General features: G+C 46.0%; 2 protein-coding genes across 6 annotated transcripts; both read right to left on the bottom strand.

The window, feature by feature from the left end:
* Positions 1-41,892: 41,892 nt before the first annotated feature.
* Positions 41,893-42,624, bottom strand: LOC121276070 (histidine-rich glycoprotein-like). The gene has a single exon (XM_041184008.1). It carries the CDS (start codon positions 42,622-42,624, stop codon positions 41,893-41,895), a length of 732 nt encoding a protein of 243 aa, XP_041039942.1.
* Positions 42,625-120,987: 78,363 nt separating this feature from the next.
* Positions 120,988-282,751, bottom strand: LOC121276285 (uridine phosphorylase 1-like). Of its 5 annotated transcripts, XR_005942638.1 has the most exons (10): positions 282,632-282,751; positions 232,832-232,948; positions 232,136-232,197; positions 208,237-208,354; positions 204,696-204,854; positions 194,411-194,525; positions 189,692-189,901; positions 132,517-132,663; positions 125,374-125,512; positions 121,240-121,373 (listed from the first exon to the last, which is right to left on the bottom strand). XR_005942638.1 is itself a non-coding variant. In XM_041184528.1 (9 exons), exons 3-9 carry the CDS (start codon positions 232,180-232,182, stop codon positions 121,234-121,236), a joined length of 936 nt encoding a protein of 311 aa, XP_041040462.1. In that variant the 5' UTR covers positions 232,183-232,197; positions 232,832-232,948; positions 282,632-282,751; the 3' UTR covers positions 120,988-121,233. The 5 variants fall into 5 exon arrangements, 4 of the variants coding, with proteins under 4 accessions (XP_041040462.1, XP_041040463.1, XP_041040465.1 ...); XM_041184528.1 differs by lacking the exon at positions 125,374-125,512 and having other exon boundaries at positions 120,988-121,373; XM_041184529.1 differs by lacking the exons at positions 125,374-125,512; positions 282,632-282,751 and adding an exon at positions 272,977-273,098 and having other exon boundaries at positions 120,988-121,373.
* Between the last annotated feature and the right edge of the window lie 5,607 nt (positions 282,752-288,358).

Below are 288,358 nucleotides of genomic sequence, written 5' to 3'. Positions count from 1 at the left end.
AAACACATCCTGCAGGCCAGTGCACGATTCCCAGGGAGCATCCATGACTCCTACATCCTTCACAGGTCTAAAGTCCACAGAGGCTGCAGGGTTGTTTCCCCGGGGACAAAGGCTACCCATGGAGCACTTGGCTTATGATGCCCATGTGGCGGCCTCAGGCTGCAGCATTGCAACGGTACAACAAGGCTCATGCTGTGACTCAGACTTTGGTGGAGCAAACAATAGGCATTTTTAAAATAAGGTTCCAGTGCCTCAACAGGTCTGGTGGAGCACGGCAATACAGTCCCCAGAGGATGTCGGACATCATCATCACTTGCTGTGTGCTCCACAACCTGGCGCTGCAATGGGATGAGGACCTGACTAAGGAGGAGATGGAGGAGCTGCACATATCCTCCAGTGAGGTGATGTCAAAGGGGATGACAATGATGAGGTCCTCGAGGGCAAGGATGCCAGCAATGAGGCTATCACCCAGGCCAGATGAGGCAGGCACACTCCAGAGGCTCTCATAGCCACAATATTCATGGAGGATGATGACAAGATGCCGTGAGGACAGTCCTGACATCTTCACCTTGCATCTGTGAACATTTGACTCCAGACTGACGAGCACACAGAGAGAATGACGGAACTCAGTGACACCTGCCCATTACAGTCTGGCAGCAACGACAAGCACCATCAAGGTACAGGCACCATTAATGTGTCCAGTGAGTGTGAAGCCGGACCATCACTTTGCTCTAAAGGTTACTCACGGTACAGGGAAGAGGCCCTGACTGAGACACCTGCCTTTATCTTGTGCACCAACCAAGGTTTCACATCTGAGTGACACGAACACTGCTCATCATAACAAGGGGTCATAGGCAGAGAGACATTCTTGGGAGTTTGTTTACAATGGTGAACATTAAGTACAAGTGGTTAACATGCATGCCTAGGCTGTGCAAATACATCTCCTTAACCTTGCTAACCCTGCCACTATGCTTTGGTGCTGCCCTGACATTGACAGCAGAGGTGGTGGCGGCCTGCTGACTGCGACGCTCTGTGATGACATTGGTAGATGTCCACTTGAGTGCTGAGACCTGGAGGGCTTGGCCTGGTTTTCGGGGTCCTGCTGTATGGTTGTGGCACCCTCCTCATCCTGTGGAGCTGGAGCTGCTGAGGTCACAGGAAGAGGGGATTAGGATGGGCCAGGCACTCCCGGAGTCACTTGGGTGGATGACCTTGGGGTGTACACCTGCTGATCCCCCTCCCTATTGGTGCCAGAGGGCCCCTGGCTGACTCCTTGAAGAGAAGGGGAAGCTGGAGAGTGATCTTGCTACCTCGCACACCTCTCATATTAAAACTGTTAGACGCCAACTACAGCATTGGCGATGGAGTTCAGCCTGTGCAGCAGTGCAGAACCGATGTCCAGGACCAAGGTCTCCATGGCGGCCGCCATCCTTCCAGTGTTGACCTCAGTGTGTTGGCATGTCAGCGCTAACACCTCAGATTGAAGGACGGACTCCTGAACTGTGCCTTGCAATCTGAGGAGTGGAGGGGACATCCCTCCCTGTTGTTCCCAAGCTTGCCTTTACAGCTCCAACAACTGTGACATGACTGAGTTCAGAGGCTCATCATCTGATGTGGACTCAGCAGATTTCTGGCCTCCAGCAGCCCTCCACGTGCCAGAAACCTGGGAAGTTCCTGCCGCCGCTTGCTGTGGATCAGACAGTGTGATGAGCTCACCGGATTGTGACTCCCAGGCTACTCTAGAACTAGGTCCCACCGAGGCATGTGTCTCTGCGCTGGTGGAGAATGTGGGTGAGCGCTGCGACAGGAATTCAATTAAGGTGCCATGAGATTCTTCTTCCGGGGTGTCTCCGGGGCTTGAGTCAAGGACTTGGGTAATGGACCCCCTCGGCTGTTTCCCAGATGTGCCTGCAAAAGCAAGGAGAGATAATTAGTGCATGGCAGGGGACTGCAGAACAGGGGAACTGACTCACAGCATGGTTGTTTGATGGATGTGAATAATGATGTCCCTTAAACTGGCAGGGAGTGAGATCCCTGTGGGTGTGTGATGGGGCTATGAGTGTGTGAGTTGAAAGTGATAAGAAGAGTGACTTACCCTGGCGGAATGAAGGAGATCATTCATCCTCTTTCTGCAATGGGCGGCTGTTCTCTTTTGCAGGGCGTTGGCGCTGACCACTGTTGCCACCATCTCCCATGCTGGATTGGTGACCTTGCCTGCTGGTCTTCACCCAGAGCTGGGGTAGAGGACTTCATGGCAGGCCTCCACAGCTTCCAGTAGGTGCCCAAGGGAGGCGCTGCTAAATTTTGGGGCAGCGTGTTTCCTCCCTTTGGCAGCCAAGTCTTTGCAGCAGCTTCCGATGCCTTAGAGACTGCTAGCTCTGTGCAGGGGCCCCCTTTAAATATGGCACCCCGATTACTGAAGGCCTGAGGTGACGGCAGGGTAGGCAAAGGTGGGTACCCAGGGTGGGTAGTGGAAATATGGAACTCTCTCCCCCTAAGGGCTGCAGATGTTGCCCACCCTGCCGTCACCTCAGGCCTTCAGTAATCCGGGCCTCACCAGAGACCCAGTGTGTTTCCCGGGAATGCATTATTAATGAGACGAGACACACCAGGAATGGGACAACACACCATGAAAACCCACCATTGCAGCTGGCAGGTAAAACATCGTTTTTCCCACCAACTAATGCACTTTGTGAAATCCTTGGATGATTCCACCCTAAGTTTCAATTAACAATAAAAGGAAAAAACTTAACAACTAAACAGGCTTCTCACAGCTTCCTTGGTTGATCGATCCAAAGGTCTGAAGTGATGATAACCCTCTAGTCTGTCGAGGACAGTATATCTTTCAGAATTCAGTCTAGGACACTCAGTACATGGATAGCACGCTAACAAAGATCCCCTCAACTCATATTTTCTTATCTCGGATTAGCCTGTCAAACAATAATTGGTTATCTTAATCATCTGCTTATTCATAATTGGTTTCTAATACATGTGAACATCTTCCCATGCAGTAATACAATGTCTTATTCTTTAACCATCTTAACATAACTCCCCAAGGTCATGAAGGCCTCGACTTAGTATACCTTATCTTTCTGGACTGGCTTGAGAAACATCATTTTTCAATGTACAGTCTCACAATGTACAATTATTAATATTATGTGTTATTATAAAGCATTACAGACTTTCTGTTTCAGGTTACATGTCCAGGCTTCAGCGATACATCTATTGATTAATTACTTATCCTTCAACTATCTCAAAATTGAGTCTCACTACTTTGTTCAATCATTCCTGGCTGGTTTCCAGTCATGCAGTACCTGGTTACTTTTAAAATGTCTCCTGGATTAGTTCAAAATGGCTTCTTGAGCATGTTAGCTTATTATATACTAAATAACATATTGAATCAGACCACTAAATAGCCGTCACACTAAAATTATTGATTTTAGAACTACCAAGGGAGGGAAATCTTAAAATTAGAGTTAGACCATTCAGGAGCAAAATCAGGAAACACAAAGGGTAATGGAAATATGGAACTCTGTCCTCCAAAGGGCTGCAGATGTTGGGTCAGTTGAAGCTTTGCAGACTGAGAGGGATAGAGTTTTGTTCGGTAAAAGTATCAAGGGATAAGGAGCTAAGGTGGGTAAATGAAGTTAATGTAGGGATCAACCAAGATCTGTTTAAATGTTGGAGAAGGTACATGGAGCTGGATGTTCAATGCCTACTCTACAGAGTGATTTTTCTTTGCTATACACAAAATCAAATCTTAAAATGTCAAGGGGCTGAGTTTCTTTAGGAGTTTTCTGTAACTTTGTCAGACGAACTCCAGGGAGCAGTTCTACCACAGAATTTACTCCAGCCAAACAGGAAAATCCTTCTTCTACCTTCAGGAAATTCACCCCCAAATCGCTTCACTGCACACCACACATCATGAACACACTGCCCAAAAGTACAACAAAAGTGATCCTCCGATGATTGGAAGGCCAAAAGGTCATTAGCACCTTTAGGTTGTGAACGCTGGCGCTATTGAAGCCTTTGAGACTGAGATCGTTTGTAGGGATAAGGTATCAAGGAAGAGGCAAGTAAATCTAATGTAGGTCAACCATGATCTACAAAAGTGTAATATTGCAGATGCTGGAAATCTGAATTGAAAATAGAAAATACTCAGCAGATCAGGCAGCATATGTGGAGAGAGAAATGGAGTTAAAGTTTTAGATTGATGATAACCTTTCATCAGAATTGAAAATGGGTGAGGGGTGAGCCAACAACACCCACCAGACTTTCGTATCCATTGGAAGACAATTCTAAATTAGCTCTGGTCTCTACTCACCAGGACTGCCTGGAACAGGGTGCAAACTCTTGCACCTTCTGACTCAGAAATGGGAATACTATCCAAAGACTAGTTCTAGGGCCTGAGTCATTCCAGTTCGCTCTGTCAGTTTACCTGGTGGACAGCCACTGCAGGGTAGCCACCTGGCAGAAGCCTTGTCTTTCCAGATAGGGAATGTCAAATCTCACAGGGGCAGGAGACCCAAAGGAAAAACACTCAGAAAATGCTTTGGGATTATCAGTCTACAATTTATCTGAAAGTGTTTCACCATAGTTGTACCCTTGCGATAGTTCCATCTTTCTATTATAATTAAGTCTTATGGTTGTAATGGAGCTGCACTGTCTTGTACAAGATAGTAGGTACATGCAAAGGAAGAACTTGTATTCGTTCACAATGTCAGGATGTTCCAAAGCATTTTACAACCAATGAGGGATTTTTAAAGTGTAGTCATTGTTGTATTGTAGGAAATAAAAAGTCCCACAAATTTTTCCATGATCATTTCAAGGCTAAAATTTCCCAGGCATTATATGAGTAAGAATGTTAGAGAGAGTTACACCTGGACTGAAGTCATATAGTCACTAAACAGTAGTGTCAGCAGAGGGCTGGGAACAGATACCAGCCCTCACTCCTGTGTGGATTAGTATATAATGCCAGGGAACTTCAAAACTGTGTGAAATTGTTCATTTTAAATCTGAGAATGATAGATTTTTGTTAACCAAATGTATTAAGAGTTATGGAACAAAGGGGGAAAATGGAATTAAATGGCAGACCAGCCATGATCTCATTGAATGGCGGAAGAAGATCATGGGATTAAATGGCCTACTCCTGTTTCTAAAAAGGACTATATAAATGTAAGTTATTGTTGACCGTTACATTACGGGTTAAATAATTGTGACATTACCAATCTCGGTTTGTTGAGAAATAATCGACAATTAATTAACGGAAGTCCTATTGCCAGTGGGAGTCAGATTGTGCATGAAGTATAGAGCATGCGAGACTGCTACTAAGGAGCCCTTTACTATAAAGGCATCTACAGTTCCCACCAATTACACCGTCCTCACTTAACACAGAGCCACCTTTATTGAACAAACAGCACTAGCCTTCCGCCATCACCATCTATGGCAAACTTGTGTCTCGCCAGATGATAGTTGCACCTTGGTGCCTAACTCTGTATTAAGCATTGCCTGGTGTGGCTCAGGAGCCTCACTCTGGCCTGGCAGTCCCTGCTGCATTTACTGCAAAGGAGATCAGTGGGTTGAGAAGGTACATGTTCCACTGGCCTCTGCTTTCTCCGGACCTTTTCCTCGGTCGGCTGAGCTTTTGGTTTCTTTTCCAATGCCCTCCCAAATAGTCAGCTTCCAGAGGCATGGCCATCAGTGACCATCACCCAGTTCTCAGTATCAACATCTGCCATCTTCATATCTCACTTGCAAGTGTCCTTGTAATGGAGATATGGGCATCCAGGAAGTTTTGATCCAGTGTTCAGTTCACTGTACAGGAAGTCACTGGGTATAGGGCTGTCATCCATCTAATGAGCACGACTGAGCCAGTGCAGATGTTGTTTGTTTAGCAATGAGTGTACGCTGATGGAATGCGCATGGTCCACTCCTCTGAGTTGGTGACTTTGTTCAGGCAAGAGATGTCGAGGATATGTCCCAAACAGAGGAAATTGTTTCACCTTTTCTCCTAGCATACACTGTCCAGGCCTCACTACTGTAGAGGTTTGCATTGATGCAGGCTTGGTAGATTGGCAGTTTGGTGCTGTCAGTCAGGTTGCTGGTGTTCCACAATCTCTTACTCAGCTTGGACATAAACAGCTGCAGTTTTTGTGATGCATGTGTTTATTTCAGCATCAGTGACAGATTGCTGGTGATTGTGCAGCTTAGATATGTGAAACTATCAACAACCTCCAGCTTCACATTGTCAATGCTGATTGATGGTGGCATGGCAACATCCTGGACCATGATATTTGTCTTCCCGGTACTGATGATCAAACCAAACTCTTTATAGGCATGACAGTCTGTCTATTTGCCACTGCGGGTGTTCCTCAGCATGGAATGTTAGTGCGGCATCAACAATGTAGAACAACTCTCTGATGAGGACTTGGCACACCTTTGTCTTGCAGCTTAGGTAAGCAAAGCTGAATAGCTTGAGTCATTTCTGTGGACAACCTGAAGGCAAATGACAGCAGCAAAGAGACTGTACCAAAGAACGTTGATGCTGGAACTTAACTTTGTTTGACCCCACTGCCCAGGCTTTCTATGGAGTCTGGAGCTTCCTCAGTGACAGTGTTCTCCATAGAGTACAACTCGAGGTAGTGTTCCATCCATGGCTCCAACCAAATACAGCAGTTGGTGATGACAACCACTGTCTTTGTTTTCAACTGAGCTGTTTTCTTTGCTGACAGATCTGTATTAAGGAATCAGACATATCTGATCCCTTCATTCATGTCCCTGACATTCCCTGTGTTGAAGGACATCTGGATATTCTGGCGGAGTTGTAACCAGTAGTCATTGGCGCATTGCATAGCATTCTGTTGGGCTTTATTTCGAGCAGCTCTTAGTGCATTCAGAGTTTTCCCCTTCAGATCTTGCTTGTAATTCATGAGAGCAGACCACTTGGCTTCAATCACAGGTTCCATACGGTGATGTTAGCTTTGAGTTAGTCAGCATTTTTCTGCTCTTGCTTCCCATAAGTTGAGAGTGCAGTATTGTAGACAGTGTCTTGATGTATGTTCCATCTTACTTTTGCACTCTATCTGGGAATTCAGGAGAGTACCTGTTCAATTGAGTCGTAGAGCTGTTGGTTTTTATCTGCATAGGCAGAATGGCTGACGTTTATATGAGAACAGCATTTCTACTTTGAACAAAACAGCTTCAAGGGTTGCATCCTCATCCTAGTGCACACCAGGGAGTGATCAATAGCACAGTCAGTGCTGTGGTAGCTGTGTGTGTTGAGAATGCTGTTCAGAGAGTCACGTCTGAACTCTCAGTCATTCAATGTCTTGATCTTGGATGTCTCCAGGACACCTTCTAGTTTAGCTTGTTCTGAAAGAAGGTTTTAGTTACACAAAGCTTGTCGTAGCAGCAAAGCTCAAGTAGCCTCTGTCCATTCTCATCAATCTTTCCCAGGTCATGATGTCTGAGGCAGGAGGGTTATGCTTCATGGTCTGCACCGACTCTTCCACTGAGATCTCCCAGTAGACAAAGATGTTCGGACTTAGGGATTTTGCTGTTGAAAGTGTCAGGCTCCTCATAGAATTGGTCTTTCACTTCTGAAGTAGGGCACAATGTTGGAGCATAGATACTCATGATGTTAGCTGGCCCTGTTTGAGTTGAGAATTGGATGGTGAGAAGACATTTGTGAACCATTTTTGGAGGGGGGGGGGGTTCTATCATCAAACATAGTAAGCTCCTTATAGCAAATCCTTGCTCATGCATTTCTACTGAACTCTTCCCTTGCCAGATGAATATATGCTGCTTTACCTTCAGTGATCTGCTCTCAATAAGCCCGGTCTCTTGTAGGGATGCTATGCTGATGTTCAGCCTATCAAGTTCCATGTTTTTTAAAATTTATTCATTCACTGGGTGTAGGTGCTGCTGGCAAGGCCAGTGTCTGTTGCCCATCCCTAATTGTCGTTGAGAAGGTGCTGGTGAGCCACCTTTTTGAACTGCTGCATGTGGTGTGGGTACGCCTACAGTGCTATTAGGGAGGGAGTTCCAGGGTTTTGACCCAGTGACAGTGAAGGAACTGTGATATAGTTCCAAGTCAGGATGGTTTGTGGCTTGGAGGGGAACATGTAGGTGGTGATGTTCCCATGCATCTGCTGCCCTTGGAAGAGGCTGTGGGTTTGAAAGGTGTTGTTGCAAGAATGTCTTGTGACTATCTTGTGCGGGTTATGGATCCACTGCAAGTTAGTCCCATGCACATGGTCCTGATATTCCAGTGTGCCAATCGAAGAGTTGGCATCTTTTTTTTTGTTTGTTTCATGTGTTGCCTGGTGTGATGGATTCCGTCCACTTGTTGAGCAGAGATTCTAAGCTCCAAGCATCCATTGAAGCAGATGAACCTTGGTGGGTCAGCACCATATTAGTCAGGGGCTGCCTGTCTTGAGATGGATGTAGCTGGCCATTAGGACATAATGGTCCCTCTCACCATCAGAGACAGCTATAGCACCTATTCTCTATGCCAACTGAGTTGGATTTATCACTCATATCTGCTGTCTTCTATGTTGTGTTAAAGCTTTGCAGCGAAACTTCAGGACACAAAACTGGGCAAAATTTATGGAGACCCTGGGCTGCCTAAATATCAGGGTCTCCCTTTTGACCTCCCTGGTTGAATTCAAAGGAATGCAAAGCATTATGTTTAGCACCGGTTTAGATGCAAGAGTTAAGTGCAGTGGCGGGCAGGTAAAATGGAGTCATACCCGCCAATGAAAATGGTAGATTTTCACGCTGTATCCTCCCGAAACCACTTCATTATTTATTCACTCCCGCAGCTGCCAGCAAAGCACTTATCGCCACCAGCTCACCACCATTGCCCAGGAGACATGGTCAGTAAAGCAAAAGAGATGGCAGCTCCCCACTTCAACAACTGCTGGATGCTGTGGAGGCTGCCGGGATGTGCTCTACCCCAGCTCTGGCCACAGGATGGGCAACAAAGTCACCAACCCACCTTGGAAGGTGGTGGTCAGCGCAAACACCCTGCAGAGGAGGACAGCCACCCAATGCCGCCAAAGGATGTATGATCTCCTCCATTCCACCAGAGTAAGTCACTCTATTCATCACTCCCAATTCATACACACATAAACACATCACACATCCACAGGACCCTCACTCACTGCCAGTGCAAGGGGCATCACCATTCCCTTTATCGTCATTGTCCTCAACCCATCCATGGGACCACTCACCACCCACACAGGCCAGGCATATTTATCATATGACCCGGCAGGCATCCTGATACACTCTCCCCACCTCTATCCGTGTAGGGCAAATAGGCACACAACAGGACAGAAAGGTCACAGACAGGTGGAGGGATGCCAAAGAACAAAGTTCTGACAGAATTCAAAAACAGAGCCATCCAGCAGGCCAGTGATGGCTGGGACCAGTCCTGTGCTGATGGTGAGGCTGGCACTGCTCTACCAGGAGAGGATCCAGCAGTGCAACATCCATTAGACAACCATGCCACGAGTGATGTGTCCTCCTTCACAGGCCACTGGCATGTACTAATTATCTCTCCTTGCTTTCACAGGCACATCTGGGAAACAGCCGACAGAGTCAATGACCAAGGCCTCCAATCAAGCTCTGAAGAAACCTCTGAAGAGGAATCTGAAGGCACCCTCCCTGAAGTCCGGTCACAGCGCTCACCCACACCCTCCACCAGCACAGAGACACACACCTCAGTGGGACTTAGATTTAGAGTAGCCTCAGGACCACAATCTGGTGAGCACATGGCTCTTTCTGATCCACAGCAGGCGGAGGCAGGGACTTCCCAGGTCCCTGGCACTCAGAGGACTGCTGGAGGCCAGAACGTTGCTGAGTCCAAGTCAGATGACGAGCCTCTGGACTTGGTCATGTCACAGTTGCTGGAGCTGCAAAGGCAAGCTAGGGAACATCAGGGAGGGATGTCCACTGCACTCCTCAGATTGCAAAGCACAATGGAGGAATCCATCTATCTACAGGCTAAGGTGATAGCGCTGGTATTGCAATGCGCCGAGGTCAACACTGGCAGGATGGTGGCTGCCATGGAGGCCTTGGTCTAGGACATCACTCCTGCATTGCTCCACAGGCTTAACTCCATCAATGATGCCATATTTGGCCTTGAACAGTGTGCATGCAAGAGGGGTGCTGGGTGACTCGATCTCACTCCAGCTACCCCTTGCACTCACAGAGTCAGCCAGGGGCCCTCGGGCACCTATAGGGAGAAGAATCAGCAGGTGCACACTCTCTCCATCCATCCAGGTGACTCCAGGAGTGTTCAGCACATCCGAATCCCCTCTTCCTGTGACCTCAGCAACTCCAGCTCCACAGGCCAAGGAGGGTGCCACTGCAACACAACAGGAGCCCGAAAGCAGGCCGGGGCCCTCCAAGTCTCGAACCTCCAGAGGATGCACGCCAAGGTCATCACAGACAGGGCGTCCCAGTCAGCAGGCTGCCTCCCCCTCTGCTGTGGATGTCAGGGGAACACCAAGATGTAGTGGCAGGGTTAGGAAAGTTAAGAAGAATTAATTGCACAGCCTGGACACGGGTGTTAATCACTTGTACATAATGTTCACTATTGTCAATAAACTCCCAAAATGTCTTCCTGCCTATGTTCTTTGTTCTGATAACCAGAGCTCTTGTCACTCAGGTGTGAAACCTTTCTGCACAAGATAAAGGCAGGTGTCTCAGTCCAGGGCCTCTTCCCTGTGCTCTGTGTAGCCTTCAGACCAAAGTGATGGTCCAGCCTCACACTCCCTCAAAACATTAATGATGCCTGCACCTTGACAGTGCTGGTCATTGCTGCCAGAATGTTGTGGACAGGCACCACAGAGTTCTCTCATAGTCTCTGTGTGCTCTCAGCACCTTTAGGGTGCAGCTGGCCCCCATCACACCAGCATCTACGACCAGTGATGCTGTGCACCAGCTCCTGAAGGGCTGAGGTGCTGAAGGCGGACACAGCATCAGGTGCATCTAAAGTTTCATGGCTGCATCTCTGAGATGGACCTGATCATGGAGCATATGCGAGCTGCCCTTGGCCAGACAGGAGTCAGACATTCTCAGAGGCTATGTGAAGATCCATGGTGTGCAGGTTGTCATCACCATCCTGCGATTGACAGCTATTAGGGCCTCCTCTGTATCACCATAACAGGAGCATTCTCTCAGGGGATACTGGCTCTGCCAAAAGCCAGACTGGACTCAAACATTCACAACTGCAATATGAGGGTCTACAGGGACACCTCACACGTGCCGTCAACCTCCACCACAAATCTGGCAATTATGAGGGCCTCCCCAGCTCACCTGCCTCGTCTAGCCAGTGCAAGAGCCTCATCCCCATCATTGTCACCACCGAGGACCCCCTTACCCTCATTCCAATTGGCGTCCTCCTCATCATAGCTTCTCCATCTCTTCCTCAGCCAGCTCCTCACCCCATTGCAGCGCCAGGTTGTAACGGGCGCAGCAGATGACGATGATGCATGACATCCTCTGCGGACTGTATTGCAGGGCTCCGCCAGACTGGTCCAGGCACCGGAACCACATCTTCAGCATCCCGATGGTCTGCTCCACCAAGTTGCGAGTTGCAGCATGAGCCTCATTATACCGTCGCTGTGCTGCAGTCTGAGGCCGCTGCACAGGTGTCATCAGCCACAGGCTCTGTGGGTAGCCCTTGTCCCCAAGGAGCCAATCCCGCACCCTCTGTGGACCCTGGAAGGCTGCAGGGATCTGCGAGTGACTCAGGATACAGGCGTCATGCATATTCCCTAGAAACCGTGCGCATACCTGCAGGATGTGTTTCTGGTGGTCGCATACCAGCTGCACATTCAGTGAGTGAAGCCCTTGAGGTTGATGAAGTCCACCGAGTGTAGCAACGGAGACCTGAGCACCATAAATGCAGTCAATACCCTGCACCTGTGGGAATCCTGAGATCAGGGCGAATCCAATGGCCCTTGCATCCTGGCTGTCCCAGTCCTGGGCAAAATGCACAAAGTTGTGTGCCACGGAGAAGATGGCATCCATGACCTCATGGATGCATTTGTGGGTGGCAGATTGTGAAATCCCACAGAGGTTACCTGTGGAGCCCTGAACAGAGCCACTGGCAATAAAAATTGAGTGCCGCAGTCACTTTCACAGCCACTGGCAATGCTTGCCCTCCGTGTCCCCAACCGTCCCACCACTGACAACGGTCGCCTCCGAGACTGGCCAGCACTTGCCCCCGGACACCCCCCACCGCCACCCCTTCAGCTGTTGCCTCCGAGGCTGGCCAGCACTAGCCCCCGGACATACCCCTCCACCCTCAGCAGTCATCTCCGGGGCCAGGCATCAGTTTCCCCAGCCCCCTGGCGCCCCTGAGGCCTGTAAACAACAGGTGAGCTGTGGTAAACGCTGCTGCTCACTCACCTCAGTTCCCCCAAAGTGAAGGCCGCCGCATGCCCGTCGCCTGCGTGCTGTTGTGAAACACGTCAACGTGCTTTCCCGCCGACCTGGACGGTCAATACAGTGAGGTTTAAGAGCCTTTTAATTATATGCTAATGTATTACAATTAGCTCCCCACTGGCCGATAGCAGGAAACGCGGCCCGCTGTCGGCAGGCTGAGCGGAAGATCATGACCTGCCTTCACGCCGCTGTGAAGAAGGTTTTGCCAGATTTTCCACGCCCACCACCTATCACACCCACCGCCAATGGGCTCAGAAAATTCCGCCCGACATATGCAAACATCAGTCCACTTTTGGGCTGCACTCCATATTTTTTGTCCGGCTTTGCCCCCTTATCCTTCAATTCCCTTTAGGTCTCCACAGAACAGTGGAGCTATTCATTTATAGTTGGAAGTTTGGTTCGTGGGTGCCAGGGCATGTCCACATTCCGGTGAGCCTGCACACTGCATGACTGGAGGCCAAACCTCCTCCGAGTTCCTCTGAAGCTTTAGTCTGAGGCCAGGACAGACCCCGTTTCTGTGTGTCGCCAGGAGGAGGCACAGCTGAGGACTCGCCGATGGGGAGGCTGTTTACCAACAGGGCGAGACTTACTCATTTGGCTCTCTTTCTCACGTAGCTGTTAGCCAGCTGTGTGCTGAAAATGAGAACCAAATTAGCACACAAGATCAGAAAGCGCGATGACTCTCTTCACCTACACGTTAAATGCATCAGATCAACCTGTTGGATACACCATAGCAGTCATCACCATGGCAGTAAATATACAAAAGCGCCAAGTATAATACAGTAGTGCCACTGTCTGGTTCAGGAAGTTCAGTAACTATTTACCCCTGTATGTGGCTATTTAAAAGGCACCGTTTATTTTGAAGAGGCAGTTGATAAGAGGAGGTACCTTGTTTTTTACTTAAAAATGTTGGTTACTATGTTTATCGGTTTTAATAGCCACCACGTTTAGCAGGAAAATTGTGGTAGCAGCCCCCAGGCACTATATAAGCCATGGGGAATGTATTAGGATACAGCATTACAAAACATACAGTTGTGGAGTGGCATTGGAGAAAATAGCCAAGCTTCTGTACAATTGTTCACATACTTCTTGTTTATTTTTCAGTCTGTTCATTATTAATTTGCTGTGTTTAATTGCAAGCCTGGAGAGTTCTTCATTAAAATGGTCAATAATGACTGCACTCAAGGTGCATTAACAATAGCTGGTGTTTAATTCTGCATAACAATGCTGCTTCAAATATTTTCTATCACCAGCCCACATCCTTCATCTTATTAATGGCCCAATGACAGCAAGTGCTGGTTGCTATGAAGTTGTGTGCCTGTTACTTTTAATTGGTTATTGGGGTGGCACTTTCCTGAGTCATTAACTACCAGAATGAGAATTGCACACTCGTAACTCATTCAAACGCTCGCTGATCGCAGATCATTATCGACCGGCAATAAATAAAAATCGTTGCAGATCATTTGAGAAATAATTCTCACATAGGAACATTTGAACATTTGTTTGCAAAGCTTAGGCTTGCAGAAGAGGCTGCCTCACGGGAGTGATAAGAAACCAGCAAAGCTGATACAGCAAGCGAACAGATGGACATACTGGGCTGTATGTCTGCTTATTCATACCTCACCTACCACATATACACCTGAATGTTGTTAACTCCGCAGCTCATTTGTCACGGAGTTGTACTCATGTGGGGCATTTGTTTACAAAATGCCAGGGTATCTGTTCAATAGAAAGATCATTCAGTAGCTTTATTTTAAGGTTCAGGTATCTTTACTATGCATTCCAAAGGACTTTATATGGATCATTTTTAGTACGCTTTACAGCCTTTTGCCAAATCTAGAGCCAAGAACAAGGGAGAATGTGCACAGCTTCAGCATGCCCCTTGCACCCTGTGATCAGTTTTATCATGTGGGCAAAATGGCATCTTCAAAGGGAGCACTGGAGGCTGCCACCAAAAGGGGTAAATGGCAAGTATTTTACTTACCTGCATTGGAAAAAGATGGAACAAGATGTTCCTTCTGATTCCATATTAAATATGCAGGCCACTTCTGAGTTTTTCCCACTATCCTTTCCCCACCATCTCTCCACCGATCCAGCGCTCCTTCCCCGACCCCCCACATCTCCTCACCATTCTCCTTCCTCAAGTCCCTTCCTTCCAATCTCTGCCCTGACCATCTCCTCATTCTAGATCTTCTCCACATTCTCCTCCCCCTACAATCTCGGCCTTTCAAATTCCCTCTCACCCTCTTGATCTCCCCCCATCACAATATCCTCCCACAGTCTCCCTCTCCCAAATTCCTTGCCTGATCACCTCCTCGTCACCCTTCCAGGATTCACGGTTGCTTGAGTGAGGACTTATCTCTCTTCAAAAGGGTGCACTTTCTCTGGGGAGTGGCCAACATCTGCGGTAAGCCAGTCATGTCCTGATGACACAAGGGAATTAGTTTTGTGTGAGCCTCTTGCACAACAGTTACAGTGTGCTATTTCCCGTTTGCTGTAGGGTTTGTTCCCAAGACACAAGTGAACCAATTTCTAGACAATAGTCGTTTTTAATGAGCTTTATTTGTAGATTTCATCTATGACATGCTTCCCAATTATAAGTTAATAAATTTCACTCTAAATTACAATATTTATTTTTTTAATCTATTTCTATTTGCCTATCCTCTTGTTACATATATGGTTCTCTCATGCCACCTTTTTCTATACCTCTATCCATTTCTCTACATAGCTATCCTTCTCCAATTCTCTATTTATCGCACTCTCTCTATATCCCTCTTTTCATCCCTTCAGTTATATACACTACTGTTCTCTCTTTATCTATTTACATCTATTATTACTTTAGCCACCCCTCCCTATATCTCTATTTATTGATGTCCCTGTCTCTATATCTCTATTTATCCATGTCTCTCTATCTCTAGTGAAGGTAGACAAATATTTTCATACTGTGTAAGGCAGAATGCCTCATCTACTGTCTGCCCAGCAGTCTCTGCAAAGTAGTGCTTGAATTTTGCCATCATTGACATGATTTATTGATGCTGTGTGCAGAGGTTTCTGTCTTGCAGATTCTGACTCCAGCAGACACAGACCCCCTAAATGGATCAAGTCAATTTGCTGGAATCTGATGAATCAGTTATAGTGGTAAAAACATTGATTTGAATTTGCTTTGCATTTTTTTACCTTCTGTTTGGCAAATGTTGTATACTGAGGCATTTATGCAGTTATAGAATAATTTTTATGCACCTAAAATTTGTAGTTTTGCTTTCGAAACAGATGGGTTCCCTGTGTGATATACTAATTAATCTGCATTTTACTTTCACAAACACTTTCATCAATGAAAATGTTTACCTCTGACTTCTGCCAAAGGGGTTTCCATGTTTGCAATATAAACGAAGCGTTATTCTGAAGAATGATAGTGTTTCAATGAGCATATATGGCCCCAGACCCCAACTGACTAGGCAGGGCCAAAGTCACTCGTAAGGAAAGATAAATTCAATCCTGAAAGAGCCGGTCACAGCGTCTATTGTTCCTTGTTGTGCAGTGAAAATACATTAGATCAATGAAAAAGCTGCTCATCAAAATTACACTGTATCACAAAGTGTTTACAGTTCAAAAACAGGTCATTCGACCCAACAGTTCTATTCTGGTGTTTATGCTTCACACAAGCCCCCTCCCACTTTTCTTAATCTCACCGCATCAATGTATCCTTCTATACCTTCTCCCCTACACACACTTATCTAAATTCCCCTAAAATGTATCTATGTTATTTGCCTTAACCGCTCCCACTCCATGTGGCAGCACTTCCACATCTTAGCCACTCTGAGGAAAGAAATTTCTCCTGGATATTATTCTGTTGAGCTTTTATAAAGTTGCCTCTCATGTTCTGGAGAAAAGAGCCCCACAGCCCGTTCAGCTGTTCCTGACGGATACAGGGCGGGATTTTTACCTCGTCGGGCTGGTGTGACAGGCTGGCCCGGGAGAGGTTGCACAGGGCTGCCTCAGGGATCTGAAGAGTTTTAAAAACATAAATAAAGAACTTAGAAATGTTAAAAACATGTGCCCTCATGTGACCCCGTCACATGAGCAGGGACATGTTATAAATGAGGTTTCAACATTTTTATTTTATTTTTAATTCCTGTTGGAAACCTCGTCCTGCTTGTGGATGAGGTTTCATAAAGAATCCAAAGGCCACTTGGCCTTTTCGCCCGAAATCCGATTTAATTAACCGGTTAAGGGCCTTAATAGGCCTCTTAATTGTCGGCTGGCATGCTGCTGCCTCCCACGCGTGCCCACCAGGCGAAATATCACAAGAGTGTGTGATGACATCATGACGCTCACACGATGTCATTGCGCACTATTTCACTCTCGTTCAGGTCGCACGCCCGCCCAACGAGAGAAAAATTCTGCCCATAACCTCAATTCTAATATCATCCTTATTGGCACATTCTCATATCCCTCTCTATCCTTTTTGTAATATGGAGGCCAAAAATGAGCACCGTACTCTAATTATGATCTGACAATTATGATCTATAAATATTTAACATGATGGGTCAGAGTTTCACTGAGGCAGCGGGTAGATCAAGTTAGGGAATTTTCTGGCTCGGAAGGCCTGACTTTGCTTAAAGTGCCTCGAATATTGCGATCTGTGCTCCAGTGGGGAGGGTGGGGATGGACCTGGGCTTGTTGCCCTCTGAAGCGGAGTACAGGTGAACACAAGGGCAGCTTATTGCTGAGGCAGACTGGTTGAAAGACCCACTTTGGTTCTCTTAGATTTCGTCCCAATGGCATCGGCCCTCTAGGCTTCACCAAAAGGCACTAAAAGCATCCTTTCCAGTGGCACCTGCTTGCCAAGAAAATCTTTTAAATATAAATTAAGAAAAGTGATTATTTTGAATAATTGTCTGCTATGGGCATCAGACCAACACAATTCTTCCTTTTATCTTATTTCTCCAATTGCAAGTAAGCTTATGAGACAACAATTTTCACAGAGAGTTGCCCCTCACCAACGCATCCACTCCCTTGGTCCTTATACCCTCCATGCCAACTCAACCACTATCCACCTCAGCAGACCTCAGGAGCCATGTTGAAATGAAATAAATGAAGTTATAAATATCTAATACAGCCTTCACTATATTAAAAGAAACTCCCATTCTTGAAAGCCCAGTAAAACCTTTTAAATCTCAAATGGTTAACATCTTATAAAAATAAATTTCTATTAACGCCCTTAATCCTTTAATAACCTTTTTGAGCTGTCAATCAAACTGTGAACTTAGATCCTTTTTGTTGAGATAATTGTAGGTTTTGGAAACCAGCCAAGCATTCATAAAGAGCCCTTTGAGAAATGTCAACAAATAATTATTGTACATGCTACAGCTGAGTTTTTTTTAACCTCTCACTGACACATGCAGCCTGCTTTTTTGAGGTTCAAAGGCTCTGGGTATATAGAAAGCTTCAAATCATTATAGTTATACAAAGCTTATTCGCCCTTCAAGAATATTTACATCTATTCCATAAATTTGTGACTCCCACACTGTGGGTGAAGGCCCTTGCAACAGCTAAAATGGGGTCTGTTTGAACCCAGAAATGGGTTCAAGTGGCCCTTCATGTGTGAACCACACCCTGCCCCCTTTCCCCTACTGGCAAAAATTGGATCTGTTGAAATGGAGGTGGGACTTCCTGTCTGCCATTTTAGAAGCTCTGCAGAGAATCCATGACTCTGCAAAAATCCCAGCTGACATCAATACTTTTCAATTACATCCCTATAGAGCTGAATTTTGGCTGTTCACCTGATGCATAGAGGGGCAAAGAGATCAGAAGACAACCTGGTGGGTTGGCTCCCAGGGCCTAGTGATAACTGCCATCGATATGCTCAGTGCACATAGGATTGAAGGGGATAGCGGACACTGATCCAATTGTTTTCTGCTTATTCAAGCACTAATTCACAGCTGGTGACCTTGGTGCAATACTGTACAGTACCCACCAATTTACTCAAAGCATTTCGTGACCCATGAGCAAGCTTTTAATTCTCAAGCGTTGCTACAATTTCCTTTAACATTTGTTATTGAATGGGCTTTCACCACCCTTTCAGGCAGTGCATCCAGATCATAACATTTTGCTATTTCAAAAACGTTTCTCCTCACCACCTCCTCCTCTAAAGATCACATGACCTTTAATACCCAATAGGAAATTAGTATGGGCTACCTCAGTAGTTAGTAGTATAGAGATAGAGTTGGAGTTGAAAGCACACATATAGTTGCTGCTGAGTACCTTGTAAATAAACTTTAACTTTCCACCCAAGAAGTGTTTGCGGATCAACTTTATCTATTGTACCAACTTGGCCACCATTCATAACACTGTTCTACAAAACAGTGACCACAGCAGACATGGTAATCAAATTAGTGTGGAATATACAGGCAGCAGGGCTTTTAAGAAATGTTTTACAATGCCAGAGAGATCACAAAAGAGAGATCAGAATGCTGTACTGAAAAGCTGCGAGGAAGCTGTTTCACTCTCTACCTCTCTCTCAAATATTGTTCCAGGATTTACAAAGTAACCATCCTGAGAAGAGGAATCTACTGCAAACTGAGATCTTTTGGGAAGAAAAACATGGAAATCTGCTCGATACAACTACACTCAGGAAGATAACTGAACAAAACGTCCACAACATGAAATCACCACATCGAGACCAACCAAAGGACAGTTAACAATATATTTCTTTGATTGTTTATCATCTTCACAAACTGTAAATCATCTTTAAGCCTATCCTCTTATTCTACCATCTGTACTGGTGTGTGTGTGTGTGCACCCAGGGAATGTGTGTGATGTGTGACTCATAGTTATGATTTACCTAGTTTTTTTAATTTGGTAAGTAGGGTCAATAAACTTATCTCATTCAAAAACAAAAATACCTGGAAAAACTCAGCAGGTTTGACAGCATCTGCGGAGAGGAACACAGTTAACATTTCAAGTCTGTATGACTCTTCACTAGAACTAACTCTATTTTTCCTTAGTTCTGTTGAAGAGTCATACAGACTCGAAACATTAACTGTGTTCCTCTCTGCAGATGCTGTCAGACCTGCTGAGTTTTCCCAGGTATTTTTGTTTTTGTTTCAGTTTTTTGCTTTTAAACTTATTTTGTTCTTTGTTTAAACTCAGAAAAACTGTCTGCCTAATTCGTTATAATCTGAAAGCATACATAGTTCAACTACCGCAGTAGTGGCAAAGCACATCTTTCTAAAATCACAAAAGATACCCTGAGACTGAGCAGCTCTTCTCAGAATCGCACTGCCCAGCTCCGTAGTATGAGGAAGGGGCTTGAAAAGGTATCCTAAACATTGTCTGCTTCACCTCCTTGGCCAGTAGGCTGCAGCTGGCCGGAATCCCATCAACCCAGTCATAAGTCAATCGCAAAAAAGAAAGCAACGGTGACATCGGTTACCATTGGCACGTGGAAACATGTGCACCCTCATGAACAACGCCACAGCCAAGACACCTGAGAGGAGAACTGTTCTTGTTGGTAGAGAAGTAGCTAGCTACAATGTCCAGATTGCTGACCTCTGTGATGATCATCTACCAGGTTCAGTTCAAGGAAACCAGTGCAGGTTACACATTCTTTTGGAGTGGCTGTGAAGCTGGCATAGGCTTTGCTGTCATGAACTATCTCTCGCCAGTAAGTTGACTTGTCTTTCCCAGAATGTTAATGATCATCTGATGGTGCTTAAATTCCCCCTGTAATGCTCATCAATGTGTACACCCCTACCATGTCCAACCCTGAAGCGAAGGATAAATTTCTATGAAGACTTTTACTCCTTGATTGCTGCTGTATCAAAGTCAGACGCTCTAATCATTCATGGTGACTTCAGCACAAAAGTTGGTGTAGATCACCAGTTGTGGGAAAGGGTCATCAGAAAAAATGGGGTTGTCAGTTGTAACAGCAATGGTGCACTGAATGTGAGTTCTTAACCACCAACAGAGTTTTCCATCTCCCTAATCAAAAGACATCTTGAATACTCCCTGTTCTATACATTGACATCTATTGATCTATGTCATCACCAGGCAGAGGGACAGGCAGGATCTGTGTGGCACTCACTGCTGGTCTAGCCACTGTCTTATCAGTTCAAGGCTAAATATCAAGATCTGTACCCTTAGACAGCCCCAGGGTATGAAGATCCAGAAGCTTCTCAATATCTCAAGGCTCAAGAGGTAATCATGAAGGAATCTCTCTGAGTCATCCGTATACAGCAAAAATGGTCACTCACTGATTTGAGGATGACTGGACCAGTTTCAGTGATACAGTGTAGTTCACTGCTCTAGAATCCTGTGTCTCTACCTCTTGTAAACCTCAAGATTGTTCAATGAAAATAATGAGGTAATCCAGAAACTACTGGAGGAAAAACATCACCTCTACAGGGTTTACATCAATGATGAGTTATCACTATCCAAGCATGATGCTCACCAAAACATCCATAGGACTATCCACTGCAAGCTCAGATAGATGCAAGAAACTCTGCTGAATCAGTAAGCTGACAAACTTCAGTCATATATGCAGACCACAAAGGCTGGAAAAGATTCTACAATGCTCTGAAATCTGTCTCCAGGCCCCAGTCTACTGGTTGATCACCAATCCTCGATGCCGATGGGTCAACACTGCTCAGAGAGAAAGCCCAAAATTTAGAAAGATGGAGAGAGCACTTTAACCACACCCTCAATCAGTCATCATTCATCAATGAAGAATCAACCAACAGGCTGCCACTGGTTGCCATCAACAGCTTTCTTGATGACCCTCCCATGCTGTTAGAAATGATGAATACAATCAAACAGCTGACTAGCGGCAAAGTTCCAAGAGCTGGTGCTATCCCAGCTGAGATCTACAAGGCTGGAGGTCAGCTAGTCAAGAAGCTCACTTTTTTTTTGTCCATATGGGAGTAAGAAACTATCCTGTAAGATTACAAAGATACCTACATCTTCCACCTGGACAAGTGGAAAGGAACTTACTAATCGTGTGACAATCATAGAGGAATCTCACTCCTCCTCCATGTCACCTGCAGCATCTTCACTAGAATCCTCCTGAACTGCTTAGTGCAGCATCATAACCAGGATCGGCTGTAGTGCGGTTTCAGGAAAAATCAAGGAACTACTGATATAGTGTTTGCAGTTAGGCAGCTCTGGTGGAAATGCTAAGAACAGAGCTAGGACCTCTACACCATGTTTACTGATCTGACCATGGCCTTTGACACATCAGCCATGAGGGTCTTAAGGTAATGGAGAAATTCAGCTGCACTGAGAAATTCATCACAGTGCTTCGACAGTTTCATGATGGCATGCTCCATGTGTCCAGGATGATGGTGCCGAGCCATTCCCAATCATTAATGGTGGTAAACAGGGCCTGTGTGCTAGTGCCAACCCTCTTCAGCATGTTTTCTCCGCCATGCTCTTCGATGCCTTCCATGATGGTGATCCAGATGTCTCCAAAGACATACTTCCAGGTTTCCTGTTTGTTGATGACTGTGCACCAACTGTCAGGTCAGAGCTGGACCTGCGGTGCATCATGTACTTGTTCTCCAATGCATACGACAATTTCAGTCTTATGATCAGCACAAAGGAAACGGAAGTAATGTAACAGCCTGCTCCAGGATAGCTCTACTTAAAGCCCAAGGTTTCAGTCTGTGAACAGAACCTGCTAGCAGTGGATATGTTCATTTATCTCGGCAGCACACTCTCTCTAATTGTCTCTGTTGACAATGAAATATATGCAAAGATTGCCAAATCAAGTGTAGCCTTCGGCAGGCTTCAAACATCAGCCTGGGAATGAAGAGAAGTAAGTCTGCCTACCAAACTGAAAGTCTATAGAGCAATAGTTCTGTAATGCTGCTCTACACAAGCGAGATTTGAACTGTGCGCAGTGTCATGCCAAGATACTGAACCACTTTCAACTGAGCTACCTTTGGGTGCTTTTGAAGAACAGATGTTGGGACAAAACACCAGACACTGAGGTGCTCACTCAAGCTGGGTTGCCAAGCATCTACACCATATTGAGACAGTCACGAATGAGTTAGCCTGGTCAGGTAGCCAGAATGCCTGACATTCACTTACTAAAACGATTCTTCTACGGAGAGCTTGAGTCTGGGTTACACTCTCAAGCAGTGAAAGGAAGCACCCACAAGGATGCTCTGACACGTTCATTTAGGAGTTTGGATATTGATTTTGTATCCCGGGAGAAACTCACCCAGGATCGTGGCAGCTGGAGCAATCAAATAAAAAACAATGAGACCTCCTCCAAAAGTAAGTGCATATCAGAGGCAGAGAGAAAATGCAAGGAGAGGAAATCCCAGCAACTTGTCCGAAACTCAATTCTCTCCCAGCATCCTATCCTATTTGCAGCAGAACCTTCTGGGCGCAGATCGACCTTTGTTGTCACCTACATACCCATCCAAACGCTACCAAACAGCCCAGATGGTGAACATGGTCATTGTCTTCTCAAAGGATGAATGAGACAAGAGACAGGCTGTCATATGAGGAGAGATTGGGCCGACTAGACCTATATTCGCAGGAGTTTGGAAGAATGAGAGGGCATCTCATTGAAACATATAAAATTTTGACAGGGATGGACAGACTGGATGCAGGAATGATGTTTTCTCTAACTGAGGGGCCTAGAACAAAGGGTCACAGTCTCAGGATGCGGCGTCGGCCATTTAGAACTGAGATGAGGAGAAACTTCTTCACTCAGAGGGTGGTGAACCTGTGGAATTCTCTACCACAGAAGGCTGTTGAGGCCAAGTCACTGAATATATTTAAGAAGGAAATAGATAGATGGACTCCAAAAGGCATCAAGGGGGATGGGGAGAAAGCAGGAATATGGCATTGAGATAGAGGATCAGCCATGATCAGATTGAATGGCAGTGCAGGCTCGAAGGGCCCAATAGCCTACTCCTGCTCTTATATTCTATGTTTCTATATTTCTATGACAAGACTGTGTTGAAGGAAGAGAAACTAAATGATAATTGCTCAAGGATAATTTTATGTCTTGAGTTTATGAGTTCACTAGTCGAGTAAACTCGAATTGCACACCTTCACACACACGTTAGTTGATGCTCACTATCAGTAATGAAGAGAGATAGACATAAGAACAAACTTGTCATTGCTTCTTGCAACAGAAGACAGAGAAATAAATCCTTGCATGCTCCCACAACCACCTCCAGCTCAAGACTTCCTATTAACCAGTAGCCCATGCTGTACAGTGATTGGTCAGTATTGTCAAATGGTTAGTCCACTTGCATTCTCTTAAAGGTACATGGTATTCCACTTTATTACATCCCTCCCCCTTTACTTAAAAAAGACAGTTGACAAACTTAATAGTGTGTGATAAAAACAAAAAACTGCAGATGCCGGAAATCCAAAACAAAAACAGAATTACCTGGAAAAACTCAGCAGGTCTGGCAGCATCGGCGGAGAAGAAAAGAGTTGACGTTTCGAGTCCTCATGACCCTTCAACAGAACTGAGTGAATATTAGGAGAGGGGTGAAATATAATCTGGTTTAAGGTGGGGAGGGGGTGTGGCGGGAGAGAAGTTGGGGCAGCTGGTGTGGTTGTAGGGACAAGTAAGCAGTGACAGGAGCAGATAATCAAAAGATGTCACAGACAAAAGAACAAAAGAACACAGGTGTTGAAGGTGGTGATATTATCTAAACGAATGTGCTAATTAAGAATGGATGGCAGGGCACTCAAGGTACAGCTCTAGTCGGGGTGGGGTGGAAAGACTAGCAGGGCATAAAAGTTTTAAAAATAATGGAAATAGGTGGGAAAAGAAAAATCTATATAAATTGTTGGAAAAACAAAAGGAAGAGGGAAGAAACGGAAAAGGGGATGGAGGAGGGAGTTCAAGATCTAAAGTTGTTGAATTTAATATTCAGTCCAGAAGGCTGAAAAGTGCCTAGTCAGAAGATGAGGTGCTGTTCCTCCAGTTTGCGTTGAGCTTCACTGGAACAATGCAGCAAGCCAAGGACAGACATATGGGCAAGAGAGCAGGATGGAGTGTTAAAATGGCAAGCAACAGGGACGTTTGGGTCTTTCTTGCAGACAGACTGAAACCTCAGAATGACCCAAACTTCTCTGTCTCTTGCCATTTTAACACTCCACCCTGCTCTCTTGCCCACATGTCTGTCCTTGGCTTGCTGCATTGTTCCAGTGAAGCTCAACGCAAACTGGAGGAACAGCACCTCATCTTCTGACTAGGCACTTTTCAGCCTTCTGGACTGAATATTGAATTCAACAACTTTAGATCTTGAACTCCCTCCTCCATCCCCACCACCTTTGTTTCTTCCCCCTTCCTTTTGTTTTTTCCAATAATTTATATAGATTTTTCTTTTCCCACCTATTTCCATTATTTTTAAATCTTTTATGCCCTGCTAGTCTTTCCAGCCCACCCCCACTGGAGCTGTACCTTGAGTGCCCTACCATCCATTCTTAATTAGCACATTTGTTTAGATAATATCACCACCTTCAACGCCTCTGTGTTCTTTTGTTCTTTTGTCTGTAACATCTTTTGATTATTTGCTCCTGTCACTGCTTGCTTGTCCCTACAACCACACCACCCCCCACCCCCACTTCTCTGCCCCCACAGCGCGCCCCCCCCCCCCCGCCGCCCTGCCCACCTTAAACCAGCTTATATTTCACCCCTCTCCTAATATTCACTCAGTTCTTTTGAAGGTTCATGAGGACTCGAAACGTCAACTCTTTTCTTCTCCGCCGATGCTGCCAGACCTGCTGAGTTTTTCCAGGTAATTCTATTTTTGTGTTAATAATGTGTGAACTACTTACACTAATAACCACTTACAAATCAAGTCTCTCAGGAAGCTTTCTCGGATGTGCTGAGTGTTGTAGTTCAACAACCACCTCAGCTGGTATTTCCGAGATCTCATTTTCAGGCTTCAGTTGTCCTCTTGGTTCCTCAGAGGAAATTGACAGGTTTGTCTCCCCGAACCCATCAGGTCCCACAGGCTCCACCAGTACTTCCAAATCATGTGACCTGTCCTCTACATGCAGCACAGACTCAAGCATAGGTGAACACTGCATTTCTTGTTGTGGGATTGGTGTAGGGTGTTGGGCCCTGTTACTGCACTCACCTCGCCTAACAGCCAATTGGGCCTATCTCCAAAGTTCTCCGCGAGGACCGCATCTCCCACTGTGAAACTTCTTTTGCGACCATAACCATCATGCCTGGTCTTCCGTGCCACTTGGCTTTTCTCCACCCTCCCTTCAAATTCGGCTGGATAATGGCCAGGCGGGTGCGGAGATGTGTTTTCATTAGTTGTTCTGCGGGGCAATGCCGATCGTTGAATGTGGCTTGGTCCAATATGCGAACAAGAACCAGGGCAATCTCATGCCAATGGAATCTCCTTCTATTGTTTTCATCCCGGATTTAAATGTTTGGACTGCCCGCTCAGCCATGCCATTCGAGGCTGAGTGGTGAGATGAGGTTTTGATGTGGATACTGCCGTTAAGGGTCGTGAACCTATGGAACTCCCCACTGATAAAAGCGGCCCTGTTGTCGGACACAAGGACCTCTGGCAACCCATGCACTGCAAAACTCTGCCGCAAACGGCCTATGGTGGTAGCTGACGTGGGCGACCGGACTTCATAGATGTCCATTCATTTAGAGTAGGAATCAATCAGTAAAAGGAACATTGTGCCCAAGAAGGGTCCCACGTAATCGACGAGGAGGCACACCCATGGCCGCCCCGACCATTCCCATGGGTGCAATGGAGCTAAGGAGGGGAGCTTTTGCACCTGGTGGCATTGAGGGCAGCTTTTGACCAGGGTTTCGATATCCAAGTCCATGCCTAGCCATCACAAATAGCTGTGAGCGAGCAATTCATTCTGCTATTGCCTGGGTGAGCGCTATGTAAGTCAGCTAATAATGGCCTTTGCCCCCTCAGGGGCACGATAACCCTTGCTTCCCAGAGTAATATGCCATCCTGGCAGGAGAGTTCATACTTGTGATCAGAATAGGGCTTCATCCCCTCGGATTCAGATCCACCTGACCAACCATTCAAGACCTGCTCCTTATTGAATATGGTTCCAACTTCTTGGCAACGTATTCACTGGCATTTTCTCAAGAGCCACAATCCTGAACAGCTCAATGGCCATTCTCATTGAATTATCTTATTTTTATATTTTCCCTTTGTCAATAGTGGGTTCCAACTTCTCCACTCATGGATTTCTCTGGTCTGAATAGGGGAGGAATCCAGAAAATATAGCTCTGAGACCAGTTCCTGGGGAATTGGAGTCTCCCTGTTATTAGCTGGCAGGGGAAGACAACTTAGTGCGTCGACATGTGAGGTTTGACTACCTGAATGATGAACAAAAGTGGGTTTGTAGACGGCTAATATTAGTGCCCATCTCTGGATGTGAGCTGATGCAATAGGTGGTATCGCTTTATCTTCTCCAAATAATCCTAGTAGGGGCTTGTGCTCGGCTATAATATGGAAATGGCGACTGTGGAGATATTGATGAAACTTCCGGATGCCGAACACATTAGATAAGCCCTCCTTTTTAATTTGGGAACATCATCACTCTGTGACACAGAGTATGCGAGATGTATCATCAACAGGTCACTCGGAGCCATTCACCATCCGATGTGAAAGGATAGCCCCTATTTCATAAGGGGACGGGTCACATGTTAAAATTAATTCCTTCTTGGGGTCAAAGTGGACCAACAAGACCAATGATCTTAACAATCACTTCAATTTCAGGAAGACATCTTGGTGCAGGGCTTGCCAACTCCATTTCTGGTTCTTCTTAAGCAGGCCGTACAATGGGGCCAGAACAGTTGAGAGATTTGGGAGGAATCGGCTGTGGTAGTTTATCATGCCTAAGAAGGCATATCTAGGGGGCAGGTGCCTCGGGAATGGCCTGGAATTCTTCCTCCAAAGGATGCAGGCCCTGCGCGTCAACCCTGTGGCCCAAGCATACTACCTCCTTAGCTTGGAACAGATGCCTCTCTTGTTTTAAACATATCCTAGCTTGTGCGAAGTGTTTGAGTACATCTTCTAGATTTGATAAGTGTTCATCACCGGTCAGTCCGTGACCAATACGTCATCCAAGTAAACGATAGCATGGGGCAGTTCTTGGAGCAAGTTTTTCATTGTTCTTAGGAAAATAGCACATGCCGAGGAGACCCTGAAGAGTAGACGTGTGTATTGATACGATCCTCGGTGTGTATTAATGGTGACAAATTCCCTAGAGTCCTTTTCCAACTCTACCTGCTGGTAGGCATGACTCATGTCTAATTTTGAATATGTGGTGCCCCCTGCCAACTTTAAATACAATTCCCCAATCTTGGGTATCAAGTTTGGCCACCTTATTGACAGTTAGCTTATAGTCACCGCATAAACGCACACTTTGGTCCAAACTCAGAAAATTGCACTGGTTGTAGGATGCCCAATTTTTCCAGTATATTCAGTTCGACTTCTACTTTGTCCTGTAGAGTATAAGGGATTGGTCTGGCTCTTATAAATCTAGGAGTTGCGTTTAGGTCTATATGGATTCTGGCTGCGGATCAGCCCATATGTTTTGCTCCCGCAAATGGACAAAAGAATCGCCCTCTTCTTTTCCTCCCCTGTGATGTCGTTTGCGGCAAAAAAGAGCGTTGGCATTTGACATACTAAGACCAGTCATCTGAAATAGGGTCGAATAGGTCAACACACCCGCACTGTGGCATCGTGAATAACTGCAAGGGAACTGTGTTTCCAATAGCTTCCCAGTTAATGACAAATTCAGGTGTTTGGCTTACTGTGGCTTTCTTGACTGTTGTTGCCTTCAGCAGAGTTGCCCTCTCTCTGGAGTGTCTTATAATTTTCTGTCCATTGCCACTTTTCTTTCATGTACCTCTTTAAATGTATTGCCACTTTAAAAGCAGTCACTTTTTTTTTCAACTCTGTCTCGGCAGCTGTCAGCTTCTCTGTGCTGTGTTCCAAGCTCTTTTCAAGTTTTGGTGGGATCCCCATGATCACGATTCTGCAGGGATTTTTTTCTCAAAGTTAAAGCTGCAGCAATGCTTTCTGCTCTGATTGCCACCTATCTGACAACATAAGTACAGATTCTCTTTCTAACGTTTTGCTCACCTGTTTTGTGGATTCTTACTCAGAGGTCTTACAATTTTTTTATCCTCGTCATCAGTTTTATGTCTTGAGTCTATGAGTTCACTAGACAAGCAAACTCAAATTGCACAGCTTCATATACACTTGCTAGTTGATGCTTGCTATGAATAGCAGAGAGAGACTGACATAAGAACAAACCGTGATTGTTTATTGCAATGGAAGGCAGAAATCCTTGCGTGCTCCCACAACCACCTCCAGCTCTAGGTTTCCTGTTAACCAGTAGCCAGCACTGTACAGTGATTGGTCAGTACTGTCACATTTGCATTCTCTTAAAGGTACATGGCACTCCACTTTATCACAGATAATGAAGCCAATTGTTCTTTAAGAGTTTCCTCTCTGCTGTGTAAACTAATAATTGACATTATTTTTCTGACAGAAAGCTAGGACAAGAAAGATTACAAGAACACAAAGATTAGAAGCAGGAGTAGGCCATTTGCCCCCTCGAGCCTGCTTCACCATTCAATAAGGTCATGGCTAATCTGATTGTGACCTCAGCTCCACTTTCCTATCTGTCCACCCCAGACCTTGACTCCCTTGTCGATCAAAAATCTATTTAACTCAGCCTTGGATATATTCTTCACATTAACAGAGCAATACACAAAAGACTGTTTCAGGTTTCTCATTCACCTCAGGGTTTAGGTGATCAAAGGGTGCTCAAACTTCAAAATGTTGCAAGACCATTTAAGCAAAATTATATCTGATCAACACAAGAGCAAAGTGCTGGGAATCTGAGATGAAAAGATAAAATGCTGGAAACACACAGGAATTCAGGCAGCATCTGTTGAGAGAAACAGTTATCATATCAGGCCAATGACCTTTCATCAGAAGCCTCATTAAATTCTACTTTTAAGCAAAATCCCACAGATAATTCCAGATGAGAGGAGCTATTCAACCTATCCAGTCTATCCTTCTAATTAATTGACAGTACTCCTATCCAGCATTGTCTAACTGTCCAATGAATGAATTTGAAGCTGTTGCTTTCATTACAATATCTGGTATCAGTCATTCTTTGCATTGGAGAATTCATGCCCGATATCAGCCCAGAACTTGATTTTTGCCCAGTTCTACCCATCCATATCTAGTCCTGAAGTCAGGCTTCAATTACAAACAGTGCTCCAATTTACCTTTTCCATTTTAGCTTAGTATCGTTTATACCTCTAAAAGGTCTTTTCCTGTTCATCACTAACGGCGGCAAGATTTTCAGTTAGTACCAGAGAGCAATCTGAATTAGCCACTCACACTTCGCACGAAGTCAGAGTCACCTTCGTTATTATGTGCAGTTTAATCACCTCAATATCCTTCTAATTACAGTCAGCCCCCACAGCGAGTGCAGCATTTAGTCCTATTTAACACATTTCAAACTGTCATCAGATCCGCTATTCTTGCACTCACATCTATAAAATACGCCAGCCAGCTAGACAGCATGTTGCCATAGCACCAAATATATACGTGTCCCTCATAAAAATATTATAGCGATAGATTTGTTCTTGCTTTCCTTTTCACTTGTCACCAATAAATCCAATAGGGAATTCAGGATAAACTTATTTTACCAAAGAGAATAAGACTGTGGAACTCATTACCTGAAGGAATAGTTGAGGCAAATAGTACATTTAAAGGGAAGCTAGATAAACATACAGACGAGGAAAGAATAGAAGGATTAGGAAGTTTATAAGGTTAAATAAATATGGGAGAAGGCCCCAGCATACAGTGGCTGTAATATGCACCATGTGCAAGATGGATTGCAGAAACTCATCAAGGCTCTTTCAACAGCACCCTCTAAACCCGAGACCTTTAGAACCTAGAAGGACATGGGCAGCAGGTACATGAGAACACCACTACCTGCAAATTCCCCTCCAAGTCATGCACAATCCTCACTTGGAACTTCTTATCACCGTTCCTTCGTCAGCAATGGGTCAAAATCCTGGAACTGCCTTCCTAACAACACTGTGATGTACCTATACACCACATAGACGCAGCAGCTTATGAAGGTGGCACACTTCCACCTTCTGAAGGGCCAATAGGGATGGGCTATAAATGTGGCCTTGCCAGCAATGCCAGCATCCCAAGAATGTGTAAATAAAAATGCCAGCACAGACTAGTTAGGCTGAATGGCCTATTTCTGTGCTGGAGATTTGTCGCAATTCATTTTTCTGACCAGATGTGGAAATCTGAAGTAAGATAATTACTGATTAATTAGAAGTTTGTGTACAAACCCTTAAAAAAGCACCCATACTGAGCTCACATAAAACAGCATTGACTACAAGAAACAATCAAAGCAAAACCTAAAGCACAGTGGGAACCAGCAACAACTTCTGAATTACCCAAAGGTATTATGGCAATCTTATGGTTTGTTGGCATGAAATGGGAGCCCAAAGCCATTCAGGTTAAACAGCTATACAGACAAATCCAATTTATCATAATGGGAGTGCAAACACCTTAGCTTGGGCGCATCTTAACATTAGAGCTGGCCATTTATGATTGAAATTAGCAAACAATTTTTCACCTGGGAGGTATTGCAAATCCGGAACTCTCTCTGCAGAAAGCCTGTGGATGCTGTGACAATTGAAATTTTCAAGACTGGGATTGATGAGAATTTTGTTGGGTAAGGGCATCAAGGGTATAGTTTTTAATGATTCTGTGTTTGATTATGTGAGTCTGTTTGCTGTCGATGTTCACTGTGCTTGATTGGTTAAGCCTGTGTGTCGACTCAAGGAAAAGTAAACAAATTGTAGAAGGTTGCTGGAAGACGGAGCTATAGCATGGAGTGGGCATTTTAAAGCACTGTTACATACAGTGTCACCTCTGAGTAGACCCAAGATATGAAATATTCAACAAAGGGAAATGGAAAGAGATGATTAAAGGAGATTGAGGTTCAGATCAGCAATGGTGAAACATACTGAAGAGACTGAATGGCCTACTCATGTTCATTTATCCACCTCCACTGAACATAAAAGTTATAACAAAAACACTTGAGTGAAGCTGATGTATTTGGTTCCCCATCCTTCATCTGTTTTACTATATACTTTCTCCAGTCATCTTTTTGTGCCCTTTCATTTCCCAACATGATTGCAAGCAGGTGTCCCTCTTTTAACAAACTCTGTATGGTCACAAGATAATTATGGATGACTAAAGGCCTAAGGCTTATTTTGATCCACCCACCCAGAAAAAAACTAATGATTTCTTAAATGATTTCAGGGTTTTTGCCTCACAGCACTTATCTCAAATTCTGTTCCACACATTGGGTGGTATATGAAAAAAGAATTCTGTTAACTCACCTCTCGATTTTTTTTTTCTCACTTATCCATAGGGAAGCATCTTGTCTCTGCTCCGTTTATTCCTGTGAATGCATGCGTGTTGGGTAAGTATGTGTCAGGCGTAATTATGTCGGTACCAATGACATGGGTTGAAACAGGGATGATGTCTTGGAGATAGATTTTAGGGAGCTAGGAAGGAGACAAGAAAGCAAACATTCTAATCTCTGGATTATTGCTGATGCCACATGCTATAAATTATAGAACTAGGAGGATAGAGCAGATGAATGTGTGGCTGAAGAGATTGTGTAGGAGGGCTTTAGATTTCTGGGGCATTTGGCCCAGTTCTGGGCAAGGTGGGGCTGTGCAGCGGGACAGGTATAGGGCAAGGGCCAGGACCAATGACCTTGCAGGCCGGTGTGCTAATGCTTTTGAGCAGGGTTTAAGCTAACTTGGCAGGGCGATGAGAACCAGGATGTAACATTAGAAAGGGGAAACAAGGTGCACAAAAGATTTGGAGGAACAGATAGCAATAGAGTAAGAAATAATAGGCATAAGGTGGGATCAGAATGTAAAAGATCTAAATTAGATTTAAAGTGCATATATGTGAACGTAGACACTCTGACTGCAAAGTTTAAATCATCAAAGAGATTAGATGTAAAAGCAGGCATTTTGAAGTGGAAATGGATGAGCTAAGGTGGGGTACACATAAATATGTTAGAGCTAACAATTGCATTAGTAGATAAGTTAAGCAGTTGCTGAATTTCAAGGGGAATGAGAAGGTGACAGAGAAACAATTTTGCATGTTGCAGGAGTTCATAGGTAAACAAATAGTGGGGATATGATATTTTTATTGACCCAAAACAAGATAGAAAGATCTTATATTTGAAAGAGTTTGAATTTCAAAGGGATGTGAAAATAATGGGTTTAGAGATAAAAAGGGGGAAAATATATTTAAAGAAAAATTGAAAGCTGTATCGGGAGTGGCCCTGTGAAATCTTGAAAGGTGGGCTGTGCGAAGACAGACTTGTGAAAAGCAGCCTCTAGCTATCCCAGAGAAGTGCTTATTTGTTCCAGAAAGCAAGGCAATTACCATCTGCCAAATCATAACATCATCTCTAACAAGACAGAATCTAATCATGCCCCTTGACATTCAATGACATTACCATCACTGAATCCTCCAATGTCAACATCCTGTGGGTTACCATTGACCAGAAGCTGAACTGGACCAGCCATATAAATATGGCTACAAGAGCAGGTCAGAGGCAAGGAATCCTGCAGTGAGTAACTCACCTCCTGACTCCCCACAGCCTGTCCAACATCTACAAGGCACAAGTCAGGAGTGTGATGGAATACTCTCAACTTGCAGGATGAATGCAGCTCTAACAATGCTCAAAAGCATTATAGGAAGGATGTGATTGCACTAGAGAGAGTGCAGAGGTGATTTACCAGGATGTTGCCTGTGCTGGAGAGTTTCAGTTATGAGGAGAGATTGGATAGACTGGAGTTAGTTTCCTTGGAGAAAGGAGATTGAGGATTGAGGTGGGAGGGGGGGAGGGGGGAGGGGGGGGGGGGGGGGGCGCTGCTGGTGTGGGGGGGGCGGTGGGCAGGTATGATTCAGTTGTCTAAAATTATGAGGGGCATAGATAGGGTAGACAGGAAGGAACTTTTCCCCTTGACCGGTGGACATGCACACCAAGGTCTCTCTGATCCTCGGTAGTTCCTAGGGTCTTACCATTCATCATGTATTCCCATGCCTTGTTTGACCTACCCAAGTGCATCACCTCACACTTATCTGAATTTAAATTCCATTTGCCACTGATCAGCACATCTGACCAGCCCCATCTATATCCTCCTATAATCTAAGGCTATCCTCCTAACTATTTACCACCCCACCAATTTCTGTGTCATCCGCGAGCTTACTGATCAACCCTCCTACATTCAAGTCTAAACCATTTATATATACCACAAACAGCAAGGGACCCAACACCGATCCCTGTGGAACCCCACTGGACACAGGCATCCAGTCACAAAAACACCCTTCGACCATCACCCTCTGCTTCCTGCCACTCAGCTAATTCTGGATCCAATTTGCCAAATTACCTTGGATCCCATGTGCTCTTACCTTCATTATCAGTCTCCTATGCAGGACCTTATCAAAAGCCTTGCTGAAGTCCAAGTAGACTACATCAAATGCATTGCCCTCTTCTACAGACCTGGTCACCTCTTTGAAAAATTCAATCAAATTGGTCAGACATGGCCTCCCCTTAATAAAACCATGCTCACTGTCCTTGATTAATCCCTGCCTCTCCAAGTGTAGATTAATTCAGTCCCTCAGAATTGCTTCTAATAGTTTCCCCAGCACTGAGGTTAGACTGACTAGCCTGTAGTTCTCTGGTTTATCCCTTCCTCCCTTCTTGAATAAGTCCTCTGGCACCTCTCTTGTGGCCAGAGAGGTATAGAAAATTATTGCCAACATCCCTGCTATCTCCTCACTTGCCTCACTCAACAGCCTGGGATACATTTCATCTGGGCCTGGAGATTTATCTACTTTTAAGCCTGCCAGACCATTTAGAACCTCCTCCCTTTCAATGCTAATTTCTTTAATTATATCACAGTCTTTCTGCCTGATTTCCATACCCATGTCATCCCTCTCACTTGTGAACGCCAACACAAAGTATTCATTTAGAGCCCTACCTAAATCTTCCGGCTCCACACACAAATTACCACTATGGTCCTTAATGGGCCCTACTCTTTCCCTAGTTATCCTTTTACTCTTAAGGTACTTGTAAAGTAACTTTTGATTTTCCTTTATTTTACCTGTCAATGTTTTTTCATGTCCCCTTTTTGCTCTCCTAATTTCCTTTTTAAGTTTTCCCCTACACATTCTATACTCCTCTAGGGCTTCTGCTGTTTTGAGCCCTCAGTATCTGCCATAAGCCTCCCTTTTTCTCTTTATCCATTCCAGGATTCCCTGGATTTGTTGGTCCCATCCTTTGTCTTTACTGGAATATGTTGGCCCTGTACTCTCCCTATTTCCTTCTTGAATGAGTCCTGTTGCTCTGACGCAGATTTACCTAAAAGTAGCTGCTCCCAGTCCACTCTGGCCAAATCATATCTGATCTTATTAAAATTGGCCTTCTATTTAGAACTCTGATTTCTCTACCACTTGCCCAGGTCATTCCCTAAAATTAAGTCCAGGACTGCCCCCTCTCTTGTAGGACCTTCTACGTACAGGCTTAAAAAGCTCTCCTGGATGCATTTTAAGAATTCTACTCCCTCTAAACCTATCAACCTATGACTAGCCCAGTTAATGTTGGGAAAGTTGAAATCCCCCACTATTACTACCTTATTATTTTTACATTTCTCTGAAATTTTCCTACATATCTGCTCTTCTATTCCTGACTGTTTGGGGGCCTATAGTACATTCCCAGCAATGTGATTGCTCCTTTTTTGATTTTTAGTTCTACCCACATGGCTTCATTAGAGGAGCCTTCTAAGATGTCATCCCTCCTTACTGCTGTAATTGATTCCTTGATCAAAATTGCAATACCCCCTCCTCTTTTACCTCCTTCCCTGTCTCGCCTGAAGACCCTATATCCTGGAATATTGAGCTGCCAATCCTGCTCCTTTCTCAACCATGCCTCTGTGACAGCAATGACATCATACTTCCATGTGTTAATTTGCGCCCTCAACTCATCTGCCTTATTCGACAGATTCCTTGCATTAAAATAAATACTATCCAACCTTGCCAAGCTCCCTTGTGTCTTAACTGGCCTATAATTTCTATGCCTTCCAGACTCACTTGCTCTCTCTTCTAATTTTGGCTGTACATCTTCCCCTGCTGAACCTCCTCTCAGTATTCCATCCCCCTACCAAGTTAGTTTAAATCCTCCCCAACAGCAAAAGTAAACCTTCCCGCAAGGATGTTGGTCCCATTCTGGTTCAGGTACAACCCATCCACCTTGTACAGGTTCCCCGCCCCCAGAAATGGTCCCAATGTCCCAGAAATCTAAAGCCCTCCCTCCTGCATTATCTCTCCAGCCACACATTCATCTGGACTAACCTCCTATTTCTATACTCACTAATGCATGGCACCGGAACTAATCCAGAGATTAGTACCTTTGAGGTCCTGCTTTTTAATCTGCTTCCTAGCTCCTTAAATCCTGCTTGCAGGACCTCATCCCTCTTTCTACCTATGTTGTTGGTACCAATATGTACCACAAACTCTGTCTATTTGCCCTTCCCCTTTAGAATACCCTGCAGCAGTTCAGTGACATCCTTGACCCTGGCACCAGGGAGGCAACATACCATCCTGGAATCATGTCTATGGCCACAGAAACGCCTGTCTGTTCCCCTTACCATCGAGTCTCCTACCACTATTGCTCTTCCCCTCTTTTTCCTCCCAGCCCCGTGCAACTGAGCCACTCACAGTGCCATGAGCTTGGCTGCACTTCCCAGAGGAATCGTCATTCTCACCGTTTTCCAACACAGAAAAACGATTCTCAATGAGATGCATGCTGGGGATGTCCTGACTACCTGCCTGCCACCTTTCTTCTGACTGATGGTCATCCATTCTCTCTCTGTCTGCACTTCCGTAAGCTGTGGGGTGACCACGTCTAAAAATGTGCTATCCACGAAACTCTCAGCCTCATGGATGCCCCTCAGTGCCTCCAGCTGCCACTCAAGCTCCGAAATCCGGAGCTCAAGTAGCTGCAGCTGGTGGCACTTCCTGTACATGTGGTCGGTCAGAGCACAAGGAGCATCTAGGACTTCCCACATGTTGCAGGTGGTACATAACACAGGACTGAGCTGCCCTGCTATGCCTCTAGTTGAAAAAACCTTACTCTAAGTTAAATACAGTTAAAAAAAAGTTAAATTATTTATGTACTTTAAATAAAAACCAGAACACTTATCTTAATCTATTTTAAACTGGAGAAAAACTGGAGAAAAAACACTTACCCACTACTCACTAATCAGCTCTCACCTTTGTGCTGACACCACATTTTGAATCTTCCCTGCACTTGCCCTGGTTCTGATCTCTCCACCCCTCTCTCGCGCTATCTTGTGATGTCATTCTTGTTATTTTCAACAAGAACTGACTGCAGGACACTCTTCCCAAACTGCTTCACTGTGATGCTGACTGCAGGACACTCTTCCCAGACTGCTTCCCGTGATGCTGACTGCAGGATACTCTTCCCAGGCCTGTGAGAGAAGTAAGGGTGAAAATTGTGGAGGCACTGGCCATAATTTTTAAATACTCCTTAGACACAGGAGTGGTGTCAGATGACTTGAGAATTGCAAATGGCACATCTTGGTTCAGAAAATGATGAAAGGGTAAATCCAGCAATTACAGGCCAGTCAGTTTAACCTCGGTGGTGAGAAAGATTTTAGAAACAATAATTTGGAACAAATTTAATGGACAACCAGAGAAATGTGGATTAATTAAAGTTACCAGCACAGTTTGTTAAAAGCAAATGATGTTTAACTTTTTTGATTAAGTTTTTTGATGAGGTAACAGGGAAGGTTGGTGAGGGTACTGATGTTGATGGGGTGCACATGGACATCCAAGAGGCATTTGATAATGTACCACATCACACACTCATCAACAAAGTCAAAACCTGTGGAATAAGAGGTGCAGTATCAGCAATGGATACAAAATTGGGTGAATGACAGGAAACAGAGTAGTGGTATACGGTTATTTTTTGGTCTCGAAGAAATTATATAGTGGGGTTCCGCAGGGTCTGATGTTAGGACCACTGCTTATCTTAATCTAATGTAATGACCTAGATTTAGTTTACAGGGCACAATTTTAAAATTTGCAGATGACACAAAGCTTTAATGTATTATGAACTCTGAGGAGGATTATGCTAGATTTCAAAAAGACAGACTCGTGGACATATGGCAGATGCAATTTAATACAGAGAGGTGTAAAGTGATTAATTTTATTAGCAAGAACAAGGAAAAGCAATATAAAATGAAGGTTACAATTCTAAAAGGGTTCAGGAATTAAAGCACCTAGGGTGTATGTGCATAAATCATTGAAGGTGACAGTTATGTTGAGAAAGTGGTTAAAAAGGTATACAAGATCCTGAGCTTTAAAAATAAAGGCATGGAGTATTAAAGCAATGACATTGTGGTGACACTTTATAAACCGTTCAACCTCACCTGGAGTATTTTGTCCTTTTCTAGGCACCACCTTTTAGGAAGGGTGTTTAAGCATTGGAGAGAGTCCATAAAAGATTCATGAAAATGATTCCATGGATGAGGGACTTCCGTTATGTAGAATGATCAGAGAATTGGGACTCTTCTCCTAAGAGAAGTGATGTGGAGAGGAGATTTGATAGAGGTATTCAAATTCATGAAGAATCTGAACAAAGTAAGTAGTGCAAAATTGTTCACATTGACGGAAGGGTTGAGAACCAGAGGACATTGACTTAAGGTGAATGGCAAAAGAATTAAAGGCAAAATGAGCAATAGCCTTTTATTGCAGCAAGTGGTTAGTATTTGGAATGCAGTACCTGAGTGTGGTGGAGGTAGATTCAATCATTGCTTTCAAAAGAGAACTGGATAATTAGCCAAAGAGAAAAAATATTGCAGGTCTACAGAGAAAAGGCTGCAAGGCAAGAGAGTGGGCTAACTTAGCTGCTCTTGCAGGGAGCTGCCATGAAGGTGAAATGCCAAATGGCCTCCTTCTGTGCTGTAACCATTCATTCCATAATTCTATGTAGAATGCACTTTTGTTCAGAGGGACTTCCTTGGATTTGTGCAGCAGCCCGTTTGTTCTATCACAGTGTAGTGCATTGGCTCACAGTTAATCTTTTTGTCAAAAGTGCTATTTGCACCTTCTATGCTTTTGCCTCTGGGAGCTGGGTTCACAACAGGATGCACACAATACTGCAGCAAGTCAGGCTGGTGTCTGCAGCTTTAGAACCGAGTTTCTCATGCAGGCGCCCAGGCTCTATTGAGAAGACTTCTCTCTGTGCCCAGCCATTCAGTGGCCAAGAGGGCAAAGTCATTGTGGCCAAAGAGGGCATACTATACAGTCACAGTGGCAAATGATAGCACAGTGGCCAAAGATGGCCCATTGGACATTGATATGTCCAAAGAGAAAAAAGTGAAAATGCACAGTGGCAAAAGAGGGCACAATGGAGACTCTCAGTAGATAAAGAGGAAGCAGTGGCAATCATAATAGTTAAAGAGGAAGCAGTGGACAAGCATAGGGACTAACAAAGAAGCAGTGGACAGTCATAGTGTCACTAAGGCTATTTTCAATTCCAGTATTATTAATTGCATTTAAATTTCACCAGCTGCCATGATGTGTCCCCACATCATTAGCCCAGGCCTCTGGATTACTTGTCCAGTTACATTATCACTATGCCATCATCTCCCCTCTAACTGTTATTACATTTAGCCCTCAACCAACTGGACCAAAAGAAATGAGCTTGTCATTCATCTCATTGCCTCAGTGAGACCTAGTTGTGCATAGATTGGCTGCCATACTTGCCCACATAATTGCAGTGGCCATGTTCAAAAGCAGATCACTATAATGTACATTGGGATATCCTGCAGTTGTGAAAGATGTGAGGCAAGTGCAAGTTGCTGCTTCTTTCTTCCAATATCCAGGCTCACACAGATTATGGCTGTTGTGGACTGGATGATTCAGCAATCAGACACCTAGTGCTGGATTTTCAAATGGCCTCAGGCTCAGGACCCAGTGCGGGTGCAATTTCAAAATGGTGGTCCCGAAGGTCCTTACTTGGTCTGGCCCACATGTGACTCCAGCCCATGGCAATGTGGTTGAATCTTAAATGTCCTTTTTACTGCCCTCACTCAGTTCAAGGGTCCTAATACCTCTAGGGCCGTTTCAGATTTTCAAAGGGCTGGCAGAGGAAGGGAATGAGGAATCCACTCACCACCAATTAGCATCCCATTAAGCTCCTTAAGGAGCTTGTTAAGGGGCCTGTCTGGTGGAGAATGGAAGTTTTAAATGTTTTTCGGCAAACCTGAGCGATCTGGTGCACATTAGACTGTCAAGTTCATTACGGGGCCAAAGAAAGTTTATCTGCTTCTGTCTAAAAATGAACGTTGATGTGTCAACTAACGCCGGATAGAATGCTGACATGGCACCTATGACCACTTTCCATTGTGTTTCACCTCCGGGACTTCTAAAGAGCTGTCGGCTCTATCAGGTAACGCAGTGGCTGGCCTAAAAATGGCTGCCATTTGCCTTTACTGCTGGCACCATGCAGGCAGCTCCTGCTTCCTGGAGGTGCTCAGCATCTCTAATTAAGTGCATTAGCTCACTCCCTTCCCAATAAGTGCATTTAAATTTAAAAATAAAGGATGCAGTTGAGGTGTAGAGTTGGGGACCTAGAAATTATTGGGGCGGAGGGTTCCCAATCCCAATTTGGAAATCCAGCCCCTAGAAGCTCTTAATATCTTAAGTGAATTTTATCTCTTTATAACTAGTATAATATACCTGGGTGTTGATTTTAGTACCTTAATCATTTTGCTGGGAACTATGAGACTCACCATTGCCTTTTCAAGAGTAATTAGGGATGGTGCCAACACACCCATACACCAAAAAAGAATTTTAAAATCCTAGTCTTGCAGGGGGTTAGCACTTGGAACAATTCCCTGGTAACTGGACAATGGATAACGCTAATCCAGCCTTTTAATGGAGCTAGAAAAATTAACACAAGAAACTGTTGCTGGGGGTGGAGTTTCCACTCAGCTGTACTTGTGTTTGCAGCACAATCATCACAAGCCAACCAAACCAGTGCAAAACCAGTGCTTGAGGAATTTCAAGCACAAATCATGTCCCGTGCAAATTAGGTTCCTGCGACCCTTTATGGTGGTTTAAAGAGAATATCACACTAGCAGCTGGCCCTGCCTACTGAACTGGACAAGGCCAGGGGTCAAATGAATTGATCACGGTGGGGTGTCTTCGAATTGGTCCCATTGGATGCCCTTCAAGGGGGTTGTTAAAATTAAGCTGGTTAGAGGTACTAGGCACCTTGTAAAGGTTTTTAATTGGTATGTTGTAAAATGTATTCAGTAATTGACCAGTGTGCATCACTAAAACTAGTAAATGGTTCTGTATATTTCTGTTATAGTCATTTTGACATATTCAGTCACAGGTGATGGACTAGGCACTCTTATTAAACACGTCATTTTTTGTGATAAACCTCATTTTCAGCTGTGTTACTAAAACTGCACCTGGTTACCACTCTTAAAGATATGAAGGAATTTTCTTTAGTGGAAAGGGAAATATAAACAATTACATTCCAAAACATGCCTGATTGAGGTTTAATGTCTGAGTTTGAGATTATGCAATGAGTTTAAGGGGAAATATTATCTTAGTTCAGAAAGCTAACGCAAATTTGTGCACAATTGAAGCCTAGATTGCTGACTGCATCCAAAGCAGAAACTCTACCCCCATGATCAGAATCATTAGGGAAAGTCAATCTATGGAAGCTGCCAAAGGTTTTGAGATTGTAGCCTGGAAATTACTGTTGCGCGCCATCACATTGTGCTGCACACATGCTGCAGTGCTGTGCCATGTTGTGCTGTGCCATGCTGTGCTGTGCCGTGTTGTGCGGTGCCATGTTGAGCTGTGCTGTGCCATGTTGTGCGGTGCCACGTTGAGCTGTGCTGTGCCATGTTGTGCGGTGCCATGTTGAGCTGTGCTGTGCCATGCTGTGCTGTGCCATGCTGTGCTGTGCCGTGTTGTGCGGTGCCATGTTGTGCTGTGCCATGCTGTGCTGTGCCATGCTGTGCTGTGCCATGCTGTGCTGTGCCATGTTGTGCTGTGCCATGCTGTGCTGTGCCATGCTGTGCTGTGCCGTGTTGTGCTGTGCCATGTTGTGCTGTGCCATGCTGTGCTGTGCCATGCTGTGCTGTGCCGTGTTGTGCTATGCCGTGTTGTGCTGTGCCATGTTGTGCTGTGCCATGCTGTGCTGTGCCGTATTGTGCTGTATCTTTTGTGCTGTGCGGTGTTGTGCTGTGCGGCATTGTGATGTGTCATGTCATGTTGTGCCGTGCTGTGCTGTGCTGTGCCGTGCCGTGTTGTGCTTTGTTTTCCTGTGCAGTGTCATGTCATGCCGTGTTGTGCTGTGTCGTGTTGTGCTGTGTCGTGTCATGCTGTGTTGTGCTGTCATGTTGTGCCGTGTTGTGCTGTGCCATGTCGTGCCATGTTTTATTGTGCTGCGTTGTGCCGTGTTATGCTGTGCCATGTCGTGCTGTGTTGTGCTGTGCCGTGTTGAGCTGCACTGTGTTTTGCAGTGTCGTGTTGTGCCATTTTGTGCTGTGCTATATTGTGTTATGTTGTGCTGTATTCTGTTGTGCCGTGTTGTGCTGTGCTGTGTTTTGCCGTGTAGTGCTGTGCCATGTTTTGCTGTGCTGTGTTTTGCCATGTAGTGCTGTGCCGTGTAGTGCTGTGCCGTGTTGTGCCATGTTTTGTTGTGCCGTGCTGTGCTGTGTTGTGCTGTTCCATGTGGTGCTGTGCCATGTTGTGCCATGTTGTGCAGTGCTGTGTTGTGCTGTGCCATGTTGTGGTGTGCCATGTTGTGCCATGATGTGCTGTGCCACATTGAGCTGTGCCGTGCCATGTTGTGCTGTGCCATGCTGTGCAGTGCCATGTTGTGTGGTGCTGTGCCATGTTGTGTTATGCCATGTTTAGCTATGCCATGTAGTGCTGTGTGGTGCTGTGCCGCGTGGTGCTGTGCCACGTGGTGCTGTGCCGTGTTGTGCTGTGTCATGTCGTGGCATGTTAGAACCATAGAACACTACAGCACAGAAAACAGACCATTTGGCCCTTCTAGTCTGTGCCGAAATATTATTCCGCTAGTCCCATTGACCTGCACCCAGTCCATAACCCTCCAGACCTCTCCCATCCATGTATCTATCTAATTTATTCTTAAAACTTAAGAGTAAGCCCGCATTTACCACGTCAGATGGTAGCTCATTCCACACTCTCACCACTCTCTGAGTGAAGAAGTTCCCCCTAATGTTCCCTTAAATCTTTCCCCTTTCACCCTAAAGCCATGTCCTCTTGTGTTTATTTCTCCTAATCTAAGTGGAAAGAGCCTCCTCGCATTTACTCTGTCTAGACCCCTCATAATTTTGTAAAATACGCTCCAAGGAATAAAGTCCTAAGCTACTTAATCTTTCCCTGTGACTCAACTCCTTAAGACCCGGCAACATCCTAGTAAATCTTCTCTGCGCTCTCTTAATCTTATTGATATCCTTCCTGTAGTTAGGCGACCAGAACTGCGCACAATACTCCAAAGTTGGCCTCACCAATGTCTTATACAACCTCACCATAACATCCCAACTCCTATACTCAATACTTTGATTTATGAAGGCCAGTATGCCAAAAGCTTTCTTTACAACCTTGTCTACCTGTGACACCACTTTCAGGGAACTATGTATCTGAACTCCCAGATCCCTTTGTTCCTCTGCATTCCTCAGTGCCCTACCATTTACTGCATATGTCCTACCTTGGTTTGACCTACCAAAATGTAACACCTCACACTTTTCCGCATTACATTCCATCTGCCATTTTCTGGCCCATTTTTCCAGTTGGTCCAGATCTTCAAGCTTTGAAAGCCTTCCTCGCTGTCCACAACGCCTCCAATCTTAGTGTCATCAGCAAACTTGCTGATCCAATTCACCACATTATCATCCAAATCATTGATATAGACAACAAACAACAATGGTCCCAGCACAGATCCCTGAGGCACACCACTAGTCACAGACCTCCAGTCTGAGAAGCAATCATCCACTACCACTCTCTGTCTTCTCCCACACAGCCAATTTCGAGTCCAATTTACAACCTCTCCATGGATACCAAGTGTCTGAACCTTCTGAAGTAACCTCCCATGTGGGACCTTGTTAAAGGCCTTACTAAAGTCCATGTAGACAACATCCACAGCCTTTCCTTCATCTACTTTCTTGGTAACCTCCTCGAAAAACTCTACAAGGTTCGTTAAACACGACCTAACATGCACAAAGCCATGCTGACTATCCTTAATCAGCCCTTGGCTGTCCAAATAATTATATATCCGATCTCTCAGAACACCTTCCAATAATTTACCTACTACTGACATCAGGCTCACTGGCCTGTAATTACCTGGTTTACTTTTGGAGCCTTTTTTAAATAACGGAACAACATGAGCTACCCTCCAATCCTCCGGCAGCTCACCCGTGGCTAAGGACATTTTAAATATTTCTGCCAGGGCCCCTGCAATTTCTACACTAGTCTCCCTCAAGGTCCGAGTGAATATCATTTCAGGCCCGGGGAATTTATCTACCTTTATTCGCTGTAGGGCAGCAAGCACCTCCTCCTCTTTAATCTCTATATGTTCCATGAAACTACTGCTTGTTTCCCTTCCTTCCTTACACACTATGCCAGTTTCCTGAGTAAATACTGATGCAAAAAAACTGTTTAAGATCTCCCCCATCTTGTGAGGCTCCACACATAGACGACCACTCTGATCTTCATGGGGACCAATTGTGTCCCTTACTATCCTTTTACTCTTAATATACTTACAGAAACCCTTCAGGTTTACCTTCATATTATCTGCCAAAGCAACCTCATGTCTTCTTTTTGCCTTCCTGATTTCCTTTTTTAGTATTTTCTTACATGTTCTATACTCTACAAGTACCTCATCTGCTTCTTGTTGCCTATACCTGCTATACACCTCTCTCTTCCTCTTAACCAAATCGCCAATATCCCTTGAAAACCAAGGTTCCCTATGCCTGTTAACTTTGCCTTTAATCCTGACAGGAACATGCAAACTCTGCACTCTCAAAATTTCGCCTTTGAATGCCTTCCACTTACTGAACACATCCTTGCCAGAAAACAACTTATGCCAATCCACTCTTCCTAGATCATTTCTCATTTCCACAAAATTGGCCTTTCTCCAATTTAGGATCTCAACTCGAGGATCAGACCTATCCTTATCCATAATTAGCTTAAAACTAATGACATTGTGGTCACTGGACCCAAAATGTTCACCTACACATACTTCTGTCACCTGACCTGTCTGGTTTCCTAATAGGAGATCAAGTATTGCATTCTCTCTCGTTGGTACCTCTATATATTGATTTCGAAAACTTTCCTGAACACATTTGACAAACTCCAAGCCATCCAGCCCTTTTACATTATGGGAATCCCAGTCAATATGTGGAAAGTTAAAATCTCCTACTATCACAACTTTCTGTTTCTTACATCGGTCTGCTATCTCTCTATAGATTTGCTCCTCCAATTCTCTCTGACTATTGGGCGGTCTATAATACAATCCTATTAGTGTGGTCACAGCTTTCCCATTCCTCAGCTCCACCCATATGGCCTCTGTAGACGAGCCCTCCGGGCTGTCCTGCTTAAGCACAGCTGTGATATTTTCCCTGACTAGTAATGCCACTCCTCCCCCTTTCATCCCTCCCCCTCTATCACGTCTGAAACAACGGAACCCTGGAACATTGAGCTGCCAGTCCTACCCCTCCTGCAACCAAGTCTCACTAATAGCAATAATGTCGTAATCCCACGTGCCAATCCACGCCCTCAGCTCATCTGCCTTTCCGACAATACTCCTTGCATTGAAATAGATGCACCTGAGAACATTTCTATCACGTTTGGTCCCTTGATTTCTGTCTATACATGCATTCCTCACTTGACCTTTATCCTCCTCCACCTCACTATCTGCTCTAACACTCTGGTTCCCCTCCCCCTGCAAATCTAGTTTAAATATCCCAGAGCAGCACTAGCAAACCTACCCGCAAGGATGTTAGTCCCCCTCCAGTTCAGGTGCAAACCGTCCTGTCAGAACAGGTCCCACCTTCCCTGGAACAGAGCCCAATTGTCAAGAAGCATGAAGCCCTCCATCCTGCACCATCTCCTTAGCCACATATTTAGCTGCATTATCCTCCTATTTCTAGCCTCACCAGCACATGGCACAGGTAGCACTCCTGAGATTGTAACCCTGGAGGCCTGTCCTTCAACTTAGCACCTAACTCCCTGAACTCTCTTTGCAGGACCTCCTCCTCCTTCCTATCCACATCATTGGTCCCTACATGGACCATGACATCTGGCTGCTCACCCTCCCTCCTGAGAATACTGAGAACTCGATCCGAGATATCGCGGACCCTGGCACCAGGGAGGCAACAGACCATCCGGGATTCTCGATCTCTGCCACAGAACCTCCTATCTGTCCCCCTAACTATCGAATCCCCTATCACTACTGCTCTCCTCTTTTCCCTCCTTCCTTTCTGAGTTGAGGGTCCAGTCTCGGAGCCAGAGACGCGACCACTACAACTTGTCCCTGGTAGGTCGTCCCCACCAACAGTATCCAAAATGGTATACCTATTGTTGATGGCTCTTTCTGTCTATTCCCCTTCCCTCTCCTGACAGTCACCCAGCTGCCTGCCTCCTGACTTTTAGGGGTGACTGTCTCCCTGAAACTCCTGTCTATTACTGCCTCTGCCTCCCATATGATCCGAAGTTCATCCAGCTCCAGCTCCAGTTCCCTAACTTGGTTTGTCAGGAGCTGCAGCTGGATGCACCTTTTGCAGTTGTAGTCATCAGGGACAATTGTGCTGTCCCAGACTTCCCACATGCTGCATTTGGAGCACTCGACTGCCCCAACTGCTGCGTCCATTAGCTACTCCTGATTTTCTTAAAGGACTTTACCCGGCCTTACCCCACTGGGAGCAAGCTCGTCCTCAACCTCTGCTCGCCGAAGCCTCTCAAGCCAAAGCCTCAAAGCTCCACTCCTTCACTGGGCCACTCACACACTGGCCGCTCAAAGGCTGGCCGCTCCTCTTCAGCTTCCCCTCCTTTTATTTTCAATCTCCGTGCTCTTTTTCAACTGACCTGCCTTCAAGATTCGCGCTCTTTTTCAAATGTTGAGTGCAAGAGTCCTTTTCCTCGATTCCCTCCTGAGTCGTGGTGACTGCGCTGACTTCTCCCAGAACGCTTCAGTCACTTTTCACCAATGACATCTGTTGTGCTGTGCCATGTTGTGCTGTTCCACGTTGTGCTGTGCCATGTTGTCCTGTGCCGTGTGGTGCTGTGCCGTGTTGTGCCGTGTTGTGATGTGCCGTGTTGTGCTGTGCCCTGTTGTGCTGTGCTATGTTGTGCTGTGTTGTGTTGTGCCATGTGGTGCTGTGTCCTGTTGTGCTGTGCCGTGTTGTGCTTTGCCATGTTGTGCTGTGTTGTGCTGTGCCATGTTGTGCTGTGCCGTGTTGTGCCGTGCCGTGCTTTGCCGTGTGGTGCTGTGCCATGTTATGCTTTGCCATGTTGTGCTGTGTTGTGCTGTGCCCTGTTGTGCTGTGCTGTGTGGTGCTGTGTTGTGCCATGTGGTGCTGTTCCATATTGTGCCATGTTGTGCTGTGCCATGGTGTGCTGTGCCATGTGGTGCTGTGCCGTGTTGTGCTGTGCTGTGTTGTGCTGTGCCTTGTGGTGCTGTGCTGTGTTGTGCTGTGCCGTGTTGTGCTGTGCCTTGTGGTGCTGTGCTGTGTTGTGCTGTGCCTTGTGGTGCTGTGCCGTGTTGTGCTGTGCCGTGTTGTGCTTTGCCATGTTGTGCTGTGCTGTGTTGTGCTGTGCCTTGTGGTGCTGTGCCGTGTTGTGCTGTGCCGTGTTGTGCTTTGCCATGTTGTGCTGTGCTGTGTTGTGCTGTGCCTTGTGGTGCTGTGCCGTGTTGTGCTGTGCCGTGTTGCCCTGTGCTGTGTTGTGCTGTGCCGTGTTGCCCTGTGCCGTGTTGCCCTGTGCTGTGTTGTGCTGTGTCGTGTTGCGCTGTGCCACGTTGTGCCATGTTGTGTTGTGCCGTGTTGCGCTGTGTTTTGCTGTGCCGTGTTGTGCTGTGCCATGTTGTGCTGTGTTGTGTTGTGCCATGTTGTGCTGTGCCACGTTGTGCTGTGCTGTGTTGTGCCATGTTGTGCTGTGTTTTGCTGTGCCGTGTTGTGCTGTGCCATGTTGTGCCGTGTTGTGTTGTGCCATGTTGTGCTGTGCCACTTTGTGCCGTGCTGTGTTGTGCCGTGTTGCGCTGTGTTTTGCTGTGCCGTGTTGTGCTGTGCTGTGTTTTGCTGTGCCGTGTTGTGCTGTGCCGTGTTGCGCTGTGTTTTGCTGTGCCGTGTTGTGCTGTGCTGTGTTTTGCTGTGCCGTGTTGTGCTGTGCCGTGTTGTGCTGTGTTTTGCTGTGCCGTGTTGTGCTGTGCCGTGTTGCGCTGTGTTTTGCTGTGCCGTGTTGTGCTGTGCCGTGTTGTGCTGTGCCGTGTTGCGCTGTGTTGTGTTGTGCCGTGTTGTGCTGTGCCTTGTTGTGCTGTGTTGTGCTGTGCCGTGTTGCGCTGTGTTGTGTTGTGCCGTGTTGTGCTGTGCCTTGTTGTGCTGTGTTGTGCTGTGCCGTGTTGCGCTGTGTTGTGTTGTGCCGTGTTGTGCTGTGCCTTGTCGTGCTGTGTTGTGCTGTGCCTTGTTGTGCTGTGTTGTGTTGTGCCGTGTTGTGCTGTGCCTTGTTGTGCTGTGTTGTGCTGTGCCTTGTTGTGCTGTGTTGTGTTGTGCTGTGTTGTGCTGTGCTGTGCTGTGCTGTGCCGTGTTGCGCTGTGTTGTGTTGTGCCGTGTTGTGCTGTGCCTTGTTGTGCTGTGTTGTGCTGTGCCTTGTTGTGCTGTGCCGTGTTGTGTTGTGTTTTGCTGTGCCGTGTTGTGCTGTGCCGTGTTGTGCTGTGTTGTGTTGTGCTGTGAAGTGCAGTGCCATGTTGCGTTGCACTGTGTTGTACATTCTCGTGTTTTATTGTAAGCAGTGTTCTGTTCCCTCTTCTGATCAGTTGGTCCCTGAGATGAGTTTGAAGAATGTTGGTGTTTCTCCCCTCAAGTTCACTCAATGATCTGTTAAATTTTGCATTATAACACAATTTATTTTCCTTTTCTGTCCGATCTTGCATGGAGCAGCTTTTCTGTTCCCTGTCAAGAAACAATTGATGTTTCTGCCAACCTGAGCGGTACACATGTCCCTGGCAGTAAGACACCAAACAGTGCACGTTACTCTGCAGAAATCTTTCCATTTCAAACACAAGGTTTTCCATGGCTGACAAGCTCCTGTCATGCCTAACAAAGATGGTAAGTGCCAGGAAGGCCTAGGCTTGTTGGCATTGGCTCTATCTGCAAATACAGACATGAATAAATTTATCCTTTTGAGGCTCCTTTACTACCTTCAAATACCATCAACACTGTGACAAGAGTAGAGGCTGCATTCCGTTCTTAATGGAATTCTGCTGGGAGAGAAATTGCACTGTGCTTATTTAGGAATCACCAATTAAATCATATAGAATGAAAGGCTTTCATACAAAAAGACCTGTGGTGTGAGTGAAGGATGAATTTGTTGGTTTGAAGGTTTTGAGAAAACTGAACATCACAAAGTCGTAGTATAAAGCAACCAGTGATCTCTGTGGTTCTTATCCTGTCGGGGCAACCTGAATGTTACCAAGAGGACCGATGTAATAAGACTCATGTCATTTTTAAAACTGCAGCAAATTGAAGTGAGTAAGAGCATTACATCCAGCTGGTTGTATCACACATCAAATAAAGTTACCGTTTTTGCCTAGTCCAAAACCGCACAGGCAGCGAAATACAGATGTGGAGTCATGGCTTCAGCTTATCTGTTCACTCAGCTCTTGTTGAAAATTCATTGAAAACCCTACTGACTTTAATAACTTTAACACATTCGCACAGAAAATGGATATCTCCTGTAAAATGAAGGTTCTTGACATTAGGTTTTCCAGTTGAAGTGATGTCACTGCTGGTAAGATTTCATTTAGTGGTAGTGTTACAATATTGGCATTCAGAAAATTGTACACAAAGCAAAAAACATGCCAAACACACACATACAAAATTTGGATGCATAGTGCATATTTCTTGGCATTACGAGTGGCCTTCTTAGCAGGCACACAGTCAGCTTCTACCAGAAGTTAACAGAGTTGGCAGATCATGCTGTGAATCAGCATGCAACACTGATTTGTCATCACCAATGCCATTTTGGAGTTCAGTGCTCCAGCTAATACTGCCTCTTAATAACGCATAGCTGAATACATGTTCGGCAGTAGGAAGGAACTTTCCCACCCACTAAATGATATTTAAAGGGATCATTAACTACTTTCAGGTTAGTTGCTACTTGATTTCCGCTGGCTGTTGCTACAATTGTACAAGTTTCTATGTTTTCTAGAGCCCTTTAAAACTCATGAAGTCCACAGGAAGCAGTGTTGACAGGTGCTGAAGGATTTGGTCCTGACTTCAAGGCCTCAGCACAAACCAGTTGCTCCCAGGCATGGATGCAGCAGTAGGTATTAACTTTGGATACAGCATGACTGGGAGAATGAGCAGTGGCCACATGGACAGCACAAGCTACTAGAAGAGGGAGGAGGAGGAAGGGAAGAAGGGCTCTCAATCAGAAGACATATCTGCCCAGGATGCTCAGGGAGTATTTCTTCCACCTGAACCTCTGTGAGGAACAGTGTGTGAGAGACATCGCTGCTTCGCTAAAGATGTCGCCACTGAAATCTTCTGCAAGCACAAGTGAAACTACTGAGCAGGGCAAGGAGAGCATTGTCAGTGAAGGCAGTTGTGGTAATGACCCTCTATGAGCCAGGATTCTCCCCGGCTGGATCTGGAGGTATTTACCACATCTCGCAGTTTTCCCTCTAGCGTTGTGCGTGGGAAATCACTGACACTTTCCATTCAAACAGAGCTGACTACATTTCATCCTGCCTTGGCAGAGATCTAGAGGTGAAGCACACACGCAGCTTTACAAGGGTTGCAGGCTCCCCCATGGCATAGTATGCCATTGACTGCATCCATGACCTTTGTGGGCACCACATGACAAATCTGAGATGTAAAGGATTCCATTCCCTCAATGCCCAAATGGTGGGCGACCATACGTACCAGGGTACCCGGCATGATGCTTTTACTCTGTGGTAGTCTGCTGTACCATTTGCATTTGAGCCATCACAACAAGCCAGAGAGTAGTTACTGGGTGACAAGGGCTATCATTGAGAATATGATGCACACATGGTAGCTTGCGCACACTGAAAGCCATGCTGATACAGCAATGTGATAGAGCAAAGCACTGGCATGCTGAAACAACACTTCTGCTGCTGGACTACTCTGGAGGGACCTTGCAGTACTCAGTTAAGCAGGTTTCAAGATCTGTTGTCCAGCCCTTGCCACCAGCTGTATGGTGAACAGTTACAGAGTAAAGGGAGTGTGGGGGAAGAGAAAGAAAGGAGCAACCCAGATAGCTCTTGTCTGGCCAGATTGCCTATGAACAACATACCCGACTGTAATACCAGTGAACACAACCCCGATTCTCCATCACTAAACAGTCCCTCTCCTTACCACCCCTAGGATATTGTCAATTACAGTGTCCTCTTGACCCCAATTCAAAAGTAAAAGCCACCAAACATAAGCATTCCAAGCAATATTTATAAGTCAAACCATACCAAATTGTATAAAAAAGGTCAACTAATCGTCCCTGAGCATTCCCTGAGTGTGTGTCAGTCCACTCTGTTTGAAGGTAACAGTGGAGGGAGACTGTGGGATGTTGCAAATATTTCCAGCTCTAACCTGGAAGGACCCTGACACATAATGAAGACGCCTTATACACAGTTCTTCGCAGAGATTTAGGTAAGTGCATTGCTCCCTTTTCTCCCTCCTCCTCCCACTCACTTGTGGCAGTTTGTCCTGCCCAGCGTAGCCTCTGCAATATTGCTAATCAGTGCTACCCCAGTGGCTCTAGCAATGCTGGTGAAAACTGCTGTGGGCTTTCAGTCAGGGAGACTGCAGATGGCCTTGGAGGATGATCTTGAGCAACCCTGACCTTAGAAGGATCAACTGCAGACTTGCAGCATTTTTGCACGGGCAGCAGCAGTCAGGGTTAGGGTTAGCTGGCTAACAGGAAACAGCAAAGGTTCTGAGAGAATAGCAGTGTTGACTGGAGGGATTTTGTCCTCCACAGGTTTGTGTTGCATGAGTCACTGCCGCTTCCCAGGAGCTGCGTCTCAGTAATCCTGGCAATTTGTTGCAGGATCAGTTGCTGGACTAGTGTAACACTCCTCAAGCTCCTTTGAACATTGCTTTCCACAGCCAAGATGACTGCAGTCTGAGCTTGCATGGCAGCAAGCCGACCTTGACTGACTTCAGTCTAAGCTTCCAGTGCAGTGTCCCAATGCTGGGCGGCTTCTGCTTGTGCTGCAATGGAAACTGAGACGTTGTTCATCAGTTGCACAAGCACTCTCATGGAATTGGTCACTCCTTCCCCGCTAAAAAGGCTCCAAGCTCTGGGAAAAGCCCTGTGTCAAGTTTTTTGGAATGCTCCATGTTCCCAGGCATTGGTCATAAGCTTTCAGGCAAGCCTTCAATGCACCGAGCAATTCAATTGCTTACACTTCAGCCTTCTTCTGTAGCCTGCACCATTGAGAGCTCAAACTGAGTTCCCTATAGCAGAACTCATATGTGACCTTGTCTTCTGGGGAGCTGACACCTACTCAACATTTGCCTCCTGCCCTGGCTGCAGAGAACTTATGTCCAGTGATTCACCACATGCAGATCCCACCCCTAATCTCTCCACTAATGTGCTGTATCTGAGCTGGTGGCTGCTAGTGTGAGGTCAAGTGATGGTATTTCTTCATCATCGCTGTCTTCAACCTGTTGCTCTTCTACCACTGTGTGATCAGGTTACAGTTCTAGGACACCTAAAAGGAAAAAGGCACAAGAGTAGGGTGTGGTAGGGGAGGGGAAAGGAAGAGGTGCATCTTTACAAGAATTTGTGGGATGAGGAGTAAGTGAAATATGAGAAGCGTCATCTTGTATAATTTCAGCTCCATCAGAGGTCACAGCCTCAGCAACTTAGACCCCCAATAATGTCAAGCATTATCTACTCTGCAAAGGTAAGAACAAGTAGCCACGCCTGTTCCCCACCATTTACCACCTTCTGCCCTTGTCCTGCAACAGAAGGAAATTTGTTAGTTACTGTGGTCACAATCTGTTTGGGTGATGTGGCTATCATGGATGAATAGCTGGCAGTGTGTGCAAACTGTGAAATGTGGTGTGAGGCTTGCAGCAGTGCTAAGCATGTGAGGGTGAGGTGCAGCTATGAATGTTAGGTGTGAGTTGTAATTGATAGAAATTGTTGGTAGGTGAGCGATGGAGATGTGGCACACTGAGTAATGCGTGAGGTTGATGGTGTTGTTGGGACATGGCATTTGAAGATGAATTCATTGACCTTGACCACCTGTATAAGGTCATTGAAGCTTTTTTGCCTCACTGCATTCAGCTCATCATGGTTGGATTCCTGGTATTGACTGTCATGGATATCTGATCCCATTGACTTCTGAGAAATTGACTGGAAGGACTCCTGGCTGCCTGCGGATAGAGCACATCTCTCCTCCTCTGCACTTCTTTGACCAAAGCCTTCAGTGCAGCATTGGAAAATCTTGGAGCCCAGTCTCTCCCATGTTGTGATACTCCTTTCGCTTTCCTGAGTCAGAATCAGTTGCAGAATGACTTTGAGCTTCTGTTCCAGCCAAAATGCACATCCCCTTTAAGAGCTGCAGGCTACCTTTAATTGTGCAGGCTGATTTGGCTACATGATAGCCACTTACGATTTTGGGCTGCTACTGAGGTGAGCAGCCATTCAACAGAGTGACAACCACTGACTGCAAGCTACAGTCATAGCAAAAGGGATTTCGTTGATAAGTACACTGTACATAAAATAGCCAAATAGCTTATTTTTTGTAGCATGTGTCAAATTGCTCAGAGCTGCTATTAGAGCAATAAAAATAGAACAATTCCACCAAAATGCAGCTTCAACAGATTGTGGTATCAACAGACATGTTCAGTTATTGAGCAGGTAGGAGAGAAAGGTTATAACAATGGGTTAGAACAACATTAATGATTCCTCTTCAAAAATCTTGTCTGTGATGCATTCAAGAGTTACAGAGCAGAATCTAGAGTAATGGGATCGATCAGTCTGTGGCACCCCTTGTGTTCGGACTGCACAAAACACTACACAATTCTCAGGAGAAAATGATTGTTCCAAATTATAGTGATTTGAGGTGGTTTTGTTTCCCCAACCGAGTTCCAGACAGATAAAACAAGCTTTCTAGTAGCACTCACAAGTCACAAGCCTGGCAATTGCTGCTGACATTGCAATAAGTGTCTGTGCTATTCATGTGTCAAACGGCAGTAATCTAACCAGTCATTGTCACACGTTGCAAAATTACTGGTAGGATAAAGGGATTTGTGGGCACTAAAGCACTGAATTCATGCATTTATCTTGCTGAGGTCAATAATGTTGATGTAGCTGTTCCCTCTCCAGGACCTGAGTACATAAATCGAAAAGCAGAATACTGAGGATGCTGGAAACCGGAAACAAAAACAGAAAATGCCGGAAGGTTATGGCAGCATCTGTAGAGAGAAACAGAGTTAATGTTTCAGGTCTGTAACTTTTCACCAGAACAGGGAAAAGTTAAAGGTGTGATAGTTTTTAAGCAAGAGGTGGGTGGGTCAAGGACTAAAAGGAAGCTCTTTGATTGGGTGGAAATCAGGAGAGATTCAATGACAGAAGAGTTAGTCTTCCAGGGCCATAGCGAATGGTGATGAGGTAAGAAAAGAAACAAGTAAAGAAAAGATGTGTCTAGAGCAGGTGTGCTGCTACTGAAAAAAAACAAAGCAAGCAATGGAAAAGAAACAAAATAGAGCACAGATTATGGGCTGAATGTTGAACTCAATGTTGAGTCCAGGATCTTACGTTGCACTTCACTGGAACAGTTCAGTAGGCCGAAGACAGGTCAGCATGAGAGCAAGGCAGGAAATAAAAATGATAGCCCATTGTGTCTGGGATTGAAATGCAATCTTGTACTAAAGGCCCTACCTGGCTTACAGTAGTCATGTGACCTCTGCCATGAGGCACAGGCTAGGGCAGCCAGATTACTGTCAGTTTTAATAAAGAAATTGTACTAGACGCAATATACTCTTCAAGCTCGTAATATGGTGTCAGAAGTGGAGCTGAGGGTGAGTTTTGAAGAATTGGAGATAAGCCACAACTACTAAAAGAGGAACACAGAAATGTTCAGAGTTGTAGAAAGCTGCTTAAAAAAAAGCCACTGAAAAGGAAAGCAAACAAACTGTCTGAGTTAAAATGGCTGCTAATTTTCCTCTCCCAGCTCCTGTTGAATTGAAAGGTGGTATGCATCTGAACTGGCAGTTTTTCCACGTGCAATGACAAAACTATGAAATTGTAACAGATTTAATTAGCAAACGAGCCAATACAAGTAGTAACACTTTTAACACTGTTGGGGAGAGACCACTACAAATTGTATTCCACCCTAAGGGCAGGATTTTCCACACCTGCCCGCCACCGCAATCTTCCAGTCCCTCCACAAGTCAATGGACTTCTGGTTGGGGCACCACATTGCCCGCGGCGGATCCCACCCACGATGGGGCTGGAAAATCCAGGCCTAAATCTCTCCAAAGAGCAGAAAAAACAGACAGCAGATATCTCAAAAGCCTTGAAGGCATGCTTTGAACGCCAAGTGAACATAACTTATTAACACTATGCATTCACCAATAGGGTTCAAAGTAAAAAAGAGTTTATTGATCAGTATGTGACTGCAGTAACACAGCTCGCAGAATCCTGTGAATGTGGGCAACTAAAAGATTATCTCATTAAAGATAGGATTGTCTTAGGCATAAGAGATCCTGCAAGTGACAGCAAATCTACAGAGAGAGAGGAGAAACTAACGCTAAAGAAAATGATTGACATGTGCAGAAGCACAGAGGTTGTAAAACGTCAGCTAGAGTATATGAATGGCAGAACAGACCAGGCTTTCCAGGCCGAAAAAGCAGAATGACACAGACAAAGGAGAGGATGCAAATACTGCAGCATACATCACACAAAGGAAAAGAAGGTTTGTCCAGCATGGCAAAAGCAGTACTTCAAATGCAAGAAGCCAAATCATTTCACACAAGTGATTGGCTAGAAAGAAGCAAAACAAGCCTGTAGAGATGGCCACTGGTGAGCTGTCAGCTGAAGAGTCTGAAGATTAACTATGCACCATACAACAGGTTGGCTCAGTCAAATCTATAGGTGATGAATGGTTTGTAACTGTTAGAATGATGACCACAGAAGGAGAGTATCAAGTGAACATGAAGTGTCAGGTAGACACCGGGTGCATCATGCAACATTGTCATCTTCACAGAACTGTGCAACTTGGCTCAACATGGCAAAAATTGCCAAAGGAATCATCAAGAAATTGAGCAGGTCCACACAGGTGTATAGAAGGCAATCCTCGAGTGCAGAAACGCACCAATTGAAAGCGCAGAAAGTAGTTCAGTCCAAAGATTAATGTCACACTGCTCTAGTCTCCTAAAAGCAAAAAAGCTACTGGATCCAGAAGTAGTAACAGACATGAGAGAAAAATATCAAGGTGAAAAGGCAGAAAGCCACATTTCATTTTGACAAAACTGCCAAAACATTGCCAGAGGTGAGCATTGGAGAACCAGTCAGGGTACAAACCTTCAATGCTTTCAACAAGAATCAGCTCATGTGGCAACTTGGGACATGTGTAGAGCAATTGTCACCTCAACTGTATGCGGGGGATGTGGACAACCAGATATACCGGCGCAACCCCAGGCATATAGGCACAACTAGAGAAGTTGTTCCTTCACTGCATGCGGCTGATTAAAGAGATGGGATCTCACTACTGCACAGAGTACACAACGGCCATCACTCACAGAGGTCCACTGGTCCCCAAAAATGGAAATGGAACAACAACAAAAGTTACCATGGCAACAAGAGCCGTGGGAATGATACACCCTGAAGAGGAAATATCGCCCAGACAAACAGCCAATGTCAACGCGCACGCATACCATTAAGAGACCTGCACAATTTAATGACTATGTATGCAATGCATGTGCAGACACTGACTAGAATAACAAACAGTTTGTTAATGCATGAGAACAGCTGTTGTATAGTGGGTAACTTGGGTAACTCACAGTTACACATGATAGTGCATACAAATTTGTCTTTTGCTTGTTATGAAAAGGCAGATGTTTGGGATTAAAATGCAATCTTGTCCTTAAGGTCCTACCTGGCTTGCCCTAGTCATTTGACCTCTGTCATGAGGGACAGGCTGAGGGCAGCCATGTTACAATCAGTTATAATAAAGATAATATACCAGAAGCAATGCGTTCTTTTAGCTTGTAACACACTAGAAGCTCAGGATCATGCTTGCAGAATGAGTGGAGGTGGTCACCCAATCTGGGTCTGGTCTCCCGGGTGTACAGAAGACCACATTGTGAGCAGTGAATACAGTAGACTAGATTGAAAGAAGTACAGGTAACTCGCTGCTTCAGCTGGAAGGAGTGTTTGGGACCTTGGACAGTAAGGAGAGAGAAGGTAAAAGGACAGGTGTTACATCTCCTGCGTTTTCATGGAACAGTGCTATGGGAAGGGGATAGGGTGTGTGTGGGAGGGGGTTGGGGGGGGGCAGTGTGGGAGTGACTGAGGAGTTGACCAGAGTATCAGGGAGGGAACTGTCTCTTCAAAATGCTGACAGGGGAGGCGAAGACATATTTGGTACTGACATCACTCTGGAGGTGGCGGAAATGATAGAAAATAATCCATTGAATACGGAGGCTGGTAGGGTGAAAGGTGAGGACAAGGGGAACTATATCGTGATGCTGGGAGGGAGGACAGGGCCCTCAACCATGTCTGCCACATTTCCCTCACTTCTACTCTCATCCCTTTTCCTCCCTCCCAGAATCATGATATAGTTCCCCTTGTTCTCACCTTTCACCCTACCAGCCTCCGTATTCAATGGATTGTTTTCCATCATTTCTGCCAGTCCTCAGTCACTCCCATAACCCCATCCCCTTCTCATGGCACCTTTCCATGCAAACACAGGAGGTGTAATGCCTGACCTTCTGCCTTCTGTCTCCTCACCACCCAAGGTCCCAAACACTCCTTTCAGGTGAAGCAGCAATTTGAAGGAAGTGAGAGGGATTAAAGGAGAAATTGTTCAATGAGAGAACAAGTTCAGTGAGGCAGAGGAGGGTAGCGGTTGAAGAAAACTCTTTGGGTCTCCACTGAAGGAAGAAACGGAGAGCCCTCAGACCTTCCTGGTGGGCAATGGAGGTGTAGAGAGATTGGACGTCCATGGTAAAGAGGAGACAATTAGGGCCAGGGAACTGTAAACTTTTAAAGTGATGGAAGGCATCAGATGTAGGTAGGGAGAGACTGGATAAGGGGAGGAAAAATAGAGTCAAGATAGGAAGAAATCAGTTCAATGCAGCAGGAACAGGCAGAAACAATAGGTCTACCAGGGGCAGTCCTGTTTATGGATCTTAGGAAGTTAGGCAGGAGTGAGCTATACGGGATTGAGGAACTATGAAGTGGGAAGCTGTGGAGAGAAGATCACCAGAGGAGATGAAGTCAGTGGCTGTTCTCGAAACAATGTTTTGATGTTCGGTGGTTGGCTCATGGTGCAGGGAGATCTAAGAGGAAGTGTTGGAGATTTGGCACAGCCTCTGCAAGGTGGAGGTCAGTTTGCCGGACAACAACAGAACCCACTTGTCAGCAGGTTTGATAACAATGTTGGGGTTAGACCTGAGAGAACAGAGTGCAGCAAGTTCAGAGGGAGACAGGTTCGAGTAAGTAAGGCGAGCAGAGAAATTGAGATGGTCTATGTCATGCCAGCTCTTCTCCATGCAAAGATCAAGAGCAGGTAAGGGGGAGGGGTCCAGGTGGAGGGAGAGTATTGGATACTGGTGAAAGTTGAGACATGGGGGCGGTGGGGTAGGGAAGACTGCTGAGCCGAGAAGTGAGCGTGGAGATGAAGATGATGGAAGAAGAGTTCCATATCATGCCAAGCTCAAAATTCATTAAGATGGAGGCATATTACATCTCTAACCTTCCCCAGTTCTGAGAAAAGGTCATGGACCTGAAATGTTAATTCTGTTTCTCTCCACAGATGCTGACATAATCTGCTGAGTTTTTGCAGTATTTTCTGTTTTTATCCCTGAGTACAATAATCTAGACTGACACTTCAGTGCCACACTGTCTAAGGTGGCATCTTACAGATGAGAGGCCAAAATCATAGGAGTTCTTACAATTTAATGTCCAATATTTATCCTTCAAACAACTACATCAAAGACAGATAATCTGGTCATTTATCTCATTGCTGTTTGTGGGCCTTTGCTGTGCACACATTGGTTGCCATGTTTCTGGCATTAGAAAATTGACTACACTTCAAAAGTGCTTCATTGATTGTGAATTAGATGTCCTGATGATATGAAAGCTGCAGTATAAGTTCCTTTTTTCTGTCTGTCTTTCTTTCTTTCTTTTCAATTTCAATTTCAATTTGTGGGACTAATTGGATAACTCTTTCAAAGAGCTGGCACAGGTATAATGGGCTGAATGGCTTCTTTCTATGCTGTATAATAGGATAGCACTCACTCTCGGGTTTAAGGGCTTTTATGGTTTTTGTCTGTTCTCACTGTATTAATGCTAGAAATGTTCTTTGCTGATATGTTCAGCCTCTGCTGCCACACCTTTTTTTCCCATCTTCTTCTGCCTCTTTAATGTGTTTCTGTATTTGCTTGAAATTTTCCCTTTCCTTTCTCCCTGCAGGATTTGAGGTGATTGGGTTTCCTCTTGTCATCACTTTTCATTTATTTGTTATTCCACTTTGGCTTCTGTTTTGTTTAGTCTGCATTTAATATATTGTATTTATCCTGTAGGTTTAGCAACATACATATAATAATGTCTGACTTCACCTCTGCTGTAGTGTTATTGAATGAGCATCAGCAATCTTTTTTTTATTTAGTTCCTCAATTCATTGAATTTAGTTCTCTTATAAACCTGGTTGTTAGTCTTGGATATTCCCGACTACTACATCCTGTTACATGTTATCTTTCAGTGATCACTGTCCCTCAGAGTTTCTATGACTTCTGTTTGCTGTACATTACCTGGATCATTTACAGGAATAAAGCTTAGCAAAGGTCCCTTGTTGTTTCCTCAATGAATTGGGGTAAATCTTATAACTGCATAAATGGCAATCTAGAGGAACAGATCACCCACCCGTTACATCAATGGAATCAATCTGCTCTGAGAGACGACTGCCTGTGTGGTGGATGTGAAAATTTACCCCACTGTGTCATACATAACATGATATATACCGATACATAGAACCATGGACATTTACAGCACACTTGAGGCCATTTAGCCCATCATCTCTGTGTTGGTTCTTTACTGGGATAATCCAAACCACATCTCACTGCCCAGTTTTCTCCCCGCTGCACTGTAATTTTCTACATTTTAAATGTTTTTCCGTGTTTCCCATACAGTGTATAATAGTCCCTACCTTGACTACTCCTTGTGGCACAGCATTCCATGCTCCGAAAATTCACTGTGTAAAGATATTTCTCCTAAATTCTCTCATCTCACCTGCTTTCTTGTGTTGGATTAAAAGCTTTTGTTTTCTCATCATACTTATATGCTGCTGTTAACAAGGCTTTTTAATAAAAAGGAATTGGACTGTAAGAACAAAGGTGAAACTATTCTATTACTGAGGCTTTGCCTGTAGAGAACCAGCTGTATCAGCAAAAAATCTTGTATAAGACCATTTCACACGTGTTAGTCTATTAGCAGCCTTATCAATGGTGTACTGGCTGAAGTGCAAACTATTGTTATGTGTTATTCATATTTAAACTTATTAATTGTTTTAATAAATCAATTTTGTCAGCACAGATTGGATAATAATATACACAAAGGTGGATACAGATCAGCCATGATTTAATAGTGGAAAAGATTCAAGGGGTTGAATGGCTCCTCCTGTTCATATCTTCCTAATGATGACTAAGGCACCATTCCCTTATATGCCACGCATGTCACATCCAGCAAGATAATAGCTACCCCAGAAGTGAAAAGTGGTTGTGCTGGGTTTTGTTTTGCCATCTATTCCTCTTTTCCTAAAGACCAGGTCGCAAGGTAATGTAACCAGCGGGTTGTAGTGTGAATATGGTGCAGAGCAAAGACTTGACACTGGTGCTACTGAACTCCCAGTCTCAGTGGAGGACACGTCCCCACTGGAAGGAGGAAAATCAGAGAGAATTACAGAACTGTCATTGCATGTCACTGATGATGGGTTGCCATCATATGTCACTGAACTGCTAACATACGTCTGCTAGCAATCAGTTCAGAACAGCACTGGCAGGGCCTGCAGAGGCAGTTTTGCCCAAGATCTAATTAACTGGAGAAAATCAGAGTTTGTGAAGAGAAAAGCAAAAGTGAGGTTGCACAGAATGCAGAAGGTTTCCTGAAGATTATATATTTCATAGTGAGATCTTTCCGCACACTCCCCTTCAAAGAACTTGGGTGATAAATGTGGAGCAGTAATACTCAGTTATTATCCAAGCATGAAGACACAAATTACTGCAATTTTTTGCATCCTGGTTTACTGTTGTTGGTGAATTCATCAAATCCAGTGGAATGTTACATCATAATCGCACAAATTAATCAGCTCAGTAACAACTGGCAAAAGGCCTGAATTTTGGCTGAATTGAGCTTTTATCTCCTAGTTTCAGCAGAAACAAACAAACAAATACAGAACCTGGATTTATAAAGCACTTTTCACATTCTCCAGATGTCCCAAAGCATTCCACAAGCACTGTGGTACTATTGAAGTTAGTCATTGTCGTAATTTAGGAAACGTGGAAGCCAATTTGAATACATCACGTTCCCACAAACAGCAATGTGATAATGATCAGACACTCTGGACAGAATTTTCCCATCCTGTCCATGGCAGGTTTCATGGTGGGCAGGAGCGGAGAATCCGGCAGCAGGCAAAAAAATCGGAATCCCGCCAGCATGAAAACAGTTTGCAATTCTCCCAATGGCGGCTTAATGGTGGGTCAGGTATCCCGCTGACCAGTGGCATGAACCTCATTTGCATCCGTTACCAACTCATGAATGCTCATTAAATTAGCTACTCGCCAGAATCACGTGCCACCTTCCAATCTTGCGTCACACCAGCGGGAAATCACGTCGGGCTGAATCACATTTGAAAAAGAGTGGGGTGCAGCAGTTGGACCTTACTTCGCTTGCGACTTTGTGGTTACTGCAACATTCACAGCCTACATTCAATAGCACTGCGCCGGTCTCGATACGATGCCAGTGGAATGCCACACTGCTGGGGCTGTAGGGTTGTCTGCTCCCAGTGGCTGCCTCCAGAGTCATGAAGGACACCACTGTGCAGTGACACTCAGGCAGGCCTGAACATTCAGACAGAGACCAACATTTCAACCGTGCACAATTTGGTGTACAGGGTGTTTTCACAGTCACTGTCCCTGGGGTGGTCTGTCTCTGTACTAGTCTGCAGACGTAATAGTAATTGGAGGCATCTGAAGCCTCTATTTGGGGAAAGTATAATTATGGGGGGAGTATATGAATCTTTCATGGGGCAGGTGTGGGGGGGGTGGTGGTCTCCTCTGTAGGTGAGCACACAGCCTCTAGATGGGCAGGGTAGAGGTCCACATCAAGCATGGGTACATCAACAGTGATCGGCTCAGAGGGGAGGATAGGAATGTGGAGACTACCAGGAGGGAGCACTACCTTCACACCATGAAGTTCCAAGTAATTTTCTGGGTTGCAGACAGTGAGAGAGGGAGCATTAAAACTGGTCTTGAAGTAATAGCAGAGAACCACCATCTTCCACTCTCAAACAAATGGCGCAGTTACAAATTGAAAGTAAAAGTGAATTTGCATGGGAGGGGTCTGAGACAGTGTGGGAGGAGTGCACTGTGGATTAAGAGGCACTTTCTGGGGTACCTTCTAACTTGCTGGTGCTACAACATGAAAATTGAGTCGGAGCTGAGAGAAAGGAGGAAATGTAGGAGTCACTGCCTTAACATTACTGTTGTTGTATTTCAACATTAACACACAGGAATGTGAAGTTTAGGGATGCAGCTAACCATTAAGGAGGCACAGGTGTGGAGTATATTGCAATACACTCCATCAATGAAAGGCTTTTATATGCTTTCCACAATTGGCATTCATAACGGGCCAAGGGGCATCCAGTCATTACGCATGAGCAACTTGTTAATGAGTATGCCAGATCTAAGATCAGTGCGCTGAGCTAGGTCAGATAGTGCATGTCAATCAAACCTTCTACAACCACTGTGGGATTCAGGTGTTAAGCATCAGGAATGTCATCTTGGTCACCTGATGTAACTGTCAGCACCTCAAATACCAGGCTGCATCAGCTGCAAGGCCAGTAGGGCAGAAGCATCACCACACAAAGATGCATCAAGGAGGTCACAGATGCCCTCTGCAGCAAGGCACATCACTATGTGAGGTTTACCTTTGATGAAGATAGCAAGGCTGTGAGATTCAAAGGGTCTGCAGGCTTCCCAAGAATGCAGGATGCAATCAACTTCACCCATGTGGCTTTAAGGACTCCATGGCAACAGCCCCTAAAGTTTATAAACCATAAAGGCTATCAGTCCATCAATGTTCAACTGGTGTGTGATCATCAGAAGCACATACTGCATGTTTGTGCCAGGTACCCTGGAGTTGCCATGACTCATACATCCTGAGTTGTTCCCAGGCGCCTCAGATATCTGAAAGTCCTGAGCGTCTTCAGGATGGCTGCTTGGGGATAAGGAGCACTCACTGAACTGCTGGCTCATGTGACGGCCTCAGAGTGCTTCAGAGGAGAGGTACAACGCAGCTCACAGCTCCACATGGTCCATGATCAAGTGGACCATTGGCATTCTGAGGATGTGCTTCCAATGATTGGAATGCTCATGTAGGGCACTGCAGTACTCTCCAGATATGGTGTCCTGCATCATTGCTGTGTGTTGTGTCCTTCATAACCTGGTGCTGTAAAAGGGCTGATCCCTTGCCAAAGGGAGAAATGGAAGAGAATGAAAGTTCATTGGAGGGTGAAGAACAGGAGGGTTAGGAACCTGAAGAGGTTAATGAGGGTGAGCTTCCACAGGACGATATCATCAAGGAGGCACGATGTGGAAGACGTGTCCATGCCACTTTAATTGCTACCAGATTCCAGGAGTAAAGTGAAGGTGACAGGAGATGGCCACATTTCTCCTGTTCCTTAATGTCATTCCATTGCATAGAGAGAGATATCCACCCAGTCACATCGAGAGCAGGTTCAGCATTCCGACCTGAATCTTCCAGCCTCATGATTCAGCAGGCTACGATCTCTAAGAAGGTCAGTGGTGCACTCTGTATGCGGTCACTCTGGGAAGTGGAAGCCGACACAACAACAAGAACACCGCATCAACTAACTGGATGCACTCGTCGCCACATTAATGAGAAACTAAGGTGGCTAATGAGATGAGGACATGTTTGGAGATATCATCCTCCTGTCCAGGTCTTGTCCTGTAGCACTACCATTGAGAAGACCAACTGCCACTAATCCTTTATGGCTGTTGAGCTGCCCTCACACAATAGTGTGTCGTGAGGAAAAAAGGTTACAGGTGCATTAAGCATTCACTTCAAATAAAGATTTTGACATTTCTCCATGACATAACACAAGTGTGTGGAAACTATCTTCAGTGAAGTTGGCATCACATGAATGTGGAGTTCACAAAGGGAGCCTATCACTGAGCAGGGGGATGGCTAAAACATCGAAATAAGAGGGTTCATATGTAAATAATCACAAGGCCTTCAATTGACCAAGTCATTCACATCAACATTAAATGGATTAATAAAATTACAATATTTATACAGTGGTCTTACAACCGTGACTCAAAAGTGATTTCAATATTTCTTAGTTTTCCTAACCCTACCACTATGCCTGGGTGCAGTCCCGACATCTGCAGCAGAGGTGAAAACAGCCTTCTGACTTCTACATCAAGATGTCTGCTTGACAGACATCCTCTGGAGGCCCAGGGCCTGGAGGACCCCAGTCTGGTAAGGGTCTCCTGCTCAGGGGCAGATGCACCCTCCTCGGTCTGAGCAGCAGGAGTTGATCGTGTCACAGGCAGAAGGGATTCAGAGCAGCTCGACACCCTTGAGGTATTTGGAGTGGAGGCCCCTGGGTGTCCGGCTGAGCTCATCCTCCATATGGGTGTCCAAGGGCGCCTCCCTGCCTCCTTGAGGAGAAGGGGCACCCAGAGGGATGTTAAGGTGCCTCATTCCCTTCTCACCTGGATATTGATGGTGTCCACCAGTGTGTGTGGCCATTGAGCCCAGGGTCTCGTGCCAATCCAACAAAACCTGCTGGGCCAAGGTCTCCATGGTAGCTGCCAACCTTCCCAAGGTGACCTTGAGGCATTTGCATGTTGGAGCTACAACATCAGATAGAACATGGATGGACTCCTCCATCCTTCCCTCCAGTCTGCTGAGTGACTGTTGAACCTCTGCATGATTTCCCACTGCCTGTTGTTGCATCTCCAGCATTGAATCGGGGCTGCTTCCAGAGGCTCATCATCTGACTTGGACTGAGCGGGTGGCTGGTCTCCAGCTGCCCTCTGAGTGCTGGATACCTGGGCTGTCCCTGCCACTGACTGCTGTGGGGACGTGTCAGTGAGGTGTTCCCCAGTAGTGAGCTAAAGCCCAATCTAGAACTACGCCCCACTGAGGTGTGTGTCTCTGTGCTGGTGGATGGTGCTGGTGAGCACAGTGATGGTTCTTCCTCAGTGGCTTTCTCAGCTTTCTCATCCAAGGTGGCCTGAGGTCCAGGGCTTATATTGGACTCCTTGTCTCATTTGATCCTCTGGTGCCTATAAAAGAGGGAAGAGAGTTTTAGTTAATGAGCAGGCAGTGAGCAGGCAGATTACAAGATTGCATGTCACTCACTTTGAGTATCAGGATGTGATGAACTCATGGTGGTGTCATCCATCTTAGGCTGCTGGGACAAGCCAATCTCCCCTTCCTCACAGGAGTGATCCATGTCTTCCCCAGCCAGCTCAGCGGCATCCTCCTTGAACTGGGTGAAGAGAATGATGTCAGCTGTGCCTCCCCTAATCTGGGATCTTTCCCATCTGTTGTAGGCCAGCTTGCCCTGGATGAAGACAAAGAAAGGCATATGATTAGAAGGGAATGGAGCAAGGTATGGGAAACATGCATATTTCCTGTGTGTGGTGAGCAATCCCAAGATGGGGCTGAGGTTGGAGTGTGAGCATCATGATAAATGGGATAGTGGTGATGTGAAAGTTTCCATGTGACAATCAGTGGTAATATGTGACCCCTGCCAATGGTCGTGTGAGATCCCTGAGGATCCTTTAAGTACATGATGCCATGATGAGAGTTTGATATTAGATTGAGTTGAAGGATGTGTTACCCTGGTGGAGCACTTGAGATCATTCATCCTCTTCCTGCACTGGATGGCGTTTCAGATGCATTGGCCACGCTGACCTCCTCTGAGATGGCCTCCCATGCTGGAGACGTGAGGCTGGTGTGTTTCTTGGAGCTATCCCTGGGATAACTCACATTGCTATGCTGCTGCACTCCTCGGCTAAAGGCCTTGAGGGCATCGAGGCAGAAGCAGGGTGCAGCCTTCTGCTTGTGGTTTCCTGCCTTCTTTCTGTGTTCGCCAGACATCTCTAAGGATCGCCTAGAGACAGTGGGCTGGAGAGAGTAAGATGTGTATGCTCGGATGGCATTTAAATATGGTGCCCGGACCTTCGACCCCCTCAGGTAATGGCGGGCGGATGAATCAGCTGCCAACCTGCCAGGTGACTCGGAGAGATACTCACCTGTGCATAATTAATGAACTTCCAAGCGTGAAATCGGGCGCGAATGCCCGCCATTACAAACAGTGGGAAACAAGTCGTGGAACCCGGCCACCACTGCACTTAGTGCAAAATATGGAAAATTCCTCACTCAGCTTTTCAATGGTGATGGTTAAGAAATAAATATTGGTCAGGACAAAAGGGAGAGCTCTCCTGCTCTTCTACAAAAGAGTACTATTGCTCTTTTACTCTTTCATGGTTTGTGAACATCATTTCCAAGGCCAGTATTTGTTGCCCATCCCCAATTGCCCTTGCGAAGATGATGATAAGCTGCCTTCTTGAACCACTGCATTCCATGTGGCATAGGTACACCCACAATGCTGCTAGGGAAGGGGTGCCAGGGTTTTGATTCAGTGATAGTGAAGGAACAGCAATGTATTTCCAAGTCAGGAAGGCATATGGTTTTGAAGGGGACTTGCAGGTCGGTGGTGAACGTGCCGCCCTCGTTCTTCTAGGTGGTAAACGTCATGGGCTTGGAAGATCCACATCAACTTGAGAGAACAGATGGGGCCTCAAAGGAAAGTCTCATTTGAGAGATGACACCTCTGGCAGTGGCAGCACTCCCTTGGTACTGCACTGGGGTATCAGCATAGATTATTTGTTCAAGTCACTGGAGCTTCAGGAAGTGGGGAGCATTCTGGCCTGAATGTTCAGCTCTGCATGACGCAGAATCAGGGTACATTCTAATCTGAAAGGAATTCTGCAGCCTCTATAGGTCGACTCTGGAAACTTCCTGTTGGAGATCCCACAGCTGCCCTGCTGAAAATTCTGTTGTAGAGGGGCTTGTGATGGGACGGGTGTAGGGGGGATCTGTATCCAAATTCTTCAACTGATGTGTAGTCACTTAGAAAAATATAATGCAGTGCACTCACAAGGAGTGTCTGAATATACTGCTTGAAGTGAAGGAACCCGAAAGCATATTGATAAATAAATACATTGCACCATTATCTCTTTTGTAATTTAATCTCTCCTGCCTTCCTCCCTATCACTGAGCTTCCCCTACCTTTCCTTATTTCTGTATTTGCTTACAATCTGTTACAATTCTAACTTTTTCCAGTTTTGACGAAAGGCCTGAAGCATTAACTCTGTTTCTCTCTCTATGGATGCTGCCAAACTTGCTGGGTATTTACATCATTTTCTGTTTATATTTCAGATTTCCAGCATCTGCAGTATTTTCCTTCAATAATTATAGAATCGACTCGAACCTGAAAACCAAACTTTCTCTCAGGAGACAAGTCAAGCATTTTTTTTATTGTTGATTGAAGGGTAAGGAATGATTCTAATCGAGAGAGGATGCCACAAGTCCAGTTTGGGTTTTGGAAATGCAATGCTGTGCTGACTAACTGGTTTTCCCTAGTCATGTGACTCTACCATGCAGTACCCTGCCTCTGAAGGCAGACTCTTAGGTCAGTTTAATAAAGGCTCTCTCTGAGTACACACTGAAGTACAGCTGTCCTTACACTTGAAACATGGTGTACAGATGTGAAGAAAAAATACATTTTTAAACCTTGCAAAATGTGCAGAGAAGGCACTGAGAACCCAGGAACACAGAAAGATTCAAAACTGTAAAAAAAAGAAGCTACCGAAAGGAACAAAGGAAAACAGACAAAGGCTGCAAGGTTGCAAGTGAGACAGCTCAGAAAGGCACACAGAAAAGTACAAATCTGCAAAAAAACTGCTTAAAAAAAAGGACAAAAAAGCACACACAGGCTGCAAGTGAAATTACTGGCTGCAGAGAACAAGACCAAAGGAAACACAGAGGCTGAAAGTAAAAAATACCGACAGTAAACAATGGCTGCAGTAAATTTTCCAATCTCATCTTCAGCGGCATTGAAAAATGATACATGGAAAAACTGGCCATTTTCCTACTCATGGCGACAAAACTATGAGATTGTAAAAGACTTAATAAACAAGCCTGAATCAATAAGAGTAGCCACACTGTTAACACTGCTAGGGAAGGACTGCTACAAAGTGTATACCACCCTACACCTTAACAGACAAGCAAGGAAATAAAGAGTTTGAAAGCCTTGAATGCACATTTTGAACCCTGAATGAATGGTACATATGAACGATATGTATTCAACACTAGAGTTCAGAATGAAAATGAGATCATTGAACAGTATGTGATGGCAGTAATGCAGCTAGCAGAATCATGTGAATTCGGACAGCTAAAAGATGACCTGATTAATGATAGATTGGTCCTAGGCATGAGAGACTCCTCGGTGAGAGCAATTCTACTGAAAGATGAGAAACTGTTGCTAAAGAAAGCGATAGTTGTGTTTTGAAATGCAGATGTTGTGAAATAACAACTAGGGCATATGTATGGCAGACTAGACCAGGAGATACAGTTATGCTGAGAGACATTCCAAGCCAAAGGACCTGAGCAATAACAGACAAAGGGCAGGGTGCAAATACTGTGGAGAACAGCATGCATAGGAAAAGAAGGATTGTCCAGCATGGGGAAAGCAATGTTTTAACTGCAAGAAGCAGAATCATTTCTCACACAAGTGCTTAGCCAGAAAAAAGCAAAACAAACCGAGGCAGATGGCCGCTGGAGAGATATCAGCAGATGAATCTAATGAAGAAGTATACACGATCCAACAGGTTGGTTCCATTAAGTCGATAGACAACAAATAGGTTGTGATTGTTACAATGATGACCATAGAGGGAAAGTATCAAGCAAACAACAAGTGTCAGACAATGGTGCATCATGAAACACAATGGCATTCACAGATCAGTGTGAAATGGCTCAACATGGCGATCTGAAATGAAACCTTCAAAAGTAAGATTGAGGCTATATGATGCCGTGATATTCATACTGAGAGGTCAAATTAATCTGAGAGCCCAAGATCTCGAGTTCCAGATCATTGATGGGACGCAATGTTCATTCATCTCAGCTGGAGCAAGTCTAAAGCTTGGGCTGGTAACAAAGAAAGTGCTAACAGAGAAAGGGTAACAAAAGGCTCCAGAGCGAGGGACACAGAAGACCCCAGAGAGAGGGAGACAATATTTAAGTGAACCACAAGATAGTTGCTGACCATGTCAGTGCAATGAAATGCACGAGCTGAAGGTAAATAAAGCAGTTCTACAGGAAAGTAGTCCTGTCCAGAGACTGATGTCATGAAAGAGCATGCCAACTACTCTTTCAATAACAAAAAGCCACTGAAACCATAAGTATTAACAGGCATGAGTGGAAAGATAAACATGAAACGACAGCCAAATTTCAGATTGACAAGACTGCCAAAGCATTGCCAGAGCTGAACATTGGAGAGCCAGTCAGGGTGTAAACCTTCAATGCTCTCAACAGGAGTCAGCCCACGTTGCAACTTGGCACATACATTGATAAATTGTTGCCTCGATCGTATGCAGTGGAAGGGAACAACCAAATATACCGGCGCAACCGCAGGCATGCCGGAACAAATAGTGAAGCTGTTATTTCACAGCAATCGGGCAGTCCGGGAGAAGGGAACTCGGCAGCTGCACTGAGTACAGAATTACCCAGAGGTCCATGAGCCCCAACAACAGCCATGGAACACCAACAGTCACCAAGGCAACAAGTGCTATGAGAATGACACTTTCCAGGCAAGGAACTTCACCCATATGAACAGCTAATGTCAATGTGAATGTGTTCCATCAAGAGATCTGCACGGTTTAAAGACTATGGCCGGAATTTTCCGGCCCCATTGGTGTTGGGTATTATGACGGGTGAGGGGGTACAATATGGCGAAAAGGCCAAATATCGGTTTCATTCCATTGTGAAAGTAGTTTACGATTGTCCACTCCAGCCCTCAATGGCAAGCGTGTCTGCTGCCACCGCTCATTGGCAACCTAATTTCAATACTTGAGCATCTGATTATAAGCCCTGCCCGCCAGAATCATACCCTCCACGACAAATTTACTGCTCATATTGGCGTGAGTTCAGAATGGCATGTTTCACAACTGCCTTTAAAAGGCGTGCACCTGGTCGCCTAAACTTCGAGGGGAACTTGGAGGTGAGTGCACACAACCTTGCGCAGCGCTCGTGAGTATTCCCCGTAAGACATCAAAGAAGAGGCGCCACACATTCACAGGCAAGTGTTCTGTCGAAGGGTCATGAGGACTCGAAACGTCAACTCTTTTCTTCTCCGCCGATGCTGCCAGACCTGCTGAGTTTTTCCAGGTAATTCTGTTTTTGTTTTGTTTTTTCCCAGCTGGCTTTCAGTGTGGTGCTGGGGCAAGGGCTCCAATGCAGGTCAGGCCAGGGGGTATTGGTGGGGGGACAAGGCAGCACTGACTGAAGGAGATACTCAGCCACATGCGGTGGGGGAGGGGGGGGGTGGGGGTGGGGGGTGGGGGCTTGGTGATGGGGGTGGAGGGGGGGAAGTAACCAGGCACTTGGAAAACTGAGCATTCTTCCACAGCTGGGACCGTTCAGCAGCAGCTCCAATGACATGCTTGGAGTTGGGCCTCTGGAGCTTTTCTGCCCACTCAAGCAATCCAAAAGCATGAAAGTGCCACCATATGCTCCAGAACATTTCACCCCTCAGGTGCAGACTGCAACTTAATGTGGGTTTTAGGGGACAGGAGAGCAATCAGCCGACTGGGCAAGTTGTACAATTCTCTAGCAAAATGTGGCCATGGCGCAGCCACTGGTGGGCAGAACAGCTTCAGAGGTCCAACTCCAAGTATGTCAATGGAGTTGCTGCTGAACCATCTCAAAGGTGAAAGAATGCTCACTTCTGACAAGCTTGCCAAGTGAGTGGCCACTTCCCTCAGCCCCCTGCCTTCCCCCAGCATGTGTCTGAGTACTTCCTTCAGTCCGTGCTGCCTTGTCCCCCACAGTGCCTTGCAATCTCTTTATTCAGGTTTGGACCAGTATCCATCAAGCTAACAGCAGAGCCTTGCAGTGCGGGTTAGGAGAATGCCTGCGCCTGAGCTGAGAACACAGCGTGTCCAGTGAAGCTGCCACCAGTCGGTCAAGTGGGGTGGGGCAGAGGTGGGTGGGTTTTCAGACAGTCAATGAACGCACTACACACTGGCCATCCAAGTGGTGGCCAGCACTCCCCTGCATGCATGAAGGGGCATTCAGACTTAAACAACAGGGGTTCTTAGTACACCCATGCTTACCCACACATCTCTGTCTATGATCCTGCAGGAGGAGAACATCTGGATCATGAAGCCTGGTGACTTGGCAGTATGCCTCAAGACTTACAGAGAGCATAGAAGAAGATGTGAGCAGTGGAGGCACCTGGCTTGACAAAGGGAGGAGCAACTCCCTCAAGCTTAAGAGCCACAGGGCCTGCTGCGCATGCAGCTGAAGATCCACAGCGATCTGTCACACGTGGGCATCCTGCTAGACCCAGGGGCTATAGACAGCACCTATCATTCCTCCAGATGACCGGGAACTAGTGTTGCCAAAGGTTGTGCATGTCTAGGGAACTGGTCGGTCACATAAGACATCTGCTAAAGGATTTGGCTCCATGGGAACATGGAGGACATTCACTGCCAGTGGAAAGTGACTGTGGCGCTCAAATTTTATGTCAGTGGTCCTTCCAGGGCTCCACAGGTGACCTGTGCAGGATCTCCATGCACAAGTGTACCCAAGAGGTCATGGACACCATCTTCACAGAACTTGTGCTTTCGCCCAAGATTTGGAAAGCTTGCAAGCAAGCGCATTGGGATTTACAGTGGTCTCATGTTTTCCACTGGTGCAGGATGCCATTGACTGCACTCACGTGGTGCTTAGCTGACTGCTCATCAAGCAGGAGATCTATGTCAACCACAAGGGCTTCCACTCACTGCATGTTCAGCTGGTGTGCAATCACCGCAAATGCATCCTACAGGTCTGCGCACAATTCCCAGGGAGCATCCATGACTGCTACATCCTTAGCACGTCTCAGATCCCTGACATCTTCCAGGGTTTAGAGGGGCTGCAGGATTGGCTCCTCATGGACAAGGGCCACCCACAGAGGACGTGGCTGATGACGCCCCTGTGGTGGCCTTAGACTGCAGCAGAGCGACGGCATAATGAGGCTTATATCACAACCCAGAATTTATTGGAACAAACGATAAGCATTTTGAAAATGAGGTTCCAGTGCCTCAACAGGTCCAGTGGAGAACTGCACTACAGCCTCTGATGGTGTCGCACTCCACAACCTGGTGCTGCAAAGGGGCGAGGACTTGGCTGAGGACGAGATGGAGGAGCTGCACATATCCTCCAATGAGGAGGATGGCGAAGGGGATGATGGTGATGAGGTCCTCGTAGGCAAGGATGCCGGCGATGAGGCCATCGCACTGGCCAGACAAGGCAGGTGTATTCGGGAGGCCTTCAAAGCCACAGGATTTGTGGAGGATGACAATGAGATGCAGTGAGGACAGTCCTGACATCCTCATCTTGCATCTGTAAACATTTGACTCCTGTGAGGTTGATGGCAGCGCACATACACTCAGTGATCAGGCTCATGTCGTGGAGACACAGTGGAGGCCCTAATAGTGACAGGATTCCTGGAGGATGATGACAACATGCAGTGAGGACACTCCACAGATCTTCACATAGCCTTTGTGAATGTCTGGCTCCTGAATGGCTGAGGGCAGCTCGCTTGTGCTCTGTGATCAGGGTCATATCATGGAGACACAGCCATGAAACTTTGAATGCATCTGATCCTTTGTCCACCTTCAGCACCTGACCCCTTCAGGAGCACAGCGTTACTGGTTACAGATACCGAAGAGATGGGGGCCCAGCTCCACCTCAAAGGTGCTGAGAGCACACAGAGAGAATGACGGAACTCTGTGATGCCTGCCCACAACATTCTGGCAGCAACAAGCACCATCAAGGTGCAGGCATCAGTAATGTGTCCAGTGAGTGTGAGGCTAGACCTTCACTTTGGTCTGAAGGTTGCACACGGCACAGGGAAGAGGCCCTGGACTGAGACACCTGCCTTTATCTTGTGCAGGATCCGAGGTTTCACATCTGAGTGACACGAACACTGCTCATCATAACAAGGGGTCATAGGCATGGAGACATTCTTGGGACTTTATTTAAAATAGTGAACAGTATGTACAAGCGATTAACACCCATTACCAGGCTGTGCAATTACATCCACTTAACCTTACTAACCCTGCCACTACATCTTGATGCTCCCCTGATATCCACAGCAGATGGTAGCGGCCTGCTGACTGCTACGCCCTGTCTTTGATGACCTTGGTGGGTGTTCTCTGGAGGGTCTCCAGCCTATTTTAGGTGTTCTGCTGTGGGCCAGCTGCACCCTCCTCAGTCTGTTCAGCTGGAGCTGCGGGGGTCACAGGAAGAGGGGGTTTGGATTAGCTGGACATTCCTGGAGTAACCTGGGTGGATGGCCCTGGAGTGTCAGGCTGCTGGTCCTATGGGTGTTCAAGGGCCCCAGGCTGACTCCTTGAGGGGAAGGGGAAGCTGGAGTGAGTTCACTCTTCCCTCACCCTTCTCGTACCAGCGATGGCGTTCAGCCCACACAGCCATCCTGCCAGTGTTGACCTTGGTGCACTGGCATGCTGGCACTATCACCTCAGACTGAAGATGGATGGACTCCTCCATTGTGCCTTGAGGATTGCATGAGACATCACTTCCTGATGTTCCCAAGATTGTCTTTACAGCTCTAGCAACTGAGGTATGACTAAGTCCAGAGGCTCCTCATGTGGCTCAGACTCAACAGGTTTCTGGCCTCCAGCAGTCCTCCAAGTCCCGGAAACCATTCAAGTCCCTGCTGCTACCTGCTGTGGATCAAATATTGTGATGTGCTCCCCAGATTGTGACCTCAAGGCTACTCTAGAACTAGGTTGCACTGAGGTGTGTTTCTCTGCACTGGTGGAGGGTACAAGTGAGCACTGTGATGGGTCTTCAAATAGGTTGTCATCAGATTCTCCTTCCAAGGTGTCCTTAGGGTTTGAGTCAAGGACCTGGCTGGTGAACTCCCTTGACTGCTTCCCAGATGTGCCTGCGAAAGCAAGGAGAAATAATTAGTGCATGGCAGGGATTGTGGAACAGGGGAACTCAATCACAGCATGGTTGTCTGATGGATGTTGCACTGATGGATCCTCACTTGGCTGAGCACCACCAACCTCATCGTCAGTACAGGAATGGTCCTGACCAACGCTGGCCAGCTGGATAACTCTATTTTCAATGTCTGTGAGCATCTTGATGTCGGGCATTCCTCCACCAGTCTGATACTTCTCACTTTTATTCTGAGCCAGCTTTTCCTGTCTGAAGACCGAGGGAGAGAGTGTAAGCAGGATGCCTGTCAGCCAGGTGGGAAGGATGCCAGGTATGTGTTGGTGCTGAATGGTGCTACGGATGGGATGAGGACATGATCCACAGGGCAGATGAAGGTGTGTATGAGGGAGTGAATGATAATGTCCTTTGAATTAGCAGTGAGTGAGATCCCTGTGGATGTGTGATGGGTTTGTGATTGTGACAGTTGAAAGTGATGAGTAGTGGAATGGAGGAGGTCATTCCTCCTCTTTCAGCACTGGGTGGCTGTCCTCTTTTGCAGGGCGTTGGCGCTGACCACCACTGCTACCGTCTCCCATGCTGGATTGATGACCTTGTTTGTTGGTCTTCACCCAGAGTGGGAGTAGAGAATATCATGGTGGGCCTCCACTGCACCCAGTAGGTGCCCGAGGGAGGTGTTGCTAAATTTGGGGTCAGCATGTTTCCTCCCTTTGGCAGCCAAGACTTTCCAGCAGCTTCCAATCCCTTAGAGAGTGCTAGCTCTGTGCAGGGTCACCCTTTAAATATGGCGCCCAGATTATTGAAGGCCTGAGGTGATGGCAGGCAGGCAAATCAGTGGCCGCCCTGCCAGTGATCCGGAATGTTTCCCATGCACACATTATTAATTAGGTGGGACATGCCGGGAATGGGACGATATGGTGTAAAAGCCCGCTATTGCAGCCAACAGGTAAAACAACTTTTTTCGCGCCCGCTACTTCACTTATTGAGATGCATGTGCAGAAACTGACAGTAGACCAAACAGTTGTCGATGCATGAGAACAGTGTGTGTATAATGGGTATCTTGGGCAACCCACAGTCACACAGGATCATGCATGCAAATGTGTCTTTTGTTCGCTGAGAAATTTGGGGATGTTGTATCTCTTTTTAATATGAAAAAAGGGATGTTTGGGTTTTGGAAATGCAATTCTGTACTGACTTGCCATGGTCATGTGACTGCCATGGAGCTCTCTGCCTCTGGGGGCAGATGTCTTAGGTCAGTTCAATAAAGTCTCTCACTCAGTACACACTGAAGAAGTCCAGCTGTCCTTATGCATGAAGCAAGTCCCATTGAAACTTGCCTGGATTATTATTAGTCACAAAATGACAACTTTGAAATCTTCCCCCAAAATAAAAAAAAATGTCTTTGCATTGCAGTGGTTTCTGTTAAAATGGACTAGAATAACTAAAATGAGAAGGTAAATTCAATGACTGCAGTAGAGCTGCACCTGGTTTCTTCCAAAGGAATTACTTGATTTTCAGCCCTTCCACCATTTTTAATATCTGCTCCCTCCACTACCGGTGCTTCTGAGCTGGCATCTCTCAAACCCACAACCTCCAAAACGTGAGAAGGATAAGGGCAGCAAGTGCATATGGAAACACCATCATTCCTCTTCAAGTCACACACCATCCTGACTTAGCCATATATCGCTGTTCCTTCATCGTCGCTGGGTCAAAATCCTTGAACTCCCTACCTAACAGCAACGTGGGAGTACCCTCACCACACAGATTGCATCATTTTAGAAGAAGACCCTTCACCATATTCTCGAGGGCAACTATGGATGGACAATAAACGTCAGCCTTGCCAGCGATGCCCACAGCCCGAGACTGAATTAAAATAAGAAAGGTCAAAGCATAAATGAATATGAGCAGTGAGACATTGTTTGATAAACAGATGGGTTAAAATGGATAGATTGTGGAGAGACTTTGTTTACGAATGGCCTAAAAACTAATTATATGGCACTTTTGCATCAATACATTTACCGATTTATTTGTGGATAGATTCATTAATTAGATGTAGAGGACATGAATTACAGATACATCATAGAAACAGAATTGTCCATATTAACTGCAAAATTTAATACATGCCCCTTTCCCTGTGTTAAAGTGTTCACTGTGGAGCAGCCTTTCTCAGTGGCAATTTAAAATGTAGTTTGATTTCCTTTAAGGTATATATATCATCCACTGACTTGATTTCAAATTTTGCATACTTCTAAATGACAACCCGAATAGCTTAAGCTCTCAGATTTTAAATGAAGTCCCCCAGCATGTTAACGATCACCGCCTGAAGGACCGTATTATTAGAAAATGCCTTCCTCACTCCTCATGATTGGGAAATATGATCACAAAAGCAAACCATTTACCTTGTTGTCCTGCAAAGACACTTGTCAATAATTAAATACTATGTGCTGCATTCTTTTTCTTTATTCTTTAATGGGATGTGGGTGTCACTGGCAGGTAATTTGTTACCCATCCCTAATTGCCCTTGAACTGAGGAGCTTGCTAGGCCTTTTCAGGGGGCAGTTGAGAGTCAACCACATTGCTGTGGGTCTGGAGTCACTTGTAGGCCAGACCAGGTAAGGATGGTGGATTTCTTTCCCTAAAGGGCATTAGTGAACCAGATGGGTTTTTACAACAATTAATGATAGTTTCATGGTCCCCAACATTGAAACTAGCTTTCTTGTCCAAATTTTATTAATTGAATTCAAATTCCACCAGCTGCCATGGTGGGATTTGAAGTCATTTCCAGAACCTTGGCCTGGGCCTGTGGATTTATAGGGAAGCACCATTACCACAATACCACCATCTCCCTAAATGAATTTTACTAATTTATAAACTAAACAGAATGAATAAATTTGTTTTCAATGACGGTATTCAATTAAGAAGTTTTTTTTTCACTCGCTCCTGTACACAAGTTTTGCTTTCTGTGAATTTGGCAATATAAAGCAAATTAAAAATCTAACAAAGATAAATCTGAATAAAGAGCCAAGCTTTTAGTTTCTGCAATGACTGGTGGGAAATCGTCCAATACTTCCTCTTTCAGAAATGGACAGTATTTTCTGATGGCCGGTGAAGGTCGTTGGCCAAACAATTCGAGAACGAGAAAAAGAACAAAAATTAGAAGCAGGAGTATACCACTCGGCCCTTTGAGCCTGCTCTCTCATCTGATAAAATCATGTCTGATCTTGTTGTGGCTTCAAATCTGCTTTCCTGTCTGCTCCCCATTAACCCTTGTCTCCCTTGCCAATCAAAAATCTATCTAAGTCAGCCTTGAATATATTCAATGACCCAGCCTCCACTGCTCTCGGGGGAAGGGAATTCCACAGGCTAATGACAATATGAGAGAAAAAAAGTTCCCCTCATCTCTGTCTTAAATCGCTCATTTTTAAACTATGTCCCCTAGTCTCCCCGCAAGGGGAATTTGTGCCCACAGCACAGACCCTGGACCTATATTGTTGCATGGACCTCTTCATTTTGCTTTTTTTTTCTGTTACGACCACAACTGGTGTTTGTTGCATAAACCAAATCCCAGAGGGGAGCTTGGCTCAGGGGCCCCAGCCCTTTTTTTTGTATTCTAATTACGAGAAGAAGACATGCCAATCTCAGCAGTAAGAGGCCAACAACATGTTTATTTTTTTTAAATTAGAAGTAAAAGTTTTATTAACAAAACAAACTTAAGCACACAAGATTACAATTACACAATCAAGGTTAGTCTTACAAAACGTTCCCCAAAAACTCTCTACTTGGTCAAACCCACAAGTAAACCCTTTCTAGGCAACATTCCCTTAAAGATATTTAAATACGGAATCCAGTCATATCACACAAGGCAGACTGCCTGTAGTTTCAATAAAGGTGTACGACATGATCTGTACCCTCTTCCACTTTGCTATGGAATTCACTTCAGAATCAAACTGTTTGCTGCAGCCCAAGACTTCTCCATAGGTCAAACAGCTCCAGCTATCTCTAGCCATCTCCAACTTAATGGCTCGACAGCTGTCCAGCTCAATAGCTAAAACCCGGCTATCCACAGTAATTCTAATATACCTTTTATATCTTTCATCTCAGTCCCATTGTTCTCATGCCCCTTTGAAACTCAAATCATTCCAAATATAAGATTGTTCATGTTTCCATCTTATCTTTGCTTTTGGGTCAATAAAAATATAATATTCCTGATACTATTTACCTATGCAAAATGTAAACATTTCCCTTTCTACCACTGATTCCCTTCTGAAATTCAAACAACCTCTCAGCTGATCTAAAAATACAAATATTGTATCTTACCTATTTACTTGTACCTCAAAGTTAACACCTTTAATCTTTTCATGTTTCCAAACATCCAGACAGCCTAACTGCTATCAACCTCTTAACCAGCTTAATTAAATTACACACAGGCACCCAGCCTTCTTTACAGAACAAAAAAAATCCATTCTCACGGTTCCTTCCCTTCCTCTCCTGATATTTATAACTCCTCGTGGGAAAGTTCAACCATGCGACTGTAGTTCAACTATAATCATGGGTGGTATTTAATGGTGGCAATGGGAGGTCTCACCCGCCAACTGGAGAACTGGTGAGAGTCCCGTGTCTCCTCTTTTAGGAAAGGCCCGCCATATTAAGTGCCATTCAAGCACTTAACTGCAGACAGTGCCGGGCCTTTCCTGGGATCAAGGACCCCAGGGTGGAAGTCCCACCTGTCCTGACCTGCTGGCCTTTGTTAGGGCACAGCAGATGGTAAATGCTGAGCTCCTCAAATCCCAGAAAGAAACTTGAAACAGCTGCCACAATTGTTTTTGCAATTTGTATTTTATTTCGAGGTGCATGCCTTGAATTCAGTAGCAATAAGTCCAGCGAGTCTTAGGGATTTTTTTTACAAAACTAAATTAAACATTTATTAATAAAAGAAAATATTTTAAGCACATACTTAGGTCTACAAATTACTACTATGATAACTCCTAGCTCCCCTAATTAATCCGACTCCCATTTACACCTCTGTTAAGGCAACAGTAAAAACAAAATAGATTTCAACAGACCCAGGCAAAGCACACAATACCCTGGACAGTATTCACAGTGAGTTTTCTTAGCTTCAGTTCCTGTAGATAGCAACTTGATGCATAGAGGCTGGAGGCTTTTCACACATGTGTTAGATCTTAGAATGCCTTCTTCCTTACATGTAACCTCATCTCCTTTATACATGTTTCTCCCTTCTTAATGTAAATTCCATTGTTCCAATATGTCTTTGCAACTTTACTTTGCAAATAATATAAATCTTTCATAGTGCTCATATTATCAGTAACCTTTGGGGAAAATAAACACACTGTTTGGCTTAGCCGCTTACAGCTAGGTGTAACACCTCACCATCTCTCTGAAATTCAGGACTCTGGTTTATCTAAAAATGCAAATATTCCTCATACCTCACATTCTAAAACTTCAACCATGGTTATGTATTTAGCATTTCAAACCTAGCTTCCCTTTTGATAACTCAAAAGCTCCAGACTAGCTGCCTCCAATTTAATTAAATCTCCCACATGCAGCCTCACACAGAGAAACTAATCCAAACCCTATTAACCCACTTTTACAATAAATCACAATAATGTTATGAAAATTATTATATTTTCATGATACCTATCAGAAGCTGGCAGCTCTATTGAACAGCAGCATCACCATGGAGGCGGAGGCTGCTGCTGGTGCGACACTCACCCGAGGCCTAGTATTGTTTCCTTATGCCAGGCCAGAGATGAGCATTGATGGTGGGGGTGGGCAGTTGGGGGAGGGGGGAACATGGGCGTAAATTGTGGGGGGGGGTGGCGAGAGGTGTTTCGGCAGCAAGGAGAAGGGGGTGGCTCTGAGAGGGTGCTCCCTCAACCCCACCATTTGCAATGCTGGGTCCCTCGATCAGGCAGAGTGCCTTTGAATGAGGGATACCCTTCCCCCACCCCGGAGGCCCACAAGCAAACCTACACAGGTTTGCGTGTTGTGCTCCCCACATGGCATTGGGTTAATACCAGCAGTGGTGGGGTGAGGCCCTTAAGTAAGCATTAATTGCCTACTTAAGGGCCTCAACAGGCCGCAGGGCAGGAAGGCCTTCTATGGGGTGGAGGTGGAAAGGAACCTGCCCCCCTCCTGCCTGATTAAATGTCCCCGTGTCACCAAACACGCCCATGAAGGAGGCATTAAATTCCACCCAGTCAACAGGCCGTTTGGTTATAGCGATGAAGGGGGCTGGTGGTGAGGTGAATGGAATTGTAGCCAAACTTCATCATCGTCTACACCCTTGGACTAATGAATACCAAGTGGGAATTAGAACCTTGGGCAATTTCTCCCTTCCTAGTCCAATTAAGAGGGGAGTTATAGCACTTCCCCCATCATCACTCCTACAAATTCAGAAGGACCAAAGGGCCCTAAGCTGTGTGGCAGAAGATTATAATGGTGGCTAGATACTTCCCAATGTGTTCTCACTAGCTGCCATTTTAACTGCTGCATTTCCAATAGTGTCATGGCAACTCCCTGCAAGCAAGGACTACAAATCCCATTTTAGACTTTTGTTAACTTCAAAGCCAAAATTTGCATTTATTTGGCACCTTTCATGGCCTCAGGATGTCCCAAATCACGTTACAGCCAATGACAGTCACTATGACAATGCAGGAAACCCAGCTGCCAATTTCCACACAGCAAGAACCTACAAATAGCAATGTGATAATGACCAGATAATCTATTTTAGTAAAGTTGGTTGGGGAATAAATGTTGGCGAGGAGACTCAGAAGATCACCTCTTTCCTTGTTCAAAATAGTCTCATGGGATCTTTTACATTCACTGGAGGGCAGTTTGGACCTCGCTTTAATATCTCAGCAGAAATCCAGCAACTTCCTCAATACTGCCTTGGGATTGCAGCCGAGGTTCTCAACTCTCTGGAGTGGCAGCTTGGACCCACAACCTCCTGATTCAGAGGTAAGCATGTTATCAGTGTGAGCCAATGTTGACACATTGGCAAATGTGCCCTCCATAGAGACAATCAGTTAATCTAGATCATAGTTGATCCAAGTAAAGATAATGGATGTGAGAATCTATAGCTATTCTAGCATTGTGTCAAAAATGTGAAGTCTTGTAGGGGCAGAGCCTCAAACCTCAGCCAAGTCCAATGTTGTAAGAGGGCTAGGCTGAGGGTAGGGGTGAGATGTCCTATGTCAAATACATTTGTGCCTGGGACTTCAAAGCTATGGCCTTATGGTCAGTGGAGGTAGTCTTGTCAATACAGTTGTACCTTCTCAACAGGGAAGGAAATGTGAACCACCTATGAGGGAGGCCTGGACCCCTGAACACGAGAGATATTTTATTTTAAATGAATTTATCAAAGAAGGATCACCGGAAGCAGCACCATCTTACTTATGGGAGTGTCCTGCTACCACCGCCTCGTCATCTCCTCTAGAAATTCTGGCGTTATGCCAAGGAAAGATGCTCCAAAAGTCCTCCCTAGAAGCAGGGAACCCTGTGTTCACTCTAATAACTATGGAATCATATGTGACCCTGTGAACTTTGGTGGATTCAGGGGTCAGTGGTCTCAGGCTGACACATGCTGGCACTTATGCTAAATTGTGCCTTAGCCTCGAAGGTGTATGAATGTATCAAAATGATGGGCGGGAATAAAATAGTTGTTACTTCAAGCCAGCCCCACATGCCTGATGTCTGAAACATCATGACCAGACACTTCTTACTCCCCCCTCCACCCACTGCTCCACAGCCATATAATCTCCTGGGAGAAGCATAAAAATAGGAAAATAGGACCGATGAAGGGAAGAAGGGAGAAACTTGGAAACATTTTTCTGCCCTCTTAGGCAATCTAACCTTGTTCAGGATATTAATGTTATATCAATTGCTGTTTAACTGAATTCAGGTGGTGGACTCACTGGTGTTAATTGGGGACTCATCTATGTTCATTTGTATAGGAGCAGGCTGAAACTGTGGTTGAAGAATTGGAGATGCACAATAAGTAATTTGCATCTCTGTAAATAGAAGCTTGTAAGTGCATAAAGACTAGGCTCCAAATCTGTCTTTCACTACCTTGCTATCTGAGTTCTAACAAGTGATCCATTGACTCTGATTAAATTAATTATTAATCCACTTACCTTTCACATACAGTAATATGACCTTTGTCCCAGCATAAATAACCTGGATTGAGCATTATATTATACAAAGATTACTGATGATTAATTATAGATATAGGGCAGGAGTTTATGAGTGGGAAGCCAATGGATGTCTCTCCTGATCCAACTTAAATCTGGGCGTGATAATGTTGGGTCAGGTCCCTGACATCATCATGCCTGATTTCAATTTTATAGAAGGCCCAAAAGTCAGAAGCCCACCTGCCTTCTATATCAGGTCAATTATTGTCTTCTTGTGGCAATTAAATTGCCGTAATTTTTATGCAATTTAATGGTGACCCCGAGGGCTACATAGGCAGATGAGAATCATGGCACGGTGCTCTAAAGGTCTCCAATGTGGGATAAAAGGCAGCACCATGGAGAACATTGAGGAGGAGGAGGAGTTTGCAGGAGAGGTCAGTGAAGTTGTCTTGTGATTAATTTGTGGATGACTTTGCTGTTGGGCCAGTGAAAGGGTCAACTGTGAAGGACTCACTGGGAAAAGGGACTTGAACCAAGGAGGGGCAATTACTAGGTAGGCTGCAGCAAAAGAAGCCAAAAGTGCCATGACAATAGTCCATTCCACTGGACGCTCCTCCAGTGAGAGAGAGGGAATGTGAAGGAGGGAGAGAAGTGCTCCTGCACAGGGGCAGCAACAACCGACCTGCCAGCAACATGAGTGTCCTGATGATGCTAAAGGGCCAGAGGGCCAGCAAGTAGAGCTTGGGCAGGTATGCCCAAGGAGGAGACACTACTCTGAAGGAAGGGTTTACAGGCAACACTCCAACTACCTTCAAATGTCTGAGTGCCAGTGTCGCTGAATGCTCTGACTCTCCATGGAGACAGTGACATCCATCTGTGACATGATTGCTGGGTAGATAAGTTCCAATTGTATGTCTGGCCATCCAATGTTCTGGTACTGACGGTAATAGTGACTCTAAACTTCTATGCCTTAGGATCCTTTCAGGTATCAGCAGGGATCTTTGTGACATCACACAATCTTCAGCCCATCACTGTATTAAACTAGTGATGGACGCGTTGTTCAGGAGGGTGGAAACCTTCATACACTTTACACTGATGGCAAGAACCTGACTGAGAGAGTGAGAAGCTTTGGGGGTATTGTGAGCTTTCCTAAGACACAAGGGATCATCAGTTGTACACATGTGAACATTGAGGCACCTGTGGGCCAAACAGCGAATTTTGTTAATCAGAAAGGCATCCTTGAATGTACAGATTATCTGTGATCACCACCTGCACGACCTACATGAATAAGGTGCACTGGCAGTGGCCCTGATGCCTACATCTTGTGGCACTCCCAGTTGCCACGGCTGTTTTGGCCTTTGCTCAGCTGGATGGCTGGTTCATAGAACATAAGGGCTACAGAATTAAGCAGGTGGCTTATGATGCCCATCAGAAATCCACACTCTCAAGTGAAAGAGAGTTATGATGCCAGCCATGCCTTGACCAGAGCGACCCACCCATCGAGAGAACCATGGGTCTGCTCAAAATTAGATTTTGCTGCCTCGACCGATTAGACGGTGCCTTGCAGTATGCACCAGATTGTGCAGCTTGATTGTTGTTGTTTGCTGTGCACTGCGCAACTTGGCAATGCAGAGGTGAGAAGAATTTATGGAGGAGGACATGGAGGACTGCACTTGCTCATCAATAACCTGCTCACTGATGTTCATGGGTTCTGCTGGGACCACTTGGCTACTGACTTCATTATAACCTTGGTCCCACACATGGACAAAAGAATTGAATTTCAAAGTTGAGGTGAGAGTGACTACCCTTATCAGCATTTGACTGATGGCTGTAGTGAAATTGAAGTCAACGAGAATCAGGGTGTCATGAAGCTATTAATGTATATAGTATTTTGGAAAACATTTTTCTTTTAAAATAGAGGCTTTGTCTGTCTTAATTGGATTAAAGCCAGCTGGTCTGGGTGCTTTGATATGTTCTAGTTTTGATATGTAAGTGACATAGCGTGCATTTGTATTTTTTGAATGAGCATTCAAGAACCAGGGTGAAAACCTGATGCCTTTCTAGCGGCTACCAAGCAATATGTTTATATTACTAACAAAATTGGTACAACAAATGGGGTTTCATTGTTAAAAGGTAAAGTTCAAAGACACTGGTGAGACAATGAGAATTTGAATTCAATCAGTGGTGGTAGGTATAACTTCAGTAGTTTTCAGGTGTGCAGGGCAAAGATCAAAAGCTGTAAGCCTCCAACTGGCTCCACAGTGAAAAGAACATCATTTTGAATTTGTAAGGTGAAAATGTTTTGCCTGGTGTTTAATTAAATCTATGGGTTGCTGTTGCCTTAATGGAGATTAGTTTGGGAATTTGTTAAAAGTTATGATAGTAGTAATTTGTAGTCATGTGTACATATATTTTATATCGTGTAAATTAATAAAATGTTTCATTTAGTTTATGTAAAAGCTCGAGAACTAGTGGCCTGATAACCTGAGTTTAGAGTCGCATCTCAAACATAACACTTAAAATTATAGGTTATGACAGTTGTTTAAAGTTTCCCTCTGAGATTTTTAAATAATTCCACTTTAACAACTGCATCGGTCACAACATAAGGAGAAAACCTGTCGCTGGTTAGAGTCATACCTAGTACAAAGGAATATGGGTGTGGTTCTTGGATGTCAATTAACTCAGCCCAAGGATATTGCTACAGAAGTCTCTCAAGGCAGTGTCCTCAGCCATTCACACCACACAAATGCCAGGCAATGACTGCCTACAGCAAGAGAGAGTTTAACCACCTTCCAGTGACAATCAATGACATCACCCCTGCTGAGTGCCCCATTATCAACATTCTGGATATCCCAGACATACCTGGGTTCCAGGGCAACCATGGTTGCTCATCCTCACTGGCCTCCTGCAGTACCAGCAGAGGCCATCGCTCCTGGTGGCACTCCTGGTACTGCAGAAGTGCTGGCCTCTGACTGGTCAGCAGCTCTGTGAAGTAAGATCTCCTGGAAAGGGGCAGAAGTCTCACCTTATAATGAAAGGCCTGCAGGTTGAAAAATTAAAGCAGGGAGAGCTGGCCAACCGGAAGTGGGCTCAATGCCAACATTTACACTGGGGTTCAGGGAACCCACACTCAACGTAACATCCAGCCCAATGTATCAGCAAAGAACAGCAGTCTACTTGTGTCAACATATCATCTTAGATTATGTGCTTAACTTAAAGGGTGGAACTCTGAACTCCTAACCTGCTCACTTGAGCAACAAGAGTGCTACCACCTGAGTCAAACTGATTTTCTCCTAGATAAAGGCAAAATACTACAGATGCTGGAAATCTGAAACAAAAACAAAAAATGCTGGAAAAACTCAGCAGGTCTGACACCATCTATGGAGAGAAAGACAGAGTTGACAGCATCTGTGGAGAAAGAAAGACAGAGCTAACATTTTGAGACCATATCACTCTTCTTCAGAGCCAAAGAGAAGTAAAAATTTGGTGAAATATATACTGTTTAAGGGGGGTGGAACAGGTGAAGCTGAATAGAAGGCCAGCGATAGGTAGAGGCAAAAGAGATATTGCCAAAGATGTCATAAACAAAAGGTCAAAGGGGTGATAATGGTGGTGGTGTTGGCTAAAGGAGGTGCTAAAAGTGATATTAGGTGTAGAAAGCAGAATGTGATAATAGCTGGACCAGGGTAAGCACTCTGGAAAGAACAACATGAGCAACTGACGGACAGCCTTATTGGGGGTGGGGTCGAGAGAGGGGACAACGGTGGGAAAAAAGATCGAAAATAGGCTAAAAGGTGGAGGTAAAACAATGAATAAAAAGGGAAATAAATTTAGAAAATAATAATAATAAAAATAAGTGGAAAAAAAACCATGAACTCGCTCCTCCATCCTCACCCCTTTTTGATCCCCTTTTTTCTACATTCATTTTTATTTGTAAGTTATTCATTTATTTTCCCACTTTATTTCCATTTATTTGTCAATCTCTCCTTTGCCTCCACCTATCGCTGGCCTTCTATCCAGCTTCACCCGTCCCACCCCCACTTAAACAGTATAAATTTCATCACATGTTTACTTCTCTTTAGTTCTGAAGAAGAGTGATACCGACTTGAAACGTTAACTCGGTCTTTTTCTCCACAGGTGCTGTCAGACCTGCTGAGTTTTTCCAGCATTGTTTGATTTTCTCCTCTGGTCTGATGAAGGGCAATTGACCTGAAATATTCGGGGGTAATTTATGGAGCCTAGAAAGGTGGGGAACTGTGCTGCGTGGGGTGAGCTAATTAGAAGGACGGATTTCCTCACAGCGGGTCGAGATGCAGAGATAAATTCAGACTGTTTGCGGGGTGTCGAGCCTCATGCTAGCCTGTGGCGGATTCATACTTGTAATACATTTGCACGCCATGAATGCTCATTAGCGTAAAACTTTATCTTGAAGGTAGAACGTAATTTTTTTAAAGTCAGCGGCGCACCCGGTTCACGATCGTTTAAAGGTGGCGTGCATCTGTCGGCTTTGTGCAGTTGTATGTAAGGTCAGTGGTTTTCCTTGTCTAGCTTTGCGGCACAAGGGAGGGAAACAGGTGAATGGACTCTTGCAAGGAGGCTCAGGACTGGCAAGGTTGAGTCTGAGGTAAGGTTGGCTGTGGAGTGGGGTTGAGGGCAAGGAAAAGTAGAAGATGGATCCAGGAGAGGACAGGGGGGCGGTCTCAGCGGCATGGAGGAGTGAAGTGGGAAGGGCCTGGTGTCCTGGGTGTGGTGGGGAGGTTGATGGGGACAGTCAGTCTAGGTAAGAAAATGAGGGACCCAATGTCAGTACTGTCCACATGTGGGTCCATCTCAGGGTGTTGGCTGGCAGAGTCCTTACAGGGATTTGGGTTCTCCTACAACATTTCAATTATCCCCCCTGAGAGTGATCTCGGACCATCTCTTTTACAATGCATAGAAGGGAGGGCCAGCTGAACCTGCACGTTCAGTCATGTCCCACACTTTTTTTAATTCATCGGATTAAATGCTAGGCCAGTATTTGTTGCCCTTGTCCCCAGAGTCAAGAGTTCTGGAGTCACATGTAGGCCAGCCCCAGGTTTCCTTCCCTAAAGGGCATTAATGAACCAGATGGGTTTTTATAATAATCAGCAATGGTTTCATGGTCATCATTAGACTTTTAATTCCAGACTTTTTTTTACTGAATTCAAATTCCACCATCTGCCATAGGATTCAAACATGGGTCCCCAGAGCATTACCCTGGGTCTCTGGATTACTAGTCCAGTGACATTACCACTACGCCATCACCTCCCCAGAGTGGTAAGTAAAACACTGGACCCTAACATGAACATTCAATAAAGAATGAATGCAAAACACAACATTAATTGTTTCTTTCACAGTAAAGGAAATATCCCTAATTCCCTTGTAACCATCAATGTATGCCAACCATGAGGCATGCCAGTACACTTAGATCTCTGACTAAGCTAGTCTCAACAAATAATGGTGAATAAATGTAATGTGAAATTTAATTTTGAAAAACAACCATGCTCTCAAGTTTTATGTTTAAGGCAATGTAGTTGGGCAGGGAAGTTGTGGCTATGATGCACACCCTCCCTGTTTGAATAGCAGGCTCTTTAATAGGTTGCCTGTAGATGCAGTATTGTCAGCCGACAGCGGGATTCACCAATGAAAAGCTTCCCCCAACACTAAATCGAACATGTTTTCCTTGCACATTGCTGGCACTTAGAATTTTAAGCATAATCGTGTGGCAAAAGGTAAAAAGAGGGAAGTGGAAGTGGCGCATTGTTCTGGTTATGACATTGGGAATGACACACTGTTGACAAAAAGAGGCCATTAACTCCGCTTCTCTCCACTGAGGTTGTCTGATCTGTTGAGTATTTCCAACATTTTGTGTTTTAATTTTAGACTTCCATCATCTGCAGTAATTTGCTTTTGATTTTCACCTATTTCTAAATTGCTAACAATAATCAGGGTTACTCCATTTGGGGGCCCCAGTCAACATTCAGGCCTGGAGGCCTTAAATCGAGAGCATTACATGCAATTGATTGTTGCCAATCAGCCATTCACTGTGTTCACTGTCACTGAGTGCTTGAGTATCTTTGTACAATGTGCTTGCCATATTCATGTGACCTCTGATGTCATGATATATAAATAAAGGCTTTAGGGCACTAGGCATTTTACTCGCCACATGGAACATAGGGGAGAATTTTCTCCCCTTCGGGGGGTTGTGCTGGGGTGGGCGTGCAGCAGATTGGCACCCCCCGATCGGTTGGGCCCTGCCATTTTACATAGGCGGGCCAATTAAGGCCCGCCCAGCGTGACGCGTGCCTGGAAGCGCTGAGCGCTCCCTGTGCGGGTGGAGAGGGGGGGTTGCCTGAGCCGGGGAGTGCACTCTTTCGTGAATGCATGCAAAAGAGCGCAGAAATCTTCCTGAGGCACAGAGGTGCCTCAGGAAGATTACTTTCACTTATAAAATATTGAATAAAGGTAAAGAAAAATTTAAGGACATGTCCCCTCATGTGAAACTCTCACATGAGCTGGGATATGTCCATTAATTTTATTAAAAATTTTTCAAACGCTTTAAAAGCAGTCATGGATCCTCATCCTGCCTCCGGATGAGGTTCCATGAAAAATGTGAAAGCTGCCTGGGCTCTTTGCCTGCCCACCAACCTTAATGTTGGACGGACTGCTCAGCTAATTGCTTTATTGGCTTTTTAAGTGGCTTTAATAGGTCTTTGACATCTAATTGACCCCAGCTTGCTGAGCTGAAGATTCTGCCCCTCGTGTCAGAAGTGTTCAGCTGGGATTGAATGGATTTTGATAGCTGTGAGAGAGCCAGTAGATGTAAAAAGCAGCAGATAATAATTAAAACTTCGGTCTGCAACTTTGTAAAGGACTTCGATAGCTGAGTGAATCATTATGGCATTGAGGTTTCCAGTACCTGTTATTGTGGACATGAAGGAAAATTTGTGAGGGACTTGGCAATGAAGTCTCAATGGCACAATTATGAGATTGCCACAGAACTAAACAAGCTCAACTCTGTTATCAGTGATGGGGAAGGAGTGCTGCAAGCTATATTGCACCCTAGACCTCACTGAGGAGCAGAAAAGCAAGATGTGTAAAATCTTGGAGACTTTGAAGACTCACTTTGAACCCTCTACCAATATCATTTATGAATGCTATAGCCCAGATTTTTGTAGAGCTGGGCTGACTCAGAAGGTCTTTAAAATAGTGAGTGAAACATAATTGTAGGATTCCCAACCCAATTCATGGCCAGAGTTTTTACCTCGTCGGGCAGGGGCACACCCGACCCGAACGAGTGTAAAATGATGCATGATGACGTCCGGCAAGCATCCTGACGTCGATGACATCATTGCACGCTCGCGCAATATTTAGCTCAGTGGGAGCACACGAGAGTTGGCAATTAAAAGGCCTAATAAGGCCATTAACAATCTAATTGAATTAAATTTTAACTGACTTATGGTTGGCGGGCAGGCGAAAAGGCTAAGCTGCCTTTGCATTTTTTGCGAAGCCTCATCCACAGGAGAATTGAGGTTTCGATCCGTCATTTAAAAAATAAGAAATTTTCCTACTAATTTCTATCATGTGACGTCACATGAGGGAGCTTGTTTTTTTAACCTCTTAAAATACTTTATTTTTAATTTTTTATATCATCCCTCTGAGGCAACTCTGTACCTCAGGGAGCTTTTCCTACGCATGCGTGCATGTGCAAAGTTCCCCGCTTGCTCTCCTCCACCCCCACTGCACACAGGCAGAGCTGAGTGCTACAGCATGTGTTTCATGCTGGGTGGGCTTTAATTAGCCCACCAGCATGAAATCATGGTCTGGCCCCAATCGCGAGCGGCCCTCAGCTTCTTGACCGCTCCCGCCAAGCCCACCTGACGAGGTAAATATTCTGGCCCATGTTTCTGGCAATTTTTTACTGGCGTAGGATAAGGGTGTAGGTAGCAAGCCTGCAGGAAGCACTCCTGCCCTTGCCAGCTCCATTTTGATGGAGTTTGATCTGTCTTATTTGTGATTCATGGCACCTCAAACAAGTCAGGGCACCAAAAAAAAGGCATTCAACATTCCCTTTAAAAAAAAAATCATTGCCCCTCTTACCTTCTTGAAATGCTATTAATCAATTAATGGCAGTGAAAATTCTATTGAGGAAACCTCTAAACTATTTTGCACCTTTTAATCTTGTGCAAATAAACATATAGGCATTGAAAAAAGCTTTTCAAGGATCAAGTAATTACAAAGTAATAAAGATATCAGCCACACATATCTGGCACTCCCCTAATGCAACTGAGTAAAAAAAAGCCCTGCAGAGTTGAGTCCATTAGCCATTCTTCAAGCTCAGTCAAGCATTCATAACAAGACCATATAAAAAAAACAGATGTTAGGCCATCTGCTCAACCTGTTTTTGTTGGTACAGTTGCCATCTGAACATCAAGCTAAGCAAGCTGAAGAGCCTTTCATGACTCATGACATCTCAGGTGGACGAGCAGCCAACAGCAACTCGCACATGCACCATAAAAAGTCCTGAACATTTTAAAGATGCATGTGTAGGGACAGATGAAATTGGGATCAGCTAGAAAGAACAATTTTGTTCCTGAGTGATGATTTTATTTATGGATACTGTGAAATAACTTCCAAACTTCCAAAGCAGTGCTTCCTGCATGCAATATTTTTCATTTTTTATGGAAAGGGGGATGTTTAGATAATTACCTTGGTATACTGTGGTAAGCATATTCATGTGACCTATAATGTCGTCATATGTAATAAAGGCTTTAGCGCAGTAGCCATATTACACACCACATGGAACACTGAGTTCTTCTCATGCCATTGCTATCATCAGGTTTACAGATTCCATTCAATATAATCTGTTAGATGTGAAGATTGAGAAATTGTGAAATAATTCATTTATTTTCTTATATTACAGAAACATAGAATGATACAGTGTGGAAGGAGACCATTCAATCCATTTATACCTCTGCTGGCTCTGGTAGATTATCCAATTAATCCTACTTCCTGCTCTTTCCCCATTACCTTCTCAATATTTTCCCTTCGAGTATTTATCCAACTGTCTTTTCAACATTAGTATTGAATCTGCCTCCAACATCCTTTCAAGCCGTGCATTTCTGATTATAACAATTCACTGAATAAGGAATGTTCCCTCATGTTGTCTCTGGTTCTCTTGCTAATCACCTTAAATCTGTGTTCTTTGGTTATTGATCCTTCTGCCACTGGAAACAGTTTTCTTTTATTTACTCTATCAAAACCATTTATGAGTTTGAATACCTATATCTCTTCTTGACCTTCTCTACTCTAAGGAGAATAACCTCAGCTTGTCCACTCTCTTCACATAACTTTTTTATTCATTTATGGGATGTGGACAATGCTGACTAGGCGAGTATTTATTGCCCATCCGTAATTGCCCTTGAGAATGTGGTGCTGAGCTGCCTTCTTGAACCGCTGCAGTCCATGTGGTGTAGGTATACCCACAGTGCTGTTAGGGAGGGAGTTCCAGGATTTTGACCCAGCTACAATGAAGGAACAGCGATATATTTTCAAGTCAGGTTGGTGAGTGACTTGGAGGGGAAATTCCAGGTGGTGTTCCCATGTATCTGCTGCCCTTGTCCCTCTAGATGGTAGTGTTCATTGGTTTGGAAGGTGCTGCCTAAGGAGCCTTGGTGAATTTCTGCAATGCATCTTGTAGATGGTATACACTGCTGCTACTGTGCGTCGGTGGTGGAGGGAGTGAATGTTTGTGGATGTGGTGCCAATAAAGCGGACTGCATTGTCCTGGATGGTGTCAAGCTTCTTGACTTTTGTGGGAGCTGCACTCATCCATCACACTCCTGACTTGTGCCTTGTAGATGATGGACAGAGCCTTTGAGGAATCAGGAGGTGAGACTCGCCACAGGATTCCTAGCCTCTGACCTGCTTTTGTAGCCACGGTATTTATATGGCTAGCTCAGTTCAGTTTCTGGTTAATGGTAACCACCAGGATGTTGATAGTGGGAGATTCAGCGATGGTAATGCCATTGAATGTCAAGGGGCGATGGTTAGATTCTCTGTTGTTGGAGATGGTCATTGCCTGACACTTGTGTGGCGCAAATGTAACTTGCCACTTGTCATCTCAAGCCTGGATATTGTCCAGGTCTTGCTGCATTTGGACATGCAGCATCTGAGGAGTCGTGAATAGTGCTGAACATTGTGCAATCATCAGCGAAATTCCCCACTTCTGACCTTATGATGGAAGGAAGGTCATTGATGAAGCAGCTGAAGGTGGTTGGGCCTAGAACACTACCATGAGGAACTCTTGCAGTGATGTCCTGGAGCTGAGATGATTGACCTCCAACAACCACAACCATCTTCCTTTATGCTAGGTATGACTCCAATCAGCATAGAGTTTTCCCTCTTATTCCCATTGATTCCAGTTTTACTAGGGCTTCTTGATGCCACACTCAGTCAAATGCTGCCTTGATGTCAAGGGCTGTCACTCTCACCTCACCTCGGGAGTTCAGCTCTTTGATCCATGCTTGAACTAAGGCTGCAATGAGGTCAGAAGCTGAGTGACCCTGGCGGAACCCAAACTGGGCATCAGTGAGCAGGTTAATGCTAAGCAAGTGCCACTTCACATCACTGTTGATGACCCCTTTCATCACTTTACTGAAGATGGGACAGTAATTGGCTGGGTTTAGTTTGTCCTGCTTTTTGTGTACAGAACACACCTGGGCAATTTTGCACATTGCCAGGTAGATGCTAGTGTTGTAACTGTACTGGAACAGTATGGCTAGGGGCATGGCAAGTTCTGAGTCTTCAGTACTATTGTCGGAATATAGTCAGGGCCCATAGCCTTTGCAGTATGCTGTGCCTAGAGCCATTTCTTGATATCACATGGAGTGAATCGAATTGGCTGAAGACTGGCATCTGTGGTGCTGGGGACCTCTGAAGAAGGCCGAGATGGATCATCCACTTGGCACATCTAGCTGAAGAGTGTAGCAAATGCTTCAGCCTTATCTTTTGCAATGATGCGCTGGGCTCTTCCATCATTAAGGATGGGGATATTTGTGGAACCTCCTCCTCCAGTGAGTTGGTAATTGTCCACCACCATTCACGACTGCATGTGACAGGACTGCAGAGCTTAGGTCTGATCTGTTGGTTGTGGGATTGCTTAGCTCTGTCTATCACTTGCTGCTTATGCTGTTTGGCACACGAGTGGTCCTGTGTTATAGCTTCACCAAGTTGACACCTCATTTTCAGGTATGCCTGGTGCTGCTCCTGGCATGCTCTCCTGCACTCTTCGTTGAACCAGGGTTGATCCCCTGGCTTGATGGTAATGGTAGAGTGGGGGATATGCCGGGCCATGAGGTTACAGATTGTGTTTGAGTACAATTCTGCTGCTGCTGATGGCCCACAGCCCCTCATGGATGCCCAGTCTTGAGTTGCTAGATCTGTTTGAAATCTATCCCATTTAGCACAGTGGTGATGCCACACAACAGGATGAAGGGTAACCTCAATGTGAAGGTGGGACTCCGTCTCCACAATGACTTTGTGGTGGTCACTCCTACCTATATTGTTGTGGACAGATACATCTGCGGCAGGCAGGTTGGTGAGGATGAGGTCAAGTATGTTTTTCCCTCTTGTTGGTTCCCTCACCACCTGCCGCAGACCCAGTCTAGCAGCTATGTCATTTAGGACTCGTCCAGCTCGGTCAGTAATAGTGCTACCGAGCAACTCTTTGGACATTGAAGTCCCCCACCCAGAGTACATTCTGCGCCCTTGCCACCCTCAGTGCTTTCTCCAAGTGGTGTTCAACATGGATGAGTACTGATTTATCAGCTGGGGGAGGTGGGAGGTGGGGAAGGGGTGGTGGTGTGGTACATGGTAATCAGCAGGAGGTTTCCTTGCCCATGTTTGGCCTGAGACTCCAGGACAATGGTTTCATCATCATTAGACTTTTATTCAGTTCAAGCTCCACCATCTGTCATGATGAGATTTGAACCTGGGTCTCCAGAACATTACCTGGGTCTCTGGATTCGGTCCAGTGACTATACCACTAGGCCACCACCTCCCCCACCCCTGTTTTAGTAAATTTTAGTAAATCACCACTGCACCCTGTCTAAGTCTTGTCTTTCTTCCTGAAGTGTGGTGTCCGGAATTGAACATATATTCCAGCTGGGGACTAACCAACGATTTGTACAGATTTAGCACAACTTCCTTGTGTTTGAACTCTATTCCTCTGTTGACAAAACTCCATATGTATGCTTTTTTAACAACCTTCTCAACTTGTTCTGCCACCTTCAAAGATTTCTGTATATATACTTCCAGGACTCTGTTCCATCCTCCTTAAAATAGTACCATTTATTTTATATTGCCTCTTTGGATTCTTCCTACCAAAATGTATCACTTCACATTTCTCGATATTAAGTTTCTGTTTCTGTGTCTGTTATTAAAAAACCTAAAATTGAAAGGCAGAAAATGTGTCTGCAAGGAGGCCATTTGCAGCCTTCTTCAGAGCCAGGTCACACATTGTTTACATTTAAATTCACTTTATCACCCCAACTGGGGATTCAATTCTCTTTTCATTGCTTGCTAACCCTAACATCAATGCTTTATGCATAACTTTGAGTCCGCAATATCTAGCAAGGTTAGAGACATTAGGGATTGTACTGAAAGTGAGTTGCCCGCGAACTCATTTTATGTAACCTCAATGATGACCAGGAGTGTATGTTGTTTCATTTAACATTTAATAAACCTTCAAGTGTTTGACTGTGTATTGAGCTCATCCATGCAGGGTTGCAGCTATTGTCTATAATATTAAGTTCCTAAGATAAAAGCAAAATACTGCAGATGCTGGAAATCTGAAACAAAAACAAAAATAGCAGGAAAAACTCAGCAGGTCTGACAGCATCTGGAAGACAGAGTTAACGTTTTGAGTCCCTATGACTCTTCATCAGAACTAAAGAGAAATAGAAATGAGGTGAAATATAAGCTATTAGCCTAGTTCCGCCTTTTAGCCTATCTCGATCCCTTCCCCCCACCCCACCCCCATTTGTCACTTGCTCATCCTGCTTTCTACCCTTAATGTCACCATTAGCATATCCTTTAGCTAATATCACCATCAATACCCCTTTGACCTTTTGTCTATGACATCTTTGGCAATCTCTCCTTTGCCTCCACCTATCACTGGCCCTCTATCCAGCTCCACCTGCCCCACCCCCTTAAATAGTCTATATTTCACTTCATTTCTATTTCTCTTTAATGCTGATGAAGAGTCATACGGACTCAAAACGTTAACTCTGTCTTCCTCTCCACAGATGCTGTCAGACCTGCTGAGTTTTTCCAACTATTTTTGTTCTTGTGTCACGTTCCTAACATCACCAATGGCACTGAATCAGCTTCTGGACACAATCCATAATGGATTAATTATTGACTTTGTTGGTGTACATTTGATTTGTAACAGAAGGTGCTGAGAAGGTGACTGCCCAAATAGGAGGTTCATGTCAGCAAATAGTCTCCCTCAATAGGTAACAATCATGGAACCAAAACAAAATGTAAGTTGCTAATATTCTTAAAACTACAGCACATTTATGACCAATTGCACCCCCTACCCCCACCCTACATATGGTAGAGGTTAGGGTATGGTTTGTGTTGATTAGGATAGGTACTTCCTTTGGTAAATAGACCAGCCTAGAAACAAGCTGATTGTAGTCAAGGATTTCAAAGACAATCAGTTCTGTGAATGGATGTGATTGTTGGCTGGTGATCAATTCTATTTTATGAAGATAATTATTGTTGCAAGAAAAAGCTGTTTAGCCCTGATCCCTTTGAATCTAACCTTCCACAATAATCAAAGGTCAGTAAGTTTACATTTGAAGTTAAATACATAGGGTCAAAATTCCTTCTGAGCCAAACAACTGCAATATAGCAGACAGCAGGTCAGAAGGCATCCATGCAAGAACAGGCAAGACATTTTTTTTGAGGATAGGCTATTCCTCAGGACTGAACTTGTCTTTTCTCTCCACAAATGCTGCCTGACCTGCTGAGCATTCCCAGCACTACCTATTATTCTTTCAGATTTCTGGCGTCTGCAGTGTTATGCTTTCTGCTTACTACAGAAATGACAGCACAGTGCCATGTGAGGAGGGTGTCAGCTCTGGTTAAGTGATAATCCTCTTGCATCTGAGTCAGAAGATATGTATGGGCTCAAGTTCCACTCCAGGGACATGAGCTCCAGAGGCTGACACTCCAGTGTGACATTAACGGAGTGCTGTGCTATTGGAATGCTGTCTTTTAGATAAAATGCTAAAATAAGGTCCTGTCTGCCCTCCCAAGTGGATGTAAAAGATATGATGGCACTATTTCGAAGAAGAGCAAAGGAATTCTCCCAAGTTTTTGGCCCAACATTTATGCCTCAACCAACATCAATAAAACAGATAATCTGGTCATTATCACAATGCTCTTTGTGAGACATTGATATGTCCAAAATTGGCTGCCATGTTTCCTACATTACAACATTGACACCAGTCCTCCAATGCTGGTCTCTCTCTCGCTCTCTCTTTCTCACTCTCTATCTCACTCCTTTCAACCTCTCTCTAAACTGGCAGTAAAGTGCTTAGAGATGTCCTGAAGTCATTAAAACACTACATAAATGCAAACTCTTTTTTGTTTAACTTGAACTTGTCTAAAGAACTTTACTGTTATGTAAGCCATTATTTTATGTACCATTTTTACCTTTCTCCATCGAGAGGATGGCAGTTGCACTGATAATTTGGGATTCTGTCAATGACATTTGGAAGGTAGCTGCTGAAAGGTGCAAGATATTGACTGAGGCTGGTTGGTAAGTATTTGATTTGTATTAAAATTGTTGCAAAAACAAAATTCTGCAGATGCTGGAAATCTGAAAAAAAAACAGAGAGCACTGAAAATACTCAGCAGATCTGGCAGCATCTATGGAGAGAGAGAAAGAGAGTTGACATTTGGAGTTGATTATGGCTTCTTTAGAACACCTGAAGAAGGACCATATTTCTCTTGAAACATTGGCCCAGATCTTCTGGTCTCCAGATCGCCAGAGACCGGGCGTACCACCCAAGGTGCGCTTCAGGATCCTGTGGAAGTCCCGATGCTTTGACTCTGTGGGAATTACCTAGCAAGTTTCAACTTCCGATGGGCAATTCCCCGGGAACCTCCAAAAAAGTCTCCAACTCTGAGTTAGAGTCGGAATCTTCGGACAGCTCCAACTTACTTACTTGAATAGTTACCCAGGAAATGTTAGACCAAAAATTCCTAATCTAACTCCTGGGTAATGATACAACTGACACCCCTGGCTCCCTTACTGAATCCCTGACTTCCCATCAACCAAACCTAACTAGCCCCCGACCTGACAATCCCTCCAGATCCGACCCGACTACCCCTCAACCAGCCTATCTACTCACCCACCGTACCCACCTCATCCTCCTACCACCCTATGCAGTTGTCATGCTACCCACATGTCACTCTAACCACCTATCACCCTATCCACCTGCCAAATGACCCAATCACCACCATATGGAGCTGCCACCTTACTGAGCAGCCACCCTACCCGCCTACCACTGTACCATATCCTAAGGAAGGATATACTTGTCATAGAGAGAGTGCAACAAAGTCTCATGAGACTGATATCTGGGATGGCAGGATTGTGCAATGAGAAGAGACTGAGGAGCTTGGGCCTGTAATCTCTAGAATTCAGAAGGATGAGACTTGATCTCATTGAAACATGCAACAATCTTACAGGGCATAATGGAGTAGATGCGGGAAGATTGTTTCTCCTGGTTGTGGGGGGTGTCTAGAACCAAGGGTATCTAGAACACAGTCTCAGAATAGGAGTAGGCCATTTAGGACTGAGATGAGGAGGAATTTCTTCACTCAGAGGGTGGTGAATCTTTGGAATTCTCTACCTCAGAGGGCTGTGGAGGCTGTCATTGAGTACATTCAAAACAGAGACTGATAGATTTCTGAATATTAAAAACATCAAGGGATATGGGGATAGTGTGGGGAAATGGCATTGAGGTAGAAGATCAGCCATTATCTAGTTGAAGGGCAGAGCAAACACGAGGGGCTGAACGGCCTACTCCTCCTTTTCCTTACGTTCCTATGTTCCACTCCACCATACCCTGCTGTCACCCTATCCACCTACCACCCTATCCACCTATCACCTTACCCAGCTGTCACCCTACCCACCTGCTATCCTACCCACTAATCACCCTACCCAACTGCCACCCTGCCCACTAACTTCACCCACCTCCTCACTTGTACAAAACTCACCCATTCACTCATACTCTCATTCACTAACACACTGAAAAGCTTGGGGACCTTTAAGTACTTCTCAGAACATGGCAGCTAGTGCTGTAAAAAGGGGGCATCTGCACAGATTCCCTTTGCTGCTTTTGGTGAGGATTCCTTTGTTGAGGGAATTCTGCAGGATCCTCCATCGGAAGGTGGAGCCTTTTCAACGCATGCAGGTAAGTGGGTAGTTTTCTGTCTGATCAGAGTCTGACATGGGGGGGCGGAATCATCCCAGATTTGCACTAAGTGCAGTAGCGGGCAGGGTAAATGACATTTTACCTGTATTGTCCCAAACCCGCCACATAAATTATGCATTCCCAGGAAACATGCCATTTCCATGACGGGCGGGCTCTCATTCACCGGCCACACCAACGCCTCGCCGCTTTATCAAGCCGGGTGCCACATTTAAAGTGTAGCCACGCACACACCTCTCAGTGCTTCCAGCCAGGACTGCTGCACAGAAGACAGGATGCACCCAAAAGGCAAAAAGACTGCAGCCCCCTGGTTTAGCGACGTGTCCCTCAAATGCCTTTCGGACGCTGTGGAGGCCTGCCATGATGTCCTCTAGCCCCACTCTAGCCACAGGAAGGGCAGCGGCATCACCAATCCAGCATGGGAAGTGGTGGCAGCAGTGGTCAGTACCAATATCCTGCAAAAGAGGATGGCCACCCAGTGCCGTTACAGGGTGAATGATCTCATCCATTCTGCCAGGCTAGGTCACTCTTCTCATCACTCTCAACTCACACACTCTCAAACCCATCACACATCCACAGGGATCTCACACCTCAACGGACAACACCACTAACACACACACCCTCACATCTCCATCAGGGTCATACCCACTCGAGCTCGCATCCTCATTCCTGTCCATGGCGCCGCTTGCCACACAAACATTCCACGCTTTGCCATGTGTCTTGCTCACACTCTTTCCATTTTCATGCAGGAGAAGCTGGCTCACAACAGCAGGGAGAGGTCCCAGACAGGGGGTGGAGTGACCCACACTAGGCACCTCATTCACTTTGAGGAGCATGCCATCGCACTGACTGTTGAGGACATGGACCATGCCTGCATTGATGGTGAGGTCAGCAGCAAACACCCTCGCAAGGATCCTGCACCACATCATCCCTCTCTCAACACAAATGTGAGTGCTCTCTCTCCTGCTTTTGACTGTGCTGCCATGCACTAATTATCGCTACTTTGGTTCACAGGGAGCTCTGCCAAGTGACTGACACCCTCAGTCAGCCAGTCCCTCAACTCCATCCAGGTACTCTTCTCCAGCCAAGAGGGCACTCCTCCATTGAAGAGCTGGAAATAAGCAGCCTGGAAGACCCCTCACAGCGCTTACTCACACCCTGCACCAGTGCAGAGACATGCACCTTGGTGGGACCTAGAACTAGAGTAGGCTCAGGTTCACAATCTGGTAGTCACCACACGGACACATTTCTGCAGCAGAAAGAGGCAGGTTCAGCCGAGCTCACCGGCACTTGGAGGGCTGCTGGGGAACAGGTATCTGTGAGGTCTGAGTCAGATGTCAAACCTCTGGATTTGGCCTTCCAACTCATCCTGCAGAGTCGGCACAAGGCATGGGGACATCACCCAGAGCTGTTGGAAGCCATCAACAGAATGGCTGATGAGATGGAGAGCATGTCCACCTGCTCTCTGATGAAGTGGTGTCCACATGTGCATATATGGAAGTCTCCACAGGGAGGATAGCAGACACCATGGAGACTCAGGTCCAGCAGAACAGGGAGGTATGTGCAGACCTACACTCCATCGCAGGAGCCATGGAGTTCCTGCAGTGGCAATGAGAGAGGGAAATGGGGCGCCTCAATGTTCCTCCAGGTGCTCCTTCCCCTCAAGGATTCAGGCCAGGGCCCCCAGGCACCAGAAGGGAGGAGGAGTGGCAGCTGGACACCCCTGGGTCATCCACTCAGTAATCTTAGAGGCTGTTCTCTCCCTCCAAGTCCCCTTTGCCTGTGACCCCCCTCAACCTCATCTTCTGGCAAAGGGAGCAGTTGGCCAACGAGTGATTCTGGAGGGAGAAGATTGCATGTGGCAGGGCCTTTTGGAGCCTTGTGCAAACACTCTCCCATGCATATATGTAGATCCTTCCCGTGCCACACTCACCTCAATGTCTTGAGCGCTTTCAAAACTGCCTGTTGGAGTTAACTTTCAGTTGTCCATCTGAGCTGGTATGCATCTCTGCTCACCCAATGATCACACTCCCATGCAGCACCTGATCTCACCCACCACGACTCTTGTTTTACTTTTGATTTAGACAGCATGGCGGGATTCTGTTCTTCATTCACTCCCCTGTCCTTTTCCCTCCCCCAGCCACAAATTTCCTTTCCCCCATCACTGTTGACCCCCTGGCATCACCTTCCACCTCCCCTCCACAACAATCCTTTTCCTTCAGGGATGTCCTGGTGAATGTGTACGTGCCTTTCCTTCCCAAAATTCCCATTCCCATCCACATTAATGTCCCCAGCTTTCTGCTTCCCATCCCCAGGATCTGTGTCTGCTTCCAAGTCCCAACTACCCTCACCATCCCTTCTACCATTACCATCGAACCCTCACTCTCCCACCTTATCACCTCAGTCTGCCCTCGGTCATTCTCACCATTCCCTCGTACAATGCCCACTCTCAGTTCGCTCCACCGAAGGCAGTCATGGACTCATTAGAGTCTTCCTTTGCGTATTCACTTGGATATGCCCCCTGCCCCAGACCCCTTCCTCCCTTGGAACTCCTTCCCCTCTTGGAACCTCCTATACGCAAGACTCACCCCCCCTCCCATCAGTCCTCTCTCTCTCTTCGCCCTTGGATTCCCGCCCCCCCCTTAGTCCTTCCCCCCTCCTACACCCTTACTTTTTCCTCCACCATTACTCCTTCCCCTCTCCGCAATCCTTCCTCCACCCCAACTCCCTCCTCTCTCTGTACTCCTTCCTCTCCCCAGACTCCCTCCCCTCTCTCTCCTCATTCTCTCCTCTGAACTTCTTCCCTTACATTTTCCACCCCACCTTACACCTACCTCTCCAGTTACCATCTTGTCCTGTTATCCTGTCCTCCCCTGAACTACCTCCCCCCCAACCTCCCCCTGACACCATCACTCCCCCCTTCCCCACTTCAGCCCCCAACACCTTTGTTTCCCCCTCCCAACCTCATTCCCCAACACCTTGGTTTCCACTCCCAACCTCACCCCACCCGACACCTCTTCCTCACCCAGTCGATCCTAGACCTTCCTGTCCCACCCCCAGTACACCTCCCTCTCCCAAACACAGCTGGACCTTCCTCTCCATGCCCCCGACCATCGTCCGTTGTGAACAGACCCTGACTAGACCCTGATGGTGACTTTCCGACTTCCGTGGGCTGCTTTGCAGCAGAGCGATGTCCATGAGAATCCACCGAGCGTGCCATGGACTTTCCTCCAGTGTGCTGTTGCTGTCAGGCTCCAGCATCTTCTGCTCCTTGGATGTCTGCGATGTGAGCAAGGCCCTGGCCTTGTCCTGGCTTCTGCAGGTCACACTTGTCAAGACATGTTCTGCACTGGTGCATTTTCCCGCCGATGTGGGATCCAGCCGGGGGTGGGGAATGAGTCCGGTGGGCTGGCCTTATAATGATATGCAGGAGTATTACAATGAGGTTCCCAACGTCCGATGGTGGGAAACACAGCCCTCTATCAATGGGCTGAGTAGACGATCGCAAACTGGTATCACAGCATCGTGAATCCAATTTTTGGCCTGCTCGCCATTTGTCTGCTCATGTCGCCTAACACATCCAGCAGGCATGGAAAATTCTGCCCAGAGATTCTGACTCTGGAAGTTTTGGGTTATTAACTCTTTCACTTTTCACAGATGCTGCCAGACCTACTAAATACTTCCAGCACTTACTGTTTTTATTAAAATTGCTGATTGTTTCAGCTTCATATAATGCTAAATATAGATTTATGAAGCAAAGTCTTCCTTTAAAATATACACATATTTAAAATATAACATGAGCTTGCAACTTTTAAACCTGCACTAGCTGATCTTCAATGCTGTTGCACACATGGGGCTGAATTTTTACCACTGAAGTGGGGAAACAGGAAGTGTAGTTGTTTTCGGGTCAGGAACCTTCTCAGGTGGGAAACTGATTAAAGTCCTGATTTTCACTGGGGATGGGCCCTTAACTGGTATGGAGACAGGCTCAGCCTGCCCAGGGAGCAGTGGGGCTTGATAGTTCAGCGCATTATCCTCAGTGAGTCGTGACACTGCCTGCTGCATGAATAAACAAAGTGACAGGTTGAAGATAGATCACTTCTAGACTGCTAAGAGGAAAAATCACAGCGTGTTTCTCAAAAGGCTTTCCTTTGTATCCTCTGTGTACCATAACATGCAACATTGCTAGATGCTATGGGCATTACGGTTGATTTGCCTGAAGGAAAAGTAAATGGTGTTTATTTGCAAAGGACTAAAGGTAGATTTACTGGAAGTTTCAGGTGAAACCTTTGAAAGAGTCAGGATTGAAAAGGCTGAGGTTATTGAGCAGCACTTATCCTAGATGTAGCATAACCATTTCTAATTTCACCTAATTATAGCACTTAGTTTATTACTTAATAAATGCTTTAATGTCATTCAGCCTGAGCAAAATCTTATAATGTTAAATTAGCTCTAATTATAGTGGCCTTACAAGGTTGCTACATGGTTTCCATTCATTTAAATTCACCACTGCCAACATTATGGGTCATATTTTTCTATGGATGGTATAAATAAACAGGGAGAACAACACAGGTGGAAATCCAGCAGCTAGCATGGTCACTTTTTCTTGTAATTTGTGGCTAGCACTGGAATCAAAATGCCACAGAAACTTCTATTGTTGTAAAAAGGCAACTGGTTCACTAACTTCCTTCAGAGAAGGATAGATTATACACTCAGGTTCTGTAGTAGGGTTTGAACACACAGCTTTTTGACTCAGTTGAGCCATGTTGACACTTGTAGGGTGTAAGCGTTCTGAATTTGAGCTCCAATTGTGGAGTTGATTCACTGGGAGCACAGATGCAGAGGTCAATAAACCCTGCAGGATGTTCCTTTCATTCAGGAAACCAGAGACTCCTACATATGGAACAAAGATGGGTAAATAGAACTGAAGTACAAAGCAACTGCAATATAATTGAGCAATCCTACAGGCTCGAGGGGCTGAATGGACTGCCCCTGTTCCTACACGCTGTTTTATGAAAAACGTGTTTGACAAAACTTTTTATTGTTTGTTTACAGACAGACAACGCACCAAAGGTTTAACTGTGGCTCAGTGGTAGTTTTCTTGCCTTTAAGTCAGAACGTTGTGTATTCAAGTCCTACTCCAGAGATTTAAGAACAAAATCTACACTGATTGCTCTGTGCAATATTGCAGGAAGTGCTGCACTGTTGGAGGTACCATTGTTTGAATGAGAAAATAAACTAAGGGTGGAATTGTCCCAGATTTGCACTAAGTGCGGTAGCAGGCGAAAGAAAAATGACATTTTACCCAATAGGTGCAATGGCAGGCTTTTACACCATATCATCCACTTCTGCCTCATTAATTATGCAGTCACAGGAAACATGCCATCTCGCTGGCAGGTGGCCTCTGAATGGACCGCCATGCTGTTTCCTCACTCCAGGTGCCATATTTAAACTGCAGCCGCGGACAGAGTTCTCAATGCTTGCAGCCCAGGACCACTCCAGTGAAGACATGAAGAGTTCGGTGACCTGTGACTGGAATGTCTTTTGGAGGTCCCCGTGATGTCCTCCACCCCCATTCTGGCTGCAGGAGGTCCAGCAATTTCACTGCTCTGGCTTGGAAAGTGGTGGCTGGTGACAACACTGTACAGAAGGGGTTGGCCACCCAGTGCAGAAAGAGGATGAATGATCTCGTCCATGTCACCAGGGTAAGGCAACCATCTGATTACTCTAAACTCACACACTCACAAGCCCATCACACTCTCACTGGCATCTCACTCACTGCCAGTTCAAGGGACATCACCACTCACTCTCTCACACACACCCTCACACCTCCATCTAGCCTCATATCCTCTGGAGACTGCCTCCTCAGCCCTCACTATCTCGAGGCCACTTATACAGATCAACGTGTGCTCCCAAACACACCCTAGGATACTCCTTTTCCTCAGTGCAGCCTTCACCCTAGGGCCTCTTCCCTTGCCTGAGGCCACTTCTTCCCCTTCCCCAAGGAAGCCCTAGCCCTGCAGCCATTAGAAAGCCCCCCCACCTTACCGCTGGGTCTTGTAGGTAGAGATCTGCCTTCGAGCCCCTCTAAATTTGATGTTGTGCTGCCTGCAAAGCCTGGCACTGCTGACAGTAAGTGCTACCTGAAGCAAGGTAGGCAAACAAACCTTGAAATCCTGAGCAAAGTGCAGCTCGCCAGGTGCATGTTGCTTATGTACAGTTATGAAACATACTGGCGTGCAATCACACCGATGTGCCTGGATTGTCCAGCGTGGGGGAGGTGATTCCGGCGAGCAGGGCTTAAAATAAGATGTTAAAGTATTTTCCTGACAGGCGGCAGTGGGAAACGCGGCCCGCTATTGATGGGTGGAGCGGACAATTGCAAACTGGTTTCACAATGGTCTAAAACTGATTTTTGGCCTTCTCTCTATATTGTCCGCTCAGTCCACCAAACATGCCTGCCACCAATAGAAGTGGAAATTTCCGGCCTAAGGCTCTCTCAAGTGGATATAAAAGATCCCATGACTCTATTTCAAAGAAGAGTAGTGGAGTTCTGCCCAGTTTCCTGGCCAATGTTTATCCCTCAACCAGTATAATAAAAACAGATTCTATGTTTGTTTATCTCATGGCTTTTCGTGGGAGCTTTGCTGTGTACAGTCAGCTACCCCACTTCCTACATTGCAACAGGCTAAACTTTAACAGTTTTTAATCGGCTTTACAGCATTTTGGGATACCCTGAGGTTCTAAAAGGTGCTATATAAATGCAAGTTTTCTTTTAGGAATTCATACATTGTGTCATTTGCGAATGACTTCACTGTAATAAATATCACCTGTGGCTCCTGACTCCTTCTGGAAAAAGTGTTCACCAGAAATATTTTAATGAAATCAATAGCACTTTAAATATAGTTCCCAGCACTTACAGTGGATACAATGCTGTTAATACAGTTAGCCACTGAGTGCTGGTGCCTTGTGTTTTAGGGGATTTAAAAGGAGGACCAAGGGGCTAAAAACTATGTAGAGCTCCTAGCTGCATTGCTGACAAGGAATGGGGAGGCAGTGGTATAGTGGTATTGTCACTGGACTAGTATTCCAGAGACCCAGGGCAATGCACTGGGGACCAAAGTTTGAATCCTGCCACGGTAGATGGTAAAATTTGAATCAATAAAAATCTGAAATTAAAAGTCCTATGATGACCATGAAACCAGATTCACTCAGTTCTGTTGAAGGGTCATGAGGACTCGAAATGTCAACTCTTTTCTTCTCCACCGCTGCTGCCAGACCTGCTGAGTTTTTCCAGGTAATTCTGTTTTTGTTATGAAACCATTGCCGATTGTCACAAAAACCCATCTGGTTCACTCATGTCCTTTAGGGAAGGAAGTCTGCCATCCTTACCTGGTCTGGCCTACATGTGACTCCAGACCCACAGCAATGTGGTTGGCTCTTAAATGCCCTCTGAACAAGGGCAATTAGGGATGGGAAATGAATGAATAAAAAAAAATCAAGAGCACTGAGGCACCTCAGAGTGCAACATACTGAACGTAGACAAGTTGAATTCTATCGCACTTTCTGTAATCTTCAATCTAAAATGTGTTGGCCTATGTATGCCTGACATGGAATGTATATTGTAATTATCAAGAGCATTACAATTGTATTGAGGCACCTCAGAGTGGAACATGCTATATGGAGACAAGTTGAATTTTATTGCGCTTCCTGCAATTTTCAAGTCAAAATGTTTTGTAATGTATTTTTATATATTTTATAAATAAAGTATATTTTTGGGCGAAGAAATTATAGGGAGGATGGAAATAGGAAATGCCTAAGGTTATGTTTAAGCTGTGTACACTATTCCTCAATGAGGGCAGCATGTTTCACAAGTTTGCTTTGCCACAGTTGCTTCCTTTTGCAGTAGGCAAAATTCTCTCCAAAGTGAGTGCACACTATCTTGTGTTTGACTCCATGATCATCTCCAATATTGACAGAAATGCCCATTCTACTTGTATCAGCTAATGAGTGAATTCTACAACCCTGTTGGCCACCAAATCTAATTTAACCTAACCTGTTGAAACCCAAAACAAGCAATAATTAGGTGGAAAGGCTCCAATTCACCGGTGTTTTGAATGTCGGTCTGATAAGTGGCAACTGACATTCATGTCACATTAGTGCCAGACAATGATCATCTCCCATAAGAGAGAATACAACCACATTTCCTTGACATTTAGTAGCATTGCCATCACTAAATCCCCCACCATCAACATCACCATTGATCAGAAACTTAGTTGGGGTTGAAGCACAGTCCCTAACAGCAGCTGCTCAAGAACCAATCAACTCACGACTTTCCAGTGATGTCACTCTTACTTTTTTTCAGATCTGCCGAGCAGCTCAGGAAAGGTGCTCTCACACAGGTCCAACTCCTCTCACCCCGGGAAGGTAAGTGAAAGGTCCCGAGCTTCGGCCTCTCTTTATTCACAGCGCTGGAACATGCTCCTACGCAGGACTGATTCCTCTCGCCACTGGAAGGTAAGCGTAGTTATGGAAAAGGGCAAAAGACAGACCAAGAGTAAAAGTTTTAAGTTGGGGGTAAGGCCAATCTTATTAAGCTAAGATGTGATCTGGAACAGTTCAAACAGTTACTTGAAGATAAATCAGTCAGCACAGTGTGTAAGAAATTGGGGTCTTGAATAAACAGGTGTTTTTGCACAATGACTTGTTAGGATTTGTGAAACAGCATTGATTGTTTTTCTGGAAAGAGGATTTCTAAACACCTTGACCTCTAAACAGTCTTAGTTCAGAATGCCGTGCTGACATTCCTAAGCTGTTAGGATGGTGTCCTGTGTACCCCCTTATCTGTTCAGTTGTTTAGAAAGGACTAGAACATGATCCTCAGCATGATGTAACCTAAAAAGCTGACCTTGAGCAAGATGATGAATAGGGGAGGTGATAACACCCCTGATGTTTGGAGTGCCTGTCCTGTATCCATTGGTCAGAATAGTTAGATGATTGACTTTGGATAAGTTACCAGCCCCCATAAAAACGTAGTGAAGTTATACTGGTATTGGGGAGCTGAGGTGCTGGTGAGATGGCAGTTGCTTTCTTCAGATGGAAGATAGGCTAGTGAAAGTAGAGGAAGATCAAGGGAAAAGTTTCCTAACACTTCGACTAGAGAGCAGAATGCTGTTATCACAAGCTACTGAGATCAATACACTCTGCCAACCATCCATTTGTCATCCGGGATCAGTAAACTGCTCTCAATTGTTATGGGACGCATACTTATTTCTGTCTAATTAGCTAATGCATCATATCCAAACTTTTTCTTCTTAATAAACTCAATAAACTATCTTAAAATTACATACAAATAGTTGACTGCCTATTTTAGATATCTGTGGTCCCGAATCCAAAAATTTTACAATTAATGTCAGAAGTGGGATCCATACTGGCTTGTAATTTGAGAAACAACAGTCTTAAATAGTAGTTAAACGTGTGCTGTAGTTATTAAGTGAAGTCAGGAGTTACAATGCTATATGCTGTGAAACGACTGATAAAGTGTTTGACTAGAAAAACAAATGAGCCTGGAGCAAGAGATGTACTGGGATTTGTAGCAGAGTATGATGGAGATTACACGTGTATTTTTGATAAGCTTTCTGAAAAGGTTCAGAAAGGAAAGGTAAAGTTGAAAAATTTCCAGAATAACTTGGTCTATGGTGTACGTCTATTTGCCTTACAGCTGAATTTTTCTAAGGAGTTAAGGAAACAGCTCAGAAGAATGGAAATCTGTCTCACTGTTATTCCAAACAACACACATGTGCATCTCCGTGAACAAACTGCAGATGAGTAGATTAATTTTTCGCTTTACTTTTGCAGCTGGATTGAGCACTGATTCAGTGAGATATGTGCCCTTGTTTTTGCCTGCCACAAGAGGTAGACCCCTTTGATCGTTTGAGAAGATTATCAGAAAGTCAGGAAGAATTATCGAATAGTGCATCCTTTTAAAGATAGTGAAATCTTGGATGATGAAATTGATTGGCAGGATACACAGAACGATCCCTATAGACCTGATGAACCTTCCACAAATGCAAAACAAGGATTTGTGGGACTGAGCAGAGATTACCACCAAGCATGATGCAGTGACGTGTAGCAGGAGGAACACTGCCCGAATACAAAATTACAAAAAACCACTAGAAACCACAGCCAACAGATAGGGAAATGTGTGAAGATGGTTTATGAATTTGAAATTCCAGCAGAGGATTAAAGAAGGAATTGGACACTGGTGTGAGTGTGCAGAAGTGATTTGTAACTTGTGAAGGAACTGACATATGACCTGAGGAGTAAGAGAACATTTCTAAATGATAAGGCACTGACACATACTCCAGAAATAAACTGTTTTTAAAACAATTAATTTTAGTTCCTCTGACCACTACCATCTTAGAGTCAAATTAAAGTAAAAGTAAAAGGAATTTTGAGTTGGGACAAATGAAGGGTAGGGAGAAATAATACTTAATAAGAATAATCCACAAGATGGATACAGGCAAAGGGAGAGCTGGGGGATCTTTTAAGACCATGAATAATCTATAGCTTTAATTATATTTACTTATATGCTAAGAGCCTGGAAATTAGCAGCAATCCTGCAAAAGAATAAGGCCAGGATTTCCCTGCCCTGAAATACGGGACCCACTGCAGGGGATGTAACGGGCCAGCCAAAAATCCATTGATTTGCGGCGAAAAAGAATGGATGATTCCGGCAGTGGGTGGGACCGGGAAATCCCACCCTAACGATATTTCCCTCTCAAAGTGGGGAACAGTAAGATCTGCACGTGGGAAATGCCAAACCAAGTAATCAGATAATTCTAGTAGCTTTAGTATCTTATCCACGATATGTAATCAAGGAACTAGGGCAACAGCTTGTATTTTAGAAATAACTATGTTATCTAAAAATTAGTTGTGAGAAGTCAATAAGGGTATCTCCTTCTCAGAAAGGGGAACTGTAAGAAGTTGGGGTCTTGAATAAACAGATATTTCTACATAATATAGAACCTTGATAGGATTTGCTAAACAGCATTGATTCTTTCTCTGGAAACAGGATTTATAAACACTTTGACATCTAAACAGTCTTAGTTCAGGCTGCCATGTTGATATTCCCAAGTTGTTAGGATGGCATCCTGTGTACCCTCTTATCTATGCAATTGTTTAGAAAATATCAGGATATGACCCTCAGCATATGTGAGCTAAAAAGCTGATCTCGAGCAGGACGATGAATTGGGGAGGTGATAACCACCCTGATGTTTGGAGTACCTGACCTGTATCCATTGGTCAGAATAGTTGGATAGATGATTGGTAAGTTACCAGCCACTGAAAAGGGTATATATATATTGGTATTTTATTGATAGTGGGGAGTTGAGGTGCTGGTGAGGTGGCAGTGCTCATTGGGTAGCTGCCTTTTTCAGATGGAAGGTGGACAGTGGAGGAGGAGGAAGATCAAAGGAAAAGTTTCCTAACACTTCGACTTGAGAGCAGAATGCTATTATCACAAGCTACTGAGATCAATACACTTTGCCAACTGGCCGTTTGTCCTTTGGAATCAGTAAACTGCTCTCAGTTGTTACAGGTCGCATACTTTGTTCTGTCTAATTAGGGAATGCATCATTTTTAAACTGTTGCTTCTTAATAAACTCAATAAATTACCTTAATATTACATACAAATGGTCAACTGCGCATTTTAGGTGTCTGTGGGCCTGTATCCAAAAATTTTAAAGTGGGAAATATTCAATGAAGAGATAGAGAGGACTCAGAACAAATACGTGTTGCAAAAATATCTAATTTCATGATTTATATGTTTTAGTTTGGGGATTGAAATTTTTTTTGCTAAGCAGACAAAGTGATTGCAAGTCAAAGGGGCTTGTGTTTATTTGATAATGGCAGAGTTGAAGTGGAAAAACACAGAGCAATGTGGGATCCCTTTCTGAATCTTGGGTAGGGATGAGATGTCTACAGTTGTCTTCATAAGAGGTTTAAATTATTCATGCCATTTCCCAGATCATAGAAAGGTTGGAAAGCAACTGGTAAACAAGGGAAGTATCCATATACTTTTCAGATCAAAGGACATGTTTTTGAAGGTGAAATTAATCAGTTGAAATCTCTATCTGGGACATCCCAGCTGTACCATGTAGCCATGGGGTAAATTTTTGTTGTTTTGGGTTTATTGTGTGATTTTTCACAGAAAAGAGGCAGTTTATGTCTGGATCTGGAACAGCTTGAAAACAGAGACAGAACACTGCCAGCAGATGGAGACCACTAAGCAAGAAAGCAGTGAAGTCCATGCTTGTGCTGGGCTGTCCAGACTCACAAGGTGCTTAAGGAGAGTTCTCCATACCACAGAGAATAGGAGGAACACTGAGGAGAATCAAAATGAATTCTTGAGAGCTATGGCATACCTTGATTTGGTCCAAGGAGAAGTGAAAGAACTCTCAAGATCTTGGGAAATATAGGGGAACTCTTGGGTGGAAATATAAATAATACCATAAATAATGCCAAGTTGTGCATGATCAAGAATGAACATCAAGCTGCCTGCAAGTAAAAAAGGACAGCTGATCATTTATGACATACAACTTAGATTCTTGGGCTTAAAGAATAAATGTTTTCAAAATATAGTGCTGAGTTAGTAGTACATTCTTTGTTTTAATTCTTATACAATAAAAGTTTTTGTAAATGTGAAACCTCGTGATTAATTTTTCAGCTAATAACTGGGAGTTTGAATATCTTTTTAAAGGTTAATGGTCTCCCTTGAGATCATAATATATGTTCCCACAAAAGAAAAGGGTGGGACTCTCAAATCTAGATTTCCTCTCGATACCAAAGAGCATGCAAGGCAGGATAAGACAAAAAAGGGCCGCTTGTGCCAGAGACTGAGAGCTCAAAACAGCAAAAAACCTAGAGGAGTACAGAAAGTATCGGGTGAAATTAAGAAGGGAATTAGGAAAGCAAAAAGAGGGTATGAAAAACTGTCGGCAAGTAAAATCAAAGAAAACCCAAACATGTTTTGTAAATACATAAAGAGCAAGAGGAGAACTAAGGAAAAAGCAAGGAAAATTAGAGTCCAAAAAGGGAATCTGTGTCTAGATGTCTGTTTTCGTAAAAAGATAGGGACAATGCAGAAATTTTATTTCATTGTAGCTGAGGAAGAGGAGTGTGACATATTGAATGGGATAAGCATAGTGAAGGGGAAATATTATGTTGTTTAGCATCTTTGAAAGTAGATTAATTACAAGGCCCGGATAAAATGTACCCCAGGCTGTTAAGAGAAACGAAGGAGGAACTGACCATCACTTTCCAATCTGGCTACCAGAGTAATGCTGGAGATCTAAAAGATTGCTAATGTTGTATGATTACTTACAAAGAGCAAAGGGATAGACAAAGTAATTAAAGGTTAGTCAGCTTAACCTCAGTGGTGGGAAAATCATTGGAAAAAACTCGAGGGACAGTATATATAGTCATTTGGAGTAGCAAAGGTTAATCAAGGGTAGTCAGCATGAATGTGTTCTGTGAAGGGCTTGTTTGACAAGATTGAATTTTTTTGAGAAGGTAACAAGGAAAGTTGATGAAGGTAGCACATTTGATGTAGTCACATGGATTTTAGCAAGGCTTTTGCTAAGGTCCAACATGGTAAACTGGTTGTTCACAAAAGTAAAAACCTATGTGATCAAGGGGAAAATGGCAAGTTAGATTCAAAATTGGCTCAGTGGCAGGAAACAAAAGGTAATGGTTGGTAGGTTTTTTATGACAGGAAGGAGTTTCCCAGTGGAATATCTTAAGGTTTAGCACTGGGTCCCTTGCTTTTTGCGGAATACATTAATGATTTAGTCTTAAATGCAGGAAGCATGAGTAAGAAGTTTGCAAAAAATGTCTGCTTGTACAGCAGGAAGATATCAGTGGTCTGGTCTTGTAGGCAGAAAAGCTGTAAATGTAATTCAATTTAGGGAAGTCTGAGGTAATGCATTTTGGGTTGGCAAATAAGGCAAAGGAATATACGATAAATGGTAAGATACTGAAGACTATAGAGGAACAGATGGACTTTGAGAGTCTATAGCCAGAATTTTCCAGTCCTGTTGGTGTCAGGTGTCAAGGTAAGCAGGAGTGGACAATATGGCGAGAAGGCCAAAAATCAGTTTTATGCCTTTGTGAAACCAGCTTGCGATTGTCCGCTCCATCTGTCAATGGTGGGCCACGCGTCCCACCGCGGCACATCGGGAATTTCATTTTAACACATTTGCATCTAATTATAAGCCCTGCTCACCAGAATCCACACCCCACATCCAATTTACCACCTGTGTCAGCATTAATTCACAATGGCATGCTTCATGACTATCTTTAAAAGGCATGCACCCAGTGACCTGAACTTCGAGGGGAACTTGGAGGTGAGTGCACACAACCTTGCGGAGTGCTCACGAGCATCGCCTGTAGGACATCAAGGAAGAAGCGCCGCCCATTTGCAAGGGGCACAGGCAAGTCACTTTTTCCCGGCTGGCTTTCAATGCGGTGCTAGGACAAGGGCTCCAGTGTGGCTCAGGCCGGGTGGAGGGGTGGGGGAAAGGCAGCACAGACTGAAGGAAATACTCAAGCACGTGTTGGGGATATGGGAAGCGACCATGCACTGGGAAAAGTTTGTCAAAAGTGAGCATTCTTCTGCAGCTGAGACTGTTCAGCTGCAGTTCCATTGACATGCTTGGAGTCAGGCCCCTGAAGCTTTTCTGCCTACTCAAGCAACACTAAAGCATGGAAGTGCCACCAAATGCTCCAGAACTTTTCACCCTTCAGGTGCAGCCCGCAAATTAACATGTGTTTTAGGTGACAGCAGAGCAATTGACCAACTGGGTCAGGTGTACAATCCCCTTGCGAAAGGTTGCCACGCCACAGTCACTGGTGTAGGTGCTAACAGCCCCTTGGCAATGTCTTTATTATGGTTTGGACCAATATCCATTATGGTTCAAGCTAACAGCGTAGCTATGCAGTATGGGTTAGGAGAATGCCTGCGCCTGAGCTGAGAACACAGCATGTTGTCCAATGGCCGAACCTGCTGCCAATCGGTCGTGTGGAGTGGGGCAGAGATGGCTAGGGTTTCAGACAGACAATTACACTTTAGCCATCCAAGTGGTGGCCAGCATTCTCCTGCATGCGTGAAGGGGCCTTCAGACATAGCCAAGAGAGGTTCTTAGGACATGTATGCTAACCAGCGTATTTCTCTCTTGCAGAAGGAGAATGTCAGGATCATGGAGCCTGGTGATTTAACGGTATGCCTCATAGCTTACAGGAAGACCAAAGAAGAAGAAGAATTCATCAGAGGCACCTGGCTCAAGCTGAAGGGGCAGCAGGGCTTGCTGTGCACACAGCTGAAGCTTCACAGAGAGCTGTTGCTCGTAGACGGCTCGCTAGACCCAGGATCTATAGGTGCTGCCTGTCATTCCTGCAGATGACTGAGAACCAGTGTCTCCGAAAACTGCGCATGTCAAGGGAACTGGTCAGTCACAAATGCCACCTGTTGCAGGATTTGGCACCACGGGGACATGTAGTGCATCCACAGGCAGTGACTGTGAAAGTGACTGCGGCACTCAACATTTACACCCGTGGCTCCTTCCAGGGCTCCACAGGCGACCTATGTGGGATCTTGCCAGCCTCCGCCCACAAGTGTACCCAGGAGGTCATGGACGCCAGTTTCACGAAGGCACAGAACGTTGTGCATTTCACCCGGTATCATAAAAACCAGGAAGCAAGAACGCTGGGATTTCCAGCAATCTCTGGTTTTCCACAGACGCAGGGTGCCATCACTGCACTCACATGGTGCTTAGATCTCCGTGGCAACAAGCAGTCAACTACAACAACCGCAAGGGCTTCCACTCATTGAATGTTCAGCTGGTGTGTAACCACCATAAACACATCCTGCAGGACTGTGCACGATTCCCAGGGAGCATCCACCACTCCTATATCCTTAGTAGGTCTCAGATCCCTTACACCTTCCAGGGTTCAAAGAGGCTGCAGGGTTTGCTCCTCTGGGAGAAGGGCTACCCACAGAGGACACTGCTGATAACGCCCATGCGGCAGCCTCAGACTGCAGCAGAGCAATGGTATAACGAGGCTCATGCCATGATTTTGCTGGAGCAAACGATAGGCATTTAGAAAATGAGGTTCTGGTGCCTCGACATGTCCGGCGGAGCACATCAATATTGTCCCCAGAGGATGTCACGCATCATCATGACTTGCTGCACGCTCCACAACCTGGCGCTGCAACGGTGGAGGATCTGGCTGAGGAGGAGATGGAGGAGCTGCACATATCCACCTATGAGGAGGATGTTGAAGAGGATGACAATGATGAGGTCCTTGAAGGTGAGGATGCCAGAAGAGGCAGGTGGGCTTGGGAGACCCTCATAGCTGCAAGGTTTGTGGAGAATGATGACGAGACGCAGTGAGGACAATCCAGACATTCTCACCTTGCACCTGTGAATGTTTGACTCCTGTGTAGCTAATGGCAGCGCACATACCCTTAGTGCTCAGGCTCATGTCCTGAAGACACAGTGAAGGCCCTAATAGTCACTAGATTCAAGAAGGGTTATGACAACAGGCAGTGCAGACACTCCATAGATCTTAACACTGCCTCTGTGAATGTCTGACTCCAGTCTGGCCGAGGGCAACTCACTTGCGCTCTGTGATCAGAGCCATATCATGAAGATGCAGCCGTGAAACTTGAAATACACTGATCATTTGTCAGCCTTCAGCACCTGATCCCTTCAGGAGCACAGCATCGTCCGTCACAGATGCTGAAGAGATGGAGGGCCTGTCCCACCTCAAAGGTGCTCAGAACACACAGAGAGAATGTCAGAACTCTGTGATGCCTGCCCATGACATTCTGGCAGCAATAACAAGCACCATCGAGGTTCAGGCATCACTAATGTGTCCAGTGAGTGTGAAGCCGGACCATCCCTTTGGTCTAAAGGTTACACACGGCACAGGGAAGAGGCCCTGAACTGAGACATCTGCCTTTATCTTGTGCAGGAACCAAGGTTTCACACCTGAGTGACACGAACACTGCTCATCATAACAAGGAGCCATAGGCAAGGAGACATTTTTGGGAGTTTATTTACAATAGTAAACATTATGTACAAGTCAATTACACCTATGCCCAGGTTGTGCAGCTATGTCTTCTTAACCTTTTTAAACATGCTGCTACGCCTTGGTGCTACCCCCACACCCACAGCGGAGGTGGAGGCGGCCTGCTGACTGCCACACCTTGTCTGTGATGGTCTTGCCAGGAGTCCTCTGGAGGGCCTAGACCTTAGGGCTCCGGCCTGCTTTCGGGGCCTTGCTGTGTGACAGTGGCACCCTCCTTGGCCTGTTGAGCCGGAGCTGCTGGGGTCTCTGGAAGAGGAGGTTTGGATGGGCCGGACACTCCCAGAGTCACCTAAGTGAACAGCTCTGGGGTGTGCACCTGCTGATCCTCCTCCCTATGGTTGCCCAAGGGCCCTTGGCTGACTCCTTGAGGAGAAGGGGAAGCTGGAGTAAGATTGAGCTGCCGTGCTCCCCTCTTGCATACACACTGTTGGAGGCCAACAGTGGCATCAGTGATGGAATTCAGCCTGCGCAGCAGTGCAGGACCAATATCCTGCACCAAGATCTCCATGGCGGCTGCCATCCTACCAATATTGACCTCAGAGCATTGACATGCTGGTGCTACCACCTCAGACTGAAGGTGGACAGACTCCTCTTTCATGACATGCAATCTGAGGAATGCAGCGGCCATCCCTTCCTGATGTTCCCAAGCTTGCCTTTGCAGCTCCAGCAACTGAGATATGATCGAGCCCAGAGGTTCCTCATTGGACTTGCACTGAACAGATTTCTGGCCTGTAGCAGTCTTCCAAGTGCCAGAGGTCTGGGAAGTCCCTGCCACTGCCTGCTGTGGATCAGACAGCGTGATGTGCCACCAGATTGTGACCGCGAGGCTACTCTAGAACTAGATCCCACCAAGGTGTGTGTCTCTGTGCTGGTGCAGGTTGTGGCTGAGCACTGTGACGGGAGTCCAATTAGGGTGTCATCGGATTCTTTTTCCGAGGTGTCTTCAGGGCTTGAGTTAAGGATCTGGCTCATGGACCCTCTTGGCTGCTTCCCAGATGAGCCTGTGAACCTTGATGTTAAACGTTCCTCCACTGGTCTGCAACTTCTCCTTGTTGCTGTGTGCCAGCTTGCCCTGCACGAATATAGTTGGAGAGAGTACAAGCAGGATGCCTGCCAGGCCAGATAAGAAGGATGCCTGGCATGTGTGGGTGGTGAGTGGTGCCAAGGACAGGACGAGGACACAATTCGCAGGGCAGATGAAGATGTGTTTGAGAGTAAATGGTGATGTTGCTTGAACTGGCAGTGAATGAGATCCCTGTGGATGTGTGATGGGTTTGTGAGTGTGTTAGCTGAGTGATGAGAAGAGTAACTTACCCTGGCAGAACAGAGGAAATAAGTCATCCTCTTTCGGCACTGGGTGGCTGTCTTCTTTTGCAGGGTGCTGGTGCTAACCACTGCCTCCAATGCTGGATCGGTGACCTTGTTTGCTATCTTCGCCTAGAGCAGGGGTAGAGGACTTCACGGCAGGCCTCCACTATGCCCAGTAGGCCCCCGAGGGAGGTGTCGCTAAATTTGGGGGCAGCATGTTTCCTCCCTTTGGCAGTCATGACTTTATAGCAGCTTCCAATCCTTTAGAAAGTGGTAGCTCTTTGCAGGGGTGCCCTTTACATATGCCACCCAGATTAATGATGGCCTGAGCTGATGGCAGGGTGGACAAATCAGAGAGTGCCCCACCAGCGATCTGGCATGTTTCTGGGGAATGCATTATTAATGAGGCGGGTTGTGCCAGGAATGGGACGTTATGGTGCAAAAAACCCACCATTTCGGCCGCTGGGTAAAACATCCTTTTTCCCGCCCGCTACTTCACTTTGTGCAAATCTGGGATGATTCCGCCCTATGTCCACAGTTCCCTGAAGGTAGCAGGAATGGCAGATAAAGTGGTTAAGAAGGTATATGGATCACAGTCCTTTATAAGCCAAGGCATAGAATAGGAGAATAGGGAGGTTATGCAAGAAGGTTATGAAAACCTAGTTAGGCCACTGTTATACTCTTCTGGGCAGTGCATTACAGGAAGGGTGTGAAAGTGCTTGAGAGGATACAGAAATGGAGAATTTTAGTGTTGAGGAAAGGTTGGGTAGGCTGGGGTTATGTTCTTTGGAACAGAAGAATAGAGGAATTTTATTGAGGTGTGTAAAATTATAAGGGGTCAGGATACAATAGGTAGGACGGACCTATTTCCTTTGGCACAGGGCAATAACCAGGGAGCATAGATTTAAAATAATTGGCAAACGGTTTAGATGGGAATTGAGGAGAGTCTAGAGTTAAGTTAGGGTGATGAGATGCTCTATTATTTAACTCCACAAATTATTGACAAGGGAAAACATGCTGACAGGAAAAGACCAACTGGTCCATTTAGCCTGTTTCATAATGACGTGATGCCTTATGCTTCACCATGCAAACAAGCCCCTTATACCTGCAGCCATGTAATCTCCTGAGAGAGACAAGAAAACAGATTTAATCTCCAGGCCAATTAAGAAAAAATACCTGGAAAATTTCCCTCAGAGGCCTTTAGGTGATCAAAACAAGTCCAGGAGACCACATGCTAGCTCACTGATGCTCAGCTTCACCAGTGATAGCCCCTGTCAGAGAAGGCCAGAGTTTGCTCTATGTGGATCCCTGCTTTATTTGTTGCTCTTTACCAGACTCCCCATCAAAGGTCACTGGTGTTCCTGGCAAGGTCGAGCATTGGTGGGTCTGTATATAAGGTGGAAGCAGCAGTATTGGCCTGCCAAAAGTGGGGCCAACTTGGGGATCAAGACCTAGATAGCACCCTGGGCCCTAAAAGAAAGAAGACATTCAGATGCATTTTGGGCCCTTCACAGCTTTTTAGTCTGAGTGGGTCCACCCATCCCAAATGGAGTGGGCTAACATCACATTATAATCACTACTGCAACAGCAACCAAGGCAATAGTTTTTAAATACTGTGCTGAGTGTTATTCAAGTGGTAACATACTTTAGATGGCTGTGGAGAGCCTTGGCCAGACTGCATCTGGAATACAGCCTTCAGTTTTTGGCACTGAATCTCATGAAGGTGATATTAGCCTTCTACTGGTGAATCAAAGCTGCAATCCCCAGGCTAATATAACCTTCCTGAGGTTCAATGCCAAAAACTGAAGGCTGTATTCCAGAGTAGTCTGTCCAAGGCTTTCTACAAGTAAAGCACACCTTCCTCACTTTTGTATTACAGCCCCCTTGAGATAAGGGCCAACATTCCTTCAGCACACCGATCAGAAAATTTCATTCACAATCTCTGAAAGTAAAAGTTGATTTAAGTACCGGCCAGGATTTTCCCTGCTCACCGGCGTCGGGGTGTTTGGTGGCGTAAGCGGACAATATTGCGCAATTGGTTTCATGATGGCATGAAACCAGTTCGCAATTGTCTGCTCAGCTCGCCGATGGCTCTCCGCCATCAGACATCGGGAGCCTCATTGCAATACATCATCATATTGTTATTAGGCCTGTCTGCCAGAATTGTCCATCCAGGCTGGTGGGAAAACACGCCAACGTGTTTCACAACAGCACATAAGCAACATGCATCTGGCGGACTGCACCTTGCTCAGGACTTCAAGGTTGCTTCAGTCAACACTTGTAGACATCAGCACCAGACTTCACAGACAGCACCACATCACTTTTAGGGGGGCTCACGGCAGGTCTCTACTTACCAAATCAACTATATATGGGTGGCTTTTCAATGGCTGCAGGGCTAGGCCTTGCTTGGGGAAGGGGGAGGAGTGGCCTCAGGCAAGGGAACAGACTGCAGGATGAGGGCTGTAATGCAGAATGAGGGTATACCAAGGTGTGTGTGGGGGCACTTGTTGATATGTACAAGTGGCCTCAAGATGGTGAGGGCTGAGGAGGCAGTCTCCTGAGGAGATGAGGCCAGATAGACATGTGAGGGTATGTGTGTGAAAATGGATGATGTCCCTTGAGCTGGCAGTGAGTGAGACACCAGTGAATGTGTGATGGGCTTGAGTGTGAGAGTTTAGAGTGATGACATAGTTGCCATTCTCTGGTTGCATGGATGAGATCATTCATCCTCGATTTGCACTGGATGGCCAACCTCTTCTGTGCAGCATTGGCACTGATCACCACTGCCACCGCCTCCCAAGCCAGGTTGGTCATGCTGTTGCTCATCCTATGGCCAGAGCAGGTGTAGAGGACCTCCCCAGCATCCAAAGGGCTTTCCAGTGATACGTCACTAAACCTGTGCGCTGCAGTCTTTTTGCCTATTGTGGACCCCTTCCCTGCAGTATTCGTGGGCTGGAAGCACTGGACTTTAAATATGGCGCCCAGTGTATGAAGTGGTGAGGTGATGGTGTGGCAAGTGACTGAGAGCCCGCCCGTCATCGAAATGGCATGGTTCCCAGGAATGCATAAATATGGTGGGTTTGGGACGTTATGGTGTGAAAACCTGCCATCGCGGCTGGCAGGTAAAACTACCACACTTAGTGCAAATCTGGGACAATTCCGCCCATGATTTCTCTATGTAATTAATGTATTGTTTTATACAAAGTGATCACACTAAAGAAGTGGTTTAAATCCCTTTATTCTTCAACATTTAGCCAGGCCAAATATAACTATTTTAGCAAACAGCACTGGAGATATCATTACAACTTCCCTACTACTGAACTTCCTTTATGGCTTTCAAAACATATAGAGATAATGAGTAAACATAAGGAAGTCCCCATTCCAAATATTTAAAATAATACAAGTTCTGAAAAATTGAAGAAGTTAAAACAACTTGGCCTTTTCAACGTGATGAATAGACAGACTTGCCTATTTCTTGCAGAATGTTTTCTTTATGTAACAGCCAACTAACTTCTGTGGTCTCTCCTGATATTCTTCAAGCACTTCATGGGAACTGCCAATCTGATCACCTTGCAGTCGGTCCAGAAGGGTTACGCATACTACTGCACCTGTAGAGAGAAGGTCAAGTTAGGCGGCTAGTAATTTATTCTTTCATTGACTCCGATGCCACACTGAGCTCCTTGTGCCACAAATCCACTACTAAATGGCTGATGCATAGCAACAGAATTCAATGTGAATTAAGCCAAAACGCCAGATCCACAGCCTGAACTAGCTCTTAACTGTTTTTTAAGCTACAGGAATGGCTGGTAGATGTTGAATTGCACCTCAAAAGACCTCAAATGAGGTCATGGAGTAAATGCATTGCACAGCACTGTGCTGCACCATACAAGATCATCAGCACAACATAGAAAGCAGATCAATTTAATAAAGTGCAAATGTGTTCACTTTGGGTATGTGATTGAAATCAGGTGATTTGAAGGATCAACGCTAAGCAGCAGTGGTTTAAAAATTAATTTAAGCACACAAGATCCTTTTAGCTCTTTTAAAGCCAACCAAATAAACCAAATTAACAAAATGAGGGATAAAATAAAACGCAGCCCCTCAGTTAGAGTTACTGCAAAACCAAAGACAAAATTTAAAGGAAACTTACAACATCAAACCAAAATGTGATTAAGAGGGTTGATAAAGCACCCCAACTCGCCTTCCGTGCCCGATGGGCACCGTGGAAGGTCCTTTTAGAGTGGAAAGTTTTAGAAAAAATAGAAGGGAGAGGAGACAGAAGAGTGAAATAAAAACAGAAGATTCTGGAAATATCCAGCAGGTCAGGCAGCATCTGTAGAGATGGTATCAGAGTAAATGGCCAGGATTTTGTCAACAGTAGGTCATTCCCAATATTGTGACCAGAACTGAGCACCACTTCTACATTCTCTCATAGTCATAGAGGTCTACAGCACAGAAAAAGGCCCTTCGGCCCATCTAAGGACCAGACTGAAGCCAAAGTAGAAGTCAGAAGGCTCTACCTCTAGGGCCAAGCAGCCAGTGCATGGTCAACTGTCTCATCATCCACCTCCGTCAGCATAGTTACACCCACACAGTCTGTGGAGGGTTCGCATGTACGTTTGGGAGCACAATCTGCATGGGCATGTCCCAGCAGCTGAGGGAGGATGGGTCCCAGATGATGGGGGGAGCTGCTGGGGATCAGGCCCCTGCTGAGCCTCATGCTGAAGATGGGCCTCTAGTCACGGTAACAAAAAGCCTACTTGATATGCAGCAGAGACTTGGGGAAAATATAGCGGAGATGCTAGCAACTATGTGCAGATTTGCGTGGGGTATGGAGGAATCTATGCGTTGAGCACTGCTATGTCCCAGGCAACTGAGCATATGGCTTCATCCGTTGAGAGGATGGAGACCGCCATGGTGAGCCAGGTTGAGCATTCAATAAGATAAAAACAAAAAATTGCGGATGCTGGAAATCCAAAACAAAAACAGAATTACCTGGAAAAACTCAGCAGGTCTGGCAGCATCGGCGGAGAAGAAAAGAGTTAATGTTTTGAGTCCTCATGACCCTTCCACAGAACTGCGGGGATAGTTCTGTGGAAGGGTCAGGAGGACTCGAAACGTCAACTCTTTTCTTCTCCGCCGATGCTGCCGGACCTGCTGAGTTTTTCCAGGTAATTCTGTTTTTGTGTTGAGCATTCAATAATGTGCTCTGACCTGTATTCTATAGGTTTAGCCATGGGCTCAGTGTAATAGTGGCTAGGTGAGAGGGATATGAGCCACCTGGATCTCCCTCCAGGAGCCCCTTCCCCTCAGGGAGACAGGGAGGTGCATTTGCAGACCCAGTAGAGGAGTACAAACCAGCTGTCCTGGGGCCTTCATCTCAGGACACCTCAGGGTTAACAGCATTTCCTAATCTCTTCCACCATTGACCCCAACAGCCCCAGCTGGCAAGGCCGAGGGGGACACCCCTGGACTGGTGCAGGAGAACCCCAGTAGGCTGGAGCCCTCAAGGCCCCATGCCTTCAGCGGATGCCCACCACGATCCATCCAAGGCAACGGGCATAACACTTAAACCGCCTCTGCCTGAGCTGCTGATGTCAGTAGATATAGTCACTAGATATAGTGATAGGAAAAGAAAATTGAAAAAAATGAGCACTAAAATGGAATGGGTGAGTCTTCCAAGTTTGTCTCACTTGTTAAAATAGGCACAATATTAATTGCTTTCTATAATCATTCATAGTTATTGAGACTTTTGGATTTTTGGAGCCTCTCCCCTGTTTCTGACATTGTGAGGGCTCAAGAGGAGAGAGGGATAGAGACATTCTTCCTGAATGAGATGTGTTTCATTTTAGTGTATTCTTTATTGAATGTTCATGTGAGCTGTTACTTCTGTGATAATCTTTCTGTGGATCATGGCTTTAAATTCAGGCACAGCTGGAACCCCATCTATGCACTCGATGATATTGGCCCACTTAATTCTCAGTGGTTATAAATAAGACAGGTACAGTTATATTCAAAACACTTGAATAATGGGGCTAGGTTGGCTGTTACATGGATGTACCTGTATCCCTAAGATATCCTTGGTATCAGCACTCACTAGTGAATGCATGGGAGAGACAAAGCACCGTGCCCCCATTCTACTTTATGTACCTAAATGTGGCAAGCCAACAGATGCCACATGTTACCCATTGTGCCCTGGAAGCCACTGCTGGCATGGAAATTGAATGCTGCTGTAACCTTGAGGGCTACTCGTGGGATTCTCAACAAATCCATATGGCAGCACATTTGACAAATCTCGGTGATCATTTCCTGACATCTGGAAGTAGTTTGTTCTTGTCCTCTGGATGCGTTGATGTGCCAGTGCCTGTATTTGCCGATGCCTTCCCTGGATTGCTGCATCTGAAGCAACCTCGCTCTCCAGTGCTGCCTGTTATCGGCCCTGCAGCCTCTAATGTTGGACAGCAAGAACTCTCCTCCTTCTCATCCTCTCCTCCTGCTCCCGATGTTGCAGGAAAATTGGGTGAATGAGACTCATGGTTATGGCGGTTAGTACACTGTGTGAAGAGCGCAGACATGCATGTGAAAGCATGCTCGTCCATGGTTCTCATCAGGGAGTCCCTTTAATTGGCCAGTGTGGGCAATGTTGACTCTACCCAAAGGAAACGACCCTCCTCTCAGCGAGTCAAAGATATTGGTGTGTGTTACATTCAAAACCCGATCCTGTATCTTCTAACCTCCCTGTCACCCTCACACTTGCCCTCATCACCTCTGACCCACGCAACATAACTTTCCTCTCCATTATCCTTGAGCCTTCCCCGTTACCCTGGACTCTATTACCATTTCCTTACACATAACATCTCTCTCCTCCATGTCTATAAGCGTGACATCCCAATGTCCACTCTGACCCCGAATCCTCCCATTATTCTCCTCCATGCTTTTGCTCGCTCCCGTGACCCACCCCATGGACCCACTCCCATACCCAACCCTGGACCTACCCCCCCAAACCGAGTACAACTTCCCCCTTTGACTGTGACTATTCTCTCCATTACCCAGGATCCTCAATTCGACCCTCAGAACTCCACCATTGATAGCATTACCCCACCCTTTAGGTCCTTCATCCATTTTTCTTTCCCTGCTTGACACACCCATCCTCACCACACCCAGGACACAGGGCCACCCTTTTTTCACTACACCCCCTTTCACATGAACACCACTTTCTGTCCACCCTCCCTTTCCTCCACCGGACCTTCCTGCAGCCAAACACCAAACTCTCAACATCCATCGCCTTCTGCATAGAATTCAACATAGAGAACTGCTTACCTTAATTACAAATGCACTAAGCTGACTAGTGCACATTACCTTTAAATGAACCGAGTGGCACAAGATTCTCGTGTACCACTGACTTTATCCCAAGGGTAGAACTTTATTGAAAACTGTTTCAAGTTAATGAGTATTCATGGCATGCAAATATATTACAAGTACCAACCCACCACAGGCAGGCGCAATTTTCAACATGCCACAAACACATCTCTGACTTATCTCTGCATTTTAACCCGTCACCAGGAAATCGAAATTTCATATCCGCCTAATTAAGTCACCCCCGCATGCCTTGTTTCCTGCTCTTGTGGACTCCATAAAATTCTCCCCATTTTCTCTCCACTGATGCTCCCCGGCCTTCAACAACCTTATTTTGGAATTCCAGCATCTGCAGTATTTTGTTTTTGTATCAGAAGTGAAACTTGGGTTCCTATGATGAAACAAAGAAAGGGAAAGAATGACTGAGGATAGAAATGGATAGAATCAAGATTCAAGGAGCTGGCATGAAATATTACAGTTTAAAACAAATAATTGGAGCAGAGGATAGTTCAGAATCAGTTCTGTATGTGTTGGAGTCCTTGCAAGGTTATACTAAATTATTCATCATGTCAGTGGAGAGAAGAAAGCATCAGCCATGGTTCAGTTGGTAGCACGCTTACCTCTGAGTCTCAAGGTGTGGGTTCAAGTTCCACTCCTGGGCTTGAGCACAAAAATGAAGACTGACACCCCCAGAGAGTACTGCACTGTAGGAGGTGCTGTCTTTCTGATGAGCCATTAAACTGAGTCCCCATCTGCCTGTTCAGATGGATATAAAGAATCCCCTGGTACTATTTTTGAAGAACAGAGGAGATATTCTTGGTGTCCTGGGCAATTTTCATCCCTCAATCAACATCACAAGAATAGATTAACTGGTCATTATCACTTTTGTTGTTTGTGGGAGTTCACTGTGCACAAATTGCCCTGTTTCCTGTCATTGCAACAGTGACTGCATTTCAAAAGTACTTAACTAGCTGTAAAGTGCTTTGAGATATCTGGTCTATGTAAATGCAATAACTTCAGAGTCCCACATGCACTGCCGGAAAGACCCGTTATCCTGACTGCTGTCTTTGGCTGTTCTCCGGTTGAAGCTATCTATCAATGAATGATCAAACTGAGAAACATTTTGCCCGCGTATGAGGTTACCATATGGGAGAAGACAATGTAAATTTCTGATTAGATCAGAATTGGGCCGAACTTTAGCTTGAGGCGGGGAGCTCGTGTTGTGAAATTTCCTGGTCCGGTGCATCCTCCTCAAGACGGCATGATTTTTCACTCTGCGGGGACAGGGGCCCAGCTCCATCCCGCCCCAACCCCTACCCCGCCCTCCAGCCCTGCAGAGTGAAAATCGTGCCATTTGGGCACTTTTGCAGAGGAGGGTGCGCCACACGAGGAAATTTCAGATTGGAGGAGGCCACAGGAGCTGCTGAGTGCCGAGGTGGGCTGGCTGAAAGGTTTATCTCGGTTCTCTGGGACTCTGTCCCAGTTGCTTTGTTAAAAATTAGGCCCTCTAGCTCTCACCCTTCACACCCCACTCCCCATCCATGCCAACTCATGCCCCCTACACACCCCACAAAAGCTCCTTATAACCCCCATGTCAACCCATGTCCCACTCATCCTCATGGCCCCTTATAGCCCCATGCCAACTTAGTGCCAACCCATGTCAACTCACAACACTCCCCATCCACCATCTTTTGTCCTTACACCCTCCATGTCAACTCACCCAGTATCCACCAAGGGCAGGCCTCAGCAGCCATGCTTAGATAAAATAAAATAAAGTTCTAAACATATATTAGACTTCACTCTGGTTCTGTACGCCATTTTTAAGTTCCATGGAGTCTCCAGGACTTCTCGAATCTCGGGCCCATTAACTTGGCTTGCTTAGAACCAGAACTCTTCAACAGCCTTTTGAAAAAGATAAGCCCACAATTTTCCATCAGAAAGGAGAGTAGAACGAGGAGTTGATTTGATCCTGTATTTGAAGGCACTTGGAGGAAAAGAATGAGGAAAAGAAACAAAATGCTCCAATGTTTCATTTAATCAGCACCTATGAGGGATAAAACCTGGAGCTTCCTCATCTGCACGATTCCGTACCATTACATGATGTACTTACCTTCCGAGTTATTAGGCACGGCCTAGGGACTGAATTTTATTCTCTATGGAGTCTTCAAAGGAATAAAACTGTTTTTAGATGTTCACAACATTGATCTGAAATGCATTTTACTGTTCATAATACTCAGGAATACATTCTATGACTGGAATTTTACACTCTTCCCCACCCCCCGAGAAGCAGACTCAGAAACGCAGGGTGTAAAATCGGGTGGAATGGCTGGGGGTGCAGTGCCCGTCGCCTTCACAATTCTGCTGGTATTTTACCCTCGGCAGTATAGGTGGAGGGTGGCTTGCTTGCTCTTAGGTCAATTGAGGTCCTTCAATTAATGGCCACTTTCACTGCTGATAAAACCTGGTGGAATCCCTGTGGGCTCAGGGTGGGAGAGGGAGTCTCTCCTGATCCAGCACTCTGTGGCACACGGAGGGTCCACCATCCCCGTCCTGGTGGCAAGGGCCATCCGCGCTGGAAGACTCACTCCTGCCCGAGTCAACGATCTCTGACACCCAGCTGCACCCCTTGCTGGGGCCGGCCTGATTGGCCCAGTGATCTCTGACCCCACTCTGGGCCTGCTCCATTGTTGCTGGTCCGCTTTGTGCTGCACTCCCAACAGTGAGCACTGCTTCTGGTGAATCTGCTGAGACTGAAGAGCTACCGGCCCCCTGAATGACCAGCAGCTCTTGGATACAGGACATCCTGCCTTAGAGGGGTGGAAACCACAACTGCAGACAATTAATTACCTGATTCAGGTAAAATTGAATTGTGAAATCCTTTGTCTTGCCCCCAACCTTCTGGCCCGTGGATGGGGCCACCGCCTCTGTGTAAAATTCCAATGACTTGTGACCACTAGCCAAAATCTGGACACTGTGATGTGGCAGGCATTGGCCGAAATTTTGACTAATTGCTAGGATTGGTCAATTGCGAGAAACTAGGGAATTAAAAGCAGCCGTCATCCCAAAACAGCCAGATGGAAAATGCAACAAAATCCAGGGGAAAGGTGAGTTTGGGTGCATGAAGAGATTTGAGTCTCCTAAAAGAGACCTTGTCTCAGGATCCCAATATCATCCGCATTTCACCCAGAAGGTTTGAAGGTGAATGAGGAGGGACTGTGTAGCTGCATTTAAATATTCAAATTGGTGATTAAGTTCTCTTTTAACCAAAGATTTTGGAATTATGTCAACAAACTGTCTCCCAAGCTATCAGGAACTCACCAGGGTCAACCAGGCAAGTGCACGGTGGGGAATGCTTCTTCAGTGAAACTAACAGACTGGGAAGCCTTTGATCAGCGAAACTGAAGAGCTGCAGCCATGGCCAGATGACAGACTGCTGTTCAGAGCATTCCTTCTCAGGGAGTGCCTTCACTGGTTGACAGGTGATTGCCAACTTCAAAGTCATTTTACCTGTCTTATGCCTCAGTCAACTTCAGCTGCGCCTCCTTGCTGCTAGCCTTCACCTTGGCATAGGAGCAGTTAAAGCATCTCTACCTTGCACCTCCGACGAAGAGTAAGAGCAGCAGCGACACCAAAACCAACTGTACCTGTAGGAGACCCACCAGCACCAGCCTTCTCCTCAGCAAAATGCCACTTCACAGGGCAGAGGAAAGGACACAGAGATCCAGCCCCTAGGAGGCAATACCCCCACTATAGAATCAAGAGGCAAAGTTCAACTCTCTCAACATGTGAGAGCAGCAGAGCCCCAAGAGGTTCAGGTTGGCATGGCAAGTCATTGCTGACAACTGCAACTTCTCAAGCAAGACTTCCTTCCCAGTGGAGCAGATGGGCAGACACTGCCAGTGGCCAACAAGGTATCTGTCACAGGAAGGACACCCCCCAGCAGTAGTTCTCTGTTACTCCCCAAGGTTCTGCGCTCTCTTGGAAGGAGAGAAAGCAGAACGTTATAAGTGTTAGTAATGGCTTGTGCGAACAGTAGGAATGGACAGTGTTTGTATAGGTCACTGTGAGGCATAGGTGCAAGAGAGCAATAAGGCAAAGGCAATATGAGTGTTGTCTGTTCAGATAAGAATGTGAGCTACCTGGAGAGCATGGAATGAGTGGAGTAGCAAGGTGAGTTTTTCCTGAAGAGTGCTGTGCAGGAAAATGCTGAGAAATTAAGAGAATGGGGCTTGGCACCTAAAAGTGGTATGTCACTCATCTTTCCTGACCTCCTGAGATCCTGGATCCTCTTGGTGCATTGCTTCCAGGTTGGAGCAATTACGGTCCTACTAACCTCCTCAGCCACTTCTATCTGCACTTGCTTGGTTGGAGATGCTGTCTTCTTTCTCCTGTCCTTGGCAAATGTCATCTCAATGTAGTCCCTCAGATCCCATAGCAGGACCTCCAGTTGGGAATGAGGGGGGTGAGATGGGGTGCAGCCTTCTCAGATCTCCTCTCCATTCCTGTGGTTGCTGCAGCCTCAAAAATCCATACCCAGACAAACCACTGTAATCCATGCTGGGGTCCCTTTAATTAGAAAACCTTCCTTGACAGATCCAAATCATCGTCATGCCCTCCCTGATTAGTTAGGAACCCAGAAGTGGAATATTAATGCTGTAGCTCAGTTAAAGAGCCATGATAAAGCCTGCTCCAGCACCAATTGAATTCCTGACCTGCTAATGATCATATTGTTCAGCTAGGGACCGTCAGTTTAAAATTCCACCCAAAGTGTTGGTATAAACGTAATGGTTAGTTTATTAATGCAGGAAAGAAGCATCTACAGGCTTGTGAAATTATAAATTGTAGCGAATTTATAACAGAATAGATATAGGTAAAAACACATTTATGGTAAGTTTGATATTTTGTCTCAGGTACTGACTGATTTAGTGAATGGAGGAGTGATTTCTTTTTATAGTTTTAGTGCTCTAAGAGTAAAATTTTTAGCTCAGTGGGCAGGCAGGTGCATGCCTGAGTCAACCGAGCGTAAAATGACACCCAATGATGTTGGGCCTGCATCATGACTTTTTCGCGCACTCGCATGATATTTCGATCAGCAGGCGCGCACCAGAGTTGGCAGCGCGCCCACCACCAATTAAAAGGCCTATTAAGGCCATTAACAAGTTAATTAAAATAAATTTTTCACTGCCCATCCAACCTTAAGGTTGGCGGGCAGGCGAAAAGGCCAAGCAGCCTTTGCACTTTTTTGGAAACCTCATCTACAGGCGGGATGGAGTTTCCAAAAGCAAATAAAAACTTTATTTTTTCATTAATAACATGTCCCTGCTTATGTGATAGAGTTACATGAGGGGACATGCTTCATTACATTTTTACTTTTTTAATTAAATTTTTTCATATATCTTAATCTCCCTGAGGCAGATTATGTAGCGTGCACTTGTGCAAAGTTTATGCTTGCCCTGTTTGCCTTCGTCCCCCCGCCCACACACGCAGTGCTCAGCGCTGCCGCTCGTGTTTCAGGCTTGGCTGGGCTTAATTGGCCTACCAGCGTCTAATTGCCTTCTGGTTCTGGGCCCGATCCTGGGTGGCAGTCAGCTTTCCGACCGCTCCTGCCAAGTCCACACGCCAAGGGCAAAATTCTGCCCTAACAGCTGAAAAGCAAGAGTCTTGGAACTTTCTACATCCCATTTTCCTTGGGATGGAGAAGCTGTTGCCATCATATAAATGTTATTGGTAAGAATAGTCAACAAAAGTTAGGCTGAATAGTGAGATTATTTTGACTATTATTATAGTATTGCTAATATGTAACACTACTTGACCTGTGTTCAAGGATTAATTGACTGGAAATAACGAGTAAAATTATAGCCAAATGCACAGAAGTGGATTTTTAACCCAGCCATGTCATTAACATATTATTTCCAGGTTTCTCAACAAGTTAAGTTGAGTGGCATGATGACAACCCACATCGGTTGATTTCAACTCCAGTATTTAAAAAGACATTACAAACATGAAATCTGGTGCATTCTAGAGTTGGGAGCATAACACAAGTGATAGAATGGAGTATGCACGCTGAAAGGCTACACCTCCCTGGATGTGATGTTGGGGACTGTAAGGGCCAGCAGGGAGATGCTGTTTACTATTGTCAGGAGGAAGAAGCCTGTCAGGGAAATCAAAACATGGCTGTAGGTAGCAGAGGTGGTCAGCAGCAGGGATGTGGTGCTACATTCCTGGATTCAAAACTGAACGTGGTTTAATGACCTAAGCAGAGTGAAAAAGGTGACATAGTACATTTAATTACATTCTGAGATATGCGTCATGCTAACACCACTCCTCACAACTTATCTTGCTGGTGCACCAATCCTTTTCTATCTCTGCACTTCATCGCATCTCCATCTGTCCATTCACCTCTGACTCTTGAGACACTGTCATTTCACTCCCTTATAGTCACCCTTAACAACTGCTCTCCAGCCAGCTGTTTAACATGTGTTATTTCCTTCACTCATAGATCTGTTCTTCCTCTCCGTGCAGAAATACAGAACATAGAGCATGAGGAAGAGGCAGAGAACTGGACCTGCCAGCCAACTTGCAATTGACGAAGGCAGAGGAAGCAACACCGGTCAACAACTGGAATGGAGCCTTGGCATGCTCGGCCGTAGGAGATGGGGGCCTCCAGCCACCTGGTGACAGAATTAAATATCAGAAAGCCATATGGCATACAACACTCAATCACTTTGACTTGACGGCAGCAGTGAGTGAAATAAGAACTGGTGCTTAAAACCTAAAACATTCTTACCTTGACATTTCTCTTCATGTCTTTTATTTTCCACAGGGCTTTCAAGTGTCCCTGTGTACTTCTTTTGCACTTGCATTTTAATCCTTTTGTGCGTTTGTTGGTAAAATCATAAGGCAGAAAGTACTGTCTGAGAGTGTTCCTTGATTGTTGCGAGTGCTTTAATTCTTGTGTTAATGCTTGTAGCTAAATGGTGTTGCCATAGCCACACCCCCAAGACTAGTCAACAATTTCTGTTGAACAACACTGAACTGTACTACTTCTGATCTAGGAGTGCTGGATGCTAACACTGAGCTCCTAAAATAAGAAGTGCTCCACCACAAATATCCCTCATGTTAATGAGCCAAGAGAAAAATCAATTTCAATTAGTTTAAGTTATGGTTAATGCATTTGACATGAAAGGGAGATCTGCTAATAAATTAAAGACGTTATGAGCAAGTTCCAGATATTAATAACAAACACATTGTTCTGGATCATTAAAATAGCAACAAACCTGTTGCACAAACTGCACACTTTCAGTTTAGAATGTTACTCAAAATCCACATTAGGGTCAAAGCCGACTCAATTAGTTCAGTACTCTTATGAGAAGTTGTGCACATGCATGTGCTTACCTGGCAGTCCACTTCGGTTGCACATGGCTGCAAATACAGAGGACTCCATTTCAATGTTGCGAACCCCTGCCTCATAGGCACAATGCAAGTAATTCATCTTATCCTCATAGGTATAGTTGCAGAAAGCACCATCCAAACGGGCCTGACCTGCAAGAAGTAAATACATTTCTTAGCATGGACCTCTTCCTCAGCATATCAGTTATGGAACAGGGGTTTTATGAAGGATGTGGTAATGGAGAGATTCAGACTATTTAAATGGAAATAACTAGATTGTAACAGTTTTTGATTCAATCGTGAATATATAATGACACAGTATGTTCTTTGTCAATGTATAATAGCCATAGTTTTTTTTCTGGGTAAAATGTGAATTCAGCTGTAAACAGGATAAAAACATTCATACACATTAATCATTAGGTTTTGTGCTACTGAAATGTGCAAGATAACAGACTAATTATCAGGTGCTCAATGTGCATGTTTGATTTGTTGCTGAAAAATTGGGTATTTTCTTATTGGAAACCATTACAAGCTTATTGTGAAGAATTAGCTTTTGATATATTGAATTATCTCCTCTCTTAAATTGTTGACTGAACATAAACACCATCAAAGGAATATTTTCTCTTAGCTGATAGTTTGCTGTAAGAAGGAGCAGAAATAGGTTATTTGGCCCCTTGAGCCTATCTGCCATTCAATAAGTTCACAGCTGATTTGATTGTGGCTTTAACTCCACTTTCCTGCCTCATAACCCCATAACCCTTGACTCCCATAGATCAAAAATCTGTCTAACGCAGCCTTGAATATATTCAATGACCCAGCCTCTGCTACTCTCTGGGGTAGAGAATGCCAAAGATTGACCATCCTCAACTCCATCTTAAATGGGAGGCCCCTTGTTTTGAAACTGCCCCCCAGTTCTAGATTCCTCCACGAGGGGAAAAATTTTCTCAGCATCTACCGTGTCAAGGCCCCTCAGGATTTTATATGTTTCAATAAGATCATCCATCATTTTTCTAAACTCTTAAAAGACAACTTCTTCATCCTAGGAATCAACCTAGTCTCAGCTTTCTCTGAAATGACTCCAATGAACAAATATCCCTCCTTAAATAAGGAGACCAAAACTGAATGCAGAACACCAGAGGCTGAATTTTATTTGTGGGCTGGGGGTTGTTGGAATGTTCACATTCCCCACAACCCCGGAAGAAAAGTCAAAGGCCTCCCCACAGCTATAACATGGGGCTGGGTCAAGGGTGGGCAGGAAGGCAGTGGCTATCCACCTGATATATTTTATGCGCCCCTCCTACCCCACTGAAAACAAGCCTGGCAGTGGGCCATAAAATCCAGCCCCAGGTGTGGTCTCACCAATGCCCTGTAGTTGTAGCAAGACTTTCCTACTTTTATTCTCCAACCCCTTGCAATAAAAGCCAACATTTTATTTGACTTTCTAATTACTCGCTGTACCTAAATTTTGTATGCTAACTTTTTGTAATTCATGTAAAAGGACACCCAGGTCCCTTTGTACCACAGCATTCTGCAGTCTCTCTCCTCTAAAGGACTCTAAAGTATGACTGCAGCAGTAAAAGGAATTAACAACATAGAGGTGGTATTGGTGTAGAAAAGTACGTGGCAATGTTTGGTATTCATATCATGGTGGAGGCGGAGGAGAATATGGTCTGAGAGGGCTTTTTTTTAAATCAGCTGGTGTATGACACATGGAAACCTATCATTCTGTTTAAAGCTGCCAAATCAAATCTGAGAAATCTGCACATATAAATTTCTGTTTACTCAATACGGTGAGCACTCTCTTCCCATAGGGACATGTCCGCTTATTCAAGCCCAGGCTAGCAACAGCTAAGCTTTAGGGATCTTCAAGTGCGTGTCGGGGTGCTGCAGGAGTTTAACAAGCTAAGAATGCAGAGATGACCAGCGCAGAATACTGGTCAGCTTCCAGTGCTTGTTTCGCTGTGACCATCACACAACAATATCTATATAGCACCATCCAAATAAAAAAGATGCATTCAAGGTGAACCTAGGTAAGTAAGGCATAAAGGAATAGAAGGATATTTTCATGGAATGAGATGAAGAGGGGTGGGAGGGCCAAATGGCCTGTTTTGATATTGCAAAAACATCTGAGAGAGAGGTTTTAAGGGACTTGAAGGGGGAAAAGGAGGTAGACAAGCAGAAGGGTTTAACAAGGAAATTCCAGAGTGCAGGGCCAGGCATAATGAATTTATGGTTGCCACTGGTGGGGCATAGGGAATGAGGAAGGAATGCACACAAGCCAGAATCAGAGGTGTGAAGATTCTGGGGGCTTGGGATGTTGCACCGATAGGGCATCAGGTTTTCAACAATTTGTAGGTGTTTAATGGACTGGTAGTCAAACAACAAGTGTGATGAATTGCTAAGACTTGCTGCAAGCTAATGTATGGGCAGCATATCTTTGGATGAGCTGATATTACAGAGTGAGGAAGATTGGAAGTCAGCCAAGAAAACAGTGGAAAGTTCAGTCTGAAGTTGATAAAGGTATGGTTGAGGGCTTCAATATCAGCTGAACTGAAATGGGAGCTTATGTGAATGATGTTATGGTAGTGGAAGCAGGCAGTTTCTATGGGGATGACATACATATGAACAAGGAGTAAGCCATTCAGCCCCTCGAGCCTGGTCCGCCATTTAATAAGGTAATGGTTGATCTGATGGTAACCTGAAATCTGCATCCTACCTACCCCTAATAACCTATCACCCCCTTGCTTACCAAGAATCGATCCACCTCTGCCTTAAAAGTACTCAAAAGACTCTGCTTCCACCACTTTTTCAGGAATAGTTCCAAAGACTCATGACCCTCTGAGTGAAAAAATTTCATCTCATCTCTGTTTTAGATGGGCGACCCATTATTTTTAAACTGTGATCCCAGGTCCAGATTCTTCCACAACAGAGAACATCCTCTCCACATCCACCCTGTCAAGACCCCTCAGGATCTTATATGGTTCAATCAAGTCACCTCTTAACTCTTCTAAACTCCAGTGGATACAAGTCTAGTCTATCCAACCTTTCCTCATAAGACAATCCACCCATTCCAGGTATTAGTCTGGTAAACCTCCTCTGAACTGCTTCCAACGCATTTACATCCTTTCTGAAATAAGGTGACAAATACTGTACACAATACTCCAAATATGGTCTCACTAATGCCCTGTACAACTGAAACATAACCTCCCTACTTTTGTATTCAATTCCCCTCGCAACAAATGATAACATTCTATTAGCTTTCCTAATTACTTGCTGTACTTGCATACCAACCTTTTGTGATTCATGCACTAGGACACCCAGATCTCTCTGTACCTCAGAGCTCTGCAATCTAGATAAGTTAGATAATATGCTTCTTTTATTCTTCCTGCCAAAATGGACAATTTCACATTTTCCCACATTATACTCCATTTGCCAGATCTTTGTCCACTCACTTACCCTATTTATATCATTTTGTAGCCTCCTTATGTCCTTATCACAACTTACTTTCCTGACTATCTTTGTGTTGTCAGCAAATTTGGCAACCATCCCTTCAATCCCTTCATCCAAGTGATTTACACAAATTATAAACAGTTGAGGTCCCAGCACTGATCCCTGTGGCACACCACTCATTATATCTTGCCAACCTGAGAAAGACCCATTTGCCTACTCTCTGTTTCCTGTTAGCCAGCCAATCTTCTATCCATGCTAATATGTTACCCCCTGTACCATGAGCTTTTATTTTCCGCAATAACTGTTGATGTGGCTCTTTATCAAATGTCTTCTGGAAATCTAACTACAGTACATCCATCGATTCCCCTTTATACACAGCACATGTTGCTTCCTCAAAGAACTCCAATAAGTTGGTTAAACACAATTTCTTTCACAAAACCATGTTGACTCTGCCTAATTTTCTTAAATTTTTCTAAGTGCCCTGCTACAACTTTGTTAATGATAGCTTCTAAGATTCTCCCTATGATGGATGTTAAGCTAACTAGCCTGTAGTTTCCCGCTTTCTGTCTCCCCCACTCTTTTTTGAATAATGGAGTTACCTTCCAATCTAATAGAACCTTCCCCAAATCTAGGGAGCTTTGGAAAAATAAACCAATACATCAGCTATCTCATTAGATACTTCTTTTAAGACCCTAGGATGAAGTCCATCAGGTCAGAGGCTCTTGTCAGCCCACAGCTCCAACAATTTACTCACTACCACTTCTCTAGTGACTAATTTTCCTGACTTCCTTCCCCACTTCCATTTCCTGGTTTATAGCTGCTTCTGGGATGTTACATATCCTATATAGTGAAAACTGACACAAAATACCCATCAATTCATCTGCCATCTCCTTGTTTTCCATTATCAATTCTCCAGACTCAATTTCTATAGGACCAACACTCACTTTGTTAACTCTTCTTTTTTAAATATTTATAAAAGCTCTGCTTTTATATTTCTGGCTAGCTTTCTCTCATACTCTTATTTTTTTCCCTCCTTATTAGTCTTTTAGTCATTCTTTGCTGTTCCTTAAATTCTGTCCAATCTTTTGACCTGCCACCTACCTTTGCACAATTATATGCTTTTTCTTTAAGTTTGATACTATCGTTAACCTTCCTAGTTAGCCACGGATGGTGTGTCCATCCCTTGGACTTTTTCTTACTCGTTGGAATGTATCAATTCTGTGCATTCTGAAATATCCCCTTAAATATTAGCCAATGCATCTCTATTGACCTATCCTTTAACCTAATTTGCCAATTCACTTTAGCCAGCTCAGCTTTCATGCCCTCATAATTGCCCTTACTTAAGTTTAAAAATTTCTTCCCAGACCCACTCCTCTCTCCCTCAAATTGAATATAAAATTCAATCATATTATGGTCGCTGCTACCTAAGGGCACCTTCACTATGAGATCATTAATTACTCCCATCTCATTGCACAATACCAGGTCTAGTATAGCCTGCTGTCTGGTTGGCTTCAGAGCATGCTATTCTAAGAAAATATCCCGAAAACATTCAATGTACTCCCCATCTAAGCTACCTTTGCCCATCCGACTTTTCCAGTCTATATGTAAATTAAAATCTCCCATGATTATTGCCGTGCCTTTCTGACAAGCTCCAATTATTTCTTTCTTTATGCTCAACCCTACCAAATGATTACTGTTAGAGGACCCGTACACAATTCCCACAAATGACTCCTTGCCGTTACTATTTCTCATCTCTACCCAAACAGTAGAGTGAACAGTCTGGTGCCATTGCTTTCAGATAAGACATTCAGTCCATCTGCCCTCTTTAGCTGTTGTAAAAGATTCCATGGCTCTATTTCAAAGGAAAGCAGGGGAGTTATTCCTAGGGCAGAATTTTCACCTTGGTGGGTGGGCACGCACCCAACACGCTCGAGCGTGAAATGATGTATGATGATGTTGGGCAAGTGTCCCATGCGATAGTTCAGTCGGTGGGTGCACATAGGAATTGGCAGCATGCCCGCCAACAATTAAGAATGCATATAAAGGCCATTAAAGAATTAATTAACTTAAACTTTTCGCTACCCGCCCAACCTTACAGTTGGGGGCAAGCGAAAAGGCCAAGTGGCCTTTGCACTTTTTTAGGAAACCTGATCCATGGGCAGGTTGAGGTTTCCAACAGTAAATAAAAATATAAAATAATTTACATCTCATTCATAACATGTCCCTGCTCATGTGACAGTCACGAGGGGGCATGTTTTTAACATTTAAAATTTAGTTATTTTCGTTTTTCAGAACAGGCGCAAAGTCCCCCCCCCCCCCCCCCCCCCCCCCCCCCCCCACCCTGCATGGCAGCACTGAATGCCGCAGCACGCAATGACGTGAAACTAAATTAACCTGCCAGCGTGAAATCATGGTCCTGTCCCAATCGCGGACAGCGGTCAGCTTCCTGACCCGACACATGTAGGCCAAGCCTGCCCGAAAAGGGCAAAATTCTGCCCCTAGTGTCATGGCCAGCATTTATCCCTCAGTCAACAACAGATTATCCAATCACTATCACATTGCTGTTTGTGGGAGTTTGCTGTGAGCAAATTGGGTGCCGCGTTTCTTACATATATTGACTACATTTCAAAAGTACTTCATTGGCTATAAAGTTTTTTTTATTCTTTCACGGGATGTGGGCATCACAGGCAAGGCCAGCATTTGTTACCCATCCCTAATTACCCTTGAGAAGGTGGTGATACGCCACCATCTTGAAACACTGTAATTGATCTGGTATGACTTTTTTGTAGCAGTCTGGTGCAACTGAGTGGCTTGCTAGGTCATTTCAAAGGGCAGTTAAGAATGAAACACGTTGCTGTGGATCGGCAGTCACATGTAGGCCAGACCAGCTAAGGAGAGCAATTTTCCTTCCCTAAAGGACATTAGTGAACCAGATGGGTTTTTATGACAATCAATGATAGTTTCAAGATCATCATTACTGAGACTAGCTTTCAATTCCAAATGTATTAACTGAATTTGAATTCTACCAGTTGCCATGCTAATCATATCCCCAGGGCATGAGCCTGAGCCCCTGGATTACTAGTCCTGTGACATTACCATTACACCACCATCATCCAAAGAGCTTTGAGATGTCATTTGGTTACAAATGGACCCGTGTAAATGCAAGTTTTTCTTTTTGCTCTTTAAGGACTTTGGACAGGAAGAGGTTGGAGATGGGGTAGTAGTTTTCAAGGGCTGTGGGATTGAGGGTACATTTTTTGGAGAGAATGTGTTCATGGGGCTGAGTGGCTTACTCCTGTTCCTACTTCTTCTAATCCTCAGTTTAGAAAGGGTGCGGGATAGAATCTGAAGAGATGGAACCATTTACAATGTCAGCTTGTAAGGGGTCAGGAAGGGAAGTTGGGTGGTTAGCAGTTTAATAGGAATGTGTTCAAGGTCAGTGAGATGGGTGAGAAACTGAACACTACAAACTAGATCACTCATTGAAAATGAGAAAGGCCTTTACCTCTCAGTATTGAAGATTTGTGGCCAAGTTAAAGCTAGCATTTCCCTAAATCTCCACCACAAGAATGCATTAACAATTTAACAGTACTCTTGAATGAATATATTCGAGATCCTGCCTTGAGCTATGCAAAGCCTTAATATTGCACTTGGAGGCATCCACTCTATATTCCTGCAGTTAGCCTATTTTTCAAGATGATGAGTAAAGTGTGCTAAAGTCATTCACATAACATATTGAGTCGAATGTTCCGGGGAGGCATTCAAGAGGGCATTGTTTCTATTTAAATAATCATCGAATGTGCAGAGTTATGGAGAAAAGGCAGGAGATTGGCAGTAAGTTAAAATGCTCAGAGAGCTGGTGCAGACAAGATGGGCAGAATTGCCTCCTTTTGCACCGTAACAATTCGGTGATTCTGAGTTGAATGAAGTGGTTGTGAGGTAGAGCTGGATATTGTCAGTGTACATGTGGAAAGTAATGCTGTGTTTTCAAATTATGTTGTTAAGGGGCAGCATGTAGATGAAAAATGAAGAAGGGCCTGGGTGAGATCCAAGGGGGCACCAGAGATAATGGTTTGGGAGCAGGAGGAGAAACCATTGAAAGTGATACTCTGGCTTTGATAAGAATGAAAACAGGCGAGTACAATTCCACCCAGATGGAGGGCAGTAGAGAGGCTGGAGGAGGATGGTGTTGTCAACTGTTGGCAAAGGCTGCAGCTAGGTAAAGAAGGGCAAAGAGGGATCACTTACCTTTGTCACAGTCACTGAGGATGTCATTCATATTTTGGTAAGAGCTGCTTCAGTACTGTGACAGGGGTGGAAAACTGACTGAAGTGATTCAAACATGGAGTTCCAGGAAAGATACGCATGTATATGAGAGGCAACACACACTCAAAGACTTTGCAGAGGAAAGGGAGGTTGGACATGGGGCAGAAATTTACAGGAAGGGTGGGGTCAAGGGTTGCTTTCTATTGAGAGGTCAGCTAATGTCAGCAGATTTAAAGGAAAGAGGGTAGCACCTGAAGAGAGAACCAGTTAACAATATCAGCTAACATGGAGACCGGGAGAAGCTGGGTGGTCAGCACTGTAATGGGAATAGGGTCAAGCAAGCAGGAGGTTGGTCTCAGGGACAAGAATTCAGAGAGAGCATTAGAGGTGATAGCAAAACTAGGGAAAGATGTGGAAGTTTGGTCAGTAGGCTAGTGGAGGGAAGGCAATAGCAGCAGCTGGTTGGATGATCTCATTGTAAATGCAAAGATCAGAGAGCTGGAGCTGTCAATCAAGCAATGTTTTCTCTGGGGCTTAGCTGTTTCAACAAGTAATGGATGTCTGGGCTTTCAGCCAAGCCTCATTATGTATGCTTGGCAGAGAACCCAGACATCCATTACACTTGTTGAACCAGTTGCACCCCAGAGAAAACTTTTGCTTGATCGACAGCTCATGCTCTCTGATATCTGCAGTCAATTTCACAATATTTATTTACATAAGGTTAAGTGGTCTCATGGGTTTGTGGTTTTTGTTTTGACTTTTTAAAGGGTCTGGATTATTGACTTTTTTATTGCCTTCTAAGTGAAATTACTTTATTTTTTAGCATAGTAGAAAGTTATGAATGAATTACTAGTGTTAAATCCTTTTTTTTTTTACACACCCTATTGTCAATATAGAGTTCACTGGTTCTATACAGTGTATGTTGGGTCAATGGGCATGGAAGTGCCATAACTTGGATTTGGGGGTATGAAAGGTCATAGGAGGGTGGGTGAAAGGGCATAGCTTGGCATCAGGTCTAAGGGGCCATGGGGGTCAGTGGGGGCATGAGGTGACATGGATGGGGCATGAGGAGTATTTGGAAGGGGAAGGGATTTGAGGGGTAAGGGCTGGAGTGCCTGTTTTTATTACAACTGGGACAAAGTCCCACTGCACTGAGGTGGGCCTTTTAAACAGCCCACCTCCACACCTGGCAAACCTCTGTGGCTGCCTACAAACTTTTTCCTGGGTCAGCTGGTCCAACTCCAACCCACGGCTACACGCCCACCAGCAATGAAAATCCCAGCTTTGCAGGCACTTTCAAGCACTTTCTCCTGAGGCAAGTGGGCTGAGCCTGGAATTTTCCTGACTCCCACTACCTGTCTGAAGGATGGAAGTTCAGGCCAAGATCTCAATCTCAGTTAGATCCACACCTTAGGTCTCAAAAGAGGAAAATACTGACTTCTAATCCAATTCACAGTTATTCACAAAAGTGCAGATGTTTCTGCATTTACATCACTGTGAACTCAAAAAAACCTGGAGCACTGGGCTTTGTGACAACATAGAAAAATATCAAACATCTCGTGCCCGAAAGGCTCTGATTATTACTGGATGACATGCTTTTATTGAATACATTCAGCGATCTCCAATGGATTCTTCATTATTGCTCTAAATGTCTATCTAGGAATCAGGAAATACTCAGTAGAAAAGGTTTTCCACCCACGGTGGTTGACAGGGCCCTCAACTGTGTCTGGCCCATCTCCCGCACATCCGCCCTCACACCTTCCTCTCCTTCCCAGAACCATGATAGGGTCCCCCTTGTCCTCACTTATCACTCCACCAACCTCCGCATTCAAAGGATCATCCTCCGCATTCAAAGGATCATCCTCCGCCATTTCCGTCAACTCCAGCATGATGCCACCACCAAACACATCTTCCCTTCATCACCCCCCCGGCAGCATTCCGCAGCGATTGTTCCCTCTGGGACATCCTGGTACACTCCTCCGTCACCCCCTACACCTCAACCCCCTATCACGGCACCTTCCCACGCAAACGCAGAAGGTGCAACACCTGCCCCTTTACTTCCCCTCTCCTCACCGTCCAAGGGCCCAAACACTCTTTTCAAGTGAAGGAGCATTTCACTTACACTTCCCTCAATTTAGTCTACTGCATTCGCTGCTCCCAATGCAATTTCCTCTACATTGGAGAGACCAAATGCAGACTGGATGACCGCTTTGCAGAACACCATCGGTCTGTCCGCAAGCATGACCCAGATCTCCCTGTTGCTTGCCATTTCAACACTCCACCCTGCTCTCATGCTCACATGTCCATCCTTGGCCTGCTGCATTGTTCCGGTGAAGCTCAATGCAAACTGGAGGAACAGCACCTCATCTTCCGACTAGGCATTTTGATGTTAACTCTGTTCCTCTTTCAACAGATAATGCCTGACCTGCTGAGTAATCCGAGCATTTTCTGTTTTATTTCAGGTTGCCAGCAGTTTTAGTATTCTGCTTTTCCATTAACTATGGACATCACTTGTTTCTGAAATAGGAATTGATAAATTTGAAAAGGAACATTTACTTGAAGTTTAAAAGGATAATGAAATTTTAATTAGAGAGGAAGATTCCTGTGTGTCAAGGAAGAAAGGTTTTTCTGGGATAACAAAATTCATCATTGACAAGACTTGCTAGTCCAATAATGCTGCTCTTTGGACTTAGGATCATTTAAAATGGACTCGGACACAACATAGCAGGTTAATTCTGGGAAATAAAAGTTCATCTAAAACAAACAAAATGTGTTAATGACTTGGACCAAGTGGGAACATTTGATCGGTTTTAAAGGTATTATGAGAATATTGTATTGACAGCAAAGTTTCTCCAGGAACACTGAGATAGAATGGTAGTTAGTAGGATGCTCCACTTAGGATGTAAAATAGAAATAGGAAAATCACATTACCAAACAGAATTTTCCTAACATTCTATAGCAAGTCAGAAAAGTGTAGAGTTAAGCAATGACTTGATAGCTTTCTCTTGGTGAGGTCTGTGTCCATACCTACAAACTTTAATAAAATAACCTGGCCACTACCCGAGACATCGGTCTATAGGAGGAGATGAACAAAGATCTCAAATCACCACCATCCCACCCCTCAAGCCCTGATATTTTGGCGAGATCACCTGAAAGCCCAAGAATGGTCTGCATTACAAAGCACGTGGCATGATACTGGGATACTGCTGTGTGTGCGCAACTGCAATTCATTATGCATGAAGCAAATAACATGTGAAAATGCATGGTGACGTACTGAAGAATGGAACTCAGACATGCTCCGTCATTGACAACCTGTTGTTTTCACCTCTTTTCTAACAATAATTAGTTTTTGCAATAACAAGGCCACTTGTAAAGCTGCACCTGCCAAAAGACAGCAGACAGTGCAGAGCCTGCATTTTAAAAGAAAAGTAGCTCTAAAAAAAAAACCTTGGGGTTTTTTGACTCTTGCAATGCTTGATCCTACAAAATATCCTCATAAGCACATATTCTTACACCAAGTTGAACACTAACAGTCTGGGGAAAAAACAGGCACCTTGCAGAGCAATCAGACACTATCAAGTTGTGTAAATAAATTCTGGATACTTGCTCATTTTGCACAGGAGCTACCACCTAAAATACTAATCTTCAGATGATGAATAATGAATTGATTTACTGGAATATTGGAGGTAACATGTCTCTTAGGCCTTGATTTCTTATTCAGGTGGGATCTATGCCTTATGTGGTCCATTATCTGAACTACGCAAGTCTACTTTAAGCTATGATACTAGAACACAGTTTAAAAACAAGGGGTCGCTCATTTAAGACAGAGATGAGGAGTTTTTTTTCTCTGAGGGTCATGAGTCTTTGGAACTCTGCTTCCACTGCCTTTTACGGAAGAGTCTTTGAATATTTTTAAGGCAGAGGTGGATAGATTCTTGATAAGCAAGAGGGTGAAAGGTTATCGGGGTCGGTGGGAGGTTACCATCAGATCATCCATGGTCTTACTGAATGGCAGAGCAGGCTTGATGGGCCAAGTGGCCTATTCTTGCTCCTAATTCATCTGTTCATACTCATAACAAAACCAATTAAATCTGGATTAAATAGGTAGCGAACGAGTTGGCCAAAGCAAGTGCACAATAGCAATGTTTTGCAATAACCATGGCCAGCCTGGTTATTACATTCCACAGCCGAAATTTCTATATCCTACGCCAAAAGACCATACATCAAATTATATTTGAAGTGCTAAGCTCACACTCCTCTGGTGGGTCTGCATGGTTAGCCATTGAGTACTGTGAAAGACAAACCAGGAAGTTATAAGAAGCAAGCTCTAGTTTTCAAAGGCAGCAATAGGAACAATAAAATTTGCACCAAATCAGTCTAGTTTGGGGAAGAGGACTCTAGTTCCCAATCATTGTCCAGTGATCTTTGCTGGAAGTACTTGTGTACACACTGGGTAGGAAATGATTGAAGAAGTTTGCTGCCACTCCCATTTAAAGACCACATGTAAATATTGGCTGCTAGGGCTAAGCAATGAAGGGTGATCAGTTGCCAGGGAAGCGTATGCAGCAGGGAGTCAATACCATTGGGAGAGGAGGGGAGAAAATTGGATGAGAACTAAATGCAGTGCTCAAACACACAAAGAAGCTCAGCTGGTTCTACCATTCAATGGCTGGTATTTTCCATGCCTGATCGCAATGGTAGAGGTCGGTGAGGTCGGAGAATCTTGAGAGAAGGTCCTAGTCACGTTTCCTGGCTACGTAAATCCAGGACGCAATTGCTGCCTCTCCCCATCAATTGCGGGCTGTGTTTCCTGCTGTTGCATGTCAGGAGCTTAATTTTAATAAATTTGCATCTCATTATTGTGGCCCCATGTCAGAATCTCTCCCTCACGTCAAACTTAAACCCCACATCAGCATGATTTCACGATGGCATGATTTATAACTGTTTTTAAAATGCATGCACCTGGCAACCTCAATTTTGAGGGGAACTCGAAGGACTGTGGGGCAAGAGAAACAGTGCAAGGGGCGAAGGGATCATCAGGGGCAAGGGCAACAGTGCAAAGGGGGAGAAGGTAACCTCAGGACAAGGGCTACAGTGCTGGTGAGGCTGGTGGGGCGGGGTGGGACATGGAAGCACCGACTGAAGTTGGAGCACCAGCACATGTGTGGGGGAGGGGATGGGGTGTGGGGGAAAGAAAAGGCTGGGGTAACGGCAAAAAGACTCAAAGATGAGTACTCCACCACAGCTGAGAGAATTTAACTTCTACTATTAACCCCTCATGCACACACTTTAAACTTGAATGAATGCTATGGTGCTGCAGAACCACTGCAGGACATCACAGAATCCAGTGACACTTGGGTACGAGATTCTTGCAGCAAACACAAGCTGCATGGGGTGCGTGCATTACTAATCTGGACAGTAACTTTGAAGCTGGACAATTTACTGTGCTCAAAAGGTTACACTCTGCACAGAGGAGAGGCCCTGGACTGCAACAGTAGCCTTTGTTTTGTGCAGGAAGCAAGATTTCACATCTGATTGACATGAATACTGCTCAATATAACAAAGAGACACAGACAAGGTGACATTCTTGGGAGTGTATTTACAACGGTCAACATTAAGTACAAGTGATTAACACCCATGCCTACATCATGCAACTAAATCTTCTTGGCCTTCCTAATACTGCCACTACATCTTGGTGCTCCCTTGACATCCACAGCGAAGTTGGGGATGGCCTGCTGACTGCTATTAGGAATTCCAAGATCTAACAACTGTGAAAAGCCTTCAGCATCTATGCCTCAAGCTGCTGTCCACAAAGAACTGAAGCTAAGAAAACTCACTTTGAATCGGATTGTTCAGGGTATCATATTCCTTTGCCTGGGTTTTTTAAAATCTGTGTGTCTTACTGTTGCCTTAATGAAAGTGTAATTAGGAGTTAGATTAACTAGGGGATTTAGAAGTTATCATATCAGTAATTTGTTGACCTGTTTATGTACTTAAAATCATTTTTCTATTAATAAAGGTTTAATATAGTTTTGTAAGAAACCTGCAAGACTTGATGATCTTATTACTGCTGAATTCAAGGCACGCATCTCGAAACTTATACAAATTGTAAAACAGTTGTTTCAAGTTTCCCTTTGGGATTTGAGCAGCTCAGCATTTACCATCGGCTGTGCCATGACAAAGTTGCCTGTGATGCCCTTGGTGGATGTCCTCTGGAGGGCAGAGACCTGGAGACACCCAGCATGTTTTTGGGCTCCTGCTGTGTGACAGTGATACTCTCCGTGGTCTATGGAGCTGGAGCAGCTGGAGTCACAGGAAGGAGGGATTTGGATGGACTGGGCACTCCCAGAGTCACCTGGGTGGATGACCCTGGGATGTGCACCTGCTGATCATCCTCTCTATGAGTGTCTGAGGGCCCCTGGCTGACTCCTTGAGAGAAAGGGACAGCTGGATTGAGCTCGAGGTGCCCTGCATCCCCCTCGCAGATATCCATCATTGTGTATGCAAGTGCCTCAGTGATGGAGTGCAGCTCCTGCAGCAGTGCAGGACCAATGTCCTGGACCCAAGTCTCCATGGTGGCTGCCATCCTACCAGTGTTGACCATGGTGCGCTGGCATGCCCGTGTTTTCACCTCAGACTGAGGGTGGATGGACTCCTCCATTGTGCCTTGCAATGAGAAGTGCAGTGCATATCCCTTCATGACGTTCCTGAGCTTGCCATTGCAGCTCCAGCAACTAAGGGATGACCGAGTCCAGAGCTTTCTCATCTGACTCAGACACAGCAGATTTCTGGCCTCCAGCAGTCCTCCGAGCGCTAGAAACCTGGGAAGTCCCTGCCACCGCCTGCTGTGAATCAGGCTGTGTGATGTGCTCCCCAGATTGTGACTCCAAGGCTACTCTAGAACTAGGTCCCACTGAGGTGTGCCTCTCTGCACTAGTGGAGGGTGTGGGTGAGTGCTGTGACGGGTCTTCAATGTCAGTGTCTGCGGATTCCTCTTACATGGGGTCCTCAGGGCTGGAGTCAAGCAGCTGGCTTGTGGATCCTCTTGGTTGCTTCCCACATGTGCCTGCGAAAGCAAGGAGTGATAATTAGTGCATGGCAGGTGACTGCAGAACAGGGGACCTCACTCACAGCATGGTTTTCTGATGGATGTTGCACTGCTGGATCCTCACTTGGTTGATCACTGCCAACCTCACTGTTGGCACAGGAAAGGTCCAGATCGTTTCCAGCCAGCTGAATGGCTCTATTTTCAAAGTCTGTGAGGACCTTGATATTGGGCATTCCTCCACCAGTCTGCGACCTCTCCACTCTGTTGTGTGCCAGCTTGTCCTGCATGAATACAGATTGAAAGAATGCAAGCAGGATGTCTGCCAGGCCAGAAGAGAAGGATGCCCGGCATGTGTGGATTCTGAGTGGTGCCATGGACCAGATGAGGACACGATCGCAGGGCAGATGAAGGTGAGTGAGATCCCAGTTGGATGTGTAATGGGTTGAGAGTGAGAGAGTTGAGAGTGATGAGAAGAGTGACTTACCCTGGCAGAACGGAGATGATCATTTATCTTTTTTCAACACTGGGTGGCTGCCTCTGTTGCAGGGCGTTGGTGCTGACCAATCTCGCTATCTCTCGCACGCACACATCTCCTCTCCCTCTCTCTTTGTCTCCCGCACGCACACATCTCCTCTCCCTCTCTCTTTGTCTCTCGCACGCACACATCTCCTCTCCCTCTCTCTCTCTCTCGCACGCACACATCTGTCTCTCTCTCGCACGCACACATCTCCTGTCTCTCGCACGCACACATCTCCTGTCTCTCGCACGCACACATCTCCTGTCTCTCGCACGCACACATCTCCTGTCTCTCGCACGCACACATCTCCTGTCTCTCGCACGCACACATCTCCTGTCTCTCGCACGCACACATCTCCTGTCTCTCTCTCTCGCACGCACACATCACCTGTCTCTCTCTCGAACGCACACATCACCTGTCTCTCTCTCTCGCACGCACACATCTCCTGTCTCTCTCTCGCACGCACACATCTCCTGTCTCTCTCTCTCGCACGCACACATCTCCTGTCTCTCTGTCTCGCACACACACATCTCCTGTCTCTCTCGCACGCACACATCTCCTGTCTCTCTCTCTCGCACGCACACATCTCCTGTCTCTCTCTCTCGCACGCACACATCTCCTGTCTCTCTCTCTCTCGCACGCACACATCTCCTGTCTCTCTCTCTCTCTCTCGCACGCACACATCTCCTGTCTCTCTCTCTCGCACGCACACAACTCCTGTCTCTCTCTCTCGCACGCACACAACTCCTGTCTCTCTCTCGCACGCACACATCTCCTGTCTCTCTCTCTCTCACACGCACACATCTCCTGTCTCTCCCTCTCACACGCACACATCTCCTGTCTCTCTCTCTCTCTCTCACACGCACACATCTCCTGTCGCTCTCTCTCTCTCACACGCACACATCTCCTGTCTCTCTCTCTCACACGCACACATCTCCTGTCTCTCTCTCTCACACGCACACATCTCCTGTCTCTCTCTCTCACACGCACACATCTCCTGTCTCTCTCTCTCACACGCACACATCTCCTGTCTCTCTCTCTCACACGCACACATCTCCTGTCTCTCTCTCTCACACGCACACATCTCCTGTCTCTCTCTCTCACACGCACACATCTCCTGTCTCTCTCTCTCACACGCACACATCTCCTGTCTCTCTCTCTCTCTCACACACACATCTCCTGTCTCTCTCTCTCTCTCTCACACGCACACATCTCCTATCTCTCTCTCTCTCTCGCACGCACACATCTCCTGTCTCTCTCTTTCTCTCTCGCACGCACGCATCTCTTGACTCTCTCTCTCTCTCGCACGCACACATCTCCTGTCTCTCTCTCGCACGCACACATCTCCTGTCTCCCCCTCGTCGCACGCACACATCTCCTGTCTCTCTCTCTCTCGCACGCACACATCTCCTGTCTCTCTCTCTCACGCACGCACACATCTCGTCTCTCTCTCTCTCGCACGCACACATCTCCTGTCTCTCTCTCTCTCGCACGCATCGCCTGTCTCTCTCTCTCTCGCACGCATCTCCTGTCTCTCTCTCTCTCTCGCACGCATCTCCTGTCTCTCTCTCTCTCTCGCACGCATCTCCTGTCTCTCTCTCTCTCGCACGCATCTCCTGTCTCTCTCTCTCTCGCACGCATCTCCTGTCTCTCTCTCTCTCTCGCACGCATCTCCTGTCTCTCTCTCTCTCTCTCGCACGCATCTCCTGTCTCTCTCTCTCTCGCACGCATCTCCTGTCTCTCTCTCTCTCTCTCGCACGCATCTCCTGTCTCTCTCTCTCTCTCGCACGCATCTCCTGTCTCTCTCTCTCTCTCTCGCACGCATCTCCTGTCTCTCTCTCTCTCTCGCACGCATCTCCTGTCTCTCTCTCTCTCTCGCACGCATCTCCCCTCTCTCTCTCGCACGCATCTCCTGTCTCTCTCTCTCTCTCGCACGCATCTCCTGACTCTCTCGCACGCATCTCCTGTCTCTCTCTCGCACACATCTCCTGTCCCTCTCTCTCGCACACATCTCCTGTCCCTCTCTCTCGCACACATCTCCTGTCCCTCTCTCTCGCACACATCTCCTGTCCCTCTCTCTCGCACACATCTCCTGTCCCTCTCTCTCGCACACATCTCCTGTCCCTCTCTCTCGCACACATCTCCTGTCCCTCTCTCTCGCACACATCTCCTGTCCCTCTCTCTCGCACACATCTCCTGTCCCTCTCTCTCGCACACATCTCCTGTCCCTCTCTCTCGCACACATCTCCTGTCCCTCTCTCTCGCACACATCTCCTGTCCCTCTCTCTCGCACACATCTCCTGTCCCTCTCTCTCGCACACATCTCCTGTCCCTCTCTCTCGCACACATCTCCTGTCCCTCTCTCTCGCACACATCTCCTGTCCCTCTCTCTCGCACACATCTCCTGTCCCTCTCTCTCGCACACATCTCCTGTCTCTCTCTCTCGCACACATCTCCTGTCCCTCTCTCTCGCACACATCTCCTGTCTCTCTCTCGCACACATCTCCTGTCTCTCTCTCGCACACATCTCCTGTCTCTCTCTCTCGCACGCACGCATCTCCTGTCTCTCTCTCTCGCACGCACGCATCTCCTGTCTCTCTCTCTCGCACGCACGCATCTCCTGACTCTCTCTCTCTCGCACGCACGCATCTCCTGTCTCTCTCTCTCTCGCACGCACGCATCTCCTGTCTCTCTCTCTCGCACGCACGCATCTCCTGTCTCTCTCTCTCGCACGCACGCATCTCCTGTCTCTCTCTCTCGCACGCACGCATCTCCTGTCTCTCTCTCTCGCACGCACGCATCTCCTGTCTCTCTCTCTCGCACGCACGCATCTCCTGTCTCTCTCTCTCGCACGCACGCATCTCCTGTCTCTCTCTCTCGCACGCACGCATCTCCTGTCTCTCTCTCTCGCACGCACGCATCTCCTGTCTCTCTCTCTCGCACGCACGCATCTCCTGTCTCTCTCTCTCGCACGCACGCATCTCCTGTCTCTCTCTCTCGCACGCACGCATCTCCTGTCTCTCTCTCTCGCACGCACGCATCTCCTGTCTCTCTCTCTCGCACGCACGCATCTCCTGTCTGTCTCTCTCGCACGCACGCATCTGTCTGTCTCTCTCGCACGCACGCATCTCCTGTCTGTCTCTCTCGCACGCACGCATCTCCTGTCTCTCTCTCTCTCACGCACGCATCTCCTGTCTCTCTCTCTCTCACGCACGCATCTCCTGTCTCTCTCTCACGCACGCATCTCCTGTCTCTCTCTCTCGCACACACGCATCTCCTGTCTCTCTCTCTCTCGCACACACGCATCTCCTGTCTCTCTCTCTCTCTCGCACACACACATCTCCTGTCTCTCTCTCTCTCTCGCACACACGCATCTCCTGTCTCTCTCTCTCTCTCGCACACACGCATCTCCTGTCTCTCTCTCTCTCTCGCACACACGCATCTCCTGTCTCTCTCTCTCTCTCGCACACACGCATCTCCTGTCTCTCTCTCTCTCGCACACACGCATCTCCTGTCTCTCTCTCTCTCTCGCACGCATCTCCTGTCTCTCTCTCTCTCTCGCACGCATCTCCTGTCTCTCTTTCTCTCTCGCACGCATCTCCTGTCTCTCTCTCTCTCTCGCACGCATCTCCTGTCTCTCTCTCTCTCTCGCACGCATCTCCTGTCTCTCCCTCTCTCTCGCACGCATCTCCTGTCTCTCCCTCTCTCTCGCACGCATCTCCTGTCTCTCTCTCTCTCTCGCACGCATCTCCTGTCTCTCTCTCTCTCTCGCACGCATCTCCTGTCTCTCTCTCTCTCTCGCACGCATCTCCTGTCTCTCTCTCTCTCTCGCACGCATCTCCTGTCTCTCTCTCTCTCTCTCGCACGCATCTCCTGTCTCTCTCTCTCTCTCGCACGCATCTCCTGTCTCTCTCTCTCTCTCGCACGCTTCTCCTGTCTCTCTCTCTCTCTCGCACGCATCTCCTGTCTCTCTCTCTCTCTCGCACGCATCTCCTGTCTCTCTCTCTCTCTCGCACGCATCTCCTGTCTCTCTCTCTCGCACGCATCTCCTGTCTCTCTCTCTCTCGCACGCATCTCCTGTCTCTCTCTCTCGCACGCATCCCCTGTCTCTCTCTCTCGCACGCATCCCCTGTCTCTCTCTCTCTCTCGCACGCATCCCCTGTCTCTCTCTCTCTCGCACGCATCTCCTGTCTCTCTCTCTCTCGCACGCATCTCCTGTCTCTCTCTCTCTCGCACGCATCTCCTGTCTCTCTCTCTCTCTCGCACGCATCTCCTGTCTCTCTCTCTCTCTCTCGCACGCATCTCCTGTCTCTCTCTCTCTCTCTCGCACGCATCTCCTGTCTCTCTCGCTCTCTCGCACGCATCTCCTGTCTCTCTCGCTCTCTCGCACGCATCTCCTGTCTCTCTCTCTCTCTCTCGCACGCATCTCCTGTCTCTCTCTCTCTCTCGCACGCATCTCCGGTCTCTCTCTCTCTCTCGCACGCATCTCCTGTCTCTCTCTCTCTCTCGCACGCATCTCCCCTCTCTCTCTCGCACGCATCTCCTGTCTCTCTCTCTCTCTCGCACGCATCTCCTGACTCTCTCGCACGCATCTCCTGTCTCTCTCTCGCACACATCTCCTGTCTCTCTCTCGCACACATCTCCTGTCCCTCTCTCTCGCACACATCTCCTGTCCCTCTCTCTCGCACACATCTCCTGTCCCTCTCTCTCGCACACATCTCCTGTCCCTCTCTCTCGCACACATCTCCTGTCCCTCTCTCTCGCACACATCTCCTGTCCCTCTCTCTCGCACACATCTCCTGTCCCTCTCTCTCGCACACATCTCCTGTCCCTCTCTCTCGCACACATCTCCTGTCCCTCTCTCTCGCACACATCTCCTGTCCCTCTCTCTCGCACACATCTCCTGTCTCTCTCTCTCTCACGCACGCATCTCCTGTCTCTCTCTCTCGCACGCACGCATCTCCTGTCTCTCTCTCTCGCACGCACGCATCTCCTGTCTCTCTCTCTCGCACGCACGCATCTCCTGTCTCTCTCTCTCGCACGCACGCATCTCCTGTCTCTCTCTCTCGCACGCACGCATCTCCTGTCTCTCTCTCTCGCACGCACGCATCTCCTGTCTCTCTCTCTCGCACGCACGCATCTCCTGTCTCTCTCTCTCGCACGCACGCATCTCCTGTCTCTCTCTCTCGCACGCACGCATCTCCTGTCTCTCTCTCTCTCGCACGCATCTCCTGTCTCTCTCTCTCTCGCACGCATCTCCTGTCTCTCTCTCTCTCGCACGCATCTCCTGTCTCTCTCTCTCTCTCGCACGCATCTCCTGTCTCTCTCTCTCTCTCGCACGCATCTCCTGTCTCTCTCTCTCTCGCACGCATCTCCTGTCTCTCTCTCTCTCTCGCACGCATCTCCTGTCTCTCTCTCTCTCTCGCACGCATCTCCTGTCTCTCTCTCTCTCTCGCACGCATCTCCTGTCTCTAGCTCTCTCTCGCACGCATCTCCCCTCTCTCTCTCGCACGCATCTCCTGTCTCTCTCTCTCTCTCGCACGCATCTCCTGACTCTCTCGCACGCATCTCCTGTCTCTCTCTCGCACACATCTCCTGTCCCTCTCTCTCGCACACATCTCCTGTCCCTCTCTCTCGCACACATCTCCTGTCCCTCTCTCTCGCACACATCTCCTGTCCCTCTCTCTCGCACACATCTCCTGTCCCTCTCTCTCGCACACATCTCCTGTCCCTCTCTCTCGCACACATCTCCTGTCCCTCTCTCTCGCACACATCTCCTGTCCCTCTCTCTCGCACACATCTCCTGTCCCTCTCTCTCGCACACATCTCCTGTCCCTCTCTCTCGCACACATCTCCTGTCCCTCTCTCTCGCACACATCTCCTGTCCCTCTCTCGCACACATCTCCTGTCCCTCTCTCTCGCACACATCTCCTGTCCCTCTCTCTCGCACACATCTCCTGTCTCTCTCTCTCGCACACATCTCCTGTCCCTCTCTCTCGCACACATCTCCTGTCTCTCTCTCGCACACATCTCCTGTCTCTCTCTCGCACACATCTCCTGTCTCTCTCTCGCACGCACGCATCTCCTGTCTCTCTCTCTCGCACGCACGCATCTCCTGTCTCTCTCTCTCGCACGCACGCATCTCCTGTCTCTCTCTCTCGCACGCACGCATCTCCTGTCTCTCTCTCTCGCACGCACGCATCTCCTGTCTCTCTCTCTCGCACGCACGCATCTCCTGTCTCTCTCTCTCGCACGCACGCATCTCCTGTCTCTCTCTCTCGCACGCACGCATCTCCTGTCTCTCTCTCTCGCACGCACGCATCTCCTGTCTCTCTCTCTCGCACGCACGCATCTCCTGTCTCTCTCTCTCGCACGCACGCATCTCCTGTCTCTCTCTCTCGCACGCACGCATCTCCTGTCTCTCTCTCTCGCACGCACGCATCTCCTGTCTCTCTCTCTCGCACGCACGCATCTCCTGTCTGTCTCTCTCGCACGCACGCATCTCCTGTCTGTCTCTCTCGCACGCACGCATCTGTCTGTCTCTCTCGCACGCACGCATCTCCTGTCTGTCTCTCTCGCACGCACGCATCTCCTGTCTCTCTCTCTCTCACGCACGCATCTCCTGTCTCTCTCTCTCTCACGCACGCATCTCCTGTCTCTCTCTCACGCACGCATCTCCTGTCTCTCTCTCTCGCACACACGCATCTCCTGTCTCTCTCTCTCTCGCACACACGCATCTCCTGTCTCAATCTCTCTCTCGCACACACGCATCTCCTGTCTCTCTCTCTCTCTCGCACACACGCATCTCCTGTCTCTCTCTCTCTCTCGCACACACGCATCTCCTGTCTCTCTCTCTCTCTCGCACACACGCATCTCCTGTCTCTCTCTCTCTCTCGCACACACGCATCTCCTGTCTCTCTCTCTCTCTCGCACGCATCTCCTGTCTCTCTCTCTCTCTCGCACGCATCTCCTGTCTCTCTCTCTCTCTCGCACGCATCTCCTGTCTCTCTCTCTCTCTCGCACGCATCTCCTGTCTCTCTCTCTCTCTCGCACGCATCTCCTGTCTCTCTCTCTCTCTCGCACGCATCTCCTGTCTCTCTCTCTCTCTCGCACGCATCTCCTGTCTCTCTCTCTCTCTCGCACGCATCTCCTGTCTCTCTCTCTCTCTCGCACGCATCTCCTGTCTCTCTCTCTCTCTCGCACGCATCTCCTGTCTCTCTCTCTCTCTCGCACGCTTCTCCTGTCTCTCTCTCTCTCTCGCACGCATCTCCTGTCTCTCTCTCTCTCTCGCACGCATCTCCTGTCTCTCTCTCTCTTTCGCACGCATCTCCTGTCTCTCTCTCTCGCACGCATCTCCTGTCTCTCTCTCTCTCGCACGCATCTCCTGTCTCTCTCTCTCGCACGCATCCCCTGTCTCTCTCTCTCGCACGCATCCCATGTCTCTCTCCCTCTCTCGCACGCATCCCCGGTCTCTCTCTCTCTCTCGCACGCATCTCCTGTCTCTCTCTCTCTCGCACGCATCTCCTGTCTCTCTCTCTCTCTCGCACGCATCTCCTGTCTCTCTCTCTCTCTCTCGCACGCATCTCCTGTCTCTCTCTCTCTCTCGCACGCATCTCCTGTCTCTCTCTCTCTCTCTCGCACGCATCTCCTGTCTCTCTCTCTCTCTCGCACGCATCTCCTGTCTCTCTCTCTCTCTCGCACGCATCTCCTGTCTCTCTCTCTCTCTCGCACGCATCTCCCCTCTCTCTCTCGCACGCATCTCCTGTCTCTCTCTCTCTCTCGCACGCATCTCCTGACTCTCTCGCACGCATCTCCTGTCTCTCTCTCGCACACATCTCCTGTCCCTCTCTCTCGCACACATCTCCTGTCCCTCTCTCTCGCACACATCTCCTGTCCCTCTCTCTCGCACGCATCTCCTGTCCCTCTCTCTCGCACGCATCTCCTGTCCCTCTCTCTCGCACGCATCTCCTGTCCCTCTCTCTCGCACGCATCTCCTGTCCCTCTCTCTCGCACGCATCTCCTGTCTCTCTCTCTCGCACGCATCTCCTGTCCCTCTCTCTCGCACGCATCTCCTGTCCCTCTCTCTCGCACGCATCTCCTGTCCCTCTCTCTCGCACGCATCTCCTGTCTCTCTCTCTCGCACGCATCTCCTGTCTCTCTCTCTCGCACGCACGCATCTCCTGTCTCTCTCTCTCGCACGCACGCATCTCCTGTCTCTCTCTCTCGCACGCACGCATCTCCTGTCTCTCTCTCTCGCACGCACGCATCTCCTGTCTCTCTCTCTCGCACGCACGCATCTCCTGTCTCTCTCTCTCGCACGCACGCATCTCCTGTCTCTCTCTCTCGCACGCACGCATCTCCTGTCTCTCTCTCTCGCACGCACGCATCTCCTGTCTCTCTCTCTCGCACGCACGCATCTCCTGTCTCTCTCTCTCGCACGCACGCATCTCCTGTCTCTCTCTCTCGCACGCACGCATCTCCTGTCTCTCTCTCTCGCACGCACGCATCTCCTGTCTCTCTCTCTCGCACGCACGCATCTCCTGTCTCTCTCTCTCGCACGCACGCATCTCCTGTCTCTCTCTCTCGCACGCACGCATCTCCTGTCTCTCTCTTTCGCACGCACGCATCTCCTGTCTCTCTCTTCGCACGCACGCATCTCCTGTCTCTCTCTCTCGCACGCACGCATCTCCTGTCTCTCTCTCTCGCACGCACGCATCTCCTGTCTCTCTCTCTCGCACGCACGCATCTCCTGTCTCTCTCTCTCGCACGCACGCATCTCCTGTCTCTCTCTCTCGCACGCACGCATCTCCTGTCTCTCTCTCTCGCACGCACGCATCTCCTGTCTCTCTCTCTCGCACGCACGCATCTCCTGTCTCTCTCTCTCGCACGCACGCATCTCCTGTCTCTCTCTCTCGCACGCACGCATCTCCTGTCTCTCTCTCTCGCACGCACGCATCTCCTGTCTCTCTCTCTCGCACGCACGCATCTCCTGTCTCTCTCTCTCGCACGCACGCATCTCCTGTCTCTCTCTCTCGCACGCACGCATCTCCTGTCTCTCTCTCGCACGCACGCATCTCCTGTCTCTCTCTCTCGCACGCACGCATCTCCTGTCTCTCTCTCTCGCACGCACGCATCTCCTGTCTCTCTCTCTCTCGCACGCACGCATCTCCTGTCTCTCTCTCTCGCACGCACGCATCTCCTGTCTGTCTCTCTCGCACGCACGCATCTCCTGTCTCTCTCTCTCGCACGCACGCATCTCCTGTCTCTCTCTCTCGCACGCACGCATCTCCTGTCTCTCTCTCTCGCACGCACGCATCTCCTGTCTCTCTCTCTCGCACGCACGCATCTCCTGACTCTCTCTCTCTCGCACGCACGCATCTCCTGTCTCTCTCTCTCGCACGCACGCATCTCCTGTCTCTCTCTCTCGCACGCACGCATCTCCTGTCTCTCTCTCTCGCACGCACGCATCTCCTGTCTCTCTCTCTCGCACGCACGCATCTCCTGTCTCTCTCTCTCGCACGCACGCATCTCCTGTCTGTCTCTCTCGCACGCACGCATCTCCTGTCTGTCTCTCTCGCACGCACGCATCTGTCTGTCTCTCTCGCACGCACGCATCTCCTGTCTGTCTCTCTCGCACGCACGCATCTCCTGTCTCTCTCTCTCTCACGCACGCATCTCCTGTCTCTCTCTCTCTCACGCACGCATCTCCTGTCTCTCTCTCACGCACGCATCTCCTGTCTCTCTCTCACGCACGCATCTCCTGTCTCTCTCTCTCGCACACACGCATCTCCTGTCTCTCTCTCTCTCGCACACACGCATCTCCTGTCTCTCTCTCTCTCTCGCACACACGCATCTCCTGTCTCTCTCTCTCTCTCTCGCACACACGCATCTCCTGTCTCTCTCTCTCTCTCGCACACACGCATCTCCTGTCTCTCTCTCTCTCGCACACACGCATCTCCTGTCTCTCTCTCTCTCTCGCACACACGCATCTCCTGTCTCTCTCTCTCTCTCGCACACACGCATCTCCTGTCTCTCTCTCTCTCTCGCACACACGCATCTCCTGTCTCTCTCTCTCTCTCGCACGCATCTCCTGTCTCTCTCTCTCTCTCGCACGCATCTCCTGTCTCTCTCTCTCTCTCGCACGCATCTCCTGTCTCTCTCTCTCTCTCGCACGCATCTCCTGTCTCTCTCTCTCTCTCGCACGCATCTCCTGTCTCTCTCTCTCTCTCGCACGCATCTCCTGTCTCTCTCTCTCTCTCTCGCACGCATCTCCTGTCTCTCTCTCTCTCTCGCACGCATCTCCTGTCTCTCTCTCTCTCTCGCACGCTTCTCCTGTCTCTCTCTCTCTCTCGCACGCATCTCCTGTCTCTCTCTCTCTCTCGCACGCATCTCCTGTCTCTCTCTCTCTCTCGCACGCATCTCCTGTCTCTCTCTCTCGCACGCATCTCCTGTCTCTCTCTCTCTCGCACGCATCTCCTGTCTCTCTCTCTCGCACGCATCCCCTGTCTCTCTCTCTCGCACGCATCCCATGTCTCTCTCTCTCTCTCGCACGCATCCCCGGTCTCTCTCTCTCTCTCGCACGCATCTCCTGTCTCTCTCTCTCTCGCACGCATCTCCTGTCTCTCTCTCTCTCTCGCACGCATCTCCTGTCTCTCTCTCTCTCTCTCGCACGCATCTCTTGTCTCTCTCTCTCTCTCGCACGCATCTCCTGTCTCTCTCTCTCTCTCGCACGCATCTCCTGTCTCTCTCTCTCTCTCTCGCACGCATCTCCTGTCTCTCTCTCTCTCTCGCACGCATCTCCTGTCTCTCTCTCTCTCTCGCACGCATCTCCTGTCTCTCTCTCTCTCTCGCACGCATCTCCCCTCTCTCTCTCGCACGCATCTCCTGTCTCTCTCTCTCTCTCGCACGCATCTCCTGACTCTCTCGCACGCATCTCCTGTCTCTCTCTCGCACGCATCTCCTGTCCCTCTCTCTCGCACGCATCTCCTGTCCCTCTCTCTCGCACGCATCTCCTGTCCCTCTCTCTCGCACGCATCTCCTGTCCCTCTCTCTCGCACGCATCTCCTGTCCCTCTCTCTCGCACGCATCTCCTGTCCCTCTCTCTCGCACGCATCTCCTGTCCCTCTCTCTCGCACGCATCTCCTGTCCCTCTCTCTCGCACGCATCTCCTGTCCCTCTCTCTCGCACGCATCTCCTGTCCCTCTCTCTCGCACGCATCTCCTGTCCCTCTCTCTCGCACGCATCTCCTGTCCCTCTCTCTCGCACGCATCTCCTGTCTCTCTCTCTCGCACGCATCTCCTGTCTCTCTCTCTCGCACGCACGCATCTCCTGTCTCTCTCTCTCGCACGCACGCATCTCCTGTCTCTCTCTCTCGCACGCACGCATCTCCTGTCTCTCTCTCTCGCACGCACGCATCTCCTGTCTCTCTCTCTCGCACGCACGCATCTCCTGTCTCTCTCTCTCGCACGCACGCATCTCCTGTCTCTCTCTCTCGCACGCACGCATCTCCTGTCTCTCTCTCTCGCACGCACGCATCTCCTGTCTCTCTCTCTCGCACGCACGCATCTCCTGTCTCTCTCTCTCGCACGCACGCATCTCCTGTCTCTCTCTCTCGCACGCACGCATCTCCTGTCTCTCTCTCTCGCACGCACGCATCTCCTGTCTCTCTCTCTCGCACGCACGCATCTCCTGTCTCTCTCTCTCGCACGCACGCATCTCCTGTCTCTCTCTCTCGCACGCACGCATCTCCTGTCTCTCTCTCTCGCACGCACGCATCTCCTGTCTCTCTCTCTCGCACGCACGCATCTCCTGTCTCTCTCTCTCGCACGCACGCATCTCCTGTCTCTCTCTCTCGCACGCACGCATCTCCTGTCTCTCTCTCTCGCACGCACGCATCTCCTGTCTCTCTCTCTCGCACGCACGCATCTCCTGTCTCTCTCTCTCGCACGCACGCATCTCCTGTCTCTCTCTCTCGCACGCACGCATCTCCTGTCTCTCTCTCTCGCACGCACGCATCTCCTGTCTCTCTCTCTCGCACGCACGCATCTCCTGTCTCTCTCTCTCGCACGCACGCATCTCCTGTCTCTCTCTCTCGCACGCACGCATCTCCTGTCTCTCTCTCTCGCACGCACGCATCTGTCTGTCTCTCTCGCACGCACGCATCTCCTGTCTGTCTCTCTCGCACGCACGCATCTCCTGTCTGTCTCTCTCGCACGCACGCATCTCCTGTCTGTCTCTCTCTCGCACACACGCATCTCCTGTCTCTCTCTCTCTCTCGCACACACGCATCTCCTGTCTCTCTCTCTCTCTCGCACACACGCATCTCCTGTCTCTCTCTCTCTCTCGCACACACGCATCTCCTGTCTCTCTCTCTCTCTCGCACACACGCATCTCCTGTCTCTCTCTCTCTCTCGCACACACGCATCTCCTGTCTCTCTCTCTCTCTCGCACACACGCATCTCCTGTCTCTCTCTCTCTCTCGCACACACGCATCTCCTGTCTCTCTCTCTCTCTCGCACACACGCATCTCCTGTCTCTCTCTCTCTCTCGCACACACGCATCTCCTGTCTCTCTCTCTCTCTCGCACACACGCATCTCCTGTCTCTCTCTCTCTCTCGCACACACGCATCTCCTGTCTCTCTCTCTCTCTCGCACACACGCATCTCCTGTCTCTCTCTCTCTCTCGCACACACGCATCTCCTGTCTCTCTCTCTCTCTCGCACACACGCATCTCCTGTCTCTCTCTCTCTCTCGCACACGCATCTCCTGTCTCTCTCTCTCTCTCGCACGCATCTCCTGTCTCTCTCTCTCTCTCGCACGCATCTCCTGTCTCTCTCTCTCTCTCGCACGCATCTCCTGTCTCTCCCTCTCTCTCGCACGCATCTCCTGTCTCTCCTCTCTCTCGCACGCATCTCCTGTCTCTCTCCTCTCTCTCGCACGCATCTCCTGTCTCTCCCTCTCTCTCGCACGCATCTCCTGTCTCTCTCTCTCTCTCGCACGCATCTCCTGTCTCTCTCCTCTCTCTCGCACGCATCTCCTGTCTCTCTCTCTCTCTCGCACGCATCTCCTGTCTCTCTCTCTCTCTCGCACGCATCTCCTGTCTCTCTCTCTCTCTCGCACGCATCTCCTGTCTCTCTCTCTCTCTCGCACGCATCTCCTGTCTCTCTCTCTCTCTCGCACGCATCTCCTGTCTCTCTCTCTCTCTCGCACGCATCTCCTGTCTCTCTCTCTCTCTCGCACGCATCTCCTGTCTCTCTCTCTCTCTCGCACGCATCTCCTGTCTCTCTCTCTCTCTCGCACGCATCTCCTGTCTCTCTCTCTCGCACGCATCCCCTGTCTCTCTCTCTCTCTCGCACGCATCCCCTGTCTCTCTCTCTCTCTCGCACGCATCCCCTGTCTCTCTCTCTCTCGCACGCATCCCCTGTCTCTCTCTCTCTCTCGCACGCATCTCCTGTCTCTCTCTCTCTCTCTCGCACGCATCTCCTGTCTCTCTCTCTCTCTCTCGCACGCATCTCCTGTCTCTCTCTCTCTCTCTCGCACGCATCTCCTGTCTCTCTCTCTCTCTCTCGCACGCATCTCCTGACTCTCTCTCTCTCTCTCGCACGCATCTCCTGACTCTCTCTCTCTCTCTCGCACGCATCTCCTGTCTCTCTCTCTCTCTCTCGCACGCATCTCCTGTCTCTCTCTCTCTCTCTCGCACGCATCTCCTGTCTCTCTCTCTCTCTCTCGCACGCATCTCCTGTCTCTCTCTCTCTCTCTCTCGCACGCATCTCCTGTCTCTCTCTCTCTCTCTCTCGCACGCATCTCCTGTCTCTCTCTCTCTCTCTCGCACGCAACTCTTGTCTCTCTCTCTCTCTCTCGCACGCATCTCCTGTCTCTCTCTCTCTCTCGCACGCATCTCCTGTCTCTCTCTCTCTCTCGCACGCATCTCCTGTCTCTCTCTCTCTCTCGCACGCATCTCCTGTCTCTCTCTCTCTCTCGCACGCATCTCCTGTCTCTCTCTCTCTCGCACGCATCTCCTGTCTCTCTCTCTCTCTCGCACGCATCTCCTGTCTCTCTCTCTCTCTCGCACGCATCTCCTGTCTCTCTCTCTCTCTCGCACGCATCTCCTGTCTCTCTCTCTCTCTCGCACGCATCTCCTGTCTCTCTCTCTCTCTCGCACGCATCTCCTGTCTCTCTCTCTCTCTCGCACGCATCTCCTGTCTCTCTCTCTCTCTCGCACGCATCTCCTGTCTCTCTCTCTCTCTCGCACGCATCTCCTGTCTCTCTCTCTCTCTCGCACGCATCTCCTGTCTCTCTCTCTCTCTCGCACGCATCTCCTGTCTCTCTCTCTCTCTCGCACGCATCTCCTGTCTCTCTCTCTCTCTCGCACGCATCTCCTGTCTCTCTCTCTCTCTCGCACGCATCTCCTGTCTCTCTCTCTCTCTCGCACGCATCTCCTGTCTCTCTCTCTCTCTCGCACGCATCTCCTGTCTCTCTCTCTCTCGCACGCATCTCCTGTCTCTCTCTCTCTCTCGCACGCATCTCCTGTCTCTCTCTCTCTCTCGCACGCATCTCCTGTCTCTCTCTCTCTCTCGCACGCATCTCCTGTCTCTCTCTCTCTCTCGCACGCATCTCCTGTCTCTCTCTCTCTCTCGCACGCATCTCCTGTCTCTCTCTCTCTCTCGCACGCATCTCCTGTCTCTCTCTCTCTCTCGCACGCATCTCCTGTCTCTCTCTCTCTCTCGCACGCATCTCCTGTCTCTCTCTCTCTCTCGCACGCATCTCCTGTCTCTCTCTCTCTCTCGCACGCATCTCCTGTCTCTCTCTCTCTCTCGCACGCATCTCCTGTCTCTCTCTCTCTCTCGCACGCATCTCCTGTCTCTCTCTCTCTCTCGCACGCATCTCCTGTCTCTCTCTCTCTCTCGCACGCATCTCCTGTCTCTCTCTCTCTCTCGCACGCATCTCCTGTCTCTCTCTCTCTCTCGCACGCATCTCCTGTCTCTCTCTCTCTCTCGCACGCATCTCCTGTCTCTCTCTCTCTCTCGCACGCATCTCCTGTCTCTCTCTCTCTCTCGCACGCATCTCCTGTCTCTCTCTCTCTCTCGCACGCATCTCCTGTCTCTCTCTCTCTCTCGCACGCATCTCCTGTCTCTCTCTCTCTCTCGCACGCATCTCCTGTCTCTCTCTCTCTCTCGCACGCATCTCCTGTCTCTCTCTCTCTCTCGCACGCATCTCCTGTCTCTCTCTCTCTCTCGCACGCATCTCCTGTCTCTCTCTCTCTCTCGCACGCATCTCCTGTCTCTCTCTCTCTCTCGCACGCATCTCCTGTCTCTCTCTCTCTCTCGCACGCATCTCCTGTCTCTCTCTCTCTCTCGCACGCATCTCCTGTCTCTCTCTCTCTCTCGCACGCATCTCCTGTCTCTCTCTCTCTCTCGCACGCATCTCCTGTCTCTCTCTCTCTCTCGCACGCATCTCCTGTCTCTCTCTCTCTCTCGCACGCATCTCCTGTCTCTCTCTCTCTCTCGCACGCATCTCCTGTCTCTCTCTCTCTCGCACGCATCTCCCTGTCTCTCTCTCTCTCTCGCACGCATCTCCTGTCTCTCTCTCTCTCTCGCACGCATCTCCTGTCTCTCTCTCTCTCTCGCACGCATCTCCTGTCTCTCTCTCTCTCTCGCACGCATCTCCTGTCTCTCTCTCTCTCTCGCACGCATCTCCTGTCTCTCTCTCTCGCACGCATCTCCTGTCTCTCTCTCTCTCGCACGCATCTCCTGTCTCTCTCTCTCTCGCACGCATCTCCCGTCTCTCTCTCTCGCACGCATCTCCTGTCTGTCTCTCTCTCGCACGCATCTCCCGTCTCTCTCTCTCGCACGCATCTCCCGTCTCTCTCTCTCGCACGCATCTCCCGTCTCTCTCTCTCGCACGCATCTCCCGTCTCTCTCTCTCGCACGCATCTCCCGTCTCTCTCTCTCGCACGCATCTCCCGTCTCTCTCTCTCGCACGCATCTCCCGTCCCTCTCTCTCGCACGCATCTCCCGTCCCTCTCTCTCGCACGCATCTCCCGTCCCTCTCTCTCGCACGCATCTCCCGTCCTCTCTCTCGCACGCATCTCCCGTCTCTCTCTCTCGCACGCATCTCCCGTCTCTCTCTCTCGCACGCATCTCCCGTCTCTCTCTCTCGCACGCATCTCCCGTCTCTCTCTCTCGCACGCATCTCCCGTCTCTCTCTCTCGCACGCATCTCCCGTCTCTCTCTCTCGCACGCATCTCCCGTCTCTCTCTCTCGCACGCATCTCCCGTCTCTCTCTCTCGCACGCATCTCCCGTCTCTCTCTCTCGCACGCATCTCCCGTCTCTCTCTCTCGCACGCATCTCCCGTCTCTCTCTCTCGCACGCATCTCCCGTCTCTCTCTCTCGCACGCATCTCCCGTCTCTCTCTCTCGCACGCATCTCCCGTCTCTCTCTCTCGCACGCATCTCCCGTCTCTCTCTCTCGCACGCATCTCCCGTCTCTCTCTCTCGCACGCATCTCCCGTCTCTCTCTCTCGCACGCATCTCCCGTCTCTCTCTCTCGCACGCATCTCCCGTCTCTCTCTCTCGCACGCATCTCCCGTCTCTCTCTCTCGCACGCATCTCCCGTCTCTCTCTCTCGCACGCATCTCCCGTCTCTCTCTCTCGCACGCATCTCCCGTCTCTCTCTCTCGCACGCATCTCCCGTCTCTCTCTCTCGCACGCATCTCCCGTCTCTCTCTCGCACGCATCTCCCGTCTCTCTCTCGCACGCATCTCCCGTCTCTCTCTCGCACGCATCTCCCGTCTCTCTCTCTCTCGCACGCATCTCCCGTCTCTCTCTCTCTCGCACGCATCTCCCGTCTCTCTCTCTCTCGCACGCATCTCCCGTCTCTCTCTCTCTCGCACGCATCTCCCGTCTCTCTCTCTCTCGCACGCATCTCCTGTCTCTCTCTCTCTCGCACGCATCTCCTGTCCCTCTCTCTCGCACGCATCTCCTGTCCCTCTCTCTCGCACACATCTCCTGTCCCTCTCTCTCGCACACATCTCCTGTCCCTCTCTCTCGCACACATCTCCTGTCCCTCTCTCTCGCACACATCTCCTGTCCCTCTCTCTCGCACACATCTCCTGTCTGTCTCTCTCGCACACATCTCCTGTCCCTCTCTCTCGCACACATCTCCTGTCTCTCTCTCGCACACATCTCCTGTCTCTCTCTCGCACACATCTCCTGTCTCTCTCTCTCGCACGCACGCATCTCCTGTCTCTCTCTCTCGCACGCACGCATCTCCTGTCTCTCTCTCTCGCACGCACGCATCTCCTGTCTCTCTCTCTCGCACGCACGCATCTCCTGTCTCTCTCTCTCGCACGCACGCATCTCCTGTCTCTCTCTCTCGCACGCACGCATCTCCTGTCTCTCTCTCTCGCACGCACGCATCTCCTGTCTCTCTCTCTCGCACGCACGCATCTCCTGTCTCTCTCTCTCGCACGCACGCATCTCCTGTCTCTCTCTCTCGCACGCACGCATCTCCTGTCTCTCTCTCTCGCACGCACGCATCTCCTGTCTCTCTCTCTCGCACGCACGCATCTCCTGTCTCTCTCTCTCGCACGCACGCATCTCCTGTCTCTCTCTCTCGCACGCACGCATCTCCTGTCTCTCTCTCTCGCACGCACGCATCTCCTGTCTCTCTCTCTCGCACGCACGCATCTCCTGTCTGTCTCTCTCGCACGCACGCATCTCCTGTCTGTCTCTCTCGCACGCACGCATCTGTCTGTCTCTCTCGCACGCACGCATCTCCTGTCTGTCTCTCTCGCACGCACGCATCTCCTGTCTGTCTCTCTCTCACGCACGCATCTCCTGTCTCTCTCTCTCTCACGCACGCATCTCCTGTCTCTCTCTCTCTCACGCACGCATCTCCTGTCTCTCTCTCTCTCACGCACGCATCTCCTGTCTCTCTCTCACGCACGCATCTCCTGTCTCTCTCTCTCGCACACACGCATCTCCTGTCTCTCTCTCTCTCGCACACACGCATCTCCTGTCTCTCTCTCTCTCTCGCACACACGCATCTCCTGTCTCTCTCTCTCTCTCGCACACACGCATCTCCTGTCTCACTCTCTCTCTCGCACACACGCATCTCCTGTCTCTCTCTCTCTCTCGCACACACGCATCTCCTGTCTCTCTCTCTCTCTCGCACGCATCTCCTGTCTCTCTCTCTCTCTCGCACGCATCTCCTGTCTCTCTCTCTCTCTCGCACGCATCTCCTGTCTCTCTCTCTCTCTCGCACGCATCTCCTGTCTCTCTCTCTCTCTCGCACGCATCTCCTGTCTCTCTCTCTCTCTCGCACGCATCTCCTGTCTCTCTCTCTCTCTCGCACGCATCTCCTGTCTCTCTCTCTCTCTCGCACGCATCTCCTGTCTCTCTCTCTCTCTCGCACGCATCTCCTGTCTCTCCTCTCTCTCGCACGCATCTCCTGTCTCTCCCTCTCTCTCGCACGCATCTCCTGTCTCTCTCTCTCTCTCGCACGCACCTCCTGTCTCTCTCTCTCTCGCACGCATCTCCTGTCTCTCTCTCTCTCTCGCACGCATCTCCTGTCTCTCTCTCTCTCTCGCACGCATCTCCTGTCTCTCTCTCTCTCTCTCGCACGCATCTCCTGTCTCTCTCTCTCTCTCGCACGCATCTCCTGTCTCTCTCTCTCTCTCGCACGCTTCTCCTGTCTCTCTCTCTCTCTCGCACGCATCTCCTGTCTCTCTCTCTCTCTCGCACGCTTCTCCTGTCTCTCTCTCTCTCTCGCACGCATCTCCTGTCTCTCTCTCTCTCGCACGCATCTCCTGTCTCTCTCTCTCTCGCACGCATCCCCTGTCTCTCTCTCTCGCACGCATCCCCTGTCTCTCTCTAGCTCTCGCACGCATCTCCTGTCTCTCTCTCTCTCTCGCACGCATCTCCTGTCTCTCTCTCTCTCTCGCACGCATCTCCTGTCTCTCTCTCTCTCTCGCACGCATCTCCTGTCTCTCTCTCTCTCTCGCACGCATCTCCTGTCTCTCTCTCTCTCTCGCACGCATCTCCTGTCTCTCTCTCTCTCTCGCACGCATCTCCTGTCTCTCTCTCTCTCTCGCACGCATCTCCTGTCTCTCTCTCTCTCTCGCACGCATCTCCTGTCTCTCTCTCTCTCTCGCACGCATCTCCTGTCTCTCTCTCTCTCTCGCACGCATCTCCTGTCTCTCTCTCTCTCTCGCACGCATCTCCTGTCTCTCTCTCTCTCTCGCACGCATCTCCTGTCTCTCTCTCTCTCTCGCACGCATCTCCTGTCTCTCTCTCTCTCTCGCACGCATCTCCTGTCTCTCTCTCTCTCTCGCACGCATCTCCTGTCTCTCTCTCTCTCTCGCACGCATCTCCTGTCTCTCTCTCTCTCTCGCACGCATCTCCTGTCTCTCTCTCTCTCTCGCACGCATCTCCTGTCTCTCTCTCTCTCTCGCACGCATCTCCTGTCTCTCTCTCTCTCTCGCACGCATCTCCTGTCTCTCTCTCTCTCTCGCACGCATCTCCTGTCTCTCTCTCTCTCTCGCACGCATCTCCTGTCTCTCTCTCTCTCTCGCACGCATCTCCTGTCTCTCTCTCTCTCTCGCACGCATCTCCTGTCTCTCTCTCTCTCTCGCACGCATCTCCTGTCTCTCTCTCTCTCTCGCACGCATCTCCTGTCTCTCTCTCTCTCTCGCACGCATCTCCTGTCTCTCTCTCTCTCTCGCACGCATCTCCTGTCTCTCTCTCTCTCTCGCACGCATCTCCTGTCTCTCTCTCTCTCGCACGCATCTCCTGTCTGTCTCTCTCTCGCACGCATCTCCCGTCTGTCTCTCTCTCGCACGCATCTCCCGTCTCTCTCTCTCGCACGCATCTCCCGTCTCTCTCTCTCGCACGCATCTCCCGTCTCTCTCTCTCGCACGCATCTCCCGTCTCTCTCTCTCGCACGCATCTCCCGTCTCTCTCTCTCGCACGCATCTCCCGTCTCTCTCTCTCGCACGCATCTCCCGTCCCTCTCTCTCGCACGCATCTCCCGTCCCTCTCTCTCGCACGCATCTCCCGTCCCTCTCTCTCGCACGCATCTCCCGTCTCTCTCTCTCGCACGCATCTCCCGTCTCTCTCTCTCGCACGCATCTCCCGTCTCTCTCTCTCGCACGCATCTCCCGTCTCTCTCTCTCGCACGCATCTCCCGTCTCTCTCTCTCGCACGCATCTCCCGTCTCTCTCTCTCGCACGCATCTCCCGTCTCTCTCTCTCGCACGCATCTCCCGTCTCTCTCTCTCGCACGCATCTCCCGTCTCTCTCTCTCGCACGCATCTCCCGTCTCTCTCTCTCGCACGCATCTCCCGTCTCTCTCTCTCGCACGCATCTCCCGTCTCTCTCTCTCGCACGCATCTCCCGTCTCTCTCTCTCGCACGCATCTCCCGTCTCTCTCTCTCGCACGCATCTCCCGTCTCTCTCTCTCGCACGCATCTCCCGTCTCTCTCTCTCGCACGCATCTCCCGTCTCTCTCTCTCGCACGCATCTCCCGTCTCTCTCTCTCGCACGCATCTCCCGTCTCTCTCTCTCGCACGCATCTCCCGTCTCTCTCTCTCGCACGCATCTCCCGTCTCTCTCTCTCGCACGCATCTCCCGTCTCTCTCTCTCGCACGCATCTCCCGTCTCTCTCTCTCGCACGCATCTCCCGTCTCTCTCTCTCGCACGCATCTCCCGTCTCTCTCTCTCGCACGCATCTCCCGTCTCTCTCTCGCACGCATCTCCCGTCTCTCTCTCGCACGCATCTCCCGTCTCTCTCTCGCACGCATCTCCCGTCTCTCTCTCTCTCGCACGCATCTCCCGTCTCTCTCTCTCTCGCACGCATCTCCCGTCTCTCTCTCTCTCGCACGCATCTCCCGTCTCTCTCTCTCTCGCACGCATCTCCCGTCTCTCTCTCTCTCGCACGCATCTCCTGTCTCTCTCTCTCTCGCACGCATCTCCTGTCCCTCTCTCTCGCACGCATCTCCTGTCCCTCTCTCTCGCACACATCTCCTGTCCCTCTCTCTCGCACACATCTCCTGTCCCTCTCTCTCGCACACATCTCCTGTCCCTCTCTCTCGCACACATCTCCTGTCCCTCTCTCTCGCACACATCTCCTGTCTGTCTCTCTCGCACACATCTCCTGTCCCTCTCTCTCGCACACATCTCCTGTCTCTCTCTCGCACACATCTCCTGTCTCTCTCTCGCACACATCTCCTGTCTCTCTCTCTCGCACGCACGCATCTCCTGTCTCTCTCTCTCGCACGCACGCATCTCCTGTCTCTCTCTCTCGCACGCACGCATCTCCTGTCTCTCTCTCTCGCACGCACGCATCTCCTGTCTCTCTCTCTCGCACGCACGCATCTCCTGTCTCTCTCTCTCGCACGCACGCATCTCCTGTCTCTCTCTCTCGCACGCACGCATCTCCTGTCTCTCTCTCTCGCACGCACGCATCTCCTGTCTCTCTCTCTCGCACGCACGCATCTCCTGTCTCTCTCTCTCGCACGCACGCATCTCCTGTCTCTCTCTCTCGCACGCACGCATCTCCTGTCTCTCTCTCTCGCACGCACGCATCTCCTGTCTCTCTCTCTCGCACGCACGCATCTCCTGTCTCTCTCTCTCGCACGCACGCATCTCCTGTCTCTCTCTCTCGCACGCACGCATCTCCTGTCTCTCTCTCTCGCACGCACGCATCTCCTGTCTCTCTCTCTCGCACGCACGCATCTCCTGTCTGTCTCTCTCGCACGCACGCATCTCCTGTCTGTCTCTCTCGCACGCACGCATCTGTCTGTCTCTCTCGCACGCACGCATCTCCTGTCTGTCTCTCTCGCACGCACGCATCTCCTGTCTGTCTCTCTCGCACGCACGCATCTCCTGTCTCTCTCTCTCTCACGCACGCATCTCCTGTCTCTCTCTCTCTCACGCACGCATCTCCTGTCTCTCTCTCTCTCACGCACGCATCTCCTGTCTCTCTCTCACGCACGCATCTCCTGTCTCTCTCTCTCGCACACACGCATCTCCTGTCTCTCTCTCTCTCGCACACACGCATCTCCTGTCTCTCTCTCTCTCTCGCACACACGCATCTCCTGTCTCTCTCTCTCTCTCGCACACACGCATCTCCTGTCTCACTCTCTCTCTCGCACACACGCATCTCCTGTCTCTCTCTCTCTCTCGCACACACGCATCTCCTGTCTCTCTCTCTCTCTCGCACGCATCTCCTGTCTCTCTCTCTCTCTCGCACGCATCTCCTGTCTCTCTCTCTCTCTCGCACGCATCTCCTGTCTCTCCCTCTCTCTCGCACGCATCTCCTGTCTCTCTCTCTCTCTCGCACGCATCTCCTGTCTCTCTCTCTCTCTCGCACGCATCTCCTGTCTCTCTCTCTCTCTCGCACGCATCTCCTGTCTCTCTCTCTCTCTCGCACGCATCTCCTGTCTCTCTCTCTCTCTCGCACGCATCTCCTGTCTCTCCCTCTCTCTCGCACGCATCTCCTGTCTCTCCCTCTCTCTCGCACGCATCTCCTGTCTCTCTCTCTCTCTCGCACGCACCTCCTGTCTCTCTCTCTCTCGCACGCATCTCCTGTCTCTCTCTCTCTCTCGCACGCATCTCCTGTCTCTCTCTCTCTCTCGCACGCATCTCCTGTCTCTCTCTCTCTCTCGCACGCATCTCCTGTCTCTCTCTCTCTCTCGCACGCATCTCCTGTCTCTCTCTCTCTCTCGCACGCTTCTCCTGTCTCTCTCTCTCTCTCGCACGCATCTCCTGTCTCTCTCTCTCTCTCGCACGCTTCTCCTGTCTCTCTCTCTCTCTCGCACGCATCTCCTGTCTCTCTCTCTCTCGCACGCATCTCCTGTCTCTCTCTCTCGCACGCATCCCCTGTCTCTCTCTCTCGCACGCATCCCCTGTCTCTCTCTAGCTCTCGCACGCATCCCCTGTCTCTCTCTCTCTCTCGCACGCATCTCCTGTCTCTCTCTCTCTCGCACGCATCTCCTGTCTCTCTCTCTCTCGCACGCATCTCCTGTCTCTCTCTCTCTCTCGCACGCATCTCCTGTCTCTCTCTCTCTCTCTCGCACGCATCTCCTGTCTCTCTCTCTCTCTCGCACGCATCTCCTGTCTCTCTCTCTCTCTCGCACGCATCTCCTGTCTCTCTCTCTCTCTCGCACGCATCTCCTGTCTCTCTCTCTCTCTCGCACGCATCTCCTGTCTCTCTCTCTCTCTCGCACGCATCTCCTGTCTCTCTCTCTCTCTCGCACGCATCTCCCCTCTCTCTCTCGCACGCATCTCCTGACTCTCTCGCACGCATCTCCTGTCTCTCTCTCGCACACATCTCCTGTCCCTCTCTCGCACACATCTCCTGTCCCTCTCTCTCGCACACATCTCCTGTCCCTCTCTCTCGCACACATCTCCTGTCCCTCTCTCTCGCACACATCTCCTGTCCCTCTCTCTCGCACACATCTCCTGTCCCTCTCTCTCGCACACATCTCCTGTCCCTCTCTCTCGCACACATCTCCTGTCCCTCTCTCTCGCACACATCTCCTGTCCCTCTCTCTCGCACACATCTCCTGTCCCTCTCTCTCGCACACATCTCCTGTCCCTCTCTCTCGCACACATCTCCTGTCCCTCTCTCTCGCACACATCTCCTGTCCCTCTCTCTCGCACACATCTCCTGTCCCTCTCTCTCGCACACATCTCCTGTCTCTCTCTCTCGCACGCACGCATCTCCTGTCTCTCTCTCTCGCACGCACGCATCTCCTGTCTCTCTCTCTCGCACGCACGCATCTCCTGTCTCTCTCTCTCGCACGCACGCATCTCCTGTCTCTCTCTCTCGCACGCACGCATCTCCTGTCTCTCTCTCTCGCACGCACGCATCTCCTGTCTCTCTCTCTCGCACGCACGCATCTCCTGTCTCTCTCTCTCGCACGCACGCATCTCCTGTCTCTCTCTCTCGCACGCACGCATCTCCTGTCTCTCTCTCTCGCACGCACGCATCTCCTGTCTCTCTCTCTCGCACGCACGCATCTCCTGTCTCTCTCTCTCGCACGCACGCATCTCCTGTCTCTCTCTCTCGCACGCCCGCATCTCCTGTCTCTCTCTCTCGCACGCACGCATCTCCTGTCTCTCTCTCTCGCACGCACGCATCTCCTGTCTCTCTCTCTCGCACGCACGCATCTCCTGTCTCTCTCTCTCTCGCACGCACGCATCTCCTGTCTCTCTCTCTCTCGCACGCACGCATCTCCTGTCTCTCTCTCTCGCACGCACGCATCTCCTGTCTCTCTCTCTCGCACGCACGCATCTCCTGTCTCTCTCTCTCGCACGCACGCATCTCCTGTCTCTCTCTCTCTCTCGCACGCATCTCCTGTCTCTCTCTCTCTCTCGCACGCATCTCCCCTCTCTCTCTCGCACGCATCTCCTGACTCTCTCGCACGCATCTCCTGTCTCTCTCTCGCACACATCTCCTGTCCCTCTCTCGCACACATCTCCTGTCCCTCTCTCTCGCACACATCTCCTGTCCCTCTCTCTCGCACACATCTCCTGTCCCTCTCTCTCGCACACATCTCCTGTCCCTCTCTCTCGCACACATCTCCTGTCCCTCTCTCTCGCACACATCTCCTGTCCCTCTCTCTCGCACACATCTCCTGTCCCTCTCTCTCGCACACATCTCCTGTCCCTCTCTCTCGCACACATCTCCTGTCCCTCTCTCTCGCACACATCTCCTGTCCCTCTCTCTCGCACACATCTCCTGTCCCTCTCTCTCGCACACATCTCCTGTCCCTCTCTCTCGCACACATCTCCTGTCCCTCTCTCTCGCACACATCTCCTGTCCCTCTCTCTCGCACACATCTCCTGTCCCTCTCTCTCGCACACATCTCCTGTCCCTCTCTCTCGCACACATCTCCTGTCTCTCTCTCTCGCACGCACGCATCTCCTGTCTCTCTCTCTCGCACGCACGCATCTCCTGTCTCTCTCTCTCGCACGCACGCATCTCCTGTCTCTCTCTCTCGCACGCACGCATCTCCTGTCTCTCTCTCTCGCACGCACGCATCTCCTGTCTCTCTCTCTCGCACGCACGCATCTCCTGTCTCTCTCTCTCGCACGCACGCATCTCCTGTCTCTCTCTCTCGCACGCACGCATCTCCTGTCTCTCTCTCTCGCACGCACGCATCTCCTGTCTCTCTCTCTCGCACGCACGCATCTCCTGTCTCTCTCTCTCGCACGCCCGCATCTCCTGTCTCTCTCTCTCGCACGCACGCATCTCCTGTCTCTCTCTCTCGCACGCACGCATCTCCTGTCTCTCTCTCTCGCACGCACGCATCTCCTGTCTCTCTCTCTCGCACGCACGCATCTCCTGTCTCTCTCTCTCTCGCACGCACGCATCTCCTGTCTCTCTCTCTCTCGCACGCACGCATCTCCTGTCTCTCTCTCTCTCGCACGCACGCATCTCCTGTCTCTCTCTCTCGCACGCACGCATCTCCTGTCTCTCTCTCTCGCACGCCCGCATCTCCTGTCTCTCTCTCTCGCACGCACGCATCTCCTGTCTCTCTCTCTCGCACGCACGCATCTCCTGTCTCTCTCTCTCGCACGCACGCATCTCCTGTCTCTCTCTCTCTCGCACGCACGCATCTCCTGTCTCTCTCTCTCTCGCACGCACGCATCTCCTGTCTCTCTCTCTCGCACGCACGCATCTCCTGTCTCTCTCTCTCGCACGCACGCATCTCCTGTCTCTCTCTCTCGCACGCACGCATCTCCTGTCTCTCTCTCTCGCACGCACGCATCTCCTGTCTCTCTCTCTCGCACGCACGCATCTCCTGTCTCTCTCTCTCGCACGCACGCATCTCCTGTCTCTCTCTCTCTCGCACGCACGCATCTCCTGTCTCTCTCTCTCTCGCACGCACGCATCTCCTGTCTCTCTCTCTCGCACGCACGCATCTCCTGTCTCTCTCTCTCTCTCGCACGCATCTCCTGTCTCTCTCTCTCTCTCGCACGCATCTCCTGTCTCTCTCTCTCTCTCGCACGCATCTCCTGTCTCTCTCTCTCTCTCTCGCACGCATCTCCTGTCTCTCTCTCTCTCTCGCACGCATCTCCTGTCTCTCTCTCTCTCTCGCACGCATCTCCTGTCTCTCTCTCTCTCTCGCACGCATCTCCTGTCTCTCTCTCTCTCTCGCACGCATCTCCTGTCTCTCTCTCTCTCTCGCACGCATCTCCTGTCTCTCTCTCTCTCTCGCACGCATCTCCTGTCTCTCTCTCTCTCTCGCACGCATCTCCTGTCTCTCTCTCTCTCTCGCACGCATCTCCTGTCTCTCTCTCTCTCTCGCACGCATCTCCCGTCTCTCTCTCTCTCTCGCACGCATCTCCCGTCTGTCTCTCTCTCGCACGCATCTCCCGTCTGTCTCTCTCTCGCACGCATCTCCCGTCTCTCTCTCTCGCACGCATCTCCCGTCTCTCTCTCTCGCACGCATCTCCCGTCTCTCTCTCTCGCACGCATCTCCCGTCTCTCTCTCTCGCACGCATCTCCCGTCTCTCTCTCTCGCACGCATCTCCCGTCTCTCTCTCTCGCACGCATCTCCCGTCTCTCTCTCTCGCACGCATCTCCCGTCTCTCTCTCTCGCACGCATCTCCCGTCTCTCTCTCTCGCACGCATCTCCCGTCTCTCTCTCTCTCTCGCACGCATCTCCCGTCTCTCTCTCTCTCGCACGCATCTCCCGTCTCTCTCTCTCTCGCACGCATCTCCCGTCTCTCTCTCTCGCACGCATCTCCCGTCTCTCTCTCTCGCACGCATCTCCCGTCTCTCTCTCTCGCACGCATCTCCCGTCTCTCTCTCTCGCACGCATCTCCCGTCTCTCTCTCTCGCACGCATCTCCCGTCTCTCTCTCTCGCACGCATCTCCCGTCTCTCTCTCTCTCGCACGCATCTCCCGTCTCTCTCTCTCTCGCACGCATCTCCCGTCTCTCTCTCTCGCACGCATCTCCCGTCTCTCTCTCTCTCGCACGCATCTCCCGTCTCTCTCTCTCGCACGCATCTCCCGTCTCTCTCTCTCGCACGCATCTCCCGTCTCTCTCTCTCGCACGCATCTCCCGTCTCTCTCTCTCGCACGCACGCATCTCCAGTCTCTCTCTCTCGCACGCATCTCCCGTCTCTCTCTCTCGCACGCATCTCCCGTCTCTCTCTCTCGCACGCATCTCCCGTCTCTCTCTCTCGCACGCATCTCCCGTCTCTCTCTCTCGCACGCATCTCCCGTCTCTCTCTCTCGCACGCATCTCCCGTCTCTCTCTCTCGCACGCATCTCCCGTCTCTCTCTCTCGCACGCATCTCCCGTCTCTCTCTCTCGCACGCATCTCCCGTCTCTCTCTCTCGCACGCATCTCCCGTCTCTCTCTCTCGCACGCATCTCCCGTCTCTCTCTCTCGCACGCATCTCCCGTCTCTCTCTCTCGCACGCATCTCCCGTCTCTCTCTCTCGCACGCATCTCCCGTCTCTCTCTCTCGCACGCATCTCCCGTCTCTCTCTCTCGCACGCATCTCCCGTCTCTCTCTCTCGCACGCATCTCCCGTCTCTCTCTCTCGCACGCATCTCCCGTCTCTCTCTCTCGCACGCATCTCCCGTCTCTCTCTCTCGCACGCATCTCCCGTCTCTCTCTCTCGCACGCATCTCCCGTCTCTCTCTCTCGCACGCATCTCCCGTCTCTCTCTCTCGCACGCATCTCCCGTCTCTCTCTCTCGCACGCATCTCCCGTCTCTCTCTCTCGCACGCATCTCCCGTCTCTCTCTCTCGCACGCATCTCCCGTCTCTCTCTCTCGCACGCATCTCCCGTCTCTCTCTCTCGCACGCATCTCCCGTCTCTCTCTCTCGCACGCATCTCCCGTCTCTCTCTCTCGCACGCATCTCCCGTCTCTCTCTCTCGCACGCATCTCCTGTCTCTCTCTCGCACGCATCTCCCGTCTCTCTCTCGCACGCATCTCCCGTCTCTCTCTCTCTCGCACGCATCTCCCGTCTCTCTCTCTCGCACGCATCTCCCGTCTCTCTCTCTCTCGCACGCATCTCCCGTCTCTCTCTCTCGCACGCATCTCCCGTCTCTCTCTCTCTCGCACGCATCTCCCGTCTCTCTCTCTCTCGCACGCATCTCCCGTCTCTCTCTCTCTCGCACGCATCTCCCGTCTCTCTCTCTCTCGCACACATCTCCCGTCTCTCTCTCTCTCGCACACATCTCCCGTCTCTCTCTCTCTCGCACACATCTCCTGTCTCTCTCTCTCGCACACATCTCCTGTCTCTCTCTCTCTCGCACACATCTCCTGTCTCTCTCTCTCTCGCACACATCTCCTGTCTCTCTCTCTCTCGCACACATCTCCTGTCTCTCTCTCGCACACATCTCCTGTCTCTCTCTCGCACACATCTCCTGTCTCTCTCTCGCACACATCTCCTGTCTCTCTCTCGCACACATCTCCTGTCTCTCTCTCGCACACATCTCCTGTCTCTCTCTCGCACACATCTCCTGTCTCTCTCTCGCACACATCTCCTGTCTCTCTCTCGCACACATCTCCTGTCTCTCTCTCGCACACATCTCCTGTCTCTCTCTCGCACACATCTCCTGTCTCTCTCTCCCACACATCTCCTGTCTCTCTCTCCCACACATCTCCTGTCTCTCTCTCCCACACATCTCCTGTCTCTCTCTCCCACACATCTCCTGTCTCTCTCTCCCACACATCTCCTGTCTCTCTCTCCCACACATCTCCTGTCTCTCTCTCGCACACATCTCCTGTCTCTCTCTCTCTCCAAACTCTCTCTTGACTGTGATATAATTAAAGCAATTATCATAGAAAGGGAGGAGGCTCTAAGTGTTCTGGCAGGCTTAAAAGTAGATAAATCTCCAGGCCCGGATGAAATGTATCCCAGGCTGTTGAGTGAGGCAAGGCAGCAGATAGCAGGAGCGCTGGCAATAATTTTCAATACCTTTCTGGCCACAGGAGAGGTGCCAGAGGACTGGAGGACAGCCATTGTGGTACTCTTATTCAAGAAGGGAGGAAGGGATAAACCAGGGAACTACAGGCCAGTCAGTCAGCGAAAATATTGGAAGCAATTCTGAGGGACAGAATTAATCTACACTTGGAGAGGCAGGGATTAATCAAGGACAGTCAGTATGCTTTTGTTAAGGGGAGGTCATGTCTGACCAATTTGACTGAATTTTTCAAAGAGGTGACCAGATGTGTAGATGAGGACAATGCATTTGACGTAGTCTACTTGGACTTCAGCAAGGCTTTTGATAAGGTCCCGCATGGGAAACTGATAATGAAGGTAAGAGCCTGTGGGATTCAAGGCAATTTGGCAAATTGGATCCAGAACTGGCTGAGTGGCAGGAAGCAGAGGGTGATGGCCGAGAGGTGTTTTTGTGACTGGATGCCTGTGTCCAATGGGGTTCCACAGGGATTGGTGTTGGATCCCTTGCTGTTCGTGGTAAAAATAAAACAGTTAGACTTGAATGTAGGAGGGTTGATCAGTAGGTTCGCGGATGACATAAAAATTGGTGGGGTGGTAAATAGTGAGGAGGATAGCCTTAGATTACAGGAGGATATAGACGGGCTGATCAGTGGTAAATGTAATTCAATCTGGATAAGTGTGAGGTGATGCACTTGGGCAGGCCAAACAAGGCACAGGAATACATGATGAATGGTAGGACCCTAGGAAGTAGCAAGGATCAGAGGGACCTTGGTATGCATGTCCATCGGTTCTTTAAGGTAGCGGGACAGGTAGATAAGGTGGTTAAGAAGGCATATGGGGTACTTGCCTTTATTAGCCGGGGCATAGAAGATAAGTGCAGGGAGGTTATGCTGGAACTGTATAACAATGGTTAGGCCACAGCTAGAGTATTGCGTGCAGTTCTGGAATCCGCATTATAAGAAAGATGTGATTGCACTAGAGAGTGTGCAGAGGAGATTTACCAGGATGTTGACCTGTGCTGGAGAGTTTTAGTTATGAGGAGAGATTGGATAGGCTGGGGCTATTTTCCCTGGAGCAGAGGAGATTGAGGGGGGACATGATTGAGATATACAAAATTATGAGGGGCATAGATAGGGCAGTCAGGAAGGAACCTTTCCCCTTGGTGGAGGGATCAATAACCAGAGGGCATAGATTTAAAGTAAGGGGCAGGAAGTTTAGAGGGGATGTGAGGAAGAATAGTTTCACCCAGAGCGTGGTGGGAATCTGGAACTCACTGCCTGAAAGGGTGGTAGAGGCAGAAACCCTCATAACATTTAAGAAGTATTTGTATGTGCACTTGCGATGCCATGGCTTACAAGGCTATGGCCCTAGTGCTGGAAAATGGGATTAGCATAGTTAGGTACTTGTTTGACTGGTGCAGACTCGATGGACCAAAGGGCCTTTTTCTGTGCTGTAGACTTCTATGACTCTATGATCACCGCTGCCACTGTCTCCCATGTTGGATTGGTAACCTTATTCTAGAGTAGCCTTGAGGTCACAATCTGGGGAGCACATCATACTATCTGATCCACAGCAGGCTGTGGTGGGAACTTCCTAGGTTTCCAGCACTCGGAGGACTGCTGGAGGCCAGATATCTGCTGAGTCAGAGTCAGATGAGAAATCTCTGGACTCGGCCATCCCTCATTTGTTGGAGCTGCAAAGGCAAGCTCAGGAACATCATGAAGGGATGTGTGTTGCACTTCTCAGATTGCAAAGCACGATGGAGCAGTCCGTCCACCTTCAGTCTGAGGTGAAAACACAGGGATGTCAATGCACCGTGGTTAACACTGATAGGATGGCAGCCGCCATGAAGACTTGGGTCCAAGACCAAAATGAATGGTGATGCCCCTTGAACTGGCAGTGAGAGAGATCCCAGTGGATATGTGATAGGTTTGGCAGAACGGAGAAGACCATTTATCTTCTTTTAATACTGGGTGGCTGTCCTCTTTTGCAGGACATTGGCGCTCACCACCACTGCCACCATCTTTCATGTTGGATTGGTGACCTTGCTCGCTGCTCTTCACCCAGGGTGGGTGTAGAGGACATCGTGAGGGCCTCCACTGCTTCCATTAGGCCTCGAGGGAAATGCTGCTAGGTTTGGGGCAGCATGTTTCCTCTGTTTGGCAGCTATGACTTTCCAGTAGTTTCTGATCCCTTAGAGATTGATAGCTCTGTGCAGGGGCGCCCTTTAAATATGGCGCCTAGATTACTGAAGTCTTAAGGTCATGGTAGGGCAGGTGAATCAGGGGAAGCCTTGCCAGCAATCAGACGTGATACCCGTGCCTCTGCCTTTCTTCAACAAAGTGTCGCATGAAACGGCAGCAAAAGCTGCCGAGGGCAACACTGCTTTCCCTGCCAATTCCACCCAATATGCGACTTCTCCATAGTTCCTGTACTTGCTTCTCATGCTGTATGGAACTGTTGTTCCTGCAGAACCCATTGCAAAAATACATGGATCTGTAGCATAAAGGCTGTTAGTCTGAGAGCAAAACTGATGCATTCTAATTTTCTGATGGTGTAATCTGTCAGCAAATTAAGAAACGGAATGAGAGTACCAATATTCTTATTCATCTAGAAGCTTTTTCTGAGACTAATTTGCTAACATTAATAACAATAGCAAAAAATTGCTCAACATCCTCATGCTCAGAAGGTAGGGACCAGTTGCTAAGAGCCATTAAATGTGCAATTGCTACCAGTACTTGTGCTCTGTGTCCTTCTTATCTGTTACTTCTTCAAACTTTTCCCAAAATTTTTTGTCCATTGTATTATTTTAGCTTTCAAGGCTCATCAGCACTTTGAGGCTTTTATGGAGATTTACAGCTTCATTCCTGGCCTCTGAGTTTTCCAGTTCCAGACTGTCTTTCATATATGGCAGGCCACCTGGTGAAGTGAGAAGCCTAATTTGCGTTTTCCTACCACATGCACTCTGCAAATGTTGTACTACTTTTCCATTTATTCAATCTTCAGGTCTTCTTAAATGATGGAACAATATTAATACTAATCTTGCTTCACCTGAAACGACAGCAAATATGCATTACACTGTCCATGTCTCAGTCATAAGACTTCATTCTATGAATGTAAGTAATATGTAAGCATTATGCAAGATGTAATTGTGAGACAAAACACAATTACTGTCTTTATAAAATGCCTGGAGTAATCAAGTGACAGCAACATCAGCGCACTGAACTCGAATGCAATATTAAATCAAGATAGGTAGCTCCAGGGGATTTATTAACCACCCTTTCACCTCTGTAATCTAGGTTTCAATCCAACTTTGGATAAAAGTCTCTGTCAAGAGTGAAATTGATGAATTCTTTAGAAAGATTTATGGGCTGAGCAAAATGGAGGAAGAACGATTTGTTGACTGCTAGAACTGCTGGAAAAGATCACTTGTGAGGCCAGTGTTATGAACCACCATTTAGGTTTGTAAAGCTATATGTAAAAATAAACACAACAAAATTAAAATTGCTTACCCTCAAACAGAGGTAAATTATTATCCTACAAGTTTTCAATGGTCACTTTATAAAACCAGCTTAATGAACCACAAGGGATGGAGGAGCTCCACTACTAAAATATATCCTGGATAACATATTGGTTAGATTGAAAGAAAGCAATTTCATTTAAATAAAATTTTACTACATTTTTATGAGATTTAGAAGCACTTTACATCCAAGAAATGACTTTTGAAATGTAGGGGTGGGAAACTGGCACAATGTCAGTTTGCATGCCAGTCACTTTGCCACTGTCATGCCATCTTGTCAGTGGCAGATGACCCACCCACACAGAGTTAATTTAAGCAATGATTAAGGGCCTCTTCCCCCTTTTGGTGGCATTTTACTAACTGCTGGGATACGCTCCTTTGTGCGCACCCTTTGACCACAGAGGAAGCCCCCACTGGCAACAGCTGCCCCTGTGGCAATGGCGCTGCCTGCTCATGCGTCCGCCCCTCCTCCACTGGAGGCTTGTCTGACTGGCCCTTGTGCATCAAGCCTGAATTTACCTGACTTTGAGGTTACATGTCCTTGATGTGACCGCATTCACCAGATGCAGCCTCAGCAGTGGCTACCGCTATCAGTGGTGCTGCTGAGTGGCTGCCCCGCTGATTGGGCCCACAGCTCTTGGAGCAGGCCACTGTCCTTAATAGGACAACAGCTCCTGTGGCAGTCGCTTAATTGGCTGTCACCATCAAAATATGGCTCTGGGTTCCATCAAAGCAGGGTTGCCACACCTCCACCATCCCAGCCAACACTTTTGGATCCAACAGTGAGGCCGCTGTAATCTACAATAACATCTAAATCCAGCCAGCTATTTTTCAAAATAGCAAACACATCTTCTCAGAGTTTCAAGAGGGCTGTTACTGTCATCTCAGCTATAATAACAGGCTGCTTGATCTTGATCAGAAAATCAAATGAACTTAGAGTGCTTCAAACCAGGTGCCGTATAATGTCTATTGTTGGTTGATTTTCCCAAACCCACACATTTTTTTTTAAGTATATTTTATCTTCACTATTTTGTGCTTCAAAAACATTGTTTAGTATTATTCAGCTATTCACCTCTTTTGACACTCTAAATGTCAAAACTAATACCCGATCTTCAAAATAATTATTATAAAGAGAGCACACAGTGTGTGCATTAAGGAGTTCACACATCTGCCATGGTGTGTGAACGTCTAATACATTCTGTAAGCAGCCGTTCATATTCCAAAGACCATATGTTTTTGAATAGGATCAATACATTGATTGCTAAAAAAGAAAGTTTTTTTCTTAAATTAATCAACAGCATCACAAAGGGACTGGTTCAATTAACACCTTATAAACAGTCTTCTGGCCCAGTATATTGTACAATGCTATTTCATGTCTTGTTTATTTCTCTAAATAATTTCATTTTTAAATAAATCCAATATCTTAAGTCAGCCTATGGATAACCTTTGCATGGCTGATATTTTCTGTCTTCTACAGTGATAAGACATCATAGAATTCCACATACAAACTTATCTAAACATCTGCGCCAGTGAAAATATTTTGGAGGTAACAAGGTGCTTAGAACTCATTAATGAGAATAATCGACATATAAAAGCAGAGGTGTCCAGAGAAAAGGTAAAAAAGTCTGCAAAATTTAACACTGGAGGAGAACTCATAAACCAAGCTCAAAATTTAAAAGCTAAGCAACAGATTACAGTATAAAAACTAAAGTTATGAAAACTATGCTTACCTAGTTGACAGCACAAATCGGGAACTTCAACTCTCAACAGACCTCGGAGTTTTTGCACATACACAGACCTGCACATGCACAGTTCTGCAATTTTTATATTCTTTAGGCCCAGCATGCCTCTGCAGGAACAAAAAAATGGCACAAAAACCCAGGTCAGGTGACCTGGAGTGCAGCATCATTGAGGATAAGAGACCAAGGCGGGGGCCGGGGAGAGGGAATAGGGAGAGAAGACAGGGAGAGGTCCCAAAAACAGAGTCCCGGACAGGAAAACATCCCAGTTCAGTTAAAAAGAGAGGAACAGAAACAGACTCCAAACAGGAAAAGGGCTGCAGGTAGCAGACTTTAAGTGAAGAGGACTTAGGAGAAGCCTTGAAGATCCGAGAAGGTGACAGCAGGCCATGGGGTGAAGGTGCCCCTTTGGAGCTGTAGTGTTCTGCTCAGCGCAGCTGAAGAGCTGAAACTGTGCTCGCGTTGGTGCTTGATTGCAGACACGAGAATCCGGGGAAAGGAACCTCGGGAGACAAGGTTAAAACCTTGCAAGGTCGGCCATTGTTGATGCCGTCCAAATTGAAGTGACTTTTGAAAAGAATTCCCAGGTTAGATCTTCGAAGGCGAGGACGGGAATTCCTTGTAAGAGTGAGTGAGTTTCAGTGAGATTGGTCGACTCACAATGTTTCCTGACATCTGGGTGGGCTGTTGAGAAATCCATGGACACTGTCTGGATCGCATCTGTCATTTATTGTGTAATGTAGTGTGTTTGAGCATAGTTTGCTTGTTAATTCACATTTACCTCATTTACCCTGAAAGTTAAGAGTATAAGACGGATATTGTAAATTGTTTTATCTTTCTGACCTTGCATAGTAAAGTTTATTTTTGTTTGTTCAACATCTGTGGAATCTTGTGGCTTTATTCACTGGGCAAGTGACTTAAATCTCAAACTTGGTCTATTTTAACATTGATCCCCCCTAACTGGATCTTCCCAAAAACTTGGGATCTGGCCCAGGATCATAACAATGTACAAGAGATCTCAGTAAGCAAAGGGCAAAAAGTTAGTTTGTTAATACAAATAAGTTGCTGAAAGATGAAGCAATGAAAAAACAAAGCAAAGGAATGCAATACAGAGTGAGAGAAATGAAAAAAAAAAGTTTTCAAATGAGACCAACACAAAAGAAAGGGAGGCTGATAAGGAAAGACAGGCTGGCAATGAGAAATGTTACCACTGTGCTGTTGAATTGACAGGGAAATATACATCAACAGTAAGTCCAGAAGTTGAGGGTACAGATCGTTTAAGTCATAAGTCTGCTGCGAATCATTTCAATAAATCTAACCTGATAGAAATTTTAAAGAATGGATTATATTGATGGTTTTAATAGAGAAATTGAAATATTTGCAAACCAAAGGTAAACAGAGATTTGGCCGAATACCTGATTACCATTACCTAGCAGTGAATCAGAGAATCATTGGCCTAGATTTTATGCCCCAGGAGGGAAGTCAGTCCGAATAGACTGACTTTTAAAAAGCCTGACCTGCAGCAATAACACAGTGGGGCCAGCATAAACAGGCTGAGGGTCAGACTTCAGCTCCTCAGTAGACAGGAAGCCCACCCTCGAGAGCTGCCAGTCAATCTGACTGGCTGCGTTATATGGCAGTGGAGGAAGATTGAGGCCCTTAATTGCCACTTAATAGGCCTAAGGGCGGGTGGCCAAGTGGGTGCCTTACTCACCCACCTCGTATTATAGGGAATGGGTCGGGGATGGGCGAGGTGGTGGTGGGCGGGAAGGAGGCAGGCTGGCCACCCGACATATTTTACATGCCTCCCCCACCCAAACCCCCTCCCTGGCCAAAAACACACCCAGCGGGGGCCATAAAATCCAGCCCATAGTGCTATGTCTTTTTATTACACTAATCTGATGAACATCAGAGACTATAAAATGTGTTATTCTGAACACTTATAGCATAAAGACAAAAATAAAAGAATCTGAGGAAAACTCCAGATAGTGTAAACAGAGGGTGTTGCAGAGTTAGAAGAACTTTGGACATTATGGCAAAAAATGAAAACATGAAAGGTCATCTTCTTTGTCATCTAAAGTTAAGGTATTTATTTTATAATTAGGTAAGGTGCTCTAAAGATTGTCATTCTCACGCTGTGTACCCATGAATGTATGAAAGATGAACGCTTTATTTTCTTCAAAAACATTGAGAATGGACAATCTGTGTTATAACAAGATGGAGTCAAAGGGGACACGTGACCTCCTTCCTTATCTGCATATACATGAAGCTGCCCGAGGCTGGATTTAAACTGCTTGTCTGGTCAGAACCTTAAAATGTAAACACCTTTTTTTGAGACGTTCTATTGAGAGGATATTAAAAATAAACTCCTGTGGCGTTAACAGCTAAGACTGTGTAAATGTCTACTGAAACTGATGCATAATAACCACGTAGACTTAGTAGTTGCAGAATGAAATTCCACAGAATGGATGTAAAACCACTCTTTCACAAGGGTATGGAAATGGTCGGGATTCAAACCTCATTGTGTGTCAATGGTAATGTTGTGAGGGACAATTTGTTTTGACAATGGGATTGCTGATACTGTGGTCACCTGATAGAAACCAGCTTGTGATAAGAAACTTTTATTAATAGACATTTAATAGATCCAGCCCGACAAAGAAAGGACCCTGCCTAAAATCCCCTAAAAGGCAGGGAAGGTACCAAATGATTTGCAGAACCAAGCCAGATGTTCGCCACAGGGGCTCAACTACACCTTCAACTGGAGCAAAGCCAGTAAGCTACTGCTGCCGCTGTGAACTCATCACTAGAAACTTACAAACTCCATTTTCTTCAGTGAACCAAAAGGAAATCATCAGGCCTGCAACGGTTCCAATTTCCATCTTGAAAGATGAGTGTAATCATGACTATTTGGACTTTTTCCAATAACCTCAGTGCTTACTACCTTTTTTTTGTAATTACTTTTTCTGCTGTGCGTGGGCCTTGAGTGCATGTGTGAGCAGGTGTTGTTGCCATTACATTTGGGCTTGAGAAATAAACACTTATACTTTCCACTTTTAAGCTTCTGAGAAATCTGTCTCATGTCAGTTCTTGAGAGTCACTGCACTTAAGGGATTAAAACACTTCTTCTTTAACTGCAACAAGATGCATTTTAATTGAGAAAAAAAAGGGGGACCATCCCACCACCATTCCCCTGCCCATAACAAGATACAAGTCTAGAAATTCAATGGTGTGTGCTCATTTCACATGCACCAAATGACCTCTAAACTTCCAACATGGCAGACAAGAAGCACACGCTCATTATGAGCAAAATACAGACATCCAGGATCCATGCCTAAAACAGGCACTAGGAAATTTGCATTTAAAAATAGGGGACCTATTACCTGCCCGAGGTACCCTGGGCACCGTTAGGTGACCAATAATGAACCAGCACTGGGCTCACTGTGTTCAAAAAAGCCAGGTTTTATGTGCAGCCCAATAGTGTCCCCACCACCGAATATGTATGTTTTATTAAAAAAAATCCACACGAATGGTTACTCCTTCCAGCTCCATACTAGAATGACAAGCTAATGAGTCATTAGCAGCTCTCAAATTTTCTGCTGAATGTCATTTCTGATTTTCATTTCACAGTTGTCCAATAAAATTTCCATGACTGTCACCATAACCTCTTGCACCACCTCCCCATTAGAATGCCATTTCTTTTTTTCTCATCAGAATCTAAGCAATTGAGTAACCATCTAAAGTTATAACTTCTGAAAATGGGCTGAATTCTTCCAGAATCATTGAAAACGAGTTGATGGCAGTTGAAAAAGTTAACGCACCCTTTCTCGCATACCAATTGATAATTGCTAAAATTCCAAATGCTCAAAATGTTTCTTCAAACTATCCCCCTTACTTTTAGCAAAGCTGTTTCTTGTTACTTTTTCAATGGCAAACTGAATTTGCCATTCATTCCAAAATGGACGTTTAATTTGCACTGAATCTTGAGACTAATCACAATGGATTACGTGAGTGGGCAAGACTGGCAAATGCAGTTCAATGTGGGTAAGTGTGAGATCATCCACTTTGGGTCCAGGAAAAACAATTCAGAATATTTTCCATATGGTGAAACCTAGGAACTGCAGTGCAGGGTCACAGAATTATTACAGTACAGGAGGCCATTCGGCCCATCATGTCTGCACTGGCTCACGAATGAGCTTTATGACTTTGTACCATTCTCCTGCCTTTTCCCTGTTACCCTGCACATTGCTTCTATTCAAATAATCACCTAATGCCCTCTTAAATGCCTCGGTTGTACCCTTCTCCACCACACTTCCAGGCAGCGCATTCTAGACCCGAACCGCTCACTGTGTGAAAAAGTTCTTTCTCACACTGCGTGTGACCAAGTGTGGCATCAAGGAGCCCTAGCAAAACTGGAGTCAACGGGAATGGGGGAAAACTCTCCACCGGTTGGAGTCATACCTAGTACAGAGGAAGATGGTTGTGGTTGTTGGAGGTCAGTCATCTCAGCTCCAGGTCATCACTGCTGGAGTTCCTCAGGATGGTGTCCTCGCTCAAACATCTTCAGCTGCTTCATCAATGGCCTTCCTTCCATCAAAAGATCAGAAGTGGGGGTGTTCACTGATGATTGCACAATGTTCAGCACCAGATTCTGAAGCAGTCCATGTCCAAATGCAGCAAGACTTGGGCAATATCCAGGCTTGGGCTGACAAGTGGCAAGTAACATTCGTGCCACACAAGTGCCAGGCAATGACAATTTCCAGCAAAAGAGAATCTAACCATCGCCCCTTGACGTTCAATGGCATTGTCATCAATTAATATCAACATCCTGGGGGGCTAACCATTGACCAGAAACTGAACTGGACTAACCATATAAATACTGCAGCTACAAGAGCAGGTCAAAGACTAGGAATCCTGCGACAAGTAACTCACCTCCTGATTCCCCAAATCCTGTCCACCATCTACAAAGCACAAGTCAGGAGTGTGATGGAATACTTCCCGCTTACCTGGATGAGTGCAGCTCCCACAACACTGAAGAAGCTTGACACCATCGAGGACAAAGCAGCTCACTTGATTGGCACCACATCCAAAAATGTTCACTCACTCCACCAGCAATGTACAGTAGCAGCAGTGTGTACCATCTACAAGATGCACAGCAGGAATTCACCAAGGCTCCTTAGACAGCACCTTCCAAACCCACGACCACTATCATCTAGAAGGACAAGGGCAGGAGACACGAGGGCAGCAGACATATGGGAACACTATCATCTGGAAGCTCCCCTCCAAGCCACTCACCAACCTGACTTGGAAATGTATCGCTGTTCCTTCACTGTCAAAATCCTGGAACTCCCTCCCTAACATCACTGTGGGTGTACTTACACCACATGGACTGCAGCTGTTCAAGAAGGCAGCTCACTACCACCTTCTCAAGGGCAACTAGGGATGGGCAACAAATGCTGCCCCAGCCATCGAAGCCCACATCCCATGACTGTTTTCTCCTCTTGGCCTTCTATTCCCTAAGGAAAACAGTCCCAACTTCTCCAATCTATCTTCATAACTGAAGTTTCTCAATCTTGGGATCACGTGCTCACATCCTTCCTAAGGTGTGGCGCACAGAACTATACAAATACTCTGGCTGAGATCTAACTGGTGTCTTAGACAAGTTCAGTATAACCTCCTTGCTCTTGTACTGTATGCCACTATTAATATAGCTTGGGATACTGTATGTTTTATTAACTGCTCTCTCCATCTGTCCTGCCACCTTTAATGACTTATGCACAGTTACACCCATTTACTCTGCTCCTGCATGCCATTTAGAGTTGTACCCCTTATTTTATATCATCTCTCCATACCAAAATGGATCAATTCATTCTTCTCCAAATTGAACTTCATCTGTCACCTTATCTGCCCACTCCACCAACTTGCCTATGTCCTTTTGAAGTTCTATACTGTCCTCCTCACAGTTTACAATGTTTGTGTCATCTGCAAACTTTGAAATTTGAATTTGAAATTGTTCCCTGTACACCAGGATCTAGATTATTAATATGTATCAGGAAAAGCAAGGGTCCCAGTGAAGTGATTTGTGGCCGTGGAGAAAAATCGCTAGAAGCTTTTGAACAAATACAAAAAGCAAATAGGCAAATGGATGTTGGTGTTTATCTCAAAAGGCCTAGAATACAAAGTGAAAGAAAATATGTTTCAGTTGCATAGACCTGTGTTCATTTGTATTCACTTCTGGACACTGCTACTCTCCCATGACTGTTAGGATAATGCCAAATCCCCCACGTTTAACAACTTGGGGGTCATCACCAACTGTCTAGTCATGTTAACACCATGGCTATAAAAACAGGGACAGAGAATGGGTGCTCTGCAACAAGTAGCAGACCGCTTGATCCCTCAAAACCACCAAAAAGCTTCAAATCAGAATTGTTTAGTAATACTCGCCACTTGCCTAGATCAATGAAGCCACAGCCACAATAAGAAAGGTCAACATCATCCACAACAGAGCTGCTTGTTTGACTGACCCCTTACGACTGGACTCGATGTGTACTCTTCCAGTGCACTATAAGTACAGCATGTATCATTGACAAAGTATCATGCAGCAGACCACTAAGGGTGCTTGAATAGCACCTCTCTCCTACAATTTTGACCATCAAGCAAGTGAAAGGCAGAAATGTCCTAGGAACATGAGTGCATATCTCCTAGTCACACACCATCCTGACTTGGATACATTTTGTTGTTCCTCAATCTTCATTGGGCCAATATCCTGAAATTCCATATCTAATACTATTGTGGGAACATCAACACCAGGACTGCAGTAGCTCAACTAGGACTGGGCAATAAATGTAGCCCTGCCAATGTCATCCACATCCTAAGAATAAATTAAACACCACCTAAAGGGCTCTAAATCAAAACACTGGAAAACTTTAGCATATACTATTTATACTACTAATGAAATCAGCATAAGAAACTCACAACACCCTTCTTTGTTGAATATGTGGCTTAATCATAGAAACTTACAGCACGGAAGGAGGCTATTCTGCTCTTCATTCCTGTGCTGGCTCTTTGAAAGAGCAGTGGTGTTTAGTCCCACATCCACACCTTTTGTCCATAATCCTATAAATTCCTCATTCTCAAGTACTGTCCGGCTCTCAAATTATTTATGGAATCAGTTTTCATCACCTTTTCAGCCACAGGATTACAGATCCCAACAGCTCAGTGAACAACTCTGTTTCTCATCTCCCCCTCTGGACCTTTGATTCTAATGATTTTGAATCTATGGTCACTAGTTATTGACCCACTTGCCGGAAGAAACGTGTTCTTTCTAACTGCTCTATCAAAACTGCTCAGCATCTTTAAAAACTCAATTAGATTATCATTTAACCTTCTCTGTTCCAAGGAGAACATTTCTAACTTTTTCAACTTCTCTTCATAACTGAAGTCCCTCGTCCCTGGCATATCCTGGTAATCCTCCTCTGAACCCTTTCTAAGGTCTTTACTACTTTCTTGAAGTTTGATGTCAAGAATGGCCCACAATACTCCAGCTGAGACATAACCAAGTGATTATATAGTCTGAAATTTATGCATTAAACTGGCATCCATGTTTCCTCTGCATAAATGGGTCCTTCCTCGTTATTGAGACTCATCAGAGTTGACCATTTGAAGAAAGTTCAACTGTCGCACAAACATGTTTTATTAAACATTTGTCCTACCTTCATAGAAATCAGAGGTGCACAAGGTGGTACCGATGATGGCATTGAATTGATCGATTTCCTTGTTGCATTTCAGCAGTTCCTGAGCCAAACATTCATTTAGTACTGTGGGGTAAGTCACAATCATCCCCAATGTATTCTGTTCAAAGCATGCATTGAAAGAAGCATCGACTGAGACTTTGGTGATCACAACTGTGCCTGGCTGCAAGCCTGAGAAATAGAAAAAGAGAACTCAAAGCCCAATATAAATGAACACTGTTTATAAATGATGTTATGCCCTTTCTACCCAAGTCCAAGTCATAAATGTAAATCTAAAAGAGCAGTGGTCCCAATACCAACATCCGGGAGATATACTTTCTATTTCTCATCAGATTGAAAAATTACCATTCACTATTAATCTCTGCTTTCTGTCCGGTAGTCAATTTCATATCCACAATCATGCCACTGCCCATTTGATCACATGGTCCTCAATTATGCTAACAAGGCTACTATGTGTCACTTTATCAAGTGCCTTTTAAAAGTCAACATAAATATCAACCAAAATTCTATCAACTATCTCCATTACTTTATCAAAGAACTCAGTCAAGGTTGTCTGATACAATTTGCATTTAACAAATCTATGTTGATTGAAATCATGGGTTAGTAAATGACAAAGTCCTGGATTATGGTCTCTTTCCCCAACACCAATCTTAGGCTGACTGGTCTGTAGTTACTGAATTAATCTGTCTCGCCTTTTTTGAATAAGGATACAATATTTGCAATGCTCCAGACCTCTGATACAACTCCTGTATCTAAGCAGGACTGAACGATCACGGCATGTGTCTCTGCTATTTCCACCCTTACTTATCTTGGTAAACTAGGCAGTATCCCCTCTACACCAGGTGACTTTTCCACATAGAATGCTATCAACTTTACCTCCTCTTTAACTACTTTTACCAACGCAATCTCTCTACTTTTCTCCTCCTTTACTGTGACATTGGCAGCATCCTCTTTTGGGAACAGTGCTGGAATACTCATTCAGTGTCTTAGTCTCACACTACACTTCCACAAGAAGATTGTCTTTTTGGTCCTGAATCACCCCCACCATTCCCATTCCTTTCATTACCCTTTTACACTTTATGTTTAAAAAAGGCTGTTGCCTGCTAATCTTTACTCATGCACTCCCTTTCATCCTCTAATTTCCTTTCTTAAACATGCTTGTACATACATAGTCAAAAGTGTAGATGATTATCTGTTTGTTTTATGGACTCATGTCCCCTGTACACACATTAATATAGAGAATATAAGACTAGCGTATGCTGTATTGATCAGTGATTCATGCTCAGGAACACAGTGATTTGAATAGCTCATTATTCTGAGCTGACATGCACAATTTTTAATTTAGAACCTATCATAGCACTGTACTACAGGGACACTTCCGCATCCCAAAACCAGACAGATTTAATCAGTACAGACATCAAGCGACATGATTTGAAATCCATTTCTTATCAAAAATGTGATGTTGGCATTTTAGATGTAGGAGGAGTGACAAGAACGAACAAAAATGCGAGTCTGTAAAATTCAATCTTTTGGGAGATTTTCATGACAATGTCAGATGTTAATGTACGTGCAAGGTTTATATACAGAACCATGGATGATTAAAGCATAGGAACAGGCTATCCAATCTATCAAGTTTTCACTGGTGTTTTTCGTCACCTTCAACCTCACTCTCATGTTTGCTCACCATATCTTTTCATATTTCTCTTTCTCAAATCATCATTCAACTTTCTTTTAAAAGTCTTTATGGTTTCTGCAATGGTTTGAGGCAGTCTATTGACACTGAGGTTATGGTCAACATTCAGAGTGAGAACATTCTATTTTCTTTCCACAGAATCACAGAATTGTTACAGCACAAGAGGTGGCCATTTGGCCTGTTGCCTGGCTCTCTGACTGAGCAACGTACCTAGTACCATTTCCCCCACCTACTCCCCATAACCCTGCACATTATTCTTTTTCAGATAATAATCCAATACTCCCTTGAATGCTTTGATCAAACCTGCCTCCACCACTTTCACTTAGAGCATTCTAAATCTTAACTACTCACTGCATGAAAAAATTTTTCCTCATGCTGCCATTGCTTCTTCTGCCAATTAATTTAAATCTGTGCCCTCTCGTTCTCAATCCTCCACCAGTGGGAACAGTTTTTCCCTTTCTACTCTGTCTAGATCCCTCATGGTTTTGGATACCTGTGTCAAATCTCCTCTCAAACTTCTCTTCTCCAAGGAAAACAGTCACAACTTCTCCAAACTAGCTACATAACTGAAGTTCCTCATCCCTGGAACCATTTTCATGAATCTTTTCTTCACTCTCTCTAATGCCTTCATGTCTTCCAAGAGTGTGGCACCCAGGGCTGGACTCAATATTCTCGCTGAGGCCAAACCAATGTCATATACAAGTTTAAGATAACATCCCTGCTCTTGTACTCTATGTCCCTATTAATAAAGTCTGACATATTGTATGCTTTATTAGTCACACTCTCAACCTGTCTTGCCAGTTTCAAAGACTTATGCACATATACACCCAGGTCCTTCTGCTGCTGCACCCCCTTTAGAATTGTACCCTTTATTTGATATTGTCCCTCTTCATTCTTCCTACCAAAGTGAACACTTCACACTTCTATGTATTGAATTTCATCTGCTACTTGTCTGGCCATTCCACTAACCTGTCTATTTCCCTCTGAAGTTCCATCTTACATTCTACATCCTTTTTTGGCTCTAGACAAATAGATTCTGTCCTTAACCCCTCTGGGACATTCTCCCTCTCCAGCACTGCAATGTTCTCCTTAATCAATACCACCACCACCACCTCCACCTCCTTTTCTTCCTTTCCTAATTTTCCTATCTTTCCTGAACATCATGCATCCAGGAATATTAATACCAACCTGCCCTTCTTTGAGTCAGGTCTCTGTTCTAGCCACATCATATTCCCACATGGCAATCCATGCCTTTAGCGCACCAATCTTATTTACCACACTCCGAACATTCACACACATGAACAGTAACCCTGATTTAGACTATTACTTTCTCCCTTACTCTGAACACACCTAATAACTTAATATTTCCTGGTATCTCACTCTACCAGTATTCTGTGCACTCCCGAATATTGTAAAGCTCAAGAATGGGGTTGGGATTCCCGGAATCAGGACCCACCCACCATTTTTAAAGCATTCCCAGATCATCCTGATAGGGCAAAAATCTGGGCTATTGTCTCTTCTCTATTTCCCGTTTATTATCAGGATCTAATTTTCCTATGTAACCATGCCTATGTAATTTGAGTTTCTGCATGCATTTATGCATGTGTTTCGTCTGCTGCTCCAGACCTGAGCCCATCTCTTCTACCTTCCTCTTTTGTTCTTTTCTCTTTATCCCTCCTAGGCCCCTCTCTCATTATCATGTATAATTTCATTTCTCCCTTCTTTGAGTTCGTGCAGCTCCCTCTCTCCAAATTCCTATCCTAACCTTACAGCACTCTTCAATTTCCTTATTCTCCTATTACAGTCCCAGGCTTGGCTCCTGCTTAGATTAGCCTCCAGTTTCCCTACGTGCCTCTTTTGACATCATCTGATGGACCCTTCAACACACTTGTCACTATCACCTTAAAAGCAGCCATCCAACTGTCCCATCTTACGCTTTTACTAACCGCCCAACTCAGCATGCCTGGTGGGTGTTAATCTTGCCTACCTCTTTTCAGTCCCACACTTCTCTTCCAGTGCTGATCCTGTGGACTCTTCCAATGGATCAGCTATCAATGTCCCTCTTCACAGCTCTATCCAGAATGTCCATTCATTTATGAATAAGGTCCATACCAAGTATGACTTCATTGTGAATGATCGCATCAACATCATGGTCTTAACAGGAACTTGGTTGACAGAGCGACTTTTCAGCTGTGGTAGTTTCAACCTCCATTTCAACTCATCATTCCTTTCCTTTCTCTTAGTTCACTGCCCTCCTAGACGCACTTAATCTCTACCACCATATAAACTCCCTAACCATATTCACAGCCAACCCTTTGACCTTTCCATCATTTTACATCCATCAAGTCAAATCATAGATAAACCCATCTTTGATCACTTTATCATATACCTCTCCACTCACATCCCCTTACTCCTGCCCAACCCCACCTCCTTCTGTGCCAGCCTTGGAAAAAACACTCGCCCAACTTACAAAAGCACTTTCAAATTCCCAACTATCTAGCCTCCATTCACTAACAATTCTGAAGCTACTGATCTGTTCCAAATATAACCTCACTTCCACCTTTGATGCTCCTATACTTACAAAAACCATTACTTCTCTTTCATCCTGGTCATTTTCCCTGCATGTCTCTCATCTCCTTTACAGTCCAAAAGATACAGACTTGAATGTTTATGCTGGTTTAGCCATTCATCGGCAGATCTGACTGAAGCACATAAAGCATCATCAGGTCCTTCTCCCTTCAATCAAAAGTCATCATGTTAAGAGAGCTGACTGCTGGCCTTTACGAAGGGCAAACCCAAGAGATCAGTATAAAGTCTTAGGTTTTAATACTGCACAACTTAATACTTAGTTTTTCTCAGCACTTGTTTAGATATCGCTGTCTATTATGGCTTATTTCACTTTCTTGCTTGAGCCTGGCATCAAGAATTTGCTTAGATATCTAACCTGTCTGATTCTATAACATTTTTGTTTGGTCAGGATACTGTACCTATTCCACCTGAAGTGCCAATACGAAAGGCAACAACATCAGTGCACTTGGCATGACAGAGCAACTTGATGAGCTCATGTAACATGATTGAGATTGAAGGAATCCCCATGCCATGCTGAAACGAAACAGAAATCAAAATAGTTATGTATATTTAATTCATACTTGCTCAATTTATAGCCTCTAGTGCCTTTAGTGTAGTAAATGTCTCAAAACAAAATGGGTATTGAGCAGCAGCAGAAGTAGAAAGGGAAGAGACTAAAGGCATGACTGAAGAGGCAACTTTTTTTTTGGTAAGCTGGGTGTCTGAAAAACAGGAAAGACTATTACCAATTAAACTGCCAACCAAGTTACTGAGAAACCTGCAGTTCCTATGGGCAAAATCTCTCTCCACAGGGACAAAGCACACATTGCTAAGCACCGAAAGCTGGGCAGAGGTTAGCAACAAGTATTAGGGAATCCAAAGTATGCAAAAAGGTACCACTAGTTTATAACCAGGTAGAGCAATGCCACTTACCTGCACGTCACACTAGGTTTCCTGCTGCTGGCCTTTCCAGGACCATCCTATCTGCTAGGATGTTGGCTCGCAATGCTATCTGAAGTGGAGGAGCTCAATTATTGAATTAGGCTGGCTAGGCATTCATTTACAATGTTATAAAATGCTGTAAATCTGCCAGGCTTGGGTATCTGGGAACTTAGTCAACCCTCTATAGCAGACTACATTCTAATCTCCCATCAGCTTGGAGTCATTTTGATTTCAAGGAGACCCTATTTACCTTCTACCAACAGATTGTCCTTAATTAGTCATTAACCACAAATCTACACTTGTCAGGCAACACGCATCAGGAATTCCAAACATGTGGCATAGCAGCAGCATAATTCACCCTAACATCTATGAATAGGTTGCCATCAGCATCCTGACAGCAGGATGTACGTGTCATAAACCATACAACATTGGGTTCACAAGTTGGAGGTGAAGAGCTTTAACAGTAGTTTCCGATTAATAAGATTGGTGAACTACAGACAGGCACAAGTTGATAAGTGGAATTATGACTTTTTCTTTTTATTTATTCATTAACAGGATGTGGGCTTCACTGGCTGGGCCAGCATTTATTGCCCATCCCTAGTTGCCCTTGAGTTGCCCTTGGTGGTGGTGAGCGGCCTTCTTGAACTGCTTCAGTCCATGTGGTGTAGGTACACCGATAGTGCTGTTAGGGAGTTCCAGGGTTTTTACTCAGCGACACTGAAGGAATGGTGATATATTTCCAAGTCAGGATGGTGAGTGACTTGGAGGGGAACTTCCAGGTGGTGGTGTTGCCATCCATCTGTTGCCCTTGTCCTCCTGGATGGTAGTGGTCATGGGTTTGGAAGGTGCTGTCGAAGGAGCACCTGCAGTGCATCTTTGTAGATGGTACACTGCTGCTACTGTGCGTCGATGGTGGTGTGAGTGAATGCTTGTGGATGTGTTGCCAATCAAGAGGGCTGCTTGGTCCTAGACGGTGTCAAGCTTCTTCAGTGTTGTGGGAGCTGCATTCATCCAGGCAAGTGGGGAGTATTTCATCACACTAATATCATATGATATTATTGCTACAACAGAAGTTTGGAACAAAGAAGGGCAGGACTGGGCTATAAATATTCCTAAGTACAAGGTGTTTAGGAGAGACAGGAAAGGAAGAAATGGGGAAGAGGGATAGTGGCAATATTGGTTAGAGATGGCGTTAGAGTACTGGAGAGAGAGGGCTTCTAGAAGAGTCAAGGCAGAATCTCCCTGGTTAGAGGTAAGGAATGGGAAAGGTGCAATAACATTGATCGATGTAGTATATAGACCACCAACTAGTGGAAGGGATATGGAGAAACAAATTTGCAAAGAAATTACAGAGGTGCAAGAGTTATCGAGTAATCATAATGGGGGACTTCAATTATTCAAGTATAAACTGGGATAGAAATAGCACAAAAGACAAGGTGGGGCAAGAATTCCTGGAATATGTTCAGGATAATTTTCTACAGCAGTAAGTTTCCAGTCCAACAAGAGGATATGCACTTTTGGACCTGGTTCTGGGGAATGAGATGGCCCAAGTGGATCAAATATCAGTGGGAAAGCCTATAGAGGACAGTGACCATTGTATCATAAGGTTTAGGTTAATCATAGAAAAGGACAGGGAACTATCCAGAGCAGGGATAATTAATTGGGAGAAAGCCAAATTTGATGGCTTGAGAAAGCATCTGAGTTGAATGAGTTGAAATCAAATATTGACAGAAAAGACAGTGGCTGAACAATGGGTCACCTTCAAAGAAAAGGTATTGCAGGCAATGTCAAGGTATATTCCCTTGAAGAAGAAAGGTAGGACAAGTAAATCCAGAGATCCCTGCACGACAAAAGAGGTAGAGGTGAAGATGAAAAGGAAGAAGTGTGCGTACGACGGATGTCAAGTAGAAACTACATTGGAGAATCAGGTTAAATATAGAAGGACCAGAGGGGAAGTGAAGAAACTAAGAAGAAAAGCAAGGAGAGAGCATGAAGAGAGGCTGGCAGTGAACATAAAAGGGAATCCCAAGGTCTTCTATCAGCATGTAAATAATAAAAGGCTGGTAAAAGGAAGAGTAGGGCCAATTATCTGTAAGGAAAAAAAAAGTTAGGACTAGTGCTCTTATTTCCCAGTTTTCACTGGTGTTCCATTTTAAGATATACAAGACCAGTTCGGACCAGTATTCTTATTTCCCAGTTTTTTTCTATTTTTCCTTCTGGGTAGGGACAAAAAAGGGGACTTGCATGTGGAGGCTGGAGAAATAGTGGAGATGTTGAAAGAGTACATTGTATCTATCTTTACAAAGGAAAAACTTGCTATCCAGGCTGAGGTGAGAGGAGGTAACTGGTACACAAGCAGAACTTACAATTGAGAGGAAGGAGGTGTTGGAAAGGCTATCTTTACTTAAAATAGATATGGTACCCAGACTGGATGAGATGCATCGTGAGGGAAGTGAGAGTGGACATTTCAGAGGCACTAGTGATAATCTTCCAGCCTTCCTTAGACACAGGGTGGTGCCAGAGGACTGGAGAACAGCGAATGTTTCACCCTTGTTCAAAAAGTGGTGCAAGGATAAAGCTGGCAACTACAGGACAGTCAATTTGACTTCGGTGGTAGGGAAACTTCTGGAAACTATAGTACAGGATTAAATCAATAATCACTTAGGCAAGTGCAGGATAATTAAGGAAAGCCAGCATGGATTCATCAAAGAAAAATCATGTTTACTAGTTTGCTGGAGTTTTTGAGGAGGTAACAGAGGTGGTTGATAAAGGAAATGCTGTTGATGTGCTGTATATGGATTTTCAAAAGGCCCACACAACAGACTTGTGAGCAAAATTCCAGGTCTTGGGATAAAAGGGAAAGTAGGCACTTGGATAAGAACTTGGCTGAGTGACAGGAAACAAAGTAGTGATAAATGGCTGTTTTTCAGATTGGAGGAAGGTTTGTAGTGGAGTTCCTCAGGTGTCAGTGTTGGGGCGCTTGCTCTTCCCAATAATGTGTTAATGACCTAGACTGTGCTGTGCAGGGCATGATTTCAAAATTTGCATATGATAGGAAGACTGGAAATGTTGTCAACTGTGATGGTGATGGTCTGTCCTTTTGACGTTCAAGACATTTCAGTGGATTGGGCAGACAAGTGGCAGTTGAAGTTCAATAATGAGAAGTGTGAGGTGATTAGTTCTGGAGGAAAGATAAGGTGAGACAGTATAATATAAAGGGAGAGTCTCTAAAGGAGGTGCAGGAACAGAGAGACCTCGGTGTAAATGTACATAGGTCATTGAACATGGCAGGGCATGTTGAGAGACCAGTTAAAGCATATTGTATCTTAGGCTTTATTAATAGGGGCATTAGGTATAAGAGTAAGGAGGTCATGTTGAACTTGTAGAAGCCACTAGTTAGGCATCATCTGGAGCATTGTGTCCAGTTCTGGCACCATAGTGGAGGAAGGATGTGAAGGCATGGGGGAGGGTACAGAGGAGCTTCACAAGAATGACTGCCAGAATGAAGAACTGTAGCTATGAGGAAAGATTGGAGAAATTGGGACAGTTTTCCTTGGAGGAAAGAAGGCTGAGAGGAGACTTGATAGAGGTATTCAAGATCCTGAGGGATATGGACAGGGTAAATAGTGATAATCTGTTCCCAATGAAGAGAACATCAAGAACTAGAGGGCACAGATTAAAAATAAATGGCAAAAGGAGTAAATGTGACTTGAGGAAAAAAACTTTCACCCAGAGGTTGCAGTCTGGAACAAACTTCCAGAGAGGGTGGTGGAGGCAGGTTCGATTTGAGGTGTTCAAAAGGGAATTGGATTGCTACCTGACAAGAGAGAATGTGTAAGGTTACAGGGGAGTGGACTAGATGGAATGAATGCTCTTTCAGAGATCCAGTGCAGACTCAATGAACTCCTTGTGCACTGTAAAGATACTGCGATACGTAGCTCTATTCCACACACTCATGGTAGATGTTGAAACCTGGAGATATGAACTGTTACCAAGCCTCCTGCAATGTTGTCTGAAGATTTAGTGTTTCCTCATCAGCTATGCGATTAAATGTACCCATCCCTCCACCTCCACCTTTGACATCTACCCTCCAACTCCTTGGCCCATTCCCATTGCCAAAGGGGGATAATTTCATGGAAACATTGTTGCCATACACAGCAACACCATATCCATAGCCATTTCAAGGGTTTCCTTAGTAGGTCATGATAACTTGCAAAATACCTTCCTTTTTATTAAATTTTACTTTTATTTTCTTATTCTATTGTGTTACTTCCATTTTTTTTTAAAAATGACTCTTTTCTTCCGTTTGATCTCCAGCTTAAACAGAACAGATTATTAATGGCTCTTCAAAAGGTTCAGTGGATCAACACAGTATACAGTATCATGTTTAATGTCTAGCATGAGCTACATCTGGCAATCTCCAGTGATGGCAGTGATAGAAATGGTACAAATATCCTTGGCACCCCAGGTTAGGGCAAGTTTCCTACTCATAAGTATTGTCTATTGACCCATCCACAAGTGCATTTGTCTCAATCAGGAACATGGCCAGTGAGGAAACAATGGGGTTGGCTGTCATTTTCTCATGGTTGAATGGTTCACGAGCACCCCTTATCTAGTCTCATGTATGAAGACCACTGCCGTGGCTGAGATGCCAGAAGACGGCTACCATCCATGGAACAATACTCCTGTATAAATTATTGTCTATTTGGTTTCATTACATGTTTCGCAATTTCAGCATGACTACAACAAAAGTGGCTTACTCAAAATTCTTTGACCAATTCTTCCTTTTTATCTCTACTTTCTGGAGTGCAACCTCAACAGAGTACTGAGAATTTGGTGATTCGAGGGAGTTTGCTGAGGAGGGGTGGGAGGTACTCCTTTGCTTTTTCTAACTTTTTCACTTTGTAGAATTTGGTATGCTCTACTAGAGGGAAAGAAGCTAGCTATTGGAGAGTATCTGGTGAGTGGTTAAGGTCTATTCTATTCCTAAAATAAATTAAAATAGTTGTGAAGAACCTATTTTTAATTACCTTGGACTGTGGCTTTAAAATTGGACAGTGGCTTTAAAAACTACCATGGCTGCAGTTTGAGGGGCATGTTCATTGGAATAGGACGAAGAATATCTACAATATTGCAATCCTGGAACAGAGTGTGCCGTAAAAGAACAGGATGGTGCCGGAAAGGAGTCCTGGACTAAGGGGAACTGCATTACGACAGCATTTTAATTGTTTCTTGACCAGGTGACCAGGGTTGTGTGCAGTAACAGTGCAGGCAGTACAGCTCATAGCTTGCAAAGAGGGAAGACCTAAAACCTTTCTCTCCTGTGTTTGTAAGATTCAAGTAATTCTGTCATAGTAGTTGGCTGGCTATTCCCCACATCTCTGTAACCTGCTTTCTCTGAAAACCCCTATGAAGAGGAAAAGGGGAGAAATCACCAGTAGAGACATTGAAAAGCAACATTTTCAACCAGTGAACCATAGACTGGAAGCACTGGGGGGCCATCTCATGTCATCAACAACAAACAGCAAGGAATTTGAAAGACATCAATCAAAATCAACCCATCTAATCCTGTACTCCAGATTGGTGCTACTGAACTGATTTATTTCACCCTTAAAATCCATGTTTTCTGTGGCTTATGTTTGTGTGTGTGCGTGTGGGTGCTTTTGTATATAGGAGTTTAAGTAGTTATAAAGTTAGAAGCTTGCAGTTCATATTTCTTTCTTTTGCCATTAGTTAAAGACAATTTGTTCGATAAACAGTTATTTATTATTATGTTTAAAAATCTAGTGTTCGTATCCTGTTTAGCTAAATTAAACAGTTAGGTAGAATTGAGGCAATCTGGTAGCTTGGTCAAACTTTTCACATTTGTCGTGGCTCGGGGAACAGTGGGGCTTGATACTACAGTGCACTGTCCCCAGTGAGTTGTGATATAATAGAGGAAGTTGAGGTAAGATTAATAAAACACCCAAAAGAAAATGAACAATAGAATAAAATAATTAAGTAATTAATTAAAACACATAAGCATGGTAGGACAGGCGATGTGTCATTTCTGCAGGATATGGTAACTACTAGATACCAGTGTGATCCAGGGCAAACACATCTGCAGTATCTGTGGCTTGAGCAGCTTCGACTCAGAGTCATTGAGCTGGAGGCTGAACTGCGAATATTGCAATGCATCAGGGAGAGGAAAGTTACATGGACGCTTTGTACCAGGCGGTGGTCACACCCCTTAGGATAGGGCCTTCCGATTTGGAAGGTGGTCAGGGATAGGAGGGTGTGACTGCAGCTGATGTAGGTAAGGAAACCTAGAGGGCTGGAGTGCCAGCCTCTCCAATCATCCAACAGGTTTGAGGTTCTTTCAGCTTGTTTGGATGAGAGTGGAGGCTGCAAGGTTGATGAGGTGACTGACCATGGCAGTGTGTGGCACCTTTTGCTCCCCCCACTTCAATGGCAGCAAAAAGGAATGTAGTAGTAGTAGTAGTGGACAGTATAGTGAGGGGGATTGACACTGGTCTCTGTGGCAAGAGGGAGAGTCCAGATGGCTATGTTGCCAGCCTGATGCTAGGGTTCAGGGCATTTGCTCGAGGCTGGAGAGGAACTTTCAGTGGGTGGGGGACGATCCAGTCGTCGTGGTCCACATAGGTACCAATGGCATAGGCAGGATGAGGAAGGAGGTTCTACATAGTCAGTATGAGGAGCTAGCAGAGCAGAAGCAGAGCTTCAAAGGTAATGGCCTCTGGATTATTACCTGAGCCACTTGCAAATTGGCATATGGTAAACAAGATTAGAGGAACGAATGAGTGGCTCAAAGACTGCTGGAGGAGAAGTGGGTTCTGGTTTGTGGGCACTGGCATCAGTACTGGGGAAAGTGGGGGCTGTACTATTTGGACGGTCTACACCTGAACTGTGCTGGGGCTGATGTTTTAGCGAGTGGCATAGCTAGGAAGGGTTTAAAACTAAATAGTAGGGGCAAGGGATCAAATTTGGGAAGACATGGAAAGCCAAGGAGTAGAGACAAGGCAAGAGAAAAAGGTCCTAATATGGGAAATAATAAGCAGACTGTGACAGGAAGGGACAGAGAGTACAAATCTAAGAGTAAATCAGCAGATAAAGCTAGGCATTAAAAAATAATAAAAGGACAAAACTAAGGACTGTATCTGAATGCACGTAGCATTTAAAACAAAACAGATGAATTGATATATGCAAATAGAAATAAATAAGTACAATCTGAAAGCCATTACAGACACATGGCTACAGGATGACATAGATTGGGACCTGATTATTGAAGGGTATGTGACATTTAGGAAGGACAGGAATTTGGAAAACATGGAGGGGTGGCTGTTAATTAATGATGGTATTAGGTCATCCCTCTCTAATGTGCTAAGTACAGGATACTAGGATGTAGAAGTGCTTTGGGTTGAGATGAGAAATGAGAAAAGAAGTCACTTATGGGAGTAGTGTACATAGTGTACAGGCACCCTAATTGTAACTATACAGTAGGACAGGGTATAAAGGAAGAGATAATGGGAGATTGTCAGAAAGGTATGGCGATAATCATGGGATATTTTAAACCACATATAGACCGGAAAAATCAGATAGGCAAAGGTAGTGTAGATAAGTTCATAGAATGTTTTCTGGAGAGTTTCTTAGAACAGCACGTTCTGGAGCCAACCAGAGAGCAGGCTACACTAGACCTGGTACTGTGCAAAGAGATAGGATTAATTGATAACCTCAGTGAAGGCATCCCTAGGTAGTAGCGATCATAATATGATTGAATTTTTATATTTGACATGGGTAAGTTGAGAAAATTGAAGAGGAAAAATATCAGCAGAGCAATTTAAGCTAATAACTCAATTTTAGTGTTGAAATAAACCATTCAGGCTTTGCTTTTATAAGCATAGAAATTGGTGTCAGTATGTTATTCGTGGCTTATTATAAGTTTCTTGGAGAACTTAATCCTCATATATTGCCCACGATACTGCTTGCTGCCTTTAAGCATAACCGGCAATTCTCTTCCATGCAATGAGCTAGCCAACAGGAAGGGAGCAGCAATGCTCCAAATCAGATGTTATGCAAGAGTATTAAGCAGTGTTTGGTCATCCAGGAGTGTTCTCTACTCCATCTTCGCCTTTTTCTTAAAGCAAAAAGGTGGGACAATTCATGGTGCTATTTAAGCACATGAAATATACAAGGAAGGTAAAGTCAGCACACACACACACACACATAGATTCCAAGTTAATACATGTAAGATGTTGCTGTTAATTTATTATAAATAAATCTCCCATATTCCATTTCCAAAATGAAAGTTCTAACTACTTGGCACAAGGTAACTTATTGGGAATCTGTCTCACATCTACAGCCCCTTTTAAAAATGAATTGCGAACAATTAACACTTCAACATTCTTTGGTTTTGATCTGCCAATTTCAAGTTTCTTTCCCCTTAATACTTGCATTTAAAATGACAGCTGACAAACATGTCAGGATATCAATTTCCAAAGGTCCAGCTGTGCAATAAGGGGAATACATACAAACTAATTCATCAGATAGTGAATGCTTTAATTAACATATATTTCATATTTCAGTGATTTTTCCGAGCTAATGCAGCTCCTCACATGATCATCTGCACTTTACTGTGATATAGATTGGATGGACCAAACATTAATTGTAGTTCTTTGCAACCAAATTAAAAATGAGCCATGTTCTTGGGATTTTTCTTCATAATATACATGCTACTGCTGTCAGGGTGTTCTAATGATCATTTACAAATACAATTTTAGGAGATGAGTCAGATTTTGGGATCATGGAAGAACCTGAACTGAAATAGTTGACTTTGAATGATTCAACTTTAATAGGTGATGAACTAGGACAGGAGTTTCCAATTGAAAATTTGACAACTGAAAATGAATTGAATGAATGCCAAGCATTTTCTCAGGTAAAATATCAAATAAACATTCTTCCTTTGGTTTCACAGCCACAGGACATTGTAATCAGTCTATCAACTCCTCCAGTCACAACTCTCCTGTTTGTATTGCTCCTCCAAATTTTTTTATTCATTTATGGGATGTGGGCATCGCTGGCTAGGCCAGCATTTATTGCCTATCCCTAATTGCCTTTGAGAAGTTGGTGGTGAGCTGCCTTCATGGACCTCAGTGGTTTAAGGCGGCAGCTCACCGCCACCTTCTCAAGGGCAATTAGGGGTGGGCAATAAATGCTGACCTAGCCATTGACACCCATATCCCATGAATGAATGATTAAAAAAATAGATTCCATCTCTTGAGGAGCAGGAAGAGTGGGAAACCTATAATTGGAGAAGCTGGAGCACAGAGGATGAGAAAGACAGAATCTTTGATTCAAAGAGAAGCTCTTCACAGAATCTGTCTCTCCCAAATATGGGGGCAACTTCTCTCCCATTGGTCACCCTCATGATTGAATATTGAATTTGAGCTTTTTGCGAAATTTTGAAGGCAGATGTGCCTGTCATCCCCCCTGTATTTGAACACTGCTACTAATTCTAGCGAAACCTCACTTCTGAATATCAAAACAATAAATGTTCTTGGACAAAAATTATAAAAGGTGCATGAGATGGAGAAATATCTGATTTCATGTGAGTGAAGAATAAGTGAAAGGTAAGAGATGTCAAATCTCACAAAGATTGCATACATCTTTTTAATTGTCCCAAGTAATATGTTGCTCTGTGTAAACAGTTACAATTAGGTCATGTATATCCATCAGTACGCCTAATTGGCTTTTGTAGTTACTTACACTGACTGCAAGGACAGGCCCCACTTTGTACATACTGTAACGGTCAGTGTGTGCACAGATATTGGGAATGTCATCAGTGGCACGCCCCAGTCCCAACAGCTCATTCATGTATTGACTGAAGGCTTTCATTCGCGATGCACTTCCTCCGACACATACAAACTGCCACAAAAAAAGACAATAAGAAACCATGGCATCATTTTTATCCATCATTCTACAAAAATTAAATGCTATAATCCTGACAGAATGTTATCAGTTACAGGAAGATGGGTGTGCGGCCTGGTTGCGGGGGGGTTTGATGGCCAATAAAGTTGCAGGGGAATGCAGATGGAACCGTGATGTGTTCTTGCCCCTGGGCAAATTTCCCAGAAGCAGTTGAGATCACACATAGCGGTGGCAGACAAGCAACTGAGCCTGTTAAGAAGCCAACTGTCTGCTATTTTGAGGTGGTTTTCAAATTTTACTGGGGCACAGGAAATCCACAGAGCCTCAGTAGCTTGATAGCTTTAAGGAGGTGACAATACAGTGTCAGACGGGTGGGAGCTGAAAGTGGAATCCATTGAGAACAGCAGTGTTGCAACATAAAGCTGTTGAGAAGCATTATAGCACAAGAGCAATAAGCTGGAGGTCCTGCAAAATGGAAGCACAGATCTGAGGTATATTACTGGAAGGGTTTCTCCGAGGTCCAACTCTGTCATGCAGAAGTAGGGGATTGAGAGACTTTGAGAAGTGAGTGTTTTGTTTATCAATGGGTCTTATGCATTTAGAGTTTGAATCTTCTGGAAGGTATGCGGGGAGGAAATGAGAAAGAGTTAGTGAGAGAGGGAGGAGGAGAGAAGAGACAGGGAGAGCTGCAACCACAACTGAGAGTGGGGCTGCAACACTCAAGAGGAGCAGCAGGTTTATGAGTTCATGGAAAGGGATGCATTTGAGGAGGGTGCAGAGGGTCACAAATGCAGGCTCATGATCACAGCAGATGCTACCCAGCTAAAAAGGTTTAGTACAAAAGGCTCTGCTTCATGGAGATTTTACAGCATCATTATCAACGAAGACCGTGTCTGTACAGGCAGGTGGTATCAGAGCTGAACTCAATGCTGGAGGGGGATTTGAGCCTGATTAGATATGGTGAGCATTCATCGCCTGTGGTGGCACAGGTAAATGGTGGTATTCAACTTTTACACCTCAGGATCATTCTAGGGATCATCTACTGACGTCTGTGGGATATCCCAGTCAGAAGTCCATTGCTGCTTCAAATTGCCATGTAACAGAGGGCAGGGCAATACATGCAATTTCACACAGATCAGGCCAGACAGTCAGAGAGAGCAGTAGGATTGGGGCCAACACTGGATTTCCCCCCAGTGCAGGGGGTAATCCAATGAAGGCATCTAGCCATCAAGACTCCCACAGAGTAGCCTGGAGCCTTCATCAATACGAATGGTTTCAACTTGAATGTACAAGAAGTATGTGATCACCGCTGAAGGATTCCTGCAGGTGTGGAAAACTACTACAACTTGCTGACCCTAAGACAGTTCCAGGTGCCTCAGCTTTTCAGGCCACCCAAACTCCTTTGTAGATGGATGCTGGGTGACAAGGACATTAGACATGCCCTCCACGTAAATGTAAGCCATTAGTGACCATAGCCATGTGACTACAGGGGCAGCCATTGAACATGTTATATGCCTACTGAAAATGAGGTTCAAATTTTTATATAGCTCTGAGAGAATCCAGCAGTAAGCCCCATCAAGGGTCACAAAAATTACTGTGGAATGCTGTGCTCTGTGCAACCTGGCACTCCAGAGGGGAGCAGCTTAGGAGAATGAGGAACTCCTTGAAAGCACTGCCTCTTCCTTCTCCTCTGAGGAAGTTATGGAGAGGGTTTGAGACCAGGTAAGAAACGGTAATGCACCCAAGGAGTTGCTGTCAATGGAAATTGATATGCAAGCCAGGGAAACCTACAAATCACTCATGGATGCATTTCTGTGGAGTATCCCTTAAAAAGCCATGAGAACGACTCAATCTTCTTCCTCATATAGCCTTGGTGGCCTTTCCTTAAATGCCCTTGCCACTTCAGTGGGACCGTTATGACATTAAGCCAAGGAGCATATTCATCTTATGCAGATCAGGCCTTTCCACATGGCCTCCTTCTCCAGAGCTCACCAACTGGAAACTGCCCACTAGTGCAGAGGCTTATCATCAGCGTGAAGCTGAGCATTGAAGGGCCCTTCCTCAGCCCTCCAATAGGGTGTGGCCACAGGTGTCACTATCTCATTAGTTGATCATGTGCTTTGTTCCATGATCACCAGCTGGCACTACCCTTTCTAACCACACACCAACATAAATGTATCTGCACTGGTGGAGGATGGTCTAGGATAATGTGACAGTGTCTCTGCAGATGGTGGCTCTTCTTTTGAGGTCTCATGCGAATCCACCTGCCCCCCCTTGTTGCTGCCTCAACTGCTACTGGTCCTGTGCGAGGCACAAAAGTGATGTGAGGGTGTTGGGTTTTCCTCCAACTCCTTATGCTTGTCCTTCATCTGGAGCACTATAGCTAGTACTCGTCAGCAGATTTCATGGCTGTTTCCATAAGGGCTACTCACGTTGTATCGGCTCCACACCCACCTCACAGTAATCCCTCCTACTACCACTGCCTCCTTCTCCTCCGTTGGTGTCAATTCAGCAACCAATGGCAATCTGCCCCCAGTCCTTCTCCATTCCCTGGCATTATGAACTCATTGTATGCCTGTGTTTGCAGGAGAAAAGTGTCACTTGTCTCTCATAGCGAAGCTTTGCTTGATAATCTGTGCCAATTTCCATATCCATCTGTGCACCACTGGGAGATATGCTGCAAGCAGCCATTCAACATGAGCAATGCAGCATTAACTCTGACTGACGTCCTCTGGCTTGTGCTATGAGGCTACTCTGCATTTCACTGTTGAGGCTGGTACCTGGGTCATGCCCGATGCATGGGTTGGCAACCTCGTCTCATTTCATTTGCACCATTTGCGTTATCCAGGGTTAGGGAGCCTGCTATAATGAATTCCACTCACCTTGCCTGTCTTCACCAAGTCATTGAGTCGCTTGTGACACTGCACATATGTTCGTGTGACACCCTGTGGCTGCCAACTTCACCTGCGATCTCCAGCCATGCCTTCAGTTCTCTTCTTATCAACTGTGAATAGCACTTCTCTCCATTCCCTTAATGACTGCAGGAACATGTTCAGGGAGGCAACACTAAACCTTGAAACCACCCTTCCTCTAACTCCAGCCGTTCCTCCACAGTTACCCTTGTTTAGCCTCCCTTTCAGTTTCCACTTATGTGTGAGTGTTGCCTTCCCTTTAAATATGGCACCTGCATTTGAGCTGCCAGAACTTCCTTCCACCCTGCACCCATTATTGGTCGGCTCCCATGCCAGTCAACCATTAATTGGATGCTAACGGCAAAATCCAATATTACGTCCTGCTATCCACCTGTATGGTCACACAACCCAATGTCGGCACTTACGCCATTTCAGTAAAATACAGCCCAACCATTCTGAGAGCTTACCTTGACATCTCCAAACATAGCACGGAAGTCATGAGTTTTCGTTCCAAGGTCAAAGTGATATAAAATATCTTCGTTCATTGTTTCAAGATAAGGGTTTGATACATAAACGCATTTTGCTCTGCAAGAAAAAAAGAGCTATTGGCTACAGTGCACTTTTCATAATAAGCTTTGCTTATTGCTTTAACAGCCATAAAAGGTGCTCGTCATTGTTTGCAATGCATTGTAACCACATTTAAATTTTAATTTATCACTTGATGATCCCAAATGCATTTAAAAGTGAAACCAATCAGCATCACAACGCAGGCTGCCTTCCATCGATGCTTTAACCCTAAGTGCACTGTTGAAACAAACATTCAGCATGTCTGAAGTGTTAAGAAATTCCATTTTTGATCAAACAGACCCAAACATCTCTTTGTAGTGCTGTTTGTTGCATTGCTTTCAGTACAATATTGGGGGGCTGCTCATAGGGGAGGAAAGTCCTGCCAATGACTTTATTAAAGCAAAATGTCAAGGAAAAGTGAATAATTCTATGGACTATAATATATAAGAACTTATCATTCTGAACGTGCTTAGAAACCTGGCACTTGTTAATGGAAGGAAAGGAAAAAAAGAAATCAAAGCAGTAGACAGTGAAAATGGAAATTTAGGGCTGGATTTTCATCACTGAGATAGGTAGTAAGAGTCAGGAAAATTCCACGCTCAGCCACCTGCCTCAGGGAAAGCACCAGCAAATGTGAGGTCTTCATTTTCAGAGGATGGGGGGGTGAAGAAACGGGCAGGCTGGGGTTGGACTAGCTGACTCTGGAAAGGGGTCGCAAGAAGTCACGGGGCTGTCAGGTGCTGAAGTGGGCTGTTTAAGAGGCCTGTCCTGGGGCTGTGGGACGTGGTCCCAGTTAAAATGAAAACAGAAAGGCCCTCCAGCCCTCACACCCCACACACTCCCCATGCCCCATCCATCAACTCCTTAAGGCCCCTCATGCTCTCTATACCAAGCTATGCTCCTTCAGCCATCCCCATGACCTATGCCAAGCTATGCCGCTCCCAAGACTATCTATTTCATAACATCTCCCACCTTTGCCCCTGCCTCAGCTCATCTGCTGTTGAAACACTCATTCAGGCCTTTGCTGCCTCGAGACTTGTCTATTGTAACTCACTCCTGGATGGCTTCCCACATTCTACCCCCCGTAAATTTGAGGTCATCCAAAACTCTGCTGCCCATGACTCAACACCAAGTGCTGTGCCCCTATAATTTTAAAATTCTCATCCTTATTTTCAAATCTCTCCATGGCTTCACCCCCTTCCTATTTCAGTAATGTCCATGAGCATCACAAGCTTCTGAGATATTTGCGCTCCTCTAATTCCAGCCTCTTCTGCATGCCTGATTTTAATTGCTCCACTGCCTCATACGCCATCCTGGAGACCAATCTTGAGGGGTGTCCCCAAATGGATGAAACACAGTCCGTTGTTGTTGAGGAAGGATACCAAGGCCTTAGAGAGGGTACAGATGAGGTTTATCTGGATAATATTAGGAATAAGGGGCTTCAGTTGTGTAGAGAGATTGGAGAAGCTGGGATTGTTCTCCTTCAAGCAAAACAAATGAAGTGGACATGTAATGGTTTGAATTTTGTGGTAATGACAGGAAAACTGTCATTGCTTGTCATCATTATTCTGCTTAACTTGAAAACATTTGGAGTCTGCACAGAATAACATGGGCCAGAATTTTACACTAACCACCACCCCCATGCCCTTTCCCCTGGCAGGTTGTGGGGGGTGGGGGGGGGGGGGGGAACGGGTAGTGAAATGTGAAATTGCACAACAGGATTCCGTCCGGGTTCCTGCCCGCCCTGGCCTCAAAGCAAGTTCACACTAGGGCGGGCAGGTCCTCAGATAGGAGGCTCACCCTTGCCCCAAATTAAGGCCTGGTGGCCTGCATATCTCCCTCTCCACTCCTCCCCGCCCAACACCGACACTTATCTTTTTCTCTGATTCCCTACACTCAGGCTTAGAAAGCTTCTTGCAGTGCCTCGTCTGATCACTGCAGCACTGCTCCTGGAGGGACTGGAGAGTTGTCAGCCAATCTGATTGGCCGGCAGATCTCCAAGGTGGGATTTCCTCTTGAGTGAGGGGCCATAAAATCCTGGCCTTGGTGACAAAGATCTGCAGGGTCAATTAGCTGCTCATATACAACACGCGTCAAGCTATCACTCATCTGAGCAGAGTTGCTATTTGCAGAGTTTCTAATTAGCTTTAGCGTTTGATGAGTTGCTTGACCTGGTAAAATTTAACTTTTATAGACTTACAGTCGGTTATTCAAATATTCTAAAATTTATTAAACCATTATGGTACTGCATCCGACAATTTTTCAACAGCTACGTGCTGGCCCTTGGTAACATCATCGAGAGACATGGGGCCAGCTTCGCATTGACCTGGGCAATGCCAAGCTTTACTTTTCCCCCACCTCTCTTGACCCCTCCACTGCCTGGGTTATTACATTGCTTGCCCAAGTTGTTGCAATTTCCTCCAGTTACACATGGAGAAAACTGTAGGCATCCTCTTCATCTTCCATCCCAAACACCATATACTTGATACTGATTCTATCCCCCATTGGCCACTCTCAGGCTGAACAATGTTTTGTAACCTTGGAGACCCCCCAAACTCTCTTTCCAACACCGTCATCAAGATCACCTACATCCACATCTGCTGCTGGAACCCTCATCCATGCCTTTATAACCTCTGGACTCAAAATTCCAATGCCCTATTAGCCAGTTCCCATCTTTTACCTTTGGTAAACTTTAACCTAAAACTCTCCACCCATATCCTCACCACCTAGTCCTGTTGTAACTGGCCAAATTTACTCCCAGTCCCATAGTGCATTTGGTTTAAAATTGCTATCCTTGTTTAAAACACTCATGTTCTTGCCCCCTCTGTATCTCTATAGGCTCCTTGAACTCTATGATCCATAAAAACGCTTGATTACTCTGGCCCTGTCCTCTTGTACATCCCTTCGTTTTTTGCTCTGCCGTCGACAGCCATGTCTTCAGCCACCTCGAGCCTAGGGTCTGGAATTCCTTCACCATACCTCCTAAAGACCCTCTCCTCTTTTGAGATTTTTTTTAACTCATTTTTTGATCTAGCTTTTGATCCTACAAATATCTGCTTCTTTAGCTTGGATTCCTTTACTTTTGATTATGCTTGTGAATCACCTAAGATGATATTTTATGTTGAAGGCACTATATAAAAGCAAGTAGCTGTTGGAGCAGTTAGTGCTAATGCTGGAGTAATTTTTATCTCAAGTTCTTAATTATCATTAAAACGAATAATTAAAGGCTAGGGTGCCTTCAGTTATTTTCCATGGTATTTCAATTTTGCCTACCGGAGGCACTAAGACTTAATGTGTAGCATCATTAGAAATGTGCACTCAGATAAATATTTCATGCAGTACTAGTTACAAATAGCTAAGCTAAATTGCTGCAGGGTCCTAGAAAATAACTTAAAATCTAAATGACAGATAATGTCCCAAAATATTGAGCATATCTACACAAGCCAGGATCTAAATAAATTCACCACAGTGGCAGAAGTGTGTATTTGAACATGTAAGAGTTTTCAAATTGAACATAAAGACGCCAGGAACATTTCAGTTGCAGGCAGTGTGTCTGTTCAAGTCACGTACAGTTGGGCCTGACAAATCTTGCAGTGTGGCCCTCCATGCTTTCACAGAAAGCTCCCAACATGCAATCTGCAAGTGATGGGTGGGATATCTAGCGACCACTTAAAGAGAAATTTTTTTGAAATGAAAATGTTTTGCAGCAGTCGCAGTAATGTTAAAAACTCCAAACACCTCATCACTGGCAGGTGGGATGTTGGGGCCTTAGAAAGTCAGGGGGGGGGTGCAAAGGAGAGGGGAAAAAAGGAGAGGAAAGGAAAAATTTGCACTTATATACGTTTACCATGACCACCGGGCATCTCAAAGTGCTTTACAGCAATGAAGTATTTTTTGAAGTATATTTACTGTTGCAATGTAGGAAATGTGGCAGCCAATATGTGCGTAGCAAACTTTCACAAACAGCAATATGATGTGATAGGTGTGATCTGTTTTTTTCAATGCCAATTCTGGAATAAAGAACCTGGCTATTCCTCAAAATAGTGCCATAGGATCTTTTACATCCACCCAAGCAGGCAGATGGAACCTCGGTTTATCTTCTCATCTGAAAGATCGCACGTCCAGCAATGCAGCACTCCAGTAATGTACTAGGTGCTAGCTTTGATTTTGTACTCAGGCCCTAGAGTGGAACTTGGGGCTGGATTTTACAGCCCCCGCCGGCATGCTATTGGCAGTGGCGGGGGGCAGGAGAGATGGTACATGTAAAATACAAGGGGTGGCAAGTCCACCATCTTCCCGCCACCTCTGAGCTGTCTCCCATAATACAGTAGGTGCAGAAATCAGCCTGCCCACCATTTTTAACTACATAATTAAGAGTCAATTGACCTTGTTAACAAACTAACTGACCCAGATAATACGCTGTCCATGCCATAAAATGGTTGGCGTGGGCAGGTGGGCTGGCCTTTTTTTAAAAAATCTCTAAAGGCAGGAGGGAAGGGTTTCGGGGCACGGGCAATCCATTCAGGAGGTGCTCCTTGAGCATTGGAGGAGGGCATCCCCATACTCCTCAAGGTGTCAACATCTCCCACTTTGTTCCTCCCCCTTGGCATCCAAAACATGCCCTCTCCACCCCTCCAGTCCAGGCTGCCTATCCACCCCCATCCAAGACCCTCAACTTACCTGGTTTCAAACACTATGGTTGCCTTCTTCTTGGGCCTGCTTGCAGTCAGCTCTGGTCAGCTAGCAGCTATCGAGGGCCTGACATTCTCCCACTGAGGGGCAGATGTCCCATTCCAACTTGTTTAGCCCTCTGACCTCATGTTATGGCTGTGGGCTATATGGCCCCCACCCCATAAAACCCAGCCTTTGAACCCAAAAATCTTGTGACTCAAGGTGTATGCGCTCCCAACTGAGCCATGGTTGAAAGTATAATGAGGGTCAACCCTGCAAGATATGTTGAGGTCATCTATACACAACTTGGGCACAATTAACACTGGTGGACCCCTTGATTAAATTCTGATGTATTTCAGACCTGAACCCATGTAATCATGCTATACAAGGCTAACATTACCAATTTGGACTCCCAGTGCAGAACTTTGCCCATCAGGATCCTCATACTGAGAATTCAGAGCATGGATGTCATCTGCTGGGAACATAATTTTTAAAAGTTACCTTCATACATTTAAAAGCCAATTTAAAAATCAGCCCACAAATCATCACTCAACTGACTGTTATCCTCAATAGTCGGCTGACTGCTTGAGCCATACTACATCACAATGAACTACTGCAAGAGTCAGATATTGAAATTACCATTAAATAAAGGTTGCTGTTTCTTTCTCTATAAAAATACACTACCACATTTGATTAACTGATAAACAATTATTGATTTGTATGGAAGCAATGAAATTGGAATAATAGCATGTACAGTAACAGAATGCTGAATTGAGGAGCTTGGACACTTTGGATTCCCAGTGTGTGAGTTACAGTCAAACTAGCTAAATAAGAAGTTTGTTAGATATGATTATGGGCATGGCTTTTGATGACAACGAGCAGTCTCCACAAGAACGGGGATGTTTTAATTCAGAAATGATAATGCTCTGAAACAGAGATCTTGTCAAAACAAAAGTTGTTACAATGGTACAATGCTCTGCTTTATTAACTATCAATAAATGGCATACAGTTTAAGGATATTAAGCACTAAGGTTAAAAAGTAATTTTAAAAAAAACATGGTGACCAGGTCAAAGGCTGTAACGGCCAAGTATCAGGAAATAGAAGTAAAGGAAGAATTTGCATTAATGCAGCACTTTTCCCAGTCTCTGGACATCGTAATGCATTTTACAGCCAATGGAGTACTTTTGAAGTGTGGACACTATAACACAAGGAAATACAGCAGCCAATATGCACACAGCAAGATCTCACAAATGCTTTTTTGCTTTTTCAGTGATAATGGTCTTGCCTAGCCATCAAATATGGAGGAAATTCCAGCACCTACACTGAAGGAGGGTTTATTCTTCCACGAGTTTTCTACGGCTTGTTATAAATTTTCCAATTTGTGGTTGTCATGAAAGAATCCAAATTGAAAACACCATAGATCGTAATGGCACCAAAGGAGACCATTTGGCCCATCAAGACCATGCCAGTTCTCTAGAGTCCAGTGAGTCCCATTCACCTGCTGTATCCCTGTAGCCCTGCAAGTTTACTTCCCTCAAGTGTACATCTAATTTCCTTCTGAAATCATTAATCATCTCTGCTTCCACCAAGCTCTTCAACAACGAGTTCCAGATCATTATTACTTGTTGTGTGAAAAGTTCTTTCTTACATTCCTGTGCATTTGTTGTATCTCTTGTCCAAAACCTTAAATCTGTGTCCCCTAATCCTTGTGCCATCAGCTAATGGGAACAGCTTTTTTTGGTCTACCTTGTTTAATCTTGTACACCTCTATTAAAACTCCCCTCAAACTCCTTTGCTCCAAGGAGGACAATGCTGGCTTTTCCACCCTAACACTGTAGCTAACATTTCTCATCCATGGACCCATTGTGGTGAATCTCCTCTGCACTCTCTCAAAGATCCTCACGTCCTTCCAAAAGTGTGGTGGCCAGAACTGGGCGCAATACTTTAATATTGTTTAGTTTAGTATCGAGTCATATGGGCTCAAAACTTAAACTCTGTTTCTCTCTCCACAAATGCTGCTAGACCTGAGTTTTTGTTAGCATTTTCTGTTTTTGTTTCAGATTTCCAGCATCTGCAGTATTTTGCTTTTATCTTATTGCAATACTTTAGTTGTTGCCTAATCTGAGCTTTATAAAGATTCAGCATAATTTCCTTGCTCTGGTACTCCATACACGTGTTCATGAAGCCCAAGATCCCATACACTTCGCTAACTTTTCTCTTAATACGTCCTGCCACCTTCAAGGATCTGTGCACATTGGTCCAAGGTCCCTCTGACCCTGTACACTCTGGAAATGTGCCAGTACAACTGTGGGCCTGAACTTCCCCAGAGTGAAAGTCGGGCCTGCCTGGAGGTTTGGCGGGGAGGGGGGGTCTAGTGCAGATGTGAGGCATCCTGTGGGGGAGGGGGGAGGTTTAGCAAGAGACTTCTGGGGGCTGGTGGGAGGGTCGGGGGGTGGGAAGGGTTAGTGGTATGGGATTTCCTGTGGGTGGGGTTTTCGGTCTGGGCCTGTACAATAGTTATCCCGAAGTTAGAAGTTGTTTTAATTCTTCTAACGTTTTCTGGGTAACTGTTGGTGTAACCCAATCAAAACCATCCGATGTTTGCAATTTAGATCGCATTTTTGGATGGCTTTCTGTGCAGGACAATTGCCTAGGGGAAGTTTGCACTTCTGCACAATTGCAGTGCAAACCTTACCTGTGAATTTCCAAAAAGGATTCCTAGGCACATCTTTGGGATACATACCTATCTCTGCTCAAGTGAGAAGACGACTAGCTACAGACGGTGCCATTCCTTAGTAGTTCCAGAATCATGCCTATGGCGGGAAGTCGGATTCCTCTGGGCCTGTAAAGTGGCGTGACTGTTATTCGACGCCAGAGGTCTCTCAGCGCTGTTCTTTGTCCGAAAGGACCGTAACACTGGCACCCGTGTCCAATTTAAGATTTGTCAGATGGCTGTTAACGGAAATGACCGCATTCCAATACAAAAATTCTGGATCTTTGACCTCACCGAAGAAGCACAGCTGTCTGTCCTCTTGGCATGTAGTCTCAACCTTACAAATCATCTTTAGGTTTTGTGTGTTTAGATGGTTTGTCTTGCACATTTTACTGAAATATCCAATTTTGTTACATTGGAAGCACTGGGCTGAAATTACAGGACATTGATCTCGCACTTTGCTCCATAACGCTGGCATGGTCGTTCTACTGGTTGGTTAGGGTGTTGCTTCCCTTGGCCTGGAGTGTCCCTGTTTCTGTGCCATTTAACTAACTGGGCTGTGATGCTTCTTTTGTACCATGGCTTACGTTCGCCTCTTGAAATGGACCTGTGCTGCACACAGAGTTCACAAAGCCCAACAATCTGGATAGCTTTCTTGAGGGTTAGATCTTCCTTCACTTGCAGCGTGTCTGAGAGTGCGTCGTCCGCTACTCCTACAACTATTCTTCTATTAAGTTCAGATTTTAGGTCTCTACATTGACAGCCTCTGGCCATCCTGTACAGATCATTAAGGAAAGAGTCAAAAGGTTCTCCTGGTTCCTGGACATGCTAATTAAGTTTAGCCCTTTTGGGGATTGTGTTACTTCTTAGGTTGAAATAAACATCAAATGGTTTTAGTAGTTCTTCAAACGTAGCAGATGATTTGTTGATTCCTTGTCTAGCAATAATGTCGTCCGCTATTGGGCCTACCGAATCAAGCAGGTAACTAATTCAGCTTCTGTCTTTTCATTCAGGCCTGAAACAACCATGTATCTAAGGAATCTTTTTCCCCAAAGTCCCCAATCTTGTGATTGATCTGGGCCTTAGATAAGTCCAAATTTACCTAGAAGAGTGGATTTCTGATCCATGGTTAAAAAAGTTTTAAGGTAGGTTCAACTTTAAAAAGTTGCTGAAATTCAACATGGCACCACCATTCATTTGAAGACAAAAGGTTTTCAAGTGCATTCCAGCTTTGACAGGCTCCCACTGTAATGGCACTTGTGCTCAGCCTCGAAAAATTTTTAAACAATGACTGTCTGGATTGACTAGTAGCAGACTCCTCCATTTCAGTGCTATGCTTTAGGGTCACAAAACGTCAAAACCTGACCTTTACTGGTCTTTAAAGCTGATTCTTTAGTCATGATTCTTCCGAATTAATGAATTAAATTTATTTTTGTTTCACTCAGAGCAAGCTCGGATGCCACATGTTCAGATGCCAGTTCGGGAATCTGAGTTTTCTGACGGAGTTTTAAATTGCAATTCCTGACCATTGAGCTATTTAAAAGTTTCTCAGGACCTGCTTTATCCTGGAACTTAAAAGCTTTAGCTCAGCCCCGCTAGGTCTGCTGACTCTGCACTCTGGGAATTGAAGCCGGACTTCCAAGAGATCCCATGGAATCTTCTACTGAAGAATTTTAAATTTTTGCCTCCAGCTTCTCCAGCTTTTCTTCAGGTCAAAATGATTCTTCAAAATTTTCTTTAGCCTTGTAGGATTTTAGAATTTTAGTTTTTCTCAGCATTTTGGGAGGTTTGGGGTTTTTCCATTCACTGCCACCATGTTGTGGGGTATGGATACCTTAATGAAGTCTTTGTAGCCTTAAGTAGGTTAACTGCATGTACTTATTAACTACAAGAACTATATATATATATATCCAGTAAAGGGTTCAAGCGAGGAGCTGTCTTCAAGCTTGCTTGTGCACACGGCTCTGTCCAACACTGGACTGACCCCTAGATGTGGATCATGTGTTCTCTTACATCACTGTGTATCAATACTGTACTCAGTCCCACGTTAACCCTATTATGTACCAGACCCTAATACTATAATTTTTATGCTCAAGTCCTGCAGTGGGACCTGGAATCACAATCTTCTGACTCTGAGGGGTGAATCCTACCAACTAAGCCACAGTGGACAAAATGGAATGTATATTTGTTGCAAAGTAGGTATTAATTCTTTAAGTGCTAGCTATTGCTCATCTACCATCATATCTCACCTAGCAACGCTAAAGAGAAAGGTATTTAGAAGACTTTTGAAGGTATGCAGAGAAATTAAAAGAGAAAATGATTTTAGGAATGATTTGCAGAGGAATGTCGTGACAAAAGAATGGCTTCATGGCAAAGTGAAAGAGCTGTCAGTGTCAGTCTATGATGCATGGTGTGGGGACATACAGCTGTAGAAGATTGCTCAGATGAGGCAGAGTAAGAATATGGAGAGATTTGACACAAAGATCATGAAATTCATTCAGTAGGAACAGAGGACCAATAATACCAACTTGTATTTACATAGTACCTCTGATGCCATAAAAACCTCCCTAGACCCAAGCCAGCTCATCAAGCGAAGTTCTGAATAAATTAGCATCTAAGGGTGGAACCATGGGCTTGAAGTGTGAACTAATAACCTTGAAGTGGTGAAAGTGTAAATTAGCATTTTCTTTCAGTAGTTAACTGATAATTTTCAGAGGTTGTGAAAAACATTTTTGCCAACAGCCCAAAATGGAAGTTTAAATAAGTGTTAATTTGGATGCTGAGATTGCATAACTCAAGCACCTTACTTTTGATAAAAGTTAAAGTTCCCTTTAGAATAGGGTATCCATTTAAAAGTATTTCAAAGTGCACCCTTCTAGAAATTATTTCTTATTGTGACCTGTGCAATATTTGAGAATTAATAAATGCATGAAATTAAAGATGTGTTGAATAGATGGTGAAAGCCAAGATGCCCACAAAGCATGATTATAAAACTATTTGTTCCTTTAAAACTATTAAGTATGATAATTCTAATAGGTACATAAAATCATGAAAAAACTGCATTCGTATTACAAGAATTTATATTCATATCACTAGAGGCAATTATTCAGGATAGAATTAATAGTCACATGGAAAAATGTAGGTTGATTACGAAGAGCCAGCATGGATTTCTTAAGTGATAATTGTGTTTAACTAACTTGCTGGGGTTTTTTTTGAAGAGTTACTAGAGAGGGTTGATGAGGATAATGCTGTTGATGTAGGTACATGGACTTCCAAAAGGCATTTGATACAGTGCAGTGTTATAACTTACGGAATAAAAGGGACAGTAGCAATGTGGATACAAAACTGGCTGAGTAACACGAACCAGTAATTTTCCAGGCTGGTGAAATGTTTGTAGTGGAGTTCCCCAGGGGCCAGTATTAGGACCCTTGCTTTTCCTGATAGATATTAATGATCTAGAAGCATAAGTCATTAAAGCTGACAAGACAGGTGGAGAGAGTAGTTAATAAAGTATACAGGTATCCTAAGCTTTATTAATAGGGGCATGGAGTACAAGAGCAAGGAAGTTAAGATGAACTTGTATAGGGCACTAGTTAGATCTCAGCTGGATTATTGTGTACCACTGTGGGCGCCATACTTTTGGAAAGATGTGAACGCATAGGAGACAGTGCAGAAGAGGTTTACAAAAACGGTTCCAGGGATGAGAAACTTCAGTTATGAAGATAGATTGGAGAAGTTGGGACTATTCTCCTTAGAGTGGCGGAGGCTAAGAGGAGATTTGATAGAGGCATTCAAAATTATAAGGGGCTGGACAGAGTAGATAGGGAGAAACTTATCGCTCATAAAAGGATCGAGAATGAGAGGGCACAGATTTAAATTGATTTGCAAAAGAAGCAAATGCGATGTGAGGAAAAAAATTTATCACAGTGAGTAATTCAGGTCTAGAATGCACTGCCTGGAAGTGTGATGGGGGCAGGTCCAATTAAGGCATTCAAGAGGGCACTTGATTATTTGCAAATAATCATGGGCAAGGGTACGGGGAAAAGGCAGGAGAATGGCACTGAGTCATAATGCTCATTCGGAGAGCTGGTGCAGACACAAAGCGCCAAATGGCCTCCTTCTACACCATAACAATTCTGTGATTCTGTGAAGACATTCAGTTGTATCAAAGTGCCCTATCACCACTTTCTCAGGGCAACCAGGGGTAGGAAACATTTGTAATCTCATCAACAACACCCACAACCCGAGAATTAAGAAAACAATTAAATACCTCCTAGATAACCTAAAGTCGTGTGATCACCCTGGTCAAGAATGTGACAAGTTGAATAGCTTAGTGACCTTCAACTGTTATCTGTAGTCTTCATGAAATGAATACAAATCTGATTCAAAAAACAGTGCTAAACATTCTAGGATTATGAATTGGTATTTGGTAAACGATTTGCTAAAGGCAAATTATGTTTAACTTGATTGAGATTTTTGATGAGGTCACAAAGAAGGTTAGTGAGGGTTATGGGGTTGATGCGTGGACTTCCAAAAGCATTTCATAAGGTGTCACATAACAAGCTTGTCAGCAAACTCAAACCCTGTGGAATAAAAGGGACAGTGACAACTTGGATACAAAGTTGGCTGTGTGAGAGGAAACAGTAGTGATGATCGGTTGTTTTCTAGCCTGGAGGAAGGTTCCCCAGCACTCAATGTAGTAGTGGTTGTTTTTCATTCTCAGGTTGCGGGTGTTGTTGATGAGATTGGCATTTGGTTCCTACCCCGATCACCCTGAGAAAGTGGTGATAGGACACTTTGATACAACTGAATGTCTTCACAGAATCACAGAATTGTTACTGTGCAGAAGGAGGCCATTTGACGCTTTGTGTCTGCACCGGGTCTCCGAATGAGCATTATGACTCAGTGCCATTCTCCTGCCTTTTCCCTGTACCCCTGCCCATTGGTTATTTGCAAATAATTATCTAGTACCTTCTTGAATGCCAAGACTTGGGGCAAGACTTAGAGGGAAAAATCTCAGAATTTGCTGATGACACAAAACTTGAAACTGTGAGTAAGATAGTAATGGACTTCAGGAAGACATTCAGGTCACAATCGAAAGGATACAATTCTGAAAGGTGTGCAGGAGTTGGGAGTGTATGTGCATAAATCGTTGAAGATGACAGGGCAGTTTGAGGAAGTGATTAATAAGGCATATGAGATCTTGGGTTTTATTAACAGAGGTATAGAGTGCAAAAGCAAGGAAGTTATGACAAACCTTTCTAAAATACTGGTTTGGACTCAACTCCAGTAGTGTGTCCAATTCTGGACACTACACCTTCGGAAGCATATGAAGGCATTAGAGAGGGTGCAAATGGTTCTGGGGTGAGGGATTTCAGCTACACAGACAGACAAGAGAAGCTGAAGCTGTTCTTACAGAAGGTTGAGAGGACATTTGATAGAGGTGGTCAAAATCATGAGGGGTCTGTGCAGAGTAGATAGATAGATACTGTTCCCATTGACAGAAAGGGTGAGAGCCAGAGGACATTGGTTGAAGGTGAATGGCAAAAAGAACCAAAGTCAATATGGGGAAAATCTTTCTTTTCTTTTTACACAGCAAGTGGTCAGTAACTGGAATGTAGTGCCTTAGTGCAGGGTGGAGCTTAAGAAAGCAATCAGGAGAACAAAGAGGGGATATGAGAAAGCTCTGGCTGGTAAAAGTAGGGAAAATACCATGATATTCAATAAATATATCAATGGGAAGAAGATAACCAGGGAAAGAGTAGGGCCCTTAAGGGACCAAGGGGGCAGTCTATGGGTGGAGCCAGAGGACCTTGGTAGAGTGTTGAACAAATACTTCACATCCGTCTTCACCCAAGAGAATGAGGGTGAAGATATGGAACTTAGGGAGAGAGACTGCAAGGTTCTTGAGCAAATTGATATAGGGAGTGACAAGGTATTGGAGGTTTTGGCAGGCTTAAAAGTGGACAAATCTCCAGATCCCGATGATTTGTGTCCCAGACTGCTGAGGGGAGCAAGGGGGGAGATCGCAGGAGTTCTGACCCAAATTTTTAATTCCTCCCTGGCCATGGGGGAGGTGCCAGAGGACTGGAGAACAGCTAATGTGGTTCCGCTATTTAAGAAGGGTTCTAGAGATAAGTCAGGGAACTACAGGCCAGTGAGTCTCAAGTCAGTGGCAGGAAAACTATTGGAGAAAATTCTGAAGGAAAGAATCCATCTCCAGTTGGAAACACAGGTTTGATCAGGGATAGTCAGCATGGCTTTGTCAGGGGGAGGTCATGCCTAACAAATTTGATTGAATTTTTTGAGGAGGTGACCAGGTGTGTGGATGAAGGTAGTGCAGTTGATGTAGTTTATATGGATTTCAGCAAAAGGTGTGACAAGGTCCCACATGGGAGACTTATAAAGAAGGCAAATGCACATAGGATACAGGGTAATTTGATAAGGTGGATTCAAAATTGGCTTAGTTGTAGGAGACAGAGGGTGATGACAGAAGGATGCTTCAGTGACTAGAAGCCTAGAAGCCAGTGTCTAGTGATGTACCACAGGGATCTGTGCTGGGTCCCCTATTATTTGTCATTTATATAAACGACTTAGATGACTATGTGCGGCATAGGATTAGTAAATTTGCAGATGACACAAAGATCGGCTGGGTGATTAACAGTGAGGTTGAGTGTCTTGGGCTACAGAAAGATATAGACAGGAGGGCCAAATGCGCAGATAAGTGGCAGATGGAATTTAACCCTGAAAAGTGTGAGGTGATACACTTTGGAAGGAGTAATTTGACAAGGAAGTATTCAATGAATGGCAAGGCACTAGGAATTCTGAGGAACAAAGGGACCTTGGCGTGTGTATCCATAGATCTTGGAAGGCAGAGGGGCATGTTAGTGGGGTGGTGAAAAAGGCATATGGGATACTTGCCTTTATCAATCGAGGCATAGATTACAAAAGTAGGGAGGTCATGTTGGAGTTGTATAGAACCTTGGTGAGGTCACAGCTGGAACACTGTGTGCAGTTCTGGTTGCCACATTATAGGAAGGATGTGATTGCACTGGAGGGGGTGCAGAGAAGATTCACCAGGATATTGCTTGGGATGAAACATTTAAGTTATGAAGAGAGGTTGGATAGACTTGGGTTATTTTCGTTGGAGCAGGGAAGACTGAAGGGTGACCTGATCGAGGTGTACAAGACTATGAGGGGCAGGGACAGGGTGGATAGGGAGTTGTTCCCCTTAATTGAAGGGTCAGTCACAAGAGGACATAAGTTCAAGGTGAGGGGCAGGAGATTTAGGGGGGATGTGAGGAAAAGCTTTTTTACTCAGAGGGTGGTGACGGTCTGGAATGCGCTGCTGGGAGGGTGGTGGAGGCGGGTTGCCTCATATCCTTTAAAAAGTATCTGGATGAGCACTTGGCATGTCATAACATTCAAGGCTATGGGCCAAGTGCAGGTAAATGGGATTAGGTAGATAGTCAGGTGTTTCTCATGTGACGGTGCAGACTCGATGGGCCGAAGGGCCTCTTTTGCACCGAGAGATTCTGTGATTCTGTAATTCTAGAGTGTGTTGGAGGTAGATTCATTTGTAGCTTTCAAAGGGAATTGAATATTTACCTGAGGAGAAAAAAATTGCAGGACGAAAGGGTAGAAATATGATTCTATATTGTGCCCAATTGCCTGGCATAGAATAAACACAAAACATAGGAATTTAGCAGTGGGATAAAGCAGGACAAATCCAATCTGGCAAATTATTGCCCCATCAGTCCACTCTCAATCATCAGCAAAGTGATGGAAGGTGTTGCTGACTGTGCTATCAAGTGGCACTTACACAGCAATAACCTGCTCACAGATGGTCAGTTTGGGTTCCACCAGGGCTACGCAGCTCGTGACCTCATTACAGCCTTGGTCCAAACATGGACAAGAGAGCTGAACTCCAGAGGTTAGAGTGACTGCCCTTGTCATCAAAGCCACATTTGACTCTGTGGAATCAAGGGGCTCTAGCAAAACTGGAGTCAACGGAAATCAGGGCAAAAATTCTCCACTGGTTGGAGTCATACCTAGCACAAAGGAAGGTGGTTGTGGTTGTTGAAGGTCAATCATCTGATCACTGCTGGAGTTCCTCAAGGCCCGAGCATCTTCAGCTGCTTCATCAATGACCTTCTCTCCATCATAAGGTCAGAAGTGGGAATGTTTGCTGATGATTGCACAATACTCAGCACCATTCGCAACTCCTCAGATGCTGAAGCAGTCTGTGCTCATATGCAGCAAGACCTGGACAATATTCAGGCTTCGGCTGATAAAGTGGTAAGGAACATGTGCGTCACACAAGTGCCAGGCAATGTCCATTTCCATAAAGGGAGAATTCAACCATCTCCCCATGATGTTCAATGGCATTACCATCACTAAATCCCCCACTATAAACATAGTGGCGGTTGCCATTGACCAGAACCGAACTGGACCAGCCATATAAATACTATGACTACAAGAACAGGTCAGAGACTAGGAATTCTGTGGCGAGTTGCTCACCTCCTGATTCTTCAAAGCCTGTCCATCATCTACAAGGCAGAAGTCAGGAGTGTGATGGAATACTTTACACTTGCCTGAATAAGTGCAGCTCCAACAACAAATCAAGGAACTTAATAGCATCCTGGACAAAGCGGCCTGCTTGATTGGCACCCCATCCACAAACATCCATTCCCTCCACCACCGACGAACAGTGGGATCTATGAAATGCACTGCAGGAATTCACCAAGGCTCCTTGGACAGCGCCTTCCAAACCCACGACCTCTACCATCTAGAAGGACAAGAGCAGCAGACACATGGGAACACTACCACCTGTTCCACTTCAAGCTACACAACAACCAGACGTGGAACTACATCGCCATTCCTTCACTGTCACTGGGTCAAAAACATGGAACTCCCTTCCTAACAGCATTGTGGATGGATCTATACCACATGAACTGCAGCAGTTCAAGAAGGCAGCTTATCACCACCTCCTCAGGACAATTAGGGACGGGCAATAAATGCTGGGCTAGCCAGCAATGCCAACATACCATGAAAAAAAATGTTTTTTTTTTAAAAACCCTGCGCATAATTTGGTTAAGGTGCTTACCAGTAGCTTAACACCCGAATGATATTTGCCTTGACTTTTAATCAAAGGTGCTCTCCTACTACTTCTGGCTCCATACATTGGTCCCATTACCAAATTTATAAGGACCACTTCTTGGGCAGATGTCTAAATCAGTCTCAAGACTCCTTGAGTATGCAAATTTCAGACCTAACACTTGCAAAAAGACCCCATTTACAAATTGGTCACCTCATGATTGGGCAGGCTGCAGGTCTGCTCTGCTCAGAATTTTTCTGTGGTTCCAATGGCCAATAGCTAAAGTTAATTTTTTGGAATAAAAACAAAATGTGCTGGAAATACTCAGCAGGCTTAGCAGTATTTGTGGAGAGAAAAAGAGTTAATGGTCGGAATTTTTCAGCCCCTCACGCTGGTGGCAACTTCCAGTCCCGCAGTCGTGAACGGAGGTTTCAATGGCACGCCAGTCCCTGGGGGGTGGGGGCAGGGAGATTCTGGCCAATATTTCTGTCAATGGTGACCCTTCCTTAACAATTTGTAAATTTGATTTTTCGATAATATTCTTTTATGGAGCCAAAAGTAGTAGGAGAGCTCCTTTGATTAAAAGTGAAGGAAAACATCATGAGGATGTTACGCTACTGGTAAGCACCTTAACTGAGTGGGCTGTTCTTTGTCTGATCGCCACTGTTAAGCAACTCACTACCTTGTTTACAATATACAAAAGCCAAAGAATCACTGCAGCTACTTTCTTTGAAGAATTTCTAAATCACTCAGTGGAATCTGGATTGTTACTCACAGATACTCTGGTGAGAAGCTTGCTCTGATATTTCTATTGCCCAGTGACTCTCCATAAAAGACACGGGAAAAGTTGCAATTGGAGCTTCTCATAAATAGGAAACCACTGTCAAGATGATGGTTGCAATAATTTCTGTGATGCCACAGGTTTAAACTCAATAATTTTACATTAATCGGATATACTTAAACTTGTTTCAATATCATCTGCAACCGGAATGTGCAAATACTATTCTTATTGATGTGGCACTTTTTGCCTTTGAAGATTAAATGACAAAGTTTAACATATTTGGTAGTACTGTATGAGATTTGGAAAAATGCAGCTCAAAGCTATACTTACAGAATATATCAATTCTACCTTGACCAGTTTAATTCTGCACCTCAATGGCAAGCAATGAAATAATAGCCTGGATCTTCCAGCCCCAATAGCAGCAAACACAGAATATTTAGGGCCTGCGTGAAGAAAGGCACGTGGGCTATCAAAGCTAAGGAGGCAGGAAGGATGGAAAAAAACATACAGGCAGATGAATCAGGAGGCTATTTGCAATGAAGACACCACCAAGAGCGATCCCACAACCAACGGATCAGATCTAAGTTCTGCAGTCCTGCCACATCAAGTCATGAATGGTGGTGGACAATTAAACAGCTCACTAGAGGATGAGACTCCACAGATATCCCCATCCTCAATTATGGAGGAGCCCAGCACATCAGTGCAAAAAAAAATAAGGCTGAAGCATTCGCAACAATCTTCAGCCAGAAGTGCTGAGTGGATGATCCATCTTGGCCTCCTCCAGAGGTCCCCAGCACCACAGATACCAGTCTTCAGCCAATTTGATTCACTCCACGTGATATCAAGAAACGGGTGAAGGCACTGGATGGTGCAAAGGTTATGGGCCCTGACAATATTCCGGCAAAAGCACTGAAGACTTGTTCTTCAGAACTTGCCGCACCCCAAGCCAAGCTGTTCCAGTACAGATAAAACACTGGCATCTACCCAGCAATGTGGAAAATTGTCCAGGTATATCCTGTACACAAAAAGCAGGGCAATTCAAACCCGGCCAATTACCACCCCATCAGTCTACTCTCAATCATCAGCAAAGTAATGGAAGAGGTCATCAACAGTGCTATCAAGCAGCACTTGCTTAGCAATAACCTGCTCACTGACACCCAGTTTGGGTTCCACCAGGGCCACTCAGCTCCTGACCTCATTACAGACTTGGCTCAAACATGGACAAAAGAGCTGAACTCCCGAGGTGAGGTTAGATGACTGCCTTTGACATCAATGCAGCATTTGACTGAGTGTGGCATCAAGCAGCCCTAGCAAAACTGGAGTCAATGGGAATCAGGGGGAAAACTCTCCACTGGTTGGAGTCATACCTAGCATAAAGGAAGATGGCTGTGGTTATTGGAGGTCAGTCATTCAGCTCCAGGGCATCACTGCAGGAGTTCCTCAGGGTAGTGTCCTCGGCCCAACCAACTTCAGCTGCTTCATCAATAACCTTCCTTCCATCATAAGGTTAGAAATGGGGATGTTCGTTGATGATTGCACAACGTTCAACACCATTCGCAACTCCTCAGGTACTGAAGGAGTCCATGTCCAAATGCAGCAAGACTTGAACAATATCCAGGCTTGGGCTGACAAGTGGCAAGTAACATTCGCAGCACACAAGTACCAGACAATAACCACCTCCAACAAAAAGAGAATCCAACCATTGCCCTTTGATGTTCAATGACATTACCACCACTGAATCCCCCACTATCAACATCCTGGGGGGTTACCATTGGCCAGAAACTGGACTAGCCATATAAATACTGTGGCTACAAGTGCAGGTCAGAGACTAGGAATCGTGTGACGAGTAACACCTCCTGACTCCCCAGAGCCCATCCACCATGTACAAGGCAATGTCAGGAGTGTGATGGAATACACTTGCCTGGATGAGTGCAAATCCTGCAACAGTCAAGAAGCTTGACACCGTCCAGGACAATGCAACCCACTTGATTGGGACCACATCCACAAACATTCACTCCCTCCACCACTGATGCACAGTAACAACAGTGTGTGCCATCTACAAGATGCACTGCAGGAATTCATCAAGGCTCCTTCAACAGCATCTTCCAATCTCACAACCACTACCATCTGAGAATGGGGTTGAGAAACCTATCAGCCATGATTGAATGGCGGAGCAGACTCGATGGGCCAAATGGCCTAATTTCTGCTCCTATGTCTTAAGGTCATCTAGAAGGACAAGGGCAGCAGACACATGGTAACACCTCAACCTGGAAGTTCCCCTCCATGCCATTTATCATCCTGACTTGGAAATATATTGCCGTTTCTTCAGTGTCACTGGGTCAAAATCCTGGAACTCCTTTCCTAACAGCACTGTGGGTGTACCTACACCACGTGGACTGCAGCGGTTCAAGGTAGCAGCTCACCACCACCTTCTCAAGGTCAACTAGGGATGGGCAATAAATGCTGGCCCAGCCAGTGAAGCCCACCTCCTGGGAGCCAACTTTTGCCAGAACATGGAACTTGCTGTTCACCAAAAATGGCTCCATGTGAGCCCACACTTTTGGTTCCACCAAGACTAGCTTGAGCTGTTTTCCTGGTACTTACCCAGTTATTTACACTGATTCAACTAGGGCTGATCCTAGCAGGTGAAGAGTCTGCTCAGACGTGCAGCCCTTTAAATCAGGAGTGTCGAAGCACTTCAGCACCCCTGCCTCTACTTGCCAACAACCACCTTCTCCAATACCATGGCTGAGTGATAGGGAACAATACTGGTGAATGGTTACTTTTCAGAGTGGAGGGAGGTATACAGTGGGGGTCCCTAGGATTCAGTACTAGGACCACTGCTTTTTTTGATCGATATTAATGACATAGACCTGGGTGTACAGGACACAAATTCAAAATTTGCAGATGACGCAAAATGTGGAAGTATTGTGAACTGCGAGGATAGTGATAGTCTTCAATTGGGAATTAACAGGCTGGTGAAATGGGTGGATACATGGCAGATTAAATTTAATGCAGAGAAGCATGAAGTGATTTTTTTGTAGGAAGAGCGATGAAGGGTAATATAAAAACAAAGGATATAATTCTGAAGGGGTGTAAGATGAGTAAGTTTGGGGGTCAATATGCACAAATCATTGAAGGGGGCAGAGCAGGTTAATAAAGTGATTAGTGAGACATATGGGATTAATAGAGGCATGGAGTACAAAAGCAGAGAAATGATGATGAAAATTTATAAAAGTGTGATTTGGCTTCCACTGGAGAATTGCCTCTAATTATGAGCATCCCGCTTTAGGAAGGATGAGAAGGCACTGGAGAGGGTGGAGAAAAGTTTAACAAGAATGGCTCCAGGGATGAGAAACTCCAGATATAGGGATTGATTGGAAAAGCTGGGCTGTTCTCAAAGAGAAAATCAAAGAATATTTGATTGAGGTGGTCAAAGTGTGAGGAATCTGGACAGAGTAGATAGGGAGAAACTGTTCCTGTTGCAGAAGGATCGAGAACCAGGGGACACCGATTTAAAGATGCAACAGCAAAAAGAACCATAGGCAACATGAGGAAAAACCTTTTTATGTAGAGAGCAGTCAGGATCTGGAATGCATTGAGAGGGTGGTGCAGGCAGATTCAATTGTGGCTTTCAAAAGAGTGGGGGAACTGCTCTTGCAAACAGGTGGCACTTGCACTCATTCTGTGTTGTAACCATTCTATGATTCTGTAATTGTCCTCCTCATTGCAGTAGTTGTCAGGTAAATCTGCCTCATACAAGTTATTTTTATTTCCGTCCTTCTTGCCCCCTCAGCTTTGGTAGTCCATGTGACCTTTCTTCAGGCAGGACATATTCCAGCACTGGGTGGCAATGTATCATATTTTCAGTGCTGAATCACTGGGGAGATACCTGATGGTTCAACACAATGGAAAAAAGTTTGTTTTCTCAACATGAGATCTTTAAAAAGGCCACATACATGTGTGCGTAGGTCATTCTGCCCATTTGTGATCATTTCCTGTTCACTTCCTTCACATGCAACAAATCTCCATCTGTGTAAAAGTCGGTCACCCTATTCCATCATTTTTAGGGTACAAATCTTCGGTGATGCAATACTCCAACATAGCAAGACTTGCCATACAGTTAAAATTGACAGCAGTCAGCCTAGCACATAGTATACTGAAGATGTGAAATCTTAAACCAGCCTGATCCAATTATTTTAATGGAATGGATTCAACAAGGTATTTGTAGTACTCAGGGTGTAGATATCGCTGGCAAGGCTGACATTTATTGCCCATCATTTGTGGCCCTGAAAGGATGGTACTGGACTTGAACCACTGTGAAGTAGTGATTTGGTTTGATACAACTGAGTCAACTGGCCTGTTTAAAGCAGCAAAGTTAGATTACAATTTTGGTTAGCTTTATTCCAAACTGGTTAAGTTTCCTAACCTTGTGTATAGAACAAAGCTACATCAATCTGAAATACAGATAATGCAAATCTGAAAAGATTTGGTGTGGGACTGGACTTTCCTTCACTAAAATACAGTAATCAACCAGTTGAATTTTTCCAATAATCTAACAACTTCAGGATCACTTTTATGATTTGTATTTATTTTTTAATAATCTGAATTTAAATTCTCAAACTGTCATGGTGGAATTTGAACTCATTATTAAATCAGGCTGAATTACTAGCCCAGTAACACAACCACTACACCACTGTACACAATAACTCCTGTTTTTGTGTTGCATTTGGTGTACAATTGCTTCCTGCATCTTGATATTATCAAATGGTATGTGCTGTTCTCAGCAATATAATTCTTTTCAGATTTGCATTATCTGTATTTCAGATTGATGTAGCTTTGTTCTATACACAAGGTTAGGAAACTTAACCAGTTTGGAATAAAGCTAACCAAAATTGTAATCTAAGTTTGCTGCTTTAAATTGGTCAGATGATCCCCAAACTCCAACTTCAATGAATTAATCATTCTGGCTTGTACTCCTAGCTGACAGTAGGCTGGCAGGCTGTAAAGATTAAAATTCTCAATCTCAATGAGACATCCATTAGTAGCTATGGGTGGGGGAAGGGATAAATCTGCTGACACTGAATGTGGTATCACATTGACAAGAATAATACAAGTCAAGCAGCAGAATTGTCAATTTGGTCTATTAGTGGTGTGATACAACAGTGCTGTGCTCAACTGCAGCAAGAAGAAAAATTAATTTTGCTGTCACTCCTCCAAACAAGTCATAGTCTGGTTATGATTCATGGTTAGGTCAATACTGAAGAATGAAATTTGGTACCATAATTTTAACATGCTGCCCAAAAGCAGCAAAATGGCAGTATGCCTCTATCAGTTATTTAATGAAAGTATAAAAATGTGTTTAACAGAATTTGTAAACATTATACATTTTATGAGATTTGAATGTTCCAGGCCCTATTTAATAATAACCACTACCATTTTGAAATCATAGACACAGCTTTAAAGCACCTCTTTTAATGGAAATACGAAGCAAAATTAGAATGAGTAACTTGAGAAAATTACATTACTGCATGGACACCAGCTTTGCAGCACTTCACATAATGAGAAGATGATTCCACCACTGTCAGAAACTACTTAGGTTGCTCCAAGAATAAAGTGGGCACCTTCCATCCCCAACTGGTGGTAGGGTAATGGTTACCCGCCATTACTGAAGCACAAAAAACCCAAAAAATTTGAGATGACGATTCACCCCAAACACTGAAAGATTTGCATCACTCCAACCTCAGCTTTGCCTGCCCTTACGTGTCAAGAAATTATTGGATCTCTGACGTGAATACAAATGAATCTTGCTATAGCCATTTAAGGCTGATACGTTCATGTTTCAGTCATGACATGCCACTCAATCTTGGAGCTCAAGAGCGCAGGTAAGCTGTTCCTTTCATAAATCTTTTATTTAATGTTTTACTTTCTTCCCGGTCTTTTTCTCTCTCTATATTTCTCTTTCTGTATTTAATTTCAAGTACAGGGTGTTCAGCAGGTCCCAGACACCCTCACTGCGATGGTATTAGCTCGTGCTTCCAGCAAATTGCAGCGCAAGAATAATAGAATCTGAAGAGGAAGGAAAATCCAATTTATTTTTTCATTGGATGTGGGCGTCGCTAGCTAGGCCAGTATTTATTGCCCATCCCTATCTGCCCTTGTTCAGAAGGCATTTAAGAGTCAACCGCATTGCTGTAGGACTGGTGACACATGTAGGCCAGACCAAGTAAGGATGGCAGATTTCCTTCCTTAAAGGACGTTAGTGAACCAGATGGATTTTTACAACAATTGACAATGGTTTCATGGTCATCATTAGACTTTAAATTCCAGATTTTTATGGAGTTCAAATTCCACCACATGTCGTGGCCCCTAGGTCCCCAGATTACTAGCCCAGCAACAACACCATTATGCCATCGCCTCCCAGTGCACTACCCAGGAAATTTCTGGGCCATGCGTGTACACAAGAGAGCATCAACCAAAATCTATTGCCAACTTAAGAAAACTATGAGTAAGAAGATAACTGTTGCATTTCTTACGGGTAAGTCATCTCCTTCTTGCATGGATCTTTGTTGCTGCTTGCCATTTTGTGGTCTGAATCCTTTGAAAAGAAGGAAGTCATTCATGTAGAGATAAATGTAAACATATCATATATATTGATCAGGTGACTATTTGTACCATGTGTTGGCCTAGAATGACAGAAGTTTCCAGCGTAGGCAGAGACTACTTGTCCCATTGAGCGGAATCCTGTACAGGTGAGAAGTGTCTCAGCCGCCGACTGCAGAGCCAGTAAGACCCCTGCATTGCCTCTTTTCCAGGAGACATGCACATCCTTTACCACTCAACCACTTAACAGGCCATCTGTGGGCCTTCTCTGGGATCAAGGACCTCTTGGGCATTAGTCCTGCTTGTCGAGAGCTGCCAGACAATCGGAGGTCTGCAGTGCCAGTGGAAAGGTGGTGACTGCTGCCGGTACTACACTCATCCAATGCCTCGGATCGAGGGACGGACCCAGGCACACATCATTCGCAGCAGTGTTTGTAAATTTACAGCCACCTCCTGACCAACTCCCTAACCAGAAGGGACAGTCTTTCCCTATTCCTTCTATCAAAATCCTTCAGAATAGTAAAAGCCTCTATTTAATCTTCTCTTACCCTTCTCTGCTCCAGTGAAAAGTCTCATTATCTCAAGTTTCTCCCTTTAACTACAATTTCCCATTGTTGCCATTCCATTACCTGTCTATGTTTTCCTGAATCTTTTGCAGTCCTCCTTGTCAATCTTCCTATTTGTGTGTTGTCATCAAATTTTGAGATCGTGTTCCAAATACCAAAATACAAATCAGTGATCTATATCTAGAATAAAAGTAGAGTGTTTCAAATAAATATGTTCTCCTGCAGTATTAATGTTGATAATATGTACATATCTATATTTTGGTTTCTGGCATGATTCAAAAATCAAAAGCAGTGCTATTTACCCCATTAATTATGATGACTTTTTTGTGGCGGCAAGCAAATGCGGGTAGGGGAGAATTGGTAGGTGGTCCTTGGGGTATTTTGCCTAGCCTGAGTGTTCTGCAGATGAAGAAGTTTGAGAACCACTACCATACATAAAAAATATTTATTCACAGTTCACTAAATGTGTGCATACATTTAGTCTCAAATTTGCCTCAATCTAACTTGCATGTCACACCTGGGTTCTCTGGGCAAAGGTAGGGAAAATGGGCCAGGAAATGACCACGTCGCTCAAGTAGCTTCTTTAGTATCAACCACAAAGCTCAACTCACTCTCTCTGATGATTAACACCCTATCCTTCACATCACACATTGTATTTAAACGAGGAAGTGGGAGCCAATGGGACTTTTATTAAACAGCAAGTCTTCACAATGAGGACATGCTACTTTGTGTCGTGTGGCACTAACACCATGCTAACTGGGATAGATTCAGAGCAGATTAACAGGTCAAAAACTGGGCTTCAATTAGGGACTGCAGGCGATCAGCAGCAACAGAATTGTATTCAACCACAATCTGTAGTCTCATGTCCCAACAATTTCTCTCATTCTGCCTTTACCATTAAGCGAGGGGGCCAACTCTTATTCAATGAGGAACGTATGAGAGTATATTAAGACAAAGGAGCTTGCTTAATTGGCACCGCATTCACCCCCTTTACCACCAGTGCACAGTAGCAGCAGTGAGTGTCATCTAAAAGACGCGCTGTAGCAACTCGCCTAGGCTCCTTCAAGAACGTCTTCCAAACTCTCTACCTCCAAAAACAGGGCTGTCCAACATATAACCTGCGGACCATAGTATGGCCCACCAACCACCGTGGCGATCCCTCTAAAAAATGAAAAAGTACCATGCTGTTACCTTAAAGTTTCAATTTCTCTGAGGATTCATGGATTTCCCAAAGCTGATATCTAAAAGTGGAAAATGGGTGCAAGAGCTGAGTCTGTGCTGCTGCAACTGGGTTAGTGACTGAGACAGAGATCAGGAATCAGGAATGGGGGGGGGAACACTCAGAAAAATAGCTGCAACCATGAAGAAAGCAGTGTGAGAGAGAGAGAGAGAGAGAGAAAGTGGTGTGAGAGAGAGTGAGAGAGAAAGTGAAAGAGAGGGAGGGATGGGGAGGAGAAAGGAGGAGATTACAGCACCATAAACATAGCAAAACACGCCAAAGCATTTCACAGGAGCAATTATCAAACAGAATTTGACATTGAGCCATAAAGAGATACTGTATTAGGGCAGAGGTCAGTTTGAAGAAGCATCTTAAAAGGAGAGAAAAGATAGAGATGTGGAGGGGTCTAGGGAGGTAATTCCAGAACTTGGGACCTAGACAGCAAAAGGAATGGAGATAATCAGCAATGCGTCCTCCAAGGTCCTCTAACCAGGATTCAAGTGTGATATTTGTTGTCTGATTCTATTGTAAAAACTACTTGTTTTGTACTGAAAAGCAAAACTGGTATAAATTTTAATGTTCTGTGGCTTGTTGTAAATAGTTGACCAGATTTGTGAAGTGCCAGGTGGTAAGGAATGCCTCAATGGATACTTCATTTCTAATCAATAGTCCATTAAGTACAAAAGTGCTTTCGGATATCAGATATCACGCATAGTAGGAGCACTGCTGCCTCACTGGAATTATGTGCTTGTGAGAATCAGGATTTCTCCGTCCTCACTTTACCCATCTTTTCTTGCGTTAATCAGTCTTCCCTTGGATGTCCATGCTGATCCATCACTGCTTCAACTGAGATTGGAAGTCCCAGCTGAAAATGGGTAGTATTGTTGGGTCAGAGAAAACGGGAAGATTTGGGCCTACGTTTCTCCATAGCTCTGCAAACTTTCTCCCTTAAGCTGCTAATGCAATTCCCTTTTGAAAGTCACTGTTTAATTTGTCTCCAACACCCTTTAAAATAGTGCGTTCCAGATCCCAACTACCTGTTATGTAAAAACATTTTTCATCATTCCGCTGTTTTATTTTGCCTATCACATTAAAATCCGAATCATCTCTTTCTTGTCCCTTCCGCTAATAGGAACAGTTTCTCTGCACCTACTCTGTCTAGACCCTTCATGGTTTTGAATCATTCTATCAAATCAGGATCCCATATGCCCTTTTCACCACTTCTTTAACCAGCCTTGCTACTTTTAACAATTTGTGCACGCTGCAACTCCTTTATAATTGCACCCTTTAGTTTATATACCTCGCCTTGTTCTTCCCACCAAAATGTATCATTTCAAACTTGGCTGCCTTCAATTTTATCTGTCACTGTTGGTCCATGTCCTTTTGAAGTCTCTCACTATCTTCCTCACAGTTCACTTTAATTCCAAGTTTTGTGTCATTTGCAAATTTTGAAATTGTACCCTGTACACCCAAGTGTTGAGATATATATAAATCTCACGAAAAGCAGTGGTCCTAATCCCCGGGGAGCTCCACTGTACCCCTTCCTCCAGTCCGAAAAACAACCACTCACCATAATGAGTCCCATCACTCAGCCTGTTTCTTTAGCTTTTACGAACAAGGGCTTAACATTTGCAATTCTCTGGTCCTCTGGCATCACCCCCATCTCAAAGGACGATTGGAAGATGAGGGGCAGTAGCTCCACATTTTCACTTTTACTTCCCTCAGCATCCTTGGATGCATCCCATTCAGTCCTGATGACCTATCAACTTTAAGTACTAGCAGCCTTTCTAGAACCTTCTCTATCAATTTCTGCACATCCAGTATTTCAAATACCTCCTTTTTCACCATGACTTTGACAGCATCTTCTTCCTTGTTAGAAACAGATGCAAAGAACTAATTTAATACCTCAGCCATGCCTACTGCCTGGGCCAAGTGGTCTCTTTCTGTGCTGTAAACTTTCTATGATTCTATGAGTAAATCCCCTTTTTGATCCCTAATGAGGCTCACTCTTCTTCATACTGCCCTTTAATTACTTGTATGCCTATCAAAAACTTTTGGATTCCCTTTAATGCTAGCCGCAAGTTTCTTCTCATACTCTCTTTGCTGTTTGTATTTCCTTTTCCACTTCCCCTCAGAACTTTCTACATTCAGTCTGGTTCTCACTTGTATCATCAAACTGGCATCAGTTACACACCCCTTTTCCTGCTCCATCTTTAATAATTTGATAAAGACCTCTATTATGTCAACCCTCAGCCTTCTCGTTTCAAGAGAGATCCAGCGTGTTCATCCTTTCCAGATAAGTATAATCTCAAGCAGAGAGGTATAACACAGGGCAACATACAACACAGGCCATCGTGTCTGTGCCAGCTCTTTGGAAGAGCTATCCAAATAGTCCCTCACTCTTCTTCTCTTTCTCCACAGCCCTGCAAATTGTTCCTTTGCTTGTGTGTATCCAATTTCCTTTTTGAAAGTTATTATTCAATTAGCTTATGTGTTTATCCAGCTTCCCCTTAAATGCATCTATGTTATTCATCTCAACCACTTGCTATGATAGCAAATTCCACATGCTTACCACTTACTCAGTTTCTCCACACAACTGCAACCCTCTAATCCCTATCATTCTGTTAAATCTCTTCTGCACCCTCTCCAAGGCCTTGATATCTGTCCCTTCCTCTTAGATTTGTATTTAATATTTTGACAAAATAAAGCTCGTTTCCCTCCCTCTTGCCATGATCTTGGCTCATGGGCCACACGGGACCCCTCCCCTTCTTATCTTCCAGTATTGCCTGTCTCTTACCTTTAATCATGATCAGAACTTTTCACTGACCATGCAAAATTGCTCCTAAATTAAGCAGAAGATAGATAATGATTGATCAGATATGTTTATTGTACTGTAGTTCACAATGCAATTTTTGTGATAATTATGTTTGCAGTATTCTGTGCTTATCCCAGCTAAGGAGTGATATAAATGACAATAACCTAAGAAAGTGCTGACAGAATATGAAGCAAACCATGTGTACGCAGTGATAGCAAAATTCTGCTTGTTCCATCAATATTAATGGAAGCATCCTAACTCCTTAATGACAGATGGTGGTTTTGCTAAACTTCTGGCACATGTACAAGGGTAGGTCTGCAGTTATCCACATAAATACAAGAACGGCCAGTTTGGCATCTTTGTGTACACTGGGAATCAGAATTATAATGTCAGTAATAAATATGACATGATGATTTGGATGCACTTTAGACTTTATACTTCTGGTATCACCCTTGTACGTATTTCTTGCCAGTTTTCTAATACAGTGAACAGAACTGTGCACAGTGTGATCTAACACAATTTCAACACAATTTTAGCATAATATCTCTATTTTTCAATTCTTGTTCTAGAAATAAACCCTTGTACTTGGTTTACTTGTTTCAAAACGGCCATATCAACTTGTTTCACTACTTTTAGTGATTTGCATGTTTGTACTCACAGGCCCCTTTGCCCCTATTACATTTAGATTCTTAATTTCCAAGTATTAAGTGACCTCCTTATTTTTCTTACTAAAATGTAATACCTCAAAATGATCTATGCTGAAATTCATTTGCCAATTATATGCTCATTCTACAAGTTTATTAATGTTGTCTTGTAATTTCTTGCAATCCTCCTCACTCTTGGCTATCCTTCCCAATTTGGTGTCATCTGCAAATGTAGAAAGTTGAGTTTTTGATTCCAAAGTTGAAATCATTAACATAAACTGAACTGTGGTCCCAGTACTGATCCTTGTAGGTCCACACTTTAACGCCTACTGTATGCTAAATAGCTACCATTACCCCAACACACTATTTGTCTTTCAGCTAACCACTTTTCCCTTGACCCAGCCAGTTCTGACCTTGCTCATTACTCTATTGTGGGGCACCTTATCAAAAGCCTTATGAAAATCTAAATAAATTATACTTACTCATTATGATATGGCAGGTTGTAATTGCTGGGCTGACCAAATCCCAAAGGGAAACTTGGCTAAGCTATCACAATGATGTGCAATTTGTATTTTTATTACAAGAAGGTATGTGTACTGAAGTCAGAAGTAAAGATTCCACTACCACTTATGGAGGAGATTTTAGATATTAAACTGAAACATTTATTAACAAAAGAAAAGAAAACTCAAACATGATTACAGTTACACAATTAAATTTAGTCTTATAACATTTCCCAAAAGATTTCTACTTAGCTAGACTCACAAATAAACACCATTTTCCAGGCAACAGTCCTTATAGATTCTTAATTTATAAAACATTCTTTAATATTACAAGGCGCCTACTGTTGCCATAAGGGGCATATGTCGTGAGCTTCCCTCTCACTCAGCAATGAAAATTCAAGACTTGTAACAAAATATTGCTTTCTGGAACAACCAGATACATCTCTGGGGTGGCTAGAAGTTGCTTCCTTCACAGGACTGTGCTCGCAAAATCACATGGCTACACACCAATACAGCTTTCAATCTTTCCTTAAATATATGTTTTCCTCTTTCATCTTTAAGACCATTGTTATTAATTTTTTTTGGAAGTTAACTTTCCCAAAATATGAAAATCTTTCATGAATTCTTTATGGCCACCACTTTTGGGGAGAAATTAAACTTAATAACTTTGTTTTATGATCTTTGCCAATTGCAAAACTTCCTTTTTTTTTCTTTGAAATTCAACAGCTAAAAATTCAACTCATATATCTCCAAATTCAAATTCTTATTCATTTGTATTTATGTGTATCCAATCTTAGCTTGTCCATCGCCATTTCAAAAACACCTGCTTTTACACCTAACCCTTTAATGATTTAAACCTTGCAGTCTGACGGTCTTCAATTTAATTAAATTAGTCTCACACACAAACATACACACAGCTCCCACAAGCCTGCTTCACAGTTATCTCTCAGTAATGTTGAAAACATGATATTTGCTTTACATACTGCATTCACCTTCTCTAATCTGTTAACCCTTCAAAGAATTTAACCAGGTCAGTTAAGCATGAATTTACCTTTTAAAATCCATGCTGACTATCCATTTTTATTCTAATTTCCATTTACAGCCCTTCAAAATTGGCTTCTCTCCAATATATTACCCTGGTCTGTCATCCTTGTGTCTTTCTCACTTATCTTAAAACATATTATGGTCACTGTTACCTAGATGTTACCCTATTTTTACTTTTCTTATTTGCTCTAGTTCATCCCCTTTACTAGTGAATCTTTCCTCTTTGGGCTTCTTGCCTACTGTGTTGGAAAGGGATCCTATAAATGTTGGAGGAAATCCATTTCCTGAAGCCCTTTACCTACCTCTTTTGACCAATTAATTTTGGGGTACTTGAAATTCCCCATGATTAGTATTCAATACTTTTTACTCCTTTTCTCAATTTGTTTATTTCTTCACTAAGTGTTGTGGTGGGCAGGTAAAATGATGTTTTACACGCCGGCCGCAATGGTGGGTTTTCACGCCGTATCGTCCCAAATCCACTGCATTAATTATGCATTCCCAGGAAACACTCCATTTATTTAAAGTCAAACTGCACACACACCTATGTGCTTCCAGCCCACAACTGCTGCACAGAAGACAGGGTGGTCCCAAAAGGCAAAAAGACTGCGGCCCCCAAGTTTGGTGACACGTTTCTTGAGTGCCTTTTGGACACTGTGGAGGCCAGTCTTGATGTCCTCTACCCCCACTCTGACTGCAGGAAGGGCAGCAATATCACCAATCCAGCATGAGAGGCGGTCGCAATGGTGGTCAGCGCCACTGCCCTGCAAAAGAGGACAGCCATCCAGTGCCGCTACAGGATGAATGGTCTCATCTGTTCCGCTGGGGGTAACTCACTCTTCTCATCATTCTCAACTCACAGATCTATCACACATCCGCAGGGATCTCACACCTCAAGGCACATTAGCATTAACTCTCACACACATCCTCACATCTCCATCAGGCTCATACCCTCTCGAGCTTGAGTCCTCATCCCGTCCATAGCTCCACTCACCGCACAAACATTCCATGCAGTGCCATGCTTCCTGCTCACACTCTCCATCTGTTTCCATGCAGGACAAGCCAGCTCACATCAGCAAGGAGAGGTCCCAGATAAGGGGTAGAGTGGCCCATATTAGGACCCTCACTCACTTTGATGAGCATGCCATCGTGCTGATTGGTGAGGACGTGGACCTTGCCTGTGGCAACGGTGAGGTCGGTGAGGATCCTGAACCACATCACCCCTCTCTCAACACAACCGGGTGCTCTCTCTCCTGCTTTTGACTCTGCTGCCATGCACTAATTATCTCTGCCAAGTGACCGGCACCCTCAGCTATCCAGTCCCTCAGCTCCATCCCAAGTCCTCGCCTCCAGACAAAAGAACACCTCTTTTGAAGAGTTGGAAATAAACAGCCTGGAAGACCCATCACAGCACTTACTCTACTCCAGGCTCGGGTTCAGAATCTGGTGATCACTGCATGGACACATCTGCAGTGGAGAAGGCAGGTTCAGCCAAACTCCCTGGCACTCAGAGGTCTGCTGGGGAAGAGGCATCTGTAACACCCAAGTCAGATAATGAGCCTCTGGATTCAGACTTCCAACTTAACCAAGAGAATCAACAGAAGGCGGGGGATCATCACGGAGAGCTGTTGGAAGGCCTCAGAGTGGCTTGTGAGAGGAGTGTGTCTGCCTGCTCTCTGATGGAGTGGTGCCCAAATGTGCATATACGGAGGTCACATGGGGAGGATGGCAGATGACATGGAGGCCTTGATCCAGCAGAACACGGAGATGCACACATCATGGGAGCCATGCGCAAGTCCCTGTAGTAGCAACACGAGAGGGAAATGGGGCACTTCGACGTCCCTCCAGGTGCTCCTTCCCCTCAACAAGTCAGGCCGGGGCCCTCGGGAGCCTAAAGCGAGAAGGAGAGGCAGCCGGGCACCCCTGGATCATCCACTCAGGAATCTCAGAAACTGTCCTCTCCCTCACAGTCCTCTTTGCCTGTGGGCCCCTCAATGGCGTCCTCCGTCACTGGAGAAGGAGCAGCTGGCTCAAGAGTGATTCTGGAGGGAGAAGTGTATGTGTGGCAGGGCCTTTCGGAGCCTCATGCAAACACTATCCATGCACACGGATCCTTCCCGTTTCACATTCACCTCACAATCCTGAGCATTTTCAAGGCTGCCTGCTGGGATTCACTTTCTGTTGTCCATCTGAGCTGACCTGCATCTCTACCCATCACTGATCACACACCATGTGGCACCTGATTTCACCCACCATGACTCTTGTTTCACTTTCGTTTGGGACAGCATGGTGCTAATTCAGTTTTACTTTCACTCCCCTGTCTTACCAACCCTTGGCACCCATTTCCTTTCCCCCATCACAATTGATCCCTCCCCGGCATCACCTTTTCCCTCCCTTCTGTGACCTACCAGCCACAGCCCTTTTTCTTCAGGGGTGTCCTGGTGAACGTGCACGTTCCCTTCCTTCCTGAAAATCCCACCCAGATCCACATTAACATCCCCAAATGCCTGCTTCCCATACCCAGGGCCCTTGTCTGCTTCAGTGTCTCCACCAACCACCCTCACTGTCCCTTCTACTGCTACCGTCAAAACCTCACCCTCCCACCATACCACCTCACTCTGCCCTCGGTCATTCTCACTATTCCCTCACACCAGGTCCCTACCCCCATCAGTTTGCTCCCCAGCAGGCAGTCATGGACCCATCAGACCCCTCCCTTGCACATTCACCTGCACAGCTACCCTCTGGACCCCTTCCCCACCTGGAAACCCTACACCGCGCACCCCCCCCCCCCCCACCCAACCCGCCCCCCCCCCGCTCCAGACCCCTTCTCCCCCAGTTGTAGCCTTTACCTCCTGGCTATCTGAATTGGGACATACTTGACCTCCGCTTTTACCCCCCCCCCCCCTCTGTCCTTTCCAAATATGTTATACTCTGCATTGTTTAATTCCTAGTGGTGATTATTCTATAGCCATGTCTCAGTAATCCCAACTATATCTTGTTCTTCGGATACTTTTCTGCACAACAGTGCCTTGGTCTGCATTGTGGCTTTCCTCCACACAGTATTTCTCCTTGTTTTCCTAGCTAGAGTACATCATACCTGTTGGACAGGACGAATGTCTGCAGGACCTCCTCCTCAACTTCTCTCAAGTCTATGCTATCCTGTTCCCTGACAGTCACATGCTCCCCTTTCTGATTCTTTGCTTTCCTATGGGGTTTGACTATTCAGAAATTCCTCCCTTTGTTAATATGTCTCTAACTCATATTCCAGCTCAATGACTGAGGCAGAGTGACTCAAGGCACAGATATTGGCTGCAAATGTGGGAATCGGGGAGTCACACTGTCCACGAACTTCCACATACTACAGTACAGTCATATAGCTTGCTCTGCCATCTCTAGACTTTACTTATTGGTTTATTGATGGCCCGAGTTAAAATTGGGTACATTGCTTTGTTAAGAAAAACACAAATTACTTACTGTTTACTCACCTGAAAACAATTTGCATTTCTCACCAACTGTGGAATCACCTGGTCGAGGAGCTGTTTACATCAGCTAAACGGATGCTCCTGGAATATCTCACACTCTTTGAATCCCAGCCGAGTTATTTTAATACTTCATCTTTGATTCTTACCTTATCTTGGATTATACTTATGTAAATATAAATATCACTTAGCTTGTTTTAAGGCCATTTGTTCTGTTTCTTTTAGCATTAACACATACTAAGTGCTAAAACACTGAAAAAAATTCTAGCTACTTACTGCCTCAAGCTTCCCCAAGCTAACATAAACAAGTGTTAAGGACCAAAAAAGCACCACCTCCTTTCCCCTCTGCACCAAACTCTCACTCTCACTAAATTCTGACACACACTTTTCACGTAATTAAAAGTAGGCTCTATGGTTACCCTCTGTGCTGCAAAGCAACAATAGATAGTCGATGACCTTTCCCAAATACACACAAACCACTTACAAATTTCACAAAGACAAAAACAACAAGGGCATTTTATGAATTTTCTGTTGGTTCTTGGTTTGGACTTGGGTTAAACCATTCCGAAATGCCTTGCGGTTTAAAGAGGCAGACAATTTAATTCACTCCTAGGATCAACTATTAAATGTTCAGAGACTAAATAACACAATGTGGTTTGGGAATTGGAGACCAAATTCTCCTTGCAAAGCATCTTGGGACATCTTACTATTCTAAAGCCACTTTATAAATGCAAGTTGTCTATACTATAGAAGTCATGAAAATAAATGATATTTCAAACTTGTCATGTAAATCCAGTGATGAGAGGCAAGATAATGATAAATACCACTCCTCACCAGACTGACCATAATTCATACTTAACTTTGTAAGATATGACTTATCCAATCAACCTTACCTGTTATATTTATTATATCCCTCCTCTGCTGACCACTCCTCACATCATGTCCTTCACTTACAATACTCAGGGCTATAGCTTTACAAAATATTGTTTGGTAGCTGTAAGACTAACTGCAAAGCTTAGCGCCATATCTCAGGGCTTGGAGAAGAGTGATATAATTATCATTACAGTTATTTTGCCGGTAATCAATTAAAACCTTCTAAATAATAGGCAGAGGATTAGCTGGTTTATGATAATCTAATAAGAAATGTTCAACACAGATCTAGAGTCAGAAGAGTTTATTGTAGATAAAAACTATTCGTGCTTTCAGAAGTCTTCTGAAAGATCCACATATCTGTAATTAGACTAAAAGCCTTAGGGTTCAAAGTTGAATGTAGTACTGAAAAATAAACTGATTACAAATAAGAATAGCGGGAGATCATGAGAAATAGTGTTAGACAGAATAGTCAGGGAAAATGATGAGTGAAAGCCTTCAGAAATCAGTGCATTGTTCTGTCAAATATAATCTACATTAATAGCCCACATAGCAAAAACATGGGCCAGCTGGGCAAATTTATTCATGGTATGAAATTAGAGGAATGTGGTATGGTCAGAGAAAGTGGCACTAAATCTGGACGGAAGAAGCTGTAACTATTGGAGAGGAAGTTGATTTGGAATGTTCAACTTTCACCATGCCATGCACACGCGCAGACAGGCACAAAACAGTCCGCTTGATCGGTACCCCATCCACAAACTTTAACATTCACTCCCTCCATTACTGATGCACACTGGCAGTAGTATGTACCATACAAGATGCACTGCAGCAACTCTCAAATGCTCCTTCTACAGGACCTTCCAAACCCACAACCACTACCATTTAGAAGGACATGGGCAGCAGACACAGGCAAACACCACCACCTGCAAGTTCTCCTCTAAGCCACATGCTGATTTGGAACTATATCACTATTCCTTCACTGCCGCTGGATCAAAATCCTGTAACTCACTTCCTAATAGCACTGTGGGTGCACCTGCACCAAATGGACTGCAGTGGTTCAAGAAGGCAGCTCTCCACCACCTTCTCATGGGCAATTAAGTATGGGCAACTATTGCTGGTATTGGCAGCAACAACTATATCCCATGATGAATAAAAACAACCTGAACCAGGGGTAGGGTGGTGTGGGGCAAGGTGGAGAGAAATGTCACAAGCACTTTAAACCATTAAATGGAAGGGCAGGGTGAAGCAAGAAACAGGTGGAAAAGTAACATAAATAGAAATTTTTAAAAATGAAAAGGCAGAGAGTAGTGTAATGGACAGGAATTGTGCATTCCACACAACAGGTAAAGGGCAACTAAAAGATGTAAGGTAATTAAATTAGGAGAGAGAAATAAGGTGTGTGAGGGTTAGAGCAGAGGTGGTGGTTAGGATGTGTGGCCAAAATAAGCATTCTTTATACAAACACACAAGAGTGAAAAGAAAGGGAGGGGGGAAACTTAAAACAATCAGCATCACCAGTGAAAAGATGCTGGGAAAACGGTTAAAGCTAAAGGCTGAGAAGTCCCGAGGACCAGAAGATCTGCATCTTAGAGTCTTAAAAGAAGTGACTGCAGAGTTAGTACAGACATTGGTTATAAGCTTCCAAAATTCTTTCAGTGCTGGAAGGGTCTCAGCCGATTGGAAAACAGCAAATACAATACCTTTATTCAAAAAAAGGAGACAGAAAGTGGGAAACTATAAACCAGTGAGCCTAACATCTGTCGTAAGGAAATTGCTAGAAGGAGGTTATAGCAGGACACTTAGAAAATCATAATGGAATCAGGCAGGGTCAGCATGGGTTTGTGAAAGGAGAAATCGTGTTTAACTAATTTATTAGTTCTTTTTTAAAAAAGTAACAAGCAAGGTGAATAAAGGGGAATCTGTAGATGTGGTGTGCTTGGATTTCCAAAAGGCATTTGATAAGGCGCCACATCAAAGGTTACTTCACGTGATAACAGCACATAGTGTAGGGCACAACATATCATTTCCTGGTACATGAATCACAAAAAATTAGCATGCAGGTACAGCAAGTGAAGGTAAATAGAATGTTAGCATTTTATTTTTAATTCATTCACAGGATGTGGACTTTGCTGGCTGGGCCAGCATGTATTGCCCATCCCTCATTGCCCTGAGTAGGTGGAGGTGAACTGCCTTCTTGAACTGCTGAGTTCCAGGATTTTGATCCAGGGATAATGAAGGAATGGTGATATATTTCAAAGTCAGAATGGTGAGTGACTTGGAGGGGAACTTCCAGGCGGTGGTGTTCCCATCTATCTGCTGCCCTTGTCCTTCTAGCAGGTTATGGCTTTGGAAAGTGCTGTCAAAGGAGCCTTGGTGAGTTCCTGCAGTGTATCTTGTAGATGGTACACATTGCTGCTTCTGTGAGTTGGTGGTAGAGGGAGTGAATGTTTGTGGATGTGGTGCCAATCAAGCGGACTGCTTTGTCCTGGATGGTGTCAAGCTTCCTCAGTGTTGTGGGAGCTGCACTCATCCAGGCAAGTGGGGAGTGTTCCATCACACTCCTGACTTGTACCTTGTAGATGGTTGACAGGAAGCAGGTTACTCATCACACAATTCCTTGCCTCTGACCTGCTCTTGTAGCCACAGTATTTATATGGCTAGTCCAGTTCAGTTTCCGGGTAACCCCCAGGATATTGATAGTGGGGGATTCAGTGATGGTAATGTTATTGAACATTAAGGGGCGATGGTTGGAGTCTCTCTTGGTGGAAATGGTCATTGCCTGACACTTGTGTGGCACGAATGTTGCTTGCCACTTGTCAGCTCAAGCCTGGATATTGTCCAGCTCTTGCTGCATTTGGACATGGACTGCTTCAGTATCTGAGGAGTCGTGAATGGTGAGCATCGTACAATCATCAGCAAACATCCACACTTCTGACCTTTTGATGGAAATGTGGTCATTGATGAAACAGCTGAAGATGATCGAGCTGAGGTTACTACCCTGAAGAACTCCTGCAGTGATGTCCTGGAGCTGAGATGACTGATATCCAACAATCACAACCATCTTCCTTTGTGCTAGGTATGAGTCCAACCAGTGGAGACCTTTCCCCCTGATTCCCATTAACTCCAGCTTTGCTCGGGCTCCCTGATGCCACACTCAGTCAAATGCGGTCTTGATGTCAAGGGCAGGCACTCTCGTCTCATCTCGGGAGTTCAGCTCTTTCGCCCATGTTTGAACCAAGGCTGTAATAAGGCAGGGAGTTGATTGGCCCTGGTGGAACCCAAACTGGGCGTCAGTGAGCAGGTTATTGCTAAGCAAGTGCCACTTGATAGCACTGTTGATGACCCCTTCTATTCCTTTACTGATGATGGAGAGGACTGATGGGGCAGTAATTGGCCGGGTTGGATTTGTCCTACTTTGTGTGTACAGGACATACCTGGGCAATTTTCCACATAGCCAGGTAGATGCCATTGTTGTAGCTATACTGGAACAGCTTGGATAGGGGCTCAGCAAGTTCTGGAGCACAAGTCTTCAGCATTATTGCCAGAATATTGGCAGGGCCCATAGCCTTTGATCCGTTGGTTGTGGATTTGCTTAGCTCTGTCTATCACTTGCTGCTTATGCTGTTTGGCACACAAGTAGTCCTGTGTTATAGTTTCACCTGGTTGACACCTCATTTTTAGGTACGCCTGGTGCTGCTCCTGGCATGCCCTCCTGCACTCTTCATTAAACCAGGGTTGATCCCCTGGCTTGACGGGAATGGTAGAGTGGGGTATATGCCGGGCCATGATGTTACAGGTTGTGTTAGAGTACAATTCTGCTACTGCTGACGGCTCACAGCATCTCATGGATACCCAGTCTTGAGTCGCTAGATCTGTTCGAACTCTATCCCATTTAGCATGGTGGTAGCGCCACACAACACGATGGAGGGTATCCTCAAAGTGAATGCGGGACTTTGTCTCCACAATGACTATGTGGTGGTCACTCTTACCGATACTGTCCTGGACAGGTGCATCTGCAGTAGGCAGGTTGGTGAGGATGAGGTCAAGTGTGCTTTTTCCCTCTTGTTGGTTCCCTTACCACCTGCCACAGACCCAGTCTAGCAGCTATGTCATTTAGGACTCGGCCAACTTGGTCAGTAGTGGTGCTACCGAGCCACTCTTGGTGGTGGACACTGAAGTCTCCCACCCAAGTACATTCTACACCCTTGTAACCCTCAGTGCTTCCTCCAAGTGGTGTTTAAGATGGAGGAGCACTGATTCATCAGCTGAGGTAGGGTAGTATATGGTAATCAGGAGGTTTCCTTGCCCATGTTTGACCTGATGCCATGAAACTTCATGGGGTCCAGAATCGATGTTGAGGACTCCCAAGGCAATTCCTGCCCAACTATATACCACTGTGCCGCCACCTCAGCTGGGCCTGTCCTGTCAGTGGGGCAGGACATACCCAGGGATGGTGATGGTGGTGGTGGTATCTGGGACATTACCCGTAAGGTACGATTCTGTCAGGCTGTTGCTTGACTAGTCTGTGAGATAGCTCTCCCAATTTTGGCACTAGTCAGTTAATAGTTTGTAAGGAGGACTTTGCAGGTCAACAGGGCTGAGATTACCGTTGCGCATCTGAATATTGAATTCAACAACTTTAGGTCTTGAACTCCCTCCCCCATCCCCACCCCCTTTCTGCTTCCCCCTTCCTTTTGTTTTTTTCCAATAAATTATATAGATTTTTCTTTTCTCACCTATTTCCATTATTTTTAAATATTTTAAAATCTTTTGTGCTTTCCCCACCCCCACTAGAGCTATACCTTGAGTGCCCTACCATCCATTCTTAATTAGCACATTCGTTTAGATAACATCAACTTTAACACCTACGTGTTCTTTTGTTCTATTGTTGGTGACATCTTTTGATGATCTGCTTCTATCACTGCTTGTTTGTCCCTACAACCACACCAAGCCCCTCCACTTCTCTCTCTCTCTCTGCCCCACACACCTTAAACCAGCTTATATTTCAACTCTTTCTTGGACTCGAACTCAAGTTCTGTCGAAGGGTCATGAGGACTCGAAACGTCAACTCTTTTCTTCTCCGCTGATGCTGCCAGACTTGCTGAGTTTTTCCAGGTAATTCTGTTTTTGTTCTGAGATTACCGTTGTCATTTCTGGTGCCTAGGTCGATGCCAGGTGGTCCGTCTGGTTTCATTCATTTTTTGTGACAAAGATTGTGACTCGTGACTAGCAGTTTGTTACAACTGAGTGGCTTGCTGGGCCATTTTAGAGGGCATGTAAGAGTCAACCACATTGCTGTGGGCCTGGAGTCACGTGTAGGCCAGACCAGGTAAGGACGACAGATTTCCTTTCCCTAAAGGACATTAGTGAACCAGATGGGTTTTTTAAAGCAATCGACAATGGTTCCATGGTCATCGCTAGACTTTTAATTCCAGATTTTTACTGAATTCAAATTCCACTATATGCTCAGAGCATTACCCCGAGTCTCTGGATTACTAGTCAGCGACAATACCACTACGCTATCGCCTTCCCTTGCAATAAAATTAAGGGAGGTTTTACTGCAGCTGCACAAGGCCTTGGTGAGACCATATCGGGAGTACTGTGTACACTTAAGAACATAAGAGTAGGCCATTTGGCCCATCAAGCTTACACCGCCATTCAAAAAGATCATTGCTGATTATCTATCTCCATGCTATATTTCCCCACCACCCCCATATCCCTTGGTGTCCTTAGTATCGAGAAATCTATCAATTTCTGTCTTGAACATGCTCAGTGATTGAGCTTCCACAGCCCTCTGGGATAGAGAATTCCAAAGATTCACCAGCCTTTGAGTGAAGAAGTTAGTCCTCATCTCGATCTTAGATTAACTGCCCCTAAGTTCTAGACTCACCAGCCAGGGGAAGCATCCCATTCACATCTGCCCTGTCACATCCTGTAACAATTTTCTAAGTTTCAATGCAATCACCTCTCATTTTTTCAAACTCTAGAGAATACAGGCTCTATCTCATCAATCTCTCCACATAAGACAATCACACCATCCCCTTGCGATGAAGGTTAACATACCAGTTGCCTTCGAACAACTCAGCATTTACCATTGGCTGTGCCATAACATGGTTGGGGGCTCTTTGCAGGAGTTGGTGAACATTAAGGTTACGAGTATGAGAAGCACGTGGAATTCAGGAGTTGGTATGTGGTTTTTTTTAAGAAGTGGTGAGACTGCAATATGGCTTTGGCAGTTGCTCAAGCTTGTCTGGGAGTTGAAGTTATAACTTTAGTTACCTTTTGTAAACCAACTAAAATTAAGTTAATGGAATTGGTGGATAAATTACAATTGGGGTTACCTGCAGGGGCTAAGAAAGCAGGTATAATTGAAGATGTAGCACGGTATTTAAAGTTCGAAGTGATACCTGATACTAGTGAGTCACAGCTGGAGGTAGTGAGACTTCAGTTAGAAACGAAGAGGCTTGAATTGGAACAAGCAAAGGAACTGAAGAAACTTGAATTGGAGGCAAACGAAGAGGAAAAAGAATTGGAGATGAAAAAATTGGAACTAGAGGCAGCAGTAAAAGGGGAAAAAAGAGATTATTTCAAAGAGAAATGGAAATGCGAAAACTTGATCTCCAGAGGGAAAAGTTAGCAATGGAAGAGAGAATGAAGGAAAGAGACAGAGTATCTGCTTAAAAAGATTGATTTAAAAACGAGATATCAGGTGAAGAAAGTTCTGATGATGAAAAAGCCTCTAACCTAAAACCCAGTGGGGAGATATTTAAATTTGTACAAGCTCTTCCAAAGTTTGAGGAAAGAGACATTGAAGCATTCTTTATTTCATTGACAAGATAGCTAAACAGATGAAATGGCCGAGGAAAACTCATCATTGTTGTTACAGTTCAGTTGGTAGGTAGAGCACATGAGGTTTATGCTTCATTGTCAGAAGAAATGTTGATGAACTATGATGCGGTAAAACAGGCTATTTTGAGTGCATACGAGTTGGCTCCTCAGACATACAGATAGAAATTTAGGAATATGTGAAAACAGCCTGGGCAAACATATATTGAGTTTGAAAGAGTAAAACAAAATAATTATGAGCAATGGACAAGGGCATTAAAGACAGAAACAACATATGCAGCTCTTAGAGAGGTAATTCTTTTGGACGAGTTTAAAGATTCAATTCCTTCAGAGGTGAGAACACGTGAAGGAACAGAGGGATCAAACAGCAAGACAAGCAGCAGAGATAGTTGATGATTATGAGTCAGTTGATAGGGCTAAAGCTTTTCTTCGTCACGCTTTTAAATCTGAAAAGGATAGAAAATGTTAAGGTGAAAGGAAGGTGGGTAGTCAGGGAAGAGGAGTAGGTGGAAATCCGCAGGAAGTTTTTTCTCAGGATTAAAAGGAAAGTGCTGAGGATAGAAGGGACATTCAAAAATTGAGGTGTTTTCATTGTAATAAAATTGGACATACGAAATCTTTAAGCTGGAAATTGCAGGAAAAATCTTTTGGAATTATAAGACTGCAGAAAAAACTGGAAGTAAAAGAACTATGGATGCTGAGGTTCAGGCACAGGAAAAACCAGTTGTGTGTGAACAGGTAAAACTGGGAGAATCAATGATAGGTAAAGAAGTGGGAATGTGTTCACAATTTACTCAGGAAAATTCTGAGGAGCAGGTTGCAGAAATGTTTAAAGATTTTGTATGTGAAGGGAAAGTCTTTCCATGTGTACAGGATGGAGTAGGTAAAGATATTAAGAAACACACAGGCTAGACGATCCTTAATATTGTGGGATAGTGATATATGTTGTTCAAAGAGAGTAATGCAGGAACAGGTGATGATAGTGGGGTTCATGGAGGTGCTAAGCCTATTCCATTTTGGAAGGTAAATTTAAAGAGCAAGTGGAAAACAGGTGAGGTGATTGTTGCAGCAATAGAAAAATGCCCATTGCAGGGGTTCAATTCGTTCTGGATAGTGATATAGCTGGATCACAGATGTTGGTGATGCCTTTAGAAGTGTTTTCAACAGAAGTGTTGCAGAGAGAGCATCCTGGATTGTCTGAAGATAGATTACAGGCTCATAGGTTGAAACAAGAACAGAAGTTCAAAGGCAGGGAGGGGGTTTGACACTGTTTGATAAGGTTGTTCAGGAGGAAGGACTGGAAGGCAACTCAGCTGAAGGATTTAGCTCAAGGAGGTTAGTGGAATTACAGAAAAAGGATTTGCAAATAAAACATTTATATCAGACAGCTTACTCAGAAACAGGCAAAATTTATTCCAGAATGTCATTACCTTAAAGGTAATGTTTTAATGTAAAAAGGGAGGCCTTATCATGCTTCGGCAAATGAAAGCTGGAAGGGGATGCATCAGATTATAATACCATTTGGATGTAGAAATGAGATTCTGAGGATAGCTCGTGAAATTCCAATGGGGGCACATTTAGGAATTAGAAAGGCACAGGCGAAGATACAAAAATGTTTTTTTTGGCCTGGATTGCATAGGGACGTAGTCTAATTCTGTAGAATATGTCACAAATGTACGATAGAGAAACCACAAGCAGTGATTAAACCAGCACCTTTACTTTCAATTCTAGCATTTGAAAAACCTTTCACTCAGGTCCTGATTGATTGTGCAGGACCCCTCCCTAAGACTAAAAGTACTTACTGACAATAATGGATGTGTCTACCAGGTTTTCTGAAGCGATGCCTTTGAGAAACATTACAAAGAAAATTGTGGCAGGGTTAACTAAACTTTTTAAAAACGATATGGCTTACCTAAAGAAATACAATCAGATCAGGGTTCAAATTTCATGTCATAGCTGTTTAAGGAAGTAATGAACAGTTTGGGGATAAAACAGTTGAAACCAACAGCTTACCATCCTGAATCACAAGGGACTTTGGAAAGATTGCATCAAACTCTAAAAACCATGATGAAGGCGTATATCAGGATTATCCACAGGATTGGGATACGGGAATTCCATTCTTGTTATTTGCTATTAGGGACACTTCTATTGTATCAACTGGTTTTCAGTCCTTTTGAACTAGTTTATGGTCATGAGGTAAGGGGACCACTGAAATTGATTCATGGAAAATGGGTGGATCACAATTTAGAAACAACTCTCCTGGATTACATATCAAGCTTCAGAGAGAGATTGGAATGAGCATGTGAGTTGGCTAGGGAACGTTTAAAGATATCACAGCAAGTGATAAAAGTGAAGGCAGACAGGAAAGCTACAGCTTGTAGTTTTGTTGCTGGGAAGAAATAGCTAGTTCTGTTACCAGCACTGGGTTACTCATTAAAGGCAAGGTTTAGTGGGCTTTATAGGATTGTAAAGAAATTGAGTGAATTATTTAATAAATACTCCGGGTGGAAGAAAGAAGCAGAGCGTGTGTCACGTAAATATGCTTAAAAAGTACCTTGACAGGGAAGAGGAACAAAGGAGGTATTAGTGGTGATAGATAATGAGAAAGTAGAAATGCAAGATTCTGAAATTGACTTTCCTCTAATCAAATTGGATAATGATGGAGTACTTGAAAATTCAAATGTAATATTGAGTTATCTTCCAGACAAGTGTAAAAGTGATTGGGAAAATCTATTGCAGTCACACAAAGATATTCGTGGAAATAATTTGGGGAGGACAAATTTAGCCATACATGATGTCTCTGTAGAAGTTTCACCTTCGCTAAGGTAACATCCTTATAGATTAAATCCGGCAAAGTTATCACAAGTACAGAAAAAAATTGAATTCATGCTTCAAAATGATGTCATCAAATATAGTTGCAGTAACTGGAATTCACCTATTATGCTGGTCCCGAAACGAGATGGAACATAAAGACGGTGTGTGGACTATTGAAAGGTGAATGCGGTGACAAAAGTGAATTCATATCCTATGCCACGGCTGGCAGATTGTATTGAGAAAGTGGGACAATCAAAATTCATCACAAAGATTGACTTGCTAAAAAGACATTGGCAAGTACCATTATTGGAGAGGGCAAAGGAGATATCGGCTTTTCTGATACCAAATGGACTATACCACTTAAAGTCATGCCGTTTGGTATGGAAAATGCATCTGCAACATTTCAAAGACTGACAAAGTAATTGCAGGTCTGAGCAATTGTGCTGTTTATATTGACAACTTGATAGTTTTCAGTCAGGTGTGGGAAGAGCATTTACAACATCTGAAAAAATTATTTACTCAATTACAAGAAGCTAATTTGGTGGTGAATTTGGCTAAAAGTGGATTTGCAAAAGCACAAGTTACATATCTAGGCCACATCATTGGACTTGGTAAGGTGGTTCCAAGAAATGTGAACGTCTAGGCTATTGTGGGTTTCCCCATGCCTACAACAAAATGAGAAGTTTCAAGATTTCTGGGCATGAGTGGGTTTTATCGGAAATTTTTAGTAGTGTGGTTGCTCCACTGACTGAACTATTAAAAAAGATTTCAATGCACATAGGAGTGTCAGAGGGCATTTGACAGCTTGAAAACTGTATTAACTACGACACTAGTTTTGGCAGTAACAAATTATGCCAAGCGATTTAAGTTGGCCATTGACGTAAGCGATGTAGGCATTGGGGCCATACTGTTAAAAGATAAAAATGAAATTGAAAAACCAATAGGACATTTTCCACAGAAATTGAATGTACAACACAGAAGACATTCAACAATCAAAAAGGAGACTTTGGGTTTGGTGTTAGCATTGCAGCATTTTGAGATTTGTTACAAACAATTCGTCAGAAACAATTGTTTATACAGACCATAATCCTTTAAAGTTTCTGGACAAACTTCGAGACAGAAGTGCAAGGTTATTCAGATGTAGTTTATTACTGCAACCATTAATTTACAGATTATACATGTAGCGGAATGAGAAAATCTGATTGTAGGTGCATATCAAGAGTTGAAGCTTAAAGGGAAAATTGGACATTTAAAACCTGGACACTGAACTGAAATGATTTCTGTTGATATGAAAGATTTGTACATATATTTTTATGTCAATGCATGCGTCTGGTAATGTAATATTATAAGTGTATAGATAAGTATAGGAGATAATATAAGATGGATTAATAAAAACAAAGTCATCTTTTTAAATTATGAGTTCATTTTTCAATAAGGAAGGGGATGTCAGGAAGATATCACATTGTTATTGGAATTTATTGTAAAATAATGGTATTGTGTCTATATGTGTCTGTGTATGTGTGAGACTTAATTGGATTAAAGGCAGCTGGTCTGAAGGCTTTGATGTATTAGATGATAAGCTAGGTTTGAAATGTTAACTGGTAAACATGGGGAAGTTTAGAATGTAAGGCGTAAAATAACATTTGCATTTTAAATAAACAGACTAAATTGTTTTCAAAGGAGGGGTGAACTGTGTCGCTTAGCTAGGTGAAGTTCTGAAACAGTGTGTTTATTTTTTCCCAAAGATTACTGGTAAATTTGGTACTATGATAATTTTTTTATGATAAGGGAGGTAGTGAAACAATGGGAATTTGCATTCAAAGGGGAAAATGTGAAGAAAGGCGAGAAGGCTGTGTGTAAAGGCAGGCATTTTAAGATCTAACAAGTGTAACAAGCCTTCAGCATCTACTGTCTACAATGAACTGAAGTTAGGAAAACTCACTTTGAACTGGATTGTTCAGGGTATCACGCTTCTTTGCCTGGGTCTTTTAAAATCTGCGTGTCTTACTATCGCCTTAATGGAGGTGTAACTGGGAGTCAGATTAATTAGGGGATTTAGAAGTTATTATAGAAGTAATTTGTAGACCTATGTAACTCTTTCGAGTACAAACCCTTTTCCATCTGTTCCTATTCAGATGAAGTGACATTGTTTCATAGTTTGCCATTGTAAGATTTGAACTCTTGATCTTGGGTTACAAACCCAGTACCATAACCACTTGGCTATTTAGGCCAAGCTTGTAGACCTATGTATGTGCATAAAATCATTTTTGTGATTAATAAATGTTTAATCTGGTTTTGTAAAAACTTATAAAGCTCGGTGGTCTATTACTGAACTCAAAGCCTGCATCTCGAAATATAGAAATTGCAAAAATAGTTGTGGCAGTTGTGTCTCTCTCATGTTTCCCTCTGGAATTTGAACAACTCAGCATTTACCATCGGCTGTGCCATAACATCCCTACTACTGACATCAAACTAACAGGTCTGTAGTTCTAAGTGGTCTCCCTCCCTTGTTAAATAGTGGAGTTACATTTGCTACTTCCCAGTCTGCAGGAACCTTTCCACATCTACAGAATTTTGAAAGTTAACCACCAATGTATCCACTATCTCTACAGCCACCTCCTTCAAAACTGGAATGTAGCACATCTGGTCCAGGGAATTTATTAACATTCAATCCAATTAATTTTTTTGAGTACTACCTCTTTATTAATACTAATTTCTTTCAGTTCCTCATTTTCACAAGTCCCTTGGTATCCTAGTATCTCTGAGAGATTTTCTGTATCTTCCTCTGTGAGGATAGACAAAAAGTAATTGTTTAATTTCTCCACCATTTTCCTATTCTCCATTATGGATTCTCCTGTCTCCACCTGTAATGGACCCACATTTGTCCTTGCTTATATTATCCTTTTCACATACCTAAAGAAGCTTTTACACTCCTACTTTATGTTTCTCTCTAGCTTGTATTCATATTATTTTCCCTTTCTTTCAGTTTTAGTCATCTGCTAGATTCTAAATTGCTTCCACTCCAAGATTACCACTTTTTTTGGCAACCTTATAAGCCACTTCCTTTGATTTAATGCAATCTTTAACTTCTTTCATTAGCCATGGTTGATTTACCTTGTGTGTTTTATCATGTGAGAGGAATGTATATTGTTGTAGATCATGTAAAACTTCTTTAAATACTAGCCATTGCCTGTCAACACTTTTACTGTATTTTTCCAATCCACTACAACCAACTTGCCCCTTATACCTCCTTAGTTTCCTTTGTTCAGATTTAAGACCCTAGTTTCAGGATAAACTATATCACTTTCTGTTGAAGGGTCATGAGGACTCGAAACGTCAACTCTTTTCTTCTCCGCCGATGCTGCCAGACATGCTGAGTTTTTCCAGGTAATTCTGTTTTTGTTTTGGATTTCCAGCATCTGCAGTTTTTTATTTTTATCACTTTCAAATGTAATGTGAAATTCTGTCATGTTATTTTAGACTTTTGGTCTCCATATTCGAGAAAGGATATAATTGCATTAGAAGCAGTTCAGAGGGAGTTCATTCAACTCGTTCCTAAGTAGAAGGTTTCTCTTAAGAAAGGTTGAACAGGGTGGGCTTATACCCAGTGAAGTTTAGAAAAATGAGAGGTGATCTTATGAAACATCTAAGATCCTGAGGGACTTGATAGATTGATACAGGATGGATGTTTCTTCTAGTGGGGTAGACTGGAACTAGGGGACAGTTTAAAAATAAGAGGACTCCCTTTTAAGATGAGAATAGGATAATTTTTTTCCTCTCAGAAAGTTGTTAGTGTGTGGAATTTTCTTCCCCAGAAAGCAGTGGAGGCTGGGTCTTTGAATTTATTCATGGCTGAGTTAGATAGATTTTTGAATGACATGGGAGTCAAGGGTTATGGGGCTCAGGCAGGAAAGTGAGGTTAAGACCACAACCAGATCAGCGATTTTATTGAATGGCAGAAGAAGCTTAAAGGGCCAATTGGCTCTTGCTCCTTGCTCCCAAGAATAATGTTCCTAAGTTGAATGCGCAAATTCAACCAAGAGGCCATGAAATGGTGGCCATTAGTGATAAATGCTTGTAAGACAATCAGGACTGAGAATAAAACAAACCAGATTATAAAATTTACAGTAAGGTTGGGGAGATTGGTAGGGAGAGGGCAATAGCCTTAAAGGTGAGTAGAATTAAGAGGCAGAAAAGCATTTAAGATTTTGTGGGATTGGGGACAGTGTAATGGAATACTCTCTACTTGCCTGGATGAGTACAACTCCCACAACACTCAAGAAGCTTGACACCATCCAGGACAAAGCAGCCCGTTTAAATGGCACCACATCCAAAAGCATTCACTCCCTCCACCACCAACACACAGTAGCAGCAGTATGCACTATCTACAAGATGCACTGCAGGAATTCACCAAGGCTCTTTAGATAGCATCTTCCAAATCCATGATCGCTACCATCTGGAATGACAAGGGCAGCAGATAGATGGGAACTCCACTACCTGGAAGTTCCCCTCCAAGCCACTCGCCATCCTGACTTGGAAATATATCACCGTTCCTTCAGTGTCGCTGGGTCAATATCCTGGAACTCCCTTCCTAACAGCAGTGTGGGTGTATCTACACCACATGGACTGCAGTAGTTCAAGAAGGCAGCTCGCCACCACCTTCTCAAGGGAAACTGGGGATAGGCAATAAATGCTGGTCCAGCCAGGGCAGCTCAGATCCCATGAATGAATATAAAAAAAAAGGCCCCTGACAGCAACTGTGAAGTGGTGGAATGCATAATTGCAGAGTTGAGGCAAGCATGCAGCAAAGCCAGAGTGGTTTAACTGGGGGACTTCAACTTCCATATAGATTGGGATAAAAGCAAAACACTGCAGATGCTGGAAATCTAGAACAAAAGCAAAAATACTTGGAAAAACTCAGCAGGTCTAACAGCATCTGTGGAGAGGGATACAGTTAACGTTGAGTCCGAATGACTCTTCATCAGAACTAAGGAAAAATTGAAAGGAGGTGAAATATAAGCTGGTTTAAGTGGGGGTGGGACAGGTAGAGCTGGATAGAGGGCCAGTGATAGGTGGAGATTGCCAAAAGATGTCATAGACAAAAGGACAAAGAGGTGTTGACAGTGGTGATATTATCTAAGGAATGTGCTAATGGGGACATTAAGGGTAGAAAGCAGGACGTGCAAGGGGCAAGAAAGCCCTAGTGGGGGTGGGGTGGGGGTGTTCAAATTAGGCTGAAAGGTAGAGATAAAACAATGGATGGAAATACATTTAAAAATGGAAATGGGTGGGGAAAGAAAAATATATATAAATTATTGGAAAAAGGGGGATCGGAAAGGGGGTGGGGATGGAGGAGAGAGTTCATGCTCTAAAGTTGTTGAACTCAATATTCAGTCCAGAAGGCTGTAAAGTACCTAGTCAGAAGACGATGTGCTATTCCTCCAGTTTGCATTGAGCTTCAGTGGAACATTGCAGCAGGCCAAGGACAGACATAGGGGCATGAGACGAGGGTGGTGTGTTGAAATGGCAAGTGACAGGGAGGTCTGGGTCATGCTCGTGGACAGACCGAAGATGTTCCGCAAAGCGGTCACCCAGTCTGCGTTTGGTCTCTCCAAAGTAGAGGAAACTGCATTGGGAGCAGCGAATGCAGTGGACTAAATTGAGGGAAGTGCAAGTGAAATGCTGCTTCACTTGAAAGGAGTGTTTGGGCCTTTGGACGGTGAGGAGCGGGGCGGGGTGGGGGGGAAGGAGGATGAAGAGATTGGGATAAGCAGGTGATCTCATGTCAGAAAGGTAGCAAACTTCTTGAATGCATTCTGGACAGTTTTCTGCAACAATTTGTCGTAAACCCAACAACAGGGCAGGCCATATTAGATTTAATATGGGGTTATGAGCCAGATTTAGTTAACAGCTTAATGGTGCATGAATATTTATCTAAAAGCAACCGTAATATGATTGAGTTCAATGTTGTGTTTGAAAGGGAGAAACCCAAACGAAAATCAAATCAGTGCTGTTCTAGTCTGCACCAAGAACTGGTTAGTGGGAGAGTTTAAAGGGTTAATTTCTATCTAAACTCTATTTTTTTCATTAATTTAGAAATTAAGTAACAATTACTCTCAAGTTAAAAGTTAAGTTTTATTCCAGCCTTAAAATCAGGGTATACATGTTCTCTAAGAGCAGCAGCTACTTAATTAGGTAGCTAGCTGGTTTTTCAGAAGGTTAAATTAGTTGTTTTGCAGGGAGCTTAAAAACTTGCCTTCTTCAGTGCTGCCTCGCCTGCCCTGAGTGCTAATTTGGGTGCACAGAGTGTAAAGTAGGAGTTTGGTGAGAGAGGGAGTTTGGTAGAGAGGGGCAGTACATGCTCCTTTCTTATTCTATATTTTTCAGCCTCCAGTAGCTGGCTCTTACTTCAGTACAGGGGAAGAAGCTGATTGGTGAGTAACTGGTAAGATATTCTACTTATTCTAATTGTAATAAATACTTTTTTAAAATTCAGTAAGTTGTTAAGATGTATTCTCTTTCCAAAGTTTAAAAGAATACAAATTGGTGGTAAGGTTAATAAAATAGATAAAAGAAAAATAATTAAGTGAATAATATAATTAAATAATTAATTAAAACACATTAAGAATGGCAGGACAGATGATGCGTCAAGGCTGCAGCATGTGGGAGCTCCTGGATGCCAGTGTGATCCAGGGCAAACACATCTGCAGTAAATGTTTGTGGCTGGAGCAGCTTTGGCTCAGAATCATTGAGCTGGTGGCTCAGAATCATTGAGCTGGAGGCTGAGCTGCAGACTTTGCAACACAACAGGGAGGGGAAAAGTTACCTGGATGCTTTGTACCAGGAAACAGTCACACCACCTAGGATAGGGTCTCCTGATTTGGCCAGTGGTCAGAGATATGAGGGTGTGACTGCAAGTGAGGTAGGTAAGAGGACCCAGAGGACAGCAATGCAGGAGCCTCAGCCTTTGTAATTGTCCAAAAAGTTTGAGGTTTTCTCAGCTTGTTTGGATGAGAGCAGGGGCTGCAGGGTGAATGAGCAAATTGACCATGGCACAGTGGTACAGAAAGCCATTCAAGTGGGGGGAGCAAACAGGAATGTAGTATTAGTGGACGACAGTATAGTGGAGGGGATTGAGACTGTTCTCTGTAGCAAAGAGCAAATGTCCAAAAGGCTGTGTTGTCTGCCTGGTGCCAGGGTTCTGAACATCTGCTTAGGGCTGGAGGGGAATTTACAGTGGGAGGGAGAGGAATTTACAGTGGGAGGAAGAGGATCCAGTTGTCATGGTCCATGTAGGTACCAAAGACATAGACAGAACTAGGAAAGAGGCTCTGCATAGAGAGTATGAGAAGCTAGGCACTAAATTAAGAAGCAGAACCTCAAAGGTAATAATCTTTGGGTTATTACCTGAGACACATGGAAATTGGCATAGGGCAAATAAGATTAGAGAAATAAATGTGTGGCTCAAAAACTAGTGTGGAAGCATGGGGCACTGGCACTGGTATTGGGGAAAGTGGGATTGAAATTGTTGGGATGGTCTACACCTGAATCATGCTGGGGCTAGTGTCCTCATGAGCTGCATAACTAGGGAAGTAGAGGGTTTTAAACTAAACAGTGGGGACAAGGGATCAAATTTGGGAAGATGTGGTAAACTAAAGAGCAGAGACAAGACAAGAGAGAAAGCTATTAATATGAGAAATTATAAACAGAACGTGACAGGAAGGGAAAGAGAATACAAATCTAAGAGCAAAATAGCAGTCAAGGCTAGAGGTTAAAAAATAATATAAAGACTCTAAAGGCTCTGGATCTGAATGGACGTAGCATTCGAAACAAAGGAACTGATAGCACAAATAGAAATTAGTATGATCTGAAACACATTACAGAGACAAGACATAGATTGGGAGTCAACCAGACAGCTAGATCTGGTATCGTGCAACAAGATAGGATTAATTGTTTACCTCAGTGAAGGCAACCCTGGGTAGCAGCGATCATATGATGGCTGAATTTTACATTCAGTTTAAGGGAGAGGCCAATGGGTCCAAGACTACTATTTTAAACTTAAATAAGGGCCATTTTGTGGGAATGAGGTTAAGGGATAGGTCAATAGAGATGTAGTGGTGGACATATAAAGGCATATTTCAGAATACACAGAATAGATACATTCCAATGAGAAAGAAAAATTCCAAGGGGAGAACCCACCATCCATGGTTAACTAAAAAAGTTAAAGATAGTATCAAACTTAAAGGAAAATCATATAATTGTGCAAAGGTGGGTGGCAGGTCAAAAGATTGGAGAGAATATAAAGAGCAGCAAAGAATGGCAAAAAGATTAATAAGGAAGGAAAAATTAGAATACGAGAGAAATCTAGCTGGAAACAAAGACAGATAGTAAGAATTTCTATAGATACTTAAATAAGAAAGGAGCTAACAAAGCGTTGGTCCTATAGAAAGTGAGTCTGGGGAATTGATAATGAAAATGAAAGAAATGGCAGATGAATTGAACAGATGAATCTTCACTATAGAGGATACAAGCAACATCCCAGAAATAGCTGTAAATCAGGAAATGGAAGGGATGGAGGAACTCAGGAAAATTACAATCACCAGGGAAGTGGTATTTAGCAAATTGCTGGACGGGCTGACAAATCCCCAGGTCCTGATGAACTTCACTGGAAGGTCTTGAAAGAAGTGGGTAGTGAGATCATTGATGCATCAGTTTGAATTTCCCAAATTTCTGTGGATTCAGAGGTGCCATTAGATTGAAAAATTGCAAATGGGCCTCCTTTATTCAAAAATGGAGGGAGACAGAAAGCAGGAAACTACAGGCCAGTTAACTTAATATCTATCATAGGGAAAACATTGGAAGCTTTTGTTAAAGATGTTATAGCAGGGCACTTAGAAAAATTCAACTCAATCAGGCAGAGTCAACATGGCTTTCTGAAAAGGAAACCATGCATAACCAATTTTTTGGAGTTCTTTGAAGGAGTCACATGTGCTGTGGATAAAGGGGACCCATGTATATACTGTAACTAGATTTCCAGAATTTGATAAGATACAACATCAAAGGTTATTGCAGAAAATAAAAGCTCATGGTGCATGGGTAACATATTGGCTAGCTAACAGGAAATAGAGAGTAGGCATAAATGGCTCTTTTTCAGGTTGGCAGGAAAAAACGAGTGGTGTGCCACAGGGATCAGTGCTCGGGCCTCAATTTTTTTTTACAATTTATATAAATGACTTGGATGAAAGGATAGAAGGTATGGTTGCTAAATTTACTGATAATAGGTAGGAAAGTAAATTGTGAAGAGGACATAATGAGGCTGCAAGGAGACAGATAGGTTAAGTGAGTAGGCAAAGATCTGGCAAATGGAGTATAATGTGGGAAAATGTGAAATTGTTCATTTTGGCAAGAAGAATTAAATAAACATTATTTAAAGGGTGAGAAATTGCAGAGCTCTGAAAATCAGAGGGATCTGGGTGGTGTAATGCATGAATCACAAAAGGTTACTATGCAGGCACCGAAAATAATTAGAATGCTAATAGAATGTTATCATTTATTGCAAGGGAAATTGAATATTAAAGTAGGAAGGCTATGCTTTAGTTGTGCAGGACACTGGTGAAACCATATCTGGAGTACTGTGTACAGTATTGGCCTCTTTAAGGAAGGATGCAAATGCATCAGAAGCAGTTCGGAGAAGGTTTACCAAATTAATACCAGGAATGGGCGGGTTATCTAATGACAGGCTAGGCTTGTATCCACTGGCGTTTAGAAGAGTAAGAGGCAACTTGATTGAAACCCCTAAATAGCAAAAGAAAAACCACAGGCAAAATGTTTTGCAAACTGAAAGGGCTAAATGTCTATAGAGAGTGATAACGGAGTGCAGCTGATTAACTGAGTGAAGACTTGGAGTTTGGTGAGAGGAGTTCTGTGAAGTGGGGGGGTGGGGGGGGGGGGGGGGGGGGCGGGGGGGAGTTGTTTGTTTCCTCTTTCTATTTTCTCACCCCATAGAAATTGGTTCTTGCTCTACTAAAACGAAAGGAGCTAGCTATTTGGTAAGTATTTGGTAATATCTGGTAAGTAGGTAAGTTCTATTCTATTCCCAAGGTTTAAAATAGTAGACAATTTGGTGATTAAGTTAATAAAATATATAAGAAAGCAACATAATAAATGATTAATATACATTAAGTAATTATTTAAAACACATTAAGGATGGCAGGACACGTGATGTGCCAAGGCTGCAACAAGTGAGAACTCCTGTATGCCAGTGCAAACAGGTCTGCAGTTCCTAAGTGTTTGCTACTTAAGGAACTGAGCTAGAGGCTGAGCTGCAGACTCTGCCACACATCAGGGAAGGGGAAAGTTACCTGGATGCTTAATACCAGGAGGCGGTCACACCATTTAGGATAGGGTCTCTGATTTAGTCAGTAGCCAGAGACAGGATGTCTAAACGTATGTAGGATTCGAAACAAAACAGGTGAATTGATATACGTAAATAGAAATAAGTAAGTATAGAATGAGGTAGAAGTATGAGAAAGAAATAAAATCTGATAGCTATAATAGATGCATGGCTACAGGATGACATAGATTGGGACCTGAATATTGAAGGGTACATAACATTTAGGAAGGACAGGAAGTTAGGAAAAGTTGGAGGGGTGGTTCTGTTAAGTAATGATGATATTAGCACATTAGAGAAGGATGACCCAAGTTCAGGAAACCAGGATGTACAGGCGATTTGGGATGAGATGAGGAATGATAAAGGCAAGAAATCACTTGTAGGAGTGGTGTACAGGCCCCCTAATTGTAACTACACTGTAGGACAGAGTATACAAGAAGAGATGATGGGAGCTTGCCAGAAAGGTACAGCAATAATCATAAGGGATTTTAAGCTACGTATAGACTGGAAAAATCAGATGGGCAAAGATTGCATAGATTAGGAATTCATAGAATGTTTTCGGGATAGTTTCTTAGAATAGCACGTTCTGGAGCCAAACAGAGAGCAGGCTATAATAGACCTGGTGTTGAGCAACAAGACAGGACTAATTGATAACCTCCTACTGAAGGCATGCCTAGGTAGCAACGATCATAATATGATTGAATTTTACATTAATTTTGAGGGAGATATGAGTGCATCCAAGACTAGCATTTTAAACTTAAGGGCAATTTTGAGGTTAGGAAAGCAGAGCTTGAAGTGAACTGGCAAATGAGGTTAAGGGACACGTCAATAGAAGTTCAGTGACAGATATTTAAAGGGATCTTTCAGAATATACAGAAGAGATACATTCCAATGAGAGCCCACTATCCATGGTTGACTAAAAAAGTTAAAAAAAACGTTTTAAACGTAAAGAAAAAGCATATAATTACGCAAAGGCGGGTGGCAGGTCAGAAGATTGGAAAGAATATAAGAACTGCAAAAGAATTGCAAAAGGAATAATAACGAGGGAAAAGTTAGGGTATGAGAGAAAGCTAGCTTGTAACATAAAGACGGATAGTAAGTGTTCCTACAGATATTTAAATAAGGAGTAAGTGAGCATTGGTCCTATAGAGTGCGTCTGGGGAATTCAAAATGGAAAGTGGGGAGATGGTGGATGAATTAAGCAGGTATTTTGCTTTAGTCTTCACTATAGAGGACACAAGTAACATCCTAGAAATAACTGTAAATCAGGAAATAGAAGGGAGGGAGGAACACGGGAAAATTATAAATCACCAAGGTAGTGGTCTTGAGCAAATTGTTGGGGCTGCGGGCTGACATATCCCCGGATGGACTTCACCCTAAGGTCTTGAAAGTGGTAGTCAGGTAGTTGATGCACTGCTTTTAATTTTCCAAAATTCTCTAGATTTGGGGAAGGTTCCATTAGATTGGAAAATAGCAAATGTAACTCCTTTATTCAAAAAGGGAGGGGGGGGGGGGGCAGAACAGAAAGCAGGAAACTACAGACCAGTTAGCCTAATATCTGTCATAGGGAAAATGTTAGAAGCTATTATTAAAGATGTTATAACACGCACTTAGAAAAATTCAACACAATTAGGCAGAGTCAACGTGGCTTTGTAAAAGGGAAATCGTGTTTAACCAATTTATTGACGTTCTCTGAAGGAGTCACATGTGCTCTGGATAAAGGGGACCAGTGAATGTACTGTATTAATATTTCCAGAAGGCATTTGATAAAGTGTCACATCAAAAGTTATCGCAGAAAGTAAAAGCTCATGGTGTAGGGGTTAATATATTGGCATGGATAGGAGATTGGCTGGCTAACAGGAAGCAGAAAGTTGGCATAAATGTTTTTTTCTGGTTGGCAGAATGTGACAAGTGGTGTGCCACAGGGATCAGTGCTGGGTTCTCAACTTTTTACAACTTATAAAAAATGACTTGGATGAAGGGACAGAAGGAATGGTTGCTAAATTTGCTGATGACACAAAGGTATGTAGGAAAGTAAATTGTGAAGAGGATCTAAGGAGGCTACAAACTGACATAGAAAGGTTAAGTAAGTGGACAAAGATCTGGCAAATGGACCATAATGTGGGCAAATATGAAATTGTTAATTTTGGCAGAAAGAATAAAAATGATTATCTAAAAGGTAAGAGATTGCTCTGAGATTCAGAGGGATTTGGGTGCCCTAGTGCACGAATCACAAAAGGTTAGTATGCAGGTACAGCCAGGTAATTAGGAAAGCTAATAGAATGTTATAATTTATCATGAGGGGGTGAAGGTAATTGATTACAGAAGTAGGGAGGTTATGCTTCACTTCTACAGGGCATTGGCGAGACCACATCTGGAGTACTGTGTACAGTTCTGGTGCTCTTATTTAAAGAAAGGTGTAAATGCATTAGCAGTCCAGTGAAGGTTTACTATACTAATACCTGGAATGGGCAGGTTGTCTTATGAGGAAAGGCTGGACAGGTTAGGCTTGTATTGACCAGGGACTTAATTGAAACCTTTAAGATCCTGAGGGGTCTTGACAGATCATAGAGTCAGAGTATAAAGCTCTACAGCACAGAAAAAGGCTCATCGGACCATTGAGTCTGTGCCGGTCAAACAAATACCTAACTATTCTAATCCCATTTTCCAGCATGAAGCCCATAGCCTTGTATGCCATGGCATCACAAATGCATATCCAAATACTTCTTAAATGTTATGAGGGTATCTGCCTCTACCACCCTTTCAGGCAGTGAGTTCCAGATTTCCATCACCCTCTGGGTGAAAAAATTCTTCCTCACATCTCCTCCAAACCTCCTGCCCCTTACCTTAAATCTATGCCCCCTGGTTATTGATCCCTCCACCAAGGGGAAAAGTTCCTTCCTGTCTACCCTATCTATGTCCCTCCTAATTTAATACACCTCAATCATGTCCCCCCCTCAATCTCCTCTGCTCCAGGGAAAATAACCCCAGCCTATCCAATCTCTCCTCATAACTAAAACTCTCCAGCTCAGGCAACATCCGGTAAACCTCCTCTGCACACTCTCTAGTGCAATCACATCCTTCCTATAATGCGGATTCCAGAACTGAATGCAATACTCTAGCTGTGGCCTAACCAGCGTTTTATACAGTTCCAGCATAACCTCCCTGCTTTTATATTCTATGCCTTGGCTGATAAAGCCCAGTATCCCATATGCTTTCTTAACCACCTTATCTATTTGTCCTGCTACCTTAAGGGACCGGTGGACATGCACACCAAGGTCCCTCTGATCCTCGGTACTTCCCAAGGTCCTACCATTCATAGTGTTTTCCTGTGCCTTGTTTGTCCTGCCCAAGCGCATCACCTCACACTTATCCAAATTAAATTCCATTTGCCATTGATCAGCCCATCTGACTAGCCCATCTATATCCTCCTGTAATCCAAGGCTATCCTCCTATTTACCACCCCACCAATTTTCGTGTCAACCACGAACTTACTGATCGACCTTCCCACATTCAAGTGTAAATCGTTTATTATATCACAAACAGCAAGGGACCCAACACCAATCCCTTTGGAACCCCACTGGACACAGGCATCCAGTCACAAAACCACCCCTCAACCATCACCCTCTGCTACTCAGCCAACTCTGGATCCAATTTGCCAAAATGCCTTGGATCCCATGGGCTCTTACCTTCATTATCTGTCTCCCATGAAGGACCTTATCAAAAGCCTTGCTGAAGTCCAGGTAGACTACATCAAATGCATTTCCCTCATCTACACATGTGGTCACCTCTTCAAAAAATCTATGAAATTGGTCAGACATGACCTCCCTTAACAAAACCATGCTGACTGTCGTTGATTAATCCCTGCCCCTCCAAGTGTAAATTAATTCTGTCCCTCAGAATTGCTTCCAATAGTTTCCCTGTCTATCCCTTCCTCCCTTCTTGAATAACAGTACCACATTGGCTGTCCAGTCCTCTGGCACCTCTTTTGTGGCCAGAGGGGGACTGAAAATTATTGCCAGCGCCCCTGCTATCTCCTCCCTTGCCTCACTCTCAACAGCCTGGGATACATTTCATCCGGGCCTGGAGATTTATCTACTTTTAAGCCTGCCAGACCACTTAGAACCTCCTCCCTTTCTATGCTAATTTCTTTAAATTATATCACAGTCCTTCTGCCTGATTTCCATACCGTCATCCCTCTCACTTGTGAACGCCAACACAAAGTGTTCATTTAGAACCCTACCTATGTCTTCCAGCTTCACACACAAATTACCACTATGGACCTTAATGGGCCCTATTCTTTACCTAGTTATCCTCTTACTCTTAATGTACTTGTAAAATAACTTTGGATTTTCCTTTATTTTACCTGCCAATGTTTTTTTCATGCCCTCTTTTTGCTTTCCTAATTTCCTTTTTAAGTTCCTCCCTACACATTCTATACTTCTCCAGGACCTCCGATGTTTTGAGCCCTCAGCATCTGCCATAAGCCTCCCTTTTTCTCTTTATCCAATCCTGTATATCCCTCAACATCCAGGGTTCCCTGGATTTGTTGGTCCCACCCTTTGTCTTTACTGGAATATGTTGGCCCTGTACTATCCCTATTTCCTTCTTGAATGAGTCCCACTGCTCTGACACAGACTTACCTAAAAGTAGCTGCTCCCAGTCCACTCTGGCCAAATCATATCTGATCTTATTAAAAAAAAATCGGCCTTCCCTCAATTTAGAATTCTGATTTCTGGCCCATCCTTCTCCTGTTGCATAACAACCTTGAATCTAACAGTTATGATCACTATCTGCAAAATGCTCCCCCACTGATACCTCAATTACTTACCCAGCTTCATTCCCTAAAATTAAGAGAAGGACCACCCCCTCTCTTGTAGGGCCATCAACATACTGGCTTAAAAAGCTCTCCCGGATGCATTTTAAGAATTCCGCTCCCTCAAAACCTATCACATTATGACTAACCCAGTTAATGTTGGGGAAATTGAAATCCCCCACTATTACTACCCTATTGTTTTCACATTTCTCTGAAATTTGCCTGCATATCTGCTCTCTATTTCTCCCTGACTGTTTGGGGCCTATAGTACATGCCCAGCAACTTGATTGCTCCTTTTTTGTTATTCAGTTCTATCTATATAGCTTCATTAGAGGAGCCTTCTAAGATGTCATCCCTCCTTACTGCTGTAATTGATTCCTTGATCAATATTGCGATACTCCCTCCTCTTTTATCTCCTTCCCGATCTCGCCTAAAGACCCTATATCCTGGAATATTGAGCTGCCAATCCTGCTCCTCTCTCAACCATATCTCTGTGACAGCAATGACATCATACTTCCATGTGTTAATTTGTGCCCTCAACTCATCTGCCTTATTCATCAGACTCCTTGCATTAAAATAAATACCATCCAACCTTGCCAAACTCACTTGTGCCTTAACTGGCCTATAATTTCTATGCCTTCCAGATTCACTTGCTCTCTCTTCTAATTTTAGCTGTGCATTTCTCCCTGCTGAACCTCCTCTCAGGATCCCATCCCCTTAAGTTAGTTTAAACTTTCTCCAACAGCACAAGCAAACCTTCCTGCAAGGATGTTGGTCCCATTCCGGTTCAGGTGCAACCCGTCCACCGTGTATAGGTCCCAATGTCCCAGAAACTAAAGCCCTCCTTCTTGCATCATCTCTCCAGCCACACATTCATCTGGACTAACCTCCTATTTCTATACTCACTAGCAGATGGCATCAGAAGTAATCCAGAGATTACTACCTTTGAGGTCCTGTTTTTTAATCTGCTTCCTATCTTAAATTCTGCTTGCAGGACCTCATCCGTCTTTCTACCTATGTTGTTGGTACCAATATGTACCACAATCTCTGTCTGTTTTCCCTACCCCTTTAGAGTGCCCTGCAGCCATTCAGTGACATCCTTGACCCTGGCACCAGGGAGGCAACATCGTGGAGTCACATCTACGGCCACAGAAACACCTGTCTGTTCCTTACTATCGAGTTGCTCTTCCCCTCTTTTTCCTCCCCCCTGTGCAACTGAGCCACTCTCAGTGCCATGAGCGTGGATGCACTTCCCAGAGGGACGGTCATTCTCACTGTTCACCAACACAGAAAAATGGTTTGAGCTAGATGCACCCTGGGGATTTCCTGACTACCTGCCTGACACCTTTCTTCTGACTGATGGTCACCCATTCCCTCTCTGTCTGCAATTCCATAAGCTGTGGGGTGATCACGTCTAAAAACGTCCTTTCCACGAAACACTCAGCCTCGCGGATGCACCTCAGTGCCTCCAGCTGCCGCTCAAGCTCTGAAACTCAGAGCTCATATAGCTGCAGCTGGTGGCACTTCCTGCACACGCGGTCGGTCAGAGCACAAGGAGTGTCTAGGACTTCCCGCATGTTGCAGGCGGTACGTAACATGGAGCTGAGCTGCCCTGCTATGCCTCTAGTTGAAAAAAAGACTTACTTTAAGTTAAATACAGTAAAAAAAAAAGTTAAATTATTTATGTGCTTTAAATAAAACCTAGAAGCTGTAATGGTATTACAGTTGAATAAAGACAACTACACAGGCATGAGGGAGGAACTGGCCAGAATTGACTGGGAGATGAACCTACCAGGAAAGACAGTGGAACTGTAATGGTAGGAGTTTCTGGGAGTAATTTGGGAGATACAGCAAAAATTCATCCCTAGGAAGAAGCAGCATACTAAAGGGAGGATGAGGCAACCATGGCTGACAAGGGAAGTCAGGGACAGCATAAAAGCTAAAGAGAAAGCATACAATACAGCAAAGAGCAGGGGATTGGGAAGCCTACAAAAACCAAGAGAGGACAACTAAAAAAGAAATAAGGAGGGAGAAGATTAAATATGAGGGTAAATTAGCCAGTAATATAAAAGAAGATTGCAAGAGTTTTTTTCATATATAATGGGTAAGAGAGACGCAAAAGTGGACATTGGGCCGCTGGAAAATGACGCTGGAGAAGTAGTAGTGGGGAGCAAAGAAATAATGGAGGAACTGAATAGGTACTTTGTTTCAGTCTTCACGGTGGAAGACATGAGTAACATCCCCAAAGTTCAAGAGAGTCAGGGGGCAGGGTGAGTACGGTGGCCATTACCAAGGAGAAGGTGCTAGGAAAACTGAAAGGTCTGAAGGTGGATAAATCACGTGGACCAGATGGATTACACCCCAGAGTTCTGAAGGAGATAGCTAAAGAGATAGTCGTGGCATTAGTGGTGATCTTTCAGGAATCACTGGAGTCAGGGAGGGTCCCGGAGGACTGGAAAATCACTAATGTAACCCCTCTGTTTAAGAAGGGAGTGAGGCAAAAGACAGGAAATTACAGGCCGATTAGCCTGACCTTGGTCGTTGGTAAGATTTTAGACTCCATTATTAAAGATGAGATTTCAGAATACTTGGAAGTGCATAATAAAAGAGGGCAAAGTCAGCATGGTTTCATCAAGGGGAGGTCATGCCTGACAAATATGGTAAAATTCTTTGAGGAGATAATGAGCAGTTAGACAAAGGCGAGCCAATGAATGTTATCTACTTGGACTTCCAGAAGGCCTTTGACAAGGTGCCGCACAGGAGGCTGCTCAGTAAGATAAGAGCCCTTGGTGTTAGAAGCAAGGTACTAGCATGGATAGAAGATTGGCTGTCTGGCAGGAGGCAGAGAATGCGGATAAGGGGGTCCTTCTCAGGATGGCGGCCAGTGACTAGTGGAGTTCTGCAAGGGTCAGTGTTGGGACCACAACTTTTCATTTTATACATTAATGATCTAGATGAAGGAACTGAGGGCGTCCTGGCTAAGTTTGCAGATGATACAAAGATAGGTGGAGGGACAGGTAGTATTGAGGAGGCGGAGAGGCTGCAGAAGGATTTGGACAGGTTAGGAGAATGGGCAAAGAAGTGGCAGATGGAATACAATGTGGGGAAGTGTGAGGTCATGCACTTTGGTAGGAAGAATAGAGGCACAGATTATTTTCTAAATGGGGAGAGAATTCAGAAATCTGAAGTGCAAAGGGACTTGGGAGTCCTAGTCCAGGATTCTCTTAAGGTTAACTTGCAGGTAATTAGGAAGGCAAAAGCAATGTTGGCATTTATTTCGAGAGGACTAGAATATAAAAGCAGGGATGTGCTGCTGAGGCTTTATAAGGCTCTGGTCAGACCACATTTAGAATATTGTGAGCAATTTTGGGCCCTGTATCTCAGGAAGGATGTTCTGGCCCTGGAGAGGGTCCAGAGGAGGTTCACAAGAATGATCCCAGGAATGAAAGGCTTAACATATGAGGAACGTTTGAGGACTCTGGGTCTATACTCGATAGAGTTTAGAAGGATGAGGGGGGGGATCTGAATGAAACTTACAGAGTACTGAAAGGCCTGGATACAGTGGACATGGGGAAGATGTTTCCATTAGTAGGAGAGACTAGCACCCGAGGGCACAGCCTCAGAGTAAAGGGAAGATCTTTTAGAACAGAGATGAGGAGAAACTTCTTTAGCCAGAGAGTGGTGAATCTATGGAATTCATTGCCACAGAAGGCTGTGGAGGCCAGGTCATTGAGTGTATTTAAGACTGAGATAGATAGGTTCTTGATTGGTAAAGGAATCAAAGGTTATGGGGAGAAGGGGGGAGAATGGGGTTGAGAAACTTATCAGCCATGATTGAATGGCGGAGCAGACTCGATGGGCCGAATGGCTTAATTTCTGCTCCTATGTCTTATGGTCTAACCCTTACCTTTTCTTAGCTTAATCTATTTTAAACTGGAGAAAAAAAGTGGAGAAAAACACTTACCCACTACTCACCAATCAGCTTTCACCTTTGTGCTGACAGGGTGGATGTAGAGAGGATGTTTCCTCTTGTGGGAGAATCTAGAACTAGGGGTCATTGTTAAAAATAAGGGGTCACTCATTTAAGATAGATGAGGAAAAATCTTTTCTTCTCAGAGGGCTGAGTGTCTTTGGAACTCCCTTCATCAATAGGCAGTGGAAGCAGAGTCTTTGAATATTTTTAATGCAGCGCTACATAGATTCTGATTAACAAGGGTTGTGAGGAAAAGAGGTTATCGGGGGGTGGGCAGGAATGCGGGTGTGGTTACATTCAGGTTAGCCATGATCTTATTGAATGGCAGAGCAGGCTCAAGGGGCCAAGTTGTGTACTGATGCTCCTAATTCGTATGTTCGTATATAGGTACAATTCTTCCATGTTGTAAGATACTGTAAAGCATTCGTAACAATTCCCATAGAGGCTGATAATGAGACAAATTTCCCAAATAACCAACAGAAAGGACCAAAGTACAAGGTTTCACCTTTTCAGACTTTTACTGCAACAAAAACTAAAATCTATCAAGGTCAAACATTATGTAACAAGCAACTGAAGAAAAGGTACTTTAGCATTAGCTACTCCAACTGAAATACGTCTTCTGAAACATGAACATGCACCATGCTTACGACAGATATGTGGCATTACAGGAACAGTCCCAACCCAGCTCTCTAGCAGAGGTTCACTTCTCCCAGCCACACCAGATAAAATTTCCAATTGTGCTTTGATAATTGTTTCACTCTGTCCAAGCTTTCAAGGATAATCATTACCAGCAAGGCATACCTGAGCAACTTCCTGTTCCTCAATCTTTGAGCCTCGTCTGCTCTGTTCCTTTCTTTTGAACAGAAAGGAAACTCTTAAAAACATCCAGTTTCACTCTGTCCGAGATTTCAAGGATATAATCATTACCAGCAAGGCGTACCTGAACAACTTCCTGTTCCTCAATCTTTGAGCCTCACCTGTTTTGTTCCTTCCTCTTGAACAGAAAGGGAACTCTTAAAAGCATCCTGCTTCGTCATTGTTATGAGGATGTGCTTTTTTTATATAAAATTTCTAATTTTTCTTTTTCTAGCTGGATTAAAAAAAACTGAATCTGTCGAAAGACAATGGAGACAGTCAGGCAGCTACAATATACAGCTTGCATTCCACCAAGTGTGATTGAAAATAAAAAGTCACTCAACCCTCTTGGAAGCACAGGAGACCTCATTCCCTGTTGGCTTTACACGGTCCTGAAATTTCGCAAGTGCTTCTGAAATGAGGCATCAAAATGCAATTACCTCTTCTAAAACAATGACTGTAGCAGACATGGACTAATAGAATTTCCCTGGAATATACAGCGAGCAGGGTGCTTTAAGGGACTACGCTACTAAGCAGAGAGAGATCAGAATGCTGCACTGAAACAGGCTGCAAAAGCTGTTTGCTTGCTCTCTCTCTCGGAAGTATTGTGCCCAGATATGCAAAGTAACCATCCTAAGAACAGAAATCTACTGCAAACCAAGATCTTTTGGAACTAAAACATGGAAATCTGCTACATACAACTACACCCGGGAAGACAACTGAACAAAATGGCTGTAACGCCTAGTCACCGTATCGAGACCAGCCAAAGAACAGCTAACCGTATACTCCTTTGTTTTATCTGCTTCAAAAACTGCAAAAGATCTTAACCTATCCTCTTTATTCTTCTATATGTACTAGTACGTGTGTGGGTCCAGACAAATGTGCATGATGTAGGAATGGTGGCTGCGATTCTCTAGTTTTTTTTTTTAAATGCGGGAAATAGTTTCAGTAAACTTATTTTGTTCTTTGTTTAACCTAAGAAAATCTGTCTGACTAATTTTTTACAATCTGAAAACGTGAATAGTGGGGCACCTGCATTTGGCAAAGCACATCCTAAATTCACAAAAAAACTGTTATGGTCAGGCATGGAGTGGTAGAATAGAGGAGTCATTTTACCCCCTAATGTGGTCATAATCATTAATACAAAAACATCCGCCTTGCTTTTCCACAACAGTGGCTGCTTTGTCTGTGTCTTGAACAGCAGCTGCACTTTTTTTCCGAGAGATACTGTGAAGGTTGGTGAAACAGCCACTCCACCTCAGTGGGTTTTCATTTGCGCTTCTTTACCCATGGCAACCAGATCACATGGGCATGTCTTTGAACAGAGATTCTCTGTTTTACTTTGAACTAAAGGTACATTTCAAAACTTAACCATTCGGCGAAGTTCAGCATTCTTGACACAGTGTAAAACGTTGAAAAGACAAACTTAATGTTTCTGATATAGACTTTGTGGTCAGTGCATTGAATGACATGAACAATGCACATGTATAGTGACCAGAACATAGGAACAGGAGTAGGCTATTCAGCCCTCAGGCCTGTTCTTTCATTCAGTCAGATCATGGCCAATATGTCCCTCCACTTCATTTACCCACCTATGTTCCAAAACCATTGATACCTAGCAAGGAAATGTGCCATGATGGAGATGCTTTAGGTTTTCGAAAGAGTGCTCACTTTCTCAGGTAGCAGCTTCACTGAAACCTTCAGGTGGTACTCTTCACAATGAACACAATAACTGCTACACTGTTTGCTCTTAAACGTCATCAAAAATGTCATGGTTTTGTTAAAGCTGTAATAAAAGAAATGTCATCAGGCCTGTTGGAAGCATTTTGAGGTCAGCACTGCAATGTCTTATAATATCTGTATGGACCACATTTATTTTGTTCTCCTCAATGTTGTTGTCCTCAATGGCTTTTGGCCCTAAAGGTCAAATATTCTACTTGCCAAAAAAGACAGCCATGATCAACTGAGTAAGAAGAAACAAAAAGAAAAAGCATATAAAATTGCAAAATTCTATTACTGAATCTAGCTACTGGGAGAGTTTCAAAGAACAAACACAGATAGTAAGGAATATGGAAAGAAACGTGTAAGGGCTATCTCAACTTACAATTCTCTGCTTCAAGGGGAGCAATCCCAGTTCCAGTCTATCCAAGTAACTGTAATCCCTCATGCCTGGAAGCACTGACAAGACATGACTAGTGGTGGCCAATAAAGTTGTGTGTTGGCTTCAACTATTCAACGTGCTTATTGACAACTTAGATGATGGGATACAGAACCAAAGATCTAAGTTTGCCAATGACATGATGGGCAGCATCGTAAGCAATGCAGATAGAAGCAAAAAATTAGTGAGATATTGACAGGTTAAGTGAATGGGCAAAACTATGGCAAATCAATTTCAATGCATAGAAGTGTGAGGTCTTCCACTTTGGATCAAAAACGGACAGATCAGAGTACTTTGTAAATGATAAAAAGCTAGAAACACAGAGACTGAGGGGCTTTTAAATACAGATATTAAAATGTTATGGACCTGTACAAAAAATAATCAAGAAGTCTAATGGAATGTTAGCCTTCTTTTCTAGAGGGTCTCAAACTGGGATCTGTGAAATAATCTCTCTGGCAGGCAAAGGAGACAAAAACATTGGGTGGGGGGGGTGGGGGGGGGGGGCTAGAACAAAGGAGCAAAAAGATCCAAGCTGCTCGCATTGTATAAATTAACGGTAATTAGTGTTATTACTGCACAAGTAGCTGACAAGATATTCGACCCTGAAGCTCCCGAATACTCGACCTTATTCACAGTCATGGCCACCCACAGCTGCCATCGTTTTCAGCAGTGAGTCTTTAAATTACTTTTGGGAGAGGGGAGGAGATGGTAGGGAGGCCAGCTGCTGCAGGGATATAAGGATACATTCAGTTCAGACTCATGCACTGAGCAAAAGCCATTATAATGCTGCCTAGCCTGCTCACTACTTCAAGCATTTTCTGTTTGTATTTCAGATTTCCAACACCTGTAGTATTTTGCTTTTATATTAATCTCTTGTTGACTGGATTCTTGTAATCGCAGAAAACCTGTCAGTTTGACTCAAACAATTTCCACTGTGTTTGATAACGTAATCTCGTTGCCTGATGAAGTAACAATGGGGGAGGATGGGGGGGCGCGGGAAGGGAAGGGGATGTGGGAAGGGAAGGGGGGGGATAAGGAGGGGGAGTTGGGGGGGGGGGGGAAGGAGGGGGAGTTGGGGGGGGGGGGGAAGGAGGGGGAGGAAGGAGGGGGAGTTGGGGGGGGAAGGAGGGGGAGTTGGGGGGGGGGAAGGAGGGGGAGTTGGGGGGGGGGAAGGAGGGGGAGTTGGGGGGGGGGGGGAAGGAGGGGGAGTTGGGGGGGGGGGGAAGGAGGGGGAGTTGGGGGGGGGGAAGGAGGGGGAGTTGGGGGGGGGGAAGGAGGGGGAGTTGGGGGGGGGAAGGAGGGGGAGTTGGGGGGGGGAAGGAGGGGGAGTTGGGGGGGGGGGAAGGAGGGGGAGTTGGGGGGGGGGAAGGAGGGGGAGTTGGGGGGGGGGGAAGGAGGGGGAGTTGGGGGGGGGGGAAGGAGGGGGAGTTGGGGGGGGGGGAAGGAGGGGGAGTTGGGGGGGGGGGAAGGAGGGGGAGTTGGGGGGGGGGGAAGGAGGGGGAGTTGGGGGGGGGGGAAGGAGGGGGAGTTGGGGGGGGGGGAAGGAGGGGGAGTTGGGGGGGGGGAAGGAGGGGGAGTTGGGGGGGGGGAAGGAGGGGGAGTTGGGGGGGGGGGAAGGAGGGGAGTTGGGGGGGGGAAGGAGGGGGAGTTGGGGGGGGAAGGAGGGGGAGTTGGGGGGGGGGAAGGAGGGGGAGTTGGGGGGGGGAAGGAGGGGGAGTTGGGGGGGGGGAAGGAGGGGGAGTTGGGGGGGGGAAGGAGGGGGAGTTGGGGGGGGGAAGGAGGGGGAGTTGGGGGGCGGGAAGGAGGGGGAGTTGGGGGGGCGGGAAGGAGGGGGAGTTGGGGGGGGGGGAAGGAGGGGGAGTTGGGGGGGGGGAAGGAGGGGGAGTTGGGGGGGGGAAGGAGGGGGAGTTGGGGGGGGGGAAGGAGGGGGAGTTGGGGGGGGGGGAAGGAGGGGGAGTTGGGGGGGGGGGAAGGAGGGGGAGTTGGGGGGGGGGGAAGGAGGGGGAGTTGGGGGGGGGGGGAAGGAGGGGGAGTTGGGGGGGGGGGAAGGAGGGGGAGTTGGGGGGGGGGGAAGGAGGGGGAGTTGGGGGGGGGGAAGGAGGGGGAGGAAGGAGGGGGAGGAAGGAGGGGGAGTTGGGGGGGGGGGGAAGGAGGGGGAGTTGGGGGGGGGGAAGGAGGGGGAGTTGGGTGGGGGGGAAGGAGGGGGAGTTGGGTGGGGGGGAAGGAGGGGGAGAAGGAGGGGGAGTTGGGGGGAGGAAGGAGGGGGAGGAAGGAGGGGGAGGAAGGAGGGGGAGGAAGGAGGGGGAGGAAGGAGGGGGAGGAAGGAGGGGGAGGAAGGAGGGGGAGGAAGGAGGGGGAGGAAGGAGGGGGGAGGAAGGAGGGGGAGGAAGGAGGGGGAGGAAGGAGGGGGAGGAAGGAGGGGGAGGAAGGAGGGGGAGGAAGGAGGGGGAGGAAGGAGGGGGAGGAAGGAGGGGAGGAAGGAGGGGGAGGAAGGAGGGGGAGAAGGAGGGGGAGGAAGGAGGGGGAGAAGGAGGGGGGAGGAAGGAGGGGGAGATGGAGGGGGGGAGAAGGAGGGGGAGAAGGAGGGGGAGGAAGGAGGGGGAGGAAGGAGGGGGAGGAAGGAGGGGGAGGAAGGAGGGGGAGGAAGGAGGGGGAGGAAGGAGGGGGAGGAAGGAGGGGGAGGAAGGAGGGGGAGGAAGGAGGGGGAGGAAGGAGGGGGAGGAAGGAGGGGGAGGAAGGAGGGGGAGGAAGGAGGGGGAGGAAGGAGGGGGAGGAAGGAGGGGGAGGAAGGAGGGGGAGGAAGGAGGGGGAGTTGGGGGGGGGAAGGAGGGGGAGTTGGGGGGGGGGAAGGAGGGGGAGTTGGGGGGGGGGAAGGAGGGGGAGTTGGGGGGGGGGGAAGGAGGGGGAGTTGGGGGGGAGGAGGGGGAAGGAGGGGGAGTTGGGGGGGGGAAGGAGGGGGAGAAGGAGGGGGAGGAAGGAGGGGGAGTTGGGGGGGGAAGGAGGGGGAGTTGGGGGGGGGGAAGGAGGGGGAGTTGGGGGGGGGGAAGGAGGGGGAGTTGGGGGGGGGGAAGGAGGGGGAGTTGGGGGGGGGAAGGAGGGGGAGTGGGGGGGGGGAAGGAGGGGGAGTGGGGGGGGGGAAGGAGGGGAGTGGGGGGGGGAAGGAGGGGGAGTGGGGGGGGAAGGAGGGGGAGTGGGGGGGGAAGGAGGGGGAGTGGGGGGGGGAAGGAGGGGGAGTGGGGGGGGGAAGGAGGGGGAGTGGGGGGGGAAGGAGGGGGAGTGGGGGGGGGAAGGAGGGGGAGTGGGGGGGGGAAGGAGGGGGAGTGGGGGGGGAAGGAGGGGGAGTGGGGGGGGAAGGAGGGGGAGTGGGGGGGGAAGGAGGGGGAGTGGGGGGGGAAGGAGGGGGAGTGGGGGGGGAAGGAGGGGGAGTGGGGGGGGAAGGAGGGGGAGTGGGGGGGGAAGGAGGGGGAGTGGGGGGGGAAGGAGGGGGAGTGGGGGGGGAAGGAGGGGGAGTGGGGGGGGAAGGAGGGGGAGTGGGGGGGAAGGAGGGGGAGTGGGGGGGGAAGGAGGGGGAGTGGGGGGGGAAGGAGGGGGAGTGGGGGGGGAAGGAGGGGGAGTGGGGGGGGAAGGAGGGGGAGTGGGGGGGGAAGGAGGGGGAGTGGGGGGGGAAGGAGGGGGAGTGGGGGGGGAAGGAGGGGGAGTGGGGGGGAAGGAGGGGGAGTGGGGGGGGAAGGAGGGGGAGTGGGGGGGGAAGGAGGGGGAGTGGGGGGGGAAGGAGGGGGAGTGGGGGGGGAAGGAGGGGGAGTGGGGGGGGAAGGAGGGGGAGTGGGGGGGGAAGGAGGGGGAGTGGGGGGGGAAGGAGGGGGAGTGGGGGGGGAAGGAGGGGGAGTGGGGGGGGAAGGAGGGGGAGTGGGGGGGGCAGGAGGGGGAGTGGGGGGGGAAGGAGGGGGAGTGGGGGGGGAAGGAGGGGGAGTGGGGGGGGAAGGAGGGGGAGTGGGGGGGGGAAGGAGGGGGAGTGGGGGGGGAAGGAGGGGGAGTGGGGGGGGAAGGAGGGGGAGTGGGGGGGGAAGGAGGGGGAGTGGGGGGGGAAGGAGGGGGAGTGGGGGGGGAAGGAGGGGGAGTGGGGGGGGAAGGAGGGGGAGTGGGGGGGGAAGGAGGGGGAGTGGGGGGGAAGGAGGGGGAGTGGGGGGGGAAGGAGGGGGAGTGGGGGGGGAAGGAGGGGGAGTGGGGGGGGAAGGAGGGGGAGTGGGGGGGGAAGGAGGGGGAGTTGGGGGGGGGAAGGAGGGGGAGTTGGGGGGGGGAAGGAGGGGGAGTTGGGGGGGGGAAGGAGGGGGAGTGGGGGGGGAAGGAGGGGGAGTTGGGGGGGGGAAGGAGGGGGAGTGGGGGGGAAGGAGGGGGAGTGGGGGGGGAAGGAGGGGGAGTGGGGGGGGAAGGAGGGGGAGTTGGGGGGGGAAGGAGGGGGAGTTGGGGGGGGGGAAGGGGGGGAGTTGGGGGAGTTGGGGGGGGGAAGGAGGGGAGTTGGGGGGGGAAGGAGGGGGAGTTGGGGGGGAAGGAGGGGGAGTTGGGGGGGGAAGGAGGGGGAGTTGGGGGGGGAAGGAGGGGGAGTTGGGGGGGGAAGGAGGGGGAGTTGGGGGGGGAAGGAGGGGGAGTTGGGGGGGGGAGAAGGAGGGGGAGTTGGGGGGGGGAGAAGGAGGGGGAGTTGGGGGGGGGGAGAAGGAGGGGGAGAAGGAGCGGGAGTTGGGGGGGGGAAGGAGGGGGAGGAAGGAGGGGGAGGAAGGAGGGGGGAGGAAGGAGGGGGGGAAGGAGGGGGGGAAGGAGGGGGAGGAAGGAGGGGGAGGAAGGAGGGGGGGAAGGAGGGGGGAGGAAGGAGGGGGAGGAAGGAGGGGGGGGAAGGAGGGGGGGGAAGGAGGGGGGGGAAGGAGGGGGGGGAAGGAGGGGGAGTTGGGGGGGGGGGAAGGAGGGGGAGTTGGGGGGGGGGAAGGAGGGGGAGTTGGGGGGGGGGGGAAGGAGGGGGAGTTGGGGGGGGGGAAGGAGGGGGAGTTGGGGGGGGGGGAAGGAGGGGGAGTTGGGGGGGGGGGAAGGAGGGGGAGTTGGGGGGGGGGAAGGAGGGGGAGTTGGGGGGGGGAAGGAGGGGGAGTTGGGGGGGGGGGAAGGAGGGGGAGTTGGGGGGGGGAAGGAGGGGAGTTGGGGGGGGGGAAGGAGGGGGAGTTGGGGGGGGGGGAAGGAGGGGGAGTTGGGGGGGGGGAAGGAGGGGGAGTTGGGGGGGGGGAAGGAGGGGGAGTTGGGGGGGGGGAAGGAGGGGGAGTTGGGGGGGGGAAGGAGGGGGAGTTGGGGGGGGGGAGAAGGAGGGGTAGTTGGGGGGGGGGAGAAGGAGGGGTAGTTGGGGGGGGGAGAAGGAGGGGAGAAGGAGGGGGAGTTGGGGGGGGGAAGGAGGGGGAGTTGGGGGGGGAGTTGGGGGGGGGAAGGAGGGGGAGTTGGGGGGGGAAGGAGGGGGAGTGGGGGGGGGAAGGAGGGGGAGTGGGGGGGGGAAGGAGGGGGAGTGGGGGGGGGAAGGAGGGGGAGTGGGGGGGGGAAGGAGGGGGAGTTGGGGGGGGAAGGAGGGGGAGTTGGGGGGGGAAGGAGGGGGAGTGGGGGGGGCAAGGAGGGGGGAGTGGGGGGGGAAGGAGGGGGGAGTGGGGGGGGAAGGAGGGGGAGTGGGGGGGGAAGGAGGGGGAGTTGGGGGGGGAAGGAGGGGGAGTGGGGGGGGGAAGGAGGGGGAGTTGGGGGGGGGAAGGAGGGGGAGTGGGGGGGGAAGGAGGGGGAGTGGGGGGGGAAGGAGGGGGAGTGGGGGGGGGAAGGAGGGGGAGTGGGGGGGGGAAGGAGGGGGAGTGGGGGGGGAAGGAGGGGGAGTGGGGGGGGGAAGGAGGGGGAGTGGGGGGGGGAAGGAGGGGGAGTGGGGGGGGGAAGGAGGGGGAGTGGGGGGGGGAAGGAGGGGGAGTGGGGGGGGGAAGGAGGGGGAGTGGGGGGGGAAGGAGGGGGAGTGGGGGGGGAAGGAGGGGGAGTGGGGGGGGGCAGGAGGGGGAGTGGGGGGGGAAGGAGGGGGAGTGGGGGGGGGCAGGAGGGGGAGTGGGGGGGGGAAGGAGGGGGAGTGGGGGGGAGGAGGGGAAGGAGGGGGAGTGGGGGGGAAGGAGGGGGAAGGAGGGGGAGTGGGGGGAGGGGGGGAAGGAGGGGGAGTGGGGGGGGAAGGAGGGGGAGTGGGGGGGGAAGGAGGGGGAGTGGGGGGGGAAGGAGGGGGAGTGGGGGGGGAAGGAGGGGGAGTGGGGGGGGAAGGAGGGGGAGTGGGGGGGGAAGGAGGGGGAGTGGGGGGGGAAGGAGGGGGAGTGGGGGGGGAAGGAGGGGGAGTGGGGGGGGGAAGGAGGGGGAGTGGGGGGGGCAGGAGGGGGAGTGGGGGGGGCAGGAGGGGGAGTGGGGGGGGCAGGAGGGGGAGTGGGGGGGGCAGGAGGGGAGTGGGGGGGGGCAGGAGGGGGAGTGGGGGGGGGAAGGAGGGGGAGTGGGGGGGGCAGGAGGGGGAGTGGGGGGGGCAGGAGGGGGAGTGGGGGGGAAGGAGGGGGAGTGGGGGGGGAAGGAGGGGGAGTGGGGGGGGAAGGAGGGGGAGTGGGGGGGGAAGGAGGGGGAGTGGGGGGGGAAGGAGGGGGAGTGGGGGGGGAAGGAGGGGGAGTGGGGGGGGAAGGAGGGGGAGTGGGGGGGGAAGGAGGGGGAGTGGGGGGGAAGGAGGGGGAGTGGGGGGGGGAAGGAGGGGGAGTGGGGGGGGGAAGGAGGGGGAGTGGGGGGGGGAAGGAGGGGGAGTGGGGGGGGAAGGAGGGGGAGTGGGGGGGGAAGGAGGGGGAGTGGGGGGGGGAAGGAGGGGGAGTGGGGGGGGAAGGAGGGGGAGTGGGGGGGGAAGGAGGGGGAGTGGGGGGGGGAAGGAGGGGAGTGGGGGGGGGAAGGAGGGGGAGTGGGGGGGGAAGGAGGGGGAGTGGGGGGGGAGGGGGAGTGGGGGGGGAGGAGGGGGAGTGGGGGGGGAAGGAGGGGGAGTGGGGGGGGAGTGGGGGGGGAGGAGGGGGAGTGGGGGGGAGGAGGGGGAGTGGGGGGGGAAGGAGGGGGAGTGGGGGGGGAAGGAGGGGGAGTGGGGGGGGAAGGAGGGGGAGTGGGGGGGGGCAGGAGGGGGAGTGGGGGGGGGGGAAGGAGGGGGAGTGGGGGGGGGGAAGGAGGGGGAGTGGGGGGGGTGGGGGGGGGGGGCGGAGTGGGGAAAGGATGGATGAAGTTTGCTGCCCCTGCCCGAGTCTTCGCGCTGCTTTACTCCCGCTGATGCAGCCGGCGGCTCAGCCAGGTAAATCCCGACTAGACCCACCCTCTGCCCATCCCTCTGTCACATGGCACGCGAAAGTTAGAAGAGCAGCGCTCACCTCCCCCCCGGCCCCCACTCACCAGCACTCTCCTCTGCCAAGCATCGTTTAACACCTGCGTCTCCATGGCGAAGAAACTGCCCCGTGCGGGGCACCAGGGGAGGCGGCAGAATCGTTGGGGCTGGGGGCGGGCCAGGTCGTTGAGCGAGTAGTTTTCGGGGGTGTGGTTCTGGGCGTGTCCTGGGGCGGAGCCGAGGTCCGGGCAGGACGCTCTTACCACGTACGGAAATGGTAGTTTCAATTCTCTGTTCCGTATCTACATTCTATAGCCAAATGTGAGGTCCTGGAAGTGTGGTATCAGTCTTAACAATCAGACCTCAGTTATACCACACATGGTGCATTGTTTGATCCCTGTTATAAAGTGCTGTTTCCACTTCCACCAAGGGATTGGGAAGTGAGCTATAAAGGTTCAATATGTTCTCAAGTAACATCAATTCTTCTCCAATTCTTTCAAGTTCGTCTCTGTGAGTCCTCCTTTGCCTCTTCAGTTCTTTGATTAAATATTTCTCTTTGTCTTGAAGACATTGATACAATTTTGGCAAATTGTCCAGAGATGTTTCAGTCTTGGCATCCTGTCAGTTCCAAAGATGTGGGGAGAGATCGTTTAAGCAATAAGTTCTTAAAGGGCCCCAAGTTTTAAAGCTAATACTGTTAAAAGGACATTTAACGTTTCTCTGAAGCTGTTTTCTACTCCCGAGGCCCGGGGAGGGTTTTGACTGCCCGCTCCTTTAAATTCTGCAAGTAGGCAGGTTGGGGTTTGATTAGAGATTTAAACATTTTTTACATTTCACCCATTTTAGCGGGGTTATAATTCACTCCTACGTAGAGTGATGTAGATATTGAGATCCAATTTTAATTGATTTCATCCAATATATATTAGTGTAAATTGCATTGTTATTTTAGAACTCGGTATGAGATACACTATGCTTATAGTCGCCTCATGAAGACTTTCTTGGGTTCTTTAGTTTAAAGGCTGCTGCAGCTAGAAGCACAGCAGTTGAAAGAGGGAGAGCGTGCACTGGAGCTAAAGCTGAAGTAACAATTGCAACGTTAGAAGGTGGAGTAACATCAAAAGGATCGACGTTGGTCAAATTGCCAATATTATTTTAAGCTGTGGTGGAGGTTCTATTAGCAGACACAATGAATGCAATTTAATGCCCTCCCTCCAGGTGAGTTTGGAGGTGGGGCATTTAATCAATCAAGGGGATGCTGGGAGGGGACATTGCCGCCTTTTCTTGTGGACAGCCTTCCCATCCCACTGTTAATTGAGGCCTTTAAATGGGCAATTAAGGGCCTCATCCTGCTGCGGATGTTATTCAACAGGGGGCAGGCAGGGCAATCACCACGCTGGGAGCCGGAAAAGCAAACTCCGTGTGAGCTCCTCCAATCTCAAAATAGCACCCATGGTTACAAATTCTGCTATCCAAAAATTAGTGATGAAGGCATCTAAAATAAACAGGTTAATGCTTTGTTTTTTAACAGTAAAGAAACATCACATGAGTGTGTTAATGTATCTGTTACTAATATCGCACAGTGCGGTTGAAATGTAAAGAGTGGTTCATGTTGCGAAACATACCAACTGAAAGCTAATACTTGAATCCTTATAGCATTAAGGGCGCATACAAGGCACATTAATCTGTTTCCATATGATAGGAATTAATACTTTCCTAACTTCCTTTCCTTTGTTTGATGTCTACCTACTGGTTTGTTAGCCATTATGTTCATTTCTAATTTGTCTCACATCTCACTTTCCTTCTGATGCAGCCATCTCCAAATCCCCAGGCGCACATTCAACAGATCCGCGATATGCTTCAGAAAGTTCAAGTGCTCCCTCTATTAGTGTGTGGGAGTAAGAGCAGTCAACTGAGCTGTACATCACATTTGCCAGTGGGGTAAAATCTTCATTTAACTGCTAACCACCATGCATTGTCTACATTTTATAGATTGGTTGTAACAAAATGAAAAGAATAGTTTTATTTTATTATTTATCCCTGCTCTATTTAGGATGACACTACCAATGATGATTATATCTGCCATACAGGTGCATGTAAAAGATCCCATGGCGCTACTTAAGGAACAGGAAAGTTCTCCTGGTGTCCTGGCCAACATTTATCCCTCAAACAACATCACCAAAATGATTAATGGATCATTTATCCCATTGCTATTTGTGAGAGCCTTGTTGTGTACAAATTGCCTGCTGCATTTGCCTTCATAACATAAGTGGCCATGCATCTAAACTAATTCATTGTCTGTGTAAAGTGCTTGGGAAATGCTGAGGACGTGGGAAGTGCTACATAAATACATGTTTTTTATCGTATTATCTACAGCTTAATCTTCACCCATAGAATGGAATATATAGCACACGTGGAAACCATTTGACCCAATGTTCCCTACATTACAACAGAGACATTTCAAAATTATTTCGCCGGCTTTGAGACATCCAGTGGTAGTGAAAGGCACCACCTTATTTAGCCTGTATTGGCCCATTTGGAGACCAATCTCATTAGTCCCACTTTCCTGTTCGTTCCCCATATCCCTACAATTCTTTCTTCTTCAAGTATTTAGCCAATTCCCTTTTCAAGCTACTACTAAATACCCTATAAGGCAGTGAATTCAAAATCCTAACCATTTGTTGCATAAAAAGTTTCCCTCATGTCGCCACTAGTTCTTTTGCCAAGCACCTTAAATCTTTACCCTCTGGTTATTGGCTTTCAGGCATTGAAAACGGTTTCTCTTCATCTACTCTATTCAGACCTTTCATGATTTTAAACACCTCTATCAAATCTCCTCTTAGTTCTCTCTGTCCCAAGGAGAGCAACCCCAGCTTTTCCAATCTATCCATGTGACTGTAATCCCTCATCCCTGGAACCATTGACAGAATGTGACTAGTGTTGTCTCACAGGTATCTGTTTAGGACTTCAACTATTCATTATATTTATTAATGATTTAAATGGTGGGATAGAGAACCACAGATTCCAGTTTGCCAATGACATGAAGATATGCAGCATTGTAAGTAGTGTAGGTAGAATCATAAAATGACAAAGAAATATTAAATAGATTGAGTGAATGGGGCAAACCAATTTCAATATAAGTAAGTGTGAAGCCATCCACTTTGGACCAACAAAGACCAGTCAGTGTACTTAGTAAATGGTGAAAAGTTGGAAACAATGGAGGTCCAAAGAGACTGAGGGATCCATGTATGTAAATTATTAAAATATCATGGGTAAGTACGGAAAATAATCAAAATGTAATGTTGGTCTTTCTGTCTAAAGGCCTAGAAATGTCAGCAGCAAATGGGGCAGTTATGCACACATTACAAACTCTGTTGTAATATGCCTTTAAGGGATAGCAGCATGACATCATGAGAAGGGAAGTGTGTCATGCAATCCAGTCTTAGTTTCACTTTTGCCTTTGAGCAGAGCACACACACACAGCTCTACTGCTGATGTCATCACGTTTCTATGTATAAATGTTCTCATGTGTCTAGTCTAAGGCCGGGATTTTCCAACCCCGCCTGCCGCAGGGATCTTCCAGTCCTGCTGAAAGTCAATGGACTTTTGGCTGGCCCGCTGCATTCCCTGTGGTGGGTCCCACCACAGCGGGATCTGGAAAATGAACCCACAATGTGTTTCCCAATCCCTTATGATTGATTGGTGCCTTTATATCATTATAACAAGGCAACAGTTGAGATTTGTCTCTTCCTGAAGTGCAGTACAAGCGCTGCTGGCTTGCTGGATTTTTGAAACTGGTACACAATAGCATTCCTGCCTTTTGATTCTTGGTGCATACTTTCTATAAATAGGGAGCCTATTCAAATGCACAGATGGAGCTTGCTTCACATAATTGGTGAGGCCAGCACACCCCACTGTTGGCAGGAGTACACCCATCCCACAGGTGAATGTAGTTCTGATTTTTCAAGTTTCAGAAATGCTGGATTTATAGGGGCAATTGCGTAATCCCACATTCTCAGGGAGCTTGGGTTGGAGAACTGGGTCTACAATATGATAGTCCTGAAGTGGGATTGCCCTTAAATGTCACAATTGTCCACAGAAATGCAACACAAAAATTGAGCAAAGACTCATTTGGACCCTTTTCATCCATTGATTATTGATGGATTGTTATTAATGGAATGACTTTAATAACTTATTAAATTCACCATCTTTGCTGTAATTATTTTACAGTGGACAAATATTATCAGATATTAATAATTTTGCAAATGTTGCTTATTGTCTTTGTTTCGGTTTGAAGTATCATATACTGACCCAAACCCAACCCAAACTAAGATAAGGGGATTGAACTTCTATCAATATTTCCCTGAGTTCCCATCAAAATTGGTAGAAAATCAGTGGAAGCCCTGTAGAAACAGTGAAAACAGGAGGATAGGGAAAACCTTCTAAGGCAGTTCCACCCTGAACTCAAAGAAAATAGATGAAACAACTATTTTTTCTATTACCATAAAAATAAGGGATTCTGCTACTCCACAAAAACTATCAAGCAATGCCTCATCTTACCAGAGGTAAATTTCTGTTTAGTTCAAATCTTGTAAGCTTTCCATAACTTATTGAGATAATAGAGAAAATGGATGGAAAATAAACAAGGCATTGATTCAAAGCTAGATTTTCAAGATTAACCAAGGGAACATTGCATATTATGATGTATTTATTACTACACGTTTAGGGTTTTTGCAAAGCATTCTTGGCAAATCAGGCGCTAAGGTCCTATCTATCTCCAAAGTGAAGTGCAGGGAGAGATGCCTCCTCCAAAGAATCTTACTTCACTTCTCCCTAGTGAGAGTTTGGGTCCTAACTCCAGATTCTGACTGCAGTTAGCATGTAATTATAACGTTAGTGAAAGCTAAAGTCCTTTTCACACTGATGCTATAGTTATACTGCAAATGCATGAACAAAAATGTGCAACAAGCAGAGTAAAAAGGCCTAGAAATTGCATAGCTGTTCTGTTGGAACACCACCACAGATACAGCCCAAGTTTGGCATAATGGCCACAAATTAGCCTTAAGTGTGAATTTCCTTTAGGATCTTGTGATGGTAGAACCTCTGCCTACCCCAACAAAGTCACTGATCTGTAAGGAGCGGGCGGGGGTCAGCCTTCAGCCAGGACCCAGTGGAGCATTGACAAAGGTATGCCTGATATCATCAGGATTATCTGGCCAATTTGGAGGAATTGAAGCCTACCTAGGAATTCAGGTCAGGATTGCAGCCTTGACACCTGGAGACCAGGCAGGGAGAATTTAATTTTGACATTTTAATAGAGCCTTCTTGGCTGGGTTTCTTGCAGAGAAAAAAATCTGAGGCATGCAACCTCATTAAAACATTTAAGTAAGCAACCCCTTCCCTTGGAGGGGGAGGTAGTCTTCCAAACCTAGCCCTGTTGCTGTTAAACGTGGATGTTGAAAGACAGATGGGTTCAGGTTTCAGATTTCAGTCAATTGAAACGCAACCATTTTTGGCAGTTAAAATTAATCCAATATTACATAAAGCTCTCTAAAGATTAAAAGAGGCCACTATCTGTCCTTGAAGTGTGTTAAAATGCACCTATTGGAATTCACAAGTACGTTTTGCATTAAGAATGCATGAGATAGGGCACAACATTTTATTTTATTAATTAATAAAGTGGGGTTAAAGGATGACAGTAAATAAGGAAACTAGCCCTTTATTTTGTGATTGTTTTAAATACAGAATGGTAAATACTTCTATAATCTCAGGAGTCTATTATAATAAATGGCATAGTA

Source organism: Carcharodon carcharias, chromosome 3 (assembly GCF_017639515.1).
Source record: "Carcharodon carcharias isolate sCarCar2 chromosome 3, sCarCar2.pri, whole genome shotgun sequence".
Classification (NCBI taxonomy): Eukaryota; Metazoa; Chordata; class Chondrichthyes; order Lamniformes; family Lamnidae; genus Carcharodon; species Carcharodon carcharias.
Note: the sequence above shows the minus strand (reverse complement) of the source record. Positions and strands in the feature narration are given on the sequence as shown.

Bases quoted from the DNA above. Each gene is read 5' to 3' on its own strand.
- LOC121276070 (XM_041184008.1), bottom strand. From the start codon at position 42,624: ATGACACAGCACAACACGGCACAGCACCACGTGGCACAGCACCACGCG.
- LOC121276285 (XM_041184528.1), bottom strand. From the start codon at position 232,182: ATGGCAAGCAGCAACAAAGATCCATGCAAGAAGGAGATGACTTACCC. The intron at 208,355-232,135 runs GTAAGAAATGCA...TTTTTCTTGCAG, and splicing joins AAGAAGGAGATGACTTACCC to AGCAAAATGCGTTTATGTAT. The intron at 121,374-132,516 runs GTAAGCACATGC...TTCTCTCTACAG, and splicing joins CAACCGAAGTGGACTGCCAG to GTGCAGTAGTATGCGTAACC.